This window comes from Trichosurus vulpecula, chromosome 3, assembly GCF_011100635.1.
Source record: "Trichosurus vulpecula isolate mTriVul1 chromosome 3, mTriVul1.pri, whole genome shotgun sequence".
Lineage (NCBI taxonomy): Eukaryota > Metazoa > Chordata > Mammalia > Diprotodontia > Phalangeridae > Trichosurus > Trichosurus vulpecula.
In genome coordinates, this window is record NC_050575.1 from 21,712,273 (window position 1) to 21,993,760 (window position 281,488).

Below are 281,488 nucleotides of genomic sequence, written 5' to 3' on the forward strand. Positions count from 1 at the left end.
GCTGGCAGCTTCAGCTCTGATTCCTTATCTATTTTCATACCAAAGGAGCCCATTTCAGTCTCCTAGAGCTAAACATTTTTACCTGAACATAGAACAAAAAAACACAGACAAAACATTAGTTAGACAGACATTTCACATGAACAATCTAGAATTTGAATTCAGACTCACTTCCAACATTAAACCAAATCACTTTCCCTGGGTCGACCCACCAGTGCTTTTCTTCCAAGCGCTAGGATAAATTCATTCTCCCCACCTAGGTGCACTTTCCCTGGGTTAACTTACTGTCTTCCCAGCTAGCCAACATTCCTCCTAATGGGCAGAGGAATGTTAGGAGGATCCTTTCCATCCTCCCCGGGTACCTTTTTCTTAGAGCTCTTATTTCCCATTCTAGGCAAACCTTACTTCTCAACCTAGAACCCCCAGACTTGACAAGGCGGTACTACCCGTTTGTTCCTACCTTGCTCAGGTGACCTGACTTGCACAGTCTCCGGCCATTCCCTTTTGCATTTTTCTCCGCACACTCTTCTTGTTCAAACAAGGTCTCAGGTCCTTCAGAGCATCCAGGGGGTTTTCAGCTTGGACATTGGGACCGCTCTAACAGTGAGCAGGAGCGTTCTTCCCTCTGCCCTATCTTACTCACCCTTCCTGGGGTCTTCAGAATCCCAGACGAGCCCCCAAATTGTGAGAAACGTGGTTTGGGGGATCACTGGACTTCCTAGGCAGGGCCAAAGTCCTGAGGAAGAACCCTGTGATAATCCCTAGGGAAGGCTGTACAGACCACAGGACTCCCAAAGGAAGACCAAGTGATAGCCCCCCCCCTTAATCTGTGGGGATCACAGGGCCTCCTAGGGGTCAGACCCTAAGGAGGACCCAAGTGATGGCCCTTTAAGACAGCAGTAAGATCACAAGGCTCCCGAGACAGGGCTGGAAGACCCAAGTGATGTCCCCTTAAGAAAACTGTGCTGACCACACAGTTCCCCAAAGGAATCTGGAGTGGTAGGCCTCTTAACACCGCAGCAGGGATCACAGAACACCCCAAGGCAAGATCTAGGAATAAGCCCATGACAAGCTTCCACTGCCCATTGCTTCCTTTCACTTGACCTTAGGAAAATCCATGTGATTTGCCCATTCTCACCCAAAGAATTCAAGACCAGAAGAGGCAGACAAAGTCATTTTATTGTGCTCCCTGGAACACTCACACTCATACAGCTGCAGGAGCAGGGGTAACCATTCCCTCCACTCCTGCTAGAGTCATGGTTAGTTTACAATTTTTATTTTTTACATAGTTTTCCTAGGTTATACAGTTTATATAGGTAGGATAATAAGGATACAGAAGCAAAAGTGAAGTTAATTAGATTTTCCTTGCCTTAGTTTAGGATTAAACTACATTCTTTTACTTCCCCTACTTTCCCGCTTTAACATATGCAAATTATGCAAATCAGTAGGCCTGGATTCTTGACCAAGACCAGACCCTAGATAAGCTTGAACTGGCTCAAGGGGTTTGGCCTCTCTAATTCCCCTGACTGCCTTCTCAAAAAGCATGTGCATGCCTACAAGCCTCTGACCTCCCACCTGACCGACCTTGAGGCCTGGTTTCTGCTAAAGCTGGGGTGGGGGAGGGCGGGGAAGCACACCTTTAGTTCTGTGGAAACAAAACTCCTCCTCCCGTTTCTTACACATCCAACTGAACATCATAGTCTAATGAAGATAAACACAAAGTAACCAGTGAAAGGGGAGATATTCATACTTGTACCATCTAGTCTACAGGGTTATTGAAAGGAAAATGCTTTGTAAATCTCAAAGTGCTACAGAAATACAAACTACTATCATTATTCAGCAGCCTGTGAGGCCTTCAAGGCACAAGTGTTCATTAAGCCTTCACACACATGCCCATAACAATCATTTTTTTACTCTGGGCGTAGGAGCGCTGTATTTACAAATAGGTTTCACACGAGGAGAAAGTATATGCTAAAATAAACCCTACGGAACTAAAAATAAAACCAGTCGCAGAGCTGGGGAGAGGAGGGTGGAGAGAAAAATATTGGAATGGGCAAACGGCAATCCTCACTTCTAATTGTATTGGCAGAAAATAAAAGTTCATTATTGGAATAACTCATGCCCCACAAACAAGGCATACTGGAAAGAGAAATGATGTGTTTTATCCTGTAAATGGATGGAGCCTTACGGTATTGAGTGTAGGAAGCTCATCACCTGTGGCACAGTAGCAGGACCTGTCCAGGACAGGCCAGCGGTGTATTATAATCCCTGACCCGCCCCCAATCAGCAGACCACTTAACGGAGAGTATTTTGCGTTTGTACCTAAGATACCACCCACGTGGGTGGGGGCAGCCTCCAGCCTCTTTCCATTGGCTAAGTAGGCATAGGCTGGGTCTTTAAAGATCAATTCTCTTTCTCCCCCTCTCCCGCTCCCATCTTTCCTTTTTCTCTCCCTCTCCCTCCCCCTCCCCCTCCCCCTCCCCCTCTCTCTCTTCCAAGAGCAGGAAGAAATGCCTCAGTGAGCTTGTGAGCGTAGCCTCGGAGGCAGTATTTTCTTATGGTCATGGACTCGTCTCTTCTCCGCAAACTCCGCGGCCTCTTTCCGGGCAGCGCTGGGAAGAAATGCGCATGAGCGCCGTCCCCGCCGCCAAACTGAGCCCCGCCCCGACCTGAAAAAGAGGGAGGCGTCGGCCTTCTCCTCCCTGGAATGTTCACCAGCGCCCGGGGTTAAGCTCCGCATCCGGAAGAGAAAACGCTCGCGTCCCCGCCCTCCTCCGGATGGTTCTCCCGCCCCTGAACTAAGCCCCACCCCCACGGCGAGGAAGTAATCATACCCCCGCACTCCGTAGCGCCCACCCGCCCAGTCCAAAGGGAGGACGCGCCCGCCCTCCCCTAGGGGCGTGGTCCGAATGAGCCCCTCCCTCTCCGGCCTTCGCCTCTTCGCGCGCAGCCCCGGGGTCTTTTTTTCCCTTCTCCCGCCTCCTTCCCTTCTCTTGTCGCTGTTGATTGGCTGACCTCTCGGTGACGTCATGGGATCAGAAATTTTTTTCCCGGGGGCGCGCGCCTGTACCCGTCCGGCCCCGGGCGGGGAAAGGGGTCGAGAAACCCCGCGCTAAGGGGCCGGTGGCAGTGGGGGCAATGCCGAAGCGATGCTGCCCCTTTGGGGATGCGAGCCCGCTGCAACTCAAGGTCAGGGTCGGTCCGAAGGAGCTGAGCCGAGGCGTCTTCGGAGAGCGCTATACGCGGGAGATCTTTGGTGAGGGCCGCGAGGCGGGGCGAGGGAGCGGAGGCGGGGGGGGAGGAATGGAGCCAGGGGGAGGGGGACCCGGAGGCGGGGCTCGAGAGGAGAAGGACCAAGGGGGAGGGGAGCTAGAGGAGGAGCGTGAGAGAAGGGGAGGGGGACGCGGAGGAGGGGCTCGAGAGGAGAAGGACCAAGGCGGAGAGGAGCTAGAGGAGGGGCATGAGAGAAGGGGAGGGGGACGCGGAGGAGGGGCTCGAGAGGAGAAGGACCAAGGGGGAGGGGAGCTAGAGGAGGGGCGTGAGAGAAGGGGAGGGGGACGCGGAGGAGGGGCTCGAGAGGAGAAGGACCAAGGGGGAGGGGAGCTAGAGGAGGGGCGTGAGAGAAGGGGAGGGGACGCGGAGGAGGGGAGCGAGGGGAGAGAAGAGAGAACTGGATCGAGAAGGGGCCATATCGGGGAGGAGGAGCGCTCCTGGAAGAGAATCCGTGGGTGGGCAGAGGTGCCACAGCCCGGTGCCCTCTCTAACCGGGACCTCCACGGACACCTGGTAACCCTAGCGTGCCCCTGCCCCAGCGCTGTTGCGAACTGCAGTTGTCTCTGCTGAACTGTGAATCCCCGGAGTGCGAGAGCCTCGGTCTGATCTAAACTTTGCGTCTCCTCCAGTAGTCGGTTAATAAATATTTATTAGGGTAAGGAACACGGTGTTGAGCGCCAAGGACACCAAGAAAGCCCCTCCCCCTGCAGAAACAAAAACAATTCGTGCTCCCCAGGAGTTCCCAATCCAGTGGGAGGAGACCGCGTGCAAAGGGCTGGGCCCTGGTCGGGAGAGGGCTTAGCAATTACTGGGGACTGCGTGCCAGGCGCTGTGCTGAGTGACACAAAGCCAAAGAAACAGGCTTTTCCCTCGAGGGACTGATTGCGCGGCAGATAAATGAATACAAAGTAACTTCTATGAGTGTGGAGACTTTGGGGAGGGGGGGAGCTGTGGGGAGGCCTATTATTGAAAGCGGTGTCTGACGTATGTTTTGGAAGGAGTTAAGGACACAGAGGCTGAGGCGAACATAATATGTATACCAGATACAGACGTCATCCTCTGCAAAACAGTAGCCATGGGTCAGTTGGTCGGTATGCATTTATTAAACGCCTACTAAATTCCAGGCATTGCGGTGAGCAATAGGACTACACAGACAAAATGAAATTGGCCCCACCTTTGGGTGCTTATGTTCTGATGGGAAAACGTGAACACGTATAAATAATTACGAAATACAAAGTGTCCCAAAAGTCTTTAGTGCAGTTTTAAGCTAAGCTTAAAAGACTCTGTGTTTGGGAGGAGTGGCACTGGCAGCTTGAGGGCATCGTTGGAGCTAAGGTTAGAAGGAAATAAGCCTTCTATGAAGTGGAGAACAAAGGACATTGAGGAGTCAGTTTATAAGTCTGGAAAGGTAAGCTGTAGCCAATTTGTGAAGTGCTTTGGATGTAAACAGATGAGTTTGTGTTTTTTCCTAGAGGCAGTAGAGAATCGCTAAACTTTTTTGAGCAGAGGAGTGACATACTCTGACATGCGCTTTTATTGTTGTTTGTTGTTTAGTCCTCTTCAGCCACATTTAGCCCTTCGTGATCCCTTTTTAGGAGTTTCTTGGCAAAGATACTGGAGTGGTTTGCCATTTCCTTCTCAAGCACGTTTTACAGATGAGGAAACTGAGGCAAACAGGGTTAAGTGATTTGCCCAGGGTCACACAGCTAGTAAGTGTCTGGGGCTGGATTGAACTCAGGTCTTCCAGAATCCAGATCTGGCACTCTATACACTGTGCCACCTAGCTGCCCTTAGGGACGTCATTTTAACAGTTGTGTGGAACATTGACCGGGAGAAGGGGAGAGATTTGAGACAGGGAGCCTAGTTATAGTAATGGCCCATGTAAGAAGTGATGAAGGCCTTAACTGGCAGCCAGAGTGGAGAGAAAGGCATAGATTTGAGAGGTGCGGCAGGGGAAGAATTGCAACTGATTGAATATGAATGTAGAGAATGAATGCGAGTGAGAAGTCGAGGATGATTTTGAGTTTGTGAACTTGGGTGACTGGAAGGATGTGCTACCTTAACCAGAAATGAGAGAGTAAGGATGCAGGCTGGATTGGTGGGGGAAGCTAATTGGGTATATTAGGTTCCAGGTGTCTGCAACGTTCAATTAGAAATGTCCACTGGGCAGTTTGTGTTAGAGAACTTCGGCTCAGTAGGGAGACAGGGGCTGGACAGACAGGTGTTGGGAGTCATGTACTTGGGCATAATAACAGGAGCTAATGAGATCAGAAAGAAAGAGGGTTTAGAGAGAAGAGCACTCAAGAGAGAGCATTGGGGTACATCCATAGTTAAGGAGTAAAAACTGGATGGATCTAATAAAAGAAAATGAGAGGTAGGATTAAAGAGATTTGGGGTAGAGGTTAGGGATGCTGGGACCCTGAGAATGCCAAAGCAGAGTCTCCCAGAATGAATTCACACACTCAAGCCATGTTTCAGTCAAGAGACAGTTTATTATAATGCCAGCTGAAGCCAGCAAAGTCCCTGTAGGCAATTCGCACCCTAATGGGTGAATCTAGAACTTAAATAGAAAAGGGGCATGGGAAAGGAGTACCAGGGATACTAATTAGGTAATCTAAGGATCCAGGTATCTTTGGGAGCTATGGATGGGAAAGTGTTGGGAGTATACCAGACATTGAGGGAGAAAAGACAGGGTTTTTTGTTTAGTTGCCAGAGGCATGGACCTTAGGGATCTGGTGCCAAAAAGAGAGTCATTGGGTGAGTGCCCAGGCTCTGTCCTGATAAGGGATTTACAGAGTCGGGCCTGCAACAAAGGAAATTTTTCTCACAAGTGGGAGGGGTGCATATTACTTTCAGAGACGTAGTCTTAGGACTTTGTGGGGCCCAGGTCCCCACCACCTCATCAGGATCATCAGTCGAGAGGAGGTGGAGGAGAGGATGGTCAGTCAACAGTGTCATGAGAAAGATAAAGACTGAGGAAAGACAGATTTGGGGGCTCAAGAGATCATTGGTATTTTGGGAAGGAACTTCATTGCAGTGAGGAGATCAGAAACCAGATTACTAAGGGTTGAGAAGTGAATGAGAGGGAAGGAAATAGAGACGGTGAGTATGAACAGCTTTTTCTAGGAGTTTGTCTGTGGGAGGGAGAAGAGAGAATATGGTAGTTAGAGGGATAGTCAGGTGACTTTTTTAAAGCTGGGAGAGGCTTTGTTTGTAGGAAACTAGTAGATAGGAAGAGGTTGAAAAGTGGAAAGGGGTTGATTGTGGGGGCATTCTTCTGGAAGAGACAGGAGGATACAAATAGAAGGGATAGCCAGCTGCCTCTTCATCAGAGACTGTTGATCAGGACGTTTCAGGGTATTTTGGGGTCTGAACAGAATTAGGATTCTGACTATTTGACCTTGAATGGATTCCTTCTCCCTTCTGGGGCTATTTCCTCATCTCTAAAGGGGGAAGGAGGGATGGGGATGATTGGACCAGATAATTGCTGAGAGGGCAAAACCGGAATGTAAACATTGTATCCTACCAAGTACCTATGACAGAGCTCTCTGCACATGGCATAACCATGTGGTCAGTGTTCGCTATGTTGATTGTGCTTCAAGAGTTTGATTGAGAGCAAAGGCCCACCTCTGTTGCCTCCTGCCCACTAGGCCCAGAGTCAAGTACTAGCTTTATTTTCAGGGTAACTTCTGGATGAGCCTCATCACTTGTGATCCTGAGCACAGGCCAGCTGGCACCACTTATGTATGAGCTTAGCCCGGTCCCTGGGGATCCAGTTGCCAGGCATTTGCTGACTCTGATCTCTGCCATCCCTAGATCATATCATCATCCACACCCATGCCCCTCCCTTGACATGGATGTTTCCTCTTTTTTCTGTACGTACTCTTGGTGCTGTCATCAGCTCCCATGGAATCAATTGTGATTTTTATGCCACTGACTCCCTGTTCTAAATATCCAGTCCTCATCTCTCTCCTGGACACTAGGCTTGCTATTTCATCACCAACAGGCTACAGGGACCCCACTTGAGTGTACTGTAGGCATCTTAAACTTAATATAACTAGAACAGGACTCATCCATCTGTCCTCCCCAGCATCCCCCAGCCCTTCCACCTTCTAAACTTCCCTATTAACTGCCTTGACAACATCTCTAGCGTGTACCCCCTTCTCTTCACTCACATAGCTGCTACCTTAGTCCATGGCCACATCACCCTCTCCCCAGGACTATTGCAGGGGCCTTCTAATGGTCTCCCTGAGCAGTCACAGTGATCTTCCTAAAGCATAGGTCTAACCATATAACTGCTTCCACCCTGCCCCACTCTCTACATGTACCCCCAAATCCTCTCTTCCTGTTAATTAAACTCCACTGATACCTTGCTACCTCTAGGATTAAATACAGAGTCCTTTGGTATTTAAAGCCCTTGCAGCCTGACCACTTCCTTCTTTTTCAGCCTTCTTCTAATAGTGAAAGGCAAGTTAAAGGGGGCGAGGGCGTAGAGAACCAGACACAGGCACAATGGAGAAATCCAGAGGATGGAGCCTGGTAGGAAATGAAGATAGAACTGACCTGGGCAGCCATCCCTAAATGGAAGTTCTGGGATGTAGCTCTCAGCTCTCCACCCTCTGTTCAGAGGAAGGAAGGGGGCCCAGAGGCAGAAGGAACTGACAAGGTATAAGTTCCAGGCCTAAAGTGATCTTGTAGAATAAAGAGGTTCCTGGGCCGTGATGAAGTCCAGAGAAGAGCTAGGGGGATGTCCCATCCCTGTGCCTTTGCCCAGGCTGTTCCCCTTGTCTGAAATGCTCTCTTCTCCTTCACCCCTAGAATCAGTGATGTCCTTCAAGACTGAGCTCAAAAGCCACCTTCTGCAGAAGGCCTCTCTTGACTCCCCTAAGCTACTAAACAGCCTCACTAATATTGTTTTCCCTTTTAAGTATTTACTTACATTTTGTCTCCCACCATTAGAATGTAGGCTCTGTGAAGGCAGGGATCGTTTTTTTTAAATCTTTCTTTATATCTTCAGGCCTTAGCACAGTGTCTGGCACATAGTAGGTGCTTAATAAATGCTTTGATTGACTTACAATTCAAGTTTGTAACCTAGAGCAGGGGTTCTTAACCAGGAGTTCATGAACATATATGTGTGTGTGTGTTTATATATGTATGTATGTGTGTATTATATATGTATGTATGTATGTATAGATAGATAACTTTTTCAATCTAAATACTTTCCTTTGTAATCCTATGAATTTTATCCTATTCATTTAGAAAAATTCTAAGATGGGGTCCATGGGCCTCACCAGATTGCCAAAAGGGTCCATGGGACAAAAAAGTTAACAACTCCTGCCTTAGAGTCATCTTCAGCTCATCATCTCTCTCACTTCTCTTCTTCCCAGGATCTAATCAATTGACTAAGTCTTACTGATTTATTCACTACATCACTCTCATATGACCCTTCTTCTCCACTTATACCCTAGTTAAGGCCCTTACCAACCCTCACCTAGACAATAGCTTTCTAATTGATCTCCCAGCCTTCAGTATCTCTGCTCTCCAAACCATCCTCCACACAACTGCCAAATTAATATCCTAAAGCGGAAGTGTCAAAGCATGCAGTGACAGCCCTTGACACTCCCAAGTTTGGCCTGACCCACATTAAAATGTAATTGGGAAATATTTAACAAAATCAATAAAATACAGTAAAACAGAAATAATATTAATACGTGGTTTTCCAAGTCAATATGTGGCCTGCAGCGGGGTTTGTGTATGATTTAGTGGTCCCCAGTTCTATTTGACTTTGACACCACTGCCCTGTAGCATAGCTTTGAGCATGTTACTCCTATGCTCAAAAAGCTTCTATAGCTAAAATACAAATTCCTATGTTTGACATTTAAAGCCTTTCACATTCTAGCCCCAACCTCTCTTTCTAGACTGATTTCACATTACCCTCCCTCCCTCCCAACACTCCACATTCCAACTAAATCCACCTGTTGCAGTGTTTCTTACACAACATTCCATCTCCGACTGCACAGGCTGTCTGTCCCTCATGCCCAGAATGCTCCCTCTCCTCAACCTCTACTTTTGGAATCCCCATGTTCCTTCGGTCTCAGCTCAGATGCCACCTTTAACAGGAGGCTTTACCCAGTTCACCTTCTTATGTTCTTCACCTTTCCCAGCCCCCCACGACCCTCATAGGTATTCTGTACATATATCATTTCTATTTTAGATTGTCAGCGTCCGTATTCTGCAGCCATGTTCTCAGTCACATTTCTTGTTATTAATCATCTGCTGCTCTTGAACTGAAATCAAATTATAAAATATTGGGTGCTTCCTATATGCCCGTAGCTGTTGTGAGGAATACTGAGTGGGAACCAAACATTTTTGTTGGGGAGTTAAGATTAATACACAGTGTTTACATGTAGGTGCTAAGTTATCTATTTCAGGCTCTGAGTGCTGTAAGGAGAGGTTGTTTGTGAACTATTGTTTGTAAAGACTTTGTGAATAATAGACATTCCCTTCTCCCTCGGCTTCTAAGACCTTGCTTTTCTGTCTTTCTTATTCTAGCTTCACTGGCTCATGTTCCTACTACCCATTAATCATAGTTTTTCTCCATAAGTTAGAGTGGTTAGCCTGCTCTTAGCTAATGCATTCTTGTGAAGTTCATTATCTAAGCTTGCTTCAAGGAGCTCATCTACTCATTTTGCTAGGCTTGTAGTGGTGGGAGACAGAAGGCACATAATAGGGGCTTGTGGAATGAATGTTTTCTGGTACTGGTTCCCAGGCCTGGGATTCATGCTTCTTCGCCTTCAACTACTTCTTCCTTCCTTCAGAGCCCAGCTCAATGGTCATCTTCTCCCTGAGGCCTTTTCCAATTTTGCCAACTGTTAGTGCCCCCTCCAGGTTATCTTGTATTTGTGTATTTATTTTGCATATTCTCACACAGGTGCGTGTCTTATAGTTGTACCCAATAGATGTAAGCCTTCTTGTTTCCTTCTTATACCCAGGACCTAGCACCCGAGTAGGTACTTGATAAATACTTGTGGATTGAGAAGGCTTGAGAAGTAGTTCTCGAGCCTTAACTTCTGTCTTCTGTAACCATGTTCTCTGACAACAGGGTCTGTAACTTGTTTTGTGTCTTTCCGCCCTCCCAAAATAATGATGTTAGTTTGGGGAGGAAGAGAGAAAATGAGTGTCATTGGGATATCACAAGATGCCCTTCTCCAGTTCTGTTGTTGGGTTAGGATTCCTGTTTTGTTTATGTCCCTAAGATAGACCTCAAGGCTCTGTTCAAGTGCCACATCCTCTGTGAAGCCTTTACAGATCCCCCAGGTGTGAAGAACTCTTTCCTTCCTCAAATGATCTTTTATTTACTTATCCTCCGATAAATTTCTTGAGGTCGGGAACTTGTTTCATTTTTGTCTTCCTTATCTTTTTTATCTTTTAACATACTGTTCCCCTCACTGCTTTTCCAGAGAAGACCAAGCAGCTCTTGTTCCGGGGAGCCCAAGCCTACATGGACCACATGTGGGATGAGAGCTGTGCCACGAACCACCTTCCAGAGCCAGCAAAGCACGGTCATGAAGCCCCAAGGGCAGTGTGTGCTCTGAGTGGGCAGATGCTGATTGGGCAGGATGGGAAACTGCTCCGGAGGCCTGCACAGGCCACAGGTGACACAGGTACCTAAACTAAGCAACTGACAGCAGAAGCTCCCTCGATTCACCTTCTAGCATAGGTTTTAGCCAGGGTGCCTTCTCTTCATGAAATTCAGGATGTTATCCACAGGTACTTAAACTTCAGGAAAATTTTCTTGGTTTCAGTTTAAAAAAAAATATGGCTTTGTTTTACAAATTGGGCCAATATGAGAGAGCTGTCTTGTTCTTTCAGGAAGACAAAAAGCTTTGACTCCAGTTACAAATTTATATTTGAAACTAGGTTAAACAACTTTGAACTGATAATGGTAAGCTAAAAATTAGATCTGAGTCTTTCTCTAGCCAGTCACGCTCTTAAAGCATGCCTGAGGAACATAGCTTATTCTGTTAACACCTCAGCCCATATTTGAGGCATTCTCTCATTTAATAACAAAGGAACAAAGAAATCATCTTGAGAATTGAAAAAAATGGTGTGAAATAGTAGGGAACTCGGAGCTTCATGGAACTATGGGTTCCAGCACAAACTCGGTAACCGAGAGGAGAAGAAGCCCCACCAAGGCAAAGTACACAACGTTAATATGAATTGAAAAAGCTACCTTTTATTCTCTGGCTGCCCAGTTAACCTGAAGAGGTAGAGGAAGTCAGCCGGAGACCTGGCAGTGGGGTCAGTTTGGACATGGCAAAAAGGCTTCCTGCACTTCTCTATGGCCAGATCAGTGAACCACAGGCACTTGATTTCTCAAACAGACTCATCGGAGGGAATGGCCAAAGCCTGCTCTTCCTGTGTAAGGACTGTCCATGGGAAAGAGACCTGTAGCCAGTGTGACCGCTTCCTGTGTCAGAGCTGCATCAAAATCTGCTATGGCTGCGACACTGTGGTCTGCTTGCTGTGTGCTGTTGTTAAGTAAGTGGCCCAAAAGGTTGTGCTGCAGATGTCATGGGACCATCAGGGTGGGCTGTGGGCGCTCTCAGGGAATGTTCTTGTATTAACCGGGGTGGGAAGCATTGTCAGCAAACCGGACACTATTCCCCTTCAGCCAAAGTGCTCGTTCCAGCAATTGCTGAATTCATAGGTCCCAGAACTAAAGCTGGAGGATACCTTAGAGGTCATCCAGTCTGATCCCCTCCTCCTGCGAATGAGAGAGGACCAGAGATGTAGAGTGACTAGCCAGAGGCCACACCGGTAGGAAGTAAAGAGCTGAATTCATGCCCGAATCCTCTGACTTCAAATCTCGTGCCAGCTTTAAAATATAAACTATTACAAGATCTCAGAATGTCAGAGTGACCTTAGAGATCATCTGATTCAAGGGTTCTTAACCTTTTTGGCTATCTAGCGAGGTCTTTAGATTGATTCTCAGAAGAATGTTTTTAAATGCATAAAATAAAATATATCAGATTACTAATGAAAGCCACTCCCCATCCAAGTTCAAAGATCCCCTGAAATCCATGTATAGACTCCTTTGGGGTTAAGAACCCCAGGCCTAGTCCAGGCCCTTCATTTTACAGATGAGGACAGTCTTCCCTAGAAAGATGTCACAGCAGTTTAGTGGCGGAGCCCAAGACTAGAATCAGGTTGTCTGAACTCCAGACCTGGTCTCTTTCCACAAGGCATATCTAATGGATTTTCTTGTCTCCTCTTTCTGCATGGTGTTCTACCCAGTTACAGTGACATTGGTGAGAGTGCACTCTGCAGTGGCTGCTCCATGTTTGAAGCCTGATGTTCAGTTGAAAAGGACTGCCTCTTCTGTCTGGGAGGCCTGTGCACCTTGGCCATCTCCATCTACACAACTGACACTAGTGTTTAGATGGAAGAACTACAGAATTTCTAGGATTTTGTGGCGTGTATGTTTTATATTTTGTACTCTAAATAGAATAAGTAACAGAACTGAATAAAATCTTTTTATATTTGGATGACTGAGCACCTTTTTTTTTTTTTTTTTACTTCTGTGAAGTAATCCATTGAAGGTTTGTTATTCTGTAATGTCTAAAATGGAACATTTTTTTAGCCTAAGTCATTTAAGTAGTTTATTTAAAAGTGATCATATTTATGAGTTCCTTCTAAGATACTAATTTTTACTTTTCCTATCCAAGAGCAAGTCGTCGAGCATTTAAGTGCCTACTATGTGCCAGGTACTGAAATGTGCTAAGTTTTGGGGATACAGTGAAATGCCTCAAGGCACTCACAGTCTGATGAGGAAGATAGCATGCCAACAACTATGTAAGATGGAGACAGGATAAATTGAAGGGAATCTTAGGGAGAAGGTACTAGAATTAAAGGGGACTGGGAAAACTTCTTGTAGAAGGTAGCATTTTGGCTTGAAGGAAGCAAGGGAAGTCAGGGAGGTGGAGGTAGGAAGGGAGAGGCTTTCAGGCATAGAGGACAGCCAGCAAAAAAGCAGATTCCAGAGATGGAATGTTGTGTGAGGAACAGCAAAGAGACCAGTGTAAATGAATTATAGCATTATTGGAGGGAGTAATGTTATACCAGAAGCGAGTGAGACACTCCACAGAGTATAAGTTTTAAATGGAGAATTTATTAGCCGGCGGCCATCGGGGTGCTTCCCAAATCAATGGCCCCGTTTTGAGGTGAAGGTGTGGGTTATATAGGAGATTTACATGCCAGGTCACAGGGTGGTCTGGGGGTACAGGAACAAAGATTCTGACAGATCACAGATTCTGACTGGTTATCGTTAAGTGGGATAATCTTATCTATTGACATTCCTTGGAGGAGTCACGGAGCCCCAGGAACATTTGCTAGACTCCAAAAGGTCTGAGTCCACTCTTTATTATGCAAACTGGGGTTTGTAGTTAGGGTCTGGGGGCAGGGTTTTTCTAGCAATAGCTGGCTACTCAGGTATCACAGTAAGGTGTGAGAAGACCAGAAAGGTGAGAAGGGGCCAGATTATCAATGGCTTTAAAAGCCAAAAAGATTTTATATGTGATTCTGGAAGTAATAACGGATTTGCTGGAGTTTATTTAATAGCAGGGTGGGGAGGGCTATGGTCAGACCTACTCTTTCAGAAGATCACTTTGATAGCTGAATGGAAGAAGTGGAGGAGAGACAGGGATGAACCAGCAAGCAGGCTGTTACAATATTGTCTGTGTGTGAGGTGATGAGGGCCTGGACCGGAATAGAGATGTTAAGAGCTCATGCAGCTGCAGACTGAAGGAAATGACAGCCCTCAGATGAGTTCGGGTACTTTTTCCCCTGCTCTAGATGTCAAACAACATCATAATGTCACATTTTAAGTAGATGACTCTGAAGATACCTTGTAACCATTACCTCACACCTGGATTGCCTCCCTGACCTCTGGTATTTCCCTTTTTATAAGTATACAAATTTTTAGTGATATACTTTTTTATATCACCAAATAAATATACAAATTTTTAGTGATACACTTTTTTATATCACCAAATTTTTCCCAGTGTCCTTTCCTTTCCTCTCCCAGAGAGCCATTCCATGTAATAATTTTTTTTTAAATCAGGAAAACTGATCAATACATTACAAAAGTCTGAAAACACATATAGTGCAAACACTAGTGGATCTCCCACTAATGCAAAATAATGGGGTTGGGGGGGGCAGTGTCTTCTTACATCTTTTTGGAGCCATGTTTATTCTCTGTGATTTTGCAATATTCACTTTTGTGTGTGTGTGTGTGTGGTTTCTATTTACATTGGTGTAGTCATGTATATTGTTTTCTTTACTCTGCTTACTTATTTCCTCATCTTAATGTGCTTCCCTGCATTCATTATATTTATTATTTCTTATAGTTCAGTAACATTCCCATTACATTCATCTACCACAATTTGCTTAGACATTCTCCAATTGATAGGCATCAACTCTGTTTCTAATTCTTTGCTATTACAAAAAAAAGTGCTAATATAAATATTTTGAATTTATGGTGACTTTGTTATAAATGGTTTTCTTGGGGTATAAATCTAATTAGTAGAATCTCTGGGTCAAATGAGATGGACGTTTATTACCTTGTATAATTTGAAATTGCGTTCCAAAATGGTTGCACTGATTCACAACTCCACCAAAAATGCATTAGTATGCGTATCTACCCACAACCCTCCAACATTCCCATCTTTTGTCAACATTGTCAATTTAAAGGGTGTGAGATAAAACTTCAGTCTTGTTTGATTTGCATTTCTCTCATTAGTGACTTAGAACAGAGGTATTATACACCAGGCCACATGCAGTCAGCAATACTCCCAAATCAAAACATCACAAAGATCCTTATGCCTGGTTAAGTGGCCCCTGATTCTATTCGGGTTTGTGACCATTGATTTAGAGTATACTTTCATATGGTTGTTAATAGTTTGCAGGTTTTCTTTTAAGAACTATTTGTTTATGTTCTTTGATTGTTTATGTATTAGAGAATGGCTTGTGGTGCTCCAAATATTGGGGCTAGTGAAGATGGAGAATGGGTCCAACTGACATGCTGACTCAGCATCTCCCTGCACCAGAACCCCAGCTGGTTGACTCGCCCAAACCATTGGTAAGAGAACAGGAAGCAAAGGCAGAGGGAGGGAGAGGACAGGTATTAAGAAGCACATTGTCAGCAAGAACACCATAGGAAAATCAGCAGAGCAGGTGATAGAGATACAAGGAGAAAAAATAAACAAGCGTTAGGGAAGAAGGAGCCATCTCTCTGTGGTCACCTAGCTATCTTTCTATTTAGATACAAAAGTAATTTTGTTGAAATATTCTGAGCAAGGTGAAGGGAAACGACAGATTCTTCAAGACCTCCCAAAATGACAACAAAACACCTCCAACAACCCCCAGAATGCTTCAGGAGAGCAATCAAAAAATTAAGTCAAAGGGCCAAAGAAATAAGGAAATATGTTAGAACTCTTATAGAAGAAATCAAGAGAGCTAGTCTCAAAACTAGGAAGATGTGGGTTCACGTCTCATCTATGAAATGATACTGACTGTGACCCTGCACTTCATTTTCCTCATCTGTAAAATGGGGATCATGTTAGGTGGTTTGGTGGATAGAGTGCCCGGCCTGCAATCAGGAAGACCGGAGTTCAAATTTCACCTCAGGCTATAGCTTTTTGACCCTGGGTAAGTCACTTCATTTGTTTTTCTCAGTTTCCTCAATTTTAAAATGGGGAAAGTAATAGCTTCTGCCTGTCAGGGTTATTGTGAGAATGAAATGAGAAAATATTTGTAAAAAGTGCTTAACAGTGCCTGGCACATAGTAGATAGTATATATGTGTTTATTCTTGTCCACCCTTCCCCCAACAGCATCTACCTCTCAAAGTTGTTGTAAGGATAAAATGAAATCATATTTGCAAAGTACTTTGCAAACCTTAAAGCATTATGTAAATGATAGCAATTGTTGTAAAGGTAAAGGGGAATAATGCTGTCCTTCCTTACTGATGACACGATGGCTTACTGAGAAAATCTAGAAAATCAGCAAAGTATTAATTGAGAGCAAGATTGCAGTCTACAAAATAAAGATCAATAGCATTTCTATAAAATTACAAAATCCAAGGGGCAGTAATAGAAAAGGAACTCCCAACCAAAATAACTACAAACGCCCTGCCCCCAATGTAAACTAAAAGCCAGGATTGATCCCCAAGGCAGGCCAGCAATGAGATCTGCCTCCAGGACAAGCCAGCACAAGAAGCTTGGGATAGTGCCTTCTCTGCTCCAGGAGCAGAGCCCAACTTTTACATAAAGTACAAAGTTGCCAAATAGGCAAATGAGCAAATGCAAACCAAGAACCTGACCATAGAAAATTACTATGGGGACAGGAAGAATCATGGCATAAACTTGAAAGAGGACAACAGTATCAAAGTGTCTACATGGGAAGTCTCAAAGAAAATGTGAATTGTCCTCAGGCCCAAAAAGAACTCAAAAAGGATTTTTAAAAGCAAATACTAGAAACAGGAGAAAAATTGAGAAAAGAAATGAGAGTGAAGCAAGAGAATGATGAAAAAAAGAGTCAAGAGCTTCATAAAGGAAACATAAAAATGGAAAAAGATATATAAGAATTCACTGAAGAAAACAACTCCTTAAAAAGTGGAATTGTCCAAATGGAAAATCTGGTACAAAAATTCATCAAAGAAAGCAATTTCTTAAAAAAAATAGAACTGGTCAAATGGAAAAGGAGGTAAAAGCTAAATGAGGAAAATAATTCCTTGAAAATTAGAATTGGGCAAGTGGAAGCTAATAACTTCATGATACATCAAGAAATGATAAAACAAACAATGAAAAAATAGAAGAAAATATGAAATGTCTCATCAGAAAAACAAGATAATTTAGGAATTATTGGACTACCTGAAAGCCATGATCAAAAAAAAAAAAAAAAGATGACAATATTTCAAGAAACTGATATCCTAGAACCAGAGAGCAAAATAGAAATTGAAAGAATTTATTGATCACCACCTGAAAGAGATCCCAAAATGGAAAACTCCTAGGAATATCATAGCCAAATTCCACAGCTCCCAGGTCAAGGAGGAAATACTGCAAGCAACCAGAATGAGACAATTCAAATATTGTAGAGCCACAATCAGAATTACACAGGATTTAACAGCTTCTCTATTATAGAACCATGATATTCTGGAAGGCAAAGGAGCTAGGATTGCAACAAAGAATCACCTACCCAGCAAAATTGAGTATAATTCTTAAGGGGAAAAAAATGGACATTGAAATAGATTACTTTTGAACATTCCTGATGAAAAGGTCAGACCTGATACAAGACTCAAGAGAAGCATAAAAAGGTAAATAGGAAAGAGAAAACATAAGAGATTCAGTAAGGTTAAACTGTATTCTTTCATGGCAAGAAGATACTTGTAACTCTTAAGAACTTTATCGCTATTAGGGCAATTAGAAAAGGTATACATAGAGAGTGCAGCCATGAGTTGACTATGTTGGGATGTCCAAAATAAAAACACCTAAGAAGTGAAAAAGAAGACTGCACTGGGAAAAGAGAAAAGAGAGAGATACAGTGGGGTACATTATCTCACATAAAAGAGATGCAAAAGTTATTCCAGTGGAGGGGAAGATGGTGGGGGGCGGGGCACAGACAATGCTTGAACTTTACACTCATCAGGATTGTCTCAAAGAGGGAATAACATATACATTCAGTTGGATATAGAAATCTCTCTTACCTTATAGGGAAGGAAAAAGGGACAGGGATAAGAGAAGGGGCGGGGAGGGGGAGCTGATAGAAGGGAGGGCAGATTGGAGGAGGTGGTAGTCAGAAGTAAACACTTGTGATGAGGGACAGAGTGAAGGGTGATTAATGCACATAAAACGGAAGCAGATAGCAAAATGGATTAAAACCCAGAATCCTACAATGTGCTGTTTACAAGAAACACGTTTGAAACACAGAAGCACACACAGAGTAAAGGTAAAGGACTGGAGCAGAATCTGTTATGCTTCAGCTGAAGTTAAAAAAGCAGAAGTAGCAATCGTGGCCTCAGACAAAGCAAAAGCAAAAATAGATCTAATTAAAAGACATAAGGAAGGAAACTACATCTTGCTAAAAGGCACCATAGACAATGAAGTAACATCAATGCTAAGTATATACACACCAAATGGTATAGCATCCAAATTTTTAAAGGAGAAGTTAAATGAGTTATAGGAGGAAATAGACAATAAAACTATACTAGTAGGGGATCTCAACTTTCCCCTTTTAGAACTAGATAAATCTAACCAAAAAAATAAATAAGAAGTTAAGGAGGTGAATAGAATTCTAGGACTATGAAGGGAATTGATGGGGGGAAACTATAAAGGGAGGTAGCCTAGCCATACTAGATCTCAAACTGAACTACAAAGTAGTAATCATTGAAACAACCTGAGACTGGATAAGAAACAGTGTTGGATCAGTGGAAAAATTAGAAACACAATACGTTGTAGTAAATGACCACAGTAATCTAGTGTTTGATAAATCCAAATATGTAAACTTTTGGGACAAGAACTCACTATTTGACAAAAATTGCTGGGAAAACTAGAAAGCAGTTTGGCAGAAACTAGGTATAGACCAATATCTCACACCATATATCAAGATAAGATCAAAAGGGTACACAATTTAGACTTAAAGTATAACACCATAAACAAATTAGGAGAGCATGGAACAGTTTACCTGTCAGACCTATGGATAGGGAATAATTTAGGAGTAAACAAGATATAGAGAACATTCCAAAATGTAAAATGGATACTTTTGATTATGTAAAATTTAAAAGTTTTTTTGCACAAACAAAACCAATGTTACCAAAAATAGAAGGAAAGCAGAAAACTGGAGTGGGGGGGGGGGTAGATTTACAGCAAGTATCTCTGATAAGGCCTCATTTCTCAGATATACAGAGGACTGAATCAAATTTATAGGAATGCAAGCCATTCCTCAATTGATAAATGGTCAACGGATATGAACAGGGAGTTTTCAGATGAAGAAATCAGAACTATCTACAGTTATATAAAAATGATCTAAATCACTATTGATTAGGAAAATGCAAATTAAAACAACTCTGAGGTACCATCTCATACCTATCAGATTGGCTAATATGACAGAAAAGGAAAATGATATATGTTGGAGGGGATATGGGAAAACTGGGATACAAATGCACTGTTGGTGGAATTGCGAACTAATCCAACCATTCTGGAGAGCAATTTGGAGATATGCCCAATGGGCTATAAAGCTGCATACCCTTTGATCCAGCAATACCACTACTAGGTCTGTATCCCGAAGAGATCCTAAAAAAGAGAAAAGAACAGATTTGTACAAAACTGTAGTAGTTCTTTTTGTGGTGGCTGAGAATTGGAAATTGAGGGGATACCCATCAATCGGGAAACGACTGAACAAGTTGTGATATATGGTTGTCATGGAATATTATTGTGCTATAAGAAATGATAAGCATAATGACTTCAGAAAAACCTGGGAAGACTTACATGAACTGATATAGAGTGAGCAGAACCAGGAGAACATTGTGCATAGTAACAGCAATATTATACAGTGATCAACTCTGAATGACTTACCTATCCTCAGCAATATAATGATCCAAGACAATTCCAAAGGACTCATGATAAAGAGTGTCGTCCATCTAAAGAGAAAGAACTGATGGCATCTAAATACAGACTAAAGTATGCTATCTTCCTTTTTTCTTTCTTTCCTTTTTTCCTTCTTTATTTCATTTTAGTTTTCTTTTGTTTTCTTCCATAAAATGACTGTATGAAATGTCCCACTGATTGCACGTGTATAACCTATTATCAGATTGCTTACTATCGCAGGAAGAAGAGAAAGGGAGGGATAGAATTTGGAACTCATAAATTTAAAAAAAAGAATAAATTTTAAAAATTATTTTTATGTGTAATTGAGGAAAAAATATTATTTTAAAAAAGAATTAATGGAACTCAACAAACTGTTTGATAAACCCCAAAACATATTAGTTAAGAAAAAAACCCTCTCTAGTTGATAAGACCTGCTAGGAAAACCAAAAAACAGTCTGGCAGAAATGAGGCTTAAACCAGCATCTTACCCCATCTTCCCCAAGAAATTCAAAATGGACACATGACCTGAATATGAATAATTGTACCATAAAACATGAGACGAGAAGCAGACCTCTCACAGCTGTGGGTAGGAGATGTATTCATTGCCAAACAAGGGATAGAGGCAATTGCAAAAGGAAAAAAATAGATAATTTTGATTACATGAAACTCCTTGAGAACAGAGATGAGAATGTATTATCTCTTATATGCCCCCGAACCCCTACACATGCACACAGAGAACCTACTCTAATGCAGCAATGGACAAACAGGAGGAATTCAAGAATTTGGCTGAATGATGGATTAAAATTGGACTGTCAGAGTTGGAGTCAGAAGGGGTATGTCCATGTCGCACCCCTGACACATACAAGCTGTATGACTCTGGGCAAGTGCTTCAACTCAATAATCCTTAGTTTCCTTATCTGTAAAATGAGGCTAGTAACTATCTCAGGATTGCTGTGAGGTTCAAATAACATATATAACACATTTTGCAAACTTAAAAGCACTATATAAATGTATTTTATAATCATTATTATAAATCAACAGTCACAGCTACAAGAAGAATGTTGTGGTTGATCTTCAAGGGTCCCCTCCTGGTCTAGGCACCAAGGTGTCTCAGTATATAGAGTACTGGACTTGGAATCAGGAAGACCTGAGTTCAAATCTTGCCTTAGACACTCCGTGGACAAGTCACTTAACCTCTTTCAGTCTCAGTTTTCTCCTCTGTAAAATGGAGACAATATTGGCACCTACCTCACTGGATTGCTGTGAGGATTGAAGGGCTTAGTATATGGCATGTAAAGCACTTTGCAAAACTTAAAGCACTATATAAAAGCTAGCTGTTCTTATTCTCTCATGTCACACATCCCAGCAACGATTCAATGATAATATAATAATAATCTGACATTTGTGGAGCACTTTAAAGTTTGCAAAGTACTTTACAAAATCACTTGATTGGAGCCTCACAACAAGGTAGATGTTTCAGATATTATCCCATTTTACAGATAAGTAAACTGAGGTTCATAGAACACGACTAGTGGCATGGGTGGAATCTGAACCCAGGTCTTCTTCAATCTAAATCCAATACTGTATCCACTGCAAAGTGAAGCTCCCGTGTTTAACTAGCCCAGGCTTGAAGTTTATGCATTTGGATGGAGGAAGGGAGAAATGACCTCAAGCGATGCTTCAGGGAGGTTCACTCCCTCTTGAGATCCCAGGGTTCAGTCAATCAATAAATAAACATTTATTAAGAGCCAACTATGTGCCGGCTGGAGGCACCTGGGTGGCTCAGTGGATAAAGTGCTGGGCCTGGAGTCAGGAAGAACTAAGTTCAGATGTCACCTCAGGTACTCACTAGCTGTGTGACCCTGGGCAAATCATTTAACTTCTGTTTGTCTTAATTCACTGGAGAAGAAAATGGCAAACCACTCAAGTGTCTTTGCCAGGAAAATCCACGGATAGCATCGGTATGCTCTGGTCCACCGGGTCACAAAGAGTCGGACATGACTGAAGCACTAGGGTTGTTCATCCAGATCCACACGGATAGCCTGCCCAAATGTCAGAGCACTCACCTGGTTAAATAAGTGCTAATCTTTTACTTTGGGTTTGGACCAAGCATGGATTCGTTTCTAGATCCACTCGGTCAGATTTGCTAACAACCTCGCTGGTTCGTGAGAGCTTGCCAGTATGGTAGCTAGACTTCCCTTCAATGAACATCTGCACATGTAAGATGTGGGGAAGCCTGCCTCAGTCATGGATACTTTTCCTCACCCTCTCTTGTGGCTCAAATTCCTTCTGTTTTTATAATTCCCATGCCTCCTCATCCAAGTTCGGTGGTGTTTATTGAGTTCGCACATCCTGATCAGGCAAAGAGGTGACTTCCTGGCACTTGTCATTCTCCTATTAATACAACAAAGTTGTTAAGTGTTAATTGTTAAATTGTCATTCTCCTATTAATATAACGAAATATCAAGTTTGCCTTTTCAAATAAGACTCCATTACAGTCTCACTTTCAGTTTGCCACTGACCCCTTGGTCCCTATAGCCTTGATTTCCTTTCTCTTGTTATGCGGTGTTGACTGGCCTCCAAGGATATTTTCACATTCTAAAATATGATGACTTCTGAAGAACATTATTTTTTAAATAATTTGTTAATGGATTTTTAGTTTTCAACATTCACTTCTATAAGATTTTGAGTTTTAAATTTTCTCCCACTCCTTTTTCTCTCCTCCCCCCAAGATGGCATGCAATCTGATATAGGCTCTACTTACACATTCATATTAAACATATATTCACATTAGTTATGATGTAATGAAGAATTAGGATTAATGGGAGGAACCACAGGAAAGAAAAAATGAAACAAAACAACAAAAGAAAAGGAGAGCAAATAGTCTGCTTCCATCTGCATTTAGACTCCCAAGGTCTTTCTCTGGATAAGGATGGCATTTTCCATCATGAGTCTTTTGGAGTTGTCTTAGATCCTTGCATTGCTGAGAAGAGCTAAGTCTATCAAAGTCAGTCATCTCACAATGTGGCTGTTACTGTGTATGATAAAGTACACTCTTTTAAGACTTGTCACCCAAATGAAGGCCAAAGAGCTGGAATACTTAAACACAACTAGAACACTGCTGCCATAGTGCCTCCCTCCTCTTAAGTAGCTTTCCTTTGGATTTTACCTTTCATCTTGATGTATGTTTCAACAACTCCTCTACTTAGAATTTCTCTGTCCTCTCTTTTCCAATTTCTCCATTATCACCTCCCTGACCGTGGACATTCTGCCTCTATTAATAGAGCTTAAGTTTACATTGAGAGGTATCATGGCATAGTCTCAGAGGGAATATGAAATATCTGTTAAGCAGTCCTAGAAAGCTATCTTTACATTCAAAGAGAGTTCCAAAGGAGCAAAGTGTTACAATTTCATGTCCTAAGTATTTGTTAATATGTAGTTATGTGTCTTTTCTTTTGTGGCGGAAGATAGAAGTAGTTCTCCTATGGCTAATGATTTCTTTGTAAACTGAGTACCTTACGGGGAGGGAGCTTCTTATCCCTTTAATGGAGACCCAAACATGAGCCATACCTAAATTTATTTTAGAGATTTAGAGAACTTCTGGGCATGGAGGCAAAATAAGACAAGAGAGTACAAGAAAAAAAGCCTGACTCTCTCTCTTTGGGGTCAGCCTCCCTGTTCAAATCTGTATTATCTGAGCAATCCACAAATCCAAATCCTTTGGTGAGCCAGACATGGCTTGAGGGGCAGAATCCTCCCTTTAGTTGTGTTCTTTTCCAAGAGGCTGATGTGGGAGATCACTGCCTGCACCATGAGATCACCAGCACCTGACTAATGAACTTCTGACCTTTCAAATGGAAAGGGTTGCTACAAAACTAGAAATAAATCCCTTAGGATTATTGTTTGGTCACCTGAGCTCAAGAAAAGACATAACAGAAAGGAAGCAACCAGGGGCTTAAGTTACAGTCCTGGGCATGCCTAGGAAAGCATATTATCTTACTGACATGTTTGTAGCCATCATAGGCTGCTGAGAGTAGGGAAGGAAAAGACATCCCCCTCCCCCACTCTCCCCAACTCCTGAACTAGATGTTTAAGGGAGAGCTCTTGTTTGCTATGTTCCAACAAAGAGGCCATCTTGAGTGAGACTAGAAGCCATCTGTCCTCACATGAAAGGGGAGCTCTTCTTAACTCCATTATCAATCCTTTTGGACATAACCCACAAACGTAGAGGAACTGTTTGGTCATCCATTGATGAATCATTAGATCATCTGAAAGCAAAGTTCTCTCTTTCAGTAAGAAGCCGCTGCACATGTTCATCATTTGGAGCCAGATCACAAGAGAGCATCCTTGTTACATAAGGAAATCTAGGAACCTGAGATAGGAAACATAGAAGACATTTGGGTGAGGACCAACAGAGGAAAAAACAGAAGTAACATCATCATGAGAATGTACTACGAACCACCTGGAAAGCAAGAAGAATTAGATTAAGAATTTGGAAAATAGATCACCGACCTGGCATGGAGATATGAGATGGTAGTGATGGAGAATTTCAATTATCTGGACATCTTCTAAAGCTCTATATCAAAAGTCTAGCTGATAAATCCTTGGCATATCTTAAAAATAATTTCATTCTCCAAAATGGAGGAAGCAGCAAGAAAAACCAACATCCTAGACCCAATTCTAAACAAAGAGGAGCTAGTTACTGCAGTAGGATTGATAATAACACTAAGGGCAAGTGACTTTCATGATAAAGGAGAGAAAATCACATCAGATCTAAAGGGAATCCTAGATTTTTGGAAAGAGTTCAGAAGGAAAAGTGGGCCAAGATGTGTGACCCTGGGCAAGTCACTTCACCCTGTTTGCCTCAGTTTCCTCATCTGTAAAATAAGCTGGAGAAGGAAATGACAAACCATTCCAGTATCTTTGTCAAGAAAACCCCAAATGAGGTTAGATATGATGGAAACACACCTGAAGAACAACACATCTAATAAAGCATAATTTGAAGAGAGAGAAAGCACTAACAATTAGTGGAAGTGAAGAAAGGCTTCCCATAGAAGGTGCAGCACAAAATTATCCTTCAGGGAAGTAAGGAGTCTAAGGGATGGAGGTGAGGAGGAAATGCATTCATGGCATGCATGGGGATAGCCTGTGCAGGAGCATGGAATGTGAAATTTGGGGAACAGCAGATAAGCCAAGAAGGTCCCTTGTGACCTCTCATGGGAGAATCACAAAATCTCAGAACTATGAGGGTCATTGAAAACATGAATAGCAGTCAAAAACAACCACTGCATTTTACAGAAGAGAAGACTGAAGCCCAGAAGAGGTTAATTGACTTGTCTGAATCCCTACAGTCAGTATAAAGAAGAACAACCATTCAAACTTTTGATTCTAAATCTAGTGTTCTATCCGTTATGCCACACTGGTATTACCAATGTGCAACAACCTTTCTATTTATTTATTTAGTTAGTTATCTAGTTATTTATGTGGCTGACTATTTATTTATTTTGCAATAATCTTATCATCTCAGATTTCAGAGATGGGTGTGTTAGCCCACGTAAACTCTGAAGACTCTCATTGAGATTCCCACTCTTGCAGATGAGTTGGGTCCCTGACCAAAGCCACATTCCCCAAGTCTCCCCCCTCCTCATCTCTTCCCCTTTCCTCTCTTCCCCCACCAGCCAAGTGTTCTAGTGATCTCCCTGAGGGGTTGGAGTGATTCCCTAATGCTATAGGCTTTAGTCCCCATTCTGTTATAGCCTGCCTATTATCCTCATTATCATTCCCCTGTAGCCCCACTATCACTTAACCAATTAGCCAATTAGCTTTTACAAAGAGTTATTTAGTAGAAGATGTGGCAAGTAGACAAGTACAAACATTTCCTCCCTAGCACCCTGGGACAAACTCCTTAGGCCCAAACTTAAGGGGTTTGCTGTAAAGCACTTACCCCACCAAGTTCACTTCCAAATGGAGATGAGTTGGGGACTCAACTACCACTGAACTGGATCAAGAAAATTGCTCTTGGCCAAGCCAAGATGGTGGCTGGAAAGCAGGGACTTGCTTAAGCTCTCCCCCAAATCCCTCCAAGCACCTGTAAAAAATGGCTCTGAACAAATTCTAGAGCTTCAGAACCCACAAAATAGCAGAGGAAAGCAGGTCTCTAGTCCAGGACAGCCTGAATGGTCACCAGGAAGGGTCTATCACACGGTGCTGGGAGTGGAGCACAGCACAGCATGAGCCTCACCAGGACAGACCAGACCAGGAGTCTGCCTGGAGCAGGGCTTGGGTCCGTGAATCATTGAACTGTGGCAGTTACCAGACTTCTCAACCAACAAATGCCAAAGACCATGGAGCAGGTTAGTGGGAAAACTGCTAGATCGGATTAGAAAGCAGTCCAGTCCCAGCCCTGGGGGTGGCAGTCGTGGTGCAGTGGTGGAACTCAGTGTCAGCTGCTTCCAGAGTCCCTGGCTCACACAGTGGGAGGAATCAAGTGGCAGACTGAGCAGGAATGCAGGGCTTGCTTTGCCCTGCTTGGATCTGGGTCGCAGTCCTGGTTGGCAGTTCTTGGGGGAGGAGGAGTGTTGCTGTGGCAGAGCTTGCAGTGACAGTGGAGTAGAAGTAGCTCTGAAAACAGCAGTGCAGCCCCTAAAGCTTGGGACAAAGCACTCTCTACTCTACAAGCAGTCATAACCTGACAAAAAGCTCAAAGGTCAAGTTGTTGGCTGGGAACATGGCCAGGCAGCGAAAAAGGATGCAGACTCAGACTCAGACTCAGACTTTGGAATCTTTTTTTGGTGACAAAGAAGACCAAAACATACAGCCAGAAGGAGTCAACAAAGTCAAAGAGCCTACATCAAAAGCCTCCAAGAAAAATATGAATTGTTCTGAGGTCATGGAAGAGCTCAAAAAGGATTTGGGAAAGCAAGTAAGAGAAGTAGAGGAAAAACTGGGAAGATAAATGAGAGTGATGCAAGAAAACCATGAAAAACAAGTCAATGACATGCTAAAAGGAGACCCAAAAAATACTGAAAAAAATAACACCTTAAAAAATAGACTAACTCAAATGGCAAAAGAGCTCCAAAAAGCCAACGAGGAGAAGAATGCCTTAAAAAGTAGAATTAGCCAAATGGAAAAGGAGGTCCAAAAGACCGCTGAAGAAAATACTACCTTAAAAATGAGATTGGAGCAAGTGGGAGCTAGAGACTTTATGAGAAATCAAGATATTATAAAACAGAACCAAAGGAATGAAAAACTGGAAGACAATGTGAAATATCTCATTGGAAAAACCACTGACCTGGAAAATCAATCCAGGAGAGATGATTTAAAAATTATTGGACTACCTGAAAGCCATGATCAAAAAGAGACCCTAGACATCATCTTTCAAGAAATTATTAAGGAAAACTGCCCTGATATTCTAGAGCCAGAGGGTAAAATAGAAATTGAAAGAATCCACCAATCACCTCTTGAAAAAAATCCCTAAAAGAAAACTCCTAGGAATATTGTCACCAAATTCCAGAGTTCCCAGGTCAAGGAGAAAATACTGCAAGCAGCAAGAAAGAAACAATTTGAGTACTGTGGAAACACAAACAGGATAACACAAGATCTAGCAGCTTCTACATCAAGGGATTGAAGGAATATGGATATGGAATATGATATTCTGGAGGTCAATGGAGGTAGGATTAAAACCAAGAATCACCTACCCAGCAAAACTGAGTATAATGCTCCAAGGCAAAATATGGATTTTCAATAAAATAGAGGACTTTCAAACTTTCTCAGTGAAAAGACCAGAGCTGAATAGAAAATTTGACTCTCAAACACAAGAATCAAGAGAAGCATGAAAAGGTAAACAAGAAAGAGAACTCATAAGGGACTTACTAAAGTGGAACGGTTTTGCTTATGTTCCTACATGGAAAGATGATGTGTGCAATTCATGAGACCTTTCTCAGTGTTAGGGTAGTTGAAGGGAATATACATAGACAGAGGGCACAGGATGAGTTGAATATGAAGGGATGATATCTAAAAAAAATCAAATTAAGAGATGAGAGAGGAATATATTGAGAGAGGAAGAAAGGGAGAGATAGAATGGGGTAAATTATGTCACATAAAAGTGGCAAGAAAAAGCAGTTCTGTTGGAAGGGAAGAGGGGGCAGGCAAGGGAGAGTGAGTGAATCTTGCTCTCATCGGATTTTACTTGAGGGAATAACAGTAGGGGGAGGGGGATAAAAAAGGGGGGATGATAGAAGGGAGGGTAGATAGGGGGAGGAGGTAATCAAAAGCAAACACTTTTGAAAAGGGACAGGGTCAAGGGAGAAAATTGAATAAAGGGGGACAGGATAGGATGGAGGGAAATATAGTTAGTCTTTCACAACATGAGTATTGTGGAAGTGTTTTACATAATGATACATGTGTGGCTTATGTTGAATTCCTTGACTTCTTGGGGAGGGTGGGTGGAAAGGGAAGAGGGGAGAGAATTTGGAACTCAAAGTTTTAAAAGCAGATGCTCAAAAAAAAGTTGTTTTTGCATGCAACTGAGAAATAAGATATATAGGGAATGGGGCATAGAAATCTATCCTGCCCTATAAGAAAGTAAGGGGAAAGGGGATGAGGGGGAAGTGGGGTGACAGAAGAGGGCTGACTGGGGAATGGGGCAATCAGAATATATGCTATCTTGGAGTGGGGGGGAGGGTAGAAATGGGGAGAAAATTTCTAACTCAAAATCTGATGGAAATCAATTTTGGAAACTAAAGTATTAAATAATAAAAGAAAAAAGAAATGAAAAATAAAACATATGGAAAAACAATTTTAGTGTAAATATAAAAAAATTTAAAAAAAAAGGAAGTTGCTCTTCAGGTGACTGAACATCAACCTCAAGGTCAATGTGCCCAGACTTTGAGGTGATCTTGTGAATTCTAGAGGTCTGGAGATTCTTAGTCAGGAAAGTAAAACTAAACTGTAGCAAAGGGAGTTTCTTCATTAGGAAGAACAATAGGAGCACTGGCCCAAGTTTAGACATTTTACCATTTACTAATCAATCAATAAACATTTTTAAGCCCCTAACATGTGCCAGGTACCCTGTGCTAAGTGCCAGAGGTACAAAAAGAGGCAAAGACAGTCCTTCTCCTCAAGGAGCTCACAATCTATGGGGGAGACAACAAGCAAACAAATACCTTATTTGTAAAGAAGCTCTACAAAGGAAAAATAGGAAACAATCAGGCATTTAAATTAAGAGGGATTGGTGAAGGCCTCCCATAAAGATGATATTGTAGTTAATTGTTTGGATGGTGCAGAGCCAAGGTGAAATGTAAGATGCCTATTTAAAACTCCTGATAAGATTTAAGGACAACTTATAATAGTAGTTACAAGTTGTTATCAAATTCTAGTCTGATAATATGACTATGCTCTATGAGTCTTTTGTGTTAGTGTTCCTTGTGTGTAGAAATCAACTTTCTATCCCATTCCATATGGTGCTCTGAGAACATTTGTTACTTCCCCTTTGGGGAGAACCCCCACATGTGAGTCATAACCTAAGCCTTAAGTAACTTTTCTCCAGGACATGGAAGTGTAGGATTTAACAAGCAAAAGAGTATGAGAAAAGGGAGTCTAGCTGCTCTCTCAGTGGAGGCTGGGCTGCTCAAAACTGAACCTGTTCCAAACTGCATGCCTGGGTGAAGAACAAGGAAGACAGTAACCCAGCCTCTGTGGAACTAATACTAGACCAGGATAAAAAATGATACAGTCCCTACCCTTAAGTAGCTTATTATTGGAGTGGAGGGACAGGGTGACATGGTATGATTATATTCATTTAATATAAGGTAAAATGTAATAGGGACAAAAGAGCCATCCAGACAAAGTTCTCTAAAAAGGAAAAAATTAAGAAGAGAACACTCTTATTTGGAGATGGATGTGAGGAGGTGTGATAGGGAGGAGAGGGCATCTGAACTGAGCTTTGGAAGAAGGGGAGAATTGCAATAGGTGGATCTGATTGGGAAGTCCATTCAAAGCATACATAGCAATATGAATTAAAACATGGAGGTGAGAGAGGGAAGAAAAAGAACATGAGAGAACAGTTCACTATTTTGGTATGCAGAATTCTTGAAACAAAGCAATATGAGATACAGATACTCCTCCCACCAATGCAAATAGTATCCTCTCTCACCCTTCTCATTGTGTGTGCTTCTCATTCATGTTATGCTTATGTTTTAGTTCCTTCAGTTCCTCCAGTTCCATGTCAACTCACTGGCCACCAACCTCTGTCCAGGGATGGAAGTGCTGAGAGAATGCTGATAGTTAAATGAATATTAGTTGATGATTTATAAACAGCAAAATTCTTGGCACTCATCAACCCCTTTTCTGCTATTTTATGACTCACTACAGATATGAAAGAAGTGAGATATTCATTATATTGTGACAGTGTTAGCTTTGATTTCTGAAAACTTCCTATTCATATCCTTTGACTATCAACTGAGGAATGGCTGAACAAGTTGTGGTGTATGATTGTGGTGGAATACTACTGTGCTATAAGAAATGATGAAGGGGATGGTTTCAGAAAGACCTGGGAAGACTTATATGAACTGATGCAAAGTGAAGTAAGCAGAACCAGGAGAACATTGTATACAGTAACAGCAATATTGTATGATGAACAACTGTGAAAGACTTAGCTGTTGTGATCAATACAGTGATCCACAACAAGTCCAAAGGACCCATTCACCTCCAGAAAGAAAATTGATGAACTCTTGAATACAGACTAAAACATATTTTATTTATTTTTCTTGCTTTGTTTCATGGTGGCTAACATGGAAATGTGTTTTCATGACTTTGTACGTCTAATGAGTATATTTCTTACCTTCTCAATGGGTGGGAAGAGGCTGGAGGGATGGAGAGAATTTAGAATTGAAAATAAAAAATTTAAATTAAAAAAGAAAAGTTACTGTGACTAATAGAAAAGACTTCCCCCTTTGTAGATGGGTCTTTCACACTTAGCTAGGTCGGTCATAGCATCATATGGCCGGAAGGAACATAAAGATTCCAACCTCATTTTACAGATGAAGACAAAAAGGTGAAATGACTTACCCAAGGTCACATAGGCAATAACAGATAGAACTAGGATTTGAATGATACTTAGAAAACTTTAATCACAAGTTCAAAAGATCTTGAAATTTCTTCTTGGTACTTAATTCCATAGAGATGTCCAGGTGATTTCCTAGGAAGGAGCACATTATCATGGGGATAATATATGGACACTATGTTGTTAATAGGAGACTACTAAACAAGTAACTGAAACTGAGTATTAGAACAGATAAAGTTACCTTTTTATGGAAATTGTTTACACAAATGAATCAATTTTTTTAGTCAACAACAACAAAGTTCTCTTTAACTTTGCACTAAGTTCCCTCCACGGCAGTCCTGTATATCTGTTGTCTTTAAAAAATATAGACGCTCTGATTTTTTCATACTTTTGTATCTTTCTGCCCAATATATTTACATATATTGAGAATTTGTCTCTCAATCCCCTCAAACATCAGCTCCTTGAGGGCAGGGCCAATTTCACATTTGTCCTCATAAGCTCATTGCACAGTCTTGATACATGGCAAGCCCACAACAAACACTTGATTGTTTCTTTTATCTCTGGAGGCTATGATATTTTTGTTCTTTTTTTGTTAAATAATTTTTTTTTATTTTTAGTGTACAACATTCAGTTCCACAAGTTTTTGGGTTCTAAATTTTCTCTCTCTCCCTCTCCTCCTCCCCGCCCCCCCCCAAGATGGCATGTAATCCAATGTAGTTTCTACATATATCTTCCCATTGAACTTATTTACATAATAGTCCAGTTGTAATGAAGAATTATAACCAATGGGATGAATCATGAGAAAGAAGAAACGAAACCAAAAAAGAAGGAAAAAAAAGAGAGCAAAAAGTTTGCCTCAATCTGCATTCCAGCTCTATGATTCTTTCTGTGGATGTGCATAGCTTTTTCCATCATGAGTCTTTTGGAGCTGTCTTTGAACCCTGTATTGGTGAGAGGAGCCAAGTCTATCAGAGTTATTCCTTACAGATACCATGTGTATGTAATCGTGTATAATGATCTCCTGGTTCTTAGAGCTAGGATTTGAACCTAGGTCCTCCAAGTCTCTCTCCACTGTACCACACTGACCCAGACAACAGATAAACCATCCATCCACCCCCATGGCTCATTCTTTTTTTTTTTTTTACTCATGCCTTTTGTTTCTGCATATCTATTTCCAAATACATCTCTCCCTCCTCTACCCAGCAACCCTTACAACAAAGGTTAAAGAAGAAAAGGGGAGAGGGCGAAGCAGTCCAGCAGAGCTAACCAATCTCCCACCTCTGGCAAGGAATAGTTTAAGGTTAATTTTTTGTCAGCTCTTCTCTGGGTTCAAGCATGGTCATTACGATTATGTAGCATCCAGGTTTTTAAATTGTTCTTCCTGTCTACAGTGTTGTTTTTTCCTAGTTCTGCTTACTTCCTTCTGCATCAGTTCAACTGCCTTCTCAGGTTTCTCAGAATTCTTCACACTTTCCATTTCTTCTGGCACAGTGATGTTTTCGTTACTTTCATGACCCACAATTTGTCCAGCTGTTTCCCAACTGATAAGCCTCCCCTCCCCTACCCCCACCCCTGATTCTTTGATGTTACCAGAAATGCTGTGATAAACATGGTAGTGTCTGTGAGACCTTTCTGTCTGTCTGTCTTTAACCTCTTAGGGCCATGTGGCTAGCAGCAGGATCTCCCAGAGTTCACTCTGACTCCAGGGTCAGGAAACGTGAAGTAGCAGCCCTGAGTGCTAGGTTGTAAAATGCGGTTTTCCTTTCTAAGAGCTTTTGTAAAAGCTTTCAACTGGTGTTCATGCTTCTTTTTATGGTGTTCAACCACCATTAACCTTTCTTTAAAGGGCACAGATGGGGATAAAGAAGGCAGCACAGTATAATAATAGTGACAATTTATATAGTACAGTATTAGATAGATAGACAGACAGACAGCCAGATAGATGATAGATAAGATAAACAGACAGATAGATAGACAGACAGATAGATGGTAGATAAGATAGACAGATGATAGATAAGATAGACAGACAGATGATAGATAAGATAGGTAGATAGATTGATGATAGATAAGACAGATAGATAGACATACAGACAGATAGATAGATAGATAGATAGATAGTTATAGTATAATAGTAACATTTATATGGTGCCCACCACAGTAAGGCACTATGCTAAGCACTTTCCATACATGAGATGATCCTCACAACAACCCTGGGAAGTAGGTGTTATTTATTATTCCCATTTTATAGTTGAGGAAACTAAGGCAAACAGAGATTAGCTGACTTTTCCAGCAGCTAGTAAATGTCTGAGGCTGACTCCTGGGCCAGCACTCTATCCACTTCACCTAGCTGGAAATCCCTCTGAACTGCGAATCAGGAGACCTGAGTTCTAATCCTGATTGTATCATTAGCTGAGTGACCTTAGACAAGTCCCTTCCCTTCTCCAGCATTAGCAAAATAAGAGTTGTAGACCACATGCTCTTTAAGCCCTTCTGTCTCTGGCCATCTACTTTCTAAGGCCTGTCTTGGCTCAGACATCCTATTATTCTAAGCCGGGTCAGTGTGAGTAGAAACAGCTTGGAGGCATGTTCCTGGGCTCCTCTGTGGCCTTCTTTGTTCAGGACGCCGTCTCCACATGCCTCATGGTAGGTGAGTCAGGGAGAAAAAACAATGGAATAGGAAGGAAGGAAGGTGAGCCAAAGTCTAGTCTGCAGATGTGAAGAAACAGAGTTGGTGCTTCACCTTGGAGAATTAAATAAAGAGTAAAAAGGCCCAAGAGGACCATGGACCAGCAAAGGGAAAATTCAGCTCCATTCTATTCAACAAACATTTATTAGCTCAACGTGGTACAACCAGTCCACAAGTAAGTCGTACTTACTAACTCTTTGCTGGGAGTGGTGGGAAAAGCCTAATTTGGAAAAAACCAAACAAACCTGAGTTCGAGTCGTGGTACTTTAATTTCTAATCTATGTGACCTTGGCCTATGCTCCTTTCCCCAGCCTCAGTTTCCTCTTCTGTAAAATGACGATCAGCCAGCACTGTCCTAAGCAAGCGTTGGGGAGACAAAGAGAGGCAAAAAGAGTCCCCGGCCTCAAGGAGCTCACATTCTGATGGCAGAGACAACATGCAAATCGCTATGAATATACAAGACATATGATGATCTCAGAAGATCATCTGAGAAGAGATACACTGGAGGACAGAGGGAAGGAAGGAGCTGAAAGTTCTGCAGAAGGTGGATTTTGAGCTGAGTCTTGAAGGAAGCTGAGTCAGAGGTTAAGAGAGAAAGCACTCCCGGCATGGGGGACAACCTGAGGAAAGAAACAGAGTCAGAAGGTGAAGTGCCCTATACAAGGAAAAATAAGAAACCCGGCACTGCTGAGCTGAAGAGTACGTAGAGGAGAGTAAAAGATAAAAAGACTAGAAAGGCAGGAAAGGAACACATTTTTAAATCGGTATTTTGTATTTGATCCTGGAGGCAGCAGGGAGCCACTGGAGTTTATTGACAAGGTGAGACATGTACCTTAGGAAAAAATCACTTTGGCAGCTGAGTGGAGGGTGGGGTCAAGTGGGGAGCCACCTGAGGCTGGGAGGCCAAGTAGAAGGCAAGAGCAGTCGTTCAGGTGAGAAGACCTAAGGGCCTGCACCAGGGCAGTGGCTGTTTGAGTGGAGAGAAGACAGAGGCCGTTTATGAATGATAGAAAGTTAGGAGCCTGGGGGACTGGGAAGATCACAGTGTCCTCATCGACAGTTAGGAAATTGGGAAGAAGGGAAGGCGTGGGAGGGGGAGAGATAACAAGTTCTGCTTTAGACATGTTGACTTTGAGATGTCTAAAAGACATCTAGTTCAAGATGTACAAGAAGCAGTTGGTACTGTATGACTAGCTCAGGAGAGACTGGGGCTGGATGTACACACATGTTTCATATATATAATATGTATTATATATATATTATACACATATATGTAAATGTATATATATATATATATACATGTATGTGTATGTATTCTGGAAGGGCAGCTAGGTGGCACAGTGGATAAAAATGCCAGTTCTGGAGTCAGGAAGACTCATCTTCCTGAGTTCAAATCTGGCTTCAGATACTTACTAGCTGTGTGACCCCAAGCAAATCACTTAACCGTGTTTGCCTCAGTTTCCTCATCTGCAAAATGAGCTGGAGAAAGAAATGACAAACCACTCTAGTGTCTCGATCAAGAAAAACCTAAATGGGGTCACAAAGAGTCAAACATGACTGAAATGATTGAACAACAACAAAGATCTGGAAATCGTGTGCATAGAGATAGTAATAGAACCCATGGAAGTTAATGAGATTACCAAGAGAGATGATATAGATGGAATAGAATAAAGAGAGGGCCTGGGACAGATTCTTGGGGGACATGCATGGTTAAAAGGCATGGCATGCATGGGAAACTAGCAAAAGAAACTGAGGAATGTTCAGACAGAAAGAAAAACTAGCAGAGAGAAGTGTCATGGAATCCTAGTTGGAGAGTTTATTCGGGAAGAAAGGGTGATAACTGTTAAATGCTGCAAGAGAAGTCAAGCAAGAAGAAAACAGAGAAAAAGCTATTCAGTTTGGCAATTAAAAGCTTGCTAATATCTTTGGAGTGTTGAATAATGAGGTCAGAGGACAGATTGAAAAGGGTTTAGAAGAAAATGAGAAAAGAGAAGAGGAAGTGAAGGCATTGAATGTAGATGGTTTTCTCTAGAAGTCTATGAAAGGAAGGAGATATATTGGATGACAGCTAGCAGAAATGGTTGGATCAAGTGAGGGTGGTTGTTGTTTTAAGATAGGAGCAATGCGGGTGTGTTTGTAGGCATCTGGGAAGAAGCCAGTACAAATGGAGAGACTGAAGAGAGTGGAAATGATAGTGGGGAAAATCTCCTAGAAGATGTGGATGGGGATGGGATCAAGGGTGCTTGCAGAGGGGTTAGTATTGGCAAAGAGAAAGGTCTTCATCCAAGACAGGAGTAAATGAGATTGTGGGGAGAAAGGGAGAGGTGAGAGCTTTTAGCTGATGGCCTCAATTTTTTTAAGTGAAATATCATTTGCAACTGAGACAGTAAGGAGGGAAGAAAGTGCTGAGGGAATCTTGAGGAGAGATGTGGAGGTTTGGAACAACTATTTTAGAGAATGAGATAGTAAGTCAATTAGAGAGCAGTAGAATGATTGCTTTGCTACAGCAAGAACCAGCTGAAATCAGAGAACATCAATTTGTAATTGAGCCCGTGAACACAGTTTCCTGATTTCCTCTAGCTCCATTCAACAGCGTGTGAATAGCACTGAAGGAGAAAGAGGATGGTAGTAATCTAGGGTTGAGGTTTAGTGAGGCATAATTGGTGATGGCACAAGGGGGAAAGGATTAGAAGATGTTTGAATTAGATGATTTCTAACACCCTTTTCAATTCAAAGCCCCATGATCCTTTGCGTGAGAGTTTTATAAACTCAAAGCAATCTATAAGTGTCAGCAAACACAAAACTCAGAAAAAAAAGTTAGAGTTACAAGTCAAAGAAAACAAATAGAAACCACAATGGAGCTCATGGAAAATCATCCCACCTGCCAGTGACTGACCTTTCTGCAAATTCCTGCGTAACTTCAGTCACTGCCAGTCATGCATTAGGGAGATGCATGGGCTCTCAAAGATCCTCAGCTTGTGGCTCCTCCCGTAATAATCCAAAGCCTCCCAGAGGTGGCATCACTGATCCCACTGCTAGCCATGTGGACCTAAGACAGGGATGGGGAACCTGAGGCCTCGAGGCCATATGTGGCCCTCTAGGTCCTCAAGTAAAGTCCTTTGATTGAATCCAAATGGCCACACTTGAACACCTAGAGGGCCACATGTGGCCTCAAGGCCATAGGTTCCCCACCTCCTGCCCTAGAAGGTTAAAGACAAAGGTCCCACAGACACTAGCATGTTTATCACAGCATTTCTTGTAACATCAAAGAATCGCCTCCCCCCAAAAAAGTGGAGACTCTTCAATTGGTAAATAGCTGAATAAATTGTGAGCCATGAAAGTAATGGAAATATCACTGTGCCAGAAGAAATGAGGAGTGTGAAATCCAATTTCTCCCAGTTTCTCTTAAGTTTCCCAGGGGACAACTGAGTGGAGTTACAAATATGGACTGATAATTATTATTTACCACACCTGCAGCAAAACCAGTGGGAAAGTGGAAATTGATAGCAGGACAGATAGGACTGGGGTAGGAGGTGGTAGAACTACATTCCCCCTCCCTCCAGTAATAATATATATTAAGAGATTAGAGGCAAAGGAAAGAAGCAACAGTCCTTGCTACATTAGATATTGTACGTAAAGCTCTTCAAATTGTAAAACAAAACAAATGTCAGCTTATTGTTAAGACTAAATGCCTAGTATGTACATTGGACAGTGTCTGGAGCCTGAAGTCAAGAAGATTCATCTTCCTGAATTCAAATCTGGCTGTGTGAGCCTGGGCAAGTCACTTAACCCTGTTTGCCTCAGTTTCCTCATCTGTCAAATTAGCTGGAGAAGGAAATGGCAAACTGCTCCAGTATTTCTGCCAAGAAAACCCCAAAGAGTCAGACAGGACTGAAACAACTGAAAAACAACAAGCGTGATACTAATCGGAAGTATTGTACCAGAAATGGGAAAAGAAAAACAGCAAGGATGTACTGAACATACGTGTTCCATGTGCCGTTATATTACTTGAGTATGACACTACTGAAGGGCAGCTACTCAGGAGCAAAGCACTGTGACAGCCATGTTCCCACTCTCACCCATTCAAATCCTGACTCTGCTGCTCACTAGCTGTCCAACTTTGGCAAGTTCCCTCCCTCCTCCAGTCCTCAGTTCCCTTCATCTGTACAATGAGGAGATTGCATATGCTCCCCAGGAGAAGCTATGTACGGTTAACAGGAAAGTCCTAATTTTTGTAATTATGTTTCACGGCGGTGGGACAGGGAAGGGGCCACCAGGAAGATCTTGAATGTCATCCCCAGAACTTACCATATTTCCCCATGTATAAGACGTACCTTTTTTCAAAAAATTTGGGGTCTAAAAACTGGGTGTGTCTTATACAGTGGTTGTAGATTTTTTTTACTTGCATTTCCCACTTTTTTGCACTTGTCTTTGCGCTCATTGTTTCGAATTTGTTACTGGTATATTAGGCTACGTTTTGCCACATTCTGCCCAGAAATGGCTCAGAAAAGATTTTCGTACAGTGCTGAATTCAAATTGAAAGTGATCCAGTTTGCAAAAGTGAATGGAAGTCGTGCTGCTGAAAGTAAGTTTGGCTCTCCTCCAACTGAGAAAACAATCCGAGACTGGCTACAGGAAGAAGAAACCCTACTGAAAACACCACGGCAGAAGAAGGCCATGAGAGGCAAGTCAGCAAAATGGGCTGATTTAGAGAGGGAATTGAAGATATGCATTGAAGAGCAAACAGCAATTGGAATTCCTGTGTCCACAAAGACGGTTCAGCATGAGGCAAGAATTGCTGATGAAAAAGAAGTTACTGATTTCAAAAGAGGACACAATTGGTGCTTCAGGTTCATGAAATGGAATGGACTAAGCATGCATATACACACTAAATTTGCCCAAAAGATGCCTGAAAGCTATGAGCAGATGAATAAGACTTGAGTTCAATAACTTTATTTAATACATTTTTTTTTCAAATTTTGGGCCCCAAAATTAAGGTGCTCCTTATACATGTGGAGATGCAGAGGTTCCCTATGTTTCCAAAATCATTCCTATTGGAATTAGTGGACTGACTACCTCTTCTGTATCCTTTGAAACTTTTAAAGTAAGAAGAATTCACTTTGTCAACTTGGTTAGTATGACAAAATTGCTTCTGTGGTTAAAGACAGTGGCATTCAGATCCATTAGGACTTTAAAATGCTGTAGAGAGTGTTTGGTTCCTGAGTGTAAAATGTCAGCCTCTCTTGCCCAGTGAATCTCAGTAGTGTTTAGCACCAAATTATGACAACCTGGCTTGTCCCCAGAGGGCAGAACTAAGGCCTTTGAAAATAAAGGGTGAAAATTTTCAGCTGACTAATAAACTTCTTAACAATCATAGTCATCCAATAATATATAGTGTGAATGGACAAGCAACTATGTGGATGACTCAGGGGCTGGTACTGTGTTGTGAAAAAAGTCTTCTAATTGTCTGTGCACCTGGAACAGATGACTCAGGACTTACTGAACTGGAACTGGGGGCTTGCAAAAGGGGTGCCTCTCTTTTCCTTTGTGGTTGTGAAGAGGTAGAACTATTTGCAGCTGGTCCCAAAAGTCAAGTGGGGAAGGGCAAGTAGCTCTGTCTCCTACATGGCCTTGGAGACTGTGGGCACATGCCTGTCTCCATTTCTTTGTGTTTAGTCTTTTTTCTGATCCTATGTGAATGAATATTCCAAGCTTGGAAGTGTCTAGGAGACCTGATGTGTTTGGAATTTCCAAAAGTTCTATCAGAGTTCTACTTTAGTTGAATGGTGGTGGTAGCAGAAGCCATTAGAGTGGTGGTGGTTAACAGCAGTGGAGGCAGCCAGAGGCAGTTGCAGAGAAATCCAAGGATGGCAGCAGATTCAGGAACCACTATGGACTCTAGAAAGACACTGACTCTTGTTGCCTAGAAGAGACCCAACACCTAAGAAACTTCATGAAGACCCACAAAATGAGAAAAGATTTCCAGGGCCCAGGAAAGTATTAGAAGGTACCCCTTTGGCAGATGTGTTTTCTATACATGTGCCTTACTACCATTGTACTCTGTGCCCACTCCCCCACCCTCAACTCCACCCCCTGAACCACATTCACATACCATGGATATTGGGTGTATAGGTTGGAGAATACGCATCAGGTTTGGAGGTGATAATTTTTGTAACTACTGTTCTTTTATTCCACCCTAGTAAAAGCTTTTCTAAAAATTACAGTGTCCAGAAGGCTGTTAGTGGAAGGCACACCAGTATTCAACCCAAGCCCTCAAGGTTATCCCTAGTACCCTGCCATTCTGGGGACCTGGCCCACCAGTGCCACTGCAAGTAGGAGAATGACCCCAAAGAGGGTGCCACAATAGAATTAGCTACACTGGGTAGGCAGTGAGTTCTCTTTCTCTAGAAAACTTTAAGCAGAAGCTGGATAAACACTTTTTTTAGAACTTGTTATAATGAAGATTCCTATTCAAGTGCAAATTAGATTCGAAGCTGCTTCTGAGATTCCAACTCTGAGATTACAGGAGTCGATGACTTCATAGTGAAACTTGGAAGAGTATTGCAGAATCTTGTTTAAAGGGTTTGAGGTTGGTTTATTCCTGCAGTTCAGTTTAGGAAAGAAAGTCTGTTATGAGGCCTTAAGGTTCTGTATATTGGAGCTGTTGTTTGTCCTTTGTTTTCTAAGAGAACCAATGATATCCCTGCTATATCTTGACTTGCACGTTAATTGGCAGGGCAATTGGGGTTAAGTGGTTTGCCCAAGGTAACAGCCAGTAAGTATGTCAAGTGTCTGAGGCCAGATTTGAACTCAGGTCCTCCTGACTCCAGGGCTGGTGCTCTACTCACTGCACCACCTAGCTGCCCCATTAATTGGATTACAGTTGTATGAAGTCTTCAGCCCCACTCTCTCTTCCAGAGTCCTCAAACTCCAGTGGCAAGACAAAAGTCAAGATGACTGGCAGTAGCCCGGGATACAGTAGATGACCTTGGCATCTTCAGTGTCTGAATAAGCTTTAAGCGCTCCACAGTGCCTACTTCAGCTGCCTTCATGGCAGTTGGAACAAATTATTCTCATTCAGCTATTCCACTGTGGAAAGTCTTCAGATGCTTGGGGAAGACATCCCCCTAACTCACTGAGAGGTTTGAGGCCTGTCGGTTACCCTCAACCTGGTTTAGCCCATCTGCCAATATGGTTTTACCTGGGTGTGGCCAATACACATGCTGCAGCTTCTTGGAGCCACAGGTGAGAGCTGGGTGACAGGTGGACACCAAAGGTGTCCCTGAAAAGGGCTTGGCAAGCCCTCACACCAGAGGTGCTAGTGCCCCTGGAATACCCCATACACCGCTGTGTATTGGAGTAGGAAGTGAAAGAAGAGAGACTTTAAAAGTGAGTCCCGCTAGAAGTATTTATCTAGATGGGAGGGGCTGTGAAATCCCTCCAGGCAGAATGCAGCAGGTTTTGGTTCAATTGGAACACAATAAGCCTTAACAATTTTTGTAGGGGGGAGGGGTAGTGTTTTATTAATGCTTTTTTTTTCTTTCTTTCATTCATTCATTTATTTAGGATGGCCAAGACTTCTCAACAGAAGTATAATTAAGCTCAATAAATCAACACAGGGTCCACATCTGGGAATGTACAGCTTATTCCACTCCTGTAAGAGGCCTTACACTTAACTCTAACTGCTTCTTTTAAAGGGTATCGCCAAGACGTAAATAAGAATGGCCTAAAAGTGAAATGTCCTGCGTACACAGTAACAGCAGTGGTCTGAGATGATCAGCTGGGAATGACTTAGCTATTCTCAGCCATACAAGATCCAAGACAACTCCGAAGGACTTAGGATCAAAAGTGCTCTCCATCCCCAGAGAAAGAACCGATGGGGTCTGAATGCAGATTGAAGCAGACTTTTTAAACTTCCTTTATTGTTCCTGAGTTTTTTTGTCTATGTTTTCTTTCACAACATGACTATTATAGATAGGTTTTGCATGACTACTCATGTATAACCTATATCAAATTGCTTGCCTTCTCAATTGAGGGGGTGGGGAGGGAGGCAAGGAGAGAATTTGGAACTCAAAAGTTTTAAAAACAAATGTTAAAAATTGTTTTTTCATGTACCTAGGGAAAAATAAAACACTAAATTAATGCAAAAAAAAAGAATGGCCTAACATGGGCCAATAGTCAGGTAACGACAACTGCGCCCTGAGAGAGCCCTCCCGCCATGGGGCCTGTGCCCTGTACACCTCCTCAGATCTGCCTAGAAGAAAGGACAAGGGGGCTTCAATTTCCTAGCAAGCCTGGCCTCTGGGGGCCTTGGATTTCCCCTCATTCCATTGGCCTGGAAGCAAATCCTTTCCCCTTAGGTCAGTTGAGAAAATGATTAGGATTCACTGGTTCTCCAAGTCAAAAGGGACCTAAGAGCCTACGACTGGCTGTCTCCGTTCCTGGAACGTTCTCCCTCCTCACCTCTATCTCTTAAGGGGGAATGGGAAAGGGAATAAGCATTTACTAAGTGCCTACTATATGCCGGGCACTATGCGAAGCACTGTACAAGTATTATCTAATTTGATCTTCACAACAACCCTGAGAAGAAGCTGCTATGATTATCCTTATTTTACAGTGGAGTAAGCTGAGGCAAACAGAGGTTAAGTGACTTGCCCAGGATCACACAGCTACTGAGGCCAGATTTGAACTCGTCTTCCTGACTTCAGGCCCAGTGCTAGCTGCCAGAAGCCTTCATTTCCTTTGAAGCTCAGTTCAATTGCCACCCTTTACATCGAAGCTTTCCTGTTCCCTCAGCAACTATCGCCCTCCTCCACCCAAATACCTCCTATATATTTTGTAGATCCTTATTTATGTACCCATTGCCTTGCCCAGTAGAATGCAAGCTCTCTGGAGAACACACACTGATTCTGTTTTTGTCTTTGTGTCCCAAATGACCAGCATAGAATAGGCACGTAATTAACACCTGGTAATTAGCTGACTGATCTAATCTTGAGCCTTCACAGCTCTTTAGATATTTAATAGCACTCTCTATTCTGCAACAAGTGCTGGGCAAACAGAGGTTAAGTGACTTGCCCAGGGTCACACAGCTAATAAGTATCTAAGGCCAGATTTGAACTCAGATTAAATGAGATAATTGTAAAGTGGTGCCTGGTGCATGGTGTCTGGCACATAATAGGCACTTAATAAATGCTCGTTCCCTTCCCCCACCTTCCTCCATTCTTGATCATTGTGGGTATTTCTTCTCTCAGCCTGATCATACTCCGCTTATACTTTCTCATCCAATAGGATTCTTGTCCATGACCTTCCATAAATCCTTCATGAGCATCTACCAAACAAACTAGAGGCCTTCCTCCAGGCCTTCCACTGTGTTTTGTATATCAGGGCCACATCTTCTGCCCCTCATTCTCTCTACATGAGAGGTCTGCCTCCCATCATGCACAGCCTTGTTGCCATAGTGACACCGCTTCTTTCATGCAAGTTGTTGTGAGTAAAATGCTAAGCCCTACTTACACCCACCTGCCATATTATCTTCACATTGGCCTTGGGGTCACCAGGGACTTTGATTCTTCTGAGATTGTGGCATTCCATTCTTTTCAGGAAAATATTGATGATGATGGTGATGGTGATGATGGTGATGATGGTGATGATGGTGGTGATGGTGATGATGGTGATGATGATGATGGTGATGGTGGTCATGATGATGATGGTGATGGTGGTGATGATGATGATGGTGATGGTGATGATGGTGATGATGGTGATGATGATGATGGTGATGATGGTGATGATGGTGATGATGGTGATGGTGATGATGGTGATGATGGTGATGGTGATGATGGTGATGGTGGTGATGATGATGATGGTGATGGTGGTGATGATGATGATGGTGATGGTGGTGATGGTGATGATGGTGATGGTGATGATGGTGATGGTGGTGATGATGATGATGGTGATGGTGGTGATGATGATGATGGTGATGGTGGTGATGATGATGATGGTGATGGTGGTGATGATGATGGTGATTATGGTGATGGTGAGGATGGTGATGATGGTGATGATGATGGTGATGGTGATGATGGTGATGATGATGGTGATGATGATGGTGATGGTGGTGATGATGATGATGATGATGGTGATGGTGATGATGGTGATGATGATGATGGTGATGATGGTGATGGTGATGATGATGATGTTGGCAGCAACTCATTTTAATACAATGCTTTAATATTGCTAAAGCACTATAGAAATGAGAGTTATTATTGGACAGGTTACAACCTCTCTGAGCCTCAGTTTCCTCATTTAGAGAAGAGCAGATTAGACTAGAAGATCTCTAAATCAGGTTTCTTCCAGTTCTAGAAGCAGTCTGGAGTAGTAAATAGGTACTGGATTTGAGTCAGGAAAACCTGGGCTCCAACCCCACCCCTGACACTTACTGGCTATGTGATTATGGGCCATTATGGCATTTATACCTCACTACACTGTGAGGAAGGTTCAAAGCTGTGTTTTTGTGGCAGGGAGTGGTTTGGGATCGTTGAGAGTATTATGAAATTTCCCAAATGTAACCCAGCCCACCATCTTCCTTTTGTTCAATTTTGGGCCCAACTCACTGTCCATCTGCTATGTCTGTCAAAGATGTACCAGGGACAGCTAGGTGGAGCAGTGAGTAAGCACTGGGCCTGGAGTCAGGAGAACCTGAGTTCAAATCCAGCCTCAGACACTTGACACACTTACTAGCTGTGTGACTTTGGGCAAGTCACTTAACCCCAATAGCCCTGCCTTCCCCCCTCACAAAAAACCCCACAAAACTTCTTGTTGAGTTTGTCAATGTGAAGTTCACCAAAGTTACTGTCATAATCTAGGCAATATGCATTCTTCATCCACTTGATTTTTCCTGTATAGATTGTTAGGACAATTTCTTTTGGGTGTCTGGCACTCATTAAGGTGCCATGAAAAAATGCAAGTATTGTTATTCTCACCTTACAGAGGAGGAAACTGAGGTTGAGAGAGGAAATGATTTGTCCGGAGACACCTATTTTTTTTTAAATAAGTTAATATGGGGCAGCTAGGCGGCGTAGTGAGTAGAGCACCGGCCCTGGAGTCAGGAGGACCTGAGTTCAAATCCAGCCTCAGACACTTGACACATGTACTAGCTGTGTGACCTTGTCACTTAACCCCAATTGCCCTGCCAAAAAATAAGTTAATTTATTTATTTTTAGTTTTCAATATTCAATTCCATAAGTTTTAAATTTTCTCCCCCTCCCTCCCCTCCCCCTCCCCAAAACGGCCTGCAATCTGATATAGGATCTATATATACATTCCTATTAAACACATTTTCACACAAGTCATATTGTATAGAAGAATTAGAATGAATGGGAGAAACCATGAGAAAGAAACAAAACAAAACAAAAGAAAAAAGTAATCTGCTTCGATCTGCATTCAGACTCCATATTTCTTTTTCTGGACGTGGATGACATTTTCAATCAAGAGTTTTTTGGAATTGTTTTAGGTTCTTGCATTGCTGAGAAGAGCCAAGTCTATCAAAGTCAATCATTGTTACAATGTTTCTGTTACTGTGTACAATGTTCTCTTGGTTCTGCTCACTTCACTCAGCATCAGTTCATATAAGTCTTTCCAGGTTTTTCTGAAGTCCACCTGCTCATCATTTCTTATAACACAATAGTATTCCATTACATTCATATACCACGACTTGTTCAGCCATTCCCCAATTGATGGACATCCCCTCAATTTCCAGTTCCTGGCCACCACAAAGAGAGCTGCTATAAATATTTTTGCACATGTGGGTCCTTTTCCCATTTTTATGACATCTTTGGGATACAGCCCTAGAAGTGGTATTGCTGGGTCAAAGGGTATGCACTTTGGCCATAGTTCCAAATAGCTCTCCAGAATGGTTGGATCAGTTCACAACTCCACCAATAATGAATTAGTGTTCCAATTTTCCCAAATCTTCTGCAACATTTATCATTTTCCTGTTTGGTCATGTTAGCCAATCTGATAGGGGTGATGTGGTCAGAGACACCTATTAAGTGTTGGAAAAAGGACTAAGATGATTCAGTGAAGGAAGTATGAATGAAAGCTAGAGGTGGAGAAAAAAATATTTGGCTATCTTATGTATATAAAAGGCTGTCATGAAGAGGAATTAAGCTATTTTCACAGGATGATAAACCTAAATCTGAGGCCAGTTAGTCCAACTTCCTCATTTTATAGATGAGAACACTTTGACCCATCAAGGTTAAGTGACTTGGGCAAGGTCATGTAGTTAGCAAACATCTGAGGCTGTTGTGGTTGGATCCAGAGGGCAAAATGAGGAATGGAGGGATATTTTACCAGGGAGAAGATTTAGTTCAAGGTAAGAAAAATCTCCACAAGAATGAGAGCTATGGCAGGTGGTGTGCTCTTCATCACGGGACTCTGAACCACCAGTCAGAAAGGCTTTAGAAGGAAGCCTTGCTCATGCAATCCATGCAGCAGCTAAAGGGACAGCCTCAGAGCCAGGAAGACTTGGGTTCAAATCCTGCCCTGATGCTTCAGGCTATGTGGTCCTAAGCAAATCGCTTAACTACTCTCTGAGCTTATAGATTAATAATACTAGCATTTGTAATATGGAAATAGGTTTTATATGACTTCCCATATGTAACTGATGTCATATTGTTTGCTTTCTCAACGGGTGGGGGAAAAGCTTGATGGAGGGATAGAATTTGGAACTCAAAGTTTTAAAAAATGAATGTTAAAGTATTCATTTTCATTAAAAATTTTTAACTTAAAAATGATAGTATGAACATTTTATAGTACCTACTGTGTGCCAGGTACTATGCAACAACTCTAAGAGTTAGGTGCTATTATTACCCCCCCGTTCTACAATTGGGGCAAACAAAGGTCAAGTGACTTGTCCAGGGTCACACAGCTAGTAAGTGTTTGAGGCTAGATTTGAACTAGGGTCTTCCTGACTCTAAGCCCAGTGCTCTATCCACTGAGCCACCTGGCTGCCTCCTAAAAGACGAGAGCAGCTGGCTATGTACATTAGTAGAAGGGCTTTCCCTGTCTGAATGTTGCTAGCCTCTATCCCTCACCCTGCTGGGGTCCATTCACAGAATCACAGAAGACCAGAGCTGGAGGGGCTGTCTGAGGGTCCTAGTCCAGTTTGCACCTCAACAAGAATGAGTTTTACAGCATCTTAGCCCAGTGGTCAGGTAGCCCAGTGGTGCCATAATCAAATAGAAACAACCACTGCCACCTATTGGCTTAGAAAGCTACATATTAACATTATCTGTGCTCTATCGCATTTGTATTTGTTTCGTTAAATACTGCCCAATTACATTTTAATGCGGTTCAGCAGTGCTCCCAATGTTTGACATCGCCCCTCTAGCCCACTCTGAGAGTCCATGACTGTGAATGTTCCATAACCTTCCTTGTGCCGCGGGACTCATCAAGGGCAGCTCAAAACCTGGCCTGATGTTACACTTAGACTTTGTTATTCCGGTCAGGGCTGCCTCTCTGCCCTCTACTCTGGTTTCAACACTGAAGTCAACCTCCCACGTCCCAGCCTCTGGACACCAAGTTTCTTTCTGGTCGTGAATGGAGTCATGCAGTAGCCCAGCTGCTAGCCAGAACCTCCAGTTTGGCCCTGGAGAGGAGGACATGGAGTGCCTGGATAAGCCACTGACCTAACAGGCCCCCCTTCCCTAGACAGAGTGACCTTGTTCTGCCAGTTTGTGTTTGTGTTTATGTTTCTTTAATGTTTCATTGATGTCCTTTAAAAATAAACACTGTCACTACCTCCCCATGCTCCCTGGTCACTCCTCCCACCCCTCTTAAATAGAGTCACAAAGAGACAGGCATGATGGAAATAACTGAACGATAACACGCTCTTCAGTGCAGAGTGGATATTTGTCTAAATATCATCCCAAGCTCTGCTCCTTACTAGCTATGTCACCTTGGACAAGTCATTGACATCCCTGGGGGCTAGTTTCCCCATTTATAAAGTGAGAGCATTGAATGAGATGATCATAAGGTCCCTTTCAGCTCTGATATGCTGTATTCTTGGATCTCAAGTGCCCTCAATTCTGATATCTTATTTTCTAAGATCCCTTTTTCCCTCCCAATTCAACCAGCCTTTATAAAAGGCAAATGAAATTGTCTCTGCCCTCAAGAAGTTTATACTCTAGGAGTGTGATATACTGCAGTGTGTGTGTGTGTGTGTGTGTGTGTGTATGCGACCTGTACACAAGTAAACAGAAAGTCAATACAAAGTGATTTCAAGAGGGAGAGAGCACTGAACCCTGGAAGGATCTGGAAAGGCCTTGTGGAGGAGGGGATATCTCCGTCTTACTTTGAAAGAAGCTAGGGATTCCAAACGGAAGTGAGGAGGGAGCAAAGGCCAAACATGCAGGGACCCTACCTACAGAAGCAGGAGATGCGATGTCTTGTATGAGCAACAGGGAGCAGGTCGGTTTTAAAGGTTTGGGGTTTTTTAAAATCATATTCATTGTATATGTTGCTCTCCTTGGTTCAGCTCTCTTTGCTCTGACTCAGTTTACACGTGTTCCTCTTTTTCTCAGAATTCCTCATATTCTTCATTTCTTTTACTGTAATCATCTTCCTTCACATTCAAATTTAATTTTTAAATGTCCTCTTTTATTATGAATTTGACAAACATCCACCAACACAAACATTTCAATATACATAGAACAGAAGAAGAGGATTGTGGAACTGTGAGCTTTCTTACAGTTTGTTTTTTAAAAGCATATTAAATTCAACATGATAGCAGTAAAATTGTCCTGTGTTATCTCCCTCCTTCTGAACTCCCTTCTGCTTTGTTTGTGTTTCTTTAATGTTTCACTGATGCCCTTTAAAATAAACCACTATCACTGCCTCCCCATGCTCCCTGGTCACTCCTCCCACCCCTCTCAAATAGAAGCCCTCCCTTGTCACAAACATATGTAGTCTATTGTATTCAGACAGCACAATTTGTTTAGCCCTTCTCAATCAATGGAAGTCCAATGTCTTTCCAATTCCAAAAGTGCATCTGTGAATATTTTGGCATACATCATGTCTTTCTTCCCATCTTTGGCCTCCTTGACGTATATGCCCCATAGTGGGATTGCAAGATCAAAGAGTATGAACAGTTTAGTAACTTTTAAAAAAAATCTATTTCCAGATTGTTTTGAAGAATGGCTGAACCCACTGACCGCTCCACCAATAATGCGTCAGTGTGCCTGTCTTCCCACAGGAGCGCCAACATTGACTCAAAGGTCACCAAGTTGTTGTAAGGCTCCAATGAGATAACATGTATGCAGTGATTTGCAACTCTTAAAGCAAAATATAATTGTTTATTGTTATCCCTTTGAGCCGTAATATGTAAAACATTGTTATACTTGAAGAGCTTTTATAAAGGTGTTGAGATTTGTGTCAGTAGAAAGAATTAACTGCGCTAATACATCACAGATCTTTTGGGGAATAACGTAATATAGTAGAAAGAAAGAGTAGTAGCTTTGGAGTCAGAAGAAACGGATTCAAGTCACAACTCTACTACTTGATTGATTGTGAGGCCTTGGGCAAGTCATTGCCTTTCTGAGGCTGTTTCCTCCTTTATAAAATGGAAATGATAGTCGAACTGTATACCTCACTGAGCTGCTTTGCAGATCAAATGAAGTAATTATATATGTTAAATATTTTATCAACCTTGAAGCACTATATAAATATTAGCTACTTTGGAATTATTAAGGTAAAGTAAGATGTACAATCTTTATAGTTTTTCCAAGTTTTTTTTAATTCAATCATAGAATCAAAGATTTAGAGCCAGAAGGGATCTTAGAGGCCAATAAGTCCAACTCCTTCATTTTTACAGTTCAGGAAACTGAGGCACAGAGAGGTTGAATGACTTGCCTGCTGTCACACAGCTAATAAGTGTCAAAAACAGGATGTGAACCTGAGTCTTCCTGACCCTCTATTGCTCCCTATCCTGTTTCTCAATTAATTGTTAGGGTAGAAAAGTTTGCTTCTCCCCGTTTCATTTCTCTTTCTTAAAGTCCAAGTGGGCAACACAAAGCCATTGGCACAGTATGTATTTAATCAATACAGGAACTGAATAGAACTGAGCAGCAGATAGGGTGAGGAGGGTCCAGGGCAGTGTGGTGAAATATCCACAAGGTGGCATCCTCTGGTAGTTTGCCCACAAGCTCTTAACTCGGAAATTGTTCCTCAAGTTTTGGGCATCAAAGAATGTCAGAGCTGGAAAGGGGCTCAGAGGGCATCTGGTCCAACACATACCTGAAAAAAGAATGCCCTCTCCAACCTTGCCGACGAGCAGCCACCTGTCCCCTGCTCAACGGCTTTTCTGATGAGGTTTTATCTCCACTGGACCCTGAGCACAGCCTAGCTGGCCTTTGCATCATCTCTAATCAACTCATTAAGTCCCTGAGTATTTCAGTACCACTATCTCGGTGCCAGTTTTCACTTTACAAAGAAGGGAAATTGAGGCACAAGGAAGTGAGAAGATTTGCTCAGAATTGGACAGAAAGAAAGCATTGGAGTAAAGACCAAAAAGGTTCAAGGAGAGAAGGAACTAAGGGTGTTTAACTTGGAGGTCTCCACAACGGAATTCTTCCTCCTCAAGCCTCAATTCTCCACCCTTTTCCTCCTCCTCAGCAGAGAACCCCAAATCCTTCTTTATTAGGAAGGCTGAGGTCTCTCCTCACCTCAAAAATCCACGTTTTCATCCAGTCCCTACATCCACATGGATCCATCCTCTCCCCTGAATTTGACTCTCGGGTCCAATCTCTGTTCCTCATCTACAGGATCAGAGGGCTGGATCAGTTGGCTCCTGAGTTCCAGTTGCAGAGGCAACCATTCCCACTTTGAGACGACCACTCTACTTGGCAGGAAGTTTATGGTCCTTCCATTCATCGCTCCTAGTTCTGTCCTCTCAGGCCAAAGAGAACAAGTCTAACCACTATGTGGTAGCCCTTCCGATATCAGAAGAGAATAACTATGAGCCCTTTCTTCCCTTATCCGGATTAAACATCACCAGTTCCAAGTCGTGATCACACATCCTTAGTCACCTTCCTCCAGAGCCAAGGTTTACAGAAAAATTCTTTTATTAGGGGGATTTGTTCTGCAAAGTTTGGATTCAGGCAAAGGGCTGCACTTGAGGGCCTAGAAGGCCACATGTGTCCTCGAGGCTGCAGGTTCCCCATCCCTGCTCCAGACATTCCTGCACATCAAAGTGCCTCCTCCACCTAGGACCAGTAGACACAATATTTTAGGTGGGGTCTGATCCCGGGTAGAGGACAATGGGATTCTTACCTCCCTTAATCTGGACACTGATCTTAGTTTTTTAAGGCTACGTCACACTCTTCCTCATATTGGGTCAGGCATTTTTCTGACATATTTTCCAATAGAGTCTTCTCCCCTCCTGCACTTCACCATCCTGGTTGCCCTCTGCAGGGTGCTCTGCAACTTTTCAACATCATTTCTAAAATGGGGTGCCCAGAACTGAACTCAATAGACTAGGTGTTGTGTTGTTGTTGTGTTTGTCCTTTGTTCTCAAAGAGGACCATGACAACCATGATGACATAACTTGCAGTTGACTTTGATTTGAGTGAGGGAGGGCTGTGCAAGGTCACCAGCCTCACTTTCTCCTCCAGAGCCATCTGGGTCCACTGGCCTGATATCCACCAGGACGACTGGAGATGGCCCAGGATACACCAGATGTACTCTGCAAAAGGACCCCACACCCAGCCTTGAAAGGGGTGTGGGTAAAAAAAATTAAAATAAAAATAAAACAGGGGTATGGGGAACAGAAGCTAGGCTATCCTAACTGGGCCCTGAGCTTCGCTTGGCAGTCCTTCAAAGAATCTGACTCATTAAGTCAATGAGGATCTTGGTGACTATGGTGTGATTCTCACTTCGGAATTTTCAACGTCTGACTCTATAGTTCATAGGTTCAAGCAATTCAGGAAAGCAGAACATCCCATTAGACACTTTTATGAGAGGAAGTGCTTCTCAGTTCAAAGGACACCGTATATCAGCTCTGATATTTATTTGTTATATGACCTTGAACACACATGTCTAAGCCTGAGTTTCATTTGTGAAATGAGTACATGCTAAATACAACTGATTATGTGACCTACTTCACAGGGCAGCTGGGAGTGGGAAAGGGAAGGGGATTTTGTAAGAGATGTGAGTTATAATAATGAACCAAAAGCCCATCTCTGGATTGTCCTTTTCTTTGCCACCTCGTTGGGTATACTCGGAGTTGAAAGGGACCCAAAAGGACACGAGGTTCAAACAGCCTGAGAAGGCATCCTCTATGCAATATCCCCAATTGATTAGCCAACTTCTGTTCAGATACCTCCTGTGATAAGGCTCTCACTACCCCCCAGAAGGCAGCTCATTCTTTTAAGACAGCCCTAACTGTCAGGAAGGGGCCACCTCCAGTCGTCCTGATCTATATCTGGCCACTAGACCTAGATGGCTCCGGATGAGAAAGTGAGGCTGGTGACTTTGCACAGCTCTGCCTCCCTTAAATCCAATTCACTTGCATGTCATGGTATCACCTCCTTGATGTCATGGTCCCCTTGGAGAATGAAGGACAAACAACAACGAGAAATCATGAAGTTGTTGGGTCTTTTCCTTATTGAAATCTGCCTCTACACCTTTCCCCACTTTGCTCCCGGCAAAGGGGCCAAGGAAAAGGAAAACATTTTTGTGTATTCTCACTCTGCAAGGACCAGGTCTCCCTTCAGAGCCCATGGGCAAGGCTCACATTGAACTAACAGTGGAAGCTGACAGTCAGAGCCAGGCGGCCAGCCACAGCCCTCCCGGGAGAAGCATCCCCTTGACAGGACCTCGGGGCCTAGTCCCAAACCTTTGATCAGGAACCTTGAGGTTTCTAATCCTGGGCCTTGTGTATTCTCTGTGATCTTTGGGAAGTTTTTTCTGGAACTACATCTAGTTTTGGCAAATGAAGAATGGGACGTCACAGTCTCTCAGGTCCATTGTAATCCAGACCTTCTGTCTTCTAAGATTCCTCCCAACTCAGTCACTCTATTTGGGGATTCTGTCCAACTCTGCCATCACATGGTTCTAACAGAAGTAACAGCAACTAGCTTTTGACTTGCTGTTTCCAAAGCATATAATTACACCCCACTCTCATCACTCAGCTGGTTGGCTGGCTTCCTTTTGCCCAGGCCCTGGGCTTGTAGATATCACCCCCGATGTTATTATCTTTCCCAGGCAACGTGTGGAGCAACAGATGTGTTAGATATTTTTTTAAGACCCTGCCAGGCATTAGGTACAAATATTAGTAATAACACCTCAGATTTCTCCAGCTTTTTTAGTTTATTTTCCTCACCACACTTCTGTGAGGTAGACGGTTTATTTTAAAATCAAAATAACTCAGGACGCTGAGACCCAGAGAGCCCAGTGGCACAGCTGGAAACTTGTTGGGGCTGGGATTTGAATCCAGGTTTTCTCATCGCAAGCCCAGGGCTCTTTGCGCTTGCCCAGATTGCTTCTAAGAAAGGATGTAACCTGATCCGAAGTCAAATTGTAGGTCTGTGTTCCAGGAACCAGGACATGCTGGTGGCCAGAGGCCTGAGGGGAAGGGGAGGTGGGGATAAATGGGGCAATGCTTTGGGGAGGGACCGGAGGGAAGCCCAATCATTCCCTTCCAGAATTTTCTGACTATTCTTTCCTTATCTCCCTCCTTTCATGGCTGATCTCTTCCCCCTCTCCCCAGGTTTCATTGTGATACCTGGGTCAGATCAACCATCACTAAGCTTACAGAAAGAGTTCCCAGGCAAAAGCCTCACTCGAGCAGGTTTATCTCAGATTTCCATGGCAGCAATGAACCCCCGTAGACCGTTAAACTCCTATGGGGAAGGGCCCTGTAAAGCTAAAGGAATTCAGAGGAGCAGGTATGAACTGAGGCAGAATGAAGTAAACAGAACTAAGAAAATAGTGTACACCGGCGGTGTCAAACATATGGCTGGCAGGCGGCATGAGGCCCACAGCACTCAAGAGTGTGGCCCAAACCAGATTAAATAGAGGTGCAGTAAAATAGACAAAATATTACATTTTAAAACTAAGTCACTCCGTACGAACAGACTGTTGTTCAGTCATTTCCAGTCCTGTTCCACTCTTCATGACCCCATTTGGGGTTTTCTTGGCAAAGATATTGGAGTGATTTGTCATTTCCTTCTCCAGCTCTGGAAACTGAGGCAAACAGTTGCACCATATAGATATCAGCACAACTCAACATTAAACACTTACCGTGTGCAGGAAATGTGGAAGAAGGTTAACCAAGATGGAGTCCTTGCCCTCACTGAGTTTATAGTTGAAGCATCATTGTACAGGGGTGCTGGAATTGGAATAGGAAGACCCCAGGATCAAATGCTGCATATTGACACTGTGTGACTGTAGGCAAGTCACAACCACTCAGCCTCAATTTCTTTATAAAATGTAGATAATAATAGTACAGCTGAGACCAGATTAGTGTGAATGAGGAATCCTCCAGGAGGGATCACATAATCCTATTTCTACTGGGCTGGACCCAATTGTCATATTTACATAATTATGACTTTGAATAGTGAGAACCCACTACCTTAGGAGGATTCATTATTCATACCAACCAGGCCTTTGCTGCATCCACATGCCCACTGAGGGGATCTCCTCCACTTCTGGGGCAGTATTTTCCCCATTAAAAATGTAAGCTCATTTAGGGTGGGGCCTTGTCTTTCTTTTGGCTTGCATTGGCATCTCCAGCATTTAAGTACAGAGCCTGCTTCATAGTAGGTGCTTAATAAATACTTGATGCTTGCCATAATAGTATCCTAGAGGTCTGTGAGGCTCAAATAATCTATCTTTGTAAACCTTAAAGTAGTACATAAATGTACTTTTATTAATATTATATTAATTATATATCAATATTAATAATATTAATTATATATTATAATATATTAATATTAATAATATATATTAATTATATATTAATATTAGTTCACATAAATGTGAACTATTAAATGTGAACTATTAAAAGGATAAGACATGAAGTTAATTAATACTATAGGTAAGTCATGGGCAATATGATAAATGCATTAAAGAGTGTAAAAAAAAAGCAGGAATTAAGAAGGCGAGTTATTACAATTAAGAGGAATTCTGGACTAGACCTGTGATTTCATTCTGTAGGGAACATCCTGTTGAGGATTCTACCAACGCAGACTGGCAATCGTACCTGCAATCACTGAGAGGTTGCCCAGGGTCACTGCATCCTGGGCCATCTCCAGTCAAACTGATGAGTATCAGGCCACTGGACCCAGATGGCTCTGGAGGAGAAAGTGAGGTTGGTGACCTTGCAAAGCTCTCCCTCACTCAAATCAAAGTCAACTGCAAGTCATGTCATCATGTCCCTGATGTCATGGTCCTCTTTGAGAATGATGGACAAGCACAACAACCAGGGTCATACACTAAGTGTGTTAGAATCAGGACTTGAATCTGGGTCTTCCTGATTCCAAGGCCAGTACAGCCTCAGGAGGCGATGGCAAATCCTTAATAAGCCCTTGCTGAACCTGAGTAGCACTTTGCTGTGATGCAAAGAGCCAGAGATTGGGAGTCAGAATCCCTGGCTCTGCTGCACATCCATGAGAACCAAGCTTTCTGGACCTCGCTTCCCCATCCCTAAAATGGTGTAGTTAGACAAGATGAACTTTAAGACCCTTTCCTGCTTGAAGTTGCCTCAACTCTTGCATTCGTTCTTCCTGAAGCCATGCAGGATGTGGCCTGCAAGTCGAACCATCTACCCACCTTGACCATCAACTTCCCTCATACCCAGATGGGGGTGGCTAAGAGCCTGAGCACAAAGGCCAGGGAAGCAACAGTGCCTTCCAGCTCCCAAGTCCTGCCTCCAGTCCTGTGCCAGCCCTGGGGTCCTGCCTCCAGGCCCAGGGTCCTGCTTCCAGCCCCCCAGGTCCTGCCTCCAGCCCTCTGCCAGCGCCAGGGTCCGGCCTCCAGCCCAGTCTCTGTAGCCATCATCTGGGAAGCAATCTCAGAGATGCAGCCTGCCACTGCTTTGGCAGGTGCTGAGCATCTACCCCCAGCTGTCATGGCATTGAAAACCCGGAAAAATAGCCAAAGTCCAAGATCAGAGTTGAGCTTCTTGAGAGAAGCGCCTTCCACCCCCAGTGCCTCGCAGTTGTGTTTAGTGAACGCGGCTTCGTTCATTCCTCCAAACATACCTCTATCCTCTCTCCTCAGCCCCTGCTGGCACCTGACACCTTCCCCTCCCACTTGATGCCCAGTTTTCAAGAAAACAAGGGTCTAACTTGTAAAGCAATTTTTATTGAAGTATTCCGAGGGAAATTTTCCATATTATAATAGTAAAAATAGTAAAGTTGAACATTATAAAAAATGCCATGGACAGAGGTGAGGGGTGGGGGTGGGGGACGCGAGGGGTGCCCTGCGGCCGAAGCGTCTCATGCCTGCAGCACGTTTCATTTCATGGGGTTGGACGGTCGGGGAGTGGTGCATAAGCAAACTAGAAAGAATATAGCCTACGACGGGAGAGGCCGGCACTCGCTGGAAACATAGCGAGGTGTTGTTTGTGGGAAGTTACTAAGATGATGTGGACGATGAAATGTGAGGAAGGGGAGGTGTGTGTGTTGGGGGGGGTGGGGTAGAGTAGCTCCTGTCCACAATACAGTTAACAAGATACCGCCCCCCCTTGTACTTTGACATCATATTCCTTTGAATACAGAGGAAAAATTCTAATTCAAGTCCTTTTGTCATACATAGCCCAAGGAAAAAAAAAAGCTTCTCTGAGACCGAACACGGCCTGGGCACAATTATAGGAGGTTACAGGGGGCTTTTTCCTACATACTCACATCCAGGAACTCACCACCTACCCTCTGAAGGTTGCTGAGGAATTAGGAGGGGGGGCTCAGTGCCAATATTTATTTCACTGGAGGAATTCCGGGTGGGTGTGCATGGCCCACAAGCGGCATGAGGCCTGATGGGGGAAGGGAGGAGGTTGGCGGGGAGTTGGCGCCAACAGTTATCTAGTCCATAGATGCTTCCCATGACGACTGGGGATTACTTCCCATGCAGAACCTCGATTAGCCCCGCCTGAACCATCCCACTCACCGTGCATCAGGAGTTGTGGCCCCGACACTGGGGCTGCTGAGCACCTCACTGAGGCCATTAGCTTGGCTCCTTTTGGGAGTCGGTCTCTCTGCATTTGTGGTGAAGATCCACCCCCATCCCCCCACCCCACCCCGAGCTCTCCTTGGCCCTTGAAGCCTGTTCATCTCGTTGCTGAGGTTAATTATTGCACTAGCGACAAATGTCTTTACATCTTTCTAAATCCATCCACCTGGGTGTTCTGAGCGCCGAGGCAACGCGGAGGTGAAAAAAAAAGGCTAGATGAAATAAATAAAAAGATGAGGGGGATTTTTCTGTTTCAAACTGGCTGATATGTTGGACGTCTTATTCCTAAAATGGACAATTTTTTTTCCATGTTCTTTCCGACCCTTCGGTCCTGATGGCATGAAAATGACTTAGTATCGTAATTGCTTCGGTTCCTCTCAAAAACACATCAGAGAATTTCTCTTTTTCTCTTTTTTAAATACAAATCAATGGTGAGACTTCCTAGAAATTAAGCTAAAGCGTTGTACAAAGCAACGTCGTTCATGAGTCAGGTAACACAGGAAGTTCCCTAGTGTCTGTTGAAGCCCAAGTCCCCCAGATGCAGTCCGTCCCTCCGTGTGTTTGTTTCAGAATGAATGCCCTTGGGGCGGCCACACATCACGCCGTCCCACTGGCAGAGTATGAGAACTGAGGAAAGTGGGGCCGTCTCTCATTATCCACACACTCCATGTTGTCATCTGGAAAGGAGAGAGGACAGTGGAGTAAGATGCTGAGTCAGAAGAATATAGGCATGAGTCACGACAAGCAGGCCACCTGGAGGTCTGCCACCCTCATTCCCTTGTCCCTCCTTTTAAACACTCTCCTTTTCTTCCCTGGTCTTACCTGCTCTCCTTGTCACCCCTCCACACCCCCAACCTTGCTCTTACAATCTAGTGGGTAGCTAGGTGATGAAGTGGACAGAGCACTGGGTCTGGGGTCAGGAAGGTCTGAGTTCAAATCAGACTGTAGATACTTACTGACTGGATGATCCTAAGTCATTTAACTCCTGTCTGACTCAGTTTCCTCAAATGTAAAATGGACAATAACAGCACCTACCCTGCAGGGTTGTTGTAAGGATCAAATAGGGTATTAAAGAAGTTAGCCTAGTGGCTGGCCCATGGTAGCCCCTTAAGAAATGCTTTCCCCCCTTCCTTCTCCCTCTACAATTTCTCTTTTCCCCTCTCTTTCAGTCCAAATATTGACCCTGGCTGAAAAGTTGAATGTCACAGACTCCAGTCCACAGAGATACCCAAAGGGGCCCTCACCATATGGTAGACACAGACCAAGTCTGACAAGGAACCACCAAACTAGTCTGAATTCTATCACCTTTCCTTGAATCCTGGCTAGGCATGGGTCAGGGCTTTAGGTATACAGAATCTGCTACTGCCATAACCAAAGACCTAACAAACAGGGAAACTGAGGATCACAGATTTAGACCTGGAAGTGAAAGGAGAAGCCATATAGGCCAAGCCTCCTGTTTTATAGAGGTTCACAGAACGGACTGCCCAAGGTCACATAAGCGGCTTTCAAAACGGCAGAGCTACAATTCAACCCAGATCTCCAAATTTAGCAGTGAGAGGATCAGCAAAGACCACAGCAGCAAGTCATGCCTACCCCCCAGCAAAGCTGGTGTCAGGGCCTCCCAGGTTGACCAGACACAGAACACACGTGGCCTGTAGGGCTCTATGTCCAGAAGGAGCAAGAGGAAAGGGTTGTCTGACCACACCCAGGGTGGTCAGAAAGCTCCTGCAGCCCAGACCCCCAAATGTACAAGATTCTCTCCCTTCATTTTACAAGTGGAGAACCAAGCTTCAGAGTCACCCAACGAGTTCACAATGGAGTCAGAACTAGAAGTCAGTTGTTTTTGACTCCCAAGGCCAAGCTGCTTTCCCCTAGGAGTGCCTGGTCCTCTTCTCCCAGAGGACCGCCCAGCTGATTCTATGTCGGTCTTCCCGGGCTCAGAGCATTAATCTAGCAGGTGCTTCTCAGGACACTGTGAGGAGGAACACAAATGGTCAGCTTCTGCTCATGTCATTCCATAGAGACAGCTCTCAGGAGACCCACAGAAGGCAGAGTCTGGCCTAGCCCCTAGTCTCTTCCTTCTCAGCTCAGAGCCTCGATTCTCACTGGGCCCTGATACCATCTCCTGGAGATCCACATGCCTCCCTCCCTTGCCTCCTCCATGTGTTAGGTGACCCTCGACATGGATGGATTTGCTTTCTATTCATGTATATTTATATACTTCCTGTCAATTTCGTGGTAGGTTCATATGCAGATAGTGAATGCATTTTGCTGTTATACGCTTGCTCTTCTCAAAGTTGTTAGAAATATACAAAAAATATAGGTGATTTTGTGGATTTATTTAGTATTCTTCCTACTATTTTAGTGTATCAGCAAATTGTTTCATTTTTCTGTTTTTTCTTATATGCTTTTTTGATTATATTGAGGAAAGGTATTTTTATTTCTATGCTTTGGCATTTTAAGATAAATCTATACTCTATGTTGTCTAATACTTTTACTATATTTACTGTTCACAACTTTTATGTTTGATATTAATATGATTATAATATATAGTATAATTCATTATGGTATTATTATATAAGATAATTATATTATAATAAAAATAGTTTTCTTCATATGTTATCAATAAAACCTAACAGCGAATTTAAAAAATGAAAAAAAAAAGTGGGATTTTAGGATTTCTTGTGAAGTTCTGGACACTTCTGGAAAAAACTGGAATAACCTGTGGGGCACTTGGGAGCCACAGAAGGACTTCCCTGGAAGTAGAAGGCCTCCCTCATGAAATTCTGCCTCCAAGACTAGCTATAACAGCACATTAGTTGAGGGATGTGTCAAATACTAGTGACAGGATGAGAGAAGGTGGGAAACCAGATAATCCACTTGTAAAAACACCCTTTACTACCACTGCTTTTTTATATTTAGAACTAAAAAAACATCTGAAGGCAATAAAACTTTGAAGTCTAAAGAATTCCCTGCTGAGCAGGGGAATTGAGCTCAATTTGTCTTAAAAGAACAACTGTCTGGGAACAAAAGAGTCCTGCTCCCAGAGGGAGGAGAGCTGGCATCTATCTATTCCTTCCTGGGTGCTGCCACGAATTCACTCTGTGACCTTCAACAAATACGTGCCTCTCTCTCAAGCTCGGTTCTCCACCTGTAAAATGAAGGGAGAGAATCTTGTACATTTAGGGTTCTGGGCGCAGGAGCTTTCTGACCACCCTGGGTGTCTTTAAGACCACCCTTCCCTCTTGCTGCTTCTGGACATAAGCCCTACAGGCCACACGCGTTCTGTGTCTGGTCAACAGGGGAGGCCCTGACACTGGCTCTGCTGGGGGCAGGCATAACTTGCTGGCATAGGAAATTCCCTCACTCCCTTCTCAGGGTGACCCTGTAGCTTTGGGCTCCACTCTCCTGCAAGAACCAGGGCAGCCAAAAGTCCTCCATTGGGGGACCCTCTGAGGACCAGGAGGTGTCTGCCTGCTGGCCCAGTCTTTGGGAGGCTGCCTGATTTGGCCAACCCTGCCTGGTGGTCCCTGCACAAGGCTTTGCTGGGGATGGCGACTGCAGGGAGGAAGATGAGAAGAAGCGAGAGAGGTCACAAATTCCACCGGGCTCAGATACATCTCCAAACCCCAGTCTGAGCCTCTCCAAACTCCAGTCTGAGGATGTCTTTCTCGAGTTTGGGAAAACAACTCAGAGTGAATTGAAATTTATAAAACTTCTACCTTTCTCTCTTCCCCTTCTCCTCTCTGGACCTCAGTTTCCCTGTCTGTAAAATAAGGAGGCTGGGCCATGTGAATGTGAGTTATTAGAACCTAAGTCAAGAGCCGGAAGGGACCTCAGAGGCCATCTAGTTCCCAAAGTAATAAGAGCTCTTCAATAAGCATTCATTAAATTCAATAAACATTTGTTAAGTGCCTACTATGTGCCAGGCACTGCACTTTCCCCTCATAAGCCCTGTGAGGTTGGCAGTGGGTATCTTTAATATCCCATTTTACAAATGAAGATGCTGAGGTTCAGAGGTAAGATATGACCTGTCCAAGGTCACACAACTAAACAGGGCTGGAGCCAAGCTCCAAATTCAGGTCTCCTCACTCCCAAGCCCAGGTGCTCCTTACTCCCCCATTCTGCCTCCAGCATCACTGCAATGATATAACCCTTTGCCTGCATCTAAAGCATGGCTCAGCGTAGTCTCCAGGCAGACCTCCCAGATTGACTGGCCTTCTCTTCTCTCTCCTCACCTTCCATTAAATAGATGAGCAGGCCTGGTCATCAATGAGTCACCAGAGAGCTGAGTGGGGAATAAATTTGGGGATCCATAGGATTTCCTCAGTTTGCCCTGCCACGGGGGAGGGTGTAGCAGTCAGGCAGAAATACATGTGAACTTAAATCCTTTCTTTCTGTCCTGCCTGAGGTCAAAGATGTAGAATTAGCCGTGGAATGAAGCCCAGAACTTAAAGAGACCCTGGGTCCTTAAGCAAGGGGAAGGAACGCTCACTTTGGAGTTGAGAGACCTCTACATAAAACCCAGGTATAACACATACTGGGTGAGACCCTTCAAAACCTAAGCCCCTCCTACCTTTCCAGTCTTCTTTTTTGGGAGGCATTCAAGGTTAAGTGACTTGCCCAGGGTCACACAGCTAGTAAGTATCTGAGGTCACATTTGAACTCAGGTCCTCCTGCCTCCAGGGCCAGCCACTACGCTACCTAGCTGCCTCTTTCCAGTCTTTTTACACGTTATTCCCTGCCTCCACAAATGCTTCAATCCAGTGTCACTGGCCTCCTTGCTGTTCCTCGAACACACCATTTCCAGACTGCAGCCATTTTCTCTGGCTGTGCCCCATCCCTGGAATGCCCTCCCTCCTCCTCTCTGCCTCTTGGCTTCCTTCCAGGCCCAAGCTGAAATCCCACCTCCTACAAGAAGCCTTTCAGGATTCCCCCTTAATCATAGCACCTTCCTTCTGCTGACTGCCCCCAACACATCCCATCTAAATCTGGTTTGTACCTAGTTGTTTGCATGTTGTCTCCCCCGTCAGACTGAGAGGTCCTTGAGAGCCCTTCCATCCCCAGGGCTTCGCACAGTGACTGGCATACAGCCGGTGCTTAATAAATGCTTGTCATTGAGATTTTAGACAATTCACTTAACTTTTCTGAGCTTCATTTTATCCATCTGTAAAGCAACAACTACTACCACGACTACTGCCACTACTATCACAACCACCACAACCACCACCACTACTAGCGACGGTAACACTGTACCATCCCAATACACAAGGTTACTCTAAGAAAACCCCCTTTGTAAAGCTATAAGGACCATAGAAATGGAAGCTATTCTTATTCTTCTTAAACACAGAATGTTAGAGGCAAAAGGGACCATCCAGTCAAAGCCCCTCAACCTACAGAAGGCCCAGAGACAGGAAGTGACTCCCTTAAGACCACACAGCAAGTCCATGTCAGAGCCAGACACTGAAGCTGAGATCTCTCGCTTCCTCGTTATGGGCAGCTCATTGCTGCTGTACTACGTTACTTACACACCAGCCTAGACACAGAGGAAGCCTCTAACAGACGAAGAAGTGACAGCTTCTTCAAACGGACTATATCCACGACATGCTCACTACCTACAACCGCCTCCTCTAACTATTCACTCCAGAGCCAACAGCTCTTGGGGAAGAGCCATCAAAGCCAGCTCTTGAACTACCTAACCCCACTCACCCCAATAACCCCCAGCTTTTGTCTCCAGGCCTGGCTTCCATCTTCCCAGTTCTAGTCTCTGTCCCTCTAGCCGAGGACTTTATCCAGTTCAGATTTCTACTCTCTCCTGTCCTGCCCAACCTCTGGTCTCTGCCTCCATCTCCCCCTTTTTCTGCTGAGTCCCAGGCTTCACCTCTCCTAGTCCAAGCCTCTACCTCCCCATTTATTTCTGGCCTCTGCCCTCCCTACAACCCCTTTCCTCTCTAGTCTAGGCCTCTCATATAATGTTCCTCTCCTCCCACCTCCCAAGGCCACGCCTCCATCTTCCCCCATGATCCACTAAGTCCTGTCCCAGCAGCTGCCGCTCCAAGCCCTGGCACTCACCTTGGTCAGGAGGGGTGATTGTGATCATCTGGGCTGTAAACTCCTCATCAAAATACCTGGTGTCTGTCTCAGATGTGACTTGCGGCTTAAATGGAGGCACCAGCTACCGAGAGAGAGGGGAAGAAAGAAATGTGTGTGAATCCTCAGTTCTTACAGCCACCTCTAACAAGCTGGTTCTCTATCTGCTCTGACATATCCCTGGTGTTGGCTGCTCACCCACGGAAAGGGGACCTGAGAGTAATGGCCTCGATAGAGACTGACTCATGCTTTACCCTGGTTGTGACAGATTTCTTTGGACTTCCTCAAAGTTCACCCAGGCAACACGACTCCCCTCCATCCCCTAGCTGAGTGCCTCCAGCCTCAGGGGGTCGACCACCTTTCCTAACCTATGGGCTAAAAAACCCACTAAGAGAATCAAGGCACTGTCTTCAGAAGGCCCCTGTAAGGAAAGTGGAAGTGTTATGCAGAAGAAAGATCTTAGATTTCAAGCTGGAAGGGCCCTTAGAGATCATTTGGTTCAGTGTTGTCACAGGCAAACTGGTGACCACAGAGCCTAGGCTCACGAAGCTAGTAAGTGGCCAACCCAGCATCCAAAGCCAGCTCATCTAACCCAGATTTAGTACTCACTAACCTAGGAACACTGTTGGTATCCAAGTGCAGTGCCTCAGGAGGATAGAACATGAAATAGATTTTTAATAATGAGGGTTTGAAAAGGAAAGATCTAGGCCTTAGGACTTCCCAGAAGCTGCAGGAGAGCCTGGGGTGCTTGATACATGGAGGATGACAGAGAGGCTAGGGTAGTGCCAAAGACCTACTTCATTGACTTTTCTGGACACTGTCCTTGCTTCCTTTGGCCCCTGCCTCCAAGTCCTTGGCTCTAACAGAAACTGGGCTTTTGTGCCACATCCCCTGTGTGCCCCGTGCCGACCTTTCCAGCTCCCCTTTATGTGGTATCTTCTCCCATTAGACAGTCAGGTCCTTGAGAGCAGAGGATGTCAGGCTGCCTTTGTTCTGTGTCCCTAGTACGCACACAGTAGGCACTTCATAACTGCTTGCTCACCTGTTTCAATCTATCAATCATAAGTGGCCAACTACAGGTACAGCTGGGCCCAGACACTCTGTTTTGCACAACTCTTTCTCTCTGACCAGAGGACAACTCAGTCAGGTGGGTAAAGGGCAAAGAGAGATAAACGGTACCAAAGCCGCCTACATCCATTCATTTGACTATTAACTGGACAAGGTGTTCTGGGGAGGTGACCAGGGGGAGTGAGGGACAAAAGTCCCGGGCGCTAATCCCGGCTTTGCCAGAACTTGTTCCTGGGCCTTTGGTAAGCCACTTTACTTTTCAGAGCCTCAGCTTCTTTACCTGTTGAAGTGGCCAAACTAGGTATTTGTTTTGTGCATGGAAGAAACTTCAGAAATCATCCAATCACTGTAATTATCCGAATGATAGCACCTTGAAGCTTCACCCAAAACTAGTGATAGGAACCAAGGAGGGTGTCAGCTTTGAAACAGGGAGGAACTGGGGCAAGGCAGAAGAGGTGGGGGCAAGGTCAGGCCCAAAGACTCACTAGATGGGAAGGAAGCTGGTTATGGAGGAGCTGTGCTGGCCTCCCCAGCCAGATGAAGGTCAGTTCTAAAAGTTCTTTCACTTCTCTAAGACTTGGCTTCATCACTTGCAAAATGGGGATAATCTGTGAACAACCCACCTAATAGGGATGTTGTAATCAATGTGCTTCATAAGCCTTAATATACTCCAGAAAAGGGAGCCCTCATAATCACCCTGTATCTTCTTTGTATATACCTATATACGTCCCTGTCTCCCCCCGAGAGAATGGAAGTTCTTTGAAGAAAAAGATTGTTTCACTTCTGCCCTGGTATCCCAAGCTCAGTGCCTGGTATACAGCAAGTGCTTAATAAATGCTTTTTTTTTTTTGCCTGGTTAGCAATACACTCCCACCTTTTTTCACAGGTGGGGAAACAGGGTGAGACAGGTTAAATAATATGCCATGGGTGACGGTCACACAAAGAGAAAAAAGTCAGTGCCAGGATTGGAATGAATTCAGGTCTCAAAAGGCTAGCACTCATCACTATACTGTATTATACTGTAATGTTATGACATTATATGATATATGTAACATGGCATGTTATGATGTAATATATGTAATGTACATGATGTAACATATGACATAAGAGAATATATAACAGAACAGAAAAGAACGTAATGTATAAGAAGACATGACATAATATAACGTCATATGTGACATAATGATATAATACATGACATGGCATAAGCATAATAAAATATGCAGTAAATAAGCCAGTCTATGTGCAGTGCTTTACATACTTTAAGCGCTACATATATATATACACGTTAGCTATTAGGTATTATGGTTATATTACTATTACACAATGAGTTGCTCTTATCTAAGGGTAAGACTTTCGGATTCTAGAAGTGCTCCTTAATTTATTCTCTTTACTTTAGCCTCAGCAAACTATAGCCCAAGGGCTAAATTCAAACCAGTTGCCTACTACTATATGGAGACAAGATTGGTTTTTATATTTTTCAAGAAAACTTTATTCAAAAATTTCTTTATTTTCAAGAAAACTTCATTTAAAAATTTAAAAACTATTCTTAGCTCATGGGTCCCATAGTTTTCTGATCCCCTGCTCTAGTTGATAATAATAAACTCTACGTTCATTTTCCTGCCAAGATAGCCACCTGAATGGGAATCAGACCACCCAGCTCCCACATTCCTACTCCAGCAAGGCCCTGGAGTTAGCACCAGATTAAAAAATGTTCAAGAAACACAATGAGAAACTACAGTGAGTGACATCTTCCACTCCAGAACTGCACATACACGCATGCACGCACGCACATGCGCACACACACACACACACACACACACACGCAGCCAGTAGCCCATGGACAATAGGGCAGGGCCCATCCCCAACCCCTAGCAGAGTCAGTGTCAGGGTCTCCCAGCTTGACCAGACACAAAACATATGTAACCTGTAGCTTCTGTGTCCAGAGGCAGCGATTGCCTTAAAGTCAACCAGGATGGTCAGAAAGCTCCTGCTGCCCTCAGACTGGGCCAGCTCAGGGGCTCTGAGGGCCCTAACCCTGCCCTGAAATGCTGGAGAGGACCCTGAAGATCCATTGCTCCAAACCTCAAAGATCCTGACGGGGCTGAATCCGAGGAGGTAGAGGTCAGTGCAAGAACCAAGGGGCCCAAGAAACAGACCAGATCATCTTATTCAAAAGATTAACAGGGCCTTGTCCCTGGCACAAAGTTCCAATTCAGCAACTAAAGCTGAAGAGATGAGTAAGTCATGGAAAACACCAAATGGCATAAAAAATCACTGCAAAAGAACCAGGAGATCATTGTACACATAAAAGCAATATTGGAATGATGACCAACTGTGACTCAGTCATTACTCCGATCTATTCAATGATCCAAAACAATTCCAAAGGACTCATGACAAAAAAATGCTATCCATCTCCAGAGAGCTGGTGAGCCCTGAGTGCAAACTGAAGTAGAATTTTCTCCCTTCCACCATTTTTCTTTCCTTTTTTTGCCACATGGATGATATAGAAATATGTTTCGCATGATTTCACATGTATAATTGATATCACGAGCAGAAGGGAGAGGGAAAGAATTTAGAACTCAAAATAAAAAAAAAGAATGTCAAAAAGAAATAATAAAAATTTTTTCAAACTTAAAAAAAATGACTGCAAATCTAAGTCCAAGAACTGCAAGCAGAGACTCCAAGGAAAAAAAAATGAGATTTTCCACAAGGAATACATGAATACCTAGAAGAAATGAAGTAAGACATTAAAAAAGGAAATGAGCTCTTGAGGAAAGAATTGGAAAGAGACTAAGTAGGTCAGAAGAGAAAATAGTCATCTTTACCCAGGAAATGAAATTTCTGAAAAGCAGAATAGACCAAAGATTTCATGAAACAGCAATAAATATTAGAACAAAATAGAAGAAAATATAAGATTGTCTGATATTCAAAACAACTGACCTGGAAAAGAATTCAAGAAAAAAAAGAATTTAAGACTCACCAGACTGCTCCAAAACTGTGATTAAAAATAAAAAAATAAAGCCAGGGCAGCTAGGTGGTGCAGTGAGTAGAGCACTGGCCCTGGAGTCAGGAGGACCTGAGTTCAAATCTGGACTCATACACTTGACACACTTACTAGCTGTGTGACCTTGAGCAAGTCAATTAACTCCAATTGCCCTGCCTTTCCTGACGCAAAAAAAAAAAAAAAAGCCTAGACATTGTATTTCAAGAAATCATAAATAAAACTACCCAAATCTATCAGAACCAGAGAGCAAAAGTAGAGAAAATTCACTGATCATTTCCTGAAAGGAACCCCAAAGGGTAAAGTCTCAGGAATATCATTGCCAAAATCCAAAGCCCCCTCATCTAAGATGATGTGTGTGATAAGCATCCAGAAAGAAGCAGTTCATGTACCAAGGGATTATGCAATGAGGCTCACACATGATCTGGCAGCTTCTAATAAAAACCAGAAGAGATCTTGGCACACAGTATTCCAAAAGGTAAAGAAAGATACAGGCTTACAACCAAGAACAACTTAACCTGCAAAGCTGAGGACAATCCTACAGGGGGAAAAGCGGATCTTCAATGGAATGGAGGATCTGCAAGCATGCCTAATGAAATGCTTGACTGGAGCTAAGCAGGAATTCTGAAAAACAAACCCAAGAGTCCAGAGAAACCTAGAGAGGCAAATTCAGTTGAGACAATGTAAGGAGCTGTAGGATAATGGGAGTGCTTACATTCTAATGAGGGGACTAGAGAGACAAGTGTTCCTTCAGAACCTTGTCTTCAAAAGGCAAAAAAGAAATACCTAAATAAAAAAAACCGAGGTTCTAGGAGGAGGTGTGCGGGGAGTGCTGGCGCAGGGGAGGGGAAGGTTGGTTCTGTTCTGTGGATTTAAAAGAGCAATGAGAAGGGCGGGTAAAAGGAAAAACATACTAGCGGAAAAATGTAGAAAGGGAGTGGAGCTTGACAGTTCTCCTAACTGAGGTGCATAAGAATATATAAACATGAAGAAAAAAGATGGGGGGACTGGGCATCAGGCGAGCCCTGCCTCTTATCTGAAACTGACAAAGGAGGGTTAAGAAAATAACACGGAGCCATGCACAGAATTTGGTGCAGACATTCATCAAATGCAATAGCTGGGGGGATGAGGGAAGGGGGTATTAAGTGGGAGCAAAATAATGGGGAGGGTAAAGTCCTAAGCAAAACAAACTTCCTGAATCTGAAGGCAGGGATTTGGGAGGAGGAAGAAGTGGAGAGAAAAGAACAAGAACCTGAAGGGACACCTCGGGCTGCCTCTTAGGCAACTGGCAAACGGTTGAACAAATGGTAAATGTATAGGAATGTGATGGGATATTACCAAGCTGTAAGAAACGAAGAGTCTGGTGATCAACTGCAGAGGACTCAGCTCTTCTCAGCAATGCCATGATCCAAGACAATTCCAAAGGACTCGTGATGAAAAATGCTATCCACCCCCGGAGAAAGAACTAGTGGAGTCTGAACGCACATCGAAGCAGACTGTTTGTCATTTTCTTGATTCTTTTTGTGGTGTTTCTTGTTTTCGGTCTGTGTTTTCTTTCACAACATGACTAATATGGAAATATGTTTTGCATGACTGCACACGGATATCAAATTGCTCACTGTCTCAAAGAAGGGGGAGGGAAGGGGAGGAGGAAGAGAATTTGGAACTTGAATTTTTAAAAGATGAATGTTAAAAAAATTGTTTTTACATGTCATTGGGAAAAAACGATAAAATATTATTTTAAAAAAGCCCAGAGATGATTTTAGAGGGTCCCGAGAAGTAACTAACACAGAATAAAATAAGCAGAACCAAAAAAGAACATCCTATCTGATACTGAGTGAGAGGAGCAGAACCAGGAGAACATCGTACACAGTTACAGCCACACTGTGAGACGACTGACTTTGATAGACTTGGCTCTTCTCAGCAACACAAGGATCTAAGACAACTCCAAAAGGCTCACAATGGAAAGTGCCATCCACATCCAGAGAAAGAACTCTGGAATCTGAATGCAGAGTGAAGCAGACGATTTGCTCTTTCTTGTTTTGTTTTTTTCTTTCTCATGGTTCTTCCCATTTGTTCTAATTCTTCTCTACTACATGACTAATGTGAAAATGTTAAATATGAATGTATAGATAGAGCCTATATCAGATTGCACACCGTCTTGGGGACAGATGGAGAGCAGGGAGGTGGAGAAAATTTAAAACTTAGGGAATTAAATATTGAAAACTATAAATTAATTTACATTAAAAAAACATATCATAAAGAAAAACAATGGAGAGAATTAAGAACCTTGATCAAAGGCAGCTAGATAGTACAGTGGTTAAAGCACTGGACCTGGAGTCAGGAAAACCTGAGTTCGAAACCAGCCTCAGATGCTTATTAGCTGTGTGACCCTGGGCGAGTCACTTAACTTCTGCTTGCCTCACTCCTCCCAAAGTTGTGATGATCAAAAGATATACCAATTATAGAGCCCTCAGCACACTGTCCAGCACACATTAAGCCCCATATGAATGTTAGCTGCTATTATTAATGGTGTACTATCCAGGCAGTGACTAACCATGTCTCCAGAGGATCCATGATGAAATAATGGATACGAGGTACAGAGACGTACATCATTAGACATGGCCACTCTGTGGATTTGTTTTGCTTGGCTATGCTATTTTTTTTATAAGTTCCCCCCTCCCCCCGCTTCTTTTTCTTTCTTGAAGTTAATGGTGGAGGATATAACAACAGTAATGCAAAAAAAGAAAAAGAAAAAGAAGGGTATTGTAACATTTTTTAAAATGCACAAAAGGGAACAGAAGGAAACAAGACAAAAATAGGATAGCTCTGAAACAGTCACGTATAAAATTAATTGTATACTTTCTTCCTTTTAAAAAGCAAACTGTGAAATGGAGATTCGTGGTTTCACATACACTCCTTTTTTCTGTTGAGCTGTGTGTTGTAAAATGCTCTCTTTTTCAGTGTTTAAGTTCAGAATTTAATAAAGAAAAAAAGAACGTTTAAAGAAAGAGAAAAACTCCACTTTTGTTTTGAGCAGCTAAGGGAATGACTAGGTATCCACACTCAAGCTAGGAGAACCTAGGTGAATTAAAAAACTCCACTGGCTGGGCTGGTAGTGGTAGAAGGAGAGGGCTGCAAGGTGCCCCCCTTGCCATCCCCAGGATCCCCATCCAGGGTTCAGTGAGGAAGCCAGGAGGAGCTAGGAAGAGGATGGAGGCTGATGAGTCGCCTTCCCTCTAGGATGCAGGTGGGCTCGGGGACCACATGGGCTGGAGGGGAACAAAGAAAGGGCCTGAGCCAATTCTGGAGGAGGGAATAGCCAGCATGTCTCCCTGCTAGTGCCTGGGGGACAGCAGTGGGGGAAGGTTGCGCCTCGTCAACAGAAGACACAGGAAACTAAAGAAGCTTGTTACCAGGAATTGAGGACAGGTGAAGCATTTCTGAGTAAGGACCTCTGTCCCAGCAGAAGGGCAGCTGCTTGCCCAGGGTCCCACGGCAGTACGCATGACGCAGGAGCTGGTGCTCTAGAGCTGAAGAACAAATAAAGCCAACGACACATGCCCCGTGCCAGGCGCTACAGCGATGTGTCAGCAAATCAAGCACCTAGCACCCACATGTGCCCAGCTGGGTCTTTGCCTTAGGGAGCTACAAGGGATGTACACGTCGCAGTCTTGGGGGGGGCGGGACGGATGACCACTTGCTGGCTATGTCACAGTGGGGGAGAGGGGTTTCCTTTATGTACAGGTCATCCCTTGCAACCCTCAAATTCTTTGATTCCTAAACCGGAAAGGCAGGATCACTAAGGGCCAGAATATGTTACCCCCATAGCCTGCCTTCTCAATGGGTGGGGGAGGGGTAAGAGAGAAGGAGAGAATTTGGAACTCCAATTTTTTTAAAAGCCATAAATAAACGAATGTGAAAAAGACAAACCTCAAAAAATAAATATGGGCCTAAAATTTTTAAATAAATGGGAAAAAACTGATACATAAAATTTATTTTACATATATATATATATTTGTTTGTTTATTTTCTTCTCTGGGCCCAGAAAAGAGGCAGCCTATTATGGAAATAAGAGCCATTACTGGCCTTATGAGTGACAGTTAACATTTGGAACCCTTTACAATTTATAAAGCACTTAACAGGCACACTCTCATCTACTCACAGAAGCTCTGTAAAGGATGTACTACAAATATTACTCTCATTTTGCAGAGGAAGAAATTGAGGCTTGTGATACAGTGTCAGGAGGCAGGATTTGAATCCAAGTCTCTGCTGATTCCAAGGCTAAGGATATCTGCACTTCGGATTTCTCAGTCATAAAACAAGAGTTTCCAGGGATGGTGAACCTGCAGGTGCTGAGGCCACACGTGGCCCTCTAGGTCCTCAAGTGCGGCCCTTGGACTGAATTCAAAAATGGGTTCGGTCCAAGGGCCACATTTGAGGACCTAGAGGGCCACATGTTCCCCACTCCAGGAACCAGATAACTTCTAAGGACCTTCTCTCCCCTCTACCTCTAAATCCAATGAGCCTATGAACTTTTGCTGACGATAGAGACAGAGACAGACAGACAGAGAGGCAGAGAGGGGTGGGGTTTGTTGTTGAATACAAGCAGGGTCTGATGCTCAGGAGGAAATGCCAGGATAAAAAGCTTCCCTCGCCCCCGGCTTTCTATGACCTCCGGAGCCTCCTGGTTTGTATGATGAAACAGAAGTAAAGGGGAAAGTATCAAGGGCCTCTTGGCCGAGCTGTTGGCGGGCACCCAAGCCAGGGCAGAGGCCAGGGACGGGTGCCTCAGGCCCTGCCAACAGCCCCGCCAAGCCTTGAAGCCCCTCCTTCTGCTTTCCAATGGGGAAATACGACGCCAAAGGCAGGCAGCTCCCACAGCCTAATCTCAATTTAGCAAGAGTGGAGTCACAGACGGTGGCCAGAGTCTGCACCTGGAGCCAAGAAAGCCTTAGTTCAGATCTCTCTTCAGACACTTACTGAGCAAGACTTAACCTGCGTCTGCCTCAGTTTCCTCATATGTTAATAAAACAGGGATAATAACAGCACCTACTCCTCAGGGCTATTGTGGGGATAAGAGAACTCTGTAAAGCATCTTATAAATGGTAAAGCACTATGTAAATGGCAGTTCATATTATTTAGGATCATTATTATCAGGGTCACCGAATAGCACAACCTGAGAAGAGACCTCTGAGGCCTACTCTTTCACCTTCCACATGAGCAGGAATCCCCACCACACCCACACCCACGACAGCCACCACAAGTGGTTATTCAGCCTCGACTTAAGTATTTCTAGGGATGGAAAACTCAGTACTTCCGTGAAGTCCCATTGTACATTGAAACGGCTCCAATGCCTGCTGGGGATCCTCTGGGTAGAGAAGCCCAGAGTGACCCGGGCCTCACTGTGCAGCCCCACCTTCCTTGCCTCCTGGGAACCCACCTTTTTTTCATAGACATCTTGCCACACGATGCCAGCAAAAAACTTGTGCTGCATAATCTCTTTTGCATCGTCTGGTCCCCCACCTAACCTGCAGAAACAGAGAGGGGGGGGGAGGGGGAGAGAAGAAAAGACAAAGTTACTTTCAAATGGACCACAATGATGAATCCCCAGCAGCGTCTCTCCTGAAGCATTCTGGAGGCAGAACCACAGGCTGTCACAGCGGGAAGGAACCTTAGAGGCCACAGGTGAGGACACTGGGGACCTCAGGGGAAAAGGGACCACCAAGATCACACAGGCAAAAAGCAGCAGAGCCAAGCCTGAAAGCAAGGCCTTCTCACCTCTAAGCCTAGGGCTCTTTAAAAAAAAAAATCACTTAATTGTATTGCTAACTTTTGGTTTTATGTCAAACACGTATCTGAAAATCTCTATTTCCATATTGTTGTTGTTAAGTTGTGCCCTCCTCTTGGTGGCAAAGATCCTGGGGTGGTGTGCCATTTCCTTCTCCAGCTCATTTTACAGATGAGGAAACTGAGGCAAACAGGGCTAAGTGACTTGCCCCCCAGGGTCACACAGATAGTAAATATCTGAGGCTGGATTTGACCTCAGGTCTTCCTGACTCCAGACTCAGCACTCTACACTGTGCCACCGAGCTGCCCCCCACACACACACTTGCACACATGCATGTGTGTGCGTGTATATATATATATATATATATATATATATATATATATATATATATATATATATATATATATATATGTATGTTTGTGTACATACGCATAAATATGTGTGTGCATATATGTGCCTTCCCCTCTCCTACCCAACTAACCATCCATGTAACAAATTTCTTTTCTTTTTTAACTAATTTATTTTTAGTTTTCAACATTCACTTCCATAAGTTTTAAATTTTCTCCCCCTCCCTCCCCAAGACAGCATGCAATCCAACATGGGCTCTACATCTACATTCCTATCAAACACATTTTTGCATTAGTCATGTTGCACGGAAGAAATATTCCAAAAGAAATCCCCCCAAAAGCAAGTCAACAAGACTGACACAGCAATCTAATCATTTTAATTTGTGAAATACATTTTTCATGTTGCAGTACAAATGAAAGGACTCCAATACGGAATCACTTAGGCGAAGTGGTCCAGATGGCCATCAATCTGTAAACACTAACAGAGAGCCTGTACCACTCCACTGTCCTGACTCACTCCGACCTTACATCAAATGTGGAAATGATCAGAGCTTCTAAGCTTCAGCAGACTGCCGTGACGCCCGTTTCTGGGATGCCTGCTAACACGTTCAGACCCTCACCCAATTTCTGGTCCAAATTAGGAAACTCCCCCAGCCAAGTCTGATATCAAAAAGCAACCTGGGTAATTTCCCAACCACAATTAAGAATTCCCCATCCCCTACCTGGCATTCTTTGTTCTCAATCAAGCCTATTTTTAAGGTATAAAACTTTTCTGCTCAGACCACACTCTGAAGGTGTATTTTCAGTGAGATCTCGCCACAGTACACGTCTCCCTCACATTGCCAGTAACCCTGGCCTTGCACGGCCGAGCCTCTGTCAGTTCATATTGCTATATTAGTACGTATGTGTGGTTTTATTTGTGTGGGCTTGCTGTGCTGCAGAGTCATAAATCTCATGCCTGCAAGTACCTGTTTTCTGTAAATCTTCCAACCTGGGGCTTTGCTCTAGCCAACAGAGCAATCAACCATACTACGATGCCGAAGTGGGAGTCACAGAAACTGAGTTTGAACCCCGGCTCTGCCACTTTCTACCTATGTGACTGTGGGCAAGTTACTTGACCTTATTTTCAACCTTTGCCTCAGTTTTCTCATTGGTAAAATGAGAGGGTTGGACAGATGGTCTCTAAGGCCATCTTTCCTAGAGTTCAAGCTTACCTGATTCTATGAACTGTATCAGAGAACCGCACGTCATTTCCATATCTACAGACTCCCAGACAAGCGGTAAAGGAAAAGGGTACATTTTTTCAACTCCTAGAGTCAAGCTTTGCATTCTTTCCTTTTTTTTTCTTTCTTTTTACACTGTTACAGTCATTGCATATTTTTTTCCGTGCTACTTAATTTTGCATCAGTTCATATAAATCTTCCTGTGCTTCTCTGCATTCTCTATTATGTTTTTTTTCCTTGAAGCTAGTATAGTGATGAATCACAATTCCCCGTCATAGTCAAGTTAAAGATTTCCACATTGGTCATGTCTAAAAATGCATGACTTATCCTGCGTCTTGACTCTAACCTCTCTCAGCATGTTTTAACGTCAGCCCTCTGGAATTGTGTTTGGTTCATTGCACTGATCAATTCTCAAGTCTTTCAAAGTTGTTGGGTGTTGACAATGCTGTTGCTTATCTCGTTCCACTTTACAGTATGATAAAGTGTCCTCCCAGTTCTGTTCACTTTAGTCTGCATCAGATCATGTAAATCTTCTCAGGTTCTTTTTTTCCACCTGAAATCGTTCCTTTTGTCCTTTTTTACAGTACAATAGTATTCCACTCTACTCATATAATATGTTCAGTCATTCCCCAACTAATGGGTACCTGCTTAGTTTTCAATTCTTTGCCACCAGAAAAAAAACTTCTGTTAATATTTTTGTGCATGTTGATCCTCTCCTCCTCTCTTTTATCTCTTTGGAGTATAGGCCCTAGTACTGGTTAAAAGGGTCAAAGGGTGTATACATTTTAATAACTTTTGGAGCGTGGTTCCCAATTGCTTTTCAGAATAGCTGAACCAATTCACAGCTCCACCAACAATGCAGTAGGTATGTCTGTTTTCTCAAGGTCCCTCTAACATTTGTCATTTTTTTTCCATCAGCTTTGCCAGTCTGATGGGTTTGAGGTAGAAGCTCAGAGTTGCTTTAATTTATATTTCTTTAACTATTAGTGATTTGGAGAATTTTTTCACACAGCTGTTAATAACTTCAATTTCTTCCTTTGAAAACTAGAATCACTAGAAGAATAATGATATTCATTTTTGATAGAGAGGAGGCAATTTATTTTTCATATAGTCGGAAAATAATTACATGGGAGTACAAGATGTGACATTCAAACATATAAGTAGGTTGACAAATTGGTAGAAGATAATGGCCTAATGAGACAATTTAATCCTCAAAGGAAACCCTTTGGACTCGGGTTTGGTGTGACAAAGGTCAAATGTAAGTTTCCGACAAGCCCATTTTTCATTTTCTGGCTAATTCTTCCCCTCTCACTATCCTACTGTCCCAGAGTCCTCAGGTAAAAATCTTCCTTTGATCAATTCTGCCCTAAGGGCTGGGAAGGTCAACAGTCAAGGAAATAAGTAGGACCTAGGCCAGGAGGATGGGAGGTGTCTGAGGAAGGCTCTCCATTTTTGTATCTCCGGCTTCAAACATGCTTGTGGGTTGTGTATTTCTCTTTGTTTTATGGGATGTCCTAACAAAAATGATTTCTCTCCTAGTGGTCAGCCTGCTGGTGATGAGCCTCTCCCCAGTCTCTGACGCTGATCCTCAGGAGGGCAGCCACGATCTCTTGCAGCCTTTCCAGCTTGTCAGAACTTGTGCTTCGCTGACAAGGCCTTCAACAGCCCAGGGTCACTTCTGTGTCACGGTAAGGCCTAGAAGTAGGACTCGGTGGAGTCAACAAATGTAAAGTTAGGGCAGCTGGGTGGTACAGCGGACAGGGCGCCGGGCTTGGGGTCAGAGAGACCCGAGCTCAAATCTGGCCTCAGACACTATCTGTGTGACCCGGTGCAAAAGCGCCTCAATTTCTTCATCTGTACAATGGAGACATAAAGAGCCCCTACCTCGAGGGATTGTCAGGCTGAGCAAAGGAGATAAGAAGTGGAAAATGCCTGGCACACAGTAGGCGTTACGTAAATGTTAGGGGGAAATAGACAATAATTATCAAGCTTAGTGCATTATCTGGAATAAAGTAAGTTGGGGTAGCTGGGCGGTGCAGTGGAAAGAGCTCTGAGCCTGGAGTCAGGAAGACCTGAGCTGAAATCAGACATTCATGTGACCCTGGAGAAGTCACTTAACTTCTATTTACCTCAGTTTCCTCATCTGTAAAAAATGCGGGTGATAATAAAAGCGCCTACCTCACAGGGGCATCGTGAGGCCCAAATGAGATAATAATAATGAAGCACTTAGCACGGTGCCCGGCACACAGGAAGCGCTTTGTCAATGACAACTGTCACCATCAGAATTCCGCGGCTAGTGCTCGGGTATTTGTAATAATTAACCCTCGTTAGGAACGCAAATTGCTCTACCTGTGCCATCTCATTTGACGGGAAGACACGGAGACGAGTGGCACAGTTTTGGGCAGGTGTGGACGGATTCTGAGATGTGTCAGTGGAATCAAGCGTGCGCTGGAGGAGATGATGACCGTGTTGTGAAGGAAGAGCTGAATCCCTTCCAGTTACGTGGGGAGAGCCGCAAGGTTCATCGAGTTAGAGCTGGAAGGGGCCTTCGAGGTCATCCAGTCCAACTTTTGAATTTTTCTAATGGGGAATGAATGTGAGGACCAGAGTGGTAACAGTGACTTGCCCAGAGTCACACAGGTTATAAGTAGCAGTCAGGATCTGAACCTGAAGTTTCAGACTCCAAATCCAGTGCTTTTCCCCTGTATCATATTTTTTTCAAATTTATTGATGAGCAGGTGGACTTTAGAAAAACCTGGAAAGACTTGTACGAACAGATGCTGAGTGAAGTGAGCAGAACCAGGAGAACATTGTACACAGTAACAGCCACAGTGTGCAATGACTGACTTTGATAGACTTGGCTCTTCTCAGCAATGCAAGGTTCTAAGACAACGCCAAAAGACTCATGATGGAAAAGGCTATCTACACCAGAGAAAGCACTTTGGAGTCTGAATGCAAATTGAAACAAACTATCTGCTTTCTCTCTTTTTTTTCTTCTGTCTCGTGATTCATTCCATCAGTTCTAATTCCTCTTTACAACTTGGCTATTATGAAAATATGTTTAATGTGAAGGTATCTGTAGAGCCTATATCGGATTACATGCCATCTTGAGGGGAGGGGGAAAAGAGGGAGGGGGAGACAATTTAGAACTCAAAAACTTGTGGAACAAAGTGTTGTAAACTAAAAAATAAATCAATTTAAACGGAGGCATACTATTTGCTCTCTCTTTTTGGTCGTTGTTTGTTTCTTCTTTCTCATGGTTCCTCCCATTGGTCCTAATTCTTCTTTACAGCATGACTAGTGTGAAAATATGTCTAATATGAATGTATATGCAGAACCTATATCAGATTGCATGCTGTCTTGTGGAGGGGGGAGGGAAGGGACGAGGAGAAAATTTAAAACTCAAAAGCTTATGGAAGTGAATGTTGAAAACTAAAAATTAATTAATAAATTTTTTTAAAAATTTCTTTCCTGATTTTTTTCCAAATTCTCTCCCTCCTTCCCCATCTATTGAGGAGGCAAGAAATGTGATACCTATTAGTGCATCATATACTGAAATCAAAGTTTTGAAGAGGTGGGCTTACACCTTAGACAGTTTTAGTAGGTAGTCAGCGACTCACTTAGCCTCCTCTTTGGGCTTTGAGGTGCAGTGGGTTGGAGTGAGGGGACAGATAAGAACCTGCAGGACGGCAACTATCCCTTTGCAGAAAGGACAGAACCATGATGAACAGATGGACTGTCCCACCAAAGAAAATAATTTTATTCCTGATCATCAGGTTCTTAGGGTTGTATCTGTGCTCAGCAGAGCTGAGGCACAGACAACTCATTCCCCCGCTCCCAGATCCCCCGTAATATGCCCTCCATTCTGTTCAGAGACACAATGTGGTATGGTATACACACTAAACATGGAGCTGCAAATGCCTGGGTGTGTGGGCAGGTTCCAAAGCTCACCAGCAAGGAGGCCCTACACATAAAAACACTTTTGAGCTTCGAGCCTCACTTCCTCATCTGTAAATTGGGCCAATCTCCACCTTCCCTATTTCACAAAGACAGTATTAAGTTCTGTGCCACTGGGAGGAGTTATCACCATTTGGGACCTGCAGATGCTGGAAATTACCAGGAGAAGAGAGTGAGCTAGAATACACTCCCTGCCCCCCACCCCGCCCGCTCACCAAAGCCAAGGCCAAAGGACCACAGCATCTCAGGGCTGAAAGGAACCTCAGAGGCTGCCTGATCTAACGCGTGCAGAAGGGACGACGTCTCCCCTGCCTCCATAAACGGTCACATCGTCTGGAGAACCATAAGCTCTCTTCTACACAACAGCCCTTCAGTCACTCGAAGACAGAGATGACAAACGTGAAACAATCGCTGCCCTCAAGAAATTTGTCCCTAGTTCTTTTTTTTTGGAGGGGGAAGGCAGGGCAATTGGGGTTAAGTGACTTGCCCAAGGTCACACAGCTAGTAAATGTCAAGTGTCTGAGGCCGGATTTGAACTCAGGTCCTCCTGACTCCAGGGAGGCTGCCGCCCTGTCCCTAGTCTTTCAACTGAGCCCCATTAAACACAGTTCTCAGGCTTCCAAATAGCTTGTCAATGTGCCTCCTTCAATATGGTGCCCAGGACCAGACACAGAGTTTTAGGTGGGTCTGGCCAGGGTAGGAGACAACGGGACTTTCACCTCACTCCATCTGGAAATGGCCTTAGTTTCTCTGGCTCCAAATTACACTGCTGGGGAGTCACAATGAATAAGATGTTTTCCTTCCACATATTTATTATTATTCAGCCATGTCCTTGCCCATCTTGTACATAAATTAAGAAAATTAACTGGACTGAAGAATTTTATATTTATTCTTAAATTCAATTCTTCATATCATGTAGATCTGCTAATGGGTCAAACATGGACCAGCCTCACAGCACTTGAGAGAGCCAGGATAGGCTATAATCTGGACCTGTGGGTGGGGCTCCCAGACCACCGAGGTCACAGATCCCACATATCCCACTAGACTCAATCTTGTTTGCTTTGGTCCACTCTTCTAAAGGGGTCTTAATTCTTCCAGGAGTGCCAATGGAATTCTCTCACTCTCTTTTTCTAGGTGAAGAAACAGCAGAGAAAAGACGGGTCCTCCTTCTAGGCGAGGGGTGGGGAACACGTGACTCTGATCAGGGGATGGTAAGGGCCATGAATCATATTAGAAGGGGGACTGTCACTCTGGATGCAAACTGTTCCCGTGGCTCTTCTCTGTGGCAACCCAGCAAAGCAGGCCAGGGGAGGCAGCTGGCTCGTCTCCTCTGGAGGATGCTCCACACAGCAGCTGCTAGGCCAGGAACTCCTACACCAGCAGAACACAGCCGCCACCTTGGGCCCCACACAGCAGTTTCCCAGCAAGCTCTCGGGACATAAGTGGTGGCGCGGGGAGGGGCAGTTCCGACCAAGGACGCCAGACTCTGGACCAAGGAGAAGTTGGCCCAGAGGTCGCTGGCACAGGCAGACAGAAACTTCCATCTCAACTTCTATCTGGTTAACCAAGAGAAAGCAGAAACTACCCCAGGCTCCTGTCTTCTCACACAACGACCGTTGCTGGGTCTCAATCCCAAGGGCTGAAGTGGCTTAATTAGGCAAAACAGCCAGGTGAACATTAATTTCAGGGGGAAATGGTAGAGAGAACCCTGGGCTGAGACACAGGATTCCTAGGCTCTGATCTGAGCTTTGTTACTACTTCCTTATGTGAGCAGATAACTAGATGGTTCAAGGGACAGCCACCTGCTAGCATTTGGATGGATAGAGCGCTGGACCAGGATTCAGGAAGATCTGAGTTCAAATCTGACCTTATTCACTTATTGGCTGTGTGACCCTAAGCAAACCACTGAATCTCTATCTGCCTCAATTTCTTCATCTGGAAAAACAGGCGGCTAGGTAGCGCCATAGTGCACAGAGTGCTGGACCTGGAGTCAGAAGACTCATCTTCCTGAGTTCAAATCTGACCCCAGACAACTACTAGTTGTGTGACCCTGGGCAAGTCACTTAACCCTGTTTGCCTCAGTTTCCTCATCTGTAAAATGAGCTGGAGAAGGAAATGGCAAACCTCTCCAGTATTCTTTGCCAAGAAAACCCCAAATGGGGTCACGAAGAGTCAGATACGATGGAAATGAGACGACAATAAATCAAGGCCCTCCCAAATTAAGTGATTTGCCCCAGGTCACAGAGGGGGCAAATGGCAGAGCTGGGATTCAATCCCTGGGCACCTAACTTCAAATCCAATGCCCTTTTCACCATACTCAATGAGCTAGCAGCCCCAAGGGCTCTTTTCCAGCTCTGAGATTCTGGCCACAGGTTTAAAAAGTCCATGGTCCACCATCAGGTTAGCCTCACCTAATAACCAGCCGTGTCCCCGAGGCGGTATATGTAAATTGGAATTCTGCAAACAAAATCAATACAAGGAAGGTTCATAATCTAACATGGGAGCTTCATGTTTTGGCCTGCTATAAATACTTCCTACTCCCATTTAGAAAGTATGTAATCTGGGTGCAAGATGGCCCAGAGTCCCTGTCTGCTTAGCCTCTTCTCCCCAAATCCCCCGGGCTCTCTTCCTGCCCACACCCTATTCATCCTTCATTATATTATTTCTTCTTTACTTCAAAGAGCCGATTACTTTGGTGTTGGCACCCTCTCCACCAACGGCTCACAAGCTCACTATGTAAGGTTAGCAGGCTACCTTCTAGGGTGGCTGTGGCCAAAAACCCTCAGGACCCTGGGTTAACCTGCTGATGACGAGCCTTCCCAACCTGCCTTATCTGGGTCCTTGGTCAAGAGACACAAGGCCCGTACTTAAAACCTTTCTAGCTTAGGTGATTTGACTTTCTACTCTCCTGGAACAACCTTTGAGAACCCAGCGGCTCCTTCCTCCATGCATGAAGAATCAAAGCAGGATTTATTTTTATTACTAATTATAGATGCAATTATAGAGCAAGCACTCCCCCAGGGTAGGGAGGACTACCAGCTGGGCCAGGGCTGTTTCTCAGGGCACTGGCTGGGTACCTTGTAGGGGCAGACCCAGCTTGGACAGTAGGAGAGGACTCCTTAGAAGACATGCTCAGAGTGCTTCCGGGGTAAAAGGGAGATCCTTGCTACCTCCCTTGAGATAGGGCCTTCCTGTGTGACCTTGGGCAAAACAAGGCCAATCCTAGAGACTCTGCCCTTCTAAAGTTCACAAAGGATTGATTTCTGGGAATGCACGGGAGCTCAAAAACCACAGTGCCAAGTTTGATCTTGCCTTCCAGATCCTTAGAACATGGTATAGGAGAGATCCAGACTTGGAATCAGGAGACAGGAGTTCAAATCCCAGCTCCAACGCTCACTGCTCAACGCTCACAAGTATTGAAGACCTTGGCCAAGCTGTCATACTCACCTGGAGCAAATATAATTATATTTCACTTCCTACCCTCCAAGGGCCATCATGAGGAAAGCATCTTCTAAACCAGAAAGTACAACGGAAATGCAAACGACTGCTATTACTACTGACCAGAGCTGCCGATAACGGAGAAAATGCATCCAACAGAGACCAGGGCCCTGCCTAAGAAGCCCCCGAGACAGAAGAACTTGCCAGGGCAGACTTCTGCCACTGACTGCTAAGTATCCTACAATGTCTCCCACTGCATGCCGCCTGGGGCATCCCTCACTGAGTACATATCATAGAATCTCAAGCTGAGGAAGGACTACGCACTTCTCTGGTCCAGCTCCTTCAATGATCACCCTGAGAGGAAGCCATCTAATCTTGGCTTGGATGATGTTACCTTGTGTTTCACTACTTACTGAGGCAGTGCATCCTACTTCTGACAGCTCGAATTTTTAGTAAGTTTTTCCTTTTGAGAGACAGCTAAGTAACGCATAGAGAACTAGCCTCAAAGCCAAGGAATGCCTGGGTTCAAGTTTGAGTAATATCATACTGGGGCAGCTATGCAGCACAGTGAGTTGAGCACCGGCCCTGGAGTCAGGAGGACCTAAGTTCAAACCCGGCCTCAGACACTTACTAGCTGTGTGACCTTGGGCAAGTCACTTAACCCCAATTGCCTTGCCTTCCCCCCTCTATAAAAAAAAACACAAAACAAAGTGATTTATATCACATAAAAGCGCTGTGACCCTATGCTAGTCACTTAATTTCTCAGTGCTCTAGGCCAGAGTTGCTACCACATTAAAATGCAATTAGGAAATATTTAACAAAATGAATAAAAATACAATAGAACATAGATAATGCTAATGTATGGTTTTCTGAGTCAAGATGAAGGACTCATATATGATTTAGTGACCCTTGTTTCTATCTGAGTTTGACACCACTGCTCTAGGCAACTCTATGTGGCTGTAAGTCACCCCCTCTACCAATGGGGTGTCCCCTTCCTGGGAGTTCCCTGTACCAATGAAATCACAGGACCAATTCCTACCTCCCTATAACTTAAAGGATTTCAACTTAGAAGCAACTATTTGTTCATTATTCAGTCATTTTTCAGTCATGTTCAACTCTTTGTGGCCCCTTTTGGGGTTTTCTTGGCAAAGATGCTGGAGTGGTTTGCCGTTTCCTTCTCTAGCTCATTTTACAGATGAGGAAACTGAGGCCAAAAGGGTTAAGTGACTTGCTCAGGGTCACACAGCTAGTAAGTGTCTGAGGTCACATTTGAACTCAGGAAGAAGAGTCTTCCAGACTTCAGGCCCGGCACTCTATTCACTGTGCCACTTAGCTACCCCTAGGCCAGAGAGACCAGATCTAATCCCTCCGACACATGATAATCAAGTTCCCACTCGATTATTTCCCTTCTGTCCATGCATTCCCGGTACTTAGCACACAATGGCTAGCCTACATGAGACATTTAATAGAGGGGATGATTGATACTCAGAAGCAAGGTTCCCCTTCTTTACCCTCATGCAGTCATCGGTGGAAGGACTGGAACTAGCCCCCATATACCCACTGCATACCCAGCCCCGCTGGGCTCCAGGGCCCTGCAGCCCCGGCTTACCTCTGCTTGGGGTCCTTTTTCAGCAACCCTGACAGAAGAGACTTGGCGTCTGGAGAGAGTGTTCGGGGAAATCGGATCTCCTCCATGAGGATCAGCTCAAACAGCTTCTCATGGTCCTGGTTGTAGAAGGGCAGCCGGCCACACATCATCTCGTACATCACCACTCCCAGGCCCCACCAGTCCACTGCTCGTCCGTAGTCATTGTCCTCTAACACCTGTGGGGCAGGGAGTCAAGAGCAAGTGTTAGATACCGAGAGATTCCAGAGTTAGGACCTGAACCCCAACTTCTGTACTCAGTCCAGTGGTCTTTCCCACCCCTGATCCTAGTCCAACCATCTTATCATAAAAATAAAGGAATGGAGGTGGAGAGGGTTTGGGGAAAGGCTAGCCCAAGATCACACAACCTATGAGCAACAGAATTTCTAGACTCTTAGTCCAGTGGTCTTTCCCACTAAAGCACCTTGCCAAGCCAAGGAGCTCACCACCTTTCTTCATTAGCCCTTCCCAGGTTAACTCTCTGGGTTACAGGGAGTACAGAATGAAGCAGACCTGGATTCTGACACCCCTACACAGTCTCTTCCTGTGTGGGGTCTGAGTCTCCTCTATAACCCCCATCCTTTCAACATCAATCTACCAGAACGCATTCACTAGTTACCTGCTCTGTCCAAAGCACTGTAGATAAGAAGGCCAAAATGAAAAACCAGTCCTTGCTTTCCAGGAGTTTACATTCTCCCAGGCAGTCCTTGAGGGTGATGCGCCATGGTGGAGGGTGGACTGGACTGCCCTTGGGAAGCCTTGTACAGCCATTGTGAGGCTTAATGGCGATAACAGAGGAACAGTGTACAGAGTACCGTGGAGTGGAAAGAATGCTAGGCATGGCGATGTAGAGGTTCGAGTCCTGGCACTGACCTTTATGAGCTGGGTGAGCCTGGACGATGGCCTAAGCATCAAACTGGGTTTCATCATCAATAAAGTGGTGAGACAATGTTTTTACTGCTTACCTTGTAAGACTATAGTGAGTAAGGTGTTTGCTAAGCTAGGCTTCATTACTACGACTGTTACTGAGAAACGGCTTTGTGAAGTACCATATGTAGAAAGGCACTAGGTGGGCACAAGGCATAAATGAGAATTCTTCAACTGTATCCTTTTAATATGAAGGGTAATATTTACACAGAAAAAATTAATGTCCAATGTTTTGGACTCAGAATCATTAGAAAGAAACCTCTGATCCAACCTCCCATTGAGTCAAGAATCCCTTCTACAGCCTCTGACTAAGAGTCATCCAGCTTCTGCTTAAATACCTCTAGAAATGGGGAGCTCATCACCTTACAGAAGTCTCAGAAGGTTGGAGCCGAGGATCAGGTTACGAGTCCTTCTGCCTTTTCCCTCCCACCCCCTGCCTCAGGTCTATTTACAGCCCCTCTGGGTAATTCACCCTAACAGGACAACTCAATCTCTCACATATAGGAATCCCTCATACAGTCTCCTGGCAAGGGGTTATCTAGCTCCTGTCTGAACAGTTTTAGTGACATAGAACAGAAAAGAGACTATCAGAGCTGGAAGAGAACTTAGAATCTATCATCTAGTCCAGGGGTGGGGAACCTGCGGCCTCGAGGCTACATGCGACCTGCTAGGTCCTCAGCAAAAGGCTGCACTTGAGGACCTAGCAGACCACATGTGGCCACAGGCTCCCCACCCCCAATTCTAGTGTAACCCTCTTATCATAAAAATAAGGGAATGGAGGTAGAAAGGGTTTGGGGAAAGGCTAGCCCAAGATCACACAACCTATGAGCAACAGAATTTCTAGACTCTTAGTCCAGTGGACGTTCCCACTAAAGCACCTTGCCAAGAAGCTCACCACCTTTCTTCACTATCCCTTCCTGGGTTAACTCTGGCTTCAGAGGGCTGGAGTACACAATGAAGCAGATCTGGAATCTAATCTCATTTCTGCCAAGCACTAATCATGTGACCTTGGACAAGTCTTTTTCCTTTTCTAGGTCTATTTTTCCAGTTATAAAAATGAAGGAGTTAGAATGATTAAAAAAAAAGGGAAAGAATAAAAATGGAATCGATTATTATGTAAGTATAGTGACCAAGTTTGGCCTTGGAAAAGAGAAGCACTTTTTTTCCTTCTTTGCAGAGGTGGGGGATTATGGGTGTGGAATACTGCATATACCATCAGACATGGCTAACGTGCTGCCTGATGTCACTCAACTGCTTTCCATTCTTTTCTTTTATAGGGGTTGGAGAGAGAAGGATATATTCAATTCAGAAATGAAGGTGCCATGAAAAGAAAAGTGAGCTTCTAGTGTTTCTTCCAGTTCTAAATCCTATAAAGGAGATAGGATGGTGTGGCCCATGAGGCCCCTGGTATAGCTCTCCCTAGCCTATCATTGAGCACTTGGGGAGGACAGGAGCCACGATGCTTCTCGGAAGGTTGGGGCTGGGGATCAGGTTACAGGCCCCTCTGCCTTTTCCCTCCCACTCCCTGCCTCAGGTCTATTTACAGACTCTCTGGGTAATTCACCCTAATAGGACAGCTGTCACTACAGCTGCCCAGAGAACAGAGCCCAACACAGCTGCCCAGCCTTTCCCACTGGGATTCCTAGATTCCTAGAGCCTGAGTCGGCCTAACGGGAGGTCACAGCAGTGTCTCTAACTCTTTGAATCACAGCCTCTCCTGATCTGCCCCAGACCTTTAAAGTGACAAGGACAACCATGCCATCTCCCCAGGTACACGCGATCCACTCGCTCATGCTCACAGTCATATAATCACACGCACAATTATATTCCATGGTTCTACCACCCATGTGGCACCTATGTTCTACCTTTACCCTACTCCCTTTCAAAGCAGGCACAACCACCCCTCTTCATTCACACACAATGACACATGCCTTGTATCCTGACACACCTACCTCCTTATGCCAACATATGACCAGCCATGTACTTACACAGTGACATACACCAACATTTTGGGACATGCGCGTGCGCGCACACGCGCACACACACACACAAACAGACCCCAAGCCAGCCCACTCCTCCAATACCTTTTCCTACAGGATTCTTCCAAGGAATCCTCTCTCTTCCCTTGGCTTTCACAACAATGCCCTTTTCCTGATTCTATATTTTTGCTCACACCATCCCCTATATTTCATCTGTCCCTCCCTCCCTCCACCTGCTGAGATCCTTCTTTTAAGACCCGTCTCAAGTGCCACAAACTCCACCAAACATTTTGGTTCCCTCAACTAGGGTTGATCTCTCCTTTTTCAAATTTCTCAAATTACTTTCAACTTCAGGATTTATCACCTTCTAATTTACATATTTATTTCCAGGCTATAGAATACATGACTTGGTTGTACCACATTGCATGGAGAAAAGACTGAGAGGGGACATGATAGCTCTCTCCAAATATTTGAAGATATGTCACAGAGAAAAAGGAGTAGAATGGCCCTGCTTGGCCCCGGAGGGCAGAACAAGCAATAGTCAAAGAAAGTCACGGAGAGGCAGATTTAATCACCACGTGAAGGAAAACCTTCCTAACCATCAGAGTCATCCCAAAGCGGGATGGCCTGCCTTGTCACTCAGTGGGTGGGCTCTGCCTCAGTGAAGGACCTCAAACAGAGACCAGAAGATGACTTCTGGGAGCTCTGGGAGAAGGGATTCTTGCTTGAGTAGGGGTTGGACTGGCTGACCTCTGAGAACCTTCTCATTCTACAATTCTATAGTTATTGAAGTCTTATCTCCCTAAGGAGATTGTAAACTCCATGAGGGCAAGGATTGTGTCTTTTATTTTTAATTTTCCTGCATCTAGCATGTGCCTTAAAAATGTTTGTTGAATAGAAACTGAGAGAATCACAGAACTTTAAAGCTGGAAGGCCACTTTTCACATAATTCAATCCATTTCTTCCAGCGAGGAAGATTCAATTTGTAATATCTGGGGTAAAAGGAACCCCCCCCCTTCAAAAATAGCCCTCCCCAGAAAGATCAGTAAAGAGGATAGTCTTAGATCTGCCATGAAAAAGCAAAGGCAAGTCACTTTCCCTTCTCTGGGTCTCAGTTTCACCACGTATAAAATGGGGATAAACAGAATCTCAAAGCTAGAAAGAACCTCAGAAACCTCTAGCCCAACTCATAACCAAGCACAACAAACGTCTCCATTTAGAATGTCCCCAACAAATGGCCACCCAACCTCTGTTTGAAGTCAGGGGGTGTGGTCCACTTTCCAACGGTTCTAATTATAAGAATCTTTTTCTTCACATCCAGACAAAAGCTGCCTCCCTCTATCTTCCCACCACTGTTCCTTGTTCTGCCCACTACTGAATTCTAGTAACAACCCCTTTTCCTGGTGCCCTCAAAGACCCGTGGGTACGATAACCAAGTATTCACCTTTCTACAGGGCTCCATAGAGACTAGGGAGCATGCAGACAGAGGGAAGGTCACAGAATCAGAGAATTCCAACCGTATCTGAGCAAACATCCCTTTCTACAATACCCCTGACAAGGAAGCGGTCATCCTCCCTGTGCCTGAATACCTCCAGTAACAAGGAACTCACCACCTACTTAAGCAGCCCATCCCGCTTCTGGAGAGCTCAAGTGTTCCTCACCACGAGAGTGGGCCAGAATGTGAATGACATTAGCTCACAGTTCATTTCCAGACCAGAGGGTGATCAGGGGCGATGAATAAGTGAAACAGCATGTGCCTTCTCCAACCTGACTTGAGCCAAGCCAGCGATCACAGAATGCAGAACCTCAGTGCTCAAAGGGCCAATGGTGTCATTTTACAAATGGGAAAATTCAATCCCAGAGAGGGAAAAGGCCTTTGGATACTATCTAATTCAACGCCTTCATTTGAAAGAAGGAAGAACTGAGACCCCAGAGACGGCAGCTAAGCTGCCTTACTATAAGTGATAGTGGGGGAAGGGAAGTAAAGGTACCAGGGGGAGATTCCTGGCCACTGTGAGCCAACGATGGCAAGGGTGAAGAAAGTGCTAGGACTGCGGTCTTGGGACACGGACTGCCAGAGCTCATTCCCTAGTCGCACTGGAGTGATACAGGAGAAGTGACTGATCCAGTCGCCAGAAGAGACCAGCCTTTTGAGCTCGGTGACTTTGAGTAAGGGACAGATTATCCAGGACAAGGTCAAAAATCAGATGCTGGTGAGGGAACACAGAATATGACCTTCCCTTACTGAAGGAAGAAGGAAGGTAATGAGCATTTATTAAACACCTAATACATACAGGTACTATAAGCACTTAAATATTTCATTTGATCCTCGCAACAATCCTGAGAAGTATGTGCTATTATTATCCCCGTTTTACAGAGGGAAACTGAGGCAAACAGAGGTTAAGTGATTTGCCCAAAGTCACACAGCTAATAAACGTCTCAGGCAAGATTTGAACTCAGGTCTTTATGATCGCAGGCCCAGCGCTCTATCTACTACTGTCTCACCCAGCTACTACTATTGGTTATTGGGGGTGTAGATGTCACCTAATCTTTTCATAAACACCTCTAGGGATGGGGAGCTCACTACCTTCCAAGGTAGACACCCTGGCATTCCTGCCCTTCCCACTCAATGAATTCTTAGTCTTTCAAAGTCCAAATCTAATGCCACACTCTCTAGGAAGCCTTCCCAGACCCCTTCTGTCATAATATCTGCTTCCCTTGGACCTTACACAGCATTTTTTTAACAGCTCTTCAATGCACCAGTCTTGTAATACTGCAAATTATCACATTCTGTGTTTGCATCCTGTCCCCTTTCTGTGTTTTACCTAAATGATGTAGGTCTCCCAGTACCCAATATAGAACTTGTCTACCAAAAAAGAATGGCTAGATCAAGAGAGGAAAAAACCACACACACACACACACACACACACACACACACAGACCCCTTTCATGATTTGGAAAGACAAGAGGCTAGTAAAAAAAAAAGCTCTTAGCATCCAAAATTTCTAGGGGATTGACACTTATTTATATGACCATTCTTCAATATACAAGCGGTCAAAGTGTATAAACAATTAAAAAGAAAAGAAACACAAACTACCAATCACCCCTTGAAAAAAATGTTCAAAGTCACTAATAAACAGAGAGCAGTAAAATTAAAACACCCCTTAAGTATTGCCTCACATCCACCAAGTTAACAAACATGGCAAAACATCATGTTACAGGGGCTAGAGGAAGGCATGCTAATTCCCTGCTGGTAGGGCTCTGAATTGGTTCAACCATTCTGGAAAACAATTTGGAGTTACACAAGAAAAATGACTAAATTGTTCATACCCTTTGACCCACAGATTCCACTACTGGCCTGGATATCCTCCAGGAAAAAACCCAAATGTACAAAAATGGTCAAAGAGCCATTATTTGTAACAGTCATTCAGTAGGCATCTATTTTGCACCTACTGTGTGCCAAGCACTATTTTAAGTGCTGGGGATGCAAAGAAAAGCAAAAGGCAGTATCTCCTCTCAGGAGAACATGAAAAAAGCTGGAAACAAAATATGTAACCAATGATGGAACAATCGCTGAAACTTTAATATGGGATGAATAAGGGATGACAAAAACAAATAATTCAGAGAAACCCGGGAAAACCTTGAAATGATACAGAGCAAAAGCAGCAGTTCTAACAATATAAGCAGTAACCACAACACTATACATGATGACCGCAACGATGAAGGACAGCACAACTCTGATCAAATACAAAGTTAACGTTAGTACCCTGCTATCAAAATCAAGACACACCTTAGGATGGAAGCTGGGGGATACTTTGGAAAGGGGTTTGCCGGAAAGCTGGGTCACATGAGAACAAAACGTGTCAATTTTTTTAAAAAGGGGAGGGTATTATTTAAGTGAGAGAGGAGAAAGCTATGAACAGGATTAGAGCAACCTTTTGGCCTCTGCATGGTATTTATACCCAGAGTGCTTAGCAAGTGTTTTCAGTTTCCTATAAAAGGAAATGGGTTATTTATAGCAGCTCTTTCAGTGGTGGCAAAGAACTGGAAATTGAGGGGCTGTCCGTCCACTGGGGAAGGGCTGAACAAGTCGTGGTGTGTGATTGTGATGGAATACTACTGTGCTAGAAGAAATGATGAGCACCATGTTCTCAGAAAAACCTAGAAAGACTCACATGAACTAACGCGAAGTGAAATAAGCAGAACCAGAGGCCTATTACACACAGCGACACAATGCTATATGATGATCTATTGGGAATAACTTAGCTATTCTCAGCAATATAATGATGTAAGATAGTTCTGAAAAGTGCTGTCCATCTCCAGAGAAGTAACTGCTGGAGCCTGAAAGCAGATCAAAGATACTTTTTCTTTATTTTTCTTGGGGTTTTCTTCGGAGGGAAGGGGGTCTGTGTGCTTTTTTTCACAGCATGACTTACATGGAAATGTGTTTTGAATGACCACACATATATAACCTATGTCAAATTGCTTGCCTTCTCAATGAGAGGGCGCAGGTAAAGAGGGAGAGAATTTGGAACTCAAAATCTGAAAAAAAAAATGTTAAAATTGTTTTCACATATAATTGGGAAAAAATATTTTTTTTTTAAAAAAGGAAATGGGTTTAGTTGATAGCATGAGTTCCTTTAGTGAGGCATTGAGAAGTAATCTCTAACCATCCAAGACCATACCAGAGTGGGATCTTACTAACATCAGGAGTGTGTTTGAACTCATCTAAATCCTGAATCTCCTCCAACGTGGAGCAGGGTTCTACACACATCAGGCTCAATAAATATTTATCAAACATACAAATCTCCCAGTAAAGCTGAATTGGAACAGAAAGCCACTAGCCTAGAAAACAGTCAGACAATAAGCATTTATTAACTACCTATATAAAAGATGGTAAAAGACAGTTTACCTCCCATGTGCCCACCATAGTGTATGGGAGCTCATCAACTGCAACTCCCTCACTTTGCAAGTGGGGAAACTGAGGCCCACACAAGAAGATTCATCCAGGGCAGGGAGGCAAAATAAACTCACCTCAGGGGCCAGATATTCTGGAGTCCCACAGAAGGTCTTCATTGTAGCACCATCCTTGATCCCCTCCTTGCACAGACCAAAGTCAGTGATTTTGATGTGGCCATCTTTGTCCAGCATTAGGTTTTCCAACTGGGCAAGAGAAGTCCAAATTAAGAGCAAAGTTAGAATGACAGACTGGACCAAAGAGAACACAGAATGTCAGAGCTGGGACAGATCTCAGAACAGAGAATGTCAGAACTCACTGACTCTCACCCCATCCTGTTTTACTTAGGGAGCTGAAGCCCGGAAAGGGGCCTTACCCAAGGTCACCAGCCTAACTAGCTGGCAGAATTGTGGCTAGAACTCCAAATCTCCTGATTCCTAGACAAGGAACTCTTCCCATCGAACCCCAGCTACTCATCCTTAGACAATAAAAAGGGTTTTTGCCCAGGCACAAAGATAGATGTGGAAACTAACACCTGGAAGAGTAAAAAACTACAGGGAAAAGTCTCCCCAGACTTCCAAAGCTGGTCCCTCTGTGAAGCCTTCCCGGCCCTATGCATCCCACCCAGGGGGGTCCTCCCTCCTGAACTCCCCTACAGCTGTAGGGAGATCCATTCTCCACGACCCTGATTCCACCCAGCCTTGATAGGACTGTCTTATTTAGTTACTAAAATAGGTGCTCCCTGAGCACAGGATCAGACCTTTTCCTTCTCTGACTCTCCAAAAGCAGTGAACACAAAGCCTTACCCACTGGTGCTCAGGAAACATATGCAAGAGTCACTGAATAACTTGCAAAAATGGATACAAAAGTGCCTTGGGTTATAGAAATCATGAGCTTATCCTTAGGCTAGGGATGGAATGCATCTGATAAAGGCTGGTAAAAACGTATTTGTGTGGAGTTTTACAAATATAATTAAAAGGGCTTTAAAATGAAAAGAAAGGAGGAAAGGAGAGGAAAAAAAAACCAGTCTAAGAGCATCTACAAGCCAGATACAAAAGAGAGCAGATACATATATGAGAAGAAGAGATGTCCAGAAATTAACGAGAGACAAAATCCCAGGAAGGAGATAGGCTTGACCTCAGATGCTTACATAGAAATGCCCAAAGAATGGGTAGCAAGCAAGCTGAAAGAGACACCCTAAAATAATGAGGCAGATAGGACCTGATAGGTATCACTGACAACTTGCGAGTGGAACCCACGAGTGAAACATGGCTCTAGAAGGCTGTCCCTTATTTAAAAATTAAAGGACAGGTAAAAATGGGCAAGAAAGGGAGGTAGGAGTAGAGAAGAGGGCTCAAAATAAGTTACACAATCAATATCAAATCCAGGAGACAGGTGGGGCAGAAGGGAAGGAGAAAGTTTGAAACTAAAAATTTTTTAAAAATTAATATTAAAATATCTTTACGTGTAATTGGGAAATATTCAACAAAATAATTTTTTTTTTCAAAAAGGAGAAATAGCAATATACAATTAAAAAAAATAAACTCATGTGGGGAGATCCAGGAACCAGACAAGAGTAGGGAAACCTGGGGGCAAGCCTTTGGAGTAAGATCACTCACACAGGCAGAAATGAATCAACATTGTCACTGGAGTATACTGGAGACCACAAGCACAGCACCAAGGCATGCTATAGTGATGGCAGACTTCCATTAGCTGTAGATCTGTTACAGTTCTCCCCCTCACTCTTCTCCAAGTAGGGTAGGTAATAACTTCTTGGCTTGTCTAATTGTATCCTCAAGGTGGAAGAACTAATAAGAGGAACTTCTGTTCTTGACCTTATTCTCACCAAGAAGGAGGAACTGATTGACATAAAAATGATGGGAACCTAGGGGGGAATTCCATCTTAGAATTTTGATAGAGAAGGAGAACAAAGAGTGACCCACAAATCTGATCCCCAATCTAGATTTTAGGAAAGCAGATTTCAAAGGGTTCACAGAAAGGATAGGTAAGATCCAGTGGCCTGAGAATAATCCATAGGGCAAGTTGGTCTAAGTGGAATAGGAAGGCAGCTAGATAAGAAGAAAACTGTGGAATGGGGGGAGTGGGGGACTGTTACACTGAATGTTTCTGGTAATCCGGAAATATTTTGATTCCAAAATATAGAGGGGATTACCACAAATTGCCCAACCATTAGATTTCATTTTGAAATTATACAGAAAAAGTAAACCATCCTTACTCTGTGACTCAGCTATCCCACTACTGGACTTTTACTCCAAAGGAAGTAGACAAACAAAGGTCCAGCATATGCCCAAATGTTAATAGCAGCATTGTTTGTGGTAGCAAAGCACTGGAAATAGACCAAGTGCCCATTGACTGGGGAACAGTTTAAAAAAAAAGTCTTGAATGAAATGGAATATTATTATATAGTAAGAAATGAGAAATACAAGGAATTCATAGAGTCCAGGGAAGACTTGCACGAACCGATACAGAACAAAACAAGCAAAACTAAGAAAACACTCCATGCAGTGATTACAACAAGGTAAACAGAAAGACCACTAAAAAGAAGCTGAATTTGGGGTAATGGAAAAAGTAACAAAAGCCCCAGAGGAAAAAAATAATCAAATATACCTTTCCTCCCCACCATGTTAGAGAGGTAAGGAACTAATAGAACAAGTTATTATATGCATAGACATTGTCAGATAGTCTCTGTATCAGATGGTTTGCTTAATTTTTTGCCTTGTCACAAAGGAGGCTTGGATCTAGAAAAAGGGTGGGAAGTGTTATGTAAAGAATAGAGAGAGCTGGGTGGAGGAGCCAGTAGAGGGTGGGACTTGGGAGTCAGGAGGATCTGAGTATGAATCCTATCTGTATAGCTGTATAACTCCTGGCAAGTTACTTAATCTTCATTTCCCTCAGTTTCCTCCCCTGTAAAATAGAGAAAATATTAAAACCTGCCCCCAGGGCTGCTGTAAGGACCAAATGAAATAACATGTGACATGTTTGGCAAATCTTAAAGCACTGAATAAATGCTGTATTATCGTTACCGCCGTATTATTACATTATATAAATATTATACAAATGCTATATTATTATTAGGCATCAATTTTTTTTAAGAATAGCTCATGCTAGACAAACCTCATTTCCTTTTATCTCATGATTAATATCCTGGCAGGTAAGGGGAATGCTGTACACTTTAACTTCAAGTTTGGCAAAGGATTTGACCAAGTCTCTCGGGTTATTCTTATCAACAAGAAGGAGAGATGTGAGACAGCTGATAGTACACTTAGATGGGTTACAAACTGGTTGAATGACCTAAGAGGAGTTGTTAATGGCTCAATGTCAGCCTTGAGGGGAAGGGGGAAGGGAGTGCCCAGAGATCTACTCTTGCCCCCATGCTGTTTTATACTTTTATGAATGACTGGCATAAAGGCGTAGATGGCACATCTATTAAATTGGAGGGAACGCAAAGGTAGGAGGGATAACTAACTCATCAGATGTCAGGATTAAAAAAGATCACAATTCTGTGGCTTTTATGTAGTTCAACCCCCTTATTTTACAGTGAGAGAAACCGAGGGCCAGAGAAAGTTATTTGCCCAAGGCCACATGGGCATTAAGTGGTAGATCAGTGATTTGAACTCAGGTTTTCTAAAACCATCATGCTTTCCCCCTACACCATGCTGACAGACAGGCTAGAACAGAGGGTCAGCCTAGAGACCTAATTGGACCTTCCCACTCTAAATCTATAACCCTATGAACATCGACCTGACCCTAAGATGATAAAATTTAATAGGAATAAAGTCTTCTATTTGACTTCAAAAAATCAGCTCCAAAAGGCTCATGATGGAAAATGCTATCCGTACCCAGAGAAAGAAATACAGAGTCTGAATGCAGATCAAAGCATGCTATTTGCTCTCTCTCCTTTCTGTTTTGTTTCTTCTTTCTCGTGATTCATTCCATTGGTTCTAATTCTTCTTTACAACATGACTAATGTGATTTTTAATATGAATGTATATGTAGAGCCCATATCAGATGGCAAGCCATCTTGGGGAGGGGAAGAAAATTTAAAACTCAAAAGCTTGTGGAACTGAATGTTCTAAAATAAAAATCAATTAAAAATTAAAAAAAAAATCAGTTTCACAAGGACAAGATGGGCCAGACAGCAGTTCATCTGAAAAAGACTGGGGAGTTTTACAAGCTCAGTCTGTCAGCAATGGTGGCCCCAGCATGCCAGGATCCAGAACAAGAGAGGTGACAGACAGTAAGACTCTGAGCTCTGCCATGGTCCAACCCAGCACTGGGCTGGGCTCTGCATGCCCCATTTTAGGAAGGACATGGAGAAGCTGGAGAGCTGGCAGAGGACTAAAATGGTCAAAGGCCTTGAGACCATGCCATGAGGTGAAGGGACTAGGGTTGTTAAACATAGAAAAAGAAAAACTAACCGGGGCCAGGGGAGCTATTTTTCAGTGTGTGAAGAGCTATCATTCAGGTGAGAGTAGGTTTGCTTGGCTTGGCCCCCAAAGGGTAGAATTAGGAATCAACAGGTAGAAACTGCAGAGGCTGACAGATATTTGATGTAAGAAAAAACCTGCTAAAAAGGAGAGCTGTCCAAAAGTGGAAAAAGGTTGTCCTGGGGGGTGGTACATCCCTCCTCACTAGAGCACTGCTTAGCAGACTGCTTGTGGGTGTAAGGAGACTCCTTAGGTACGGGCTAGAATAGACGGCCTCTGAGGTCCCTTCCAAAGGGTGCCTGCTGATGCGGTAGGGATAGAGCCAGAATGTCCAGGTTCAAATCCTGAGTCTTACACTTGAAACCTCTGTGACCTTGGGAAAGTCACTTCCCTTCTGCACCTCTTTCCTCACTGGTAAGACAGTAGCTAATATTGTTGGGTTGTTTTTTTCAGTCATGCCTGACTCTTCATGACCCCATTTGGGGTTTCCTTGGCAGAGATACTGGAGTGCTTTGCCATTTCCTCCTCCAGCTCATTTTCCAGATGAGGAAACTGAGGCAAACAGAGTTAAGTGACTTGCTCAGAGTCACGCAGCTATACGTGTCTGAGGTTGGATTTGAACACAGAAAGATGAGACTTTCTGACTCCAGGCCCAGTGCTCCATCCACTCCATGACCTAGCTGCCCCAATAGCTATTAAGAGCTAGCATTTTTATATCACTTTAAGATTTGCACACACTTTACAAATATTGTAGCATTTTATCCTCACAACGACCTCAGGAAGTAAGGTGCTGTTATTATCCCTGTTTTACACATGAGGAAACTGAGGCACAGTGGTTACATGACTTGCCCAGGGTCACACAGCTAGCAAGTGTGTCAAGTGTTTGAGGCCATATTTGAACTCAGGTCCCCCTGACTCCAGGGCTGGTGCTCTGCTCACTGCGCCACCTAGCTGCCCTCTCCTTCCCTCTTCTAAGGAAGTTCTGAAATCACAGGATGTCGGCCATGGAAGGAATCTTTGGGACCATTAAATCAAACCCCTCCATTTCAGTAGGGGAAACTGAGGGCCAAGAAGAGTTGCTGATCTGGGATTAAAGATAAACAACCCACATTTCTGTAAGTGCCTTGAGTTTTTAGAAAGTACTTCCCTCAAAATAGTTCCCTTGGGCAGGCATTATACAGATAAAGAAACTGAGGTGCAGGGGTCAACTGATTTGCCCATGCTACCAGAGCCGACAAGGAGCAGAGCAAAGACCCAAACCCTGTCTCCTAATGCCCCGAACTGGGTCTTTGCCACCGCATTACGTCCTCTTGTGAGGGACTTGGTGAAAATGGGTAGTTCAGCTCTGTTCAAGCGGCCCAAACCAACTGACTTCTCTGTCCCTCACCAACATGGGAGTTATTAAGGGAATGGATAGAAGACACTGAGGTTGGACATGGTAAACATGGGAAAAGCTGTCCCTTGTGTCCCAAAGGAGGAGCCTAATAGTCAGTGTCATGGTGGTCTTGGGGTGTAGGATAATATGCCCCCCCAAAGAGAACTGGCATGGGGACTGGACCATTCTTTGGGGTTCCCTGATCATCGGGTTTTGATGGAGGCTAAAGGATCAGAGAGGGAGGCCTGAATGACCACTTTTGCCAGTGCTTTTACTATCCATAGCTTACCTTCCCAGAGAAGAAGGGTATTCTTCCCACTTCCAAATGCCTCTAAATATTCACAGTTCCTTCCCTTAATCATTTTCTCCTTCAAACTTTTCCTCACCAAAACCAGACCTCAAATCCAGGGTTCTTTCTTCCTCCTACCTGGCTGCTGCCAGCCCTCTAGGTTTCCCTGTACCAAGTAACTGGCTCTTTAGAACCAGAAGAACAAAATACAGAATGACCACAATAATGTACATTATTGAAGTGGAAAGGCTTCAGACTTAGGAGATGCAGTGGCCAACCACGACTTCAGAAGGCCTTCTCTCTGCCTATTGGCAGAGACATGATGGACTGGAGGCACAGAACGAGACACACATTTTCAAACCCACCAATGTGTTGACATTTTGCTGGTATCTACATATTTGCTACAAGGGAGGGTTTGTATGGGAGAATGGGGACGAGCTAATAGGATGTGACAGTAAAGATTAGAAAAGAGAAGCTCGTCAATAAAACATCTTTTAAAATACAGTAGAAAAACAAAAAGAATTTGGGAATGGGACATAATCCAACAGGGCAATTTTGTTTCTAGCTGGTTACATTTAATATAGAGAGATAAGGATAGAGGCTGGACCTCCCAGGTGAGGAAACTGCCTTTACTGATGAAGACTGGCACCTTCTCTACAACTTACAGACTTAGAGAGCTACCCAGGGCACAGACAAGTTGAGAGACTTGCCCCACTGTCACACAGTGGGGTGTACACACAGTATGTGTCAGAAGCTGGATCTGAATCTAGGTCTTTCTGGCTTTTAGGCCATTTCTTAATCCACTACCCCAAGCTGCCTAAGTTCACTACATAACTTTTTAAAGTCAAGAGACTGGCCCTAAGAGTTGCTACGTGTTCCTTCTGGACCCAAACTGCTATTTTCCCTACCTTGAGGTCTCTGTACACCACATTCTTCTCAGAATGCAAGTAGTCCAGTGCGGACACAATCTCTGCCCCATAGAATCTGGCTCGGTCTTCGGAGAATACCCGCTCTCGGGAGAGATGGAAAAACAGCTGTGGAGACAAAGATACGTTATACCTCCTCAATGCCTTCTTTCCTGAACTTGGAACAAAAAAAGCTGACTTTTCTATTATCAGCACTGAGGCAACCATGAGGAATAAAATGATTACTGGCCCCACTGACCACCTTTTCCCATTTGTTGGGAATGTATAAAGAAATTCCTAAAACTTCCTAAAATTCCTAAAATTTCAATTCAAACCTTCCTGAAGCCTGCTGAAGAAAGGGCACTCTGTACATTCAAGTACTGTCCAAATGACCAACTAGGCTAGAAATGAGTCCTGGAAGAGGAAACTACTGTCAGCATTAAAACCCTAGGCCCAGAAACCTTTGGCACAGAATGCTGAGAAGAGGAACCTGGTAGAACTTGGCCTCAGGAGGGTTAGGAAGGTAGTTCTCTTTCTTGCCTAGAGAGGTCCTGGGCAGCAACCAAACCCTATCTCTAACTGACCACTTTCAAACAAAAGGAAGAAAGACTCCCATCTCTGTAGTATCTTGAGTCTTCCCTTCATCTCTATTTTATAGATTAAAAAAAAAACAACAAAAAACCACAAGCTATAAGTGTCAGAGCAGAGATACAAACTCAGGTTTCATGGACTTCGTGCCCAACTCTCTTTCCACTGACACCACTAAATCTATTGATCTTGATAACGTGAAGTTCTTGGGTCAAACCCCAATAGAGTCTGTTTTATTTTAAAATGTACTGGATCCAAACCACTATTCCCCTCCACACACCCTCCAAGGGCCCTGGGGGAGGTCTTATTCCACCACAAAGCTTTACTTCTCCTCCTTCCCACAGGTTCTGCTCTGGGGGAGGGAAAGAAGGAAGAAAACAAACATTTATTAAGTACGGGCACTGTGCTGAATGCTTTATAAATATTATCTTATTTGATCCTCATATCAAGCCTGGGAGGTAGGTACTAGTATTATCTCCCTTTTACAGTTGGGAAACTGAGGCAGAAAGAGGCTAAGCGACTTGCCTAGGATCACACAGCTAGACTGAGGCAAGATGTGAACTCAAGTCTTCCTGACTCTAGGCCCACTGCAGTATTTATTCCCCGTACCACCTAGCTGCCTTAACCTATTTCTAAACCCATTAGATGACTTAGTACGTTTACTAGGCAAAAAGTTGACCAGCTGCCGTTTTAATCCTCTCTAATGGGCTCTAGACCCCTCGGGGTTGGGGAGGGAAGGTAGTGCCTCAAATAAGACCATCCAAAAAAAAAAAAAAAGAGGTCCCCTGGTTAAGAGAGCTGACTACATCCCAGTCACAGTCACTAAGTTTCTGTTTAAGCACAGAAATCATCAGCATGTTACTGCTTCCGGTAACCACACGGACTAATCAGAATCAGAAAGTGAAGCATTTCTGAAGCCCAGAGGGCAGAGAGCATCCACCCTTCCCCCCTCCAATTTATCCTTCACATGCCAACTAGTCTCCTCCTGCATAGATCCGGTCATATCACTGTGCTCTAAACATTCTGTGGCTCGCTATCACCAGGTCAAGTTCAAGTTCATGTGCATGGCATCTGAGGTCCTCCACCATCTGGAAGCATGCCAGCCACTCCCACCTAAGAGCTCCAATGATCCTCTCTCCACACAGTTAATAATAATCACAAATAAATAATAAACATAAAATAAAAGTATGATAAATGCTAACATTCATACAGCATTTACTACGTGCCGGGCCCTGTGCTAAGCGCTTTACAGTCATGTCATTTGAGCCTCACAATAACCCTGGCAGGTAGGTGCTATTATTGTGGCCAGGTAAACAGGTGAAGGGACTTGTCCAGGGTAACAGAGTTAATGAGTATTTGAGGCTGGATTTGAATTCAGGTCTTTCTTCCTGACTCCAAGGCCAGCTGTTTATGCTCCAACCAAACTGTACTCCTCTCTACCACCCCTGAAAGGCCCTGCACTGTCTCACCTCTGTGCCTTTGTTCACACGGTCCCCTGGGCCTGGAATGATTTTCCTCCCCTTCTTCACCTGCTGGATTTCCTATTAGAGGCCAGCTCATATGCCGCCTTTCCCCCAAAGCCTGGGGTAATCCCTTTGATGAGAAATAACCCTTCTTCAGGAAATTCACTGCAACGCATTTGTCCTGTAATCCTGTGTCCCGTAGCTATCTGCGTGCCTTACGAGTGAGCAGCGCAAGGCTGGTGACGCATCTTATCCGAGCTTCTTATCTCCCTCAGTGCCCGGCACCGTTCTCTGTCCACGGCCAGCAGGCGGCAATACTGACTACTATGAACATCAGGCCTCGGAGCTGCACCCCTACCCGTCAGGGCTGCGACCCCCTTACCTCTCCTCCATTGGCATACTCCATCACAAAGCATAGGCGGTCATGCGTCTGGAATGAGTACTTCAGTGCCTAAAAAGAGAGACAGGGTCAGACGTTGCCAGGCAGAATGAATATCCTAGGCCACCTGGTCCCGCTCTCCCCTTCCCCCTCCCCTGTTTTGTAAATGAGGAGACTAAGATGACAGAAGCAGCCAAGCTTGGATTCTACCTTGGGTCCTGCTAGCTCCAAATCTGATCTCACTAGCCAGCCCTCATGGACGCACTGCCCTGTGGTGCCCTGTGTGTGTGTACATCTCTTCTCCCACTGAGACCATAAGCTCCCTGAGAGCAGAGGCAGGGTCTGCTCCTCTTCCATCTCTTCTACAGGTGAAATGAATACAGGGCAAGACAAAAAAGAGAGCTCAGCAAAGATCGGTTAACTTTTGATTATGGCTAAGCCCTGAACGTAGGACAGCTTGGTGGTGCAGCGGTAGAGCAACAGGCCCGGAGTCAGGAAGACATCTGCCTGAGGGCTAATCTTGCCTCAGACGTTTACTAGCTGTGTGACCCTGGGAAAGTCACTGAACCCTGTTTGCCTCAGTTTCCTCATCTGTAAAACGAGATAGAGAAGGAAATGGCAAAGCACTCCAGTATCTTTGCCAAGAAAACCCCAAATGGAGTCATGAGGAGTTGGACACGACTGACCAACAACACAATGCAGCAGATAAGACTGCTGGGCCTGGAATCAAGCGGACTCATCTTCGTGAGTTCAAATCCGGCCTCAGACACAGACTGGCTGTGTGACCCTGGACGAGTCACTTAACTCTGGCAAACCACTCCAGCATCTTTGTGACCCCAAAGCGGCGGACACAACTGAAAAACAGCTGGACCTTACAGTCACTAAACCCTTTCTTCACAATACCCCATGAGAAGGGTGGGGTAAATAGCATCTGAAGAGGAAGCAGCCTTGGCAGAGAGAAACGATTTGTCCCGTGTTAAACAGCCCGTAAGATGAATCATGTTTTATGATGGAAGGAGCCCCGGAGGCCTGGCTTCTGGTCCTGGTCCTGTCGCTGACTCCGTGTGCGACCTTGGACCAACTCTCTTCTCCTTACCAGGCAGTCTCAGTTTGTCCCCCTCCATGAAATGATGAAATTAAACTAACTGGTCTCCAAAGATCGCTCCCAGCTCCAATTCTAAGTGATACAGCCAGAACTCGAACCCATGTCTCCTGCCCCTATTCATTTTTTTCACTATACTAATGGCTTATTGAGTGGAATGGAATAAAAAAGAATTTATTAAGAAGCTACCAAGTGCCGATCACTGGGCTAAATGCAGGGAACATTCATAGGAGTTCACACTCTAATTGGGGAGACAAAACAAACAGGAGAGTTCATGTTTATCTTTGGCTGGTGGCAGATGGAAAGGCCAGGCAATACTCATAGGCAGAGAGGTAGCAGGGCAGATGACAAGGCCCCATGGATCGTGGAGAGCAGTGGCAGGCCTGTGATCCCTTTCCAAGACAATAGTGGGTTCAGGGGTTAGAGTGGAGTAGGGTTCTGCAGTATCTCCAGCAAAGGCAGGGCTCTGGGGGGAGGGGGGGTGGTCACCATCCTCTTGTTAATGGTCATCCTATGCCCTGTGGGAGCTGAGCTGTGGGGCAATGAGGGTTAGCTGGGGAAGGGATGAGTGTGTGGTTCCCCTGGCTGGCAGGAGGTGGTGTTGCTACTGCCCAGTAGAACACTGTGGCCTGGAGGTGGCTGATCCCCAGGCTGACAGAGCCTCTTCTGACCATTTTCCTATGCTTTTTTTGTCTTTGATCTTTGGTTTTGGAAATAAAAGGACAAAAGGTAAATACAACCTGTAATTTTTCCATGCGTGATAACTACTGCTTGGAGGTGCTAACAGTGCCTAATATAGCTTCATTCTTTAGAGACTAGGAAGAGAATACAAACACGGGCACAGCCTGCAAGTGTGGCTATTAGTCACGACTCAGGTAGGCTTGTGCCAAGAGATCATAGCTATCGGCTCCCTCTCTTGCGGACTGTGGGGTGGCCAACGGCCACTTCCAAGACGCCCCAGTGAAGCTGAGAGGGCCAGGCCGTTGGTTTTGTATAAAGAGCGTATCATTAGGGAGCCAGGCTCTGCTGAGAGCTCAACACCGCAGGAGTCCAGTGAAGGCAGTGGAGTCAAGGGCCTCTGAGGCGGGTATTTTGATCCCTCCTTCCAGGTCCTGCTGCTGATGTGGTAATCAGGATGCTCAGATTATTTCACTTGTACTCGAGGATACTTCTTTGTGAAAGTGTGACATCAACGCAGGATCAGCCAAGAATCTGCCCCCTTGTGCACTTTACTTCTCATTTTCCCCCCTTCTTTTAAAGTAAGGGCTTTCCTAGCCAGCTGTGCTATGAGCGACGGTGTACAAGTGAGCCCTTCGGTGGACGGTCCTTAGGAACGGAAGCTCAAGCAGCTGCGAGCCGCTCGTCCCTCTTCAAAGGCAGCATTGAGCCTCCCGTGCATGTTCAGGGTTTTGTTGCTGTTGAGGTGTTTCAGCCGTGCCTGACTCTTCATGATCCCACTTTGGGGGTTCTCAACAAAGACACGAGAGTGGTTGGCCACTGCCTTCTTCGGGTCATTCTGCGGGGGAGGAAACTTGCCCAGGGTCACACGACTCGTAAACGTCTGAGGCTGGATTTGAACTCAGGTCTTCCTGACTCTAGGCCTGACACTCTATCCACTACACAACCTAGCTGTCCCAATTAAAAACACACACACACACACCCCACATATAGTGACTCACATTTTTATACACTTGCATACATATACATACATACACATACATAATAACAAACACAGTAACTCACATTTTTACACACATGTATACACACAAATAATAAACATATAGTAACTCACATTACATATGACAAACATATAGTACCTCACGTTTTTGCACACATATATATACACACACATATATACACATGTGTACACATATAATAACATACAGTAACTCACATTTTTACACACACACATATACACACATACACATATAATAACAAACATATAGTAACTCACATTTTTATGAAAGGCAGCGTAGCACAGTAGACAGAGAACTGGGTTCGAGTCCTGCCTCTGACATATACTGCCAGAATAAACCTGAGCAAGGCAGCTCTCTAGAACTTATCTAATTGGCAGAGAAGATACCAGGCCACATTTAGAGGGAATGTTCCTCCCGGGAAGGGGGAGGGGGACCCTGTGGCTCCCTACACCAATGAAGTCACTGGTCCAACAAGCCCTAGCCTTCTCACGTTTCTAGAACACTTTAAGGTCTATAGGATAATTTTCTCATAATAATCTTGCAAGATAGACAGCGCAGACATTATCATTCTCATTATCGATAACCTCCATTTTACAGATGAGGAAAGTCAGGCAATTGCTCCAGGTCTGCGTGACTACCAAGAGTTGGACTTGAGACTTGAACCCACGCTTCCTGACTCTGGGTCTGGGGCTCTTTCCACCACACCAGGCTGGCTGCCTCTATCTTTAGTACAAAAGTGAACTATTGTTCTATACAGACACACAGAACCTCAGCACTGGAAAGGAAGGACCCTGGAGTCTCTCCAGCTTAACCTATAACCAAGAATCCCCTCTACAAGCTCCTCTACAAACCCCTCCCCCGCAAAGGGCCACCAGCCTTTTTAATGGAAGACTTTTAGTGATGGTGTCCTCACCACAACTCCCACAACAACCAAGCTTCAGGACCTCCTGAATCAAAAAGACTTTCCTTCTGTGGGGCCCAAATCTGCCACTTTGCCATTTCCAACAGCTTCGGTCCCACCCGCTGAGGCCAAGCAAAACAAGCCGAATTCTTCTTCTGCCCGAGAGCCACTCACATACTTGAAGCAAGCTACAGTGTCACGCTCACTTCCTGGGTCTTGGACTTTCCAGGTTAAAAGTGAGGGGAGGAGACAGAGGGCCAAGCATTTGTTAAGCACCTACTCAGCTCAGGCCTTGATCAAAGCGCTTTATCTCACTGGTTCCTCACAACCACCCTAGGAAGAAGGTGCTATTAATGTCCTCATTTTACAGGCCAGACAGAGGTTAAGTGGCTTGCCCAGGGTCACACAACTGTTAAATAACTTAGGTCACATTTGAACTCGGATCTTCTAACCGTAGGCTCGGCATTCTATCCACTGTACCACCTCAAGGTTAAACAGGTAAACACCCTCCAAGTCCTTCAGCTGCTCCTTTGCTCTTCATACCATCCTGGTCCCCCTCTACTGAATACTTTTCCACATTCCCTATAACTTTCCTAAAACGGGACACCTAGAAATGAATGCAGAAGTCCACAAATTGTCTGATGAGAGTAGAGTTAAATAACTATTACCTCTCTGATCTTGGACAATTATAGCTCTGAATACAGCCTAAGACCCCATGGGCTTTTCTGGCTGCCATGTTGTACTCCTGACCCATAAGAACTGGTGGTCCACTCAAACAGAAGATCTTTTTCAGATGAACTGCTATTTGGTCCCACTTCCCCTAGCTTGTAAAAGAATTTTACTTATACGGTTCTTAAATTCCATTTCTATTTATCTGTACTATGTTGTTTATTTCTATTAAATTTACCTCTACATAAATTCATATTAAGTCTAATAAGAATTAAATTCTGAGTAGATTCAACTCATCTTTCTGACCTGTTGAGATCTTTTCGGATCATACTTCCTCTGTTCAACCTGTTAGCTATCTCTGCTAGCTTCCTGCAGTGGTAAATTTGATAAATCTACAAGCTATGCCTTTACCCAAGTCACTGACACAAATTTTAAATAGCACAGGGCTGAACAGAAATCCTCAGTACACTCCATTAGAGACCTCTCTCCAAGCTATTTTCCTCAACAGTATCAAAATACTGGTATATCTGTATCTATATGTATCTATCATATATAGCTATAGATACATTAGATATACCAAAGCATAGGTGTATCTAGCTAGAGATACAGCTATTATATGTATTTTATCTATATCTAGCTGTAGAATGGCTATATCTAGATATAAAAGATATATCTAGATATACCGATGTATCTAGAGATATAAAAGATAAAGATATATAAAAGATGTATCTAGGCCCTGATTAGTTTAAATAACGAGTCCTGTGAAGTGGTCAACTTGGCTTCAAACGCACACTATGTGAAGTGATGATTATGTAAAACATGGTCACTGGTTCCAGCCCAATGGAAATCTCTAGGGCAAACTGGAAATAAGGAGACCAATTTATGGATAACATATCAGGGGACCTAACTGTAAATAAAATCTTTTACTATTCCCCGGCAGCCTCAGCTCATCAGAAGTTTCAGACTCCTGACACCTTTACGAGTCTCGTCCAAGTTTGTTAGGCTTTCCTTGCTTTTATCTTCAGCATACATCCACTAAAACCTTACATAGTTACTGAGTTTGCTGTGCATCCGCGTCTGTCTTCTTAGGCAACAAACATACCTTTCTTCTCCTCCTCTCAATTATATGTTTATGTCTTCAGATTTTCATTCTTGAGGGCTTCTAACCTGACCAAGGCGGATGTTCTTGTACAAAACTGTAGTAGTCCCTGGGATTCTACCCACCCTCCTCTGAACTCTGTGAAATCTGCTCTCCCAAAATCTAGGATGCATATCAGATTATGCCTCTTTTCCTCTACCTCTCTACTGTAAATTCTAAGATGGAAGTGCGACTCCCTACCGAAATTTCCATTACTTCTATTTCTGCAATAAAGTCCACATAATCAATCCCAATCCCAATCTCTCCCACTTACACACACACATGCACACGCACACACACACATGCTGTCCGTTTGAACTCTGAACTAGAATCCTAGAATCTGATTCAAGATTTTCTGTCACAACCCACACTTGAGCCAGAAGCCTCTCTACAAGCCATTAATATGAAGAAAGGAAAATGATTATCATTTAAAAACAGCTTTGACTTTAGAGTTCTGATCACCTGCTTTAGACCCCAAAAAAGTAGTTGCAAAACAAAACTCCCACACCTCTTGGAAGACGGGTGGTCATCTACAAGTGTGCAAAGAGTGGTCCTTGTCAGACATGGCCATATAAGGGTTTATTTTTCTTAATTATATATCACTGTAAGGGTTTATTTTTCTTAATTATACACCTTTGCTATGGGGTGGAAGAGAAGGTAGAGATAGATTAGACAGCATGGGGGGGGCGTCAAACTTTTTTTAAAAGTTTTTTAAAAATGAATGTTAAAAATTGTTTTTACATCTAACTGGGGAAAAAATAAAATTCTATTTTTAAAAAAGTTTTTCCAAGTTTAAACAAAAACCTCCTAAATCAATAAAAGAAGAAAGAGATAGCTTGGTCCATCACTGGCTCTAGGTAAGGTGGTGGGGAGCGGCTATTCATAAGATGGCTTTATGACCCCCTAACTCATGGTAAGAAGCCCAACACTTACTGTCAGGAATGGGTGCCTTGAGTTCTGCAAGACTCGGTTCTCCGTAAGCGTATGCGCCACCTCATCCTGCAAGACAAGACCCAAAGATGGGTCTCCAAACTTGTGTCTCCAAACCTCCCATGGGAACCCTTACTTCCTCCCCACCCCCAGCGACCAAGTGACTGAGGCCAATGGCCCTGGGACTTTCAAGCCCAGTCTGGGCTCACCTTGGCCACGATCACTTCCTTCTTGAGGATCTTCATGGCATAGTATCTCCCAGTCGCCTTCTCCTTCACTAGGATCACCTTTCCAAATGTGCCTTTGCCCAGCAGCTTCAGGTATTCGAATTCATTCATTGTCTGGAAAGGCATTTCAGACGTGCACAGAGTCAGCACTGGCTAAGCAGGAAGGCATGCACTCAGGGGGCTTCTGTTTTAAGATGTAACAGAGCCTCGCACCACAACTAAAAATATTTCTAGAGAGAAAGCCAGGTGGCAAAGCCACAGTTCCTCCCTTGGAAACTACTCTTGATGTATCAAGGACAAGACGAGGACCCCTGCTATCCTCGACATACCCTTCACTGCACCAGGCAGATCTCTCTCCAGAGATCAGAGCTGCTCTGGAAGCCCAGAAGTTTTTCCATGGGAGCCCAAGAGTGAGGGAAGCTTTCTTCACATGCTTTAACCAAATATTAAATTCACTTAAAATTCAAAATTTAAAGCAAGAGGAGGGATGAAGACAGAGTCTTCAAAGTCACACTGCTCACATCTGCCACCAAGAACACGACCCCATATTTGCATAGCCACTGCTGACTTTTCAAAGTCAAAGTCATCTCTGCCTCAAGCCCCTCGGAGGCAACAAGAACACTGCAGAAAAGGGAAAGGCTCGGGGGGGAAACAGGAGCTCACTCATCCCAGATGGCCTGTCCTCACCACTTTGTGTTTGGGCTTTGTCGTAGACACCTCCATCTCCTCAGTCCCGGAGTTGTCACTGGGTGAGCCTGATCGGAAGTCCATCATTTCTTCTTCTTGCTTTTTCAGGCTGTCAGCCACCATCTGTATGGCTTTGGTCCATTCTTCCCTGAAAGGGGTCATGTAGAAGGTAGGGGTCAGGCCAGGCCTTCCTCACCTGCTGCCCCCACAGGGCAATGCCTCTCCCAGCCCCAGGTACTGCCCAGGTAAGGAATGATTCAACCATCACTAATCATGTGTTCTCTCTGCTCGACCCCTCTGGATTTCAGCAATATTCATTCATTTTACTCAATGACAACAAATCCCAGCTAACAGTTATGTAGTGCCTAAAAGTCCTCAAAACACTTTACCTAGATTAGTTCACTTGATCTTCATAGCAAATATGGAATTCGTGCTCGCTGAGTGCTCAGTTATTTTTTGGGTGCTGCACCTGATGAAGAGGCCACTACCCCAGAATGACAGAATCTCAGAGCTACACCAGATCTTAAAGCCAGCCCAATCGACACCTAAGCCAGATCTCCTTTAGAACATCTCTGGCCGAGAGCTTAACGACTTCCTGCGATGGGAAACTATCTACCCTGAGATAGCTCACTGTACTTTCGGACAGTTCTAAATATTAGAGACTTTTATTTCTATTGACCTGAGGTAAAGAGGATACAGTCCCTGCTTCTGAAAAGTCTCAGTTTATCAGAGAAAGAAGAGACACATATATACAGATGAAACGTGATACAAATCAGAGAGCGGTTAAGTGAATAACAGAGATATAGAGTGTTCTGGAATCTAATTAGAGGGTGATTGCTCCCAGACCGGGGTGAGGGTAAACACAATTAGCTCTGGGTCTCAAATTTTCCTCTAGATGGATTTGTTCTATTTGAGCTCTGGAAGGTAGAGCTAAGATCAACGGCAGGGGAAGGAGAATGGGGAGTGAGCTCCCTGACACTGCAGGTGTTTGAGCAAAGCCTGGATGACCGCTTGCCTGGGATGGTGCAGAGGGGATTTCTGTGCTGGCAGAACAATGTCACTAAGCAGGAAGCGAGACTCTGGGCTCCTGGACTCTAGTTCCAATTCAACTACCCACCTTGCTGTGTAACTTTGAGTGAAGTCCCTTCTTTTCTCTGGGACTCAATTTCCTCATCTCTGAATTGGAGCAGCCCTTTGGGGGCTTATGGTGAAAAGGGACCCCATAAAATAGAGCATCCATTTAATTAGGCAGGTCAGTCCCTGCAGAATCAGAGGTTCAAATTAGGGTTAGAAATGGGAAGGCTCTTGTTAATGGGTCCAACTCCATTTTAAAAGAGAGAAAACTGAGCCCAGACATGACTTGCCCAAGGTGACACAGGTAACACCCTGGTATTAGGACCCAGGCACTCTGACTCGATATCTGGAACTTTTTATAATACACCTCCCTCCTTTCTTCCCCCTTCTCCCCTTTCCCATCTGTCTCTGGGAGGGGTTTCTCTATTAAACATGAATGAAACATACCGCTCCTCGGGGGTCTCCACGTGAAACGTTCTCTCAATTACCGTGGTCCACTGCAGGCAGCGGATGATGAATGTATTGGGTTTGGGTCGCTCTGTCTTCATCAGCTGGCATTCTACCACAGTCAAGGAAAAGAAGTCACGGTATGTAAGCAGGTTTAAATAATCATTTGTCTTTATTCCAATCCCTCGAGTGGCTTCGATTCATCAGCCAGGGAATGTTCCTTGTATGCTCCTCAGGGAGGCAAAGAAACCGTCTGCATGCAGCTCAAGGGAGGGAGGGGATGAGAAGCCAGGGGACCTAGGCAAACACTCTGGGTCTCTGGCCCCCTATGTGGCTAGGAGGAACCGGGGGCAGGGGGTGTGGTGGGCTTTTCAGGTCACTCAGCAGTCAAAGAAAGGGACCCAAAAGGATCAAGGAGAAAACATGCTAGATCTCGTCGGACCTGAAGTTTGAATTCCGGCTCTGCCCCCTAACTAGCTAGGTGATCTTGGGAAAGTCCTTCCCTTCTCCGAGACCCAGCTGCCTTTAGGATCAAATAAAAGGATCAGATCGGGTGACCTCTCACGTTTCTTCCAACACTAAATCCTCAAGTAAGGCCACTTGGGAGATTTTACCCAAAGAAAACGTTGTAAAACCAGAGATGGAAGCACCTGTTGGCAAGGCAGAGTGGGGAAAACAATGGAATTTGGAATCAGGAGACCTGGGTTCCAATACCCTGCTCCAATCTCTACAATCTTGTGACCCTGAGCTAGTCACTTAGCCTACGTGAGCCTGAGTGTCCTCATCTGTTGATGTGCCTCCTGCTACACTCATCTGTCATAAGGTCAGAGATACATCAGGTGGACACACTGGCCCTTCTGGGTGCGAATACCCAAATGCTGCCTCACCTTCCCAACCCAAGACACTTATACTTCCTAATAACCTGCAGGCATGTACAGGACCCTTAAACATGTATTTGTACACATTTACAGCTAGAGACAAACAGGATAGTTGAGGGGCGGCAGGAAGAAAATGTTGATAGAAGTAATGGATTTAGAGTCAGGGGGTCTGGGTTCTAATTCCAAATCTGCCTGTTAGTAGTTAGGTGACTCTGTGTAAGTAATTCTACTCTCTCTTCCTCCCTAAATATACCCTGGTCTCCTCACCTCAGTGCCTTTGCTATTTCCTATGCCTCAAATGTCTCTTCTCCAGCTGCTAAATTCCTACCCATCTTTCACATGCCTCCCCTCTCCAGCAGGCCCTTGTCCGATCCTTGAATCCACAGCGATCTCCCTTGTCCCATCCCCTCACAATGCACTTTGTATGGACCTCTGTAAGGCACATGTCACCCTATTAAACTGTCAGCTCTGTGAGGGGTAGGGCCCATATGTGACTGGAAATTCGAAAGTTCTTTAGCTCTCGCCCCAGGCATCTGATGAATGACGGACGCTCCATCTTGGAAGTGGTCTAGTCCAACCTGTACCTGAACAAGAACCTATGAGATGCTCACTGAGCTGAATTAATCGGGGGCTCATCCATACTCATCTCAAAGGTCAGGTCTGCTTTTACTTTAACTCAATCCAAACCCTTATTACTGCATTCACCTACTGGATGCGGCATGCCGCATGCAGAAAGAGCCTGGTAAATTCTAAAACGCCCCAGAAATGCAAGCTGTGGCTGCTACTCTGAACATCTAGCCCCTCTAACTCCTAGAAGGATCAAATGTTATGGGGGGAGGGGTGGTGGAGAAGGAGAGGGTCCCTCTGATAACCACACACAAAGGAGACTAGAAGGAACCTGAGAACCCAAGTGTTCCCCACCTGCCCTTAAGTCCTACATGGATTCACCCTATCATGATGTCCAGGAAAGGGGGGGGGGGAGGGGAGGAAGAAGCTTTTTGAATAAATTAAAAATTCTAAGATTTTTAACACACCCTCCCCTCACAGGATCAGAACTTGAGAGGGAAACTCTTGCGAGCTCAGGATGGGGGCCCTGACTGGGGGAATCCAGGCTGTCTGCCGAGAATGTCTGGAATTCCACCTCAAGCACTAGCAACTAGGCAGGTTAGGGGCTGTTCAGGGCATGGGAACTGACCTTACAGACTTGCCTCTGACCCTAGGGGCACACATCAGATAGTGAACAATCCCAGCAATGAAATCTTCGCTCCCTGGTTGTCCTCCACAGCCTGCCTGGCTCCCCAGCCCAACCAGCTGCCTTAGGGATCACAGATGAGCCAGTAAATGAACTGAGAACTCACTGCACAGAGTAGAACCAATCTGGGCAGCAGACAAGAGTCACAAGCTTGCTACAACAACCACCCCCACCCCCCAGTCCCTTAGGAGCAGGGAGAAAAGAGGTGGGGGATGGCCAGAATGAGAGAAGGAACATCACAGGGGGTGACCAAATTTCTGCAGTTACCAAGCACACTCTTCAAAACCGTGCATTGTTAAAAATCTCTCTAGCTAACTGTCCAAAATCCAAGCAGGCTGTTCTTCTATCATCAAATCTTACCCATTGGTTCAGGCTGCACTCTGGTGGGCCCCTTCTCTAGGCCACCATCTTTAACCGTGACATCAAACACCCTGCTTGTATTTCCTAAAAACCCTGATGTTTGTGACTTCCTCAAATCCCCTAGAGCAAAGTCGAACTCTCTAAGGGCAGGGGGCTTTAGTCTGTAACTTTCCTATATTCCCTCCCTATCCCCAGCAGACTTGACAACTGGGCACCAGAGAAGAGGGGCTTAATGACTTGCCCAATTAAACATTTACTGTGTGACTACTATGAGCTGGCACCTCAGCAGCTGAGACAAAAAAAAAATGGAACATAATTAAGCCAGCTCTTGGGGGCTCACAATGTGGTTGGGGAAGTTATATTTGAAAAAAAAAAAAGATAACATTATGGGGCAATCTGATTAGGTAGGAATGAGGACCAAAGTAAGAGCTGTGGGAGCTCCCAGGAAAGACAGGACCTTGTGCATTGCTAGGGTCAGAGGAGGCATGATTTAAACAGGGCCTTGGAAGAAGGGTAAGAGCCAAGCTAAAAGGAAGGACCCCCAAGGTGCTTCTGGACATTTGCAAGCTCATTTCCCCTCATACTCAGAATAGGAGTGGAGTGAGACCAGCCTCAATGCCAGGAGTCTCCAGGTCATGCAGAGAAGACATTATGGAGGAGGGTTCTCAGCTCTGGATCCTGGGGCTCTGACCAGCATCAGCTCAGAGCCAAATGGAAAGGGTTCATCTCCTGTCAGTCATAGCAGGATTGTAGAAACAGCGTTCAGAGGCAGAAGGGACCTTCAAAGCACCGAGTCTCAACCCCTCTTGCCTGAACTACCCTCAATGGCCTTCTAATCAGTCTCCTTGCCTCAAGCCTTTTCCCCCTTTTCCCTATCTATCCTCCATACACCTGACAAATATTCTCCAAACACGGATCGGCCGCATCACTCCCCTTCTCAGAAATCTTTCTATTGTCTTCTGGATAAAATCCATTTGCAGCTGGCATTTCAGAGCCCTCCACCACAGAATCTCCAGCGACCTTTCTGGCCTTCCTTCCTATTACTCCCCTTCCCATATCTGACCTAACAGCTCCACTGGCTTGCTGGCAGTTTACTGTACAGGATGCTGTCTCCTCTCTGTGCACAGGGGATCCTTTAGGAGGTGGGGCTCATACTCGGGTCTTCTGAATGAGTCTGGTGCTCCCCATCTTCTGTGTCCTGGCTACCTCTAGCAAAGGCACTTGCCCACATTCCCTGCATCCTTACAATATCCCTGGGAGGTGGGCAGCCTGAGTATTATTTATCCCCATTTCACAGGTAAGGAGGAGGAGGTGCAGAAAGGTGAACTGACTAGCCCAAGGTCACACATCTAATTAGTAGCAGGGCTAAACCCTGACTCTTTTTTACACCATCATACCAATTAATTCTCATGCATCCATCAGGTTTGTAAAAATAGATGGGGGTGGTGGTGGAAATCTAATCACCCCTTCTCTAAATCAGCATTTCCCACCAATACATATCCAACTGCTAACCCTAACTACACGCACAGCAAGATGAATAATAGAGATTTATCATTTAATAACCACCAGCATTCAACCATGTCACAGGGAAGATTTTTGTTTGGTGAACAATATGCCCCCTAATTGCCCTGCTCAGTCATTAACCAGCAACACTTTCAAGAGCAGGGCCTTCTCTCTGCCTCAGAACAAAACCTGGTCCAAGCTGGGCACGTGGGGTGGGAGAGTGGGGCAGAGGCAGCCTCAGGCTGGAAGCCGAAAGACCTAGGCTGCAGTCTTGGTTCTGCCACCAAATTCCTTAGGTGACTTGGGGCACATCCCCTAACCTCTAAGAGTCCCAGTGACATCCATCTACGAAATGTGGACGAGAACATGTCACTGGCCAACAGAATGTCAGGTCTGGAAGGAGCCTTAGAAACCCTGTAGACCACATGTGGCCTTGAGGCCCCAGGTTCCCCACCCCAACCCCTGGTCTAGATTAATCTCTACCTTACAGAGGAAGAAACTGAAGCCCAGAAGAAAAGGAAGGGAAGGTACATGGACCATACCTTCACAGGACAGAAGTAAGAATGGTATACAGACAGTTTAATTCAAAGACACGGAAGACGTGGTTCTACTCACTAGCAGGCTGTGTGATCTTGAGCTAAGTCATTCAACCTCTGTTTTTATATCCATAAAAATGAGAATCATTGTAAACAACTACCTTATAGAGATTTCTGTCAGAATCAAGTGAGAAGATAATGTGAATCACATTCTAAATTTTAAAGACCAAAGTAAATATCTACTGTTAACATGATCATTATTATACAGAAAAAAATTCACACAGATATAAGGGATAGCTTTAAAACCTGTTTCTGAAAAAATATTCACTCTAAGGTACCCTATTAATTTTTCTCTCTCTGTCTCTGTCTCTCTCTCCCTCCCCTCCTCCCCCGCTAGAATATAAGTTCCTTGAGGCCAGGGACTATTCTTGCCTTTATATCCTGGTCAAAGTCAACAAGGTATCATAGCAGATAGAGTGCTGGGCCTGGAGACAGGAAGATCCATCTTCCTGGGTTCAAATCCAGCTTCAGACACGTATTAGCTGTGTGATCCTGGGCAAGTCACTTAACCCTGTTTGCCTCAGTTTCCTCAACTGTAAAATGAGCTGGAGAAGAAATGGCAAATCACTCCAGTATCTTTGCCAAGAAACCCCCAGGTGGGGCACAAAGAGCCGGAGATGACTGAACCAAAACAAACCTGTTGACTGACTGCCAAGCTAGGGGCAGCACACGCATCGTTTACATTAGCAATGTAAGCCTAGAGGGAGGCTTGTACTGTGTACCCAACTTTTAAGAAAAAGAGGGAGAGGCTAAGCTAAAACTGCAGTATGGGAGAACCAGGACTGACTTTATGTTAGAGACTCCCAGAGTATCCTCTCAATAAGTGAGGCTGTGGAGTCTTTCTCCCTTCTCCAGACATTTCTAAGTAGACGGCTCTCACTGGGGAGGTCTGAGACAAAGCTAGGCAGACAGATGGAATGATGCCTCCTTCTCCTTCTCTCTCCCTTCCTCATTCAGGGTCAGAAGGTTTGTGACCCTGAGTCTTTAATTCTCCATCTTCCCCCTTCCTGGCTCCCTCCCACTCTCCTCTTGCTCTCTTGCGTCTGATTCTTCTCCTGCCACCTCCTGATCTGTCATGTCTTACCTGGCAGAATCTCCCCCTCCCTTCTGAGGCTCAGCTCCGGTGTCCCCTCCTCCACGGAGTCTTCCCTGCACCTCTCCTCCCGTGAGATCCCTCTTCCTTTCCCAATTCCTCCCTCATGGCCCCAGGCCTGGATCTCTGCCCCTGTCACCATACTTCTACTTCTCATCATGTCTATCTCTGTACTTGCTTCATCCTCCTCATTTGACTTGCTTTTTGTCCTTGTACCCATGCCTGCTGTCTAGTACGGAAGAAGCACCCAGCAAAGGCTTACTGAATTCAAAGACTGGTTTCTCCCACTTGGGCAAAGAGAGGATTTCAGTTACTCACCAACAACTGAGAGGCTACTCTGAGCCTCAGTTTCGTCATTGGTTAAACAGTTATCATTCTCATGATTGAAACTGTCGCTTGGGCAAAAAGGCAGACTCTTATTCTCTCTTAGGGATGGGAAATCGGATATTCATGTCTTAGTTTGGACTGTAAGTGCAACAAAGAAAATATGGCAGGCAGAGAGGAGGGAGGTGGCAGAACACAGAAAACAGAAACACAGTCAGTCCAAAATACCAACTTTGGGCTTCCCAACCCCTTCCCACTTGAGATCCGAATTAAAAAACCTATGTTCTCTTGATCTCTGGATACACCACACTCTTTCTTACCTCCAAGTGTGTTCCTCTAGCCAAAATGCCCTCTAGCCACACAACTCAATGCTTCCTTGTAAAGTATTTTTTATCATTCACTGCTGTCCTAGGTGAGTGAGTCTCATCTGCCCAACCAGACTAGAAGCTCCCTGTGGGCAGGACCTGAGGCTGCCTTTCCTCAGTTTCCTCCAGACAGTGAGATCTCCAAGAACAGGGGCTTGGGTCTGCTCCTCCAGTGCTTCCTCCCATATTTCACCTAGTTCAAATCCCCTATTATACAGGTGGAGAAACTGAGGCCCAAAGAGGAGAACTGATTTGCTTTTGGTCATGACAGAGCAAAGACTCTCCTGACTCCAAGTTTGGGACCCTTCTTACTACACTGACATATATTTGTATGCAGGTGAGGGCAGGAGTCCAGAGAAGGAAGGGGGTACCCAATCCAGCAAAGTGACAAGGTTTGTGAAGTGGTTCTGGGCCCTCTCTACCCTTCCCGCCCTGAGCCAGCTCAGCCAAGGTTGCTGCCAGGGCCTCTATCCAGTCCCTCCCCTCCCCCACACCATACATATACTTCTGGCCAGGACTGGTGCTGGGGGTGGTTGAGCTGGAAAATCTGCCAAACCACAGAACATGCTAAGGAGGGCACTCTGAGTATTCCTTTTGCCTCTCCCAGCACAACCCTGGGGGGCAGAAGGAAGCCTGAAAAACCAGGTCAAATCAAAATCCTGCCAAATTCAGCTGGAAAGCCTAGCCTGCCAATAGAAACCTTTGGCAGGAACAGAGCGAACCTCCACCTTCCTAAAGGGCCCACGCCCCCACACACATGCACATGTACTTCTCGATGAGGGGCACCCAAATTTCCCCAAGGACTCCACAGGCCACTTAACTGTGTCAAGTCCTGACTAGCAGAAGGGAGAAAGGGGCACCCATAAAAATGCATAGGCAATTTTAAAAAAAATCTCTTAATAGAGCACCCACAGATTATCCAAAAATTGTTTACACAAGATTTGGAATGTCATCTGTGAGAAATGCATGTCAATTCAGACAATCTAACCCCTCAGAGCCTTCCCACTAACCTGGCTTTGCTGGTAGCACCTCTAAATGTGTCAAGGTGGTAGAGACAGAGGTGAAAAGGCTGCCCCCAAAGATAGGTAGGAAAAAACTAGAAAATATTTTAAGATAGTCAACAGAGTGACAATCCAGAATTAATATGTGCTTCCAGCGAAAGTAACCAAGCTGCCACGGGAAGAACATGGAAATGAGCTCTCTAAAGGTTACTCTAGGGGTACACTGGTGGCTATCTTTAAAGGACCCAAAGGTACCCCAGAATGCCATGGTCATTCCTAACTGATGCCCCACCTGCACTCTGCCTCCTCAAGACCACCATGTTTTCCCACTTATGCCTTGGTCCCACACTGCCAAGGACTTAGGCTACATTGAGTCCGAAAGTCACAAATTTAGAGATGGAGGAAACCTCAGAGACCATCTAATCCAACTTCCTCATTTTGCAGAGGCTGAGAGACAAAATGATTAAGTGATTCACCTGAGGTCATGCAGGAAGACCCCAGGGTAGAAAATGTACTCAAGAGAAACAGTGAGCACCCAAAGGTCAGTGTGTCAGAATGAAGGGAACTACTTACGTGCAACCGAGAAGTTGTTGAGGGGTGACTCCCGCTGCTCCACATCCTGCGGCCGCTCCTTGTAGCCAATGAAGGTGCCATCGCTCTTTAGCAAGAAGTAGCGTGGCCGCCATGTTTTGATGTATTCTCCTAAAAGCACAGACAGAGACAGGAGGTGAAGACCTGGTGTCTTCAGTGTTGTTTTTTCTGCCTAGGTCTCAGATCTCAGGCTGCATTCTATTGGCAATTTAAAGTACTTAGTCCCGAAGACTCCAAATTGGAATGGGCCAATTGTACTCACTTCAGCTTTATGGCATATATCGTTACCTGTAGCTCTTCTGAGCTGGTGGACTGTGGATTCTGATGCAGGCAGTTGTAACAGAATGGGTCCTTCTGGGTGGGGACCTAGAAAGCTGCTCTGGCCAACTGGCCTATCCTGGCTAAGTAAGTGTTTGTAAACCAGCAAAGTGATTTTTGTTCTGTCTTTATTGTATGCCTCACCGACCCAATCTCTTCAGATCCTGTACTTGCATTTGGAGTGGGCTTGTACCCGGCCTTTTAAGACACCCAGCATTTGGTGACAACCTCAGACCAAGCATCCCCATGGTGGGGCTAATGACCTCCAGGGTACTTCAGTGATAATGTAGGCATACCCCATCTCAACATATGTAAAACTAGGATGTTGGGATTCAGCGGAGGATGTTAAAAACCATCTAGTCCACTAATTGCCTCATTTTAGAGTTGGGTAAGCTGAGGCCCAGAGGGCAAAAGGGACTCAACTCCATGGGATTCAAACTAAGCTCTCCCAATTACAAATCAATTTGCTCTTTCTATTATATCACAATGGAAAGACATGTAGGATGATCCACTCTCTCTTTTTTAAAAAAAATAAATTTACTGACATAATTTTTAAATAGTATTTTATTTTTTCCAATTGTATGTAAAGATAATTTTTAAAATTCACTTTTATAAGGACATTATTTATTTTTATATCATTTAGATTTCCCTCATATCTCTTCTCTTTCCCCCTCCCAGAGAGCCATCCCTTTATAGGCTTATAGAAAGAATGTTAAAAAGAAGAAAAAAAATTCAGCATAACCAATAAAAACATAGACTAAATATGATACCCTATGCAATGTATCATACCCGTGGACCCCAACCTCTGCAAAGGGGTGGAGGGGGACATATCTTCTCATTTTTCTTCAGAGACCAAATTGGTTCTTAATAATTTTACAACATTCCCTTCTAACGAGTAGATGGGAATGTCTTTTGCCTTTCTTTGCACACTTGGTGGTTAGCATGGTGCCTAGCACACTGTTGACACTTAATTAATGCTTACTGATTGACTAGCTTGGAGTTATTATTCCTTCCATTTACACTGCTGTCACCATTATGCACACTGCTTTCCTGGCTCCACTCCATTTTGGAACGGTTCACGTAAGTCTCTCCATGGTTCGCTGCAATGATCCTTTCTGTCACTTCTATATAGTACAGTAACATTCCATTATATTCACGTACCATGATTTGCTGAGCTGATCTGAACAGCTGATGGGCATCTGTTCTTGTTTCCAGGTGTCTAGTACCACAAAGTGTAGCTATGAACATTTTGGTGTATATGGATCCTTTTTGGGGGGCAGGGTCAAAGACCTCACTAGGTTATAGTGGAATCTCTAGGTCAGAGGTACGGACATTTTAGTCACCTTATCTGCACAACTCCAAACTGAACAATTCATAGCTCCACTGACGGTGCATGACCTTGCCTATCTTTCCACAACTCCTTACACACCAACAATTCCAGTCTTTTGTCATCTTGGGAATGAGGCAAAGCCTCAGGGCGGTTTTGGTTTGCATTTCTCTTATTAGCCAGCTGGAGCATTCTTTCTTAGATCAACTCACTTCCCAGAAGTTTTCTTCATTTTGTTCAGTTATTTCAGTCAGTGTCTGACTATTCATGACTCTATTTGGGCTTTTCTTGGCAAAGAAACTGAAGTGGTTTACCATTTCTTTCTCCTGCTCATTTTATAGCTGAAGAAACTGAGGCAAAAGTGACTTGCCCAGGATCACACACCTAGTAAGAATCTGAGGCTGGATTTGAACTCATAAACATGAGTCCTTCTACTTCCAAGCCCAGCGCTCTATCCACTGGGCCACCTGGCATTTTACTCAGTTATGACAGGGTTCACTTGGTACACTGAAGTGTCTGTAAAGGGGCTTTAAGCCAACTTAACTTCTCTAAGACTTACTGAAAAAGACAACTCATTTCCAATATGACGATGAAAGCCGATGGGAATTGAGATTATGTTTATAAAAATGGGATTAACATGTAATACATAAAGCAGTCACACCTGTTGGTTTTGTTTCTTCAAAAGGTTCTATCCTTTAGGGAATGTATACAGTCACAACAGATACCCTATCATCTCTAGGATCAAACAGAAAGCCCTTGCACAACCTGTCTTCTGCCTTTTCTGCAGTTGTTTCAGTTGTCTGACTCTTCAGGGCCCCTTTCTTTGGGGGTTTTCTTGGCAAATATACTAGAGTGGTTTATCATTTCCATTTCCAGTTCATTTTCCAGATGAGGAAACTGAGGCAAACAGGGTTAAGAGACTTGGCCAGGGTCATGAGGCTAATAAGTATCTGAGGTCAAATCCGAACTCAGGTCTTCCTGACTCTAGGCCTGGCGCTCTATATACTGCACCAGCTCTCCTTGTACACTGCTCCCTTCCATACACTCTATGGTCCCATTTTACTGGTCAATTCACTCTTCCTTGCACGTGACTTTCCATATTTCACCTCTGTGTCTCTGTGTTGCTTGTCTCCCATGCCTAAGAACCCTCTCCCTAGAAGCCTTGTCTTCCTCTAATTCTGACCCCAAAAGCCACTTTCCATAGGAGCCTTGTCCTCCCAACTTCCCCTCTACATTCACCTTCCTTCTCGTTCATATGGATCTTATATATACCTACTTATGTAGAACGGCAGATAGAGAGCCCGGTCCTGGAGTCAGGAAAATCTGCACTCAAATCCCACCTCAAACACATCCTTAGCTATGTGACCCTGGGCAAGTCATGTAACCTCTGTCTTAGTTTCCTCATTTTCTCAAATGTGAAATGGGGATCACAATAGCACTTACTCCCCACCCCGGGGTTGTTATGAGGATCAAATAAGGTAAAAGGCTTAATTATTAATGTTAACTAAATATTAATGCTAGCAATGATGATGCTTTCTCCCTTATTAGAATTTAACCTCCTTGAGGGTAGGAAATGGTTTCATCTTCTCTGCTGCCCCAGAGTTCAGCATAGTGCCTGGCACATAGTAACCACTTAACTTAGACTGACCAAGGAAGTATGAGATGTTCAGCGGACTCAGAGGATCAGAGATCTCCTAGTCCTTATTTGGAAGACTTGGAAGCAGACGCAGGGAGGGGAAGGATGGGACTTGTTCATGGTGACAAAGAAAGATCACAACGGCAGATTCAGGGCTAGATCCCAGCTCCTCTGACTCCCAGCCAAGGGCTCTTTCCACCCCACCCCCCTCCACTATATACAGCTGGAGGGGGACAGGGGGTGGTTTGGGAAGAGGACAAACAAGCGAAGAAGAACCCAAGAGACTGGGGGAGAGTCGCTGAGAAGCTTCCAGGGCACTCTGCAGTAAAGCCAGTTGGTCCAAAACTGCGGCCCGGCAGCAATAGAGTCAGGAATCAAACCCAGGGGTCTCTCTCCAAATCCATCTCCCTTTCCAAAAAACATCACGGTCCATTCAATTCAACGATTATTTATTTAAACATCTACTACGTCCAGGAATGACGCCAGGCGCTACGAATCCAATCTCTGCCCTCAAGGAGCTTACATTCAGCGGGGCAGACACGTACATGAGAAAGTAAGTACAGAATAATGCAAACTTATACAAAGGCATGTGGAGAAGAAGAGAACGCTAACAACTTAAAGGATGGGGGGCAGGCCTCCTGCAGGAGGCAGTCCCCGAATTGTGCTTTGAAAGAAGTCAGCGATTGTCCTGGAGAAGGCAAGGTGGGAGAATACTCCCTTCTCACTCCTCCCCCCCACAAATAAAAAATCACGAGCTTCCTGCTTTGCACATAACAGGGACTTAATAACACAAACATGCGACTAAAAGATTACCAGTGTGTGGAATTTGGGGGAAGGGTGAGGCATAAAAATGTATAGGCAAGTAGGTCAGGGATAGGATGGGTTAATTACAGAAAGCTTCCCAGTGGAAGCAGCCTTGCCAAAGGATGTAAGTGAGTCAGTATATAGAACGGGATGTGGGGGGAGACCAAAGGGGCTGGAAGTACTACCAATATGTTGCTAGGCTCTGATGTTTTTTGTTGTTGTGGAAGTTGTTTTCAGTCATATCTGACTCTTCGTGACCCCATCCGGGGTTTTCTTGGCAAAGATTCTGGCGTGGTTTGCCATTTCCTTCTCCAACTCATTTTGCAGATAAGGAAATTGAGGCAAACACGGTTCAGTGACTTGCCCCGGGTCACACAGCTACTAAGTATCTGAGGCAGGATTTGAACTCAGTTCTTCTTGATTCCAGGCCTAGTACTCTGTCCACTGTGCCAGGTCTGGTATTTTAGCCCTTGGCATCTTTTTCTTCAACTGAGTACTTACTAATGTCCTATTACGTGACAGAAGAGAAAAAATAACTAGTCTGATAGAAACCCTAGGTGGCAGGAAAAAAGATTTCAAAGGGTTAAAGAAAGGATAGGTAGGAGCCTGTGGAATAAAACTCTGCCGGTGGAAGCCCAATACGGAAGGAACCGTGGCTGGACTTGGAGTCAAAGGCCTAAATGCCACTTGTGTGACTTTGGGCAAATTAAAAATTCTCTGTCTCAGTTTCTGCATCTATAAAATGGAGGGGGATGGGGAGAGAAAGACTGGACTGGATGTCCTCTGAAGCACCTTCCACTTCCAAGTCTATGGTCCTATGAGTTCAAGAATAGAATCCTGAGGAAGAAAAGGTGATCTAGCTAGAGATATTCCCAGAAATAACAAAGGGGGGAGAAATCCTCAAATAACTCAGAATTGAAAAGCGATGGACGGACAGGGGAAGCAAGCAATGAATCTGAATATAAAGAAAGTGCTAGAATTCAGAACGGCAGAGGATAACAATGGAGAACCAAAAGGCCTTAAATCTATGTTGGGGTAGAAGAGAATGCCTTTGGATTGTCCAGAGGTCAAGGTGGATGGGACAGTGATAATGCGCCAACGGGGAAAAGACCAACTTTTATTTTGCTTCTGTTTCCTCTATCAAAAAGAACAATCTTAGGGGCAGCTAGGTGGCACAGTGTGTAGAGCACTGGCCCTGGAGTCAGGAGGACCTGAGTTCAAATCCAGCCTCAGACACTGGACACATGTACTAGCTGTGTGACCTTGGGCAAGTCACTTAACTCCAATTGCCCTGCCCAAAAAAAACCAAACAATCTTTGGACTGGAAAGGACAGGACAAAAGTCATCTTCAGGAGCTGAAACCCAAGATAAGTGAGGTGACAGTAAGTCATTAGACAGTTGCCCTCTCTGGATGACTCAGACATACTCAAGTACCATAAGAACCACTGAATGTAATCTGTTCTGTTGGAGAATGAGAGAGTGAGTAAGATGCCCCAGGAGTGGAAACGGGCAAATGTTCTGATTTCCAAAAGAGGGAAAAGGTTTCAAAATGGCTGTTATTTTTAAAGGGGGGGAGGGGAGCACCAATCAACTTTTCTTTTAAAATAGGGGAGAGGGCAGAATATTGGAGCATCAAGATAGTAAGTTTGACTTCAATCACCAGCAAAATTCTAGAACCTATTATTAAAAGAGCTGATTTGTGAGCATTTAGAAAAGGAAGTGGTGATCCCTAAGAGCCAGAATGACTTCATTAAGAATAGGTCATTCCAGGCTAACCTCATTTCCTTTTCTGGCAGGATTACTAGACCAACAGACCAGGGGAACCCTACAGACACAATCTACTTAAATTTATCAGAGCGTCTGAAAAAGCCTCTCAGGAGTTTCATCTCACGCCCATCAAACTGGTAAAATGGAAAAAACCCAAAATAGTCAATGTTGGAGACGTCACATGCACACTAATGCCCTGCTAGTGGAGTGGCATCCTGAAAAATACTGTGACCCAGTAACACTGTTATTAGCCATAAACTTAAAAAGCAGTCAAAGGAACAAGAAACTCCTATGTGTGCAAACATACGTACAGCAGCACATTCTATAACAGCAAAGAATTACAAGGAAAGCAGGTACCTTCTTTGATTGGGCAATGGCTAAACCAAAAGTTAACAAATGAATGTAATGGGATATTATCGTCCCATAAGAAAAGACAAAAGAAGCATGGCATTAGTGGGTAGAACACCCGGAAGAAGGTATGTAAATGTTTCTAACAGATGTTTCATTTTCCTTTCTTAATGGAGGTGAGTGTAGGGAGTAGATGGGAGGAAGAAAAAGAAGGTCAATTTTCACTGGTGGAAAAAAAAATTTAATTTCTAAAAGAGAAGAATATATGTAGAAAGAAGCAAAGAAAACTCATTTGAACTAAGACGTCTGACGGCAGACAGAGCCCTGGGAACCTGAAGTCAGAAGAGGGAAGAGGAAAGGAAACATTCATTTATTATGCACGTACCAGGTACTTAATACTACTACTTAGCATGGGCACTGTGTTAAGCACTTTACAAATACTGTCTCATTTGATTCTGTCAATGACCCTGGGAGGTAAGTCCTGTTATGACCTACATTTTACAGCTCAGGAAACTGAGGCAGTAAAAGGTTGTTCTGGCTGTCCCCCACCTACTATATCCCATCTTTGGGAATCCTGTTTCCTTCAAAGACCATGTTCTACCTGAAGTCTTTCTTTCCCAATATCTATTGCCAACTGCATGTCAGCTGGGTCCTTTAAGACCAGGGTTCAAATGCTAGCTCTATCCTTACTATTTTTGTGACTTTGAGTAAGGATTTTTCTGGACTGCATTTATCTGTAAAATGAAGGGACTGATGAGAGAGGGGAAATGAAAGACAAATGACGTCTAAGTTCCCTCCATTGGCAGCTAGGTGGCACAGTGGATAGAGTGAAGACTTGTCTTCCTGAGTTCAAATCTGGCCTCATTCTTAATAACCATGAAACCCTGGGTAAGTCACTTAACTCTGTTTGCCTCCGTTTCTTCACCTGTAAAATGAGCTAGAGAAGGAAGGGGCAAACCACTCCAGTATCTTTGACAAGAAAACCCCAAAAGCACTCATGAAGAGTCCCACACAACTAAAAACAACTGAAAAGCAAAAAGTTCCCTCTGGCTCTAAACCTCGGATCCTCGCCTCCTAATTGGTCACCCCACTTCTGCCCTCTCCACTCCCTAATCCATTCTCCACACAGAGGCCAAAATAATTTTCCTCTACTTACCACCCACTCAATTCTTTAATCCCTGGCACAATGTGACTTCCAACTTTCAACTGTCTTAATGCTTCCCAGTGGTCTCAATGGCTAAATCCAATTGCCTTTTCTTCAGTAAGTATCCTCCTTGACCTCTCTACAGCTTTCAACACTGGTGACCCTCCTCTGACAGCTACCTGCTGTTCTCTTCCTCTACCTGAATGTTCTCTGTTGGTTTGATCCATAGTCTTCACAAGTTTATCATTCATATCATTCCCTTAAGCCTGGGAGTCCCTGTGGGCCTCTCTCTCTCCCCAAATTTTCCTCCAGCACCTTACCTCATACGTTACACTTTATGACCACACAAGGGATTAGCCCAGAAATGTGGTAATAATAAGGAAGATGAGAAGAAGAAGAAGACAATGACGAAGAGGAAGAAGAAGAAGAAGAGGAAGAAGAGGAGGAAGAGGAGGAGGAGGAGGAGGCAGACACGAGGAGGAGGACAGGAGGACAGGAGGAGGAGGAAGATAATACCATCCAAACTGGCCTCCTTACTATTCCAAGAACATGGCATCCCTTCTTCCCCCTTTGCTAAAAGGCTGTGCCCCTCATGTCTAGAATGAACTCTTACCTCACTTCTGACTTCAAGAATCTCTAAATTCCTTCAAATTCAAGGCTCAGCCCAGGTGCTACCAACCCCTCCTCCATAAGGCTTTTCTTGATGGCCCAGTTCTGAGTCTTCTCTCTCCTCCAATCATCTTACATCTATTTGCTCATCTGCACACAGGTTGTATCACCAGTGGAAGGTACGTTCTTTCAATCCCCTGCATGTAATAATTGCTGTCTCTATTTCAGTGCCTTATGGGTTACAAAGCTTTCATCCGTTATCTGAAGTGAACTTCAAAACAGCTGGGGGAGGCTGGCAGGGCAAGGGTTAGCCTCATTTTTCAGACAAGGAAACGATGCTCAGAAAAGCACGGAGGCTGGCTGGGAGGTCACCCATCAAGTTAATGGCTGGGCATGGATCAAGGTTCTCCTGATTCCCAGTCTGTTATGGGGTCTGTCTATTTAGTGGGACCTCGGAAAGGTAAACTGGGAGCTTCTTGAAAGAGTGTCAACATCTGCCTTCCGCAGGGCTCAGCGTCCTAGCCTAGCAGCAGATGTCCTCCGCGGTATTTTAGCTCTTCTCATTTTTCATACTGACACGCCGAAAAAACCTTCTTTTTTCCCATTTACATTTTGCAGAGCAAGTGCTTTGTGCAACAATGGGCGATCTGCTAATTAGTCAACTGCTTTATCAAACTTGGCACTTAGGGAGGTTGGCTGGAGAGCTGGGGGGGAGGGGACAGGAGTGGTGGGCAGTATCATAAATTTAAGTTATAGACCATTCATTCAGATCAGCAGCACCTGGAGAATGGCAAAGTCTGCCTCTAAAGAAGAATGGCGGGGAAAATTTTATCCCCATTTCTATAGATTCGTAAACCCGAGCAAACCTCTGGGTCTGTTTCCCCCACATGGACAATGAAGGGAGTGAACCCAATGGTCACTAACACCCCTTTTGAAGCTAGATTACTGCAACAATCTAATAGGTCTTCCTACTTCAGTCCTCCCCTCCTCAGGCCCCACGTCTATCCATCCTCCACACGCTTCCAGAATGATCTCTTTAGCCATAGATCTGATCGTGACACCATTATGCTCAAAACCCTTCAGTGACACCCCCGCACATTCCAGTATCTGCAGAGTCAAGTGCAAACCTTTCTGTCCGCACTCATCACTCAGCAATCTGGTACCAACACAGCCTTTTCACACTACTCCCCTCTGTTCTCGACACTCTGGTCACACTGAACTACTTTCTAGCCTCCCAATGAGATTTTCTGCCCTCTTCCCTATACCCATAATACCCTCCCCCTCCCCACCCCAACTCTTCCATTGCCCCTCACTTATTACTCTGTATTAAAGAAACCTAGTACTTAAGGCTTGTACTCCAACTAGACTATAAACTCCATTAGGGCAAAGACAGTATACCTTTGCTACATTCTATCTTCCTACCTTCCATGGGAATGGGAAGGGTGGGGAATAAGCATTTATTAAGCACCTACTTCGTACTAAGCACTGTGTTAAGTGCTTTACAAATATCTCGTTTGATTTTCACAATAACAATACACTGAATATAGGTTAAGTGACTTACCCAGGGTCACACAGCTAACAAGTAACTGAACTCAGGTCCATTAGGTGGTGCTGTGGATAGAGTCAGGAAGATTTGGCTTCCTGGGTTCAAATCTGGCCTCGGACACTTACTAGCTATGTGACCCTGGGCAAATCACTTAACCCTGCTTGCCTCAGTTTCCTCATCTGTAAAATGAACTGGAGAACGAAATGGCAAACCAATCCAGTATTTTTGCAAAGAAAACCCCAAATGGAGTCACTAAGGGCTAGACACAACTGAACAACAACTTCTGATTCCAAGTTCAGTGCTCTCTATCCACTGGGCCGCCATCTTCCACGGCTGCTCTCTCAGACCTATGAGATCTAAGGGAACAACTCAGGAGAGCAGCTAGCACACCCAGAAATGGCCTTGCCTTCATACCTCCCAGAGTCCTCTTATAAATGAAGTGCATATTACTTTATCTAAAAAACCCACAAAATAAAGCTAAAGTACTGGAAAATATAAACCCAATTAATAATTGATGAGACCAGGAAAAACACCTCAGAGGCAAATGCCATTTACATCCTGAATTCCAAGAAAGGTCTCTGCCCTCCTTCTTCCCAGCCCTCACCTCTTTCCTTACCCTCACTCTTATCTACCCACCACTCCCAACAGGCCTCCCCAGATGCACAGAGAAACACAAGGGATGAGCTACCACTATCTTAAGAAGCACCATGTGCTGCCCTTCATGGTGAGGGGCATCCCTGCTGTATACAGCCCCAGAAATCCCTGGGGCAGTTCCACTGTTGGGCAACAGCAGTCTTTAGAAAATTCCTTCTTGTGCTGAGTCAAAATATGTTTCCCTATAGCACTATGGGCTCTTCATTAGAGGGACAGTGGAAAAACAGGTACACACGACTGAAATGACTGAACAAAAACAACGCATTATTGGTGAAGTTGTGATCTGGTCCACCCATTCTAGAAAGTAACTTGGCATTATGCAAAAAATGTGACCAAAAATGTCCATATCCTTTGACCAAGACATTCCAAAACTAGGCACATACCCGAAGGACGGCAATGACAAAAAAGAAAGGTCCCCAATGCACCACAATATTTAAGGCAGCACGTTTTTGTGTCAGCAAAGAACTGGAAACAAAGTAGCTGCCTACCCCCTGGAATGGCTAAACAAACTGATACACAGATGTAATGAAACATTAACTGGGTATGAGAAATAAAGAATACGATGAATACAGAGAAGCATGGTGAGGCCTGTATGAATTGATGTAAAGTGAAATAAACAGAGCCAGAAAAAAAAATAGACACCGACTACAACAACGTAAATGAAAAGGATAATACCAAGCAACCGAAACTAAATGCTGTAAAATTATGACCAAGCTTGATCCCAAAGAAGAAAACAGAAAACACCTTCCCTCTCCCCATACAGAGGTGGGGGACCATGGGTGTGGCACACTGCATAGATCATGCTTTCCACTGATGGGTTAGTTTTGCTGAATTTTTTTCTTCCTCTTTTTTTCTTTACTACAAGCACCAGCACAGTAAATAGGGCACAAGGTAATTGCTTAATAAATACTGGTTGACTTGACTTATAAAGGATGGTCCTCTGTGAGTCAAGAAGGGATACAATGGGAAACATGGGTGATATAATAAAAGACCATTAAAATTATTTTTTAATGCATCTCCCTGTAACTTCCCACCATTGCTTCTGCTTCTAGGCCCAATCTAATTCCTCTCCCATTAGGCTTAACTGGGTATTGACTTCAATGGGGGAACACCTTAGGGTCTCGGAGGCGAACTATGGCTGGGGGGGGGAGGGGCAGAGGTGGCTCGCTCAGGAATTCCCTGATCCAAACAATTGACTCAACTATCTCCCACACTTCCAGGGGAACATGGAGAGGTCTGGCAAACAGAGGGAAAAGGGAGATGGGAGGCTTAACTAGAGAAGATTGGCTTCCCAATTTCACCATCAGGTCCCTTCGCAACAAGGGGACAGACAGAGCAACAGGAGAGCATAAGGAAGAAGCGTTCAAACAACAGATCTTCAAATAGGCAGGGGAGGGGGTATGTCTTGAGAGATCCCTTAATTTCCCCTTCGATGTCCACAACAGAACAGGTCGAGGGGCGTGTAGGGCCAGAGTAATTGGTTAAAACAGAGAAGGTAGTCATGATAAAGAAAACCCCAAACAGGGTCACAAAAAATTGGACACAACCGAAAAATGAATGGCCAACACTGTTGTTCTTCTTCGTGATCCCATTTGGGGGTTTCTTGGCAAAGGTACTGGAGAGGTTTGCCATTTCCTTCTCCAGCTCATTTTCCAGATGAGGAAACTGAAGCAAACAAAGTTAAATGACTTGCCCAGGGTCACAAGGCTAGTAAGTGTCTGAGGCCAGATTTGAACTTAGGTCTTCTTGATTCCAGGCCTATCAAGATCACAGAATCACAGATATGGAGCCAGAAGGGACATCAGAGGACGCTGAGTCCAATCTCTTATTTTATAGACGAGGAAAGGGAAGCCTAAAATCTCCTTCCCATCCAGATTCTCTCCATTCAAGTGGGCTCACCATTTCACATCTTTCTGGATACTGGAATTACTGTTCAACATGCTAGCTATGCCCCACCCCAAACCACCCTCAGATCTGTGCCATCAATGAGCCAGAAAAAAAAATAGACACCGACTACAACAACATAAATGAAAAGGATAATACCAAGCAACCGAAACTAAATGCTGTAAAATTATGACCAAGCTTGATCCCAAAGAAGAAAACAGAAAACACCTTCCCTCTCCCCGACTTCTTTCCATACAGAGGTGGGGGACCATGGGTGTGGCACACTGCATAGATCATGCTTTCCACTGACGGGCCATCCATCTATCCCTTTATCCCAGTCACTGATGAAACTACTGAATGGCATAGGGCAAATGACAGATCCCAGAGGGACTCCCTGGAGAACGCAGTCCAAGCTGGCATTGCCCTATTGGTTGTTAATGATTAACATTCCATTCTAAAGTTCCAAGATTACTTTTTTATGTAATAACAAACTGTCCTCATCTTCTCGGGGAGGGGAGAGACCCTAAACCACAGGTCATACCATAGATCATACGCTCTCTCATCCAATGAGGATTCAAAGCAAGAAGGGAGACTGAGGAGGAGGCAGATTTTGGCCAAAGGACTTCCTGTGTCTCACTCAATTCTGTTGTTTGGTCTCCTTTGGACCAGAAAGCCCTAGAAAGGGGAGCAGGCATCTGCGTATCATACATTACTCAAGCATGAACAGAAACAATCTTCATTATTTTCAACAAGTCCTTTCTGGGCCCTGTGCTCGGTTCTACTTTGGGGAAAACAGGACAAAGAAGAGGAGAAATGGGCCTTATCCTTTAGAGCTGTTTTCCCTCACAGAGGGACTCCCTAAGGGCAGGGTCACATTTCCCCCTCAAGCTGTGGGTTCCCAGAAGGAAGAGGATGTATCTCTGCTTTTTATAAATTTCCAGAAAGCACAGGGCTTTTGGTGGAGGTTGGGTAATCAAATACTCGATTCTTTCCTTTTTTGAAAAAGCCCCGTCTACAACATGAACCTCTGTTAGACTGAAATCTCCTTCCCACCCAGGGTTCTTCCTATAGCAGTGTGGAAAACACACTGGATTGAGAGAAGCAGGAGACCTGGCTTGACATCAACTCCAGAATCAAATAAACTCCCCTGTTTGGCGTTTAGAACCCCAATCTACCTTTCCAGTCCTCTTCTACATTGCTTCCCTTCACACACACAGTGGTCATGGTCTGGCCAAAGTGGCTCTATACTGTTCCTCACACATGACATGCAATCTCCTCCCTCTCTGCCTTTGTACATAGCCTGTGCCCTGTGCCTGAAATGGTCTCTCTCTTACCTCTGCCTCCTGGAATCTCCAGGTTCCTTCAAGATTCATACTTGAAGCATCTGTTATTACCTCTCCATGCCCTCATTAACCTGTATACATTTAACTCTATAGAAACTTAAGCCCTTTCAGGGCAATCTTTATCTTTCTATCCTTAGTGTATTAACAGAGTGTCTGGCACATAGTAGGACTTAATAAATACTTTGCTGACAATACAGTGATCTAAGACAATTCTAAAGAACACATCATTAAAAATGCTATCTACCTCCAGAGAATGAACTGATGGAGTCTGAATGCAGATCAAAACATTTTTTAAACTTTATTTTTCTTCTTATTGTTTTTGGGGGTATGTGTTTTCTTTCACAAAAATGGCCAATATGGAAATATGTTTTGCATGACTGCATACGTATATTGCTTGCCTTCTCAAGATGGGGGAGGTGAGGAAGGGAGCATGAGAATTAGGAACTTAAAACCAAAAAAAAAAAAACCCAAATGTTAAAAATTGTTATAACATGTAATTAGAAAAAAATAAAATATAAAAACATTCACTTGAAAAAAGAAAATAATAAAATAAATGCTTTGCTGGGCAACTGACTGAAATCCCAGTTCTCCTGCTTGCTAACTATGGGAATGCTACTTAACTGACTACTTCCCTGTATCTCACAAAGCTGTGTGAAAAACCTCTTGCAGACCCTAAATCACTGCTGAAATGGGAGCTAGTATTATCATCATCCTTGCCATGTGAATGAGGGTTCCAGCTCTCATTCAAGGAATTAAAGGAAAAACTGGTGAAGCACAAGTTTGGAGGAGGAGAAAAGCCTACTCAGGACTAGAATCGAAGGCCTGTTTCCATTGAGGAAAACAACACTGGCTTTTCCTTTTCACTCCGTAACTCTGCAGAGGAGCTGGGTCGCTCTCCCATCTTGCACAGAAGCTCTAAGGCCCCTGAGCTCTGGTATGAAGGCTACTGGGCTCCCCAGGATGGCTTCTATGAAATGAAGTACTTGTGGTTTTCTTTAAAAAACAATCAAACGACCCATTCGAACAACATTTATTAAGACTCGTTATCACTCTATATCACTTGTATCACTTCATACAATTACCACTTATCAAGTAATTTTCCCTAAAACACATCATTTCACCATGATCTCCCCTCCCCCTGCCCCCCACCAAAACTCCAGTGGCTCCTATCACCTCCAGAATCAAATACAAAATGCTCTATTTGGCATTCGAAGCCCATGGAGTCCTCTCCTACCTTTCCAGTCTTCTTACCCCTCATTCCCCACCACAAACTCCTTAATCCAGGGACACCGGCCTCCTGGCTGGTCTGACAAACAAGACCCCAAAACAGAGAAGTGAGGAATTCATTAGCATGATGTCTTGTAGTATTTTTCCGTTACAACAAGTTTTGTTGATGCCTTCTAAAATATTAATTATTTGCAGATACTCCCCAAGGCAGCTAGGTGGCTCAATGGATAGAATGTTCCTGGAGTCAGGAAGACCTGAGTTCAAATCCAACCTGAGACATTTACTAGCTGTGTGACCCTGGGTAAGTCACTTAACCTCTGTTCACCTTAATCCGAGAAAAAAATGGCAAACCACTCCAAAATCTTTGCCAAGAAAAGCCCATGGAAAGTATGGTCCATGGGGTCAGGAAGAGCCAGATACAACTGAACAACAAAAAATCCACCAAAAAATCTGCATTAAACACTCCTAGAAAACTACTGCTTTGTAGCAAAACGAGACTCGAAGAAATGAACTGATTTGCTAGGGGTCACGCCATTTCTCTGTCTGTCCCCATGCCTAGAATGCTTTCCCTTTTCATCTCCATCTACTGACTTGCTGGCTTCCTTTACGTCCCAACTAAAATCCCAGCATCTACAGGAAGCCTTCCCCAAGCCCTGCTAATTCCAGTGCTTTCCCTCTATTCAGTATTTCCTGTATATAGCTTGCTTGTACGTATCTGTGGGCTTGTCTCCCACACTGGACTCTGAGTCCTTAAGGCCAGGATTGTCTTTGCCTCTTTATGTCTCCTCAGTGCTTACTTAGCATAGTGCCTGGCACACAGCAGAAGCTTAATAAATGTTTGACTGAGTACAGAGTGCAGTGCTCCACCATTAGGAGAGACCCAAAGTTTAGGTAAGACAGGTCCCTTCCTTAAGGAGCTCACAGCCTAGTAAAATTCAAGGGAAAACGAATATTTGTGCTGGGTCTGAGACTTAAAATCATTCTCTTGGAATTAAATAAGAGGGAAAGGCTCAACATATCCCCTGAGGCGCCAACTTTGCGCTGATAGCCAGGCCTTCAAGTCTGGGATGACTCTGTTGCCTCAGGCTAATCTGACCCCCCAACCCCTTTCAGATCTATTTAAATGAGCTGCTAGGAAGGAAGGAAGGAGCACTTATTAAGGGCTTGCTATGCCAACCACTGTGCTAAGCAGTGGGAACAGAATCCGAAAAAGCAAGACAACACCTCTCCAGGAGCTCACACTTAACGGAGGAAGACAACACCTAAGAGAATTAAGGTACACAACAGATGGAAGTGCCTGGGAGTCCCGCGGCTGCAGCAGTGCTGTGGATGGTAAGGGCCAGAGGTACTTGGCGTGCACTAGGAGATCAGAGGGCAGTGCCCAAGGGTCTGGAGGGTGCAACAGCAGGGTGTGGCAAGGCCCAGAGGTCCTCAGGGTGAAACAGCAGAAAAGACTGGTAAGTCCTGGTGGAACTCCATCTCATCAAAAGAACTGTAGTTAGTTACTCCCAACTCGCCCAAACACGGCAGGCACCCAAACTGCTCTTAGAGGTACGGGCAGCCTAGGTGATGCGAAAGGCAAAGGGAAGGGTGCACTAAGGGCTGAAGAAGAAACTAAGCATCCAATTTAAAAAAAAACAAACCACCTACAATTCAAGGTTTAACTCAACTTATAACAAAATCAGAGAAAGAGAAAAGAATCTTAAAAATCTATCAGGAAACAGAGGCCCAAAGAGGGCTTCATTCAATGACTACTACTACCACCACCACCATCTCCCCCCATCCTATGTCACCCTGGGGATAGGTACCTACACGCCAAAGAAGGCCCGATAGGCCTCGCAGTCCTGCCAGGCATGGCCCATCCAACCCAGTCAGCATTTGTTAAGTGCCCCACATGTGCCAAACATCCCAGCTATAGCCCCAACTTCTCCCTCACTTCAGAGAGGAACGCTGGGAAACCCGCCTTCATGAGGAAAAGTTAACTCTCCAGGGGGTGTACAATAACAGTCCCCCCCTCCCCAACTCCCAACACTCTCCCCCCTTTCCACCCCAGTGTCTGAGCAAATCTGGAGCTGTCGGCCCCTGATCGAGTGTCTCACATCAGAAACAGCTGCCACTCCCCAGGAAGCTCACAGCGTAAGGAGAGAGTGATGAGCAGCCCGCACCAGCAGAACAAAGGAAAATCCATCTTTATTTACCAACTGCTGCAAGCTTACTGCTGTATCAGACTCTGCCCCAGCCCACAGCCACCCTCCTCTCCCACATCCTCAGCTAGCACATGTGATCCATATCCCATCGAGCCCTTTCCATGCATTACGGAGTATGCTGTAAAACGAGGAGCACAGGGAGCTCGACATGCTTAATAAATGTTTGTTGGACTGAACTCCTCTTTACAGACTAGCTAATCTTACAGCCAAAGTTTAAATAGGAAGAAGCCAGGCCCAGAGAAGCAAGAATGGTGACTTGAGAAAGGACACATGTCGAGCTGACAGCAGACCTGGGCCTAGAGCCACTCTGGTCTCATAGGATCGGCTCTTAGAAGGAGCTCAACCACTTCATCTTACAGAAGAGAAAAGTGAGGCAAACAGGGTAAAGTGACTAGGAAGCTGAATTTGAATCTGTATCTGAAGCCAGAGTTGAACTCAGGAAGATGAGTTTTCCTCACTGCAGGTCTGGCAATCTACCTACCAAGCCACACAGCTGCTCTCTATGTGGCCTATATTGAGGCAACAAATTCCTGCATCTGGTCATTTAAGGCGATCCTCAATATTGGTGGCAAAGTGGATTGACTACTGGGCCTGGAGTCAGGAAAATTTATCTTCCTGAGCTCAAATCTGGCCTCAGACACTTCCTAGCTATGTGATCCTGGGCAAGCCACTTAGCCCTGTTTGCCTCAGTTTCCTCATCTGTAAAGTGAGGTAGAAAAGGAAATGGCAAACCACTCCAGAATCTTTGTCAAGAAAACCCCAAATGGGGTCACAGACTCAGACACAACAGAAAAACAACTGAAGACCAACAATTACCTGGCATCACCACAGTTTTCCAGATTTACCTCTCATTACTCCCCTCCATGAATTCTACACTACAACCAACAATTGTCCTCTGGGCGCTCCTTCCAGTACTTCTGTGTATTTGCTCATGCTGTCCCTTCCGATTAGAATGCCTCCCCCCATCCCTTCTTTGCCTCTTCCATTTATCCGTTGAAGCCCAACTCTAAGACCACCTCTTCCATGAAGACTTCTCTGATCTCCTCTTTTAGAAATACTCTTCCTTCTCAGACCTCGTTTCATTTTGCAATTGCAAAATGAATGCACCTATCATGTAACATCATGCACTGTGTGCATTTGGAAACTGGCAAACTACAAATTGGGACTCGGTTTTTACTATGTTGATGACTGTCGAGACTTAAGAAAGTGATGGACCAATGTCAACGATGCAGAGTTAACTTAAAAGTGTGCCATACGTACTTTTTTTTCCTGGAGAGACTGTTATTAAATATTTACCAGTAGAGCTCTGCTCCGGACTATGAGCTATGGGAAGACAGGAGCTATGGCAGTGAAACTCTCTGGATCTCCCACAATGCCCATTACACAGACAGTGTGGTGTCGCAGCTAGATAGCTGGACTTGTAGTCAGGAATATCTGGGTTCAAATCCCACCTCGGATGCACACTTACTACAGCAGTATAGCCCTGGAAAAGTCAATTTCCCTTTCTGGACTATAGTTTCTTCATCTGTAAAATGAAAGCGTTGAATTTAATGACTCTAAGGTCCCTTCCAGCATAAATCTACAATCCTATAGTCCTATGACCTATGATTCTAGATTAAATTTGTTGTAGAAGCTAACACAGAAAATGTTATGTTTCTTCTCAATATATACACATGGTAAACACCTATTACAATGTCAGACAAAATATGGATGAGGATCAATGACACAAGAAGCAAACATGACAACATGATAGAAGTATAGTACAGACCATCTGGACAGAAGGAGGAAATGGATGATGAGTTACTGACGCAGATAACAAAGCCTGCAAAGAGACAGGTAATTGTATGAATGAAAGATGTCAACCATCCAGACATCTGCTGGAGTGTTCTCTGTTAAAACAGCTGAGAAATTTTTGGACCTGTCTAGCTATTAATTTCATCCTTCAGAAGGTGGAGGAAGCCAAAAGGGGAACTGCTATTCTGGACCTGAGTCTAACCAATAAAGGGGAACTGGGGGCCAAAATAGAACTGGGAGGAACCTTGAGAGGAAGTGACCATGACAACCCAGAATTTGTGATAGAGAAGGGGGGAAATCCAGGGATGGTATGGCATGCCACCTAGGCTGGGACAGAGGCAGATTTTTTTTAAAGTTCAGAGAAAAACAGGTAGGATCTCACCACCTAATATCCTACAGAGAATTCAACCCAGGAGGGATGAGAAACTCTCAAAAACGAAACTGATGACACAAAAGTATATTCCTTCAATGAGAAATAAAAAGGGAGATCCACTGGATGAAAGTGATAGGGGCAGCACAAGGAAGACAAAACAGGGATGGGACAAGGAAGCAAAAGCAGATAACCAAGGATGAATTCAAAAGGACAGGACAACCCTGGCAAATCAGGATCCCAAGCACTAAAGCTCAAAATTAACTGGTGATGAACATTAAAAAAAAAGTGGGGGGTGAGGAGAGGAGGTACACTTTTAAGCTGTATTAGGAGCAAAGGGAGATCAAAGAAAGGAGAGAACTAGGAGTCAGGGAAATTAAGAACAATCAGGGGTGTGCTGATAAACGTTGAACAACCAGCTTTTGGGGTGAAGTGGGATGTACCCAACACACTTTTAAATTCAATCTGCTATTAACATTTTCTCCTTCACTTTCACACATCTAGACAATTGTAGCATTTACTCATTTCCAAGATTTGTCCACTTTGAAGGTGAAAATGTTGCGCTAAAAATTTAACAATGGGCTCTAGCTGGCATGAACTGGCTCTAGGACACCTGTGGAATGGTAATGGATAATAGAGTAAAAGTATGTCTAGACTCTTAATCTTGCTCCTACTGTGTTTATTCTAGCCAAGACCTGAAACTCGAGTGAAGAGATAGTAAAAATAGGTCTCAACAAGTTGATTATCACCGGGTCCAAATCAACTAAATCTCAGAGTATTCTAAGAATTTCTGGAAAAAAAAAATCTACAGAGTTGCTGTTGGTGACCTCTGAAAAACTGACAAAGAGGAGAGGCTCTCAAAGACTGACAAATATCGCCCCCATTTCCCCCCCACTTTGTTTAAGGAAGGAAACAGTGGGAAAGACAGTCTTCCAACAAGATTATTGAGCTCAAAATTCCCAGTAAAGTCCTCGAACATATGAGAAGAGGGACTGTCTATGAATATTTAAAAAATGGGAATCACAAAAAGAAAGCATGGGTGCCTCAAGAATAGGTCATACCCAATTAACCTACCCTCCTGCTTTTTTTTTTTTTTTTGACAGGGCTATATGCTAGGAACTGGATCAGGAGAGTGTTGAAGCCAGAGAACATACCTGGACTTAAGCCGTGTATGTGACAGTCTTTGGGCCTACCTTTGGTGATGATAATGGGAAATGTGGAGCACAGGATTTAGAGAGGTGAAGGGAATTAGGGACCACTTAACCCATTTAGTAGTTCTCAAGCTTTTTTTTACTCTCAGGATCCCTTCACAGTCTTATGAAAATTACTAAGGACCCTCGCTCCAAAAAGCTTTGTTTGTATGGAGAAAGAGACAGAGAGAGAGGGAAGGGGGAGCAACGAAAGCCGGGGCAGAGAGGGGAGAGGTGGAGAGAGAGAAAGAGATAGAGATAGAGAGACAGAGAGAGAGGGAGAGAAGAGAGAGAGAGAGAGAGAGAAAGAGAGAGAGAGAGAGAGAGAGAGAGAGAGAGAGAACTTACAAAGATATATAGACATATATTAGAAATTAAGATTGACAAATTTTTCAAATATTTATTCCTTTAAAAATGACATTAGTAACCCCATTACATGCTAAAAACCAATAACATATTTTAGTGAAAAATAACTTTTCCAAAACAAACAAATTTAGTGAGAAAAGTGGCAGTGTTTTATATATTTTTTACAAATCTCTTTAATGTTTGGCTTAATAGAAGACAGCTGGATTCTCATATTTGTTTCTGCATTCAATTTGTTGCGATAAGTTGTTTTGGTTGAAGTACAGGAAGAATATTCTACCTCACACAGATATATAGCTGGGAAAAGGAGGAGTATTTTAATCGGCAAATAACATCTCAGTAGTATTATTACAAAAATAGTTTTGACCTTGAAGACCCTCTGAAAAGGTCCTAGGAACCATCAGGGTACTCAGACCACACTTTAAGAACTGTTGATCTAGTCCAACCACCACTTTAGTTTGCAAATGAGGAAATTAAGACCAGAGGTTACATGACCTGACCAAGATAATACAGTAAGTAGCAGACATAAGGTTTGGTCTTCTTATCCCAAATTAGGTGTTCTTTCCCCCTGTAGCATACTGTTTCTCTGGTAGCTCAGCTGTTCTTTCTAGCTACAGTCCTCAGGCTTAGCTTGACTCACCCAAATACCCATTTCACATGGAGTTTCCACTCCTACTATGAGGTCCTAAGGTAAGAAAGGTATCTTTTGCCCAAGAATGGCCTCAAAGTGACTTAAGCTTTTTGTTTTATTTGCCCATGGTAAGCAGAAATCCCAGCCAACCTGCTTTCTTGTTTTTTAAATAAATTCTTACTGATATTTTTTGTTTTGAAATCACTTCCATTTCCCATTTCCCACCCTCTTCTGTCTCTGACAACTATCCTATATAATAGAGAATATTTTTAAGTAAAAAAGAAAAGGAGGAAAGAGAGAAAAAACAATCAGCAAAAATAATCAATACATTTTTTAAAAATCTGACAATATAAACAATGTTCTATACAACCTGTGGCCCTCCCACCTCTGCAAAGCATTGGGGGAAGGAAGAGTGTTCTTGGATCTCTTCTTTGGGGCTGCCTTGTTCTTTGTAATTTTGTAACATTCACTCTCCATTGTTTTGGGTTCTTACCATCTACACTGTTGCAGCCACTTTCGTGTTGTTTCTTTTTTTGGTCCTGCTTATTTCATTCGGTATCACTTCATGTAAATTTTCCCATGCTTCTCTGTATTCATCCTATTTGTCACTTCTTACAGCACAGTAATATTCTATTATATTCGTGTACCACAATTTCTTTAGCTCTTTTCTAATCACATTTTTTTTCATCTTTGCCAATGTTTCAAGACTTTAATAGGATCACAGCATCTACAACTGGAGAGGAACTCGGAGATTACATAACCCAACTGTTTCATTTGTACAGATGAAAAACTTGGGGCCGTGGAGAAGTAAAATGACTTGCAAAAGGTCACACGGCTGGTAAATTTCAAGAGGCCAAACGCTAGCATTTTGACTCCAATCCAATACTCCTTTCACTAAGCCATGCGGTTAGGTATATTCAAAACTGAATGAAGAGCACAGATCAGCATCAAATTAGAGGGAGATCTCTAGTGGAGTGCTCTGGGGACTCACCCTAGGCCTTGTTTAATTAGAAACTTCTATCAATTATTTTCATTAAAGCACAGGGGTTCTGCTTATTAAATCTGTAGATTACACAAAATTGGAAGGGACCAAAAAGATAACGGGCAGGGGGGAGAACAAAACATCAGAATAGAAGAAGACAGAATTTAATAGGGAACAAAGTAAAGTCCTACATTTTGACTCAAAAAAACAGTCTCACAAGTACAAGACAGAAGTGAGGCCAGACAACACACGGGAAGAAAATATGAAGTTTTAGTTTCCTGTATGCTCAAGATGAGTCAGCAATGAAACATGGCAGCCAAAAGAACTAATGTAATCTAGAGGGTGGGCAGCTAGATGGCGTAGTGGATGGAGCACTGGGCTTGGAATCAGGAAGACTCATCCTCATGAGTTCAAATCTGGCCTCAGACACACTAGCTGTGTGACCTTGGGCAAGTCACTTAAACCCCAGTTCCCTCATCTGTAAAAATGAAGTAGATGAAGAAATGGCAAAGCACTCCAGTATCTTTGCCAAGAAAATCCCAGAAAACCCCAAATGGGGTCACAAAGAGTCAGACACAACTCAGAAACAATTGAAGAACAATAAACCGTAATCTTGAGGGGCTTAAGTCAGAGGCAAGTGTCTATAGGGCTAAGTCTCATTCTCCTAAAATGGACATCCTCCCAAACATGGATAATGACAAACCCTTGATATCATGCCACATGAGGACCAGCTGAAGGAATTAGGTAAGGATGCTCCATTTGGTGAAGGATTCAATGTAATACACTGCTGCTTTGATTGACATCTCATAGGTCACATCTGAAAATTTTACTCTATTACCAACTGATAGAGCTAGCCTACATAGCAAGTATCAGTCCTATCCCACAAATTAACTATTATTAAAGGCTTTGTATGAATAAACAAATACACACACACTCTACTGTGATTTTGCCACTCCCAGGCTCAAAACACTTCCACAGCTTCTCATGACCTAATGGAAAAAAAAAATCAAAACTCTTCAGCCTAGTATTCAAGGCCTTCCACAATCTGGCCCCATTAAACTGTTCTGGCATAGCAAAGTAAAAAGAACGATTTACGAATATTGTGGGCTCCCTTCACCTCTTTTTGTATCCCTAGAACTTAGCACAGTGCCTGATGCATAGTAGGCACTTGGTAAATGTTTAATGATTGATTGATTAGTAAAACCAAACCAAACCACTGCAATTCCAAGACTACAACCTTCCTGAATATAGATCTAGGCCTCATCTTTCCACTCTCTTCTTCTATAATGTAATATACCATGGTGAGCTCTTGGAGGCTATGGATTGGGTCTCTGCTGCCTCTGCCTTCTCAAGAGCACCCAGAGAGGGCTTGATCATTAGATCTTAGATTTAGAGCTGAAGGGGGGGGGGGGAGGGCTCCGAAGTCATCATGGCCAGGCTTCTCATTCTACAGATGAGGAAAATGAGGACCAGAGAGATTAAGTGACTTGTTTATCTAAGTCCAGCAGCTGGCTCTGTCCATTGCACCCTGAATGCTTCTCCAGTAAGACTTAGAAAAGTCCATAGACATGGGTTGATTGGGACTGCTCTAACCTCTTATCCACCCTCACTCCCCCAATGAAGGAAACCGTGTCCATTCTATAAATTCTTACACAGGAACTGGACTTTGGGGAGTCAGAAGCCGAGGGCTCAAGTGTTTGCTTGATTTACATTGTACTGCATGTGACCTTGGGCCAATCACTTCTCTCTGGGCTTCAATTTCCTCTTCTACAAAACTGAAGTGACAATCTTTCTCCTGCCCAGCCTCCTTCCCCAGGCTAGTGTGAGGACCAAATACTAAAACCGGAGAAAGTGCTTGGTGAGCTGGCAAGCCTTTGACACAAAGACTCCGAGGAGGTTAGAGCTGGAAATGAATCTGCAGCCCACCAGTCCGCTGTCCTCATTTCACAAGGAACAAGCAGATTCCAGCAGGCTTTCTTCCTTTCTTTTATTTTGGAGGAGGGAAGGCAGTGCAATTGGGGTTAAGTGATTTGCCCAAGGTTACACAGCTAGTAAGTGTGTCAAGTGTCCGAGTTCAAATTTGAACTCAGGTCCTCCTGACTCCAGGGCCGGTGCCCTACTCACTGCGCCACCTAGCTGCCCCTACCAGCAGGCCTTCTTGCGTGAGGTCCCGTGGCCATTACTTCAGTGACAGAAATGTCTAGCTAGAAGCTAGTCCATCTAACCCAGCCCCTTCATTTTACAGATAAGGAAACTGAGGTTCAGAGAGAACGTGACTTGCCCATCATCTCACAGGGAATAAATTGCAGAACAAGGACTCATGCCCAAAGCCAGCCTCCTTGCAACTGGACTACATGGTTCCTTGAGAGGCAGATCTACAGCCATCTAGTCCTAAATTCCTCTCACTATCTCACATGTGGAAGGGTTTTGATTTTCTTCTCTTCTGTCTCAAATGAGAGAATTTCTGTAAAGCACCTAGGTGGTGCATGGCACATAGTAGGTACTTAAATGCTTGTTCCCTTCCCTCCCCCTCAAGTTTTATGCACCTAAACACAAGGCTAGAGATGTAAGGAAGCTCAGGAAAGCCTGGATGAAGGCTTTTTGCCCCCTTAGGCCCTCCAGATCCTATCATGGAGAATCAATTGAGTTAGAAAGAAGAGGGGGAAAGAAGATCATTGGATTTAGAGTTGGAAGAGACCTCTGAAGGGTGTCCAGTCCACTCCCTCTCCCATTTTAAAGATAAAGAAATTAAGGGCTAGAGAGAGGACCACAAAGAGAGTTAAGTAGCAGAGTGAGGATTTGAACCCAGGTCCTCTTAATTCTTTCCAGTCACTCAGTAAACATTTATTAAGCACCGACTATGTACTCAGCACTGTGCTGAGTGCTGGGAATTCAGAGACAATATCATGTACAAACAAGCTTTCTACAGAAGAAAAAACAGAAATCTGGAGCCAATCAACAGAAGGAAGACACTAGAACCAAGGGGCACGGGAGAAGGCTTCCCATGGAAGGTGGGATTTTAGTTCAGACTCGAAGGAAACCAGGAAAGCCACGGGCTCTAGTGACTTAGAGCGCTTCGTTGTCGCTGCCAAAGACAGACAAGTACAGAAAGGACCATGTGCTTTGGCATACTGAATAATTCAAAAGCATCAACCACAAGCCAACAGGGAAAGAGGCATTTTGCAAACCATTCCTTTGAGAGAGAACGGATCTACAATCACAGGACCTGAGAGGACAACACTCTCACTTTACAGGAGAAAATTGAAGCCAAGACTGGTTAAGTGACTTGCCCAGGGCCACAATGGTGAGCCTCCGAGCTGAGATTTGAACTCAGATTCTGTGATTCCAAGTTCAGCCCTCTCCCCATTGCACTGCAATGTATAGGTGGGGCTAACGAGGTTCCTGGGAGAAACTGCTTGTCCAGCTGGGTCAGCATCCTGGCTTGGGATCCCCGTGCAGCTAAGAGGAGTTCTAGGAAATACCTACCAGGGGCTCATCCAAAGCCATTTAGAATCATAGGACATCTGAGCCAAAAAAGCCCTCGAAGCCCATCTAATCCAATATTCTCCTTTTTCCTTGCCCCAGAGAACACAATCCTAAGTGCATCTCAAGCCCACTGGACACCCCTCACTGTAAGCAAGGCCCTGGACAGAAGGGAGAGTCCTACCCAGCTATAAGTGTTACAAAGAAGGAGACTGAGTATTTGCCTAAAAATATAATAACTGAGTATAACGCAACTCCCATTTCTGTTGCACTTTAAGGTTTAAAAAATACCTTCCTAATAACAATTCTATGAGGCAAGTATGGTTATCTTCCCTCTGCAGAGAGAGAAATTGAGGCTCAGAGAGGGGGACTATTTGCCCTCATTCCCATAGTTAATAAGTTTTGGAGCCAGGGGCTCCCAATGAACACACAAAGACAAAGATGGCTCCCTCTCCAACTCTGAACCCTCTACATCCAATGCCCCCCAAAGCTGGCAGCAGGACTTACAAGGGGAACGGGGTGAAAATGCTGGCAGCTGACATCCCACCCTGCCCAGCTGGTTTCCTCAGCTTGCTCTCTTTTCCCGGGAGGACAGCTCCGATCCCCCTCCTTTATCTGGGTCATTCGGTAGCTATTCCCAGGCCTCAAAGCTCCCAGCCACAGACCCTCCCTCCGGCCGTGCCCTGCATCTCAATGAGAGAGGCCCAGACAGCCTGGCCAGCCCGCCAGGGTGCCCGCCGGGGGAGGGAGGGGGGAGACCAGGCTGGCCCAGCTGTCTGCTCTGCTCACCCCATGCACGTAACAGGCCCTGGCTGGGAGGGTCTTCCCACAACCACATAAGGCCAGCTCCTCTGTCCCCAACAAGTCCCCAAGGGACAACAGGCACAGGAGATGACAAGGGAGCCCTAAGCAGCTGGAAGGGTTGGGCAGACCAGGGGAGGCCTCCTAGCCACCCCCCTTTCCTGGCCCAGTCAATAATGATGAGCTGGGACTGCTACCATCCGGTCAAGAAGAAATAGCCCTGTCTCCAGCGAGGCCCGACGGCGCCCAGCCCGGCCCCAGTTCTCACGCTCACACAAAGCGAACATATCTGGCACCTGCTTAATTATCATATCTGCAGGGAATTTGGGGGCAGGGGGAGCTGGAGGTGGGGCAGGAGGAGTGAATTAAATGGGACTCCTATTCAGCAAAGCCCAGCAGAGAGTTTAAAAGTGTATGTGCTAGGGGAGGGGCCCCGGGGAAAGGAGGAGTTGGGCTGAGGTTCATGTAATGCCATGAGACCAAAGCAAAGAATTCTAAAGACAAAACAGATCCCACTATGCTTGGGCCAGTCCATTCATTCACTCACTCATTTCTTCATTCGTTCATCAAATGCTTTCTGAATGCCTACTGTGTGCTGGGTCCGGCCTGTGCTGAGTGCTAATGAATAAGCCTGGGAGCTCACAGTTGAGTTGGGTGTAGAACATAGTGAGAACTGGAGCATAAGACAAGAGAGGTTCAGGGCTGCACAGACACAGGGGCTGTGGGGGCTCAGAACTGAAAGAGATTCCTTCTGGCTGGGGGCAATCAGGGGAGGCTTCCTGGAGGCAGGCACCGAGCTGGGCCTGGGTAAATGGAAAACAGGTAAGAATTACAGAAGAAATGAGCAAATGGAGAGAGGAGGACCCAAGAAAACATTTTCTGGTGGGGAAACATGTCTAGTTGGTCCCTCTGCCTCAAATCTCTCTATATTCCATTCTAGCCTCTACTCAGCTGCCAAAGTGATCTTCCTAAAGACAGTTATGGTCAATGAACATTTATTAAGTGCCTACTATGTTCTTTTCCCCATTGCACTGTGATGTATGTGTGAGGCTAAAGAGGATCGTAGGGGAAAACTGTTTGTCCGGGTGGGTGAGTATGCTGGTGTGGGGCAGCAGTGGGGGCAGTTAAGAGTGCTGGGCCTGGAGTCAGGAAGACTTATCTTCCAGAATTCAAATCCGGCCTCAAATACTTCCTAGCTGGGCGACCCTGAGCTAGTCATTTAAACCTGTCTGCCTCAGTTTGCTCATCTGTAAAGTGAGCTAGAGAAGAAAATGGCAAACCTCTCCAGCATCTTTACCAAAAAAACCCCAAATGGAGTCACAAAGAGTCGGTTCCCCATTACCTTCCACATCACTTACAAAATCCTTAGTTTGGCTTTTGTAGACCTCCACAACCTGAAAGTTATTTATGAAAAGACTTTAAAGGACTGAAGAACAACCAAGGAGGGGTTAGGGCAACATTACCTCTAAGATCTAAGATTCCTTCCAGATCTAAATCCCATGAAACCAGTTAAGAGCCTGACCTGGGTCTGAGTAAAACAGTATCTCACAAAATACCAAAGACTACCAAAACTTTGAAGTATGTATTCTTAAGATGAACTGAATCACTCAATAGCCACCAAACAAAATGGAGGGAAAAAAAAAAACCCTGAGATGCAGCCCAGTGTGGCAAAAAAAACAGCTTCTGACTCACTTCCAATCTAGCTCAACTACTGACTCATTGGGAGCCTTGGACAAGTCCCTTCTCGGTCTGGGTGTTTCTTCCTCTGTAAAATGAGAGGTCTGGATTTGATAACCTAAAAATGTAGATGGCACCCTGGAGAGCAATGGACGGATCTGCACTTGAATCCCAGCCTTTGTTGGTTACAAATTTTGACCTTGGACAAGAGTCTAATTTCTCTGAGTCAGTTTCCCCACTTGTTCAAAAAAGGGGGGGGTAGGGCAGGAAGGGGTATAGTGTACAAAAAGCACTTTGCAAACTTTCACATTCGATATAAATATCAACTGCTACTATTATTGGAAAGACGGTCCATGATGGTGGATACAGAGATGGCTGGCCTCACCGCGAGGAATACCACGGCTCAAGTCTTGCCATGAACATATGCTGGGGCTAGGTGACCCCGGACAGTCACTCACCATCTCAGCGCCCCAAGCAGCCCTACTAATTGTGGATTAACTTCCCAGGGGAGAAGAACTCTATGAACTGATGCAGAGTGAAGTGAGCAAAATCGAGAGATCACTGCATACAATTACAGCAACGTTGTCATGATGATCAACTGTGAAAGACTTAGCTACTCTGATCAATAAAATGATACAAGACAATTCTGAAGGACTCATGATGAAAAAATGCTATCCGCCTCCAGGAAAGGAACTGATAAACTGAGTGGAAACTGAAGGATAATTTTTTAACTTTATTTTTCAAAAGTTTATTTTATTTTCAGTTCACGAAACAAAACAAGCATTTCCATAACAGTACAATAAAAAAGATGAGGGGCAGCTAGGTGGCACAGTGAGTAGAGCACCGGCCCAGGAGTCAGGAGGACCTGAGTTCATGTCCGGCCTCAGACACTTGACACACTTACTAGCTGTGTGACCTTGGGCAAGGCACTTAACCCCAATTGTCCTGCCTTCCCCCCTCAAAAAAAAATGGAACTACAAATCTACCATGTACAACTCACTATTCCTTCTAAATATACAACAAAGTTAGAATGTAAATTTCTTTTTTTCTTCCCTACCCCCCCATTAGACACACAGATACATGTATGTAAAATTATTCTATACATACTTCCATTTATCAGTTCTTTCTCTGGATGCAGACAGCATCTTTCTTTATATGTCCTTTATTTTTAATTTGTATATTTATAACAGTGAAAATGACTTAGCTGCTCAAAGTCATTCTTAAAACAATAGTCCTGTTACTGTACACAGTGTTCTCCTGGTTCTGCTTGCTTCACTCTTCATCATTTCATGCAAATCTTTCCGTGTTTTTCTAAGATCATGGAGCTCATCATTTCTTATAGCATAGTAGTATTCCATCACAACCATGCACCCCAAGTGATGGGGATCCATCATGGCTAATATGGAAATGTTCTGCATGATTTTACATGCATACTTGATATCATATTGCTTGTCGTCTCAGTGGGTAGGGGAGCAGGTATGTTTTTTTTTTAATTAACGTTAAATTTTTTTAATTTAAAAATAAAATAACTACGCCAGCGCAGCTTCACCTCCCCGAAGAAATCACATATCCATTCAAGGAAAACAGGATATTAAATTATCCTGTATTGTCGAGTTATATTTTAAATGTTATTAATAGATAATGATGGTTATAAGCCTGAGCATCAAGTTTCATTTTTTCTTTGGAAAGCATTTCTGCCCTTCAAATATACTTCTCCCACTCCCAATAATATTTTGTTGCTGTTGTGCAGTTGTTTTCAGTTATGTCCAGCTCTTTGTGACTTTGGGGTTTTTCTTGGCAAAGAACCTGCAATGGTTTGCCATCTCCTTCTGCAGCTCATTTTACAGATATGAAACCTGAGGAAAACGGTCAAGTGACTTACCCAAGGTCACACAGCTAGTAAATGCCTAAGGCTGGATTTGAACTCAGGAAGATGAGTCTTCCTGACTCTAGGTCCAGGACTCTATCCACTGTGCCACCTAGTTGCCCCCAATAATATTTTAGCCACTATCGATAAATTAACAAGCCTATGTTAAAACTATTATTAATTTTAATACGGGCTAATTAATCGTGTATCAGAAACATTATAGAGGACACAAAAGTGAGGCAGTCTCTGCCTTCAAGGGGTTTTTACATTCCAATAAATGAATTCACCAGAATCTAATCAGTTCAAATTCAATGAACATCAACAGGAAGGGCTTCTGAGTGATTCAAAGATGAAACAAGACAGTCCCTGACCTCAACAAGTATACAGCTGATTAGGAAGATATGACATGCGCACAAATAAATGTAACTCCAGGGAGACTGAGGCAAAGTCAAAGGAGAAGCAGTCAGATTGATCTCAGAAAACATGAGGTAGGAGGGAAATGGCTTCAGTGGAATTCTCCAAGTTTTTTTTTTCCCTGAGCTCTCAAGCTAGCCAAGTCCAAATCAATCACCAATTTAAATTAATTTAATTTAAACAATTTAATTAATTTAAGTTAATCAACACCAATTTCAATTAAGCATCTACTCCATACTAGGATTAAGTGGATTAAGCACTAAAGAAAAAGGCTGTTTGGGTTTGTCTATCTCTCTTCTCCCCCCCCTCCCCCCAATCTTCCTTGGCTGCCTCCGTTCTGCATCTTTCCACTTTGGAAGGTCAACCATGTTGGTTTCAGCAGTCCCAGAGACTCTTCCAGACAGGGAGGGGAACTCCTACCTTGGTCTGCCTCAATTTATCAGGTTCCCCCTCACCCACAGCTGTTCTCTGATTTGGGATGAGCTAGGAAAGGAGGAGAGAAAGTTCACACAAATGAAGTCATCCTTAAAATGACAAGAATCCCCAAACTATTCCAGTGCCAGGAAAGGAGGGGCCCACCCATCACCAAAGATGTTAAGTGCTCATCCCACATGAGAACCAACTGGGTCCTTGAAGTCCTTATGTAAAGGAAACAGCGCACCCACATTCCCCCCAATTGTGTGAGGCTGAAAAATGAGCCTCTTACAATCTGTTCCCCCGCGATGTATCATCGCAAACTGTGAGCCCCAACTGCTTACATGGGTTCTCTGGAACCCAGCTAAATGATAAGTGGGCAATTTCTCCCAACAGCAGTCACTTGTCGAAAGGCTTTTATGTAAACTTGGAAACTGGAAAGAGTATTTGGGTCAATCCATACTTTTCCATTTTTCCCTTCAAGTTCAACTTGGGAATGGATGAACACCTAGAAAGCCTATCTCTTGGCTTTGGAAGCCTCCCATCAATAAACATTAAGAGCCTACTTTGTGCCAGGCACTGTGCTAAATGCTAGGGATACAAAAAGAAGCCAAAGGCAGCCCCTGCCCTCAAGGAACTTACAATCCAATGAAGGAGAGAACATGAAAACAGATATAAAATAAGCTACATATAGGAATTAAAAATTCTATTGGGGGGCAGGTAGGTGGTATAGAGGATAAAGCAGGGCCCTGGAATCAGGAGGACCTGAGTTCAACTCTGACCTCAGATATTTACTACCTGTGTGACCCTGGGCAAATCACTACCCTGATTGCCTCCACCCAAAAAACTGTAACAGGAAGTAACGGAGAGAAAGAACTGGAATTAAGAAGGACCATCTAATCCTTCTTCTCAAAAGTAGTCGCCCGTATTTAGAATTTGTACTCTCCTCAGCGTTGCCTAATACAATTTCTGGCTTCCTTCGAAAAAGCATAGCTCAGTTGAGATCTCCTGGAAGAGATGTCTTTTATGATCCCTCAGGAATTAGAACACTGAATCTTGAAATTACCTTTTTACTTACTTATGTATATGTTGTGTGTAAGCACCCTGTAGGCAGGGATTAGGCTCTCTCTCTCTCTTTTTTAGTTTGTTTTTTAAATTTGTTTTTACAAGCTTTTATTATCTCTCTCTCCCACTGTTGTCTCTGCCCTCCCCCAAATTTTTTTTAAACCCTCACAGCAAACACACAAAATCCAGCAAAGCAAATGCTCACATTGGCTGTATATAAAAATGCATTTCTCATACATTTTAAGTCTATCATCTATCTAACAGGAGGTGGGTCTCCTGATTCATCCGTCCTCCAGACTCAGGGCTCCCTGCTGCCTTCATCGGGAGCTCTGAAATGTTTCAAAGCTGTTTTTCTCTATAATGTCATTGTGTGGAAGATTCTAATTCTGCTCACTTCACTCTGTATCAGTTCACTGAGCTCTTCCCAGCTTCCTCTGAATAACTATCCTATGTGTGCCAGCAGGATTTCTCAACATACAGTAATATTCCATTATGTTCATATACCACAATTTGTTCAGCCATGGCCCAATAAGTGGCCATCTCCTTAGTTTCCAATTTTTGACTAATACAAAAAGAGGTGCTATCAATATTTTTGTATAGGTCTCTTTTCCTTTTTATTTGATCTTTTTGGAGCACAGGCCTAGTAGTGATATATTTGGGTCAAAGGGTACACACGGTTTATACTCACAGTTTAGTAACTTATTGAGCACAGTTCTAAATGGCTTTCCAGAATGGCTGGACCAATTTACAGCATCACCAATAAAGCGTAAATGGGTCACCTACTGCCACTCCAATTCCTCCAACGTCATTTTCCTCTTTTGTCATCTTTACTAATCCGATCGGTGTGAGGTCAAACCTTAGAGTTGTTTTAAGTGGCATTCCTCTAAATGATCACATTTTGAAACATTTTTATATGGTTAATTGATAATTTGGCCTTCTTCTTCTGAAAACTGTCTATTCAAAAACTTTGATTAAGGAATGGATCTTAGTCTTAAAAAGCTGAATAAATTCCTTACATATCTTGAATATGAGACCTTTATCAGAGAGAACCTTACTACACAGATATTTTCTCAGTTACTTATTAGGGAATGTTATTCAATCTGTCTTTATTTCTCTGGCACCTAGCAGCGTCTCTTACACATAGAAAGCAATTAATAATGGTTTGTTGAAATGAACTGAATTAAAAGTCCCATTTCTACAGTGCTTGGCAGTTAGCAAAAGCAATTCCCCATAAAAGCTCTGGGCTATGAATAGGTAATTATTTACTCCCATTTGACAGATAGGAAACTTGAGGTTTAGAGAGGGTAAGGGACTCAGAGATAGAAAGACAGATAGATAGACAGACAGACAGTATATATAGATACAGAGAGGTCCCTGGCAATTGTCTATTGCAACCAGCATCCCACAATCCATAGCCTTAGGGGTCACCGCTAAGGCTGTCCTAGAAGGGAATCCTGACAGCTAGGGCCCCCACCCTCAGGAGCCTTCGATCTGAGAGAGGCATAGCCTTGTGTCTTGTCTAAAAGTCAGATAGACATAAATATATAACAAAAACAAGCCACAGACAAAGTAACCTGTCAATATCTCCAAATCAATACAGTGGCAACAAGATGCAGGATATAGGGGATGAGGTGACAGACTGTTGAGAACAGCAAAGAACCAGATGCTATGTCTCCCCTGAAGGACCCGAGGCACCAAGGTGCCAAGTTCTCTGCCTCTCAGTTTGAATGGAGTGGGAGGGGCCGGGCCAGGCCCAGGCACTCACAGCAGAACCAGGGCTCTCCCAAGGATTCTGCCCCACTCTCCACCCCAACCACGGTTCCTGGCCCCATAGAATATCCCCAACAGGGTCCAGACTGACTCATCCAGCTCAGTACAAAGTCCTTGTTAGCCATGGTCTTGCCAGGACCCTCTTTTCCCATCCTCTCCTCTTCTGCTACAGCAACCCTATATCTCCCTCTAGCTGGACAATATCCTTATCACACACTTCCCCCTCCCCAAAAATCCTCAACATGCTCATTTCCACCTTCGTTTTCATTAACTGTTTCCTCCCTCCCACTCTACCTCACTTTCCTAATCACCTACAAGGCCGAGCTTGGGGGCCATTCAGTCTCAGGGGACAGTGGATTGAGTACGGGGCCTGGAGCCGGGAAGATCTGAGTTCAAATCCTGCCTCAGGCACTCAGTAGTCGTGTGACCCTGGGCAAGTCACTTAACTTCTGCTAGCTTCAGTTTCCTCGACTATGAAATAGGCGTAATAACACCGGCACCTGCCTCCCAGGGTTGTTACAAGGACCAAATGAGACAATAATTGTAGATTATTCAGTACAGCATCCGGCATGGAGTAAGTACGTTAGCTAGTATTATTATTAATCGGCAGAGACGCGGTACAGGGTATTCCAGGAGTGAGATCACAATAACAGCACCCACCTTCCAGAGATACTGTGAGGCTCAGATGAGATGACACTTTTGGGGTGTTTAGCGCAGTGACCGGCCATAACAGGCGCCTGATAAATCTCCCCCCGCCCCCCTTCCTTCTTCTTCCCGGCTTCGTCACTACTCCTTCCTCACCACTCGGATCACACCGGGCCACCGCTGCATCTGTCCTGGCCCCCTGCAGGGCTGAGGTCCCACAAAGCAGCACCCATGCTGTCTCCTCTCAGCACCCAGACGAGAGCCTCAGCCACCACTCTTAATAGAACAGACCGGATCTCTCTGGAACTTAAGATCAAGGTAGGGGGCGGCGAGGTAGTGCAGTGAGTAAAGCACCGGCCTGGAGTCTGGAGGACCTGAGTTCAAATCCGGCCTCAGACACCTGTCACACTTACTAGCTGTGTGACCTTGGGCAAGTCACTTAACTCCAATTGCCCTGCCCCTCAAAAAAAATTTTTAAAAAAATAAATAAATGCTTTTTAAAAAACATATCAAGTCAAAAAAAAAAAATATCAAGTTAGTCCCTTAATTTTTCTAAGGTCAAAATCCTTTGTAAGACATAGAGACAGAGGGGACCCTAGAGGTGATCTGGACGAATCCTTCTCACTTTAGAGATGAGGTAACTGAGAACCCCAAAGACTGACTTGCCCGAAATCACCCAGATAGGGATTTTGACCCAAGATTTGGATCCCAGGGCGCCTAATTCCCATCTGAGTGTTGCTTGGGAATCTAGGGAAGACAGTCAATCCATCAGTGAAGCAACAAACATGCATCACACATCGTGCTGAGTGCTGAGAAAGGCAAAGAAAGGTAACGGTCCCTCCCTTCAAGGAGCTCACATTTCAACGGCAGAGACAACACGCCAATAACTATGTACGTAAAAGATATACACGGCATCACATTCTGAGGGGCTGGGGGTGCAGAGAGAGGTGGAAAGATGTCCTACAGAAGGTGGGATTTGAGCTGAGTTCTGAAGGGAGCCAGCAGGCAGGGTCAAGGAGGGAGAGCATTCCAGGCATGGGGACAATCAGTACAAAGGTTGTTCAGGGTCAGCCAGCTTGGGCAGGAGCTGCTCAGTCCCAGTAGCCATCACAATGAGCACATGAAAAGACACACACACACACACACACACACACACACACACACACACACCATGGCGCCACAGTCAGAGTACAAGACAGGCTGGGCTGATCCTAAAGTGGTGGAAGAATTCAAGTTGGCACATGTACATATTCAAGCATGCCCAGAGCATGCATACAAAGCCACCAGACATCTGAAGCACAAATGCACATGGATCAAATGTATGGAACATGTACATGTATGCATCATACATGGGCACACACAGAGACATTTCCATAGTGCAAAGGGTGGGCATGCAGGTATGTATGCACAGGGCAAACAAAAAGATACAAGAAGCTCACAAGTGGTGCATGCAGAATCAGTCAATAAGCATTTATTAAGTGCCAATCATGTAGAATCAGTCAATAAGCATTTATAAGCACCTACTGTGTGCCAAGCATCACACTAAGCACTGGGGACACAAAGAAAGGCAAAAGACAGTCCTTGCTCTGCTCTGTAGCTAGATGGTTCAGTGGATGCAGTGCTGAACCTGGAGTTGGGAAGACATGAGTTTAAATCCCACCTCAGACACTTAGTAGCTGTGTGACTGTGGGCAAGTCACTTAACCTTTACTTGCTTTGAAGGCAGCTAAGGGTGCTAGGCCTGGACTCAGGAAGGGCTGAGTTCCAATCCAGCCTCAGACACGCGCTAGCTGTGTGACCCCCTGGGTGAGTCACTTAACTCTGGCTACCTTAATCCGCTACAGAAGAAAATAGCAAACTACTCCAGTATCTTGGCCATAAAGAGGGAGACCCGACTAAATGACTGAACAATAACGGTGGAAAGCACACTCGATTTGAAGATAGAGGAGGAGAGGATAACAGATTCATAACCAAAGGTCTGCTGCTTCCTGCTTCTGTTCTGATCCTCAGCTTCCCGGTCCATAAAATCAGGAGGCTGGAGTAGCTACGGTCCATTTCTAAGCTCTGAATTTAGAAACCTATTCTAAAGCTTGGAGCAGGTCGGCAAAAGCAGCTCCCACGAGGACGCACAGACACGCAAAGAACAGAGGTAGGAACATCCACACACGTGCAGAAGAAATGAACACGTATTCACAGAGGCACAGACACGCAAAGAACAGAGGTAGGAACATCCACACACGTGCAGAAGAAATGAACACGTATTCACAGAGGCACAGACACGCAAAGAACAGAGGTAGGAACATCCACACGCGTGCAGAAGATATGAACACGTATTCACAGAGGCACGGACACGCAAAGAACAGAGGTAGGAACACCCACACGCATGCAGAAGATATGAACACGTATTCACAGAGGCACGGACACGCAAAGAACAGAGGTAGGAACACCCACACGCATGCAGAAGATATGAACACGTATTCACAGAGGCACGGACACACAAAGAACAGAGGTAGGAACATCCACACGCGTGCAGAAGATATGAACACATATTCACAGAGGCACAGACACACAAAGAACAGAGGTAGGAACATCCACACGTGTGCAGAAGATATGAACACGTATTCACAGAGGCACAGACACACAAAGAACAGAGGTAGGAACATCCACACACGTGCAGAAGATATGAACACATATTCACAGAGGCACAGACACACAAAGAACAGAGGTAGGAACATCCACACGCGTGCAGAAGATATGAACACGTATTCACAGAGGCACAGACACACAAAGAACAGAGGTAGGAACATCCACACGCGTGCAGAAGAAATGAACACGTATTCACAGAGGCACAGACATGCAAGCCCCACAAAGCAAGGCCCACACTGGCACAGCGAGCTCACGTCATATGTACTCAGTGTACAATGTACACGCAGAGAGAGAGCTGAAGATGTGTGCGGAGCATGTACGCTGGTTCACGTGAAGAACATAGCATGGATGCGTACATTCAAAGAGAGGTATGGAGAACATATCAGCAAGCACATACACAAGATATGTCAATGAAGGACCCGCAGGTATCGTGTGCGTGCACACACGCGCACACACACACACACACACACACACACACACACACGCCTGTGCAAAGACCCAGCCAGCTACCTCGAATGGTCCTCAGCTACATCACTCCACCCATCCTCCCCTCCTTGCCTGAAGTTTAAAAAACACCTTCTCCAAGTTACCAATTTTCAAGAAAATTGCTGGATAAACACTTGTGCACAGGCAGACAGCAGGCTGGCACGAGGCCAGGCAGGCACCGACCATGCCCGCTGCCGCGTGGGCTGCTTCTCCACGGTGCCGTGAGCCCCAGCAGGCCTGCCGAGCGGCGAGACAGCTGACGGAGGTGAGTGAGCCGTCCCCCCGCCACACACACAGCCAGTCAAATACCAACAGCTGCTGGGTCCCCATTAACTTTCTACACAACATTGAGCAAACAGCGCCGCTGACGGCAGCCCCATTAAGGCCCTAGCAGCCGATAAATCGCACCGACCTGCCAGCCAGCAGGGGCCACTCATAGGCACTTTGTCTCCCTGGCGTGAGGGTTGGCTCACATCTATTAGTTTCCAAGAAGCATGGGTCCCTCTGGTGCCCAGCTCACAGCCTGGATGGGCACTACTATGAAGTTTAGGGAAGGGGTGATGAGAGAGGTAGCACATTGAGCCAGAACTGCTCCGTACCTAAGAAAGGTGAATACCCAAGCCCTCCACTGGTAACCCAATGCCAGAGCCAAGAACTCAGCCAGGCAGTCAGAGAGTCAAACCCTGAAACTGGATAAAAGTCTGTGCCTGGGCCTCGGCGCTGTCTTCTCATTTCACCCTGCTAAAAGCCTGAGAGGGAGACAGAGGCGGGGAAAGGGGCTTTCTCTCAGGCTGGGAGCAAGCCCACTATTGGGCATATACTCCAAGGAGGTCAAAGACAGAAAGGTCCCCTATACATACTAAAGTGCTCATAGCAGTACACGCTAAAGAATGGCTCAACAAACTTTCATACATGACTCTAACAGAACATTTACCCCACTGTAAGAAATGACTAGTCTGTAGAATTCAGAGAAACATGGCAAGGCTCAGAGAATCACTACCCATCCAGAGGGGAGAGGGACTTCGGAGGCCACAGGATTCAACCCCCTCATTTAACAGACGAGTAACTAAGGTCTGGGGAGGCAGTGACTTGTCCTTAGTCACAGGTAGTGTCAGAAATGACATTTGAACCAGGTTCTGAGATTCCAAAGCCCATGAACGCTCCTTCTACTGAACCATACTGTTTTTCTGCGACGAACTGCTGCAGAATGAAGTAGAATCAGGAGACAATCTACCGACCCATCACAAAAATGTAAATGAGACTGGAGAGGCCAATGCTGGTCCATCCATTGAGACTGGGAGTTTGGAGCTTCAGTCTGGCTACAAGCTAATCTAGTGTCCACTAATTAGCACTGGAGTGGAGCTTACGAGGACCTATTGAACCTACAGCATGGGGAAGACAAGGGGACCCAATCTCAAAAATAAATAAATGAGCACATACATACATACATACATACACTTATATGTAAACGTATAGACACATACACACAAGGACCAAAAGACAGCCAAATTCAGATTCACTACAGTGACCAGTTTTGGTCTCAGTCAGGTGACAGTCAAACACGCCAATAACAGAAAGGGAAACCCAAGGCTGGGGCCAAGTTGGAGGAGTTAGAAAGAGAAGAATTCTGAAGAACTTCTATGGCTCCCTATCAACCACCAATAAGATTCTGACTCCTGATGGCATTTAAGGCCATCTACAGGGTGTTCCTAACGTCTGGACACACAGGCAAAAATGCCTATTTTCAAGAAATGAAATGAATGAAATTTTCAACAACATTTTATTTAATTGGAATATTAACGAATAACATCTTCAACATGATTTCCATCATAATGATGCACTTTGCAAGATCCACGTGAGCTCGATGCAGTAACTCCACATTGCCATCAATATTCCTATGTGCCCAGACTTTAGGGACAGCCTGTATCATTTACCACCACCAGAGCTTTCCAGTGTTACCTCGTACTACTCCCCTCCATACACTTTATACCAAAGCAAACAGGGTGTGTGGAGTGTTCAGGAAGGACTGGCACCTCGGGGATGAAGGCTTGCCGAGCTCTCTTCAAGCCCCCTCGTCCACCTCCGGTGTCTACCTTGCACTCAATTCTCACCTGTGGCTCCAAGAAGCTGTAGCATGTGTAGCAATCACACCCCAGGAAAACCTTCTTGGCAGATGGGCTAAACCAGGCTGAGAGGGGGTTGAGTTAGGAGGAACGTCTACCATAAACATACAAAGACCTTCCCCAGCAGAATGGGTGGAGGAGAACAATTAGTTCCAATGGCCATGAAGGCAGCTGGAGCAGGTGCTGCAGAGCGCTTAGACAGTCAGACGTCAAAGACACCAAGCTCATCCAGTGCATCCCGGGCCACCACCAGTCACCTTGACTTTGTCCTGCCACTGGACTTCTATGAGTCAGAGAGACTGAAGCTGACGATTCTGTGCAGCTCTGCTCACTTAAATCCCATTCATGAACAAGTCAAGACTGTGTTCCTCCTTGAAGACAACAACCACAGCAAAACAGAAGGGCTCTGTCTCCAAACATGCCCATGCTTTCCTGCCTCTCTGTACTTTTCTTTGCTCGAACTCATCCCTGTACCCAGGACTCAGTGCTTCCCAGAGTCCTTTTCCATCTCTCTTGTCACTTCATCCTCCTAAAAGCCCTGGGAGGGAGGCAGAGGAGGGAATCTTCTAGGTCTAGAATCCACTTGGTGCATTCTGAACTTCTAACCAGACATTAAAGCCCAATTCAAAAGCTAAATACTCCAGGAAGGCACCCCCTGAATTCTCATCAATAAAGACCTTCAACTCATTTCAGCATGCACTTATGGGCCTACTATGTGAGAGGCATCAAGAAGCAGGGGAGAGAGAGCCAATCTTTAAGTCAGGAACACCTGGGTTGAAGTATCGCATCAGACACATACCAGCGAGTCAACCCTAGGAGAAGCTACGAAGCCTCAGGGCCCTATAGGCAGTATGATGATAAGTCAGGGAACAGCTGCTGATCTCAATAGGAAGAGAGTTTCTTCCCCCAGGAACTGCCAACTCCAATGAAATCACAGGTCCTGACCAAAAATACGCAGAGCACTGTGCCAGACGCTGGGGGTACCAAAAGTCACTGACCTTAAGACATTCTACTGGGTAATTTAATACGAATACAGATAAGTAAATGCAAATAATTTCAGGAGGAAAGGTGCACCAATCAGAGGACTTAGGGAAAGCCTCATGTAGGAAGTGTGGGCCTTGAAAAGAAGCCAAAGGTTCTAAGAAATCGAGATGGGATGGGAGCAAATAGGGGAGCAAATGTCCAGGTATGGGGAGGCCATCCACATGCCTCCCATGGTTCTTTGTATTTAGTTTACCCCCCTAATAGACTGTGAGTCACATGAGGGCAAAAACTGAGACCCTCCCAAGTGCTGATCACAATTCTCTAGACACAATTAGGCACTAAATTTGTACTGAATGTCATGAGGTTGTTGTTGAAATCCTACCCATCATCCAAGGCCAGGGGTGAGGAACCTGGGGCCTCAAGGCCATATGTGGCCTTCTAGGTCCTCAAGTACCGCCCTTTGACTGAGTCTGTTTGGTTCCCTACCTCGGGGCCAAGACTAAGCTCAATGTTGCCTCTTCTAAAAACCATTTCCTGAAAAACTCTCCCCTTCAGTTCTCATATAGAATGGAGACAACAAGCCTCTATGATATTGCATATCATAGGTATAGAAGTTTCTGTCGTATGCCTCAAAGGCCTGTGAGCCTGGCGGGGACAGAGGCCATTCTAAGACTAATAGTCTTATCTAGACTATTTCTCTTCTCCAGTGCCAAGCACATAGTAGGAGCTTAACAAATATTTGTGGAATTTCCCAGCCAGCTGACTAAAGAGTTCAGAGGTCCCCAAAGAGGCGATGTGAGCCCCAAGTCACAGTCCCATCTCCCTAGCATGATGTACAGAGCCCACAGAAACAAAATCAGAAAATTGAAGGCTTTGGAAGTCAGTTCTCTTTCCTCTTATTATCTCAATCTGTAAAACAACATTTCTAGGAAATACCACAGCAAACACAGCATGATTCAAACCACTGTGACTAGCTAGCCCTTTTCTAGGAGCTGTGGGGGATGGGAAAGGGGGATGGGAAAGGGGGAGGGAGGGTGATTTCCCCATTGCCTCCCTCCCTTTCACTCCTGCTCAGTTTCTCTCTACCCCTTCATAACAGCAGCCAAGAAGAAAGCTCAAAACAACCATCCAGAGGGGCGTGGAGGAGGGAGATCACACCAAAGCGCTCCTCTCCTCAGGCCCCTCCTCGGAAAGACTCAAGTTCACCAATTAAAACTCATTTGCAACTTCAGGAGCAGGGTTCAAGTGTGGTTTCTGCCACTAATTCTTTATGAAATCTTGGGAAAGTCCCCTCCCCCATCTAGGTTTTGTTTTAGTCATCTGTGAGCTGAGGAGGTTGCATCAAGTCACAAAAAAATCAGATAAAACATCATTTAAAAACAACTTTGCGGGGGGAGAGACGAGAGGAGGAAGGAACAGGCATTTATATAGTTCCTATTACATGCCAGGCACTGTACCAGAGATGATATTTGTATACTGCCTCATTGGATCCAGGGAGGCACTGGTGTTCAGTTTTTTTCAGTGGTGTCTGACTCTTGGTGGCCCCATTGGGGTTTTCTTGGCAAGGATACTGCAGTGGTTTGCCACTTCCTTCTCCAGCTCATTTTACAGATGAGGAAACTGAGGTAAACCAGGCGAAGTGACTTGCCCAGGGTCACACCGCTAGTAAGTGTCCAAGGCCAGATCTGAACTCAGGAAGAGGAGTTTTTCTGACTCTCAGCCTGGCACTTTCTCAGCTGCACCAGCGAGCTGCCCCATCTCCAGGAAGGTAAGCGCTCTTATCATCTTCATTTTACAGAAGAGGGAGCTGAGACAGACAGAGGTAAAGTGACTTATCCAGGGTCCCACAGCTACTGCGTATCTGAAGTGGCATGTGAATTCAGACCTTCCTGATGCCAGGGCCTGTACTCTGCTCACCTGGCTCCTTCATCTAGCTTTTCTCATTTGCAGAAGACAAAATCCAGAGATGGGCAAGAGTAGGGTCAAACGGGCAGTCACCCAAAAGATGTTTTGTGAGCCCTGGCTTTTATATACTCGTGCCATGAGAGATAAAGCATCTGTCCTCTAATGAACTGACCTTTCCAAGGCACCAAGCTCCCAGGCTCCCTTCATACAGGGCCAGGGCACACGGATCATGTGACCCTGGCCGAGTCACTTAACTTCTGTTTGCCTTAATCCACTGAAGAAGGAAATAGCAAACCAGTCCAGTATCTTTGCCGAGAAAACCTCACAGACGGTACTGGTGTGCTGTGGTCCACAGGGTCACAAAGAGTTGGATGCAACAACGCAGTATAAACGGCATTTATGTACGCTGGAAGGTTTGTGAAGCATTTTACAAACATTATTTCATTTTTTTATCCTCACAAAATCTCTGGGAGCTGGGTGCTATTATCACCTCCATTGTGCAGAGGAGGAACTGAGGCAAACAGAGGTTCAGTGACATGAACAAGATTACACAGCTGGTGTCTGAGGATGGATTTGAACTCAGGTCTTCCTGACTCCAAGTCCAGCACTCTACCCACTGTACCACCCAGCTACATCTGGTGATCGAACAGTCCCCTAACATCTATATAACCACCAGCTCTTCATCTTGCCCATAAGGGCGGCAAATCCTTTCTTTTTTTAAAGTCTGGATGAACCACACTGACAACATTCCTAATAAGAGTTTTGCAATTCAGCCAAAAATCAGATTGATTTAAAGCAGCGAAGGACATTAGAGGTTTCTAGTATAACCCCTTTATTTTTTAACTGAAGATGATAGAGTGACTTGGCCAAGGCCAGACAACAACAGTATGATAAGAGAATTGGGGTTCGAGGCCAGGGCCTCTGATTCCAAATCCAGGACTTTTCCTACTATACTGTGTCTACTGAGGAAACTGGGCCTCAGTAGGGGAAGTGCCTTTCCCAAAGCCACAGGTAATAAAACCAGCAAATCCAAGAGTCAAACCCAAACCCAACTTGGATGGTAAGTACATCTTCTCAATCCAAAATCAACTCTGACTACAAAACGCTGTTTCTCAAGGAAGCTTAATTTGCCCCATAGAGTAAAACAAGTACTTTGTGAATTGTACAGCACTGTGTGAATGTGAGTTGTTATTCCTCCACCGATGTCTTCCTCCAACGACCGACTGCGGTAGGAAAAAGCTAAGCCAGAATTGGTTATCTGTTAGGACGCACCCAAGTTGGAAAGTTTCAAGGAACATAAAAAATTCAGAGAAACTTGGGAAGACTTACACAGACGAAAGCAAAAGAACTGTAACTAATTTACACAATGACACAAAGGAAAAGAATATTAAAAGACTGAATTCTAATCACGCCAGCAAGCAGTGGGTATTTCAGAGAACTGACGATAAAGCAACCTTCCTGTCTCTCTGCAGAGAGGCGATGGACTATAGGTACAGAATGAGGCATACACTGTCAGACGTGGCCAGGAGTTGATTTGTTTTGATTACCTGTATTCTTGGTCACAAGGGTTCTTATTGGGGGGGGGGGGATGGATGGGAATGGGGATGTAGGGAGTCAATCAGTTAGTCTACGAGCCCTTATTAAGTGCCTACTGTGTGCCAGGCACAGATACAAAGAAAGGCAAAAAACCAGTCCCTAACATAGAGGAGCTCAAAGCCTAAAGCGGAAAACAACAGGTAAACAACTATATACAAACAAGATAGTTTGTTGTTGTTCAGTGGTTTCAGCCGTGTCCAACTCTTCCTGATCCCATTTGGGGTCTTCTTGGCAAAGATACTGGAATGATTTGCCATTTCCTTCTCCAGCTCATTTTCCAGATGAGGAAACTGAGCCAAACAGGGTTAAGTGACTTGCCCAGGGTCACACAGCTAGTTAGTGTCTGATGCCGTATTTGAGCTTCCTGACTGTAGATCTGATGCTCTATAAACAAGATATATACAGAATAAGTTGGGGTGGTTTAAGAGGAAAGACACTAAGATTAAGAAGGACCAAGAGTTTTCTTGCAGAAGATGGGACTTTAGCCAAGACTTGAAGAAAGCCAATGAAGGTGGGAGACAGAGATGAGGAGGGAGGGAGTTCCAGGCACGAGGGACAGCCAGAGAAAATGCCTGGAGTTGGAAGAAGGAGTATCTTATTGGAGGAACAGCAAGGTGACCAGCGTCACTGGATCGAAGAGAATGAGACAGAGGTAAGGTATAAGAAGACTGGAAAGGTAAGAAGGGACCTGACTATGAAGTGTTTTAAAAAACAAATACGATATTTTATATTTGATCCCAGAGCTGCTGGAATTTATTGGAGAGGGGCTTGATACGGTCAGATCTGTGTTTTGGGAAGATTACTTCTAATGGCTGAGTGAAGGATGGATTGGAGTGGGGAGAGCTATGTGGCAGGAAGACACCCCCAACCGCAGCAAGTTATGGCATAGTCCAGTCATGAAATGGTGAGGGCAGGCCTGCACCGGGATTGGTTGCAGTGTCAAAAGAGACATGATACAGATATGAAAACAGATAGGCATGAGCGTGTAGGCGTGTGTCTGTGTGTCTGTGTGCCTGTGGTCTAAAGACCTGCCTAGTTTAAGAGCTCATGAGAGGACTGGCTACTACGGAATGCATTTTTTACGGAAATTCACCAAGAATTATCTACTAAAGGAATGGAGAGGTCAGGTTTTGGGTCAGCAAAGAAAAACCCGTATCAAGGAAATCACAGCGCCATTGAAGTACCCTCATTATCACTGTTATCATCCACACTATATGTTTGCTTAGCAACCACCTCTTACTGAAGCAGGGTAACAGAGTGAAAAAACAACAAAACAAAACACTAGCCTAAGAATCAGGAGTTGACCCTTGTCCTACTAGCCCCAGCCGTGCCAATGAATTACTGTACAACAGCAGGCAAATCCCTGAACCTTCTTCAGTTTCCTGCCCTGCAAAACAAGGAAAATCATCCCTACCTGGCCTGCTTCTTCCAGGACTACTGTGAGGATCCAAGGACTAAAAACCAATGAGTAAATTAAAACTCTGAGGTCTTGCCTCACACCACTCTAACTGGAAAAGACGATTTATTTAAATGTAAATAGTCAACATTGGAGGGGCTGTCGGTAGAGCTATGGATCAGTTCAAACATTCTGGAAAACAACTGGAATTATATAGGTCACTAAATGGCTCCTTTTGGGGGGGGGGGGGCGGGCCAGAGATCTCACTATACGGAATACACCCCAAGAAAGTTTATTTCATATCCACAGCAGCAGCACCCTTTGTGACAGCAAAAATCACCAGCCCAGGCTGGGGGCAGGGGTGTTCTTTTATTTCAGAATGATGAACAAACACGAATGGAACGGAACACTACACCACAAGAAGCAGTGCATACAAGGGATTTAGAGAAACACAGGGAAATCTGCGTGAAAAGATGGAGAATGAAGAAAACACAGCCAAAAGACCAATATCCATAACCAGCACAGTGAGGTAAAAGACAAGACATTACAAGGATGAATTTGTAATGAACAAACTTGATCCTAAAACACACCACTCTTCTTTCAGTGAGGGGCAGTGGTGGGTTGGGGTGAGGGAAGATCTTTTCCTTTGTTACAAGGAAGAGTTCAATGGAGAAAGTGAGTGCTTTCATGGAAAATGGCTGTATTGTTAAAAAAAAACAAATAAGACATTTAAACGACTGAATAAAATAATATTTCTTAAAAGAGGAAATGGGAAAGGGATTACAATTGTCAATGGCTATAGAGAGGTAAGGGAGAACTTTTCCAGGGATTATAATAACAGCAAGCATAAAAGGCTTCAGCCCTGACTCTGTCCCAAGGCTCACAAACTCAGACTGAGTGGCATGTAAAGTGACGAGGTTTAACTCTGCACAAATGATAAAGGTCCAGGTAGACAGCATAAAATACCTAGGAGTATACCTGCCAAGACAAACCCAGGAACTACATGAACATAATTATAAAACACAAATACAAATAAAGTCAGATTTAAATAATCAGAGAAATATTAATTGTTCATGGGTGGGCAGAGCCAATACAATAAAAATGACAATTCTACCTAAACAAATCTACTTATTCAATGCTATCCCAATTAAATTACAAAAAAAATTATTTTACCAAGCTAGAAAAAAATGATAAAATTCATTTGGAAGAACAAAAGGTCAAGAATATCAAGGAAATTAATGAAAAAAAATATTAAAGAAGGAGGTTTAGCAGTACCAGATCTTAAACTGTATTATAAGGTAGTAATAATCAAAACTATCTTGGTACTGGCTGAGAAACAGAAAGGTGGATCAGCGGAATAGAGCAGATGTGATTAATACACAGTAGTAAATAATTATAGCAACTTTGTGCTTGACAACTGTAAAGATTTAAGCTTTGGGGATAAGAATTCATTATCTGGCAGAAACTGTAGGGAAAACTTAAAAGTAGTCTGGCAGAAATTGGGTATAGACCAATATTACACCATTTACCAAGTTAAGGTCAAAATGGATACATGGCCTAGATTCAAAGGGAGATATCATAAGTAACACAGAACATATTGCCTATCAGACTTATGTATAGAAAATTTATGAATAAACAAGAGATAGAGAGAATTGTGAGATACAAAATGAATAATTGCGATTAAATTAAATTTAAAAGGTTTTGTACAAATAAAACCAAAGTAGCTAAGATTAGAAAGGAAGCAGAAACAGGGGGAAATTTTTATAGACAGTTTCTCGGATAAAGGTCTCACATCTCAAATACATAGTAAACTTTATCAGACTTATAAGAATGAGTCATTCCCCAATTGATAAAATGTCCAAAGGATATGAACAGGCAGTTTTTCGAAGATATCAAAACAATGTATAGTGATATTAAAAAATGCTCTAAATCATTATTGATTAGAAAAATGCAAATTAAAACAACTTTGAGATATCTCACACCTATCAGATTGGCTAAAATAATAGAAGGGGAAAATGACAAATGTTGGAGGGGATATAGAAAAACTAGGACACTGATCACCGTTTGTGGAATTGTGTGAACTGACCAACCATTTTGGACAGCAATGTGTAATTATGCCCAAAGAATTATAAAATTGTGTATACCCTTTGACCCAGAGATACCACTGGTATTTGAGTTTCCCAAGGTGAACCGAGAAAAAGGAAAAGAACCTATAGGTTTCTCAAATGTTTATAGCAGCTCTCTCCATGGTGGCAAAGAATTGGAAATAGAGGGGATGCCCATCAGTTGAGGAATGGCTGAACAAGTTGTGGTATACGAACATAATGGAATACTACTGTGCTATAAGAAATGATGAACAGGTAGTCTTCAGAAAAACCTGGAAAGACTTATATGAACTGATGCTGAGTGAGGGGAGCAGAACCAGAACATACACAGTAACAGCCACAGTGTGCAAGGCCTGATTTTGATAGACTTAGCCCTTCTCAGCAATGCAATGACCTAAAACTTTTCCAACGGACTCATGATGGAAAATGCCATCCACACCCAGAGAAAGAACTATGGGGTTGGAGTGCAGAGTGAAGCAGACAATTTTCTCTTTTGTTTTATTTTCTTTCTCATGTTTTCTCCCATTCATAATAATTCTTCTATGTAACACGACCAATGTGAAAATGTGTTTAATAGGAATGTAGGTATAGAGCCCATATCAGATTGCATGCTGTCCTAGGGAGGGAAGGGGGTGGGAGTGGGAGAAAAATTTAAAACTTATGGAAGCGAATGTTGAAAACTGAAACAAATTCAGAAATTGGGGGAGAAAAAGGAATGATAAGCAGGCTGATTTTAGAAAAACACAGAGAGACTTCCGTGAAATGAGCAGAATCAAGAGAACGTACTATATAGTAACAAAATATTCTTCAAATAATAGCTGTGAACAAGTATTATAAATACTCACACCAACTACAAAGGACCTAGGAAGGAAGCTGCTAGCCACCTAATAATGGTTTTACATATATACTTATCTGTGTCAAATGGTGGCCTTCTCTAGTGCAGGGTGAGGAAAGAGGGAGACAGTTCAGAACTTAAAATATAACAAAAAAATTAATTTAATTTAATTTTTTTAAAAAGAAAAGAAATGGCCACATCTAGCTATTGCTCAGATTTCCAGGAGTCAAATTCAAACAAAGCCAAAGCCCTCTCTTTTTCTATACCGAAGGTGGTAGCAATCAGAGCAAGCTACTGGCCTGCCCCCAAGGGCCAGGACCAACATTTCCCAAGAACAAGAGGACAAATAGATTGCCCATAACCTTGTCTTCCCGATTTCCAGCATGTGCTCCTCCACTCTGGCTAATCTGGATTTCTCTACTGATCCTCTCGCTCCCTTGTGTTCTCAGCCTTTGCCCCCACCGCTCTGCCTACCTTTTTCCTCCTTCCCTTTAACTGCCCCAAACTTCTCTTGACCTTTCGAGACAGTTGAAAGAATGCTCAATCTGTAGTCCGGGGCCTGGGTTGGAATCTCAGCCCTGTTACCGACTATACCGTGGCAAGATATGCCCTAGGCAATAACCTGACTTCTCTAGATCTCAGTTTCCTTATCTGTAAAAGGAGAAGCTTAGACCAGATGACCTCTAAAAGCTAGGTCTCTGAGGATGATGGTCTAGCTCAGACCCCACCTCCTCCAGGAAGCCTTCCTTCATCACTTAGCCCGCCCTCTTCTCTCTGCTCCCCAGGCATCATTAATTCAACAAGAACTGCACTCCAAATTTTTGCAGCACCCAAGAGTCTAAGCCCCACAGTCTAGCCCATGAGTACATCCATAGTCCTGAACCACACTTTAAAGTTAGCATTCTCGTGAGGTCAGGAGAGTTCTGGGTTGGACCAGGTAGGCCAGAATGGAGGGCGCATGCTGGGAAGTGGAGAGAAAAGATCACAGATCCTGTGTCTGATTCTGTTCTTCTCGGGAAATGAGGGTCTAGTCCTGCAACCACCTACGGGAGAGGCCAGGGGCTTGTTCTTATTTCTACCACTTTAGGCACAGGGGAGAACAGAGTTTGAGGCTTTGAGTTTAATCAAACAGGTAGCCACGTATGAGTCTTGTTTCTCCCCCACTGCCCCAGACTGTGAGCTCCCTGAGGTCAGGGCTCCAGTGTGCTCCTCCCTCTGTCTCCCTTGGGGCCCAGCCGAGCACCAGACACCTGGCACAGACTAATTAAATTGTAAACTGACAGGCTGGCAAAACCTTCTCAAATGATGATAAATTCGCCCACACGGCATACGTTGGGAAACCCAAGCTCAGGCAGGACTAGAGTTCCCAGTGTCACTAGTTCAGAATAACAAGGCAGCCTGTCTGACACTGAGAGTGGGCCAATCACAGGCGGCCTGAAAGGAAACATCATTTAACCCTTTATAGTGGGGGAAGCACTGGTTTGAGAGTCTGAGGACCTGGGCTGACATTCCAGCTCTGCTTGGTATCATCTATGTGGCTAGGAGGTGGGACTGGACCAGGTGGCTTCCGAGGTCTCCTCTAGTTGTAAACCTACAATCCTATAATTATAGGAAAACGAATGACTGGACCCAGAGCCTGGATATCATGAATCCTCCGTTCGACTCAGCTTTGGAGAGAAGTCCCTCCCTGCAGAGTAACACCTAGCTAGATCTCCAGGGAAGGAACTGTGGCTCTTCCATGTGACACATCTATGCGGCAGATGGGAAGATGCACTCCCTCACACTGGGTCATGCTTCGTGACTGGCAAAAGACATTCACACGAGTTATCTCATTTGAGCCTCAAAGCAGCAGACCTGTGGGTCAGGGATTATGCTCCTCATTTAACAAATGAAGCACTTGGGCCCGGGGGCCTGAGGTCACAGAGCAAAGCAGTGGCCAAGCCTGGACTAGAAGCCAGGTCTCTGGGCTCCCCAACCCAGGCTCCCTTCTACCACAATACACCCCAAGCACATGGGGTCTGCATGCAAGGATTGTCTATGAAGAAGAAAATGCTGGGATGAGGAATCAGGAAACCTGAACTCAAATCACTCTGACACTAACTAGCCATGGGACCCTTAATAAATCACCATCCCTCTCTGAGTCTTGGTCTCCTCTCTGCAAAAGGAGTTGGATCAGATGTCCAAGTTTCCCTCAGTAATAAAAGTGCTGGCACCAACAACCATAGCAATAACAGCTAGCATTTGATACAGCACTTTAAGGTTTACAAGGTGCTTCTACATATGATGAGACAGCTATGTGGCTCAGTGGATAGAGCTTATATCTATCTGGGCTTGGAGGCAGGAAGACCTGAATTTAAATCTGGCCTCAGACACTCATTAGCTGTGTGACCCTGGGCAAGTCACTTACCCTCTGTTTGCCTTAATCTAATGGGGGAAATGGCAAACTACTCCAGTATCTTGAGGGCAGAAAGGTGGTGCAGTGGATAAAGCACTGGGCCTGGAGTCAGGAAGGTCCAAGTTCAAATCCAGCCTCAGCCACTTACTAGCTGTGTGACCCTGGGCAAGTCACTCAACCTCCATTTGCCTTAATCCACTCAAACCACTCCAGTATCTTTGACCCACAGAGTTGGAGTTGGACATGACTGAACAACAACAAAATGCTCCCATTTGAGCCTCACGACAAAACTAGGAGGTAGATATGATGAGGAAACTGAGGCACAGAAGTGAAGTGACTTACCCAAGTTCACTTAGCTAGTTACTGTCTGAAGCAGGATTTAAACTCGGGTCTTCTGACTCCAGATCCTCTAGGCATTGTGCCACCTAGCTAGCTCACCTAGTTCTAAAATCCCTTGATTGGAGGAAATCTGAAGTCACAGAATGTCAGAACTTCAGCATTCACCCCAGACTAACCTTCTCCCCTAGAGCAGTAATCGTCTTTATAAATAGCACTGACACCCAGTGACAGGGAGCTTCCCGAGGCTGCCCAGTCAGTCCGCTGTATGACAGCTGTAATTGTCAGAAAAGGCTTCCTCGCATCCAGCTCAAGATGTGTTGACTAGCCCCCTCCCAAAAGACAGGGTGACTCCTCAAACCTCCTGGAAACATTCACCCAAACCACCTCTCCTGGCCCCAACAAGCTCCTCCAGTCACACCTACCCAGCCAGGAGAGATTTCCTCTTCCCTCCAGCTCAGCTCATTCTCCCAGATGTTGGTGATCTCATCCCATTCTAAAGGCTGCAGGATCCCCTCCCCGAGCAGGGCAGACAGAAGGCTGCTCAGTCATTTCCTCCCCCCACCCCCAGGGATTGTAGTTTTTTTTCTTTCTTTTATTTTTGGGGTGGGGGAGGGAGAAGCCTAGCAATCTGGTGGGATACACGCAAAGCTTGAGCTCTGGAGTAAAATCACCTCGGGACCTGGGGCTACGGAATCGATCATTCCTTCCAACAGTAAAGATTTCTCGAGTTCCAAGATGCAGTAGGAAGTGTTTTGGCCAGAGACTCGGGATGATTTGGTTGGAGTCTGGACTCTGCCCGGATGACTCATTCTGTAACCTTGAGTGACTTCCTTCCCCTCTCTGGGCCTCAGTTTCCTTTCCTGTACAATGAAGGCATTGGAAGCGAGCAGAACCAAAACAATGCATATACAATAACAACCTTATGAAGAAAAAACTCCAAAGAGATTTAGGAGCTCTGAGCTTGGAGCGGCACAGTGACCAACCGTGATTCCAAAGGAATGAGGATGAAGTCTGATACCCACTTCCCAACAGATCAGTGACAGTACGTTATGAGACATCCATTTTCAGACAGCACCAGTGTGAGAATTGGTTCTGCCTGACTTATTTGTTAGAGAGGGTTTCCTACCCCCACCCCCACCCCCACCTCCAATGAGGTGGTGAGAAGGAAGAAGGGAGAGAGGAGCTAGCAATAAAGTTGACAAAGAAAAAGAGTGGTCACAAGCATTTTTTTAAATGCACAGAGAGAATAGAAGGAAATTCAGAAGAAAACACAAACAAGGATAGCTTTGAAAGTTACATGTTTAATTATTTATTATACACCTGAAAGGAAAAGCCAGCTGAAGGTAACAGAGATGGGCAGTTTCATGTACGATCCTCATTTTCTGTTCTACTTCATTTATGGATGTGCCCATTTTATTTGGTATTTGTTAAGTTTAAAAATTTTTTAACATTAAAAATGAATACTACACTATACTAACTCTAAGGTCTCTTCTAGCTCTTGTCATTCCATTTTCTAACAGACCTTGGCCAAGTTCCTTCCCCTGTCTGGGAATCAGGCTTCTCATCTGTAAAATGAGGGGACTGGGCTGTTGCTGAATTGTGTCTGACTCTTCATGACCCTACGGACCATACTGTCCAAGGGGTATTCTTGGCAAAGATACTGGAATGGTTTGCCCTTTGCTTCTGCAGTGGATGAAGACAAAGAGAAGTTAAGTGACTTGCCCAGGGTCACACAGCTAGTAAGTGTCTAAAGCCAAATTTGAACTCAGGTCTTCCAGATTCCAGGCCCAGCACTTCATCTACTGTGCTACCTCACTGCCTCCTAGATGACTCTCCCAGGGTCACACAACAAGTAAAGTGCCTGTGGTCAAACTTGAACTCAGATTCAAACTGTAGGATTTTGACTCCAGGAGCAGAGCTCTATCCATTGTGCTACTTAGTTCAATGGTCTCTGAAGTCCATTCCAGCTCCGACATCTTCTAGTGTAACATTCCAGGCTGCAAGTCCTTTCATCATGTCTTGAGGCCTCAGACTCCTCATCTATCAGATGACTACTGAATTCTATTCTATCCCCAACCTGAGTATCCCAACAGCAGCTCAACTTTAATCTGCCCCAAACAGGGCTCATTAGCTTTCACCCCCAAACCCATCCTTCTCCAAAATTTCCTATTTCTGTTAAAGGGAATAACATCCTTCTTCCTTCTAGTCCCCCAGGTTCACCAGCTCAGAAAGGAGTGGCTCCTCTTTCTTCCCTTCTCCCACAATATCCAACAGCTGCCAAATGGTATTTATGCCTTGTCTCTTATCTGTCCCCTTTCTCCCACTCATTCGATCATCATCCTAGGTCTGTCCTTCATCATCCCTTATCTGGACAAGTCCAACAGCCCTCCTAAATGGTCTCCTGGCTTCCCTCTCCCCTCTCTAATCTATTCTCCTCATAGCTACGAAATTAATTAACATCCTTGAAACACAGATCTGGCTGTTTGGCTGTCACTCTCCTTCTCAAACAGTTTCTGCGAATCCCTACTGCTTCTAGGATGAAACACCAATTCTCGACTGTAGCATTTAAAAGCCTCCATAATCTAGCTCCCAACTACCCTTCCAGACTTATTTCTTTTGACTTTCCACTATACCTTCTGGCTTGACATACCATCTCCATCTTCTCACTTTTGCCTCTCAGAGTTCCAATCTCTAGCTTCCATCAAGGCTTTGCATTTGTGCTCCCTCCAAACAGAAGCCTTTCCTGAAGCCACTAATTGTTATCCAACGTTCTCTGCTCCATTCATATTGGATTTACTCCTATCTGTATACATTGGTTCCATCCCAACTGAATGTAAGTTCCTTGAGGGCAGGAATTATTTTTGTCCTTAGGTCCCCAGCAGCAGGCATTGCACATGGCAGGCATTTAAAAGTGTTTACTGTTCTTGAAGAAACCAAAATCACTTTCAGCTTGGAAAATCCAGAGGCCTGAGAGGGCTTCCTGAAGCAGCTGGAATTGCAACGGGACCTTGAAGCATGAAAATGATTTCAATAGGGGGAGGACATTCCAGCCAGTGGAGCTCCATGAGCAAAGAATCCAGAAATCAGAAAAATAAGTCTGGGAACAGAATATGGAGGATCTTGAACACCCAAGGTGCCAATGCAAAATTTCCCAGTATTATTGAGATCCTGTGCTTGTAGCACCTTGGGAACCATCTATACTAAGGGGATTTGTTCCGTGAAGTTTGGATTCTTGAGGCCTAGATGGCCACATGTGACCTTGAAGCCACAGGTTCCCCACTCTTGATCTAGTCCAACCCCCCCTCATTTTACAGACAAAGAAACTGAGGCACAGAGAGGCCCAGGGTCACACAGGTACTAAGTGGCCAGGCTAGCACTGAACCCCAAGATGTCCAACTCCAAACCCAGAACTCTCTCACTATATCCCAATACCTCCTACCCAGTCTAACAAGGCCTCCACCATCTCTTCCTCAAAACAGCCTTTGAAAACACCACCTATCTCCCAATTAATCAACTCCCTTTAGTTTCACTCGGCCTAAAACAGGAAATCCCCCTTCTGCCCTACTGCCATCTCTTACAGATACCTGTCACTCTTCCCTACCTGCGAGATGCCACTAAAACATTTCCCTTCCACTCAAGGTCAGACAGCATTCATTTCTTGGATAGGACTCCACTGGAGGTAAAAAAAAAAAAAAAAAAAAAAAAGGCCACCATAATTCCCACTTCTAGAGCATTTTAATGCTTTCAATGGGCTTTCTGTACCACTGCCCTAGGAGATATGGAGTACCAGTATTATCAGCCACATTTTAGATAAGGAGTCCACGTTTACAAAATGAGTGGGGGCAGGATCATAATTTGAATCCTAAGGACAAAAATAATACAAACTCCAAGTCCAAAGTGATTCCTCGTGCCATGCTGCCTCCCTCTCTCAAACCTCAAATCTAGAAGGGTTAGAGTAAGTTCTTTCTACATGTTTGTTAAATTGAACTGAATTAATTTGCCCCAATAACCACGCTGAGGAGACAGGATAACTAAGAACCAACAGTGTCCCCAACACTTAATTTAACTGGCTTTGAAGGATTAAATTAAATTAAAAATAAATTAGTTAAAAAAAAGAGTAAGACATTGCCCAGGTTAAAAGTTCTCAGTTAAAATACATATAAGATCACACATTTAGAGCTAGTAAGAACTTCAGAGGTTATCCAGACCCACCCTTTCATAAAAAATAAAGTGTTATGAATCTGCCATTGGAAGAGACCTCAGAAACTATCTAGTCCAACCCCCTCATTTTACAGTTAAGGCCAAGTCATATGTCCAAGGTCACACAAATAGCATAGGAGATTTGAATTTGGGTCCTTTGATGCCAAAGCCAAGGTTCTTCCCATGATGGTATAATTCTTCCCTCCTAGAAGGGCCATCTTCCAGTATTGAAGGAAATTGGACTTTCTGCTTGGCCCCAAGAACTAAACTAGGCAAAGTGGGAAGAAGTGAAAAAGGAATAATAAATCTATGCTTGATGTAAGGTCATCAGAACTTCTTGTCAGGCACAATATGGTGAGAGGAATCTTGCCCACACATGGGTCCAGGGAGGCAGACTCAGAGGTGGCTCCAACTCAGATTCTGTGATAATGACTGGGATCTCTGACTAGCCCCCCTCAGAAGCTCCCCTTCCTGACAGATAACGGAGAGGGGCAGGGACCTCAACTCACAATTGCTTCTATGGGTTCTTACTACTTGATTAAGAAGTCTCAGAGTCTCAGAGACCCAACCTCCAGCTTGGCACTCTGCCCACATCACCAGAGGGAAGAAAAGTCTCCTAACCTAGGGAGACCAAAAACACTCAGAGCACAGAAAAGGATTAAGATAGGCTAATATAGGTAGTCCCTAAGAACCTTAAACACTTCTATTCCAAAGCCCTAATTTTACAGACAGGAAAACCACAGTAGAGAGGAGAGAGAACTGTCCAACATCACATAGAGAGTTTGAAATATAATAACAACCCCCATGGGTTATTTAAGTTTTTCAAGTAAAAGTCTTAAGGATTACAAGGTATTATCCTCTCAACCACCCTACATGAGGCAGGCATTTTATCCCCATTTTACAGAGCCAATTCACGAAGGTAAAGTCCCTGAGCCACCCAGCTGGGAAATACTGAAGCCAGGATGCTAAGTCAGGACCCCTATCTCCAGAGCAATACTCTACTATACAAAGGTGCCACTCTGAAAACTTCAATCTAACGAGCACTTATTTAAACACCTATTATGTGCCGGGAGCAGAGGAAGATAGAAAATGAAAATATGGTCTGATCCCTTCCCCCACAGAAGTAACAATGAGACAGGATGGAGTCCTGGGCTCGGGGCCAGGGGACCTGGGTTCTGGTGTCTGCTCTTTCTACGTACTCGCTATGTGACCTTGGCTAAGTTCCTTCCCCTCCCTAGGGTTTGGTTTCTACTTCCCTAAAATAGGAGGCTTTGGAAAAGATGGTCTCTAAGGGTCCCTCTTCCAGGTCTAACCTTCTGTGTGACATGATCCCAAGGCTCCTTCTGACTGTCAAGGTATAGAAACCTGTGGAAGACCTCTGTCCAATCAATTTGTAGAAAGTGGAAAGCACCTAATGTTTTCCTTTCCCTTCCAGGAAAGCCAGAGACAGCCCTGGGAGCCAGGTGAGGTCACTGATAAAACAGCCTGGGGGCCCATGGCGTTGAAAAACCCACAGTTCTCCTGGACCCGCCCTGCTCAAAGCAACGGAACTAGCTCCCAAAGAGGCTGGCCTAAGGAAGAAAGTGGCCAAGCCACGTGGCTCCCCATTCACAAGCATCTCCTCCACTCATTCTAGACTCACACATAAAGCCACAACAAGCCCAGGAGAAAAAAGAGCCCAGACTACAGCTCCCACTTTACTAACTGCCTATGAGGCACGTGGTACTAGATGGCCCAGACACACCTCTGACCCAGCATGTCCAAAACAGAATTCCTTATCTTTTCTCCCGAACCCTCCCCGCTTTTGAACTTCCCTATTACTGTACAAGATATCACAACTGTTCTAGTCACCCAGGTATAGAACCCCCACATCCCTAGAATACATTTCCTCCTCTCCACTCACACAATTAACTCCCTAGCTCTGTCTTTCATCACCTCCCTCCTGGACAACTGCAACAGCCTCCTAATTGTTCACCCGTGTTCCAATCCATTCTCCACATAGCTGCCGAAAGGTCAAACCATTCACCTCCCCTAATAATGCTAATAAAAATAGCAGCTAATTTTTTAGCATTTACTACATGAATGAGGCACTATGCAAAGTGCTTTGACAATTAGTATCTTAAAATCCAGTGGCTGCATCTTAGCTCCACGAACAAATAAAACTCTGTCCTTTAAAGGCCTTCATGACCCAGCCCCTTTCTCTTCTTCCAGCTTTCTTACACTTCACTCCTCTCCTATACTCTACTGAACAGCTATGCTGGGCCATTTGGTATTCCTCATATCATACTGCTTGATCAATCTCCTGCCTCCAGGCCTTTGTGTTTGCTGTACCCCACTCCTAGAATGCTTTCTCTCCTCACCTCTGTCTCTGAGAATCCCTGTTTCCTTCAAGACTCAGCTTGTATAAGAGGCTTTTTTCCTGGTCCCTCCAGCTGCTGGTACCTTCCCCAAGGAGGGATAACTCTGTATCCTGTATGTGCCTATTTATGTTTTTTATATATATATATATGTACGTATGTGTATATATATACATATATAGTATGTGTATTTATGTATGTTTGTACATGTACACATTTATGTACACATGTATGTATATGTACCTGTGTGTGTGTGTGTGTGTGTGTGTGTTGATTCCCCCACTAGAATATAAGCTCCCGGAGGGTAGGGGCTATTTGCTTTTCTTTTTTTGTATCCCCTATTTTCTTTGTATCCTAAGAGCTTAATATGATACCTGAAACATAAAAAAGTGTTTAGTAAAGGCTTATTGACTCACTGATTGCTAGAGCTAAACCATTTTTTTAATTGATACAGTTGTGGCCAAGTCCAACTGAGAGAAAATCCTTTCTTCTCCTGGCTTTTCCTGGCTGACCCCTAAAATCTTATCATAGAGGACCCCATTAGCTTTTTATTTCAACTTGCAAGCCTTTACTAAGGATACGCACGCACGCACACACACACACACACACACACACACACACACACACACACCCCTAGAATGCCCTCTGCCATCTCTCATACCCCAATGCTAGCTCAAGGAACATTCATTAATTACCTGCTGTGCACATAGCCTGGCATTCAGGAAGCTACAACTTAGGCTAAGACCGACCACTTACTGCACCCTGCCTTACCCAGCCCCCAGCCCCCAAAGCTCTATAAGTTCCCACAGTCCTTAGTGTGAGCTACACAGTTAACCCTGTTATAGTATCCTGTCTTGTGGACAGACAGCATGGCCTAGGCAGACACATCTCTAGACTTGCATTGAAGACCTGGGTGGACTCACATCTATCAGACTGGCTACTATGACAAAAAAGGAAAATTACAAATGTTGGAGAAGATGTGGGAAAACTGGAAAACTAATGCATTGCTGGTGGAGTTGTGAACTGATCCAACCATTCTGGAGAGCAATTTGGAGCTATGCCCAAAGGGCTATAAAACTGTGCATATCTTTTGATCCAGCAATATCACTACTTAGGTCTATATCCCAAAGAGATTATAAAAAAGGGGAAAGGACCCACATGTACAGAAATATTTATGGCAGCTCTTTGTATGGTAGCAAAGAACTAGAAATTGAGGGGATGCCCATCAATTGGGAAATGGCTGAACAAGTTGTAGGATATGAATGTAATGGAATACTATTGTGCTATAAGAAATGATTAACAGGCCGATTTCAGAAAAACCTGAAAGACTTACATTAACTGATGCTGAGTGAAGTGAGCAGAACCAATAGAACACTGTACACAATAACAGCAACACTGTACAAGGATTAACTTTGATAAACTTAGCTCTTCTCAGCAATACAATGATCCAAGACAATTCCAAAAGACTCATGATGGAAAATGCCACCCACAGCCAAAGAACTATGGAGTCTGAATGCAGATCGAAATAGACTATTTTCTCTTTTTTTGTTTTTTTCTTTCTCGTAGTTTGTTCCTTTTGTTCTGATTCTTCTTTCACAACATGACTAATACAGAAACGTGTTAAAAAAAAAAAGAGTAGAACCCCACCAGTCACTTACTGGTTATGTGACCCCAGGAAAGACTCCCAGCCTCTGGTTCCTCATCTGTCATATGGGGATCACCACGCTTGAAGCATTTCTCTCATAAGGTTGTTGTGGGATTCAAATGAGACAATGTCTGTGAGGCCTCCCTGGGAAAGCTCAGGCTCTGTGTACATGTCATTAAAAGTTGTTGTTGCGATCTATTCCCTGAGTCCTGTCTCCCTTTCAGACCAGGCCTCCAGACATGGCTTCCTTCCTCACTCAGCCCCAAGCATCCTGAATCCCCTGAATCCTCTACATCCCCTCCCCAAGTCCAGCACGGGACCAGTGCTAAGACCTAATAAAAAAAACGATGCTTAAAAAAGCTTCTCTCAGAAGCAGGGAAAAGACTTACACGAACTGATGCAGAGTGAAGTAATCAAAGCCAAGAAAACAGGATACATAGTAACTACGACAATGTCAACAGAAGAGACAACAGCAACAAAACAAACAACCAAAAATGAATGTTGCAAAATTACAAAGAAGCTTGGCCCCAAAGAGCTATGAGAAGACTCCTCCCCCAATGCCTCTGCAGAGAAGGCGCCCTCTTATTCCTCTTTTTCTTTCTTTCAAAAAAATTATCATAAGGGATGGCTCTCTTACGAAGGGACAAAGGAAGAGATACACACACACACACACACACACACACACACACACACACGGAGAAAGAAGAAATTTGGCAAAGTAAAAATTTTAAATAGTAATAATTTTTTTTAAAAGACAAATAGGACATCCCAGGGGTGTCAGGGGAGGAGGGTTCTCTAATTTACTATCAGTACTTTGGGATCTCTACTCTCTTGCCTAAACATATCTAAGAACTCACCCAGCCCCACCAGTGCTTCTGGATCCTTCTTCAAACACCCAGAACACCCTACCAGGATCCTAAGGCCACAGATACAAAAATGGAAATTTCTAGGTATAGAAATAATCCTTGGGGATCATCCAGTTCAACTCCTTCATTTTACATATGAAAAAACCAAGCCGTGAGGTAGATTAAATAGTTTGCCCAAAGTCAGACAGGTAAGCAAGTAGCAAAGCCAGGGTTTGAACCCACGTATTCTGAATTTAAATCACTGTATCACAACGTTGACCTATAGAGCAAGGAGACCAATCACTCCAAACTGCAGAGTTCCCAGGACCCCTTGGGCTGGGGAACCCGAGTGACACTGACCTCGCTTATGCAGCCAGCCCTCTTTAACAATCACGACGTCGTTCATGGCCGCCAGCAGGTGAGGAGAGGCTGGGTGGGCCCTGAGTGGTCACCTTGATCCTCCTGGAAGGACTCCCAAGCCCGGACACCGGTCCCAGCAATTCTGGAAAAAGTCAAGAAAGAAAGAGTAAGTTGGGATGTTTCTAGGCCAGTCACTCTTTCCCATGTGAACATTTAGGAACAGACTCAGGGCTGAGGGTATCTGAGACTGTTTATCACACAAAGTACCACACATATCTGACTTGTACTTGTGGATCACAAAGAATACCCCCTACAAAAAATCCTTCCAGACTCCTTGGCCAAAAATTAATAACCCACAATGCATTTATTCAACTTGCATACATACTATGTGCAAGGCACAGGCACAATCTAGAGGTTGCTAGGTGGTGAAGTACATAGAACCCTGGGCCTGGAGTCAAAAAGACTTAAGAGTTCTAATCCAGCCTCAGACCCTTTTTAGCTGGGTGACCCTGAGCAAGTCGTTTTACCATGTGCCTCAGTTTCCTCATCTGAAAAATGGAAATAATACTAACATACTTCCCAGGTCCTTGTGAGGATCCAATGACATCATATTTGTAAAGCACTTCACACAATCCCTAGCACACAGTAGGTACTTAATAGATGCTTGTTTAAAAATAAAATCTGGTCTCAACGTGGTCTGTGAACATATGAACAGAGTTCTTGTCCTATCTAGATTTTGGATATGCTCTAGTCTACTGTATAGCACAGGGCTGGGTACATAGTAGGTATTTTAAAAGTGTCTGTTGATGAGTAATATGGAAATATGTTTTACAAGATTCCATACATATAACCTATATCAAATTGGTTACTATCTCAGGGTAGGAGAGAGAAGGAGGGAATTTGGAACTCAAAATTTTAAAAAACAAATGTTAAAAATTATTTTTACATGCAATTGGGGGGAAAATAAAATATTATTCATAGAAAAAATGTTTGTTGAATGTTCCCTCCCCGTCATCATCCATACTAGGCAGGCCGATCTTGGCCTCACATCTCCTCTTCATACACCTTTCCTCAGACTCTTGCCCAGCCCAGGAAAGCCTTTCCTTCTTCCTTTCTGCTTGTTGAAATCCTAGGAGTTAGATTTATGCTAAGGAAGTGATTAAAATATCCTTTGACCCAGACATCTTACTGCTAGGTGTATACTCCAAGAAAGTCAAACATAGAAAGAAAGGTTCTATTTACACCAAAATATTTATAGCAGCACTCACATAGTAGGAAAGAACTGAAAACTAAGTAGGTGCCCTTTAATCAGGGGACAGCTAAACAAACAGGGATTCATAAACGTAATGAAATGGTACAGCAAGAGCCATAAGAGAGACTATGGGGCAGTCAGAGAAAGACTTGGATGAACTGTTGCAATGACATAAGGCAGAACCAGGAAAACAATATATACAATGACAAAGATGTAAAGGAAAAGAACAAAAAAACTCAATGTTGCACAAAGATAATGACCAACCTTGGTCTCAAAGGCAAAAAAAAAATACATTACAGAGGTGGGGGACTATGGGTGCAGAATATCGCCTATACTATACTGTTAGATTAGATAATGGGTTAGTTTTACTACAAAGTTTTTTTTTCTTCCTTTTTATCTTCTTTGTTACAGGGTATGGATCTTTTGGTAGAGAAGGGGATGATAGATTTGGAAATGAAAGTGATACAAAAAAATTACAATAAACATTAAAAAAAGATAAATCCTACGGCTCGTTCAAGATCGCTCAAATACAGGAAAGCTTCCAGCCCAAGGAAACACAATAGACCCTAGAGTCAGAGGACCTGGGTTCAAATCTAGTTGTGTTCAAACATTTAGGTTCAAACATACACCACCTATTAAGTAATATTACAAGAAGTCACTTCGACTGCCCTGGCCACAGTTTCCTCATCTACAAAAGTAGGGAGTGGCAGTAGATGGCCTCGGAGGTTCTTTCCAGGACTAGATTTATGATCTTTCCAATGACACTCATGATCAGCATCATACAGTGTCCCCAAAGTCTTAGGACAGTTTTAAAGTGGGGTTTTTAAAGCTGAAACTGCCCTAAGACTTTTGGAACATGCTATATAAGCTGGTGCTTGCCCTCTTTTGCTTTCCTCTATGACTCTTAGGTTAGAGGGAGGGAGGAAGGGAGGGAAAGAAGGATGGAAGGAGGGAGGGAGGGAGGGAGGGAGGAAGGGAGGAAGGGAGGGAGGGAGGAAGGGAGGAAGGAAGCAAGGAAGAAAAGGAAGGAGGGAGGGAGAGAGACAAGGAAGGAGGGGTAAGGAAGGATTCACTAAGTGCTTTTTATGTGACAAGAGAACGTGTTAAATGATTTACAAGTTTACTGTCATTTGATCATCCTCACAACAGTTCTGGGAAATAGCTGCTATAATTATAGCCGTTTTACAGGTGAGGAAACTGAGGCTAAGAGAGGTTAGTGATTTGCCCAGGGTCACACAGTTATTACATGTCTGAGGTCACATTTGAACTCAGGTCTTCCCCGCTCCAGGTCCAGAGCTCTATGCAGAGTCACCAGCTGCCTCTGTGTTCTGTATGGGACAAAGATAATTTATTAATCAAGATCCCCAAACTCAGACTACTGCTTGTCTACAAAGGAGAGAGGTTAGACTGTACACGATACGCTACACTGGAAACAACACTAAGCTTTAGAAGCAGAAGACCTTAGTTGGAATCCCAGCTCTATCTCCCGTTACCTGAGTGACCTCGGGTGAGCCATATCTTTGAGACTTAGTTTTGTCCCCTACGAAATGAAGGTTTTGGACTAGATGTCTCTATAAAGTCCCTTAGAGGAAGCAGCTAGGTAGGTAACACAGTAGAAACATGGTGGGCCTGGAGTCAGGAAGACCTGAGTTCTAACCCAGTCTCAAACACTTAACCTCTGTCAGACTCAGTTTCCCCATCAGTAAAATGGGGATAATAAGCTATTATAGACCTGCCTCCCAGGGTTGGTGTAAAGCACTTAGCCACAACACCAGGCACATCATAGGTGCTTAATAAATATTCATTCTCTTCCCCTTATGCCCTCTCAGATCAAACTGGAAAAGTTTTAAGCGTAGTCCTGGTAGAAGACTGAGCCTGGTATTCATTACCCACGAACTAAGTAAAGAAAGGCTCTTCTCCAAGAAAGGCTGGCTGGTAGGGGATGGATTTTTCAACCATGGCAACCCCAAACCCTGTTTCGGCTCCCTTCTACTTCTGGAGTGACAGTCACAAAACAGGGGGAAAGGGGAGAAAAAGATATTAAGACTCAAACAATTTTTAGACCAATATTAACTGTGAGATCCTGTTGTCTCATGACCAACACTCTGACACACCAGTAGAGGAAGTGAATCATATCAATATTGACATTCTCACAAATGAAATGGAGACAAGAGGAAGTTTCAATTAAATGGAAGGATGGTTCATAGGTTATTATTGGGGAAGCAAGTAAAGGTGTTAACACGACAGGCGTTGGTTTCAATCTTTCACCCAAAAAGCAATGAGAAATATTTTACATTTAAGTTCATGTTTTTTTCTTTTCTTATTATATATTTAAGTTTTAATATTTGTCTAAAATAAAAAAGATTAAAAAAAAAGAAAAAAGCAATAAGAAGCATCATTTTGTGGGATGTACAGTTACCTCGTCTTGGTAAAAAAAAAAAGCAAAAAAAGACCACCCTGAAGAAAATAATTTTGGTTTCCATGCCAACTTCTGTTGTGGGAGATTTATATAGAGAAATACTACAAAAAAAAACCCACAACAACCTAAAATGTGACAAGATCCTTGGAACCAAATCAACACACACATAGATACTTGGTATCTTTAGTGTGAAGGTGGTTTGGTGGGGGAGGGATTAGAATGGAGGGAAAGACCTATTCAAAAAGCCTTGCAACTGATAATTTCGAAGGACCCATAGAGAAATGTTATCCACCTCCACAGCGAGAACGGATGAACTCTGAATGTAGATTGAAGCATACTTTTTTTTACTTTATTTTTCTGATTTGTATGTGTGACTGTTGCAACATGGCTAATATGGAAATATGTTTTGCATGACTTCACATGTATAATGGATATCAAATCGTTTGCCTTCTCAAGGGGTGGGGCGGGGCAGGAGGGAAGAAACCTTGGAACTCAAAATTTTAAAAAATGAACGCTAAAATACTTTACATTTAATGAGAAATATTAATAAAATAATATATATATATAACATACATGTATGCTTTGCAACCATGTATCTTGAGCCCTTTCTTTAAAGTCAAGAGTTGGAATGCAGTGGCCACTGAAGACAGCATCATCACACAGGCATGCAAAATGAAATTGATTAGAACTCAACAGCAGGCTATAAATGGTTACCAAAGTAGGAGGCCTTTCTGAATCACCGTGGGCAATCTGATTAGCGGCTGGCTATAGGAAAGGTCAAAGGTCACGACCAAGTTGAAAGAAAGGCTCTAGATAAGAAATGCAACTGAGGGAAGTTACAATAGCCTCAATCTGACCTATTCAAAAAAGCTACTTACACAGAAAAATAGGAAATGGATAAAGGAAAAGCTGTACAGTGGTTATCTCAACTTCCCACACTAATTTAATCAATGTAAGCAATCACCCAGATAAGAAGGCCAAAAGACTGGCAAAACTGCCTCAGCAAAGAAACACTGTATCTCCTTAAGCAAAGCGACACTGAGGCAATCAAGGGCCATACTTATTTACAACACAAATTTATTTGTAAAATGTCACAAAAGAGGACAATGGAACAATATAAGGAGTATCTCCTCAAACAGCAAAGGGCAATACGTCAAAGGATTTGCATAAGACCCGACTATGTCAGATCATCTCAAGAGCACTTTACAGAGGAAACCTGAAAGAGGACAACAAATGGATGTAAAATGGAACAGATTCACCAGAGTCTCTGATGGCAATCTAGTTTCATTATCCTTGGCAATGGAATCACCAGACTTAGTGTCTCCAGTTTGGTTGGACCACACCAAATTCACAGAAGAAATTTGTGCTTATAAGCAACACAAGCCTGAAAAACATTAAAGGATGTATTTTCAAGAAGTCTGAAAGAGAGGCAGCTAGGTGTGACATTGAATAGAGCACCAGCCCTAGAGTCAGGAGGACCTGAGTTCAAATCTAACCTCAGACACTTGACACTAGCTCTGTGACCTTGGGCAAGTCACTCAACCCTGATTGCCTCGCCTCCCTCTTCCAAAAAAAAAAAAGAAAGAAAGAAAAGAAATCTGAAAGAGAACAAGAAAACAAATAACTGAGGAAAAAATATCACAAGACCTTTTTGGGTCCAGATCTTTGATATCAAGATTCAAGGGGACCCACAGGAGAGGAAACATCCTCTATGAATACAAATCTACAGTTGTTCAACAAACTAGAAAAAAAAAAAAACACCAGACTTCCTTTGATCAAGATGTGTGATTTCTGGATTCAGGGGGGCCTCCAAGGGTAAGGAAATTTCTTGTACCAAAGCAGACCTGCAGATGTTCAGAAACTTTCAGGATTAGAGTAGTGGGGGCACTCAGAGGTTAAGTGACTTGCCCTGGGTCAGTCAGTATACCACTTTTGACAAACCTTTTCAGCATGACCCCGGGCAAGTCATTTAAATTCTCCTTGCCTTCGCCCAGGAAACTCTCTCCTACCATAAACACTGTGGTAACAGGTCATCCTGACTCTTAGGCCAGGTTCTCTACCCATTTAAACCAAGCTGCTGGGCCTTTTTATTACTACTTAAAAAAAAAAAAACCAACAACAATGAGGAAACACCATTGCCTAATCCATATGAAGACCCTCATCTCAATAAAATCTTTACAAGAATGAGCTATAGTCATAGAGGGGAAACTCAATGAAAACATGAGAATGCAACAAACAAGCTAATGCAAACAGTTTTCTACAGCAAATAACCATATATAGATGTTCACTCACAAGCCTAGTTTGGAGATATTAGATCCCAATGTTTTAGATTATTTCTTTAAATAAAACTACATTTGACTCAGTAGAGAAAACTCAGTATCTTCCAGGTGTATTAAGATGATACAAAGTTCCACAACAGTGGGTACCCCATCAGGGGGCTCAGAGATCCTCTGATTGAAAATATCAAGCTCAGCACCAAAGGGACCTGGGCGGTCAAAAGGGCTCACTACAGTCACAAGGTATGCCTATAAAAAGTCCAAATGGAAGAAGTGAGGTTCTCCAGAAGAACCTTTGAGGACTAGAGGCAAGGAGCTCAGAGTATCTGAATTCAAATCCAGCTTTCCCCAATATACTACTTGTGTGACCTGGGGCAAGTCACTTTTACCTCTGGGCGGCTCAGTTTCTTCATCTGTAAAAATACTCAAGAGTTGGGTTTATAGATAATATTGTGCAGACTGCATAAAAAGCTTGGCTACTAATTGGGCCTACTCAAACAAGATTCAAGACTGCTCAGAAGAGAGAGACCGAACAATCCACCCAGAAAAAACCAAATGGGGGAAGAATGTCTATTTTTGCAACTCGATTAGCAGCCCACTGAGTCAGTTCCACGGAACACCGACCTTGGGCAGATACAGAAGGTGGAGAGACCACAAACACAAAACCAAACAGGGAGATGACAGAAGGCCGGACTACATCTGAGAAACGACATGGTACTTTTAATAATTCCAAGCTGCTCCCTGTCAAAAATAAAAAAGAGCCCATCTTTTCTTTAACACTAATGTTCTTTTGCTGATTGTACTACATGGAGGTGAATCATGGAACACCACAATTTCAAAGGCTCAAAATTACTGATGACCCTAAGTAAAGGCCATGGAAGAGATATATGAGTAGGCCATGAGTGGGCTGCCACTTATTATCAACAATGACTCGGACTGAAACCAGCAATATAAAATACATCATCCAGGAAATGTTTAGTCCAAAAAGGCCTGGTCAGCCTATTGAGCAGCAGGTTCTATAAAAGGACAGCCTACGGGCTGCACCGATACTTACCAAAAGTTAAAATGCGTAGAGCAGGGGGTCCACGAACCCGTAGGGTTTTTTAAGTATTCTGACAACTATATTTCAATACAGTTAGTTTCTTTTACAATAATGTATTTTGTTTTATGCATTTACAAACATTATTCTGAGGAGTCCATAAAACTAGGCTTCCCCAGCAGGCCAAAGGGATCCATGACATAAAAATGATTAAGAAATTTTGACCCAGAGGGAGGCCTGCAACACATTAGATAGACAGATGGGGGACTGATGGGAAGAAATGGACAAGAATCACATGGGAGAAGAAGATATATCATAGATGGGTTGTTACCTGCAAGTTGGAGGGAATTCCATACCAGTGAGAACATGGATCACTGAAGTATTTATAGTTATATGTTGAAAACAGCAAAGACCCTCAAAGCCACCAAACTGTCTACACTTTTTGATCCAGAGATACTACTGTGAGGCTTCTAACCACAAGAGATCAAAGAAATGAGGAAGAGAATTCATGTACAGAAATATTTATAGCAGCTCTTTTCATAGGAGCCAAAAAATGGGAAACTAAGGGGAAGACACTTATTTGGGGAATGGTCAAATAAATTATGGTACGTAAATATAGTAGAATATTATGTCACCATTAAAAATGACAAAATGGACAATTTTAGAAAATACAAAGACTTTTATCACCTCATTTGGAGTGAACTGAGCAGAAACAGAACTCTGGATAAAATAACAACAGTATAAAGGAAAACAACTTGGAAAGACCTTAGACCTCTGATCAGTGCATTGACCAATCACAGTTCCAGAGGCCCCATGACAAAGCATGCTACCCACCCACCTCCTGAAAAGTGAGATGATGGACTCAGTATGAAGAATTGGATCGATAGACAGACAGACAGATAGATGGATAGACAGACAGAGAGATGGGTGGACAGATAGGCAGACGGACAGATGGATAGACAGACAGACAAATAGGTGGATAGATAGACAGACAGATGGATGGATAGATATTTTGGACATGGCCAATTCAGGAACTTGTTTTGCTTGACTCTACATATTTGTAACAGGGATTTTGCTTTTCTTGCTTTCTCACAATTGGGGAATATGGGGAAGGGGAGGTGGGAGACAGAGAAGGCAGACTTTCATCTAGATTTTTAGACATGGTCAATGAGGGGAATTTGCTTTGTTTGACTATGCATATTTTATTTTGGTACAATGCAGGCTGGAGAAGTGGGACAGAGAGAAAATAAATGTTTGTCAATTTAAAAAATAGTAATAAATGATAGCACAGGCCAAAGAAAGGAGGCCTGAACTGAGGGTCAGGAAACTTGACATCGATTTCTGACTTGCTGTGTGACTTTGGTCAAGACTCTTCTCTTTCCCTGGGCATGCTGCCCCTCCAAAATGCGGGGTTTGGAATTGAGAGTCCTTTCCATCTCTAAGGTTTTGAAACTATATTACAAAGATAACAATATAAAATACTCGACTACTCTAAAATACTCTAAGACTTTAGATCTATTTTAGATCATAAGTTCTGAATAATGGAAAAAATTCCCCTAGACTAGAAATCAAGGAAAATTAAAAGAAACAGCACCCGAGTTAGATTCTGAAAGACAGGTAGGACTTATCTTGTACTAAGATATCCTATTTAATAAACAGAACCAAGACACAGAGACCAGGATTGTATATGACATATTAAGGGAGACCAGCTCAAGAGCCAAGGGCCCTAACGGCCAAACAGAGGACACGGTAATTTTCTCCTACCGACAACAGGAAGCCACTGAATGACTGGTCAGTTATACTTAAGGAAGATATCTTGTGCAAAATGGTTTGGACAAGGCATAGACAAGGCAAGAAAAACCGGTGAAGAAGTTATTATAGTAAGTCCAGGAGACAGATGAAGAGAAACTGGACTTGTGGTAATTCGAGAGAAGGGAATGAATGAGAGACTGGAGGTAGCTAAAGGGCTTGGTGAGTAACTGGATGTGGAGACGATGTAGAGGGAAGATTCAAAGGATGATGGAGGTTTCAAGTCTCGGTGATTGAGAGGATGGTAGTGTCTATCACCCAAGAATAAGGAAATTGGGAGGAGGGACAGATAAGAGAGGGAGGATGAGTTCATCTGGGGAAGTGCCAGTGGGGTGTCCAAGGTGAAGATGCCCTTTAGGAGATGTGGCATACAGGATGGTAGGTGACTTTTCACATCCTGGACTTCAAATGCCAGGAAAATTCATCTTCATCTTTCATCTCTCTTACATATTACCATGTATATAATTACCTCCATTGGTGCCTTATCACCCTAAGATTGTCACCTCCATAAGGGTAAAGGTTGTCTTTTCCAAATCTCGTATCTCCCTTAGTACTCTGCACAGGTCTCTGCACTGAGTAGGCATTTTAATAAGCGTTTATTGATCTCTGCAGTAGTGGCAGACTATGGGTGTGGTAAATTTCATATAACTATCAGACTCAGTTAATAAAATGGTTAGTATTGTTACAAAGGGCTGGCTCCCAAAGGATAGGAGAGAGGGATGTATTTGGTAATGAGGGTGATAAAAATATATATAAAATAAAAACTCTGAATATTGGAAAAAAAGATCAGTGATTCAACAAGCAATTATTAAGTCCTCACTATATGGCAGGCCCTATGCTAAGCACTGTAGATACAAAGAGTGGTAAAAATAGTCCCTGCCCCCAAAGGGACTCACATTCTAATAAAGAGGCAACTTGTAAATAAAGAGGTACCTACAAGATGCATAATTTTAGTGGGAAAGGTCTAGCAACTGGAGGGGGACTGAGAAAGGCCTCCTGCAGGTAGTGTTTGAGCTGAGTCTTGAAGGAAGCCAGGGGAATTCTATGTGGCAGAAATGAGGAGGGAGAGCATTCCAGGCATGGGAGGAAGGGAGGAGGAGTGAACAGTGGGTTGTTTATTGAACCAAATTAGAGGAGCCTGCCAAGGAAGACTAGGGAGAAGAAAAGAGCTTATGGACAGCACCTTAGGAGATACCCACATTAATGGAGCAGAAAGAAGATGAGGAAAAAACTAAGACTGAATCCAGAAAAAGAGGGTGATCAGCGTTCAAAAGCTGCAGGGGAGATCGGACGGGCAGGACTGAGAAAAAAACCATACAAAAGGCCTGTCATTTTATTTGCTTTCCTCACTGGCCCTCTGAGGGAAAAGGAGAGGAGAAAAAGAGAGACCCCCAGAGACACTCAAGTCCCACCCAACGCTGATAATTCCATGGGTGTCAGAGGTGGGGAGTGAGGCACAAAAGCCAAACACACCAAAAAGTTGTTCTCTTAAAATCAGCCTACACCTTGGGCCACCCAAGGGATATTCAATCAAGGGATATTCTCTCCAAACAGCTGAAGCACTCTATCAGTGAGAATCTAGCTCACCATGTGACCTTGGGCAAGTCACAAGCACTCTGGACTTGTTTCTTCATTGTAAAAAGGAGGTGGTAATAAAACCTGCCCCAAACTTCTACCTTTATGGTAAAGATCGAATGAAGTAGTGGGTAGGAAAGCACTTGGGAAACCCTAAGGGACTAGAAACAAACACTGTCCCACTCACTGGCTGAACTCTCCAGAGGCCCAGCATCTATATAATATATTTATAAGGCACCTTGAAAACTTTAAAGCCCTATATACAAATGCTAGCAATTATTACTATTAAGTCCTACCTTCTCCAGGAAGCCCTTCTAGACTACTACAACTTATGCTGACCTCTCCCTTCCTGACCAAGAGCACTTGCTGTTCCAAAGCCTCATTTTACATACAATCTTGCATCATATATTGTTTACAATGGCAGTCTCCAGACAGAATGCCCAGAGGCACAGATCACATCTCTTCCTCCCATCTCTCCCCTGGTCAGAGCTGAGCACAGGACCAGACACACAGACTCAACGTGGAGTGAGGCACCAAGCACACATACTGGCTGTGTGGTCATGGTCAAGCCATTTCTCTCTAGGCCTCAGTTTTCTTATCTGTAAAATTAGGTGATTTGCTTATAGCACTGGTGGGAAGAAGGTGCTTCATGACCCTTAACACATTAAAGACAACCCAAAGGGTGAGGGGGGGAAATTTCCCAGTCTCAAGGACAAGCTTGATGGGACCTAGAAACCACCAGAATGGAAGAATCTCCAAACTCTTCCCTGGGGCTGTGAAGACCCCAAAGTTCCCCTCAAAAGACTAGAGGCTTTATAAAATTCAAAATCAAACAACAAGCATTAAAAACCTGCTATGTGGAGAGAACCCTATGGTCTGTGCTGAGATATGAACTTAAATGAATCCCTCATGTAGCTTACAGTCTGAGAACAGCTGGTACGGCAAAACAAAGAGTTCAGAAAGATAGGAGCCTTAAGAACCACCAAGTTATTCACGTCTTTCCCAAATACACACACCCACACACAACCAACCCTCTCATCAGTGTGCAACCTGGCAACTCTTTGGTAACATAGTTTAACTTATAGTTGCCTGAGGCAGTAAGAAGTTAAGCTTTGCAATCACACAATAAGCATGTGTCAAGAGGCAGGATTTGAACCCAGGTCTTGTCAGTCCTTCATCCAAAACACTTCAACCAATGGCTCTCACAACCTAAAGGATGATCCTCCTTTTAGAGCTAGTGAAAATGGCACAGAGGGATGTGACCTGCACCAGGCACCAGCTGGGCTGAAAACAAGTTTCTTAATTCCTCGACAAGGACTCTTTCCAGCCTATACCCGCACCCCAAATAATAATAATAATAATGGATTCCATTTACCCCCAGCTGATAGATGAGTAAACTGAGGCGGAGAAAGGTCATACTGGGGGTGAATACATTAACAACAAAAATAATCATCCCTCACAGGTATAAGACGCTTTACGGCTTCCAAAGCACTTTCCCTTCCATTCTCTCATTAAATCCTCACCATAGGAGGCAAGGCAGTGAATCCTCATCTCCCCACAGCTTAGTAAATAAAGATCCGGCCAGTCACGGGCCTCCGAAGTCCAGGCCCAATCTACCCACCCCAGGGTAGATTCTCACCTCTGCAGTTAACAATTCCAGCTGTTTATGGTCCCCTCCATGAAGCTGTTCTCCACCCCTCAGCTGTAAGTCCTCTCTCCCTCTTCCAATTTCTGCTGTTAGACTGAAAAGCCCTATCACATCCTATCCCTCTGCTAGACTGTAAGCTTCCTGAGAGAAGGGCATGCCAGGCTTCTATCTTTGTATTCAGAGTGCCAACCTGCCCACAACAGGCACTTAACATTTGCAGAATTGAATTTTACAGACTTAGACAAGTGAATCGATTTGCCCAAGGTCACACAGAAGAGACACCGGAGATGGGACCAGCACCCAGGGCTGTCCAGCAAAATCTGATGCCTGGAATCATTCGGCACAGAAACAAGAGCCACTGACCGGCCGGGCCTGGGGATTTCGTGGAGCAAATCTCCCCAAAGTCCAGGCAGGCTGGCCCAGCTCCCCGGGAAGCCCACGCCTCTCCAGGTGGGCGTCTCAATGGGTGTGCGCCCGGGTCCCTTCCTCCTGCGGCTGGCACGCCGGCCGGCCCCGGCTCGCTCCCGGCCCCCGGCCCCGGCGCGCCCCGCCACGCCCCCCGCCAGCCCGGCCGAGGGCGGCAGGAGCCTCGCGCTCGCAGGTCTGGGCTCCGGGGCCCGGCTGGCTTGGGGCGGCCAACAGCTTCCTGTTCGCTAATCGCAGGATACGGCGGCGGCGGGGAGAGGAGAGAAGGTCGGGGAGGAGAGGCGGGCAGAGGCGGGAGGGCAGCCAGCCCGGCCCCGCTTCCTTTTTTTTTTTTTTTGCACAAAAGGAAACACAAAAAGCCACGTCCCGGGGCGCAACCCCGTGGAACAAAGCGCCCGCGCCCTCGCCGCGCGGTGCCGCAGGTCCTGCGCCCGGGCGCACCAGGCCGGCCCCCCGCCCCCGCGCCGTGCGCCCCCCCGCCTCGCCCGGCCCCAGGGCGCGGGAGGAAAGGCTTCCCGACCCCGGAGGCCGCCGGCGCGGCCGGGATGCGGGCTTACCTGCGGAGAGCCGGGCCTGGCCAGGCCCCGGGTGCAGGGGGGGGTCTCTGCCGCTGGCGGGGCGCGGGCCTAGCCGGGCCGGGGCCGCCTCCCGCTCTGCATGCCAGTCCGCTCCGGGGCGGGGGGGCTGGGGGCGGGGGGCGCGGCGCCTCCCCTCCCTCCTCCCTCCCTCCCGGGCCCCGGACGCTGCCGCCGCCGCCGCCGCAGCCGGGATTGGCCGGGCCGGGGATCCAGCTGTGGCAGCCGCTGTTACAGCTGCGGAGTCCGGCTAGCCTGTCCTCCTCCTCCCCCCTCCTTCTCCTCCTCCTCCTCCTCCCGCCGGATCCGGGGCCGGGCGGGGGCTGGGCCGCGCTGGGGGCGCAGGGTCCGGCCGGGGAGGGGCGGCCCGGAGAGCCACCCCCCGGCCGCCTGCAGCGCTCTGGGCTGGGGCTACCGCGGCCCCGGCGGGCGAGGGGGGGGCGCGACTCCGGGCGCTGGGCCTCCGGATCCCTCCAGCGCGTCCGGCTCCTCCTCCTCCCGGCGACCCGGACCCACACTGCCCCACACACGCACACACGCGCGCGCACACACACACAAACACTCACACACACACTCTCACACACACACTCTCACACACACTCACAAACACACAGACACACCACCCCGGCTAGTTCGCCCGCCCTCCCATTTCCCCGCCCTCCCCCAACTATGCAGCCTACATCCGCCCGGCTCCTCCCCGCCTCCTTCTTCCTCTTTTCCCTCCTCCCCCTTCCCTTTCTCCTCCTCCTTCTCGTCTCCCTTCTCTTTCTCATCCTCTTCTTCCTTCCTCCTCCCTCTCTTCTTCTCCCTTCCTCTTCTCTCCCCTCTTCTCCTTACTCTTCCTCCACCTCTTATGGGGTCTTAGGAACAGACTGTGACCTTGACCATTATCCAGCCCAACCCCCTCATTTTACAAATAAGGAAACTGAGTCTAAAGATTACACTGGGAGTAAAGCCCACGCCTTCCTCCTCTTGCCTACTCTACTACCTTCTACCCTGCTTTTCCATCTTCAACTTCTAGCTCCAAATTTGTTTCAGATTTGGATTTAGAACTGAAAAGGAACTTACTAGTCCTATAGCGTAGCCCCCTCTTTTTACAAGTAATAAAATAGCTGATACTTATATAGCACTTTCTACGGGCCACGCACGGGCCAGAAGCTTTTGATCCTCACAACAGGCGCAGGAGAGATTGCTATTATTAGCCCCATTTTGCAGATGGAGAAACTGAGGCCCAGTGGTTAAGTGACCTGCCCAGGGTCAAGTAGATAAGTTACAAAGCTAGAATTTGAAAACCATTTCTCCCCCAGAGGAGGGAGAATAATTTTGCAGTTCGCCCACCCATACCAAGACAAGAATGTTTTGGCAAAAATCTGGGAAAAGCAGAATTCCCTGCTTCTGATTCATGGCACTTCCAGGTAGATGAGAGTGAAGATAAAAGTGACAAACATACAGGTCTCAATAAACCATTCTAAGAAAGTCCCTGCTCGACTTTGGTTGCCTGGCTCTGCCAAATAGGGAGAATGGCCCAGCCTAGCCAGAGTAAGAACCTCCATTATAAGCAAGACCTTCCAGAAAAAAAGACTGGGAGGGAACTTATCTGGCCGCCTAATAGAGCCAAGGGCTTCTGAAGCTGGTGATCCCCTGAGCCATTAGACTAAGTTGAAGCCTGTGACTGAATCTAAGGTTTAGGCAAGGGGAGAGAAGGGAGAGAAGACTCAGGAGCAAGGCAGTGGGCCCTGGACTGATCCTTTCTGTCTTCTGCCCTTTCACCTTAGATAAGAGGAGTGAAGAATGTGACCTAAGCCCCTGGACACTGGTACTATGTTCAATTCAGGTATATGGGGGAGACAAAAAAGGAGTGATCCCAGGCAGACCCTGCCTTCAAGAGAACTCACAGTCTAAGGGTGGAGAAGAGGCTCATCCATGAAACACAAAACAATTCATGATAATTTCCAACTGAGTGCAACTAATCAGAAGCTATGAAAAATCTGACAAGGACCAGGCAGGTGGGAGGAGAACCAGGAAAGAGCCTTGTCATGAAAACCTAGAGAGAGGAGAATATCCAGAAGAGGTGAAAGAGTGTCATAAGGCATCAGGGAAGTCATGAAGGATGAAGATTGTTACATTTGTCAATTAAGAGAGCATTGGTAACTTTGGAGAAAGGCATTTTGGTTGAATGATGAGATTAGAAGCCAGACTGCAGAGAGTGAAGATGAGTGAAACATGTATAATTGATATCACATTTCTTGCCTTCTTAATGGGTGGGGGGAGAGAATTGGGAACTCAGTTTTTAAAAAATGGATTCTAATAAATAATTTTTAAGGAAATAAATATTGAGGACTGTACAACAAATGGGAGAAGAAACAGAAAGGTCAGATGATACATGGCTCCTGTCTCCTCACTAGGAGAGGAATGTAATGAAAATAAAATGCCTCTCAAGCAGTGTTTCTTAACCTGAGGTTCATAAACTTGTTTGATTTTGCTTTTTGGGGGGTTGTTTTGGCAACTATTTAAATAATCATGACATCTTAAGAAAAGAAGAAGAAAGAGAGAGGAAAGGAAGTGAAGGCATCAATTGTAGAGAACCTTCTCAAAGAGGTTAGCCAGGGAAGGGGCAGAGAGAGAGAATGATTACTAATGGGGAGGGATGGATGAAATGAGAGACTTTTGAGGATAGGAGAGAGATAGGTGTGTTTGTAGGCTTTAGGAAAGCTGTCAGTAGACAGAGAAAGATTGGAGATTAGATAGAGAAGAGTGGATGATAAAGCAGTAAATCTGCTGGAGAAAAAAGAAGGGGCTGGAAAGGGAGAAGGGGCCACCTCTTCATGTGTGACACAGGTGAAGGAAGAGACAGTGGGTGAAAATGTCTGGAGAAATAGCTCTTGAGGAGTGGCAAAAGCCAGGTTCTTAGCAGAGAGGGTGCATACACAGAAGACTGAAACAGCCAGACAGGCTTACTATTACTATCCCTGGTGCACAACATTTTATTTCCCATCTCCCTTGACCAAATCATAGCATTGCAGTGGATAGACTGCTGGGCCTGAAGTCAGGAGGACTTGAATTTGAATCAGACACTTACTAACTGTGTGACCCTGGGCGAGTCACTTCACCTCTATTTGACTCAGTTCCTTCATCCACAAATTGGATATAATAACAGCATCTGCCTCCCAGGGTTGTTTTGAGGATCAAATGAGATGATAAATGTAAATCACTTTACCACCGTGCCTGGCATATAGTAAGCACTATGTGGGGTTCAGTAATTTCACTCAAGTCCAACTCTTCATGACCTCGTTTGGGGTTTTCTTGACAAAGACACTAAAATGGTTTACTATTTCTTTCTCCAGCTTATTTTACAGATGAGGAAACTGAGGCAAACAGTGTGAAGTGACTTGCCCCAGGGCTGGTCACACAGCTAGTAAATGTCTAAAGCCAGATTTGACCTCAGGAAGAGGAGTCTTCCTGACTTCAGGTCCAGCACTCTATCCACTGGGCCATCTAGCTGCCCAAGCACTGTATAAATATTGTTTTTTTATTATTATTTTTATTATTCCATCCTTGGAATGCAGCCCCACCTTACTTCTCACAATCCTCAGCTTCTTTTGAAGTTCAGGTCATGTGGCATCTCCTACATGAGACTTTTCCTATAACCCCAGCTGCTATTTTGTATTTACTTAAATGGGCACATGTTGTTTTCCCAATAGAATGAAAATTCCTGTAGAGTAAAGACTGTTGCTTTTTCTCCTTTATGTCTCTGGCACATAGCACAGCACTTGATACACAGTAGGTCCTTAATAGATGCCTTGTTTATTGTACACAGTAGGCACAAAATACATGTTTGTTGAATGTGTATGTTCTTGAAAGGTGGAGTATGAACTGAATTGTTTTAAATGGAGACCTAGCTACCTACTGATTTACAGGATCCTCCCAATAAACAATGGTTCCTTAATTTTAGGGTTTTCTACCAATCTTCCACCCCTACCGCAAATGACACCTCCTCCAGGAAGTTTTTCCTGATGCTTCCAACCAGAAGTAGTGTCACCCTCCTCTAAAGCCTTAGAGTTCAATGATTGTAGCATTCTTATAAGAAAGAAAGCACCACTTACAGCTTTGGGGGAAACCCCTTCACCTCTGGATGTCAGTGTCCTTATCTATAAAATCTCACAATGAAGGTCAAACAACAATAAAATGGGCATGACAATGCTGGCACAACCAATTTCACAAGTGTGTGCTGAGGAAATGCTTTGTAAACTCTAAAGCACTATAAAAACATAAGTTATCTTTTTATTATGGCCCTACTCACATTCAGCCTTGGTTTGAAGTTATCATATACAGGTCCTATCCTTCCTTCTAAATTGTATGTTACCTGAGGGCAGCTCTTATCCTTCTCTGCTTCCTGCACCCACTGTGTGCTCCCCAAGAATAGAGCCAGGTTCTGCCCTTCTTCCTGATCCCCAGTAAGTAGAATACAGGCATAGGCACACAAGGGGTGGTGGGAGAAAGACTAAAAGCCTCAGTTAATGTTTGCTGAATGAATGAAAGAAAGAAGCAAGCCTTAATCGTACAGTTTCAGGCACTATGGCAAGCAGATGGGTGAAATTCTTTCAAACGGGTAGTAAGGATAGGGATAGGGGTCAGGTGCCCCTCAAAATACCCTAATAGACCAGAATCCTCCATAGACTCATAGACGATCAGACATGGACCTTAGACCATAGACTCTTAGAGCTAGAAGGGCCCTAAGACTAAAAAATCACAGAACTGAGTAGGTCATTATAATATAAAATATTGGAGTTGAAAAGGATTCTTAATTCAAACCCATTATTTTGCAAATGGGGAAACTCAGAGGGGGCAGTGAGTGATGTGTCCAAGGCCACATAGTGATTCAGTGACAAAGTCAGGACTAAAACCCTAGTTTCCTGGTCAATATTTCCATTTCACTGCTAGGATTGACACACTCCCTTTGCTTGGCCTGAATATGCTAAACACAGCAATGGGGTGGGGGTTGGGGTGAATGGAAGGGGGTATGAATTCCTATTTAATAAGAACTGCTGGGAACACTCACAAGTAGTTTTGGCACAAATTGCACTTAGACTGGTATCTTACACCATATACCCATTCTAAGCCCAAAGTGGTCTTCAGGGACTAGCATGCATCTTTTGGAATAAAATTGGCAACTTTACTCATTCCCTTCTTATTTCTCTCACTCTGACTTGAGTTGTCTAGAATCAGACCTTACAACATCTGGCCACCCCTCCCAGCTGGACCCTGATATTTGAGGCCCAAACCTGATTTACACTTTGCTCTGGATCTGTGACTATCAGCCTTCCTGAGTAAACAATCAGGCAACAGCTCCCCACAGCCCCACAACAAGGGCAGGGCAGAGTCAAGACCTTGACCGTGGGGGGGTGGGGCAGAGCTTGGGAAAACTCTGTCTCTAGGATCCAGAAGGGAATTTGTGAACATCTTGAATTCTGACAATTTTTTTAATTACCCCAAGCCCCCACAGAAACAAATAAACAAAATAAAATGTGTTTGTAATTCAGTAGCTGTACTTGGGTGAAGTCCCACAATCAAACACCAGAAATCAGTCACAGTCATAGGATTCGGAGAAGGGCATGGACCTACCCAAAGTCACACTAGTTGCAAATCTAGCACTTTCCACAACATATTTTTATATATTACCTTCTCTTTTAAGACTATCAATGACCTGGTAAGGTAGAGGAGGTTACAGTCCCTGTTTTATGGAGGAAGAAACTGAGACCCAGAGAGACCTATTCAAGCTCACAAAAAGACCAGAACTGGTCTTGGAACCCAGTCCCTCTGACTCCAAATCCAATGGTATTTCCACAGTCCCTGTGGCCTTCTTTCCTGGAAACAGAAGCTAGGAATGGACATTGGGCATATTGAGCCACCTGTCTAGAGCAGGCAAGGGGAAGGATGCCTGAAGGAGCTGCCTCTCTCAGTCATACCTCTCTGTTATCTCCCTCCTCAAATCCCATGGCCCACCTGCTGCCTCTATCCGCTGGACAATACCTAATCCCCTCACTTTCTCTGACTGGTCAGATCTGATAGTGGGCCCCCTCCCAGAGGGGTAAAGGCAGAAGAAGGAGAGGGCAATGCTGAATACACCACCTCCTCCTTTTTGTTATTTGTTGTTTAACTCTTCATGACCTCATTTGGAGTTTTCTTGGCAAAGATACTGGAGTGGTTTGCCATTTCCTTCTCCAGCTGATTTGACAGATGAGGAAACTGAGGCAAACAGGGTGAAGTGACTTGCCCAAGGTCACACAGCTAGTTAGAGTCTGAGGCCTCTTCCTTTAAGAAGCCTTTTTGGATCTCCCTAGGTGTTAGTGTCCTCTCCCTCTTCACACTCTTTTGTATTTACTTACCCATTTACAGGTTGTAGTTTCCAGTAGAATGTAAGCTCCTTCAGGGCAAGCCCTGTTATTGACTATTGTTTTGTTCTGGGCATCCCCAACAACTAGCAGAGTACCTCTCACATTGTAGGACTTAGTAAGTATTTGTTGATTGTATTAATTGTGATAGAATGTTATCTACTTGAGGGCAGGGATTGTTGTATCCCCAGCAGGATTATGGGAAAGCAGTGCCTTTCCCATAGAGGGGCTTAGTGAGCGCTTGCTGAATTGAGGCAATGGTGGTGAACTTCAGGTGCTTTGACAGTCATCACAGAGAAGTTTTCCAATGGCGAGGCCTTCCCCACCCCCCTCACATCCTTTCCTTTAGGCACTGTCATACTAATGGTAAGGCCAGCCCCATAAAGAGATAAGTGAGCTCCAACTACTTCATCCCCTTCCAAGGGAAATCCTTGAATAAATTCATCAGTCCTTCATCTATAGCAGGACTTAAAAATGCCACTTAAAACTTCCACACCAGAGACCCTTAGAATTCAATCCAGCAATACCACTACTTGGTCTGTTTCCAAAAATGCTTAGGGAAAAAGGAAAAGAATCTCTATGTTCTAGAGTGTTTATAGCAGCTCTCTTTGTGGTGGCAAAGAACTGGAAATTGTAGGGATGCCCATCAGTTGGGGAATGGCTGAAAAAATTGCAGTATACGTTCATGATGGAATATTGTTCTGCTATGAGAAATGATGAGGTCAGTGATTTTAGAAAAATATGGAAAGACTTCCACAAAGTAATGACGAGCTAAATGAGCAGAACCAAGAGAACGCTGTATATAGTAACGACAATATTACTTTAAGAATGACTTTGAGCGAATAAATTATTTTGTTTATTATAAATACCCAAAGGACATATGGAGAAAGAAGCTATCTTCATCTAGAGAAAGAACTGGTACATAGGACTGTGTGTAGAATAATTTTACATATATAGACCTATTTGTGTCTAATGGTGGTCATCACTAGGGCAGAGGGGAGAGGAAAGGAAAAAATGTACATGACAATTTTGTGTATTTGAAAGGAATAGCAAGTTTTATATAATAGATTTACCGTTTTATATGCAATCACCTTTTTATTGTACTATGTTATGGAAATGCTTGTTTTATTTCATAAATTTAAAATAAGATTTAAAAAGAATTCAATCCAGTAAAACATTTATTAGGTATCTCCTGTGTGCATGGCTCTGAAGAATCGTAGAATCTTGGGACTTAGATTTCATCCATGCTGCCAACCCCGGGGAGAGATTGTCCCCCTTAGTTCATTGAGTGAAACAATGCTCAGTTGCTCAACATAGCTCAGTTCAATTTCTTTTGGCTCAAGTCAGCAAGCATTTATTAAGCACCTCCTGTATGCCAAAAACTATGTTAGGCATTAGGATTATAAAACAAAGAAACCAAAACCTCCCTGGAAATAGTCCCTGCTCTCAAGGAGTTTACATTTTACTGAGCAGAGGAAACAACATGTACACAGATAAGTAAATACAAACTATATACAGAGTAAATGCAAAGTAATTTCTAGGGATTGGAAACACAATTACAGGATCGGTCCCATGTAGGAGGTGGCACTTGAGCTGAGCCTTGGACATGAGGAGGGAGGACATTCCACAAAAATACCACAGCCTGTGCAAACAGAGCCTAGAAAAGGAATGTCCTGTACGGGGAATAGCGAGTAGGCCCAGGTTGGCAAGAAAGTAGAATGTGGAGGGAGGTAATAGGAAATTCTGGAAAGTTAATTTAGAGTCAGATTATGAAAGGCATTAAATGCAAACGGGACATAGTTTAGGGCGCCATGATAGCTTAGAACTGCACTAAGACTTTTGGGACACGCTCTATTTTTATCCCAGAGACAGTAGGGAACCCCTGAATCTTCTTGAGCAGTGAGTTACAAGGTCAAAACAGTGTTGTCATTTTTTACTGTACTTGCAGATGTAATGGCAAGCAAAATGGGATTTTTTGCTGTTTTTCTGTGTGTGTTATTCAGTTTCACAGCCTTAGTCTTACATGCCTCTTCCTGAGCCAATCAAACATGTGCAAATGGGCTCTAACCAATCAGATGTGGACATGTGGACTCTAGCCAATCAGATGCTGAGTAGAACTGTATATAAAGAGAACCCCTGTTGAGAAGAAAAGAACGTGGAGAGGAGATCTCTCTGATGGCAGACACTTGCTGAAGGAGCCTCTGAACTTTGAAAGCCTATAGAGCTGTAGGGCAGAAACCTGCCCATGGGAAAGAGGCTTAGCTTAAGCCCCTTTTAAGAGCTGTTAAAGTGAAGTGAGCTGTTATCACAGAGCCTCTGGACTTCGGAGGTGAATTGAGATGATGGTGCTAGTGGTGTGTGTCAGTATTGCTGTTGCCTTGTTAAGCTTTGTTTTCCCAGAGACAGAAGCTGTGGGCAGGAGTCCTTGGAGCCTGCTGTCAGGCAGGAGCAGGGAGAACTTGGAGTGGAACAGTTCCTGTGAGCTGAGACATAGAACAGGAGTAGAGAGCTGCATAGTGTGAATCCAGGTGAGAGCCGGGAGCGGTCAGCCCACAGAGTAAGAGCCATGGGACTTGAAAGTCAACCTCGGGTTAAGATGAAAGAGGACTTTACTTGGACACTTGGTATTGATTAAGGAGATTGTTCTTGCTGTGACCTAGGGGCGGATGGTGTGGTATTTCCTGCTTCCCCCCTAAGGATGTGTTGTGCTAGGGAAGACCCTGGCCTGAGACTCCCTGATTTTGGGGATGCAATGATATGTGCTGCATAATGTGTTGTGCTAGGGAAGACCCTAGCCTGGGACCCTGTTATTGCGTAAACAAGTATTTTGGGGAATGCTACTGAATGCAGTGATATATACTATGTGCCATATGACATTGAGTGTTATGAGGTTACGTATATAATTTTTATATATATAATTTTTATATATAAAATTTTTATACATAAGTATATTAAAATTTTTATATAAAATTTATTGAACAATGTTTAGTTCTGAATAGAGAGTTCATTATACTATGCAATTAGACCCTTGAAGTTATTCACAGCAGCTGTCCTCAGGTGTGCTGCTGTGATTGACATTACAACAGAGCATGGGCACTATATCCGTGGTCCATTCTCCCCTTCATCCCTCAAACCCTGACCCTGTCTTGTAAGAGAAGAAATAAGTTTACAAACATATACAAAATGATGACACAAAAAGCAGTTTTCAAATATAAGACAATTCTAGAATTCAGGGAGCCTTGGTCAGCTCCCTAACTTAACTCATTAGTTGTCACTAGCTGTTACCGGTTGTGTGACCCTGAACAGGTTGTTTGCTCCTTCCAGACCTCAGTTTTCTCATCTGCAAAATGGGGCTAATAATACTTACCATCCCTCCCTTACCAGGCCATTGTGAGGATCAAATAAGATACTATACGTAAAGCCTTTTGTAAATCTTATTATATAAGCCAAATAAATGTGAGCTATTCTGAGGCTGAGTCCCCATCTTACAAAGGAGGAAACCAATTTAGTCCTTTTTTTTTCAATCTGGGTTAAATGACCTGCCCAGGGTCACACAGGTCCTCCTGACTCCAAGGCCAGTATTCAATCCACCATACCACCTACTTGCTCCAAAATAATTTAGTCTTAGAAGACTTAAGATAGTTTCAGTTTGAACTCTGTATGGCATTCAAGTCTGGTGTCCATAAAGCCAGGATGTCATCTCTAACCAGAAGAGATGCCCCAAAGATTTCTTTCTTTCTAGAGCTTATACCCCCTTCCTCCCTCCTGGCTTCTGCCCCACCCCTTCAGGTTTGTCTAACTTAGCTCAGTGTTAGACTTCAGTCGTGTCAGAAAAAGCACTTGCCCACCTGAACTTCCATTCAGTAGAGGCAATTGGATCAGAGAGTCCCCCGAACAATTTTAGGAATTCCCTCAATCCACCTGATGAGATTGCAAGGGTATAGGCTTTCTTTGGATGCATTCAAGGGGACCTTCCCCATGAAATGAGGGCGTACCCAATGGCACCTGTTCCAAAAATACAAGGAACTGCTGATGATGGGATGATTGGAATTCAGAGGGACTTATCAGAGGACTCATAGTCCCCCTCCATGGTGAGAACAGCTCAAAATTTTTCTCTCTCTGTTGGACTTGTTTTCTCCTTCCGAGGACAGATTGGAGTACACATTTGTCTGTGGAAGAGAGCTATGGAACTGTGCCCATGCACAATTTCCTCTCCCCAGGAAAAGTCAATGGTAGCTTGCCGTGGTAGAAATGGCCATGAACTTGCATGTGGTCTGAGAGGGTAATTCATGAACAGTGCTCCAGAAGACTAACCTCCTGTGTAGAGAGCGGGGAATTTTGAATTCCAGGGCAACATGTTTCTAGAATCTAGCCTTCTAACCAAAAAAAGGAGATTTCCTAGAGAGTGCCAGCTTTAGGGGTTGCCTCATGCATTATTCAAAATTGGAAAGTTTCCAAGTTTGAGAGTTCAGCAAATGGATCTTATAGAGAAAAAAGGGGAATTTCCTGGTGGAGCTTACTCCTTGTAGATAGAATAGGATGGTCCACACAATTCCTACTGAGCCTCTTTTAAGCAAAGCTATTGAGTTACTTGTATAGTATAGGTCCAGTGGGAAGGAGATTGCTTGTTTAGAAACCCCCAAAGTATGCTTACCTTCTAGGGGGAGTTAAATGACAAGGTGGCAATACAAGTTTTCAGAGGAACTGTGAGAGAAGACCCACTATAATGTCAAAGGCTTGCCCTTATACTACCCCCAGGTTCAATTCCCTTCTAGAAGGAGCTGATGGGCCTTATGTGTTTTGTTTCTCATATGAGTCTTGTGAAAGCCTGCTGGTGGGTCTGGTCTGGCTGCTACAAATCTCTCCCCACTCCAGTCCATTCTCCAATAAGCCAACAAATTGATTTTCCTAAAGCACAGGTCCAACCATGTCATCCCCCCCTTCCCTACTCAATAACTCTCTTGGCTCCCTATTGCCTTCACAATCAAATACAAAATCCTCTTTTTGATATTCAAAGCCCTTTATAACCTAGCTCCCTCCTACCTTTCCAGTCTTACACTTTAGTCAGCAGTCTAATGACACTGGCCTCCTGGTTGTTCCACAGACAATATAATCTATCTCTTGGCTCCAAGCTTTTTCTCTGGTTGTTCTCCCATGCCTGGAATGTTCCCTCTCCCCATCTGCACCTACACGTTTCCCTGGCTTACTCTAAGTCCCAACTAACATCCTATCCTCTGTAAGGAGCCTTTCCCAACCCCTCTTAACCCTAGCACCTTCCTTCTCTTTTCCTATTTACAAATTTCCTATTTATTCTGTATTTATTTGTACATATTTACTTTTTTGTTGTCTCTCCCATTAGATTTTTAAGCACCTTGATGTCAAGGACTGTTTTTTGCCTCTTTTTGTATCCTTACAAAGTACAGTGACTGTCACATAGTAGGTGACTAATAAATGTTTATTGATTGATTTTGAATTTTCTGCATTTTCTGTTGGGTGAAATAAAGGCCATCCCATATCCAATTTCCTTGTACAGTCCTGTGTGTTTCTGCTGGAGACTGGGACCTTATTATTCACATTTGGGGAAACCTAGACACAAGTTAAATCCTGAATATATTTGGAGGGTTTCTGAGCCATAGAGACCCTCAGGATTCAACTGTATCTGTGAGAGCCAGGTTTGGGCCCTGGGCTGCAGGGGACCTCACACATTTCAGGGCGCTGCCTTTGTGTCTTGGAGATACAAAGACAAAACAGGCCCTCTCCTAGAGGAGTTTATATCCTACTGAAGTGATAGAATATATACACAAATAAGTAAATACAAAGTAATTTCAAAAGAAAATAAATGCTTAAAAATGTGGCAGGGGATGGAAAAAGCCTCATGGCAGCTGGTGGTGCAGCACACAAAGCACTAGGTCTGGCATCTGGAAGGTCTGAGTTCAAATAAGGCTCAGAGACTTAACTAGCTTTGTCATCCTGGGCAAGTCACTTTAATCTCTGTTTACCTCAGTTTTGTCATCTGGAAAATGGGAATAATGGTTGTTATGAGCATCAAATAAGATTATATTTTTGAAAGAAGAAAAAGCCTCGTGTAGGAGGCGGCACTTGAACCTTGCTTTAAGGGAGTTAAAGGTTCTATTAGGTGAAAGTGAGGAAGGAATGCATTCCAGAACTGGGCTACCACCTGTGCAAAGGCAGAGACTCTGAGATGAGAAGTTGGTAAGAGACATAACATAACACCTTCCCCCTCTAGGAACACCCGCATAGCACTTGGCTTGCTCCTCTCTAATGCTCTTCTCTTTTTTTTTTTTTGGAGGGGTGAAGGCAGGGCAATTGGAGTTAAGTGACTTGCCCAAGGTCACACAGCTAGTGTGTCAAGTATCTGAGGTCGAATTTGAACTCAGGTCCTCCTGACTTCAGGGCTGGTGCTCTACTCACTGTTCTTCTCTTATAATTTGGGTGTATGGGGTGTTCTGGGAGGCCTAGCACCTCTGATGCAAAGGCTTGCTGAGCCTTTTTCAGTGCCGTTCATCCACCTTTGGTATCCACCTGTCACCTAACTCTCACCTGTGGCTCCAAGAAGCTGTGGGATGTGCAGCAGCTACACCCCAGTAAAACCTTCTCAGTAGACAGCTAAATCAGGTTGAGAGTAATCCAATGGGTCACAAACCTATCAGTGAGTTAGGGGGATGTTTACCCCAAGCATTCAAAGATGTCCCCCTATGGAATGGGCAGATGAGAACAGTTTGTTCCAATGGCCATGAAGGCGACTGAAGTGAAGGCACTGTGGAGTACTTAGAGCTTGGTCAGACATTGAAAACACCAAGGTCATGCACTGCATTCTGGGCCACCTCCAGTCATTTTAACTTTTGTCCTGCCACTGGACTTCAATAACTGGAAGGGAGAGTGAGGCTAATGAATTTATGCAACTTTGCCTCACTTAAGTCCAACTCAAGTCAAGACATCAACTCGTGATGTCATTGGTCCTCTAAAACACGGAGGACAAAGTCCAACCTTATAATCACCATTATTATTTTTGTTTTGAAGGTGTCTCCGTTTGTGCGGTGACCTATGGTTATCTCAGTTTTGCACCACCTCCAGGGCCAAGCATAGTGCTTTGAATATAGTAGGCACTTGATAAATACTTATTGAATAAACGAATGAAAGAATGAGTAAATTAATGAATAAATGGCTGCTCCTCCCCATGCAATCACTTCAACCATAATTCCATCATTGCAACCCCCAACCAGGAAGATGTCACAAAGGCATGCTTATCCCATGCCTATTCTTACAGATGAGGTTCATTATCAAGTCTCCCTAAAGTATGCAAAAGAGACCCACTTTCTTTATGCACCCTTTAGGGTATGCTAGGATCCTGCCCTGAGATTCAAGTTTAACCCACTCAGTCATCTTCCAGAACACCAGTTTCCCTTCTCAGATCAATTCTAGGGCCTTCACCTTCAGGTTCCAGACCTTCCACCTTTCATCTCTTGGTAAACTTGCCTGATCCCTAAAGCTTAGTTCAAAATTCCAAGCCTTCTGACCCCTGAACTTACTTGGCACCCAGGGCTCAGGGAGAGGCTGCATGTTACAGTGGAAAGATAGCTAGGTTTGAAATGTGAAGCTCTAGGTTAAAGTTCCAGTTCTGACACTGTTTCTCTAACCTTAAGCATATCCCTTCCCCTCTCTGGGCCTCTGTGTATTTCTTTGAAAATGTGAGTATTGAAGTAGGTAGATATTTAGGTCCCTCCCAGCTTTGACATGCTAGGATGTTATGATCTTCTATACCAGATTCTCAATTATCAATGCCTAGCACAGTGCCTGGCACATAGGAGGTGCTTAATAAATGTTTATTGACTTGACCGAGCCTTCTGCTATTGCCATCACATTTTCTAGTTACCTTTCCCAACATCTGCTTCCTTTTCCTTTCACCCCAATGTATTCACAGACTCTAGGTCACATTAGTACAGTTTCTAGGGTTTATTCACTAGAGCAATCATCACATCCAGTTTCAGAATATATCAGGGGAAGGTCCCAGGTGACTAGATGGTTTTAAACTTTCCAAAGTCTCCTGAGCTAAATCCATATTTTCCCACCTGTATCCTACAGTACTTAGCTCCTGATCAACCTGATTCTCCATTTGCTACAAGGAACTCCATTGCTTCTCAAAACAAGTCAAATCCAATTTGAGATGAGAACTCCTGAGCGCTCTGGCCTTTATTCATTGCTTTACAGTTATCCCTTCCACATCCCAAGGGGTTAGGGGCACAGCACCTCCTCAATCTGAAAAATCCACGTAAAACTTTTTGGTTCTCCCTTCATACCAGAGAAGAAGTTTGAATTTTTCTTTTTCTTTTATGGGGTTACCATACTGTAAAATTTGGGTTAAGTTGTAGGCTTAGGGTAACCGCATCTCTCCTGTCGGATTGGCCAACATGACAAACCAGGAAAATCACAAATGCTGGTGAGGATGTGGGAAAATTGGAACACTGCTACATTGTTAGTGGAGTTGTGAACTGATCCAGCCATTCTGGAGAACAATTTGAAACTATGCCCAAAGAGCTGTAAAAATGTGCATACCCTTTGACCCAGCAATATCACTTCTAGGGCTGTATCCTAAAGAGATCATAGAAGTGGGAAAGAGATCTGTATGTACAAAAATATTTATAGCAGCTCTTTTTGTGGTGGCAGAGAAGTGGAAATCAAGGGGATGCCCATCAGTTGGGGAATGGCTAAACAAGTTGTGGTATAAGAATGTAATGGAATACTATTGTGCTATAAGAAATGGGGAACAGACAGACTTCATGATAACCTGGAAAGACTTACGTGATCTGATACGTAATGAGGGGAGCAGAACCAGGCCAACATTATACATGATTACAGACACATTGTATCTTTGATGCCTAACTTTGTATCTATGATGGACTTGGCTCTTCTCAGCAATACAAGGTTCAGAGACAGTTCCAAAAGACTCATGATGGAAAAAGCTATCTACATCCAGAGAAAGAATTATGGAGTCTGAATGCAGATTGAGGCAAATTGTTTGCTCTCTTTTCTTCTTCTTCTTTTTTGGTTTTGTTTCTTCTTTCTCTTAATTCATTCCATTGGTTATAATTCCTCTTTACAACTTGACTATTGTGTAAATAAGTTTAATGTGAAGGTATATGTAGAACCTATATCGGATTACATGCTGTCTTGGGGGGAAGGGGGGAGGGGAGGGAGGGGGGGAAATTTTGGAACTCAAAAACTTGTGGAACTGAGTGTTGTAAACCAAAAATAAAAAAAATAAATTTAAAAAAAGTTATAGGCTTATTTGGTCCTAGGCTCTGTGTCCTCTGCTGGCCTTTGCCTGTTGTCTGCAGCTTCTGCAAAACTCCAAAAAAAATTCCCACCTAATTTCTTATGCAAATCTGTGATATATTGAAACCGAGATGGGGAAAGTTGCAATGTGGAAAGGATAACTGTATTCTTCCAATCCTAGGTTCACTATTGACCAGTTAAATAGTGAAAAGAACATTGGATTTGGTACCAGAAGGTCTAGGCTGGAATCCTGGCTCTCCTTTTTACTATATATATATATATATATATATATATATATATATATATGTAAACTTGGGTAAATCAATGTATTACCAACGTCCTTCCGCGTATCTCCACATGGATGCTCTATAGGCTTCTCAACTTCAACATGGCCACAACAGAATTAATTACATTGTCCCCCAAATCTATCCTTCACCAAACTCCCTCTTTCTACCCTCCTTCCAGTGGTCCATATTTGCAATCTTGAAACCAACCTTAGCTCTTCCTTCTCCCTTTATCCTGTTGCAACGCCATATCCAATCAGTTGCCAAATCTTGCCAATTTTAATCTCATAAAATACCATTCTCTCCACTAACCCAGTCACCACTCTGAGGCCTTCATCACCTCTCATCTGTAGTACTACAATAGTCAAATTGGTCTCTCTGCTTCCAGTTTCTCCCTTCTTCATTTCATTTTCCATGAAAAGGCACAAGAGCCCTGGTAATGGCAGTATCACTACCCGACTGCCAGTCCTGCTTCTAGCTTCATGGCCATCATCTAGAGAAGGGCCCTCAGAAAGAAACATGAATAGCAGCATATACCCGGCAAGTGAAACCATCCCCTACTACCTTGAATACGATCTTCCTCCAGATCTTGATGGGAACATCCCCAGATCGTGAACCCAAGAACCTTTGGAATGGCAAGCACCCTCAGACATCATCCTGAGAAGCAAGCCCTACGGAGATGCAGCCTGGCCACTATTCCTGCAGGTGCTACAGCCACAGATACCAAAGACCCAGAAAAGAAAGTTCTTATCACCAAAGTTCTTGGCACTGTCAAATGGTTCAACATCAGAAACTGATATGATTTTATTAGTGGAAATGCCGTGAAAGAGGAAGCATTAACATCTGTTCTGCCACTGCACCCTGAGGACAATGAAACTTTTCTACGCAGCTGAAACCTGCCGCATATGTTGTCTTCCCCACTAGAATGTGTGCTCCTTGAGAGCAGGGATTGTTTTGCTTCTCCATTTGCTTCTCTACCACTTAACACAATACTTTGTACGTGGCAAGCATTTTATTCATTCATACATTCACTCACAGAGATCCTCAAATGGAGCTGTGATCTCATCAGTAACAAACACTTGGTTCAGAAAAGCAGCAAAAACAAAGCAAATTATTATTTTTTTGGACATGGCCAAAGCAGGGATTTGTTGTTTTACTTGCCTATTATTCATGTTTGTAACAGGGGTTTTGTTTTTCTTTTTTTTCTCAATGGAAGCAACAGGGGTAAGGAAAGGTAGGAGGGGAGAGAAGGTAGATTTCATTGATTGAAAAAAATATAATAAAAAAATTTAAAAACCGAAAGTTCTCTAGGAATACTCAGTGATGTAGATGCCATATTTCACTGCATAATCATTGCAGATTTTATGCCAATATTTTTTGCAAAAAGTGGGGTGCAACCATGTGAAGCTTTTTAAAAAAAATTGTGCTGGTATTACTTAAAAATCATTTATTACTAAGCCGTATGGCTGGCAGATGAACTGTATAGTTTAGGTGGTTCAGGAAGATGCAGATCTCACCATGACACGTGACTTACTCATGGCAGCTTTGCCTGCCCACCCACTCCCCTTGTGCCTACAGCTCTTCATTGGGTTGAGGGACAATACCGTCAGTACTGCAGGGCTCTAATCAAACCACACAAGTTGGCTTTCAGAAATCTACTGACAATGCACATGCACTGAGAATTCTAGGTTCGAGGTTTGCACAAGAGGTATAAATGTGTATCCATATGCCACAGGTGAACACATTGCTGCTCTGTTTACCTTTTAAGCGGCATGATGAACAGAATTACAACATTTGATAATTTCGCAATGAAAGGTTATAAACCAATTTTGGACTGAAAACAAAACCAGGGTGCGACAGTTGTGTGATGGTGATGATTATGCAGTGAAATACAGTAGTTCCCTACAAGGTGCAGATCACAACTCATGAACTCCTGCTGGTCCTATGTGGATCTTATCCAGATCTCCTTATCCGATTGGCATTAAGGGAGCACCCAATATCCTGGGGCCTTCCTTACTTTGTCTTGACATCTAAAGTACAGTTTACGAGGGAGCACAGTGTCCATCAGTTAGTCCTTACTAACTGCGGATACTGCTTCTCTCTTCTCATTCTTTCTTTGTATTGAAGTCAGTTCTTGTTCACCATACACTCTTCCAATGCCCTTTGGGTTAATGGCAACTTCAGTTCCTTCCAGACTGTAATGTTTCATGCCTCACAGTTAGGCAACATTAATTCAACTTGATCTGTTCTGTAGTATTTTAATAACAATCTGTAGCTATACTGTTTTCTTCTCTTAAGAACACATAATGATCTCTTTTATTTTTTCATTATAAGAGATGGCAGCCTGATAGAAGATAAGGAAGGAATATATTTGGAGAAGAAAATGACATAAAAATTGTAAATATCAATAATAATTTAAAATATAAAAATGCCACAAAAAAAGATGGGCCTTTATTTCAGGGGACCATTATGGTGATTAAAAAAACTACGTTTTCCCAAAGATAACCCAACCCACGTTCCTACTCCCATCTAATTCTGGGTCTACTTTCATGCCTCTTCCAAAGTGTCTGCCCCTCCAAATACATATATGTACACACACACATATACATACATATATATCAGCATATATACAGTACACATGTATTTATGCTGTTTGTACATACATATACACATACAGGTTACTTAACTCTATGCATGTATATGAAAGCATACAGATATACATATATAAGATGTGTGTATATGCACACACAAACACAAATGGATAAGCAATGGTTAGTTGACCATTCAGCTTCATGGGGTCCAGATAACAAGCATTTCTCCACACTGCTACCAAATTGATGTTATTAAAACAAAGATCTGGCCACGTCATACCCCTATTCAAAAATCTTCAGTGGATCTCCATTGTCTCTAGGATAAAATACAAAATTCTTAGCTGGCATTTAAAGTCCTCTACAAACATTGCATAAACTATAAGAGTCAGGTGATGGGTTGGTTAGTGTAATGGGAGTCCTGTCCATGACCACTAATTCTCCAAGTGGAGGATACTAGGGAGCTGCTTCTGGGAGAGCAGTGATGACATGTAAGGGAAGTGCCTTGGAGAGGCTGGAAGGTGCATGACTTTTTGGTAACTGATTCTTACCAGCTAACCATATGGGGATGCTTTTTTGCTTCCTTTACTTCTGCAGGATCTTGATGATCCTTTGACTCATGGCATTTAGTAAAGGGAGGAGAGCCTTCAACTTTGAAAGTTTCAAAAGGTCTTGAGAGTAAGCCAAGGGAATCTGGGAGTCAGATACCAGGCTGAGTTTTTTTAGTCAGATCAGCACCAATGTCCCAGGAAGCCAGGAGTGATGGTGAAAATGAAGGTGAAACACACACCTCGTGATAGAGAGGTAATGAAACACAGAGAGATACATTTTCAGACTTGACTAATGTGGGAATTTGTTTTGTCAGACTAGGTAAATATATATTGAAGGATTTGTTTCTTGTCTTTTTTTTAATTTGCTGACTGAGAGGAGAGGGAAACTAAGAGGGATAGATTAATAAAAATGCTAGTTACTTGAAAAAAATGAAAACGAAGATAAGAAAAGGAAATAAAGATGATATAAAATCAAAAAATGTCAACATGAATGGGGGTGGGGGGTGGGAAGAGATATCCACAATATGACTACCACTTACCTTTCCAATTTGTTTATATTACTCCCTGTCATTTGCTCTCTAGTCAAACTAGTCTGGTAGCTCTTCCCAGGATGCAACCTTCCACTACCTCCTCTCCTGCATGTGCCTTTGCAGAGGCATTTTGGCCTATGCCAAGAATACCCTTCCTCTTCACTTCCAGCTCTTAGAATCCTTAACTTGCTTTAAGGCACAACTTAGATACTATCTCCAATACAATCCCTCCAGCTATTAGTATTTACTCCCTCCCTCTCTCTCCCACTCTCCCCTATTTCCTCCTCCTTCTCTCTCTCTTTCTCCCTGTCTCTGTCTCTCTCAGCCTCTCTCTTTCTTGGTCTTTCTCTTTGTTTTTCTCAATCTCTCTTTTTCTCTCTCTATCTCTTTCTTTGTCTCCATTTCTGTGTGTGTGTGTGTGTGTGTGTGTGTGTGTGTGTGTGTGTGTGTATGTCTTTCTCTTTGTCTCTCTCTTTCTCTCTCTATCACTTTTTTGTCTCTGTCTTTATGTCTCTCTTCCTCTTTGTTTCTTTCTGTCTCTTTCTCTCTCTCTCGGTCTTTCTCTTTGTCTCTCTGGATCTCTCTTTTTCTTTCTCTGTCTCTTTCTCTCTCTTTATGTCTCCCTTTCTCTGTGTGTGGGTGTGTTTCTCTTTGTCTCTCTTTTTCTCTATCACTTTTTTGTCTCTGTCTGTCTTTATGTCTCTCTTTCTTTTTCTCTGTTTCTTTCTGTCTCTCTCTTGGTCTCTCTCTCTCTTAGTCTTTCTCTTTGTCTCTCTGGATCTCTCTTTTTCTCTCTCTGTCTCTTTCTCTTTGTGTCTCCCTTTCTCTTTGTGTCTCTCTTTTTCTCTCTATCACTTTTTTGTCTTTGTCTCTTTCTCTGTCTTCATGTCTCTCTTTCTCTTTCTCTGTTTCTCTCTCTCTCTCTCTTTATATATACCCAGCATTGGCATATTTGAATACATTTTGTGTTCTCCCTACCTACCCCCACCATATAAGTTCCATGCGGGCAGGGACTATTTTTTCTTTCTTTATGGGGCACAAGTACAGGGCTACATTTGAAAGCCCAGAGCCTAGCACAGGTGCTTAATAAATGTTTCTTGCACTGTTCTGAGTCTTAGTTTTCTTGTCTGCAGAATGAGGACTTCAGAGCAGATGATCTCCAAGGCCCCTTCCAGATCTAAATCCTAGGATTTGCATTGGTGTTTACATAGGATTTAGGGATAGATAGAAAGGACTTCCTTGCCATAAACCTGGGAGATAGGAGGAAACTGAGGCTTCAGAAGCTTAAGTGGCTTTCCCCAAAGTCACATGGCTACTAAGAGTTCCAGAGCCAGCATGATGTAATGAACAGAGCAGGGGACTTGGACTTAGGAGGACCTGGGTTTGAATACCACCTCAAACACTTACTAGTTGTGTAACCCTAGTCAAGTCCCTTGACTTCTCAGGACTCTGTTACTTCATCTTTAAAATAAGGGGGGTGGACTCCATGACCTCTACAATCTGTTCCAGCTCTAAGCCTATGATCCTTTAATCCTGTGTCTAAATCCAGAGTTCTTTCTACTATGCTAATTTGTCTCCCCAAGATGAATGGACCTCCTCCTTGCAGTAGAATTCTCTTCTTAGTAATTCCCTGGTCACATAGCATGTAAGTGGAAGGCAGGTCCTCTGACTCCAAATCCAAGATTTTTCTCACCGCTAATCTATGTTGTCTATCGGGGTAGCTAGCTGTCGAAGTGGATAGAGTTCTGGGCCCAGAGTCAGAAAGGTTCATCTTTCTGAGTTCAAATCCGGCCCCAGACACTTACTAGCTGTGTGACCCTGGGCAAGTCACTTCACCCTGTTTGTCTCAGTTTCCTCATCTGTAAAATGAGCTGGAGAAGGAAATGGAAAACTACTCCAATATTTTTTGCCAAGAAAACCTCCAAATGGAGTCATGAAGAATCAGACAAAACTGAAAAATGACTAAACAACAAAAATGCTGTCTATTATTTCTACCTCCTTATCTTTGATCACACTGCTTCCCCTTCCTAGCATGCCTTCCTTCTCTCCTCTCTCTTTTCTGCCTGTCTCAATTCCTGCTTCTAGATGCTGCTCAATCCTTATCATGGTAGAGAAGAATCAGGAATATTTGGGTTCAAATTCCATCTCAGACTCTTATTAGCTGTATGCCCCAAGGTAAGTCCCTCAGCATCTCTAGGCTTCAGCTTCATCATCTGTTAGATGAGGGGGTTGGATTCCGTGATCCCCAAGGCCCTTCCAAGCTCTAAATCTATGGGCTGAGTCCTTCCAGAAGCCTTCCCTGACTACCGAGTGTCCTTTGATTGTGTGGTTATTGGGAGAATTTCATCTCTGGATCAACCATTGCTCTTTCTTCCTTATGTTCTGCCCAGCCCATAGTGGGCACTTAATAAATCCTTGTTGATCCATACACTCTTGGTTCCTCTTCACCAAACTATGATCTCTCAGTGGTCAGGTCCTGAATCTGTGCCTCCTTTCCCTTGTTGTTCAGTCCAGTTGTGTCCGACTCTTTGTCGGAAGACTCCATTGGGGGTTTTCTTGGCACAAAAAAAAAGGTGCTGGAATAATTTGCCATTTCCTTCTCTAGCTCATTTTCCAAATGAAGAAAACTGAGGCAAACAGGGTGAAGTGACTTGCCCAGGGTCATACAACTAGTAAGTATCTGAGGCCAGATTTGAACTCAGGAAGATGAGTTTCCCTGATTCCAGGCCAGGGGAACATGCCATCCACTGCACCATGGAGCTGCCCTCCTTCCCTGACCGAGCTTAAATACGAGCCCAAGAGAGAGGGAGGCACTGTGGAAAGGCATTGAATTGAATGGAATCAGGGCATCTCATTTAAGTTTCTTCTTTCACTTTCTCAGATTGCCCTCTGGGGGAGAGGAAACAAGGCAACCTTGGCCTTGACTTGGAGAGGTAGAGAGGGGGAGGGGAGAATAACAGACACGGAGGGATCATAAGCCCCAGAGTAAATTACTGACTCTGTAGGATCACAGGAACTACAGCAGAGCTAAAAGTAAACATAGAGATCATCTTGCACAAATGACTTGCCCAAGGTGACCTAGGCAGTGAGAAGTGGAGGAAGGATTCCTTGTGGAACAGTGGAAAGAGCACTGGGTCTAGAGTCAGGGAACCTGGGCTCCAGTCCTATGTGTGATGCATACTGCCTGTGGGACCTTAGACAAATCTTTTCACTTCCCTGAACCTCAATTTCTTTTTTATTTTTTTTTTGTGTGGGGGGGAGGCAATCAGGGTTAAGTGACTTGCCCAGGGTCACACGGCTAGTAAGTGTCTGAGATCATGTTTGAACTCGGGTAGGTCCTCCTGACTCCCAGACTCCTGGCTCTAACCACTGCACCACCTAGCTGCCCCCCTCATTTTCCTTTTCTGTAAAATGAGAGGGTTGAACTGGGTGTACTTCGAGGTCCCTTCTTGCTCTAAATCTATGATCTCCTGTTCCAGACCAAGTGCTCTTTCTATTCTAAATAAGATGTGAGAACCAAGAATCATGCCCTCCCCACCCCCATCCTACCCTCAGTCTCTTGCCCCCTGCTACCTCCTGAAATGCCAGCTATCTAAGAGTCCACTAAAATGCTGTCCAGACTTTGCTGGGATTCTGTTTCTCCTCTGGCTGCTGCTGAATCTGACTGCCTCCTCTCCCTCTCCTCCCCCACTTGACAAGTATTCAAAACAGAAACTGAGGGGCAACCTAAATGGGGCAGTGGGAATGGCACCCGATCTCTCCTTCTTCTATCCTTGTCCTTGAGTCCCATGTAGGTCTGCAGCTGTTGGCCATCATCGTCCTGGCCAGGAGGTCCTGGGACCTGGCAGCCCTAAGGGGCTGCAGTGAATTCTCTGCAGCATCTGTGGGATGGGCATGGGCTCATCTGGAGCAGCAGTCCCTAGTCATATTGCTATTCCAAATGTGGGCCACAGACAGGTGGGAGAGGAGGGGGGAACAGATAAAGGGGATGCTCTGGACAGGCAGCAGGGGTGGGGGGAGGACAAACACAGGAGATGCTCTAGCAGGTCAAAGGTGAGAGAGAGCTACGGAAATTAAGGGAAATTCTGAGCAGGCAGGCAGGCAGGCCGAAGGGCAGAGGTAGGGATGTGACATATATGGTAGGGTACAGTGAAAAGATGAGCCAGCTGTGATCCCTGAAAAAAAGACACTCTTGCCCTCTGGCAACTCAAGGTGAAGAGATTGGAAAAAAACTTGCTTGGGATAATCCACAAAATAGAAAACGGAGAAAGGTCAGCCTCATTAAACTTGGCCACATTGCAGGATGGGCATCTCTCATTTCTATAGTGTTTTAAGTAGACAAATCATGTTTCTTTGGGAGGTAGGAAATATAACTTTTTTGTTGTTTTTCTTCTTTTTTGGCTTGTTTCTTTTTCCTCATGGTTCATTCCATTGGATATAATTCTTCTTTACAACTTGACTATTGTGGAAGTTTAACATGAAGGTATATATGTAGAACCCATATTGGATTACATGCTGTCTTGGTGGGGGGAGGGGGAGGCGAGGAAGGGGGAGAAAATTTGGAACTCAAAAACTTGTGGAACTGAGTGTTATAAACTAAAAATAAAAAATAAATTAAAAATACAACTATTAGTAACCCTATTTTACAGAAGAGGAAAGTAAGGAAAAGAGAAGTTATGTGATTTGCCAACTATCACCCAACTAAGTGGTCAAGACAGGACCAAAAGCTGGGTACTTCAACCCCTAAGTCCAGGACTCTCTCTACTAATTCCTTTCCTTTGTCTTTCTTCACACCATAATTCAAAATTAAAGACTGGTCTAGTGCCTCCTGAAAGCACTCTTCAATCATAGAAGGCAGAATAGTTTAGGGTAAGAGGGCCAAATAGTTGCGTAAGATAGGAAGAACTATGGGATAAGATGGGAGCCAGAACTCCTGAGTTTGAGTCCTGGCCCTGACACTGTGTGCGACCTTGAGCAAGGTTCTGTCTGACTCCTAGAGTTTCTCCTTCTGTAAAATGAGGTTGAACTAGTGGTTCCCTCCCAGCACTGCTACCTTATGGGATGGCTTTTGTCCATCTCTGAAGTGGTGCAAATATAAACAGAGGGGGCTCCAATAATAATTGCTGGCATTTATATAGCACAAGTACTTTTACAAATATCTCATTTTATGCTCACGATCATTCTGTGAAGTAGGGGCTATTATTATCCTCATTTTACTGATAAGAAAGCTGAGGCAGACGGCAGTTAAGTGACCAGTCCAGGGTCACACAGTTAAATGTCTAAGGCTGGATTTGAACTCAGCTTGTTGCATGGGATTCGAGTTGGAAGTGTCATGTACAACACTGTTGGTTAAGTATTTCAGGGAATATGTTTCCAGGAGGGATGTAAATGAGTATGAATTAGTGTGAGTTTTTGAGTTTTTGAGATGAGTGCTTCTGTGGATGGTGCCTGGTAAGTAAATGTGTGTCCAGGAGGTAGGTCTTTGTATGGGAGAGAATATCTGTGAGTCTGAGTGTGTCTGGGGAAAGTGTAAGTGCGAATCTGTAAGTGTGAAGAGAGAGAACCAGGAACAAGATTTCATGAACATGCCTGGGAGAACTGTGTCTGAAGGAGTGTGAGTGCCTATTCCTATATATCTATACAAACAATCATATCTGTGGCTATTCCTGGGTGAATCAAAGGTTAAGTTTTTCCCATGGGCGGAATTACAGCTAATTAAAATGTTAAACTCAGTCTTTGCGGTTGGCACACAGTAGGGGCTTAATAAATGTTTCTTTATTCACAGGACGGAAAAGAATTGGGCCCCAGGGAAGGATCTCCAGCTTGGAGGGTTTAGAACAGGGAAAGTAAACCAGACTCCCAAATCACTTTGGGTTAAATTCGACATTTATTAAAGATCTGCTTGCTATGTGTGAGGAAGACACATACCAGACTCTGGGGGGTGGGGGTGGGTACAGAGACTTATTAAATGCCTACTAAGTGCCAGACACTGTGCTAAGCGCTTCAATGAGCTTCCATTTTTGCAAGGTTCCAATACATACGGGGTTTAAATACAAAGCGATTTGAGGGGGTCAGAGAACATCGGAGTGGTGGGAGAAGGGAAGGTTTTTCAAGAGGAGGTGGCACCAGTTCTGCTTCTTCGTCAAATGATCACAGATGTAGAACTGGAAAGGACCTCAGGGACCACCTAAAGGCCCTCATTTTACAGATGGGGAAACTGAGGGCCAGGAAGGTTTAAGTGACCTGCCCAAATTTACGTAGGTAGTGAGAGCCAGGGTCAACATTTGAACCCAGGTCCTCGGACTTCAAAGCCCGGCGGGCTGTCCTATTCCGGTAACATCTAGCAGCCCATCCTCCCACGTCCCGTTCTGAAGTTCCTCGCTTCGTAATGCTGTTATAGTTGGAAGGGACATCAGAGGTCATGTAGTCCAACCCGTTTTACGGCTGGAGAAACTGAGGCTCGAAGAGCAGAAAGGACTTGCCCGAAGTCAAAAAGACAGCGTCAGAACTAGCTGGAGATCGCAGGTGTCCGGACCCCCAAGCCCCAGGCGCCCCCTGTCTGCCCCGCCCTGGGGTCCAGGTCAGGAGAGCCCCGAATCAGACTGCGGCATTTCCTTGCCCAGACTCGGGAGCCCAGGGTTTCTCCCTCCTCCCCGAACCTTGCGCCCCAATCCCGGACTGGAGAGGAGCGCGCGAGCCTGAGCCGAGAAGCAGGCGCGCGGTCCCGCCTCGGGCTGGTGCTGTAGAACCCCGGCGAGTTGGGGGAGGGGGCGCCCGGGTCCTCTGGACAGTCGGCCCTCAGGGGCCGGGTTGGGGCGGGGGGTAGTTGGCCAGAGAGAGAAGTATCGCGAGAGCGGTCGGCTACCAACCTGCTCAGCGCGCGCACATATTCCTATTAAAGCTCACTCCCGGGCGGGGGCCGAGCCCTGCAGGGCGGGGGAAGCCGGGCGCCGCAGCTGGCGGGGCGCGGGGAGGGGGCGCGCACCGCTGGAGCCGCCGCAGCCTCCGACTTGTCCGGCCCATCCCTCTTCCCTTCCTCTCCCCCCTCACCCCGCCCTCCAGGGGCCGCCCGGGGCTGGGACCAGCCCGCCCCAGGCGGAGGTGGGGAAGGGGGTGTGTGGGGTGACCTCATTCCTGCCCCGCTCCTGGAAGTCCCCGGCATCCCCGCCCCCTCCGCGCGTCCCTCCCTCAGTCCCTGGGTCCGTCCCGCCCTCCCTCCCGGCTCCGAAGTTTGGCTCCCAGCTGCGTTGCGTGCGGCCAGCCCTGCTCACGGTTTGCTCCCTCCCCGGGGCAGCTCTCGGATCGCGCCCCGCAGCCTCTGCCTGGCCCCCGCAGTCCCAACCCGGTTCCCGCAGCCCCCGCCGGGCCGCGGCAGCTTCGACGCGCACTTCCTGAAACTTTTTTTTTTTTTTTTGCTTCGGAGCTCGGGACTGGCGCGGGGGAGGAAAGGGGGACGAAAGAGAGCGAGAAACTTGAGGGCAGCGGCGAGGGTCAGCCGGGCTGGGCCCCGGGGCCCGGCGGCTCGGGCAGAGCGAGGGAGTGCCGGGGCTGCCGTCGCGCAGCTCCCAATGGGGCTGGAGAAACTTTAAAAGGCGGCCCCGCTGTGGTTGGCTGGTAGCGAGATTCCGAGCAACATATGGCATTAAAAGGAGCGCAGCTGGAGGTAACATTTCTATCGCTGGGAAGTCGGAGCAGCTGACTCTCCAGCTTGCCTTGTAATTAGCAAACCGAGCACTCCTCTCCCCCGCCCCCTCCTGCTCTCCCTCTCCCCCTCGCAGCAGCCTCCCTCCTTCTCTCCCTCCCTCTCTCCTTCTTGCACACTCTCACACACACTCACTCTCCTTCTCCCCCTTGGCCCGGCAGTGGTGGCTGCTCCCGGCCCCGGGTGCTGGCGCCCGCCCAGGCGAAGGGAGGGAAGGAGGCGGGGAGGGGGTGTCCATGCTCGGCTTGTCGCCCGGGGGGCACCCGGGGAAGGTAAGGGGGCTTCGGGCTTTGGGGAACTTGGAGTTGAAAAGACCTCCCTCCTCCCCTTTTGCTCGCTCTCCTCCCCACTCCAGCCCGGGATCTGATTCTGGCCCAGGTTCTGGATCTGGTTCTGGCTTGGACTCGCGCTCGGGCTGGGGCTCTGGATCTGGCTCTGAGATCTGGCTCTGGCCGGGTCAGGGACTCTTGGGCTTCGCTGTAGCAAAGAAAAGTGAAGTTCATTCTCGGGGCGGGGGAAGTTTGGCTCCCATGGAGCTGGAGGGTGAAGAGGGGGAGGGAGGGAATGAAGCGGGGGGAGACTGGGGGGCTCTGCAAGGGCCTGGGAAGGGGTGGGGGAGGAGGAGGAGGGCAGCTTCTGTGACCACAGTAACTTGTACTTGTGGGATTTATCTCTTCTGAGTGAGACAGACAAAGGTTAGACTGCTTCTCTCCCTCTTTGCCCATTTTTCTGTCTCTTTCCTTCTCTTCCCCCCTCTGGATTTCTGCGTCTCTCATCTTCTCATCCCTGACCCTACCTCACTCAGTGTCTCTTTCTTTTCCCCTATCTCCCTCTCCCTCCTCACCCTCCCTGCCGCCTCCCCTTCTCGATCAAGCTCTGGATCATTCTCCTGTGTCTCACCCTTTCTTATCCGCACCCCTCTCCTCTTTCTCTTTCTCCTTCTCCCTCTGTCCTAGGTCTCTTTTCCTTCTAGTCTCTTGCCCACTCCACTCTCTATCTTTTCTCCCCCTTCTGCTTCTGAAGCCCTTGTTTACTTATGATCAAGTTTTTCCTGCTTCCCAGCAGGTGCCGAGGGATGGGAGAGTTAGTTTAATACAAACCAAACTCCAGTGAACAATTATTCGTGACTGGCTCTTTCCTACCTAGGCAGGGAGAGGGAGGGAGGCAGGCAGGCAAGGAGGGAGGGAGAGCGAGCCAGCTAGCAAGAGAAGAGACGACTTGTTTGGTTACAGCTGCTAGGAGGTTTGAGTTTCCAGGCGCATTCAAGTTTTTCCTGTTTGTGCCCAGGTTATGAAGGCAGAATGGAGTTCCCGGACCACAGCCGGCAGCTGCTGCAGTGCCTGAGTCAGCAGAGGCACCAAGGATTCCTGTGCGACTCCACTGTGCTCGTAGGGGAAGCTCGGTTCCAGGCTCATAGAGCTGTGCTGGCTTCCTGCAGCATGTACTTCTACCTCTTCTACAGGGACCAGTTAGACAAAAGGGAGATTGTACATCTGAACAGTGACATTGTCACGGCCCCAGCCTTCAGCCTGCTGCTTGAATTCATGTATGAGGGCAAGCTGGAGTTGAGCAGCCTGCCCATCGAGGACATCTTAGCCGCTGCCAGCTACCTCCACATGTATGACATTGTCAAAGTCTGCAAGGGTAAACTAAAGGAAAAAGAACTAGTGATTGAGGAAGACAAGGACAGACCCTTCCTGGGCCCCAGCATAGCCCTGGGCCATGAGTTAGAACTGCCTGGCCAGCCAAGATTCAGTCCCCTAGAGTATGACCGGTCTGGGGCCCACCCCACCTGGTCTAACAACCTCATGGGACCGTCCTCGCTATCGAAAAAAGCTGAGCTAAGTCCGAGTCCTGGGAAGGCCAGACCCTTGGATAATGGTGTGGGGGTCTCTCTCTCTCAGAGGACTGAGCTCCCAATACCCAGCCAGGCCCCTGGTGACTCGGAGTGTGCTTTGGATCTGTCTCTGAAGCCGATTTCAGGGAGGGATGCCCTCCACACCTCCTACGTCTTCAGACAGCTGGCTTCTGATCATCGGCAGCAGCAACAGGAAGCTGAACTGATGGTGAAAGATGAACAGGACTCATTGTCAGACCAGGAAGATGGCAAGGCAAGGAGTCCAGAGGGCCAGCCATTTGGACCTGTGGCTAAAAGTCTGGTCACAGGCCTGGGCCACATGTTTCATGGCCAGGAAGATGAGCTGGACCCAGACCGGGATGATAGCGAAGATGACCTGGATGCATCAGACCTCTCTGCTTCCGAGGTGCTGGGGCCCCCCAGTCACATCTGCATCTGCCCCCTCTGCAGCAAGGTGTTCCCCAACCCCCACGTCCTACAGCTGCATCTGAGCTCTCACTTCCGGGACAAGGATGGTGGTTCAAGGGCTCGATTGTCACCAGAGGGGTCAGTGCCCACCTGCACACTATGTGGAAAGACCTTCTCGTGCATGTACACACTTAAGAGGCATGAGCGGACACACTCGGGCGAGAAGCCGTACACTTGTGTGCAGTGTGGCAAGAGCTTCCAGTACTCACACAATCTTAGCCGGCATGCGGTAGTACACACTCGAGAAAAGCCTCATGCCTGCAAGTGGTGTGAGCGCCGTTTTACACAGTCTGGGGATTTGTACCGGCACATCCGAAAGTTTCACTGTGGCCTTGTCAAGTCCCTGGTAGTTTGAAGTTTTATGAAGGAGCTGGAGTGTGTGAGAGAGTGAGTGTGTGTGTGTGTGTATGTGTGTGTGTGTGTGTGTATATGTGTGTGTGTATGTCTTTTTGGTTTGGAGAATGGTTGTACCTATGCTCTTTTGGTGCCCCACAGCAGCATCCAGCCAGAGGGGCTTTAGGCGTAAGGCTGGGCTGTCCTACTGTAGTACAGGGACATGCAGAAACTGTTGGGGAGAGATGGTCTTGCATCACCAGTCCCTGGAATGCCTGATCTAACCTCTGAGCTGGAGAATTCTGAAGCCGCCTCTAGAAAAGCCTTTTCTCTAGAGGTGTGATTAGATGCCAAGAGGTCCTGCCTTTTGAAGTTCTTACCTTGTGGTTTTTTGGTCTTTTTTTTCTTTCTTAGCTCAAAAAGAAGAGAATGCGCTTCTTAGAAACTAAAATGCTTTCTATGCTGACCTCTTTTTCTCCCAACTGGGCTCCAGGCAGCAATCACCAAGGGGCAGGGAGATAGAGAAACCTCCACTTAACATTCTCTCCCTGATGGTTTCTCAGGGAGTTTCATGTAGTCATTTCTCATTTCCACTCTTCGCTTCCTAGGTTTCTTCCTTTGAGTATATGTTATTTTCAAGGTTTCTGCTTTCACTGATCCCATGGCATGTCCATCTTCCTTCTCTGGGCCTTTTGGTATTTAAAGGAAGTTTTTGTGGGACCCACCTTTTGCTGCCTTTCCCAATGAAGAATATGTCTGTCATACAGAGTGATGTCTGTGTGAATTACCTAGTGAGTTCTGTTAGGGGGTTTTGGGGATTGGCACAGAAATGGAACCTCTTTGGTACTCGGAGAGTAGTGGGGCAGAATTTGGTGTTCGATGGGCCACAGAAGAAACCAAATGGTCCAAGTTCCATGTTCTGAGTTGGAGAAGTAGGGACTAGAGGGCTGAGAATGGTAGCCATGAGAGAAGCCCAGGAAGAATAAGAGGTATGCCCTTGCAAAGGACGGAACAGTTATTCAAGTATGTATATTGAGGCAAGTGGTGAAAAGAACATTTGAGGTCCCCATATCCTGTCAGATGTAGGATTTAAGTCAAGAAGACTCAGCTCCTTTTAGAGACAGAATCAAGCTGGGGACAGAAACAAGTGGGTTCTAGGTGAAGTAGCAAGAGAGGCAGATATGGAGTTAGAGGACCTGAGTTCACCAACTTGGAGCAACCCTTTCTATGCAAAGTCTCAAGTGATTGGCCAGCCTCTCCTTAGGGCCTGGGAATTGGATGTGCCTCATTGAAGATTTGTTGATGGAGTCTGGGAGTGAGGTCAAGTTTAACTTTGCCAACCATTTGCCCCTTTGAGTCTGAGTCCCTGAGTGTGTCTGAGCAAATGATGTTGAGTGTGTTTGTGGACTTGAGTGTTGCTCAGCTGGCTGCTTCCCTAACTGAAATGGGGCTGAGGGGGATCGACCACTGGCCTCTGCTTCCCCATCATCCACCTCCACTTACCTGGAATTTCCGTAAGGTTGGTTGTTATTAATAGCACTGAGCTTGCTCCCTGAAACACTTCAGATTTTACTGGGGGGATTTTTTTTTTTTGCACATTAGCCTATTTGCCCTCCCTGGTTGGGCGATGTCACGAGCACTGACTGTGGTAGGAGGTGTGTAGTTTCAGGAGGGCCAGATGGGAACTGTTTGGCTGCAACCTGTTGGGGAGGCTCAGTTTCCTCGGGGAACTTCAGCTAGTTCTCAACGAACCCTCCTCTCCACCTCCCCCAGCACCAGCCCCTTTTGAACTCTGAATGTAATGTGAAAATTCATTTTATTTATGGCATGTGTCTCATTCATTACCTGACTGTACCTGTACTTCTGCTGAAACTGTTACATGGCTTTGGAAAATGTGGTGACCTGCATTGTCGTCCTGTGGACGTGTGACTCCGTATCGTGGTCTTAGGCTACTGAATATATATCAATACATACATTACACAGATAGATAGGCATACATATATATTTTTTGCTGTGATTGGAAATAGCACTGAGGACAAAGTCTACTAAAATTAAGTTATTTTCCTTTTCTCCTGATGAAACTTGATGTAGTATTTATTAGAAGTTTTAATTTGAAGTGATACTATAACTGCTAGAAGCCTTTTTTTATTCTAAATGATGAGTTTATCTCCACTGTAATGCTTCCAAGGTTTCTTTGTTTGGTAAAGGGAGCGAGTGACTAATATGTTAGTGTTGGCAAGAAGGGTAGCTGAAGTTTTTCTAAGTTTTTATTTTTTTACTTTAAAATTTTGCATAATGTTTTTTGTGATCTCCGTGAATAAAAGCAAATTGCAGACTCACATATTCCATACCAAGCCCGGTCCATGCCCAAGCAGTAGTGAGACAGGGGGCTGCAGGTAGGGCCAATGTGGCTGATGCTTCCCTTCCCTTGATGCCCTTCAAGCAGAGGGCTGGATTACTGCTCTTTGGTGACCACAGGGCCTAGAGCTGGAAGGGACTTTAAGGTCATATAGTCCAATCCCCTTGTTTTACAGATGAAGAAATGGGCCTATAGGGGAAAGGGACTTGTCTAAATTCAGATCTGGATATGGAACCTGTGTCCCCTGATTTCGGTTCAGGCCTCTTTCTACTACATGACAATGATGTCTTATAGAGAAGATTTCTGCCTTCGTACTGATTGGACTTAGACGAAGCTTAAAGTTCTTTCCAACTCTTTGATGCTGTGAGCTTAGGTCTTTTAGCCTAGGAAAGCCTAGGGATCTGGCTAGGTCAGGCAGTTGGGTGTCAGAGACTCCAAGGTGTGGTAATTGTGGGGAAAAAGAAGAGAATACTTGAACTCTCACTGTAGAGATGCTGTCTTCCTGGCTCCTGCCACTGGGCAGCTCCAACAAGGACTTTTGCACTTGTGTCTGTATTCTGCTGAAGTGTGTGTGTGTCTGTGTATGTGAGTGAGTGAGTGAGTGTATGAGTGTGTGAAGGCCATAGGTCTGAGCACAGCTCTTCCCACAGTGGGTCACTTTCTCGTGGAACAGTTGGGAGTTGCTGCCACACATTGTCTTCCGTGTGGGTGATTCCAGTCCTGGAGAGTTTATTTTCTTGGAGAGCGGTCCTGCCCTAACTCGTTAACACTGGGTTTGTCGTCATCTGCAAATAAATACTGTGAAGTTAATGTAAAAAAAATCATCAATTTTTAATTTTTTAATCAATGCAGTTCAGATTAAATATGTATATTTAAAAACTAATTTTTGTGGGAGAGTTTTATAGCAAACAAACCTACAGCCTGTAGCAAAGCTAATCGAATGAAATCTATTTTATCAGATGGTCCAATCCCTGTTTTCTAGTGAATTTCTTCTCCTCTATAGATGGTGGTTGGTTAGTCCAAAGGAGACAATCACAACCTGGGGTGGGGGGAGGGGGTCTGGGAAGAGTAATGGTTAGTGTTTGGTTTTCAGTGTGGTCATCTTCATCTGCAGCTGTATCCACGTGTGCTGTCAAACTGTGACAATCATGACTAGGAATTGCTGTCTCACCATTTTCACAAAAATAATAAAAACCCACCCTCCTCCTACTACTTACTGCTGGAGTCATCCTTGAAGCTGGGCCTTGCTTCTGGGAGATGTGGAGGCTGGGGTGGTGGTCTTCATTGGCCCAGGGAATTGTCCTTGCTGTGGGGGGGGTGTAGGTCTCAGGGTTTTTGATGTTCTTTTGAGGGGGGGCTTGGATCCCCATATGGAAATTAGCCAGATTTCATTATTCCAGGGTGGGTGGGCAGAGAGGTGCTAGAATAGATTCATTAGCAGGAGCTTTACATTGTTCCTAGAAAGGATACCCCAGTCTTGCAAATTAAGTTGAAAATCCCACTAGCTCTTGCTCAACCTTCTCCCAATTTTCTCCCCTCCCCCAATACCCACAATAGTAGATAACATAATATCTGCTTTGTGCCAGGCACTATTTTAAGCACTTCCTTTGATCCTCACAACAACCTGGACATACGTGCCATTATCCCCATTTTATGGAAGCAGAGACTAAGGCAAAGAGTTAAGCGACTTACCCAGAGTCATACAACTATTAAGTGTCTGAGATAGGATCCAGACTCAGGTTTTCTGACTCCAGACGTAACACTCCATCGACTTTGCTACCTAGCTGAACAGTGGTTTGGTGGTCAAAAGTACTGGGCTCCATTCCTGAATTGAACTATCTGTAGGATGTTGCTCAAGTCACTCCCCCTTTTGGTCCTCAGTTACTAACTGGACCTAGAATAGTGATGTCTGCTGAGCCATCCTAAAGATTTCTGTGGGTAACAATTGTGAAAATTCTTAGCCAAATATGGTTCTAAGTCATCAGTTTTGTCCTATGGTCCCTAAGGTGCTTTGAGAGGGCAGAGATTGGTCCGGCTCTAAAAGGTAGGGATGGAATATCACATGTTCCTGGTGTCTAATGGTCTGATCCCTGTTGGCCCTGCTGAAGGGGCCTAAGGAAACTGGGGGCAGTTGCAGGCTGGGTAAAGTCGGAGGCTTTGGCAGAAGGGAGAGGTCTTGTCACCAGAGGAATCTCTACAGAGCAATCCCTTGAATGGGTGGGGGTTGAGGACTTGGACTGGACTCCTCTGAGGTCCCTACCAGTTCTGATAATCTGTGCGTGTGGAAGACACTGCTTGTGAGCTGTTATTTTTAGGTACTGATTGAATTCTCCGGTTCTAAGAATCCTTTCCCCCCCCCCCCACCCTAATAACTAGCACCTACTGTGCTAGAGGCTGTGCATAGAGAGCTGGTCATGAAGTCAGGAAGACCTGAGTTCAAATCCCACCTCAGACACTTAGTAGCTTTGTGACCCTGGGCGAGTCACTTAACCTCTGTTTGCTTCAGTTTCTTTATCTGTCAAAGGTGGATAAAAATAGCACCTACTTTCCAGGGTTGTTGTAAGGATCAAGTGAGATAATTGTGCACAGTACCTGGCACATAGTGTTGTTTGGTTATTGAGTCGCTGTCCGATTCTTCAGGATCCCATGGATCATACTGTCCATGGGGTTTTCTTGGCAGATACTGGAGTGGTTTGCCATTTCCTTCTCTAGGGGATTAAGACAAACAGAGATCAAGTGACTTGCCCAGGGTTTCACAGCCAGCAAGTTCCTGAGGCCAGATTTGAACTCTGGTCTTCCTGTCTCCAGGCCCAGCACTCTATCCACTGAGCCACCTAGTTGCCTCTACCACATAGTAGGTGCTATAAAAATGCTTATTCTCTTTCCCTAACATGTCTTCAGGCCTGTGAAAGACCATGTGCAAATTGTGAGTCTAGGATTCCAGCTGTTTTTATTTTATTTTAAATATATCTCATCGATTCCTTTTGTCTTTACGTCATTACAGCATTTCCCCACTTCCTCTCCAGATTGAACCCCTCCTTGTGACAAAGAAAAACAAGTAAGCAAAAACATACACTAGAAACCATGTCTGAAAATGTATTCGATATTCAACCCTGGTAGTCCCTCACCTCCCTGCCCTGAGGGAGAAGGTATATTTCATTATCTTTATCTGGGGATCTTCCGTGGTCCAATTGCTTCTGATGAGTTGGAAGCCAAAGAACCACAGTCTTCTTCCTCCCCTCTCCTCCTGCTCTGCTTCTGCCTTGTCTTCTCTGAGACATTTCCCTCCTTCAAATCCCAACACAAACATCACTGCCTTAAGGGCTTCCCAGATTACTCAACTTGTTCTGCTCTAGTGTTTGTTCTAGGATCTCTCTCAACACTTAAAGGCCTGTTTCTTTCTTTTATCTTTTTTTTTTAATTCAATTTTATTTTCAGTTCCAAATTCCCTCCCCTTCCCTTACCCACTGAGAAGGCAAGAAAAACAAAAGCTATTACAAATATGCAAAACAAATTCCCACTTTAGCCACAAGAGGAAGAATGAAAGAAATTAAGAAAGAAAGAACGAACGAGCAAGTTTCCATCAGTGCTCTGAGTCTCTTAATTCTCTTCCTGGAGGTAGATAGCATGTTTCACCACGAGTCCTTCAGAATCGTGGTTGGTCGTTGTATCCATTTGAGTTACCAAGTCTTTCAAAGTTAATTATCTTCACAATGTTATTGTATAAATTATTTTCCTGGTTCTACTCTCTTCACTTTGTATCACTTCATATGTATCTTTCCAGGTTTTTCTGAAACCATAGGTGTGTGCGTATCTGTCTCTTTTGCTTGTCTAGCTTTGTTAATAGGGGCCCTCCAAGCCATTGCATGATGGTTTCTCATTACAACTAACTTGTCTTATATTCCATAGGACCATTGAAAAGGGACTTTAGAAACTATCATTATTATTTTTTTTTGGAGGCAACTGGGGTTAAGTGACTTGCCCAGAGTCACACAGCTAGTAAGTGTCTGAGGCCAAATTTGAACTTGGGTCCTCCCGACTGGGGGGGGGGAAGGAGGAGGGGGGTGTTGGAGGGTGGGGGGAAGGAAGGAAGGGAGGGTGGTGCTCTATCCACTGCCCCACCTAGCTGCCCCTCAGAAATTATCTAATCCAATGAGGTCAAACTCACATAGAAATGAGGCCACTAAACCACAAATAAGGATCCTTTCCACATATATTGACTTAGGAAAACTGCAAATGAACACAATCTAAGTTTATGTTGTGTTGTATTTTTTATGTTGTTAAATATATTTGTTAAATATTTCCAAATTACATTTTAATCTGGTTCAGGACAACTTGGGAGTGTACTTGCTTTGTATCTGACACCTGATATAATTCAATCTCTACCAAGTGAAGAAACCCTCTCTCGCACCCCTGACCCTGCTTCGCCGAGGTTTGGCCACATCTCCCAGCCCCAGTTTTTCATGAATGGGCCATGTGATCAGAAATCCCTATGTGTGTGGGCCCCATGAATTTAATTATATAATTAATTACATTCAGCTTCAATTACAATTACTAATTGATCTAAGCCTGCTAGCATGACACCTGGCAGCAGGCAGTTGTACTGGGGAAGTGGCAGGCAGGTGGGCAAGCCCTACTAGCCAGTTCTCTCATAAGTGCTAATTAATTAGTTTAAAATGTCTCTGTTAAAAAAAAATTCCTGATGGGCCTTCACCCAGAGTTGGGAAGATTGCATATTGTATGTAAGAGAAAGTTAGAGTCAGAAAGGATTTTAGAGTCATCTCAACAACACCATCATGAGCTTATATAGATCAAGAGCTCGAAGGAACCTCAAGCAATTTAGTACAAACCCCTCATTTTACAAAAGATGAAACTGAGGCCCCAGGTTAGATGACTTGCCCAAGGGAGGAGACTGAGAGTAAGCATCAGGAATCTTCACTGAACTGCACTACTTTACAGATGGAGAAATGACCAGAGAGGATGAGACTTACCTCCTCCCACCTTTCCAGTCTTAAACCTTCCTCACCCCCATGTACTCTGCTACCCAGTGGTATTGGCCCCTTGGAACAAGATACTTCATCTCCAAAATTCAGGAATTTTCACTAGGTGTCTCCATGGCGGGAATTCTCTCCTTCTTCATCTCCCACTCCTGGTTTGCTGGCTTTCCTGAAAATCCCCCTTTATACTGAAAGCCTTTCCTGATGCCTCTTAATTCTAATGTTCCTCAGTCAGTTACCTCCACTTTATCCCTGTTTGTATGAGGTTGTTTGCATGTTGTCTCCCCTGGTAGATTGTAAGTTATCTGAGAGGGAGGACTGTCTTTTACCTTTCTTTGCTCCCTCGGTGCTGATGTTCCTGGCACATAGTATGAAGATATCAAGTGCTTCTTGACTGACTGACTGACAGGTGTCACACAAGTAGCTTAGTGGTAGACAGAATCAGGACTAAGCCACAGGTCTCTTGACTCCTAGGCCAAGGGTCATTCTGATATACCTCCTTATAATAGCTAATAATGGTTAGCATTTATGTAGCTCTTTAGAGTTTTCAAAATACTTTAGATATCCATTAACTTAGTTAATATTCACAACAATTCTGTGAAGATAAATGTTATTCCATTTAGCACTTGAAGAAACTGAGTCACAAAGAATTTAAGTGACTTGCCCAGGGTAGCGCAGCTAATAAATGTCTGAAGCAGGATTTAAACCCAGGTCTTTCTGACTTAAGTCCTGCCCTTTTATCTACTGCACCTATGATGAATACTATATAGAATGCTATAATGAATGCGAAGAGCTATACGGAGACACTTTAGTACCTTAATTGTAGGCCTTCAAGTGGAAGCTAGTTAACAACTTATTGGGGATGTTGCAAATATTGTTGTTCAGATATGACCTCTGGTCTTCTGGGCAACCTTGCCATACTCTTGACAGCCTCTCAGGTACATTCGGGAATGGGTGTGAAGAAATGAGACCATGGTGCAGTGGATAGAGCACCAGGCCAGGAGTCAGGAAGACTCATCTTCCTGAGTTCAAATCCAGCCTCAGACACTTACTAGCTGTGTGATCCTGGGAAAGTCATTTAACCCTGATTGCCTTAGTTTCCTCATCTGTAAAATGAGCTGGAGGAGGAAACGGCAAACCACTTCAGTATCTTTGCCAAGAAAACCCCAAATGGGGTCAGGAAGAGTCTGACACAACTGAACAATGTTCTGACCAGGACTGCCAAAGGCCATACCCTCACCCAGCCTGCATCTATCCCCAAACCCCTTATCTCTTCTAACTCTGACATTCTATGAGTCTGAATGCCATCTGCCCTCCTCATTTGATGAAGTCTTACCTACCATTTGAAGCTCAACTCAAATACTACCTTCTGATCCCCTTCTCCTGCCTCTGGAAACCTTTATACTTTCATGATGAACTTGTATAATATTGTTTATTGTTAGTAATAATAGTGATGGCTAACATAGCTTTAAGGTATGCAAAGTATTCTCCATACATTAATTCATTTAGTTACATGTTACAATAATTTGTAAGACTGTAAGCTCCAAGACAAGGCACGGAGTAGCAGAAAACCTGGAATTTGGAGTTAGCATTCGTAGGTTTAGATACTTGTTGGCTTCTTATTAGCTGTGTGACCTTGATGAGGACTATGGACCTCTCTGATCCTCAGTTTCTGTGACTGTAGGATGAAGGGATTGAGCTAGATTCATTTTAAGGTTCTTCCTAGTTCTAAATTCTATAAACTCGAGATCCATGGGGGTAAGCTCTCTATCTTCTATAGCCCCTCCAGCACCAGGCAAGGGGACTTTACACCCAGTAGGACCTTAATAGATATTTGTCCAATTGGATTGAATTAATAAATCTCCCATTCATGTAGGAGAAAACAAAGGTCCTGAGAAATGAGAGATTGGTGTGGTTCAAATCCTAGCTCTGCCAGGTGGTATCTATCACCTTGGGTGTTTAACCTTTCTAGACTTTAGTTTCCTTATCTGTAAAACGATTGGACTACATGATCTCTAAAATCCTTTTTTGCTCTTATATTCTAGAGCAAGCACAATGTCTTGTGCATTGTAGGCACTGAGTAAATATTCCCTAGGATGGCACACATGGTAGCCCAAAGTCTGGGAGATTCCTTGTTGTCCACATTTGCAAATGAAAGGCAAGAATTTAGGACAAAGAGTTTGAGTGGGAGGACTCTAGCCTCTCAGGGGTGCTCCTTAGCTTTTTTTTTTTAATTCTACTGATCCCTTTCCTGTCCATTTGCATACCATCTAAAGGCTTTTAGTGGGTTGAGGGAAAGCCATGGTGATCTGGAGTCATGTAGCTCTCTCCTGAAAATTGTTTGGGTAGAAAAGCAGGTTGAAAATCGGGACTTGACAGAATTAAAGGGAACTTTCCAACCCTAAGTCAGATAGAGGCTTGAACAGAGACCTCAAGCCTGCTAGCAAAAGGAAATGAGTTCAAACATAGACAATAACTTCAGGTCCTAATTAGCTGACTGCTCTGTGTTTCCAAAGAGCTTAGCCCTTCCTGCTAAAGCTCTGGGAATTGACAGACTTAGCTACTTTTCCTTAGTGTGATGAGTATATGAAGGCTTATTTTTCTCACTAAAGGAGATTCTGGGCTATAAAATTTTAAAAAAAAGAAGGGGAAAAAAGGATGGGAAAGGCGATACCTCCTTTTATGATAGATTGTATTTCAGCTAAAGACTACAGACCAGTAGGTGGCAGCAATGAGAATAGCTCGGTTATGGGAAGCCAAATAAATCTGAAAATAGAACATCCATTGGGGAACAGGTGCAACAGGGGGCAGAATGGTATGAGGATACCACCTGAATTCAATGGCCCTGATGTCACCTGGAGACATGATCAGTGAAGGTATGACTTGCTCTTCCATGTATATGTGCACTGATCATACAGGTTCCTTACATGTATACCCTCTGATCTCTATGAATGTTCATTCTTCTTACTGGTAAGTCATAGAAGAGCGTGTCCTGGGTCCATAAAGGGAATGTTCTATTGTCACTTTTCTCAAGCTAGTTCTTTAAATGCCTTTGTTTTGAACTGAAGGTTTCTTCTGGTTGACTATTAAAAGAGAGGTTTATGAACTATGGTTTTAAGTGGCTATGGCTCCATGGTGCATTTAGAGTCCTTTAGGTGGCTTTTAAGGGTGGATGGGTAGAGCAAGAGAAAATGCCTCAGGTCCCACTCAGGTCCGTGACTTGAACTTCTAACTTGAGTCTTCTAACTCCAAATCAACCCTGCTTTACTCCCCTTCTGCTGTTTTGTCCTCCCAGGGTCACTCTGAGTCTGTCTGGGGCTGTGTCTGCCTTGGCACGCCTCCTTCACTCCATGATCTTACCTCACTCTGCCCTTTCTGTCCCTCAATCGAATGTGGATGCTTCCCCCTTTGCATCTTCATATAACTTAGCCAAGTGCTTTACTCGTAGCTCTTACATTAATTGCAGGGTAATTAAGAGAGAAATGAACAAAATAGAATAGGGCAAGGCTTGGAAGTAACAGCCTGGCAGAACTCTTTCTGGGCCATCGAGCTTTAAGATAGCTATAATTTAACCATGGATTGGCTGTCATGAGGGACAGAGAGATCCATTCTCTGCTTCTTTGTCTCTGCAGGATCTGGCCTTAGGTGAACTTTGTTTCACCTGTGGACACTGAAGGGTGATAGGGAAAGAACCTTGGACCGAAAATCGACATAGCTGGGTTCTAATCTGGGCTCCATCACTGACTCACTTTATTCAAGTTCCATTTCCTTCTCAGGCCTCAATTTTCCCAACTACAAAATGAGGGGTTAGACTAGATAGTATCAAAGGATTCAGAGAAAGAATAGATGGGATCTAATAGCTTAATATTTTGATGAGAACTTTGGCCCAAGAGGGTGGAGAAGCTCTCAACCATGGAATTCTGAAGAAGAAATGAATACAATGAGAAGAAAGGGGTGCTGCCCAAAGAGACTGGTGTGGATACACAGGGTACTTATTAACAAACCCTGACTATAAAAGGACATATATAGAAGATGTAACCAAGGGAAAGTAATTAAGGATGAATAAGAAAGAGCAGCATGGTTCTATGAGAATAGTGTTGAGTCTCAAAGCCCAGAATGAGCTGCGATTGGCAACAAATGATAAGGACAATGAAAATTTGTGTGTGTGTGTGTGTGTGTGTGTGTGTTTTAAAGTGGCATCAAGGGTGACAGAAAGGATAGGATCATTATTTGGGTTGGATGGTGTAATAATGAATGTTGGCCTGAAGGCCCTTCCTACTTAAATCTTATTTTGTTTCTGCTTTTATCTCCCAGGGAAAATGAACTTTTAGTAGGTACAAAAAGCCTTAAATAAATGAGACTTGTTAGCAACTAACCACCCTCAACGAGTTCAAACAGAGCTATCACTAGGTCTGGAGGATGGAGGTTTTGCTTCAGGACGCTGAAATTTAGAGGGCTTTCCTAACTTAAAATGGTAATTTATAAAGAATACAATTTTGAAAATAGTTACATTTACATTTTGACGGCACCATATTCTTCTTCCATAGCCTAGAAAAAACCCAAGCCTACCATCTCATTAGCAAGAATAGATAAAATAGGAAGCTACTGTGGGCCGATGATTCTGCTCCATCCACATGGCTGAGTCGTACCCCCGGTAAGACATTTCTTCACCCAATCCACCTCTGTAAGTAATGGCCTTGATCAGCTAGAATTTGTTCCAGTTGCTTCTTGTATTATTTTCATTTTATGAATAATAAAATTGATTTGAGGGAATGCCCTAGAATATCGAGGGCACCAGACTGTTGCTTATTGTTCTGAGTCCAAGTCATCATTTGTGAATGGACAGGTTACATTATAGGTTACTGGTAGATAGATTGCTGAGTTACTCTTGCTGTTTAAAAGATCTTGGAGAATTAGGGGCAGCTAGGTCGAGCAATGGATAGAGTGCTGGAAGACCTGAGTTCAAATCCAGTCTCAGATACTTACTGTCTGTGTGACCCTGGAAAAGTCACTTATCCTGTTTGCTCAGTTTCCTCAACTGTAATACGGAAACAGTAATAACACCTACCTCTCAGAGTTTGAGATAATTATTCAAGTGCTTAGCGGAGTGCCTGGAACATAGCAAATGCTACATAAATGTTAGCTCTTATAATTATTAATTAGGAGACGTACCACAAGATTGGAAAAGGGCAAATTTTCCAACTTTCGAAAAGAAAAAGGGAATAGAGTAGAGTCTGCACACTGTAGACTAGTAAATTTGTCTTTTGTTCCTGGCAGAATTCTATGCCATTCTCTCCCCTCTTCCCTCCCCACCCACCCTCCCTAAGAAGGCAAGCAATTCAACATAGGCCACATGCGTATCATTATGTAAAACCCTTCCACAATACTCATGTTGTGAAAGATTAACTATGTTTTGCTCCTTCCTAACCTGTCCCCGTTTATTGAATTTTCTCCCTTGACCCTGTCCCTTTTCGAAAGTATTTGTTTTTGATTACCTCCTCCCCCGTATTCCCTCCCTTCTATCATCCCCCCTTTTTTATCTTCTTCCTCCTTCTTTCCTGTGGGTAAGATACCCAATTGAGTGTGTATGGTATTCCCTCCTCAGGTCAAATCTGATGAGAGCAAAATTCACTCATTCCTCCTTACCTGCCCCCTCTTCCCTTCCTACAGAACTGCTTTTTCTTGCCACTTTTATGCGAGATAATTTACCCCATTCTATCTCTCCCTTTCTCCCTCTCTCAATATATTCCTCTCTTATCCATTAATTTGATTTTATTTTTTTAGATATCATCCCTTCATATTCAACTCACCCTGTGCCCTCTGTCTATATATATGTATATATGTGTATATATATATATACACACACACACCTACATATATACATACCTAGACACATACATATGTATATATATATATGTATATATATATATATATATATACACACACACACACATACATATATATATGCATATTCCTTTCAGCGACTATGATACTGAGGTCTCATGAATCATACACATTATCTTTCCATGTAGGAGTGTAAACAAAACAGTTCAACTTTAGTAAGTCCCTTATGATTTCTCTTTCTTGTTTACCTTTTCATGCTTCTCTTGATTCTTATGTTTGAAAGTCAAATTTTCTATTCAGCTCTGGTCTTTTCACTGAGAAAGCTTGAAAGTCCTCTATTTTGTTGAAAATCCATATTTTGCCTTGGAGCATGATACTCAGTTTTGCTGGGTAGGTGATTCTTGGTTTTAATCCTAGCTCCATAGACCTCCGGAATATCGTATTCCAAGCCCTTCGGTCCCTTAATGTGGAAGCTGCTAGATCCTGTATTATCCTGATTGTTTTTCCACAATACTCAAATTGTTTCTTTCTGGCTGCTTGCAGTATTTTCTCCTTGACCTGGGAGCTCTGGAATTTGGTGACAGTATTCCTAGGAGTTTTCTTTTTGGGATCTTTTTCAGGAGGCAATCTGTGGATTCTTTCAATTTCTATTTTACCCTCTGGCTCTAGAATATCAGGGCAGTTTTCCTTGATGATTTCTTGAAAGATGATATCTAGGCTCTTTTTTTGATCATGGATTTCAGGTAGCCCAATAATTTTTAAATTATCTCTCCTGGATCTATTTTCCAGGTCAATGGTTTTCCCTATGAGATATTTCACATTGTCTTCCACTTTTTCATTCCTTTGGTTCTGTTTTATAATATCTTGATTTCTCATAAAGTCACTAGCTTCCACTTGCTCCAATCTCATTTTTAAGGTAGTATTTTCTTCAGTGGTCTTTTGGACTTCCTTTTCCATTTGGCTAATTCTGCCTTTCAAGGCATTCTTCTCCTCATTGGCTTTTTGGAGCTCTTTTGCCATTTGAGTTAGTCTATTTTTTAAGGTGTTGTTTTCTTCAATATTTTTTTCAGTATTTTTTTGGGTCTCCTGTAGCAAGTCATTGACTTGTTTTTCATGGTTTTCTCACATCATTCTCATTTCTTGTCCCGATTTTTCCTCTACTTGTCTAACTTGCTTTTCCAAATCCTTTTTGAGCTCTTCCATAGCCTGAGACCAGTTCATGTTTTTCTTGGAGGGTTTTGCTGTAGGCTCTTTGACTTTGTTGACTTCTTCTGGCTGTATGTTTTGGTCTTCTTTGTCACCAAAGAAAGATTCCAAAGTCTGAGACTGAATCTGAGTGCGTTTTCGCTGCCTGGCCATGTTCCCAGCCAACTTACTTGACCCTTGAGTTTTTCAGCAGGGTATGACTGCTTTTAGAGTAAAGAGTACTTTGTTCCAAGCTTGAGGGGATGCACTGTTGTTTTCAGAGCTATTTCTATACAGCCAGCTCTGCCACACCAGCACTCCTCCTTCCCCAAGAACCGCCAACCCCGACCTGATGCAAATCTTAAGCAGGCTGTAAACTCCTGCTCTGATCCTCCACTTAATTCCTCCCACCAGGTGGGCCTGGGGCCAGAAGCAACTGCAGCTCTAGTTCTTTAGCTGCACCTCCCCCCACTGCCTCAGGGCAGTGGCCAAACTGCGAAGTCTTTTCCCTCTGTCCCAGCAGCTTTTCCCACTAACCTTATCTGTTGTCTTTGGTGTTTGTGGGTTGAGAAGTCTGGCAACTGCCATAGCTCACTGATTCAGGGTGCTAGGGACCGCTCCATCTGGCTGCTGGTCTGGTTGGTCTGCACGGCCCAAGCTGAGCTCCGCTTTCCTCCGGGCTCCACTCCCCTCCGTTCCATGCCTGATAGACCTCATCCAGCGACCAGGATGGATCCCTGCTTCCCTCTGCTATTTTGTGAGTTCTGCAGTTCTAGAATTTGTTCAGAGCCATTTTTTATAGGTTTTTGGAGGGACCTGGCAGGGAGCTCACGCAAGTCCCTGCTTTCCAGCCACCATCTTGGCTCCACCCCCGAGAACTCCTGAAGGTGAAACATATAATCAGATTTTCAGGCTCAAATTCTTGTTTCAACAAACTATCCCAAGCCACATCTATTAACCATACTAGTTCAGGGTAGAGTACCTCCAAATGTATCCCATTTGTCCACGACCAAAGGGTTCATTTTCCATTCATATTTATGTAAGAGGATGTTGATAACTGGCTGGCATTTGAATATTAATTCAGAGGGATAGACAGTTCCTCTTAGCCCTAATCTCAATTTGGACTATCACAATTTTTTAGCCAAAAGTTAGATTTGAGTCACAAATGCTGGGGAGTTTGGGAAAAGATGCTACGCAGATTAGGAGAGAAGAGACAGAAAGAACGGGGCTGGGGTTGCACGAGCTCAGCATCAGTGACAGTGTGAGAGATGTCATCCTCAGCCTTTCCTGGGACTTATTTGAGATGAGCTAGAGAGAAGCAATAGCAACAGGGGGCAATGAGGAGGAGTAGGGGGAGAGAAAGGAAGGAGTAGAGAGAGGAAGAGAATGAGAGGAGGGGAGAACAAAAGAGATGTGAAGAGAGATATCCAGGTGGACCAATTAGACTTTGAACTCCTTGAAAGCAAGGACTATTCTCTTCGTTCCTTCCTTCCTTCCTTCCTTCCTTCCTTCCTTCCTTCCTTCCTTCCTTCCTTCCTTCCTTTTTCTCTTTCTCCTTCTCTCCCTCCCTCCCTCCTTCCTTCCCTCCTTGCCTTTTTTTGTATCCCCAGCTCTTAGCCCAGTGACTGACTTAGTACAATGCCAGCACATAGTAGGTGCTTTATAAATGTTTGTTGACTGATCATCAAGTCCGGAATGGAACAAAAAATTGGACTGAAGCTTCCAGCTATAAATAACTCTTCAATGAGGAAGTGAAGTTCCCAAATTCTTTTCACAAATTCTTTACCCTGTGCCTTTGTATATTCTTCTTTCTTCTTCTATTTAGGCATTTCCTGTTTCCTGATTTTGCATTATACATGAAGAAACCTGGATTTAGTCATGAAGGCTTGTATTGTATACTTAGTCTAAGCTGAGAGGGAGGGATCCAGGGACTAGCTCAAAATACACAAATTTAAGGCAGTGAACCAATGGACCTTTGTCTCAATATTAGGGATTTTAAATAACTGTGGGTTCTGAGCTATTGTGATTGTACTAGTAACTTTTATCTGATATAAACTCCATAAAATAAGGACCATATGAACCTGAAGGCTATTGCCTTGCCTCAATGCTAAAAGGGAGGTAATTGTTCTAACAGGGTATTGCTGACTAAATCAATAGGGAGGAGAGGGGCAGAGAAAGAAGAGGGAAGTGAAGAAGAAAAGATCACACCATAAACCACCTCCCAGGGAGGAGATAGGCAGGGCCAGGGAAGGATTTAGCTCTTTTTTATTCCAGAAGGGAAGAGGGAACAGAAAGGATTGAGTACCAGCCTGCCAACTTCACCATCCACAGCAACACCCACCAGAGTTATATTTAGAAATATCTAGATCTTTAAAATGATAATTACTTCCGTAGCTCAGGGAAATGATAATCTAATAGATTATGACTTGTATACAAGTATTCTGCAAAAGGGAAATTTGATATACTTATTTGTGTACATGTTTTCCCCCTAGTAGGAAGGAACAGATGAAAGCCAGTGCCTTAGGGTGAGGAGGGTCAGGAAATATCTTACCTGGAGCACAGCTCAATGATCTGGATGGAGAGTCTCTTGGAGATGGGGGTATTTCCTTTTTTGTATCTGCATCTCTCATTTCTTAAATAATTGAATTAAATTCTAAAACCCAGACAAAGTATTCCTAGGAATATTTAAGTGAAAAAAAAGAGCACGTTTAGATGGAGGTGACCTGGGGATCAAGGAAGACTTCATGGAGGCAGGGGTTACCTGAGTTGGGCCTTGAAGGAAGAGAAAGATTTCAACAAGATAACTTCTTTGCTCAGCAAATCATTATTTATTCATTCAAGTCAGCCCCCTAAGGACATTTCTTGGCAAGATTTAGTTTGCCTGGTGCCAGTTACTGTAGATACTTGAAAGCAATAGGACTTTGGTTCTTTTATTCTGCTTATCCCCAGAAAGCAGAACTAGCAACAGTGGATGGAAATTGTAGAAAGGCAGACTTCAGCTAGCCGTAAGGAAAGACTGGCTGTCCCAAAGTTGAATGGGTTAACCAAGTAAGCAGTGAATTGTCCATCTTGGGAAGTCTTCAAGCAAAGATATCTCCTAACTGATACTCTGTGAACTTCTGGAGAGCAGGAGTCTCTTCACTTTCCTGCTCCCTCATGGCCAAGGAACACATGTTTAGGCACTCAGTAGTTAATGAGAAAAGAAGTATTGAATTAATTAATTGATCTGCTGAGGAACATTGATTATCCAACAATATTTATTAAATGCCTATTGTACAAAGAGTGTGATTTGCACCAGGAAAAATAGAGTTCAGATTAGACAGTCTCTGCTTTTATGATGTTTGCAGGGGAGTGTTACCAACAGATGACTAAAATCCAAAAATGACACAAGATAACTGCATAAGACAAGTACTGCCAAATGGCTTTGAAGATTCAGAGGAGGGAGAATTCACATCTATTTAGGGAGAGCAGGGAAGAGTTCATGGAAGAAATGGTACCTGGCCTTGGAGGAAAAAGAAAGAAATGGTGATGGATGTGTGAAGGATATTCCAAGAACAGGGAAACAGGGTCAGCAAAAGGCATTGGGAGTACACAGAATGTATACAAGGAAAAATGATAAAAAATACAAGGGACCTTAGAGATCATATAGCCAAATCTCTTCTTTTTACAGACAAGGAAACAGACCCAGAGAAATTAAGTGATTTGCCCAAGATCACACATTAGTAAGTAGCAGAGGTCTTCTGATTCCAAGTCCAGTGGACATCCTGATGGGCAGCATCAGAGTAGCACAGCTGGGGCCAAGAGAAAACCGGAATCACAGACAGATCGGCCTGGGTGGGGGGTGGGGAGGGAAGGGAGGAGTTAGCTCAGTCTGGGTGAGTGAACAAAGACTCTGGGATGCCTGGGAGGCAGGGAATTAGAATCACAAACAGCAGTGGGCTCAGCAAACCCCGATGGGCTCAGAAAACAGCAAATGCAGCTGCCAATTTGTGGAAATAATTTGTGATGAGGAGAAGAGGGAGCAGGGAGTAAGGGGCCAAGGTCAAATCAATTTCAGTTACAGCTCCATTTCAGAGTTCTGTCCTTGGAGGCTTTCATATTCCTTATCTCCCCACCAGGTCTCCCTCCTCCTAAACTCAGTCTGGGCAGCAGCTGTTATTTAAGGAAGACCCTGGCAGCCAGGAGCAAGGATTCTAAGACCAAGGGACAAGAGACCGACAAAGAGACACAGGGTTGGGGTGGGGGGCATGGATGGGGAGAGAGGAGAGAGAGAAAGAGAGAGAGAAACAAAAATGCAGGAACATAGAGATAGACTGAAACTGAGAGAAAATAGAGACAGATTTAAAAAAAAAATCTAAAATGAGAGGTACAGAGTCAGAAAAATACAGAGAGGGCCACAGATTGAGAGGTGAGAAAAAGAAAAGGCAAGCAAGAGTCAGAGGGGCAGAAAAGGCTAGACAGTCAAAGCAAAACGGCCATGGGACCAAGCAGACAGACACAGACAGGTGCAGGAACAGAGAAAGAGAAGTCTGGACAAAATGAATCAAAGAGAGCAGACTTCGGTGGCTTATTCCTAAATGACCTCAATGTGACCTTTGGCCCCACTGGCCTCTCTGAGGCCTCCGGGGTTGGGGGCAGGGGAAAGGCATTTGAAGGAGGCTGTAGCTCTGTGTCTTCCAGGTCCTCAGGTCCAGGGCTTGTGAAGTGAGAGTTGTTGCCTTCTCATGTCTGTGAGGCTGGGGGAGGGGTGGACAATTCCCTCATTGTGCTGGGGGGTCAGTCATGTGGAAGTGAGTGAGTGCGAGCTTCTCCTAGGGCCAGCTGCTAGTTCCTGGCAGGCTGGTTAGCTGTCTTCCCCATCCCAGGGGTCTGTGCCAGCCTAGCTCCTAGGAGAAAACAGCAGGATGGAGAGTCTGAATCTGAGCTCAGCTCATCCTGCCCTCTGGCAGCCCCAAGCACCTGAGCATGCATTGGTCTTCCTGCCAAGGTGTTGGTAATCCTGTCTCTGTAAAGGAGCACCCTAAGACGAGTTCTGGTCTCCCTAGCATGAATAGCCCTCTCAGCTTCACACTGAGTACGGGATGGATTTGTCTCAAAGGAAGGCATCCTGAAAGAAAGAGGATATAGAACCTTTCTGGAACTTTTAGAACCTGCTGAGAGGAGTAGAACTTCTTCCATGAGAATTCATTCCCAATGATGCTCAGTGGCTAATTCTCTTTTATATAGCCCCCAGGCATGGGGAATACAGGCAGACCAATCAGGAGCTCCATCATCTCAGCAAAGTGTAGTACCTGGCCTTCAGCAAAAAGCCAATGAGCGTGCTCATCCCCTTGGAACCAGAGAGCATGCTCCATAGTATCATCTCTGGTCCATGATCACAGTCACAGAACCTCAAAGCTGAAAGCGCCCTTAGAGGTCTTTAGTCCAACTTATACCTGAGTACAATATCCCAGATAAACCGTCCTTCAGAATGCTGGAAGGTCTCTGCTGAATAGAGAAAACACTCCTTTCTTTTAGGTACCACCTTTAGGGAGTCCTAATTAATGGGAATTTTTGCCTTACATAGAAATTGTGTATCTCCATAGCTTCATTCTATGCCTGCCCTCTGGGGGCAAGCAAAGCAAAGGGTAATACGGTGTATACCATGTTTGTTTGTTTTTTCCAAGTTACATTCTAAGGATATTATCACAAATAAGTCTCTTCTTCCTCAAAAGGTTATTGCATTCTCCTGGCCTGAGCCTGACTCAGGTCAATCCCCTGGTGGTTTAGGTTTGACATTGGAACAAACAAGACACTCCATAGGTCATTCAATAGTTAACAAAGGGAGATTTACTTAAACACAACATAGAAAGGATACCCATTGAGGCTAAGCACTGAGTTGACTGAGCTGGGCAAAGCTCCCTTGTCAAAATGTCCCATCGTTTTCCACTAGCTAAGCATCAGAGGAGGTGCCTGGAACTCTTTGTAGCTATTTGGAACTCAGTGAATGAGGAAGTGATGTCATCAGTGTGAGCTTTTGGTACCCTGAGCCAACAAAGTCTTGGGGATAGTTTTAATACCTTTTAAGGAAAAATCAGCCTAACTTGCATGGGGGAAGGGGTTCTGATGTTATTCCTACCACATTTATAGAATTAGATAAATTCATAACAAAATTCACATGGAAAAACAGATGGACAAAAATATGCAGAACTATTTATCACATCTGGTTTGGGGCACCTCTTCACAAGCTCCAGGACTCCAACCCTAACCCCTTTACTTTCTCTGAGATGTCAAAGAGCTAGAAAGGAATGGATTCAATAAGTTATTGGGAAGAACAACTGTCAGGGTCATGACAAGTCATAAACTGTGGAGGAACTCTTCAATGGACGACACAGCATTTCTCCTGTCTGTCTGTCTGTCTGTCTGTCTATCTTAATCTCATTCTACATAGAGGGACACTCTAAATGTCAGGTATCCAGGGGTCGGACATGGCCAAGTTTCAGCTACTGGCAGCCTGGCTGGCAGAGATGCCAGAAACCTAGGGAAGCAGATGCAAGATGGCATGAAACTGTATTTGAGCCCAGGTAAGCTGACCAAAGTGTTGGGTGGTAATCTCATGTAGCTGGTTAATAGGAATAGAGAGCAGTTACTGTGGAGCCAGAAGTAAAGAGCCTGACTTGTTGGCCAGGAGCAGAATGCCAGCGAGATAAGTCCCACTTCTTTCAATGAGATTTTAAAAGCTGATGCTAGAAGGTGCTTCCCTAAAAAGTTTCCAGATGTGAAAACCAGGCACAGAAGATAAGATACCCCTTATACTAAGAGTGTCTGAGCCACAGGGGAGTTTTAAAGCTGTACCTTTCATTTTGTATTTCACTCAGTGAATATTTATTTCTAACCTACACACAATTGAGTAATTCTTTTGGGTAATAGTGGGAAAGGAGATTCAAATTTCAATGGGACAAGGGCGAAGATAACCCAAGTAAATTATGAGCAATTAAAGGAAATTTATTCATACTCTTAGATTCAAATAAAACTAGGCTTTGACACTGAGAAGGAATGGACCAATCCCAACCATATATGCACAGGACTGAAAAGGACTTGAAGCCTGGGCCTGCAAAGTCCTGTCCAGGTCTCTGCAGATCAAGGAAGTTGGAGCAACTTGAGCTTGAAATACCATCTGGTATCTTAAACAAAGATTGTACCCTGAGTACAGTTCTAACCCTATCCCCATCTTCAGTGTGAAAAAGGTGCCTGTATTAATGAGAGTACTCTCCTTTTGCATATGAAAAAGATGACTAACAGAAGGGCAATAGCTGTCAAACATAAAATATACCATAAAGTAATAATTTAAAAATAAAATTGGTACTGGAAAAAAGAAAATAGAGAACTAGATCAATAGAACAGATTAAAGAATTCACTGAATATAGATTAGTGTTTGATAAATCTGAACTCAAAAAATGGTAGTGAATGAAATTTCTATTCAAGTAAAAAACTGCTAAAAAAAAATGGATTGGTGTATGCGCCACCTCTCCCCCCCCCCCCCACCGCCGCAAAAGAATTTAGGGCTATATCTCACAATACATTCTACAATAAACTCTTATTCAACCAGTGGTCAAAATATTTTTTAAAATAAAAAATAATATATTTTAGCTATGGAGAGGAAGGGCATTTTTTAAAATCAATCAAAGAGAAGAATTCATTGGAGGCAAAATAGATTTAATTACATAAGGATAAAGGGATTTTGCACAACAAAAAGTAGTATGTTTAAAATTAAAATAAAAAATATTTGGAAGAAAATATCTGAGTATTTGATAGAGCCTTCTTTTGTACTTGGGTCTCTTGGAAAGGCTACTTTGTGGGTCTTCATCCAGCCTAAATTATAGCTCACAAATATTAATAATAATAGCTGCATTTATATAGCTCTTTAAGGTTTGCAAGGCACATTGCATATGTTATCTCACTTTAACCTTGTAACAACCCTGTCAAGTGGGTGCTATTATTATAATCATTTTACAGATAAAGAAACTGAGGCTGAAAGAGGTTAAGTAGTCATAGTCATACAATTAATAAATGTCTTCAAAAGGTTGTGACCTCAGGTCTTCCTACTCTCTGTTGCTCTATCCTTGATACCAGCTGCCTTCCCAATTAGCCCCCACCAATATGGTTTACTTTTACTAATCAGCCAGAAGACACCAATAGTTCAAAGCAAACACATTTAATGAACTAGTATATTAAGAAAAGTAATGTTAGAATATTTCCTCCCTAAAACTGGGGCATACCCTCCCACAAATACACAGATCATCTGTGAGAGGAGGGCATTAACAGGGTAAGGAATTTGTGTGGCTGGGCCACATGTGAAGGGACAAACTCATGCCTGTGATGTTTCAAGGCTACCAAAATCATCCCATCTCTACTGTTCCCAAACAGTAGATAGAGTCTATTGTCTCCAAAATTTTCAGTTGAGACTAAGGTCTTGTCTTTACTGTTCTCCACCTCTGCTACTATCATTTTCCTTTCAGCTTAGAGTCCAGAGGCTAAACCTCAGTCCTTTTAGAAAGGTAGGGCCCTCACATACCCAGTCATCATCAGACAAGTGAAAAGCAGCCTTCTCTTAAAAAAGGCAGATGTCTATCAGCTCACAGAGTCTGAGCTCCAGGGACCAAGCTCTTCTGAAATACAGACCAGCCAGTCAGCTAATTAGATTCTACATACATTTAGTCTATCTTTTGAATGCCTTCTTCCTGACAATATCATCCATGTCTTGCCCCTAATATCTATTTGAGAATTTTGAGAGGCAGATAAATGAGTTTGGGAAGGCGATAATTAAAAAGGATAGATGGGGCAATTGTGAAGCTATTGCCCCTGTACCTATGCCTTCCACATATAATGTGAACTGTTAATAACTCCACGAAAAGATGCTCAAGCTCCCTAATAAGATAAATATAAATCAAGACAACCTTAGGACATCACTTTACACCCAGTAGAATGACAGAGACATATTTTTCAAAAGATTAAGTCCAGGATTGGTAGAACTGTAGGAAAACAGGCAGTCATACATTATTGGTGTTACTGCATACTAATTCAATCTTTTTGTAAAATAACATGACAAAGTGTAAAAAGGGCCAAAACTGATTACACTTTTGGGCACAATTCCATTGTTAAGAGTCTATCTCAAGAACATCATAAAAAGGAAGAAAGGAACTACCTCTACAAAGATATTCATAGCAGCTCTATTTATAACAGTAAGAAAATTGGAATCAACCTATTTGTTCAACAATTGGAAGATAACTGAATAAATTATAGCTAGTCATGTATTGTGATGTCGTGGTACTATAAAAAAAGTAAATATGAAGCGCAGCATGAAATGTGAAAAGATGAAGAGTAAAATCAGCAGAACCAAAACCATATTTATATAGTAAGTATATTAGGATATTGAACCATTAACTATTTCCTGCCCCTCCCTCCATCTCTTGATGAAATGACTCTCTCCCAACCTGTTCTCACATTGGCAGGTCTGAGGAGTTTTTCCAGAAGGGTCCTGACCACAGGTAGCCATGTTGCTGCAATTAAACTCTAAGGCTACTGAGGGTAACCTTTTTTTTTTTTAAGAAAATACACATATACATTCATAACTGTAGCTCTTGAGCCCCCAACGGCATATTTCCAATTTACATAAATTAGTCATTTGTAACACCATTGATTCTTTAAAATGAAATATTTACTCAACGAGAAGGCAAAAACAAGAAAAATTATAACATAAAATGTACTCAGTAACAGGTAAAAGAGGAGTAATCAAAACATAAAAAAACCAGAAACCCAAATCACACTGTCGCACACAATATCAAGGGTGAGAGAGAGTGGGCACAAACTTATAGAAACCTAACACATTATTAGAGTGTTAGAGTGAAGCACATGAATAGGAAAACCCATGTGCCTGGAGCAACTTATGACTCTTGACTGCAGACCTTGATGTTGCTGGGCTCTTTATGAGACAATATGTACCATATGTCACTTAAAAAATAAGACCATTCCTTTTCTGGGCCTTTCTATTTTCCTGTTCAACAAAGCTGCTTCTTTGCTACTCTTGGGCCATGGAGGCAATGTTAAACTCTATAAAAGCAGAAGTATTATCCTGGAATCTGTAGGGCAATACAGGTTTATCCTCTGAGCTTTGGGGATTTTCTTCATCTCTAGCAAGAGAGGACAGCAGAGGGCAAAGCAGTCAGGTTTCCCTAATGCTAAAAAGCAAACCACAAAGGATTCTACTTTCATTCAACATTCAGCATCTTCCAAGCAAATTAGTTTCTAGAACAGCTGTAGAGTCTATCTTAAGTTAGTTCTCAAACTCTATTGATAGTGCTAAAGAGCAAGGCAGACAAGCCCCATCAACTCTTTAGAAGGAAATAATTTCTCCAATCAGCTCCCTGCATCAGATGTTTCCTTCAATCAGTTCCTAGCAGCAAAGCCTGTCTTTCCCATTCTCAGCTTATGTATGATTGGGAGGGTGGAGTGTGGCAGCAGTTTAGGTTCTAAGTCCTCTTAGTTCTCAGTTCAGCTACTCTTTTGTTCCTCTGCCTCAGCCTTTGCCCACTTATTTGGGCTTATGTGCCTCTTCTTTCTTTAGTATGTGTCTTTTCTTCTCAGTAGATCACTACTGATGTACTTCATGGAAATGCCGATCTATCTAATGATAAGAAACCCCAAATCCACATTTCAGTTAACTATGATGCTAATGGTTATTATACAAAATTCCCCAACAGTTCTTTTATGCAGAGTCTCCCAGAAGTAAACTCCAAATTCCTGAAAACAATTATATTCAAATCAGGTACTGGGAAACAATGTACTTCAGTCTTTTTTATAATCAGCCAGTGCTTTTGCCTTTGAACTGCTTTCAACTAGGTCTTCTTAGTACTTTCATCTGAGGCACTTTTTTTCTTCCAAGTGTTTGGAACTATTTGTATTTCTTCAAATTGCTTTTCTCTGTTTCACACAAAATGTCCTTTTCTGACCTCTTTAGCAAATAAAATGCCCACAATGAGGAAGGCACAGTACCTTACTTTTTTTTTTTTAAAAGGAAGGAAGTCAAAGCCAAAAGTGGCAGCATTTTAGGCAGGTCTGGAAGAGGAGTCAGAAGAAAAAAGCATTTTGTTTGTTTGTTGTTTATTAACTCATTTGGTTCTGACATGTTAAAAACTGTGGATTTAAATTAATAATTTGCCCTTTGTTTTGGATGTTCATTTCATGGATTTTTGCTGATAGCTATTAAGGTTTTGTTTTTTTGGCCAGACATGGGATTTTATCATCGTTGGGAGCTCCTATTTTGAAAACTTCTGCTATCAATGTTGAACAAATTATTCAGTAGCTTATAGTCCCAGAGTTGTCTGAGGCACTGATAGGTTTTAATTACTTGTTACAACTAGAATGTAACAGAGGCGGGTTTTACTAATTCCAAGTTCAGTCTTCTACCCACCATATCATGATCTATCTGATAATGGTTATCCTTAAAAAAAGGAAAATGATTTTTAAAATGATACCAATGTCTGGCCTAGAGTTGGTAGGTATTTTGGAGGCCAGCTGGTCCCACCTGAACCTGAAAAGGCATATCATCTATTATATTCCTGACAAGTGGAATCTAGACTTTGCTTGAAGACCTCTACTGACAGGGAAAACCTCCTGAAGAAGCACATTCCAATTGTGGACAACTCTGATTGATAGGAAGTTTCTCTTCATATTGAACTGACATTTGTTTCTTTGTAACTTTGATTCATTCCATCTAGTTCTGGTACATGGGATCAAGTACAACAAATCTCTTCCACATCATTCTGATGTTTCTATGATTATTTGTAGGTATTAGAAAGTCCAAAGGGAAATTGTCAAGCTCTATCTGTTCATCTAATTGTATATCATCATCCAGACAATAAGTATTCTTCATCCACTTTGTTTTTCCTGTGTAGATAGACTATATTCTTTTGAATGATTATGGATTTAATCTAGGATTTTCTGCATTGGTCCAGGGCTTAAAGAGATCGGAATTATGTTATCCACAAACAGGAGCATATGGACAACTTCACTATCTGTAGGGAATTTGTCTAATTTTAACTCTCCATAGAACATCCTCCATGACAAACACCCTTATTGATCATGCTTCTGCAAGTACTATAGCCACATCTTTTGAAGACCCCCCAAAAGAAAATTCTTCTCACCAAAGAACTTGGCATTGTCAAATGATTCAACACCAGAAACTAATATTGTTTTAATGGTAGGCATATCACTAAAGAAGAGGCATTGCCATCTGTTTTCCCTCTGATTTGCTGCTGAAATCTTCCACACATAGTGTCTCTCCAGTATAATAGGAGCTTCTGGAAAACAGAGATTGTCTTACTCTTCTCTTTGTCTCCTCAGCACCTAGCACACTGCTTTGTACATAGTAAATGCTTAGTAAATGTGTTATCCATTCATCCAATCACTCGTGTGCATCTATATTTTTTCTGGCTGATTAGGTATTTAGAATCAGAGGGTCATCCAACTAAGTTACCCCCTTTTCAGGAATCTTGTATGATAGACCAGAGACATCTTCTTGGGGGAGAACCTGTAAAGTTCTGTTTTTCTCTAACAAATTAAATCCTTCTTTACAGGCTAAAGCCTGCCTGTTCTCTTCTTATATCTTCATTAAGAGTGCCTTCAATGTGTATGTATATTTTTCTCATAAAAGTTTTTGTGTAGATGGGAAAGTGATCATTTGCATTGGTAGTTATTTATCTTCCTTTAGTTACCTTTTTATGATAAAAAGGTTTCTCCCATTCCCCTGCCCATGTCTTTGGTATTTTCCACTCCTTCAAATACCTTTAGAATAAGTCCCTTAGTGCCTTCAGAATTGTATTGTTTAGCGCACAGATATTGGCTGTGTATACTTGGCTCAGTGTAGCTGTTTTTCTCATCTTTGTTTCTGTTTTCCCCCAGTGCCATATCCCTTTTCTCTTACAGCACATTTGGCTTCGTGATGGTAGGGTCCAAATGTGGCAGCTCCACTGTCCTTGATGGTGGAAAGTTTATTAAAATCTTTTCAGATGTTTTCTTTGTCTATCCTTTCTTTTTCATCTTTTTGTTATTGTCTTGCTCTCATCATTAAATGCCCCTGGTGTGATTTTGCATAGTTGGCTCTCTGGCCAACCTTTCTTTAAACTTGCATTTCTTTCCATTGCATCTTGCTATTTTAGTAGGTGATACTGAATGTAATCTTCTGCCATACTCATATAGAGGTTAAAAACAAAAACCAAGCTTACATCCTATACTGATGTTGCCCTGGGCTTCTATATCTCTGCGCTTGGCAAGAAGATTAAATGTTGATTTATTGAAGCAATTTCTAGGCACTTTAGGGCCATTCATTGTAGCAATTGATTTATGTTAGTTAAACTTCTTTAGGAAATCATTTTGATCTGTGTTGAAGGCTATTCTTCCATCCATTTCCTACTTTTTGGTATCAATGACTTCTTTCATAGACTTATTCTGGCTGCAGTTGTTTTAATTAAATATGAATTCTTTTTTCTTCTCATTTTTCTTCTTTCTTTTAGTTTTTCTATTGATTTTGACTTTTCATTTAACAAATCAATGATCTAATTATATACAGACAGCTGATCTGGGAATTACTCTCAAATCAGTAGTAAGTCATGAGTCTATCTGTTAAAATGTCAATTTCATTTTTGTGTGTATGGTTCAGTGTTTGTCATGTCTAGTTCATCCCACTCTTCAGGAAGAAGGTATTCATGATATATCAATATGAAGTTTCTTTGGAGTCTCTAAGAATTTGACCTCTTTTTTTTCTTCCTCCTGAATGACACTTTCCAGCATGTTTTCTACAGCCATACCCTTAAACCTATCTTTGCAGTGAAGTTATCAAATATCAGAGTACATGTTGATTCAATTTATAGGTTATTATTAAATTATTCATGGAATTTCTCTACCTCCACATCCTTTGTAACAGATATGTGCATAAAAGACACAATTATTTCCATTGTGATATCTTTGCTAATGCTTATTATGAGCACTTCATTAAGAGATGACAAAGTGGCCCATGGACTGATGTTTCTTATTTTCTTAGTCACACCATAAAACTAATTACCTTGCTCTACTCGTTTATTTTTCCCTCCAAGGCAAATCTGTGAGCTATTTTCTTCTCTTTCACAGCAACTTCCTTCATTCTTCTGGATCCATTTATGGCAAGAATGTCAAGATGAATATAATCTGAATCCTCCGGTATTCATAATTGTATCTACATTTGATTGCTGGACAAGGAATTCTCATTTAGAGTAACACCAGCTACGTGGTTCTTTGAGTTGGTCCATGTGATCCTCAGCACTCTGTGTCTTCTTTTCTGCCACACTGCACAAGTGGAAGGGACCCCATTGGTTTGGAGGGCATTTTGCATTTTTATTTCTTTCATGGGTTCCCATGACCAAAGAATCATCATCAAAGGGTGAGCCTACTGTCGATGAGCCTCTATGCTTAGCTGGGTTGTTTTCCCAGAGAGCAGATATAGTTTTTTCCCAGGACTCTACTCAAAGCCTTTCTTGCAGGGTTATCTAAGCTGGGCCTTGAAGGAAGAGAAGGGTTTCAAAAAGAAGAGATGAACCTCAAATTTATATACATGCACACACACATACATACATGCATGCATGCATACATACACATACACACGTATCCTGAATCACTGTCCTGGATTATAGATCTGTATTTCTAGGCACCAACTGCACAGTCCTCCTGGATATGCTTCATGACACATCAAACATCACATCTTTAGACATGTCTCTCTGAGGATCAGTTTCCTCATGTGTAAAATGAGAGGACTGTACCAGATAACCTCTACCATCCCTTCCAGCTGTAAACATCTGCTCCTATCTCCAAAAATGAACTCATTGTATACCTAAACCTGCCTGTCATTTCTGATATTACAATTAGTGGCATTTCCATCTTCCTAGTTGCTTAACAAAGTCCTCAGTCACCTAATATTCTTTCCTTGCCCTAATCCCACGTCACCGATCAATTGTTAAGTTTACTCCCAATGAGTGTACCTCACAACTTCTTTCAAATCCACTCACTACTCTCTGATTATATGACCATCACCGTAGTTCAAGTACAGTTATCCTTCCCACATCTTGGAGGTTAAGGGCCTGGCATCCCCGTGATCTGGAAAATTTTGATGCTCCCTTTGTACCATAGAAGAAGTCTGAATTATTATGGTATTAAAAGATAAAATATGTTGATATTATGCAATACTGAACATATGTTTTATTCATTTCTGAGTTTCTAAGCTTTTTCTGTGTCATCTGCTGGCCTTCTCATGTTGTCTGCAGCTTCCACAAAACTCGCCCAAAATTCCCATTTAATTTTTACGCTGACCCACAACATATTGAAACCTTGATGGGGAAAACCACAAAGTGGAAGGGATAACTGTATTCTTCTTGTCTCGTTTCAATTACTATGGTAATAGCCTCCTAATTGATCTCTCTGCTTCTAGTCTCTTTTCCCTCTCTAATCTATCCCCCACAGGGTGCCACAATAATCTCCCTAAGGTGCAGGTTTGGTATGTCATTTCCCTGCTTAAAAAAACCTTCAGTGGCTCCCTATGGCAAAGCAGTTCAAATAGAAACTTCTTAGTTTGCCACTTAAATCTCTATATAATCTGTCTTGAATCTACCTTTCCTGTTTTATATTTCAAATTAACTGCCCTTCATGAACCATATGTTCCAGTTAAACTGGATCTAGTTGTTCCCTTAACTCAATGTGCCCTCTCCCACTTCTGGGTGTTCATGCAGCTTGTCCTCCATGCCTGAAATACACTTCCTCTTCACATCCACCTTTCAGAATCTTATTTTCCTTCAAAGCTCCTTTTGGGCATCATCTCCTCTGTGAAGATTTCCCTGATCCCCTGCTTGAAAGTATTCTCTCTCACATCGGTCTTGCTGTTTTTGTTGTATTTATCTGGCATTAGATTAAATCAAGATATAGCTTTAGAAGTCACTGAAGACTCAAACTCTTCATACAGATATTTCTTTGTGATATTCTAAAGTACCCTCAAAAGTTGATTTAAGTGTATAAATACAAAATTTTCCAGATATTTGAAGGAAAGACAGTCTGCCTTTAGCGTAAAGGCAGCTAGACTGTACAGTAGATAGATCCTTAGACCTGGAGTCAGGATCTGAGTTCAGTTATGATTTCAGATACTTCCTAGCTGTGAAACCCTGAGCAAGTGACTTAACCTCAGTTTCTTCTGCCTCAGTTTCTTCATCTGTAAAATGGAGATAATAATAGCACCTACTCCCAGGATTGTTGTGAGGATAAAATGAAATGATATTTGTAAAGAGATTTGCAAACCTTAAAAACCTATATAAAATGCTAGCTGTTAGAGGCAGATATCTTATTATAGCAATACGGTATTATTATAATAAAATTCTCTTTAAAAGAACAGATTTATTGTCTATTTTTCCCATTTAAAAGTTTTGCTACCTTGTTTTTAAACATCACAATTGGTTCCTGACATATTCCCCTTCCCTAACAATGAACCAGGGCAGCTAGGTGGTACAGCGAATGGAGCACTGAGCCTGGAACCAGGAAGACTCATCTTCCTCAGTTCAAATCTGGCCTCAGACACTTACTAGCTGTGTGACCCTGGACAAGTCACTTAACCTTGTTTGCCTCAGTTTCCTCCTCTATAAAATGAGCTGGAGAAGGAAATGGCAAACCAGTCCAGTATCTTTGCCAAGAATACCCCAAATGGGGTCACAAAGAGATGGACACAACTGAAAAATGACTGAACAACAACAAAAACATTGAACCATCCTTTGTAGCAAAGAAAAATGCTTAAAGATAACTGGCAGATAAAAAACCGAGTCTGCCAATGTATAGTATATCTCCTGCCCAAGTATCCCATCTTTCTACCTAGAGCACAAAGATCTTTCTTTTGCCCCCATAATACCCTACCTGAAAATACATTTATCTGTTTATACCCTAGTAGACCATAAGCCCTTTGAGGGCAGGGATTATAGCATTTAAAGAACAATTTATATCATCGGCCCTAGCATAGTGCATGGAACATAGCCAGTGCTTAGCAAGTGTTTATTGCGTTTATTTGCTGAGGAATTGTACTAGATCAGAGGTGTGGAACCTGCAAGCTTAAGGCCACATGTAACCCTCTAGGTCCCTAAGCATGGCTTTTTGACTGAATCCAAATTTTACAGCACAAATCTTTTTATTTCTATTGTACATTTTTGTTCATCATTTTATTCTATTTTTTTAATGAATGTATTTAAAATACCAAAAAATAAAATAAGTTTCAGCAAAATAATCATCCCATATTGACTGGTACATTTAGAACATTAGTAAGCCACAAGGGCTAAATTGACTGCTGCTACGCTCATGATTTAGTTCTAACTTTCCCCCTCCTGACTGGTGCCACCACCACATGAGGCTAGTTGGTGAGAATTTATGGGGGTCTAGTACACCAGTCTGTTATCAGCTTTTGATAATGGTATGCTGCATTTCTGTTTGAAGTAGAATTTGTGAATAGTTGCAGAGCTTGACAGCATTTTAAATTCTCTCTGTTTAATAGCCCATCACGTCAAAGAAGACCAAGAGAACACTGAAGGAAGAAAACAGATTTTTAAAATGAGTATTGGGAATTGCAATCCTGTCTTGTTTCTGCTAAAGATGATTTGCTTGCTTTGTGACACTGTAATATCAACATTAAAGAAATTCAATGCTCATCAGCATTATAACACCCATAAGGACCACAAATATTTTAAATTAGAGGGAGAGGTGCGAAAGGTTGTATTGCAGAAATTAAAAGATGAAAAACAAAAGCAAAGACAATTCTTTCAAGTAGCAATAAGACCTAGAAATAATGCCACTGAAGCAACTTATAAAGTAGCTTATATACTTGGGGGGAAAAGGGAAGCCATTCAGTGATGTAGAAATTGTCAAAGAATGTATTATGAAAGTTGTAGGATGCTTGGAACCCAATAATGTTTTAAAGTACAAATAACTGCCTCTTTCAAAGAGAACCATAACTGATTGGCAGCATGAATTAGCCTTCAACTTAACAGAACAACTTCATTCAATACTTTAAAAGGAAAATATATATTATTCGATTGCTTTGGATGAATCAACTGATATTACTAACTCAGCGCAGATTTTATACTTCATTTGGGTCATAAGAGAAGATTTTTCTTTGCTACAAAGAGCTACTCAATTTGGGCACTCTTGAGAACAGAACACAGGGAATAGATCTCTTCAAAACTTTCAAGATAAATGTTGTGAAGTTGGACTGAATTTGGCAAATTTAGTAAGTATGTGTACAGACAGTGTACCTTCCATGACAGGAAAACATGAAGGGTTTATTGCACAGATGAAAAAAAAGTATTAACAGGTCCATATGCTCTCATTTCTTTTCATTGTATCTTGCACCAGTAAAATCTCTACCAAAGCTACTATTTTAAGCGACACTTTGCAACAAGTTTTAAGTATTGTTAACTATATTTGTGCAAATGCAACACAGCATCATCAGTTTCATAACATGCTAAAGTTGAATGATGAGGTTTTCAGGGTGGATTTGCCATATCATTCTAAAGTACATTGGCTATCTCAGGGACAGGTGTTAGCCAAAATTTTATCTCTGCGAGAATAGAGAGTTAAATTTTATGAAAAACAGAATTAGCAATGGGAATTACTGAAAGAAGACTTCTATAGGAATACTGCATTTCTGTGTGATGTCATGTCAAATCAAAACGACTCGAATATTTCTTTGCAGGGTAAAACTAAGTCTATATATGATATGTGGCAAAAAAAATCCAAGCATTTTGAAAAAAAACTATCTTTTTTCAAAACGCTTCTTCAAAAGAAAATCTTGGGTGAACGTTTCCTCAGTTAGCAAAAGTCATTGATGAGCAGGATGGTAATATGTGAATTATTTGAAGAATATGCAGCTGTTATAGACCTATTAACTGGAGAATACATCACGACGTCACACTCAAATTAGCATCTCAGCCTCACCTGGTTGATATCACCAAGTTAAATGTTATCCTTGACATTTTCCTCTCCCTCACCCCAAACCCTGCCCCCTATCTTTTTATTATCACCTCTTTGGGGAGGACTTTGATTCCTGATCAATTTTTTTTTAAAGGAGGCAATTGGGCTTAAGTGACTTGTCCAGGGTCACATAGCTAGTAAGTGTTTAAGGACAGATTTGAACTCAGGTCCTCCTTACTCCAGAGCCAGTGCTTTATCCACTGTGCCACTTAGCTGTCCCAATTCTTGAACAAATTCTTGAACATGTTAATGAACATTTAGGAAAGGAAATAGTTATGACAACGGGCTAGTGTCACTTCATCAAGAATTGCTCATGCCCAAATGCTGGAGGGGATGTGGGAAAAATGAGACATTAATGCACTATTGGTGGAGTTGTAAACTGAGTCAGCCATCATGTAGAGCAATTTGGAACTATGCCCAAAGGGCTATAAAACTATGCATACCCTTCGACCTAGCAATACCACTACTAGGTCTATATCCCAAAAGAGACAAAAAAGGAAAAGGATCTATATGTACAAAAATATTTATAGCAGCTCTTTTCTGGGTGCAAAGAATTAGAAATTGAGAAGATGCCCATCAGCATCAGTCGGGGAAAAGCTAAACAAATTGTGGTATGTGATTATAATTGAATATTATTGTACTATAGGAAATGATGAGCAGGATGCTCTCAGAGAAACTTGGAAAGACTTACGTGAACTGATGCAAAGTGAAATGTACTATATACAAAGTAACAGTAACATCGTAGGATGATCCACTGTGAATGGCTTAACTATTCTCAGCAATACAATGATCCAAGACAATTCTGAAGGATTTATGATGAAAAATGCTATCCGTCCCCAGAGAAAGAATCAATAGTGTCTGAATACAGATTCAAGTATTTTTTTTTTACTTTCTTCATTTTTCTTGAGGTTTTCTTTTGCCTATGTTTTCTTTCACAGCATGACTATTATGGAAGTGTTTTGCATGACTAAGCATGTATAACCTATATGAAGGGGGTAGGGAGGGAGGAAGGGGAGAATTTGGAACTCAAAGTTTTAAAAATGCATGTTAAAAATTGTTTTTACATGTAACTGGGGAAAAATAAAATACTAAACAAATTAAAACAACCCTAAAAAAAAGAATTAGTCATGCAATGATCCAAGACAATGCTGAAAGACTTGTGATGAGAGGCACTGTCTGATAAAGTATGTATAGAATAATTTTACATATATGTATGTATATATACATCTATATACCTGTGTCTAATGGTGGACATCTCTAGGCGGGGTGGGGGGAGGGAAGAAAAAAAGAAATTTGCATGATAACTTTGTTATATATTTAAAAGGAATACCAAGTTGTATATAGGAGATCTGCAGTTTTATGTACAATCATCTTTTTTATTATACTATATTATGGAAATGCTTATTTTATTCCATAAATTAAAAATAAAATAAATTTTTAAAAAAATGGTCATGAAAGACTATATATACTTTTGTGACAGGACTACCAGACTTTTAAATCAAGGAATGACAGTTTACTTAGATGCTGGCAAAACATTTTACAAAGCTGCTTATGTTATTTTTGTGAGTAAGTTGGAGAGTTATAGGTAGGTGGATTTGGGACTGGTTGAACGACAGGCCTCAATGAATAATCGATAATTGTTCAGTATCATCTTGAAAGGAGATCTCTAATACAGTAACTCAGGAAGCTATGCTCAACCTCGTGCTCGGCAACATTTTAAATAAATGACCTGGATAAAGGTATAGAAGACAGCTTATAAAATTGTAGACGACAAAAAGCTAGGAGGAAGACTTGGACGACAAATATTCGGACAGGCTAGAATTTGGGATTGAATCAAATAAAATGAATTTAGTTGAGACAAATATTACTAAATTATTTAACAGACTAATTACTAAATATTATAACTAGCATTTATATGATGCTGAAGGTTTGCAAAGTGCTGTACAAATGTTATCTCATTTTATTTTCATAACAACTCTGGGAAGTAGGTGCTATTCCTCCCACTTTACAGATGACGAAACAGAGGTTAGAAGACTTGCCCAGTGTCACACAGGTAGTAAAGGTCTGAAGTGGGATTTCAACTCAGATCTTCTTTCCTCCAAGTTCAGGGGTCTATCAGTTGCACCACCTACCTGATTAGCGAGGATCAGTTGGAGAAATTGAAGGAGAAAAGACACGATAACCATCTTCACGCAACTGAAGGGCAGTAACAAAGAAGAAACTTGTTCTGTTTGGCTCCATGCAGCAGAATTAAGGACAATGAGTGGAAATCTGCAAAGAGGCAGATTTAGGTCTGATGTCAGGAAACACTTTGTAATCATTGGAGCAGTCCAAAGATATAGTAGGCTCGTAGGGAGAGTAGTTATGTCCTCACTGGAAATCTTCCACAAAGGCTAGTGATGAAGGAAGGAGGAAAGAAAAAGAGAGGAAGAAGAGGAGGAGGAAAGAAGAGCACCTCTTAACACTCCCTTTCCCATTCCATATCTCTCCCCACTTCCCTGGTTTGGGCTGCAGTCAGCCAGATGCGACAGCCAGCTGTCATTCAAGTCTTTTTTTCCCCACCGCTGTAGCTGGTCTCTGACCGCCCTCCTCTGGCTTTTGGTGGCCCTGTAGCGCTCCCTGCTGCCAGCTGCGCCAAGTGGGCACCTCCACTCTTGTCATCTTGGTCTCTGGCTCAGGCTCAGGCTTCTATTTCATAAGATGCCCAGGGGATGTGTGAGTGCGGGGGCTGGGAGTGGGTATGATTAAGCGGATGGACAGAACGATAGACTGAGATGAGCAGAGGAAAAGACAGATGGAGGGAAAGAGAATGACAGTGGTAGGGACAGATGGAGGAATAGACAGAAGCACAGACTAACAGAATGAGGACAGAGACAGACAGATGGCTGGACAAAGGCAGAGGGAGGCCCGGAGGGAAGATGAGAGAAAAAAAAAGACGGAAGAGAGGGACAGACACACTGATGGAAGGACAGATGCAGGGAGTGAAGCATAGGGAGGCAGCCAGGGAAACAGACTAAGACTATTCTGGTACAGGTTAGAATCTGTGAGGTCCCTCCCAGCTCAGATTCTGGAGATGGAGTTATGGATGGAGGCAAGGGACGGAATCCCAAAGTTGAAAGGGACAGGAGATACCCATTGGCTGAGATGACTTCCCCGGACCCACAACCTAATGCCAAACAATCTGTCAGCACAGACCGAACTTCCCCTTCTTGCCAAGAAAGAGTGGACAGGGTCCAGCCCCAAGTGGGCCGCAGCTGTTCTCATCTGTCGGCAGGAGGCGCTGTCGAGTCACCAACGGCTCTATGTACGTGTCTCTTCCCTAAACCCCATAAGAGATATAAGAGAAAGTTGGGGGGGAGACATTGTCACTGTTCAAGTATTTGAAGAACTATCAAACTATTGCGAGGAAGTGGGATCAGACTTTTGCTTAGCCTCGGAAGGCAGAACTAGGAACCAGATGTACAGTTAGGTGGATTTGGGACTAGTTGAATGAGAGGACCCGACGATAGTCAATATTTATTCAATATCAACTTAAAAATAAGTCTTTAATACAGTAACTCAGGAAGCTGTGCTGAGTAACATTTTAATAAATGACCTGGATAAAGGCGTAGAAGAAGCTACCGAGAGGCAACAATATAATGTTAATAGCATTTAGATGGCTCTTTTAAGGTTTGCAAAGCATTTTGTAAATATGATCTTATTGGATCCTTGCAAAAGCCCTGGGAGGGATGGGCTTTTATAGTCATCTCCATTTTACAGATGAGGAAACTGAGGAAGACAGAAATGAAGTGACTTGCCCAGGGTCACTAGTTTGGGGCAAGATTTGAATTCAGATGTTCCTGACTGAGCTACCCAGCTGCTTACAAAATAGGAAAGAAACTTCCTAGAGGAGCTTTCAAAAGGTAAAATCAACGATAAATTAAACAAGTGTCAAGTAAGATCAATGATGAAGATCATGACAACCAACACTTGTATGGAGCTTTAGGGTTTGCGATGCACTTTCAATGTACTCTCACTTGCTTCTCACAAGCAGCCCTGAGAGGTAGCTGATGTGTCAATAACAATGCAGAGGACCGTTGGACTGGAGCTGGAAGGGACCTCAGAGACCTTCTAGTCCAAGATCTTACAGATGAAGAAACTGAAGGCCAGAGAGGCTAAATGACTTGTCTGAGGTCATACAAGCAATAAGGAGCAGAATCAGGATTCAAACTCAGGTTCCATGACTCCGAAGGAAGGAAACAAAGTGTGCCGTGGAATGGCAGTGTTCAAGCAGAGGCTGAGTAATGGCCTAGGGAGGATATAAATGAGATTCCTGAGCTTGAATTGGAGGAGTGGGGTGGTATAGGGGAAACTGGATCCATAAGATTCCTTTCAGCTCTGAGGGTCTGAAATCTCTCTCCTATGGAGGTCTCTCTTTCTCCTTCTCTTCCTTGCTCATCTTTTCCTCATGTCTTCTCCACAGCAACCAGTCCTCTTGGTCCCTACTTCAGGGTCCCTGTAGCCACAATGAAATTACATCGTAGGGGATGGCTGGAAGTTTTGGAGGGTACATTTTCCCAGGAAACATCCTCTTAAAGGGATAGAGATATCACTGGCAAGACGTGTCTCCCAAAAGTAGGAATGAGAACATTGCTACTTTCTCCTTTCTCTACTCCGGTTGTCCTTGGGGTCCTAGGTCCCAGGCCTACATTCAGGGCAGGCTTCTGTCCATCAAAACAATTGGAAAGGGAGCATCACATTCCTTCCCCACTCTAACCTGTTTCTCCTCCAGGTCATGGAGCAGGGAGTCACTCTTAAGTTTGTTCTTGGTCCCTAAGGAAACTGTGACTCTTGATTTCCTGCTAAGCCCCACAACCTGTGCCTCAGGCCCCTCCTGGACTGCTAATTCCCCACTTGCTGGGTCCCTTTGGTCCTCTGGTCTAGATGAAGATGAAAGACCATATATGACCCTATGATCTTTCTTCCCTGTATCCCCCTGAGACAATGTCAACTTTTTCAAATCCAATGGTTGCATTTATTTCAGCCTGGGTGAAAGGGAGGGAGTAAAGAAAATAAGAGACAAACATAAACAAATGTTCAGTGTGTCTATCACAGTAAAAATGGAGCCTTTCAAAAGTGGTTGTTCAAATAGAACAGGAGAGATAGTGAACCATTTGAATTCTCACAGGATTCTGGCAAACTAAATACAAGCATCTCTGAAAGATTTTGGACAGAATTGTTCCCTTTCCACTTCTAGCTATTAAAATAAACAAAGACTCCTCATGATAAAGCAGGTTTAGAAAAGTGCAGGCAAATGAACACAGTGTCAGTTCATCACAAAGCAAGGTGAAGGGAGTAGGCCATGCCAGGGCAGCAGTCTAGTACCCATTGACCATAGGCCCTAAGCAGAGGACTGATCATCCAAGTTTTAGGGAAAGGAGGCGGGGTGGGGCAAGGGAGATGAAGGAAATAACATTTTTTTTTAGTCAGATTGTCTTAGTACTGCAAGAGAAAAATCAAGCTCAGTGGGCCGCCTCCAGAAGAGTCTAAATTAGTACCATTCTGGCTTTCTTTCTGCTTTTACATTTATTCAGGAAAACCACTCAGCAGGGCTAAAGGAAATCTTCACCAAGTGGCTGCTCCCGCCAACAAAAGCTGAGCCAGGGTGTTCTCTGTGACCGTTTGTGCCCACAAGTCCACAAATATTTTTGGACAAGCTCCTAAATATGCTGCTTTTAATATGGGCAAGATCTAACTATTCAAAAGGGGAACCCAGAAGCTTTTGGATTTCATGACAATTCAGCAAGCTTCATGTTTGGGGTAGGAAAAACAATGCCTACTGGTCTTCATCAGAGAACTAATTAGCTAAAAGCTATAGAGAGAACACGTGAAAGGGATTGATATGCTCCCTAAGCTGATTCCTAGAGATACAGGTATCTCTCCTCCCATTCTAACTGAACTAGGAACATGACATTTATATAAATGAACACAAGTCACAGGAACTATCATGGATCCAGGAGCTTCCTCCAGTCACTGTTCTGAATACCCACAGATGTTGCCCTGATACTTGGTGAAACTCCCAGACCTGCTCTTCTAGAAGGTGCTGGTGGAGGTGGGTGAGAAGTCTTCCTATGCAAATTTCCAGCCTAATGGTGAGGAAATGAGAGAGCAGCAAGGATGGGAGAAAAACCTTCTAAAACTCAGAACAGAACATGCCTCCCTTTTTCATGATACTTGTGTTTCTCATGCTGAGAGAAACTGAATGCTTTGAGCTTTTAAAAAATATCCATCAGAGGTCGTTTTTTTGGGACTCCTTGATCAGTCCTGATTGAGACACTGTTTTGTTCAAGCTGTTTTCCCTTTCTTCCTGTTTTCTTTTCCCTCCACAGTCTTCTTCAGACTGCAAGCTGTTCTCTTCTCCAGTGCTCTGGATACCTGTTTCAGAAGTTCTCTGAATATCTTGGGGTGTCTGTGAACTAAGTGGGGCTGTCACAGAGTGAGCCCTCCTTGGAGCTGCTCCATCCAGACTCATGCAGGGCATCCAGAAAGATCTTTTCTATATTGCCATTATAGACCAAGAATGAGGCTAGCAGGCTGTTACCATTGCATTTACCGCTGGAGCATATGTAGCTCCACTTCAGACCCTGGCAGGTTCTCCTTAGGTGGTGGCAGTGACAGGAGCCAGCTCTGCACCATGGCCCAGGACTGCTGGCCCTTGGGGAGGGGAGGGGAAGCCTGGCCTGGTCTGGCTGTATAGTGCAAGGGTTGGGGACTATCATGGCCTTGATAAATAGCACTTTCCTTCCTGTATTCTTCATTTCAGCCAAACGGGCTTGTATGTGAGTCATTCTCACATACAACACTTCATCTTCTGCTTCTTCATTGGCAGTTTCCCTGTGCCTGGAATATGTCAACTCCGAGGAGTCCCTTTGTTCCTTTATGATGCACCTTAGGCACCATCTTCTTCATGGACTCTTTCCTAGTCTATCCCCAACTGCCAGAGCTCTGTCCCAGCCCCCCGCCAAGGTACCTCGTTTTTAATTATTTTCTTTTTCTTTCTTTCCTTTCCTTTTTTTTTTTTGTTGTTGTTGACGCAATCAGGGTTAAGTGACTTGCCCAGAGTCACACAGCTAGTAAGTGTCAGGTTCTCTTGACTCCAGGGCCAGTGTTCTATCCACTGTGCTACCAAGGTGCGTATTTTTAACCACTTTAACAACATGCACCTGTAGGAGACAGCTAGGTGGTATGGTGGATAGAGTGCTGGGCCTGGAGATAGGAAGACCTGAGTTCAGGTTCAGCCTCAGACACTTACTAGTTATGTGACCTTGGGCGAGTTATTTAACCCTGTTTATTTTAATCTACTAGAGAAGGAAATGGCGGACCACTCTAGCATCTTTGCCAAGAAATCCCCATAGATGATATTGCTGTGCTGTGGCTCACAGGGTCATCAAGACTCAGACGTGACTGAAAAACAAAACAACAAAATACATCTCTATTTATTAACTTTATATTTATGCCACATATTTTTATATGTATTTATATGTATCTATTGTTGTCTCTTTCTTCTCTCCTCCGTTACCGTATAAGATCCCTTTGAGTTGGGATTGTTGCATTCTTTGTAGGCTTCAAGGTGGCTCAGTCGATAGAGCGCTGGGCCTGGAGTCAGGAAGACCTGAGTTCAAATTCAGCCCCAGACACTGACTAGCTGGGTGACTCTGGGTGAGTCATTCAACCTTTGTTTGTATTGGTTTCTTCAACTGTAAAATGATGATAATAGCACCTACCTCACAGGATCTGATGAAATAATATTGATAAAGAGCTTAGCACATAGTAGGTACTACATAAATGCTACCTGTTATTATTGGTGGCGGCAGTTGTAGTAGTAGTAGTTGTAGTTGTAGTAGTAGTAGTAGTAGTAGTAGTAGTAGTGGTAGTAGTAGTAGTTGTAGTAGCAGTAGTGGTAGTGGTAGTAGTAGTAGTAGTAGTAGTTGTAGTAGTAGTGGTAGTAGTGGTAGTGGTAGTAGAGCACTCATAAATGTGCTTGACACATAATAGATATTATATAAACGCTTATTCCCCTTTCTTTCCCCTCCCCCCTTGTATCTCCTGCACCCAGCACAGGGCTTAGCACATTGCTGCTGTTCATTCATTTTTCAGTTGTATCTAACTCTTCATGACCTCGTTTGGGATTTTCTTGGCAAAGAGACTGCAGTGGTTTTTGCCATTTTCTTCTCCAGCTCATTTTCCAGATGAGGAAACTGAGGCAAGCAGGGTTAAGTGGCTTGCTCAAGGTCATACAGCTAGTAAGAGTCCGAGGCTGGATTTGAACTCAGGAAGATGAGTCTTCCTGATGCCAGGCCTGGTGCTCTATCCACTTCGCCCCTTAGCTGCCTTCTATAGCAGGTGCTTAATAACAGTCTTACTGACTGAACTATTTCTACCCAAATACTCTGCCTTGCCCTTCTTCAGGGCCCAGATGAAACTGGGCATTTTCTATCAGGATTCCTCCTTTCCCTCTCCCTCTCTCTCTCCCTCTACTAGTCTCTCTGGCTCCCAAGTTAAGAAGGATAAACTCTCCGCCCTTCCATGGCCCCAAACCAAGGACTCCTGTGGCTTTGGTTTCTTTCACTTCCTCTCCTAGGTGGTATTGCCAGTTAGGAAAGGAGGAGAGTATCTGGCACCTCTTCCTGGCTTCCCAGCTGACTCACTATGGGACTTCAGCCCAGTCACTTAACTTCAAGGGACCTCAGTTACCCTTCCTTCAGAATGGGATAATGGTACATGTCTTCGACTCAGGCATGGTATTGGGGGAGCAGAGTCTATCAAGTATTTTGAACAGTGAAGATAAAAGGTTCCAAATGAATATAAAGTATTATTACCATTGTTTGGATAGTGACACAAGGTTAATTTAGAGGCGTGTAACAGAGGATCTGCTCCTCCATCAAAAACATGGAATCATCACCCTTCCTGTCATTTTCTGTGATGTGCCTCTGAAGTGTTTATAATTGGCTTCATTTCACAGGTGATTATGCTGCTGTTCCCTACCCTGGAATGTGTTCCCCTCTTTTTTCCAGATCATATCCTATAATTCCCTAATCTTTCCCCTCTTCTTCCCTCCCTTCCCTTCCCTCCCTCCTTCTCTTCCTCCCTTTCTCCTTCCCATTCTTCCTCCCTTCCTTCCTTCCTTCCTTCCTTCCTTTCCTTCCTTCCTCCCTCCCTTCCTCCCTTCCTTTCCTTCCTTCCTTCCTCCCTTCCTTCCTTCCTTCTTTCCCTCCTTCCTTCTTCCTTCCTTCCTTCCTTCCTTCCTTCCTTCCTTCCTTCCTTCCTTCCTTCCTTCCTTCCTTCCTTCCTTCCTTCCTCCCTCCCTTCCTTCCTTCCTCCCTTCATTCCTTCCTCCCTTCCTTTCCTTCCTTCCTTCCTTCCTTCCTTCCTTCCTTCCTCCCTCCCTCCCTCTCTCCCTCCCTCCCTTCCTTCCTTCTTACCTTCCTTCCTTCCTTTACTTCCTTCTTTCCTTCCTTCCTTCCTTCCTTCCTTCCTTCCTTCCTTCCTTCCTTCCTTCCTTCCTTCCTTCCTTCCTTCCTTCCTTCCTTCCTTCCTTCCTTCCTTCCTTCCTTCCTTCCTTCCTTCCTCCCTCTCTCCCTTCCTTCCTTCTTTCCTTCCTTCCTACCTTCCTTCCTTCCTTCCTCTCTCCCTTCCTTCCTTCCTCTACCTTGGTCAGACCACATCTATAGTATTATTTTCAATTCCAAGTGCAATGTTTTAGGCATTGACAAACTGGAGCACATTCAGAGAATGGGGACCAGGGTGGTCATAGGACTCTAGTGAGCCCTCACGTGAGGATCGGTCGAAGGCACTGGGGATGTTTAGCCTGAAGAATTGAGGAGCTGAAGGATACCATGATGGCTGTCATCAAGTATTTGAAAGATCACCACAGGGATGTATGCAAAGATCCCTGGACTTGGAGTCAGAAGACAAAGGTTTGAGTCCTGGCTCTGCCGCTTACTTGTTTTTGTATTCTTGGGCAAGTCACCTCCCTTCTTTTGAGTTCAGTTTCCATCTCTGTAAAACATGGAAGTTGAAATGGAAAATCCCTAAAGTCCCTTCTGGCTCTGACATTCTGCATGGCTGTGTGCTTCTGAGTGAGAAGAAGAATTAGCCTTGTTCTTAACTATAAATTTTATCTTAGCTTCCATTGACAAGTCTAACTAAACAAGACATAATAGATAAACAAGAGACTAAAAATAGAAAATCAGATGTGATGAGTGTGCTTTCACTCCAGTCTCTCAGGGCCAGGCCTCTACATCTTCCCCTTAGGGTATGGGGTGTATCTGTTCTCTACCAATAACTGAAGCGCCCATCAGCCATGTTCCCCTCATTTGTTAGGCCAGTAACGATCACTCCCAGTTCCATTAACTCCCACTGAACACTAGGTAGCTTTTACAAGGAATTTTTGCTTCACAATTACAGTAAAAACAAATCCAAATTATTTCCTCTGATACCTTGAGGCTATACTCTGTCTATCGTACACCACCTCAGTCTCTGGGGGAGTAGTTCCAAATTTAGCTCAGTTTCTACATAGCATTAGTCTCGCAGAGTGAAGTCCAAAAGCAGGACTGCCAAATGAAATCCTTCCATTGGGCTGGGGTCCCGAAGGTCACTCCCAAAGATTGTTCCTTGTTCTTTGAAGTTGCATTGCTGGGCTGGCAGCAGCACCCGGCTAGGATTCTGACTCCCAGATTCCTGTGACTCATCTTTTTTTTAAAAATAAAGTTTGTTAATTTATTAATGGTTGGGATTAAGGAAAAGATCATCTTGTGATGAACCCAAAGACCCAACTACTGGGGAAAGGAAGTAAGGAAAGAAGCCTGTGCAAAGTACCTTCTATGCGCCAGGCACCATACTGAGTACTTTACAAATATCTCCTTGAATCACAGCAACCTGAGTAGGAGCTGTCATTGTTATCCCCACTTTACAGCCCTGTAAACTGAAGCAGATGGAGGTTAACTGACTTGCTTAGGGTTATGCAACTAGTAAGTATATGAGGCAGGATTTGAACTCAGGTCTTCTTCACTCCATGCCCCTCAGTCCATCCACATCTTGACCAAGGTAGAAGGCTCCATTCTCTTCAGCCAGAATGGAAAACAAACAAACAAATAAATAGGTCAAGGAAGAGATTAAATACTTATTAAGTGCCTACTATGTGTCAGACACTGTGGTAAGCACATAATAGATATCTAATTTTCTCCTGACAATAACCTTGTGAGATAGGTACTATTATCCCCATTTAGAATGAGGAATCTGAGGCAGCCAGAGTTTAAGAGACTTGCCTAGGATCACACAGCTACTAAGTGTCTGAAGCCTCACTTGAACTGAAGTCTTTCTGACTCCAGACTCAATTCTGTATCCATTGCCCCAGAGAGCTGCTCATGTGGCTTAGTGGCTCCCAATTTTATTTTAATTGTACACCACTGATGTAGTTCAATCCCCCCATTTTGCAGATCAAGACACTGAGGCTCACATAGGTGAAATGACTTGCGCAAGATCACACAGGTAATAAGTGCCCAAATGGGGATTTGAACTCAGGTCTCATGACTCCAAGTTCATTACTCTTTACTCTTTCAGTACTCTTTGTACCATGCTAGAGGACCATACTAAATCTATCAAGGAAAGCTCATGCCCTCAGTAGAACTGTCTCTTTCTGTAATCTATAATATCTCATCTTATTTTAGGCCCTGAAGGCAATCAGATGTCTTTGTCACAGCGGGAGGTCATTTCTCTTTTTCTGTCCTCTCATTTTATTATTAACAGCCAACAAGCAGGCTTCATGGGTGACTATTCCCCTCATTTTGTACTGAGAGCTGCCATGAACACTTCTTCCATGCAATTCTCCTTTCCAGAAGTCTCTGTCTTAAAAAATTGTTGTTGTCATTTATTTATATTTAAAATTCATTTTAAAAATTTTGAATTCCAATTTCTCTCCCTCCTACCTTCTCCTGCCTCTTGAGAAAGCAATATGATATCAATTATACATGTGAAGTTATGCAAAATATTAGCCATATTGCAAAAAAAACTCAAGGAAAATAAAGTGAAAAAAGTATGCTTCAATCTACACTCAGAGGTCATCACGTCCCTCCCTGGGATGGACAGCATTTTTCATCGTGAGTCCTTTGGAATTGTCTTGGCTCATTGTATTGCAGAGAAGAGCTAAGTCTTTCACAGTCGATCATTGTTACAACGTTGCTGTTACTGTGTCCAGTGTTCCCCTGGCTCTGGTCACTTGTCTTCCCAGGTCTTTCTGAAAGCATCCTGCTTGTCATTCCCAGGAGTCTCTCTCAATCAGAGTCTGTACCCCTTCACTCAATCTCCCTGCATATCCGTCTCAGACTGAGGCGGGGGATGGTGGTGGAGGAGAGAAGAGGATAAAGTCCTTGGGCTAGAGAAACGGAGGTGGATAGAGATGAACTTATTGCAAGAGTCTGGAAATTTCCAGTATTTACTGAATGTTAACAGCACCCTAAATGATATGTATATTGACTTTTACATAGCATTACCCATATCATCCACGGCTTTATAATCTGTTGATCTTTATGGTATATGTAACATGGATGTTATTACTATTATCAACATCTTCAACTTTATAGTTGTGTTCAACGTGCATTATTATTTTGGTTTTGCTTTTTTCATTCTCTTTTGCTTTTCGAATTCTTCCTATTCACATAGAATTTCTACATCCCAATTTGATAATTTCCCAATAGATGGACACCTAATTGGTTTCTGGGTGGGTTTTATGGTTGCTGTTGTTATGATGCCTAGCAATATATTTGTACAAACAGATCTCTTTTCCTGTCATTTGAATCCTTTGGGTAAATCCTCAGAAGTGGAATCCCTGGGTCAAAAGATAGGCACATTTATAACTCACTATAAAATTCCATATGGCCAAAGAGCTGGACCAAGCCACAACTTCACCAACAGTGGAATAGTATGCCTACTTTATCAGAGTTGCCACTAGTCTGTATTTTGTCATTTTTCTATTATCCTTGACAAATTATTTGGGTCAAATGCGGGGGGGGGAAAGTTGTTTTAATTTGCCTTTCTCTGATTTTGAGAAATTTTGAACTTTTTTCATGTGACTACTGATTGACGTTTCTTCTTTTAAGAAATTATAACCTTTGACCACTCATCTATTTAAGAATGGAGTTACTTTTAGTTTGTGTTGGTATCTCATACATTTTAGATGTCTGAGCTCTATCAGAAATATTTGACACAAGTATTTCTCCCCTCCAAAATTTTTTGTTCCTTTTTTTTCTGCATGAATTGTTCTGGTTGTACAAAAGCTGCTTATTTTTGTAAGGGGGAAGATCTGATTGAGGTTGCCTCCATGCTACATCCTGAACAATATCTCCTAGAAGACTGAACACCTTTCAGGGCTCCTAATTTAAAGGGCAAAGACAAAGGGTTGGCACAGCCTCAGATAAGGGGACTGAAAGAGATGGGGAAGAGATGGTATTGGTAAACCAGATCTCTAGACTGATACTGCAAGAAGAAGCTAGGAACTCCATATTGCTTCTGTACTGAGAAGCCAACCACTAAGAGCCAGGGTGGCAGGGGTGGTGGTATAGACTAGAACAGGGAGGTAGGATGGCAGAGGCAGCAGCTGAGGCTAACCTGTTGGGAGATTCCCTAGCACTTTTCATTAGTGACTAATATATCCTTCTCTTGCTGTTTGGAAGAACAAGGGTTTAAGAGAAGCAAGACTAATGTTCTATGAGAGACACGTTTGGAATGATGAATGACAGCCATTTGTGAATCAGTGCTAGAGCATTAATACTTGATTTAATTCCATACTATTGCCTGTTCAGTTTCATTAAATTTTGAATTTATAGTCATCTGATTTGGTTTAAAAAAGAAACACCAATGGGGGAGGGGGCTCGTAAGTAGTGGCTTTAAATTGTTTATTGTTGTTTGTCCTTCATTCTTGAAGAGTACCATGACACAAGGAAAGATGATGCCATGACTTGAAAGGGAATTGGATTTAAGTGAGGGAGGGCTGTGCAAGGTTACCAGCCTTACTTTCTCCTCCAGAGCCATCTGGGTCCACTGGCAAGATATAGATCAGGATGACTGGAGATGGCCTCCAGCTTTAGATTATTGACTGACTCCATAGTATCAAGATTTCATGGGCACCTGGGAGGGGGAGGACATAATTAAGAGGGATCATAAAGTTCTATTTTAATACAATGAAAATTATAAATTTTATCTCATTGTTTTCAAAGCCAAGACTTGTTAAGAATTTATTCCCTTTCACTCATGATAAAGCACACTATCCACCTCCAGATAGAGAAGTGATGGATTCAGAGTACAGATTGAAGTTTATACACACACACACACACACACACACACACACGGTTAATTGTGGAAATTTGGTTTGCCTGATGATAAGTATTTGTAATGGGTTTTGTTTTTCTTGATTTCTCAATGGATAAGGGAGGGGGAGACAGGAAAGAGAGAATTTTGGACTAAAAATAAAGTTAAATGGAAGTATACATGTATATATGTATACATATAAATTATTCCATTTTCATAGCTGAGAAATGGGTAATAATCCCTTGTCCTTTATTTGTTTTTTACAGTTTAAAAAATATTGTGGTCACTGATCCATTTGGAATTTAGCGTGCTGTGCATCATGAGATTTGGGGTTGTTTCTGTTTTTCATCAAACCATAGCCTTGTTTCCACAGCAATTTTTGTAGGATGAATAACTTCCCTAATGTTCTGTGACTCCGGATTTACAAAACAGACTATTGTAAGCAACTTGTTCTAGTTTGTTATTGATTAATCTATTCCACTAGTCCATTTTTCTGTATTTTATCTATAACCAGGTAGTTTTGATCCTTACTTCTTTGTTGTATAATTTAAAGGGGAGGGAGGGAATAAGCATTTACACAGCACTTACTATGCGTCAGGCACTGTGCTAAATGCCTTTTACTAATGATGCCTCATTTGATCCTCATAGCAACACTGTGAGGTAGATGCTATTATCCCCATTTTGCCATTGAGAAAACTGAGGCAAACAGGATAAGTGACTTACCCAGGTTCACATAGCTAGGGAGTGTCTAGGGTTAGATTTGAACTCGGGTCTTCCTGATTCCAGGCCTTGCACTCTATCCCTGCGCCACCAGTTGCCTCAGATTGGAGAGCTAGGAGTTCAAGCTGCTCTTCTTCCTTTTGATTTTTCAAAATTTCCCATGATATTCCTGACCTTTTATTTGTCTATATGAATTCTGTAGTTACATTGCCTAATTCTATAAAATGTGCTATTAGTATTTTGATCAGCATAGCTTTAAATGTTTAAATTCATTCAGAAATTATTGATAATGTTACTTATCCTAATTAGGAACATTGGACATCTTTCCAAATATTTAGTTCTTCCTCTATTTTTATAAAAATTGTTTCATACATGGGTAAAGCAAGTAAGTCTATTATTACCACTATTATTTTATATAAAGCTAGATGATGGCTATGGATATAAGAGAAGAAAAAGAAACTGACAGAAATTGAGACACTTGACTAAGTGTAAGCATAGAAGACAGAAAACCATCATTTCTTGCAGATAATGTGATGTTCTATTTAAAGAACGGTAAAGATTCAATGAAAAGTGAAATGAAACGATAACTTCAGTAAAGTTGCAGGATATAAAATAAACCCATATCAATTATTAGTTTTTCTCTGTACTAATAACAAAACTCAGCAGAAAGATAGAGAAATTCCCTTCAGAATAGCTACTGAATATGCACAATATTTTGGAGTCCACTTACCAAGATACGTAAAAGAGCCATATCAATACAACTACAAAATATTCTTGATAGAAATAAAGACATACCTAAATAATTGGAGGAAAATCAACCTTCATGATTAGGCCGTGCCAATATAATAAAATGACAACACTGTCTAAGTTTACCTAAGGCCAGTGCCAAACCAATTAAATTTTCATAGTATTGTTTTATAGAGCTAGAAAAAAAAACCCAACATTTTTCTGGAGGAACAAAAGGTCAAGAATCTCAAGAAAGGTAATAAAAACGGGTGAGGAAGAATAGAGGCAGGGGGCTGGTACTAGTAGGCGTCAAACTATACTACAAAGCAGGAATCATGGACTCTGTTAGGTACTGGTTAAAAAATTGAAAAGTTGATCTGAGAAACAGATTAGTTTGACAACACACAGAAGCAAACTAGTGTCGTGACATAGTGTTCTACTGTGCTGGGTGAAGACGAAATGACTGGGGAAACAAAGGTTCAAGCTTCCAAGAATTTCGATTTATTAAATAATACATGGCAGTTGCTCAACTAACAGGGACCAGGTCCCCTCAGCTTAGGGATGGACCTTGAATATAGGGGAAGACAGCCTTTCATATATTAAAAACAATTAATCAAACAAGATCAACTAATTAAAAGGAAACATGATAACATTAGGTAAGGTGATTTCTAATTGGAGGAAAGATTAGGGACTTTCCAAGTTGGGAAGGAGAGTGAACAGGTAAAATTCCCTGAATTCGGGAAAAGAGGTTTCCCCTCAAGTGTCTCTTAACAATCAAAGGAACATGGAAACAATAACTGATTGATCCATATGGGGCCAGTTTTCAGGTAAGACATGTGGGTTGTTTGTGGTATACAATTGTGAGAAAACTCCTTGCATCAATCTTCAGATCTGTTTTGTTTTCAACATAATCTAGGCCCTTAGTTAAGGGTCTCTAAGCAGCAGGTAGAAGTGGTCAAGCTTCCCAGCCACACAATGCTAGGTTCAAACATAACAATAAGGTTTTCTCCCGATTCCCACAATCGAATAAAGATTTCTCACAAGACAGAAGTTGGATTAAACCCATAATTGAATAGAAAGAGAACTGAGCTAGCTCCAGGATTCAGTCGAAAGATGGAGTGTGGTTCACTCAGTCATCACAATTAGCTATTTGCTGTCCTAATCCTCTCAGTTCCCTCACTATGGACCCAAAGATCCCAGCTACTGGGGTAAGGACTCATTATTCAACAAAAACTGCTGGGAAAACTGGAAAGCAGTCTGGCAGCAATTAGGTTTAAATAAACATCTCATAACATATACCAAGATAAGCTCATAAATAAATTAGAGGAACAGGAAAGCAAATACCTTCCACAACTATGGATTGGTGAAGAATTAATGACCAAACAAAGGATAGATGGTATGGAAGAAGATAAAATGTGCTATTTTGATTATATAAAATTGAAAAGTTTTTGCACAAACAAAATCAAATAAAGTTAGAAGGGAAACAATTAATTGGAAAAGAACTTTACAGTCAGTTTCTTTGACACAGGTCTGACATCTAAGGTATGTAAAGAACTGAAGAACTTTGAAAATAACGTATTGAATTTATTATATACTTAAAAAGAAAAATACATCAGAGATTCACAGTTACAATACACCTCATTAACTGTTCTATCCATTACCTCTAATTCTGCTCCCTAAGGACAACAACTCTTCCTCCCATAACATGACCATTCTTCAAATATTTGAAGTTTGCTCTTATGTTCTTCTGTCTTCTCTTCTCCAGGCTAAGCATCTCTGATTGCTTTACCCGATCCATACCCAATCACAAGGCCCTTCATAGTGGTGCAGAAGAAAGTGTCCCAGATTTGAAGTCAGAGTAGTTGGTTTGAAATTCACTTCTACTTTGAGCAAGTCATTTTCTTCTTTACCTCAGTTTCATTATCTATAAAATGAGAGACTTGTGTTAGAGGACCTCAAAGGTCCTTTTTAGCTTTAAATCTATGATCCCATGAACAACCTGGTTGCTCTTTCAAGGCAGTCTCTAGTTTTTCAATGCCCTTCCTAAAATGTATCACCTAGGGGATCAGAGTCAAGATGGCAGAGTAAAAGTAGGGACTTGTTTGAGCTCTACCGCAAATACCTCCAAACACCTGTAAAAATGACTCTAAACAAATTCTAGAGCTACAGAACCCACAAAATGATAGAGTGAAACAAGTCTCCAGCCTAAGATGGCCTGGATGATCCCTGGGAAGGGTCTATCGCATGGTGCTGGGAGCAGAGCACAGCCCAGTGTGAGCTGCACAGGCACAGACCAGGCCAGTACAGACCGGGTAGAGCAGGCCCCAGGGCACTGAATCACTGAGCTGTGGGGGTTTCCAGACTTCTCAACCCACAAATGCCAACTTAGCAGGTCAGTGGGAAAACCCTGTTGGACCTGGATGAGAAAAGGGCTTGGTCTGGCCCCACCCCTGGGGTGGCGGAGGTGGCTGCCATGGCAGCAGCAGTGTCAGCAGCAGTGGTGGCAGCAGCTGCTTCCAGACCTCCAGGCCCACAGACAGTGGGGGGAATCAAGTGACTGATCAGAGTGGGAGTGCAGGGATCTCTTTGCTGGCACTGAGGCAGGATTCTCTTGCTTTGCCTTGGATCTGGTTCACAGTCCTGGGTGGTGGTTCTGGGGGGAGGAGGAGCACTGGTGGCAGAGCTTGTGGTGGCTGAGGAGAGGGAGTCTTCCTAGCAGTTCCAAGGGAGAAGAGTGATTGAGATCACTCACAGACCAGAGCCAGACCAGGAGAGGAGTAAACATCTCTCTTTGGATCATACCACTTCAGAAGAACTGAAAATTTACAGGTACCTACAAGTAGCTCTGAAAACAGCTGTGCAAAACCCATGAAGTTTGCAACAGAGCACTCTCCACTCTGGAAGCAGAGTCATACCTTGCCAAAGAGCTCAAAAGTCAAGTAATTGGCTGGGAAAATGAGCAGACAGCATAAAAACTCACACTATAGAATCTTACTTTGGTGACAAAGGAGATCAAAACATACAGCCAGAAGAAGACAACAAAGTCAAAGATCCTACATCAAAAGCCTCCAAGAAAAACATGAACTGGTCCCAGGCCATGGAAGAGCTCAAAAAGGATTTTGAAAATTAAGTAAGAGAAGTAGAGGAAAAATTGGGAAAAGACACGAGAGGGATGCAAGAAAATCATTGAAAAATGAGTCAACGTTTGCTAAAGTAGACCCTCCAAAATACTGAAGGAAATAATACCTTAAAAAATAGACTAACCCAAGTGGCAAAAGAGGTCCAAAAAGCCAATGAGGAGAAGACTGCCTTAAAAAACAGAATTGGCCAAATGGAAAAGGAGGTCCAAAAGCTCACTGAAGAAAATAATTCCTTAAAAATTACAATGGAGAAAATGGAAGCTAATAACTTTATGAGAAATCAGAAAATTATAAAACAAAATCAAAAATGAAAAAATAGAATTCAATGTGACATATCTCATTGGAAAAACCACTGACCTGGAAAATATATCTAGGAGAGATGATTTTAAAATTATTGGACTACCTGAAAGCCATGATCAAAAAAAAGAGCCTAGATATCATCTTTCGAGAAATTATCAAGAAAAACTGCCCTGATATTCTAGAACCAGAGGATAAAACAGAAATTCAAAGAATCCACCAATCACCTCTTGAAAAAGATCCCAAAAGGAAAACTCCTAGGAATATTGCAGTCAAATTCCAATTCCCAGGTCAAGGAGAAAATATTGCAAGCAATATTGCAAACAATTCCAGTATTGTGGAAACATAATCAGGATAACACAAGATCTAGCAGCTTCTACATTAAAGGATTGAAGGGCTTGGAATATGATATTCCGGACATCAAAGGAGCTAGGATTAAAACCTAGAATCACCTACCCAGCAAAACTGAGTATAATACTTCAGCGGGAAAAATGATTTTTCAATGAAATACAGGACTTTCAAGCATTCTTGATGAAAAGACCAGAGCTGAACAGAAAATTTGACTTTCAAATACAAGAATCTAGAGAAGCATGAAAAGGTAAACAGGAAAGAGAAATCATAAGTGACTTATTAAAGTTGAACTATTTACATTCCTACATGGAAAGATGGTATTTGTAACTCGTGAGACTTTTATCAGTATTAGGGTAGTTGAAGGGAATATACATATACATACATACATACATACATACATATATATACATACACACAAGACATATTGGCAAAAATGCATATTTTCAAGAAATGAAATTTTCAACATTTTATTTAATTAGAATATTAACAAATAACATCTTCAATATGATTTCCATCATTTGCGATGCAAAGGTTGATGCTCTTTGCAAGATTCATGTGAACTAGATGCAATAACTCCACATTGCTGTCAATACTAGCACATTCACTCTTTATGCATTCAATCAAGTGTGTTGCATCTGTGATTTTCATTGAGTACACTTTCTCTTTTAGCATACCCCAGGAAAAGAAGTCAAGGGGACTAAGGTCTGTTAATATTCCAAATATTTCAAAGTATGCATTTTTGCCTATGAGTCCAGACTTTAGGGACACCCTGAATATATATACACAGAGGACACAGGGTGAATTGAATATGAAATGATGATATCTAAAAAAAAATTAAGGGGTGATAGGAATATATTGGGTGAAGGAGAAAGGGAGAGATAGAATGGGGTAAATTATCTCATATAAAAGAGGCAAGAAAAAGCTGTTATAACGGAAGAAAAAAGGGAGGAGATGAAAGGAAATGAGTGAATCTTACTCTCATTGGATTTGGCTTAAGAGGGGAATAACATGCACCCTCAGTTGGGTATCTTACCCTACAGGAAAGTAGGTGGGAAGGGGATAATAGGGAGCAATGATAGAAGAGCGGATAGATTGTGGGAAGGAGTAGTTGGAAGCAAACACTTTTGGAAAGGGACAGGGTCAAAGGAGAAAATTGAATAAATGGAGGACAGGATAGGATTGAGGGAAATATAGTTAGTCTTTCACAACATGACTATCATGGAAGTGTTTTGCATAATGATACATGTATAACCTATATTGAATTGTTTGCCTTCTCAAGGAGAGGTGTAGGGAGGGAAAATGGGAGAGAATTTGGAACTCAAAGTTCTAAAAACAAATGTTAAAAACTGTTTTTACATGCAACTGGGAAATAAGATATATAGGCAATGCAGTATAGAAATCTATCTTGCCCTACAAGAGAGTAAGGGGAAAGGGAATAAGGGGTGGGTAGAGTAGGGTGACAGAAGGGAGGGCAGACTGGGGAAAGGGGCAATCAGAATACATGCCATCTTGCGGGTGAAGGGGAGGGGAGAAATGGGGACAAAATTTGTAACTCAAAATCTTGTGGAAATGAATGTTGAAAACTAAAAATAAATAAATCAATAAAAAATGTATCACCCAGAAATGAATGCAATACTTTCATTGTGGCTTTGCCAGGGCAGAGTACAGTGGGACTATCACCTCCCTAGGTCATGGGGATATCCTTCTATTCCCACTATCTGCAAGAATAGGATTAGGAACTTTGTCAAAAGCTTTGCTTAAATCTAGGTCAACTATACCTATAGTCATCCTTCGATTTACCAGTATTTACCAGTACCTTCGATTTGACAATCCTGTCAAAAAAGAAAATTAGGTTTGTCTGGCATGACCTATTCATGATGAATCCATGCTGGGTCTTTGTGATACCTACTTCCTTTCCTAGATAAGTAGTTCTTAAAGTATGGTCTGGAGACTCCTGGAGATCCCTGAGACTCTTTCAGGGAGTCCATGAGGTGAAAACTATTTTCATAATAATATTAAGATGTCTTAATTTCTAATGTAGTAATTACTGATAGATATAATCCACATCAACAAAAACTTTGGAGTTTTCCCTCATTTTTGAGAGTATAAGATGGTGAGACTAAAACGTTTGAGAACAGCTGGTCTAGATACTCACTAACCATCGCCCCTAATGAAATGACCTCAGGATGTTACTACGTTGGGGGCAATGCTTTGCCTCTGGAATATTTAATCTATACCACATTTAATATGGGGGGTTGCTGGGATAGACTGAAGTCTAGTGAAATTGCAGATTCTGGAAAGTGGCAATGCCTGAACCCCTGTGGTCCTGTTGCTTGTGCAGATGCAACCAGGAGAGTCTTTATAATGCTCTTTATAACAGCCATGAGTTAACTATATGTATCCAAGCTTTATTTTTTCTGAGAGCTGGAATATTTAGCAGCAGGTACTCTTCCAGACTGTGGATGAAGGAGATTGTGGTTGGCGATGGTGGAGAAATAGATACCAACCTGAACAGGATTCTTTCCCCTTATGTGGGTTGGAATTGTGGATTGAACGAGTCTCAGGATATGACACCGGCTGTTGTTGCTTTGATATTTACATGCTTATACTTATGTTACCACTTTGATTTAAGTATTTTTTCCCTCAGTAGTGATCTTGGTAGAGAGGATTCAATGAGGCACATCTTGAAGGTAGAAGTGGAGCAAGGCTAGTAAGTGGGGACCACCTGCCAAGTGACTTGATTATCAGAGACAGAAGCACATCCCCAAATCAAGAAGTTAACCCAGTACCACCCAAACAGGGGACAGAACTATGGAATGACTGGCCACTAGCTTTCTTGAGCTCGACAGGCAGGTTGGCTTGATACAGTATCCTCTGGTGCTAGGTAGTATCTGTTACGAATACAGTACCTTCCAAAACTCTGCCAGGAATTGAAGTAAAATTTACTAACCTATAGTTTACAGAATACATCCTCTTAACTTTTTGAAAACTCTTTACCTTTTTCCATTTTTGTTGCACCTATTCTATTCTTTATCAGTCTTTCCAATATTACTGAGAGTGGCTCACCAAAGACAGCAGCCAGCTCTTTGAGAACCCTGGGATTTAGCTCATCAAGGCTTCGGTAACAAATGACTTTGTCCTGGACAGCTAGGTGCCTTCTTATCTCCTTACTTATATATTAGATTTTCATCAGCAATATTTGATTCAAAAATTCCACCCCCACCCCATCCCCACGATTACTGGCTCCTCTTATTCTATCTACATTGATCTTGTTCATGCAAACCCTTTTCGATTTTATAGAACTGAAGTCTATCTTTTATGATCAGCTTTTCCTGTTGTTCAGTTACACTTAACTGTAGTCCTGAAGGGTACCTTCTTCCATTCTCCTTTAATTTTTTATGATGTAACCTTTTATATTTGAGTTGCTTATTCATTTGGATCTTATATGGCATAAGATAGTATGTGATTTGCTTCAAACTTTAGAGTCTAAAAGCAAATTTCTGCTATGCTACCTTTCTGTTTTCCCAACAGCTCTTGTCTAAGAGGGAGCCCTTTCCCCAGTACATTGTGTTCTTTCATTCATCAAACATTGGGCTACTGTTTTTGATTGCTTCTGGGTTTTGCTTATCTAATCTGTTCCACTGATCTGCTTTTCTATTTTTAAATAGTACCAAGTAGTGTTGATGATTACTGCTTTGAAATTAGTTTGAGATCTAGTATTACTAGGGGGTAGTGGTCTAATACTAGACTTTCTTATTTCCTACTTCTTTGTGTTCGAATTTCCCTCATAATTTTTAGCCTTTTGTTCCTCTGAATGAATTTTATTATTGTTTTGACTGATTCTATAAAGTAACTCCCTGGTAGTTTGATTTGCATAGCACTAAACTTTTAAATTAATTTAAATAGTATGATTATTTTTATTATATTAATTCAGCCTATCCATGGACACTGAATCAATATATTTTAATAACACGTATTGTAGCTATATTTATATGGCTTGATCATATCTTAGTAGATTGATGCCTAGATATTTTATGCATTTTAGTTTGAATGGAATATAATCTGCCATGTCATCTTCCCAGGTTTTGTAGTAATCTATAGAAAGATTTATTTTTTGGCAAAATAATGTATATTTTGTTAATTTACTGAAGTTATTGCTTTAATTGAATTTTTCATTGATTCTCTGGAGTTCTCTGAATAAGTCATAGTGCCTGCAAATAAAAATAATTTTGCTTATTCTCAATTTCTTGTTTTTGTCTTATCGACATGAGGAAAACATACCTTACGGTGACATTTAGGTTGAGTAATTACCATAGTGACTATTTAGTCCATGTATTCCCCATTATATGGGAATTTTGTCAGTGCAGTGAGGTATTGGAGGACACTTTCCCCACTTTAGGGTGGGCTCGATCTAGAAATTTCCCTTCCCACAAATGACCTCAAGGATTCTTACCTTGTGTCCGTAACTGTTTGTGGGAGCCCATTAGTGCCTGATTCCTATGTGCAATTCCAATTCTATAACATTGGCCAAGAGCTTGCTAGAACCAGCTTATACTGGCTCCTAAGAGCTAATTGTTAAATTTTCAGTGTGAGCATTTACAACTCAGAAATCCACAAATGTGCCAATTCAGGGCTCAAGTTATTTTATTGATTGCCTAGACTTAAGAAAGTACAGGATAAAATGTTAATAACACATATTAAACTTAAAAGTAAATCATGTGTACATTTTCCCCACATGGCTGGTTGTTAAAACCTTGAACGTCACCAAGAGGCATTCATTCCTTCTCCCCATCAAACAGTGAGAGGGAGTTCACTTCCTCCCAAGGCAGCCCATTTAATTATGGAATTACTCTAATTATTAGGACACCTTCCTTATATAAAGCTGAAATCTGTCTCCTTGTGATTCCTGCACTTTGGTCCTAGTTGCTACCCTCAGGGGATGAGTGGAATAAGCCTTGCTATTTAGTCTAGCAAATATAGTTTTTCTGTGGGTGTATGTGTGTATATATATATATATATATATGTATATATATATGTATTTAATGTTTCTTCTAGAAGACAGCCCTTCAAAGCCATAGTATTTAGAGCTATTTGGACCATAAAGGTCATCCCTCTATTTTAGATCCAGCAAAGGGAAGGGATTTACCCAAGGTCATACAAGTTGTAAGAGAGAGATCAGTAGAGTAGGTCAGAGCTTCTGGCCTCTAAAAACAGGGTTCTTCCTACTACACCACACTGCTTCTGGCCTAGGGGGAAAGGTTGGATGGGAAGTCCTTTGAAGGCCTACTCACCTCTGAGAAACTGTGATTCTGTGGATAAAATAAAAATAGTTCTGGTGCTTCCTGAGATTAACCATCAATCCCTAGGACAATTCAATGGCTGAAACAAGGGTTTTTACTATGTTAGATATGCCAAAGGCTGGACCCACAGATGGTAGTAGCATACTTCTGGGGCAGCTAGGTGCTAGGCTTAGAGCCTGGGATGTGATCAGATCTGAGTTCAAATCTTACCTCAGGTATTTACTAGCTGTATAACCTCGGGGCAAGTCACTTAACTTCTGCCTTCCTCAGTTTTCTCAGCTGTAGAATGGGGATTGGGTAGCTAGGTAATATAGTACATAGGGTGTTGGGCCTGGAGTCAGCAAGACTCATCTTCCTGAGTTCAAATCTGACCTCAGACACTTTCTAGCTGTGTGATTCTAGGCAAGTCACTTAACCCTGTTTGCCTCAGTTTCTCATCTGTAAAATGAGCTGGAGAAGGAAATGGCAAACCACTCCAGTATCTTTGCCAAGAAAATCCCAAATGGGGGCATGAAGAGTCAGACATGACTGAACAACACCAACAACACCAACAGAATGGGTTTAATATTAGCATCCACCTCCCAGGGTGGTTGTGAGGGTAATATAATATTTGTAAACTGCTTAGCACTGTCCCTGGCATATAGTAGGTATTTAAAAAATGTTTCTTTCCTTTTCTCTATCCCATAGAGTCACAGAATACTAGAGCTTGAAAGGTCTTGCCTAACACTGGATCCCTGGTCCCCTAATATCCCAAGGCTGACTCAGTAACTAGCAAATCCCTGGCTGGAACCTCCATATGGTAAGAAAGCCAAGCCACAATGTTCACTCTCCATTACCAGCTCTATCTCAGGTCTGCCCCAGCATCAGCCGGCCCTCTGGGCATGATATTCCACTTGAACTGATTCTTCTTCTCCCCATTCCAATGATTCTGCACCCTGGGCTGTCACTGTACAAACCTTATTCCATTTCTCCAGCCTAGGCTTTATGGGCTCCTGAAAGGAGTGGGACCAGCTCATACTAACGTGGACCAAACCACAAGGAAGGAGTGTCCTCAGGCTAAATACAGGGAGTTTTAACTGTAGCCCAGCAAAGTAGTCAAATTGGGAAGTTCTAGCATATTGGGTGTGGCTTTCCTTTAGGCAAACGTTCATTGCTCTATAGGCCAGGGAGGAAAGTGCCAGGGATGACCCACTCTCCTTTGCCTCCACATACCACCTATGACTACTCAATCTTCGTGACCCCATTTGGGATTTTCTTGGCAAAGACTGCCAGAGTGGTTTGCCATTTCCTTCTCCAATTCATTTTACAGATGAGGAAACTGAGGCAAACAGTGTGAAGTAACTTACCTAGAGTCACACAGTAAGTGTCTGAGATTTGAACTCATTAGAAGATGAAAATGCCAGCCCGGAGCTCTATGCACTATGGCGCCATCTAGCTGCCCTTGCCTGGGATGTAAAGAAAAGCCCACTACAATTTGCATATTTGAAATATGAGTTTTAGGGAGAAATGTATGTTATAGAATGAATTTACTTCACCTTTATTATTGTCATTGAGAAAAATGTCAGTATCTTCTTTTTGCTTAAGCACCTTTTGAAGTAATTGGCACAAGAAAGCCAACGTGTTTTGAAATTACATAGGTGTGTCCTATGCCTTGTTCCCATATCATCACACAATTTGGACTGTTTTAAAAAGCTGGTTACTCTTGTAAGAACTTGAAAATCTATATGTAGCTCCTGGCTCAAATTTCTCAGTGTAAATGATAATCTGTGAAGCATGCAACGTGTCCAAATTGCACAAGGGGTCACAATTTTATCTGTCAATTAACAAACATGTAACTGTTTCTCTTTGGAACAACAACCCTAAGGGTCTTCCTCTCTCAGCTTGATTTTTTTTTCTTATTAAAGGGGCCATCCCTTGACTCATTTCTCAAAGAGGTCTATTCACTGAATGGGTGTTACCTCACTCTAAGTGAGTACGTGAAAAGGCCTGAACCTAAAAGGGCCATGGGCTCCCGTTGCATCCTGGATCATCTCTAGTCATCCTGATGAATATCAGGTCACTGGAT

The 281,488-nt window shown here is 43.5% G+C and overlaps 3 protein-coding genes and 1 pseudogene across 3 annotated transcripts; 2 read left to right on the forward strand and 2 right to left on the reverse strand.

The window, feature by feature from the left end:
- Positions 1–3,030: 3,030 nt before the first annotated feature.
- SIVA1 (SIVA1 apoptosis inducing factor) lies at positions 3,031–12,818 on the forward strand. Its single transcript, XM_036748494.1, has 4 exons — positions 3,031–3,253; positions 10,731–10,934; positions 11,655–11,811; positions 12,568–12,818. Exons 1-4 carry the CDS (start codon positions 3,136–3,138, stop codon positions 12,623–12,625), a joined length of 537 nt encoding a protein of 178 aa, XP_036604389.1. The 5' UTR covers positions 3,031–3,135; the 3' UTR covers positions 12,626–12,818.
- Positions 12,819–55,995: 43,177 nt separating this feature from the next.
- On the reverse strand, positions 55,996–191,192 carry AKT1 (AKT serine/threonine kinase 1). The gene is made up of 14 exons (XM_036750850.1): positions 191,085–191,192; positions 178,084–178,225; positions 117,570–117,698; positions 109,625–109,736; positions 108,104–108,251; positions 107,399–107,530; positions 107,193–107,258; positions 100,756–100,824; positions 98,326–98,451; positions 91,383–91,511; positions 83,407–83,621; positions 72,485–72,572; positions 62,952–63,054; positions 55,996–57,556 (listed from the first exon to the last, which is right to left on the reverse strand). Exons 2-14 carry the CDS (start codon positions 178,127–178,129, stop codon positions 57,477–57,479), a joined length of 1,443 nt encoding a protein of 480 aa, XP_036606745.1. The 5' UTR covers positions 178,130–178,225; positions 191,085–191,192; the 3' UTR covers positions 55,996–57,476.
- Positions 191,193–219,726: 28,534 nt separating this feature from the next.
- Positions 219,727–224,287, forward strand: ZBTB42 (zinc finger and BTB domain containing 42). The gene has a single exon (XM_036748265.1). The coding sequence runs from the start codon at positions 219,745–219,747 to the stop codon at positions 221,122–221,124; it is 1,380 nt and encodes a 459-aa protein (XP_036604160.1). The 5' UTR covers positions 219,727–219,744; the 3' UTR covers positions 221,125–224,287.
- A 36,331-nt stretch (positions 224,288–260,618) lies between these two features.
- LOC118841966 lies at positions 260,619–261,221 on the reverse strand (annotated as a pseudogene).
- Positions 261,222–281,488: the final 20,267 nt, after the last annotated feature.

Excerpts from the sequence above, each read along its gene's own strand:
- SIVA1 (XM_036748494.1), top strand. The coding sequence starts at position 3,136 with ATGCCGAAGCGATGCTGCCCCTTTGGGGATGCGAGCCCGCTGCAACTC. Across the intron at positions 10,935-11,654 it reads ACAGGCCACAGGTGACACAG|ACTCATCGGAGGGAATGGCC; the intron begins GTACCTAAACTA and ends TTTCTCAAACAG. Across the intron at positions 11,812-12,567 it reads TTGCTGTGTGCTGTTGTTAA|TTACAGTGACATTGGTGAGA; the intron begins GTAAGTGGCCCA and ends TGTTCTACCCAG.
- AKT1 (XM_036750850.1), bottom strand. The coding sequence starts at position 178,129 with ATGAACGACGTCGTGATTGTTAAAGAGGGCTGGCTGCATAAGCGAG. Across the intron at positions 109,737-117,569 it reads CAACAACTTCTCGGTTGCAC|AATGCCAGCTGATGAAGACA; the intron begins GTAAGTAGTTCC and ends TGACTGTGGTAG. Across the intron at positions 98,452-100,755 it reads AGTATGCCAATGGAGGAGAG|CTGTTTTTCCATCTCTCCCG; the intron begins GTAAGGGGGTCG and ends TTGTCTCCACAG.
- ZBTB42 (XM_036748265.1), top strand. The coding sequence starts at position 219,745 with ATGGAGTTCCCGGACCACAGCCGGCAGCTGCTGCAGTGCCTGAGTCAG.